At 38.6% G+C, this 283,916-nt stretch overlaps 2 protein-coding genes and 1 long non-coding RNA gene across 6 annotated transcripts; 1 reads left to right on the forward strand and 2 right to left on the reverse strand.

Moving 5' to 3' along the window:
- The first annotated feature begins 11,892 nt into the window (after positions 1-11,892).
- On the forward strand, positions 11,893-173,120 carry septin12 (septin 12). Of its 4 annotated transcripts, XM_022675825.2 has the most exons (11): positions 11,893-12,090; positions 25,357-26,664; positions 116,295-116,561; positions 141,361-141,489; positions 157,771-157,852; positions 159,661-159,798; positions 162,909-163,026; positions 166,009-166,104; positions 168,554-168,650; positions 168,882-168,933; positions 170,837-173,120. In XM_022675825.2, the coding sequence occupies exons 1-11, from the start codon at positions 12,036-12,038 to the stop codon at positions 170,994-170,996; spliced, it is 2,502 nt and encodes an 833-aa protein (XP_022531546.1). In that variant the 5' UTR covers positions 11,893-12,035; the 3' UTR covers positions 170,997-173,120. The 4 variants fall into 4 exon arrangements, with proteins under 4 accessions (XP_022531546.1, XP_049323867.1, XP_022531553.1 ...); XM_049467910.1 differs by lacking the exons at positions 11,893-12,090; positions 25,357-26,664 and adding an exon at positions 80,145-80,283; XM_022675832.2 differs by lacking the exons at positions 11,893-12,090; positions 25,357-26,664 and adding an exon at positions 94,731-94,816.
- Positions 173,121-176,814: 3,694 nt separating this feature from the next.
- Positions 176,815-180,186, reverse strand: LOC125784352 (uncharacterized). The gene is made up of 2 exons (XR_007427138.1): positions 179,276-180,186; positions 176,815-179,245 (listed from the first exon to the last, which is right to left on the reverse strand). It is a non-coding gene; the product is annotated as an uncharacterized LOC125784352 (long non-coding RNA).
- Positions 180,187-181,849: 1,663 nt separating this feature from the next.
- fbxl16 (F-box and leucine-rich repeat protein 16) lies at positions 181,850-229,161 on the reverse strand. The gene is made up of 6 exons (XM_022675820.2): positions 228,796-229,161; positions 193,114-193,777; positions 188,032-188,540; positions 185,944-186,028; positions 185,708-185,771; positions 181,850-184,740 (listed from the first exon to the last, which is right to left on the reverse strand). Exons 2-6 carry the CDS (start codon positions 193,759-193,761, stop codon positions 184,592-184,594), a joined length of 1,455 nt encoding a protein of 484 aa, XP_022531541.1. The 5' UTR covers positions 193,762-193,777; positions 228,796-229,161; the 3' UTR covers positions 181,850-184,591.
- Positions 229,162-283,916: the final 54,755 nt, after the last annotated feature.

Genomic DNA, 283,916 nt, shown 5'->3' on the forward strand with positions numbered 1-283,916 from the left:
TCTGGTCAGTGGCACGCTACCAGAAAGCGTGACAAATATTAATCTCCCATTCCAGTCAGACTCCTGCTCCCGTAGCTCTGCTGAATAATTCAACAGAGCCGATACAATGATGGCAACAGAATCACGGGGCAGAAAAGGTTGCTCGTGGTGATAGCCTGGGGAACGAAAGAAAGTGTATTTTCCAGCGCACGCTGACTCCGGCGCCGGCGACAACATGCTCAGGGGAAGCGGGCGGGCGGGTGGGGGTTTTGGGCTGGGGGCTTTGGGTGCTTTGGGCCTTATCTGGGCCTCCAGTTGCAGCGACCAGCCAGCATAAAGACCCTTCTTCCTTCACCACCCCTGCTCTGTGATGAGTAGTCCATATATACACACTGTAAACGCAGTATTTGTCTGAACTATATATAAATTAAGCCTGTTTTACGTAAAAAAAAAATGGTATTTCCAAATATTAATCAATTATTTTGAGTTAGCTGAACATTTGTGGCCACTTATACATTCAAACCATAGACTGTGTATAGCTGGGCGGAGCATCGTCTCTCAAATAAGTGAAGCCACCACAGGTCGGGCGCCCCCTGCTGTTCGGTTGCAGAAAGCTGTGTAACCCCACCCATCCCCATAGGTTTCAATGGCAAAACAGACAACTGTTAATCACGTTTTTTTCCCAATATACCAGGGGTGTCCAAACTACAGCCTGAAAGTTGACCCTCTGTTAAGCAGGTTTTTATAATGTGAGATTCAAAGTTTGAATGCTAGGTGTCAGAAACGGACCAAACAGTCTAAAAGCAGCGAGAGTGAAGTTGTAGAGCAGAAAAATGGGCCAAAGAGTCTAAAAGCGGAGAGAGTGCGCACATTTAGCGCAGAAAAACGGGCCAAAGAGTCTAAAAGCAGCGAGAGTGTAGTTGTAGAGCAGAAAAATGGGCCAAAGAGTCTAAAAGCAGAGAGGGTGTGCAGTTTTAGCGCAGAAAAACGGGCCAAAGAGTCTAAAAGCAGAGAGAGTGCGCAGTTGTAGGGCAGAAAAACGGGCCAAAGAGTCTAAAGGCGGAGAGGGTGCTCAGTTGTAGTGCAGAAAAACGGGCCAAAGAGTCTAAAAGCGGAGAGAGTGCGCAGTTTTAGCGCAGAAAAACGGGCCAAAGAGTCTAAAAGTTGTTAAATGTAATTAAGGAGTTTAATATTAAGAGACATCATGACGTGAAACATCAATTTGAAAAATCTTAGTTTACACAACACTGTCAAAGATAAAGATAGTAATTCAAGTAAAATGGTGTGTAAATGAAAGTAATCAGGAAAATGTATTATTTAAAGTGGTATATTTCATTATTTGTTTAATTAAAGAGTCTGTGGCCCATGACTTCAAATATATTTCTCCTTCTGGCCCCCAACAAAAAAGTTTGGACACCCCTGCAATATACTGTAATTCTACCTCCATTATTTAAATGCAGCAGCTAGTGTAACCTCTGCTTATATTGTTACATTTTTATATCCCCACAGAACCACACAGTTTTTTTAAAACGTTATTCAGCTCTATTCAAAAAGGTGTGGTTATTGGTGTGTAAAAGGGCTGGGTTACACCTAGCCGGGGTGGGACCAATGACTGTATGGGCTCTATGGATGCAGCCTTCAGGGGCGGGGTTATTTAAATGAGTAGGCTGTCTCTCCACAGTCTTTCTCCCTCCTCTGGTTTCTACTGCCCAGACTCGGGTTTCAGGATCGCCAACATGGAGGAAGATGTTAGCTTCATTTTCATTGAATGAATGGGAACAGCGACACGGCGTCCATCTTTTTTACAGTCTCTGATTCAAACAGAGATCTTTGGGTTGAATAATGGATTTAACCTCTCTAATGAGAATGTGTGATTTCACAGAGCATGTGGAAGAGTTTAAAGTATATGAATTGCATATAGTAGACTATATGCATATAGTATAATAATATGTTGTTTTGTTTATTATGATCATTTTTAAAACAAACAAAAAAAACTGGATGAATATGTAAGACATTGCAAAAACTCTTAAGGACTGCTGCTTTAAAAATAGAAAGAATAGAAATTTCCCTTTTCCAATTTTCTAGTTTTCCCAAAATTCTCCTGTTTAGATTTGTATCTTCTTAATATTTTTCTTGGCAGGAATAATATACTGTACTAGTATTTCCAATATATGGTTTGGGTGTCTGGTTTAGATGTCTGGGTCAATATCATTAAAATGATAAACAATGTCGCTTGATACAAAATAATGATCTATGGTCATTTTTGTTCAAATTTTCCGCAGTTGACTTTCCGCTGTACATATAATTAAATACATTTCTTCTTGTTCTTGTTTTGTAAGGGAGCTATTACATAATCCAAAAGCTATTGTATACATATGTGTTGGTATATTTATTTTTATGTCTTAAGTTTATCCCAGAGTGTTTTGGATCTGTATTATTCCAGTAAGAAATGTTCTAATGTAGTAGAAATTAGAAATTAGCCATGCTATATATATCAAATGCTATAATTTACATGCCCATGCCATCATACTACCTCCACCAAGTTTAACAGATTTGGCATCATGCTTCAGATCATAATTAAAAGTAATATATTGGAAACCATGCAGTTTAAAAAGCAAGCAGAGGATCTCCAATGTAAGGCAACTTCTTAGGAAATGGGATTATACTTCAAGTTCTGTTTCGGACCCTCCCAACCTCCGAGTAACCAGATTAGGGGTCCAGATTGCACGGCCCAGCCTGTGGAGCATGCATACCTTGAGGGAATCACCTTATCTGTGACCCAAGGCAGGTAAGGTCTAAGATCAGAGGTCACCAATTGTCCTGCCAGTGAGCCTGACCTAACCTGCACAGGTTTTCCTTTAATTGCCCACTTCAGTGATTGGCTGTGGAGCTGGAGGTAGACGGGTGGAGGGAGGGGTGTTTTAGATGAGGCCAATTCAGCAGTGCATGCTTGACTTTCTCCTCCAGCTGTCACTCCACTCCTTTACTCCCAGATAACCCAACAATCTGTCATTCCTCAGCCGTGGCCTTCCTCTGCATGGCCTGAAGGGAAAAGCCACCATTTCACCATTTCACGGATTTATTAAGCTGACTGGAATGCATCAGTGCAAAGTACCAGAGCTGGTTGGAGCTACTTTGAAAGTGAAATATGTAAAATACGTGAAATACGGACATTTTTATACACCAGTCAACATTATGACCACCTCCTTCCTTTTGTTTCTACATCTATCATCCATCTAATCAGCTTCACTAACCAAAGTGTAGTTCTATAATTACAGACTGTAGTTTTGTATCTGTTTCTCTGTATACTTTATTTATTATTATCCTCCTTTCACCCTGTTGTTCTTTAATACTCAGGTTTGAGTGGATCAGACACAGAAGTGCTGCTGGAGTTTGTAAACATGTCGGTCTCTTGTTTAACAGAGTGTGTAACACAGTGTTTAAAAACTCCAGCAGCACTGCTGCGTCTCATCCACTCACTGCACCACCAGCACAACACACACCAACACCCCATACACCACCACCATGCTAATTAGTGCTAATCACTGCAGTGCTGAGAATAATAACAACAACCCACCACCCAAATAAGAAAGGAGGATAATAAAAAATAAAATATGCAAAGAAAGAGATAAAGAACTACAATCTGTAATTATAGAACTACAAATAGTCCTATATAATCAGAGCTAAAAAAAACAAACAAACAAAAACAGGATTCTGTGTGTGAAAAAACAATGAATTGGGTCATAATGTCACACTTATTTAAGATTTTGACCTCTTTAATAAGAATGTGTAATTGCACTGTGCATGTGGAAGAGGTTAATGTATATCAATTGCATATACTTGAGTATATGCATATAGTATAATAATGTATTGTCTTGTTTATTATGATCATAATAATAAAAAAAAACTGAATGAATATGTAAGACATTGCAAAAACCCTGCAAAGGACTGCGGCTTTAAAATAGAACGAAATTTCCCTTTTCCACTTTCCAATTCTTCAATTTAGATTTGTATCTTCTTCATATTTTTCATGGCAGAAATAATAAAGTGTAATATATTTCCAATATATGTTTTGGATGTCTGTTTTTATGTTTTGGTCAATGTCAATGAAACATGATTTTGTTTCTGCAGTTTAGTTGTTGAAACTTCATACAAACACTGTGTAACTTTTTTTTTTTTTGAGAAAAACTTATTTTTAAAGAGTTGTAAAGATGTGTTTCAAATAATTTAGATATTTTAGTTATTTATTTAGCTACTTTTATCATTTTTTAAGCTATTTATACTGTATTATAATGTCTGAGAATTGTCTGTCTCTCTTTAATAAAGTATTCTTTGATATCAGTGACATCACAACCTTCATTCTGTTTTGGTTTCAAGGGACTAAATAATAATTTCTTAATAATGTCTTTTTTGACATAATAATTTTTGAGGTAAAACCTTAATAAAGGAGAGTTATCCATCCTGTCGTGGTATAATATCACAATGATTAAAATAATTTTAGAAAATCATCATTTCTGCAGCTCTAGCTTAATAACGTTTACATCAAATGCTTTTTTTTTTTAGAATGGACACATGCATGACATTAAATAAAATAAGAGAATATGCAGAGATTGATGAAAAAACCACTTAAATATGATCCATTGAAATAATTTAATCTTAAAATCATAAATTTTCTTCAGATTTTTCATGGTGGAAATGATGCACTGTAATATATTTACTTACTTTACTTATATATTGCTGTGTTGTTGCATGTCTACATATAGGCCTTGTCGTCTAGACTTAAATAAGTCTTAAATAATGAAAATTTCAGCACGATATTCTAGGAATAAACTCAGGAAGTGTTTTGGTTTTTTTTTTTCATTTTTTCACATTTCATTAAGTTTGTTGGCCAACGTATACATCTCAGACGCTCACAGCAAACATCAGCTTTAATTATTCCTAGGCATTTTCCTTTTCCTCCAGATTAAGGTGGATCTGAGGAGATATTACGCGGCCCTGGATTTGACCCCTGAGATGCTTCTTATTTGTTTGATTTGGGAAATGAAGGCTGAGCCCGGTTCTAGTCCCTAACCAACCGGTTTGAGGACGATTCCAGTCGAATGCAGCGGCGGCGGCGCACAGGAAATTGAGTGTTTATAGGCAGTGGGTTAGCGCTGCAACAGCTGTGTTTGCTTCTCTGACATTAACTGATTGCGATGGGCGGGTTGTGCTTCAGACTCGGGGCTCTTAATGTGTTTGATGTTTTACTGTGCCAGATACGGTTTCGGTGTTAGAGCCTGAAAGTGTTGCGTAATGCACTGGATCATTACCAAAGTGGTCACATTTGAGTCAAAATTATATACAGAGGAACACAGTTATTTACTGGGCCTTGATGTATGAGACCTAATCATAATAGAATAATACATAGTTACAGAACTTTTACTATTATTTATTTTTAAATGGAGTCTCTATAGTTTGAGGTTTAAAGGAATTTACATGGCTGGATAAAAAGCCATTTCCTCACTAAATTAAGAGAGAAAGGGTCTGGAATGGATTTCAATTGTTAAATTTGGTTGATATTTCCTGGCTATCAACCATGGAAAATCTCAAAATAAGTAAAGGAAGCCATCATTAGGCTTAACAAACAAACAAAAAAAACTTAAAAAACGATATTAGAGAACAAGCAACAAGTAGAAGTGGCTGTGTCACCAGTTAATACAGTCTTAAAAAAGAAGTCGTATCCTGTACAACAAAGGTAACTCTTGCTCTTCCTTTCCTGGGACAGTCCTGATAAGGGCCAGTTTCATCATGTCGTTTTTTTATAGCCTTTATGACTGCACTTGAGGATACTTTCAAAGTTCTTTGGACCCAAATCTCTTAGATCTGTCATTATTTTTTTCTTTATTTAGTTGAGTTAATTCTTGCTTCTCATAATCTGGATTAGAACATTACTCAAACAAATATTCACTATTCACTGTATACCTGTAACTCTACCTCTTCACTACTTTACAACTGATGCTCTCAAACACATTATTAAGAGACACAAAATTCAAGTAATTAACTCTTGACGAGTTCAGCGCAGCTGTTAACTGAAAGCCTGAATTCCAGGTGACTCTACTTCGTAAAGCTCACTGAGAAAATATTGAGCCAATATTGAGCAAAAACTGTCATCTAAGCAAAAGGTGCTACTTTGAAGAATCTAAAATATAAAACATAAAAGGCGCACTGGATAATAAGAACATCTATAATCAATAAATGTCTATTTTTTTTGGTCTATTTTCATACATAAGGTGCACCGGATTATAAGGCACATTTTGGGACACTAGTAAGGAACAAGGTTCTCGCCATGTTTCCCTTCTAATTCAGCAGGTCTCACCACTGGGTAGTAGTGGTGATTGGGGCGTGACTGACTAACTAAGTTTAGTAAAGCTTAAAGCTAAGTAAACAAAACTGTAATTCTTAAACCTTTTCTTTAAAAGTCAAACCAGCGCTGGATGTTAATCTATACAGATTCTCTACTAAAAAAACTCCTGCAGCAGCATTAGCAATAGTGGCTAACTGCTAGCACTAGCCCGACAGTGCTACACTGAGAAACCTTGAATGCTCCAGTAAGACAGAGAGATATTACATGGTAAAGGCGCAGACTACAGTCCTATATACTTACCTCTGAGCGGCGAAAGAGCTAGAGCTTAGTACTTAGTTGCCGGCTATTGCTAATGCTGCTCCAGCAGTGCTAGCCAGAGTTAGCCAGAATACTCATCTCTAAAAAGAGCTAGCTCTTAGCATGGTTAGTGGCTAATGCTAATATTGCTCCAGCCCTTGGTGTTGGAGAACTAAACTGAAACTCCTGTATAACGCTGTACTTCAGCAGAATGGCTTTACTGCTTCTTTACAACCTGACTGGTATAATTTATACATAAGATGCACTGGATAATAAGGCGCACTAAAGATTTTTGGGAAAATTAAAGGATTTTAAGTGTGCCTAAATATGTGAGAGCCTCAGCTCTCGGTTCTCTGTGTTCTGTTCCCAATGACAAGCTGTTCTGTGATACTAATCTACTGTATAAGTTCTGCAGTTTCGACAGTGAGGATTTGAAGAGTGGGCCCACATTCAGATCCTCTTTGAGAGGCTTAAATTTTGAATCTTGACTATTTTGGCCCTCTCTGGTTCTGTCTCCACTTCATTGCTCTTCTACTACTCAGACAAATTAGGCAGCCTTCGCCATGGAAAACGCTGCAAACTCAAAACCACTCAAACCTAGCCCTGCACTTTTATTTATTTATTTATCTCCACTACCCTGATACAAAGGCGCGGCTGCACCGTTCCACTTCCATAAATTGCGTCTTTTGCTCCCTGACGCCCGCAGAATTTGACGTATCGGCGTTTCCGTGGCCCGGCCGAGGAAAGCACTCGCCCCTGCGGCTTTGAGGAGCAGCTCGCGAAGCCTGCGCCCCGTCTCCCCTGGGGATGAAAAGCCTGTGTGACACTAATCCCCACTAGAGCATGCTCATATGGCTAATGAGGGCCACTTAAGATCACGGCCGGGCGCTCGGCGTGAACAGTGGCGTCTATGGGAATTCGGTCACATGGTGGCCCTCTGTCTGCCATTATTTTTAATTGGTGTGGGCTTTTTTCACTGCTTGACGGCGATGGATGTTTAGAAACACAGAAGAAGAGATGGAGAGAGAGAATAGAGAGAAAAAAGAGAGGGAATAGGAGGGGGTAGATGGGGAATGATCAAAGTCGTTTTCTCAAGCTGTGTGTGTGTTCTTAGACGTCACTCATTTTGACAGCGGACCAACTTTGAGGGTTGAGATTAAGATCATCCTTTATAGTCAGTAGCTCCACATTAAACCCATCTGTGAGTGTAAACAGATATAAACAGTTGATTCAGGGGATTTACTCAGGGGTGATGGGCAGTTCTCTTTGCCTGGGGGAGCAATCAGGGGTTAGGTGTCTTGCTGAAGGGCATCTTAGCTCCACCCACTCCCACTTCCTGCTGGTCCTGGGGATTGAACCAGTGACCTTCTCTCTCTAACTTTAGGTATTCGTTGCTCTCCTAAAAGGTACTCTCTTAATAAAAGTATTGGTGTCCATTTTTTTGGGTCCTTCATTTGTGTAGGCATATAGTATACAGCCAAAGAAAAAAAAAATAATTTTATAGGGATGGGTGGGGTTTAGTATGGTGTCGGTGGAGCACACACAATGAATGTTACTTACTGTCCTTAAGAAAGTGATATGTTGCCACATACAGCTCTGGAAAAAATTAAGAGACCACTTAAAAATGATGAGTTTCTTTGATTTCACCAAATTGAAAGAGAAAAATGGATGATCACAAGCCATCAAACCAAGCTGAACTGCTTCAATTTTTGTACCAGGAGTAAAGCAGCATAAGGTTATCCAAAAGCAGTGTGTAAGACTGGTGGAGGAGAACATGATGCCAAGATGCATGAGAACTGTGATTAAAAACCAGGGTTATTCAAACAAATATTGATTTCTGAACTCTTAAAACTTTATGAATATGAACTTGTTTTCTTTGCATTATTTAAAGCCTGAAATTCTCTGCATCTTTTTTGTTATTTTAGCCATTTCTCATTTTCTGCAAACAAATTTATTTGCTTAGCTTGGGTCACAAATACCAGATTTAATTGTTTTTATGTTTTTTTATTATGTGCTTATTGATCTGGTTGACTTTTTTGGTTCAGCAGTGCTGGGTTGAGATTGCACAGAGCTTTGAGCTTTTACAGGAAATGAGGATGACCTCCACTCTGTCTATAAAATACACCATCCTTCATTCACCACCTGTACAGAGGAAAGATCAATGTTTAAACATGAGAATAAGCTTACGATAGCATGATGCATGTGTTAGAGGACAAATTTTCTACCAGATTAATGTATCACACACCTAGCTCCCCATTTGAAACACTGAAGTTGAATCCAAGATGGCGGCATTCAGTGAGGCCACCCTGTTGGTGATGTAGCATAACAGGTTTCATCCATTGACACAGCTTCAGTGTCTTAAATTAGACCAATGAAAAAATAGAACAAAAAGGGACTGTGTTTATGCAGATGATGTCAGATGTCAGTGAGCTGCCAGGAAACAAAAGCATATAAGGTAATGTCTGAAAATCGTTTACTACCCAATAGTAATCCAGACATTTAAATGTAGAGAACCATAGTTAAGGTACTGTTTGAAACATAGCTTTTGTTTTATACTGTTACAGTTAAAAGGAGGTTTTGGCCTAAAATGTAGTGTATTTCTAAATTAATTGAAGATTAAACAAAAATTTAGAAAAAAACATTTTTTTCTAAATGTACCACTATTTTGTCAGCCCTAACATCACAAAGAAATATTTTTTTTTCTCCTATCACCACAACTGTATTGAAATGTAAGTTACACAGAGTTTTTTTTTTTTTTTTTTTTTACATCTTATTGGGCAAATAATGAAGAAATTTGTAAAAATCAGTCATTTGGAATTTATTTTATATTTTTAATTTATTTTATTTATATTATATATTTATATACACTAGTAAGCACTTTTTATACACGTTTATTGTTCCTTGTGCAGGGTGTGCAATAGGTCCCTCTCTGGGTCTGAACATTGTTGCTTGAACAGCTAATATTTTATATGTATTACAATACCATATTATAAACAAACATACAATGATCATTGAATCTATAGAAAAATGCTATCTCAGGAAAAAAAATACTTGAGGATCTTCTCTAACATATACAGATGTGACTGTGACAGAATCTTGCATTTTAGGAGAGAAAAAAGTAACAAACAATCATAATTCAAGTACTGTATTCATCATAATATAAAGCACACTTAGAAAAAAAATTGAAAGTGCACCTTATAATCCAGTGCGTATTTGTATTAATTTTACCAGGTAGGTATTAAGGAGCAGTAAAGCCACCTCACTAAAGTACAGCATTATACAGGAGTTGCAGTTTAGTTCTCCAGCAGTATTAGCATTAGATGCTAACCTCTATTTTCCCGTTCAGAGGTGAATATTATCAGCCTATAGCCTGCTGCTAACCCTGGCTAGCACTTCTGGACCAGCATTAGCATATCCTGCTAACCACGCTCACTATTTCCCCATTCAGAGGTGAGTATTATCAGCCTGTAGCCTGCTCCTAACCCTGGGTAGAACTGCTGGAGCAGTTAGCCGCTAATGCTAATGCTCCAGCCTAGTGCTGGAGAAATTCGGGAATCTAAGCTTACTGTAAATGAAAGGAAGAGCTTTATTCACCCAAATAAACAGTTTTCAGGAGAGAAGTCTGTGTAGATTAGCATCCAGCGCTTGTTTGACTTTAAAATAAAGTCTTATTTATTACAGTTTTGTTTACTTAGCTTAGTTTTACTTACCTTAGTTAGCTACCCCACCACCCAGCAGCCAGACCTGCTGAGTTAGCTGTTCCTTATAGTGTCTCCTAAAATGCTCTTTATAATCCAGTGCACCTTATAAGAAAAATAGAAAATAGACCAGAAAATAGACATTTTTTGATAGTGTGCCTTATAAAATGGTGCGCCTTATAGTGCACAAAATACGCTATTGATGCTTGCTGATATGGTATATTGTCAACATGTGTTTTTTTTTGTATTAACATGTCTTCCATATGTATTCAGATTCATGAATAGAATAGATGTAGAATATCTCTGCTGTGCTTTTTACTGTGCACTACTTTAAATCTCAATTATAATTCACAGAAAACACATGCAATATTTCAGAGTTTCAGGAATGTGAACCAAATAAAAGCCTCAGTAATTTCAGTCTGAATTTGAAAGTTGTTTATGAGGAGAGAATGTGGTCTTTTGGTGAACCATCATATGCTAGTGTGTTGCTCATAAACACGTATATTCGTTATCACAGAAAAGCTATTTTTGCCTGTTTGAAGACTAGAATTGGTTTTATGTTTATATATTGTAATTTAAACTTTTTAATCTTTACTGTGTTCTAGAGCAAAATTATGTTATTTGAAGATTGTTTAGTTTTTATTTAAGGAATAAATATTTTATCCAGCCTTACTTAACTTAATTTTTACCTTATTTTATCAAAATAATCAAAATAAGCACAACAAGTCACTGGCTAAGCAAAAATCTATGAAACAAAATATTAAAAAATCTGTGATTTTTGCTTGATTTAAGTCTTACTTCACTCATTTGGAGATTTTATATTTTAAATTTTACAGCCCTTTTTTTGGAGATGTGGATTTCATTTTTCTAGCAGGACTTGGCACACTGCCCACTCTGCCAAAAGTACCAATTGGTCTTATATAATATTCAAATTTTGTGAGACACTGATTTTTGGGTTTTCATTGGCTGTAAACCATAAACACCAATAATACAAAAAATGCATGTTTAAAATAGATCACTGTATGTAATACATATGTGTATATCTTTTAGTTCACTTACTTATTTGTATTTTTCATTGTTATTTAAAGTTATCTTAATTTTATAACTTCTTTTGATCTTAATTTCTTATGAATTAAACAATAATAATAATAATAATAATAATAATAATAATAATAATAATAATAATAATAATTATTATTATTATTTTAACTATCTATTTTTATCTTTTATTTACTGTTATTTTAGAATTATTCAATTTAGCTCTTATTTTCTTTGTCATGTCAGTCTGATTGATTGACTGATTGATTAATAATATATGAGTTTCATATTTTGAACTGAATTACTGAAATAATAAGTATTTTTTTTATATATATTTTTTTTTTTTATTCACTAGTAGTTGTGAAGTAGTGTAGTCCTCAATATGGGTGGGATTAAGAAGCGAATCCCAAAACATCTCAACCCGTTCTTCAGATAAAGGGGCGTGGCTATGCCATGGGCGGGACTGTGTGGGCGGGGCCTGCCCAGGCTCGAACTGAGCGTGTACTGTGTTAGTGAGCCACTCGAATGAGAGGCAGAGAGTGTAGAAATCCTAAATTGAATAGATCTGGTATCACAAGCAGAGATAAACTGCAGCTGCAGCTTCGCCTGAGGAACCCAGGGTCTGAACTTCTTGTTTGAGCCACAGAAGCTGGAACTTTTTCTGTGGACAATAAGTCAGGATGTCAGATATTTCTGTGAATGACCACCTTGAGGGGATATTGTCTGATTTTGAGGGTGAGTTTTTGTGTTTCCTGTGTTAAAACAAGCAAGCAGAGCTGATTCAGAGAGGATGTTGCTTGTTATTCAATGTTTTAAGCTTTTTTAGGCTAATTTGAAGATACAGTGTTTAATCTGGAAGATACAGACAGAGTGAAGATGAGCAGGAGTTACTGCAGCATGCTGCAGAACTTCTAAAGCTGTGCTTGAACTTTTTTATGCTACTTTATTAGAGTGAAATGAATAAGGACTGTTGTAAAAAACAGTGAGTTTGCTCAAAACTCTTTTTAAAACTTTTTTTTTTCTACAGGTTTAAAGTATTAGTATCTTCTTAGAGTGCTTATACCTCAATAAATGGTTGTGTTACAGAAGTTAGTTCATAGAATTAGCTTCTAAGTACTCCCATTTACTCAGTACTAGCATAAAATGGTTGAGATTTGTATTATTCTTGGTATCTTCAGTCATGATACTTTACGATGAAGCGAATTTGTGAGAAAATAGCATTTTTAAACATTTTTAAACTGAATTTTGTTAAAGTTTTAATAACTTTAGATCTTCAAATATAATTCTAATTGATTGTATTATGGATTTCTTTCATTAATTTAATTTAATTTATTTTATTTAAAGATGCACCTTCATAAAAATCAAGGCCTGAACTGAAACTGACCAAACTGATAAAATAAATAAATACAATTGGCAGAGGTCCAAACACTAAATAGTGAAAACCATATTTCACTATTTGTTTTATTAAGTCCACCACTTTTTTCACTATTGCACGAATTAAATGACCTAAAAATGCAAATCAACAAAATTTTAGACTTTTTGATCACTTAACATTTAAACAGTAAAAAACAAACAACAAAGCAGAATATGACTTTAAATACATTTGTCTCATTGGTTAGTCTTTTTTACTAATTAGCTAAACATTAAAAGTGCTTTATTGACATTTTGAGCTAAAATTCCCAATTTTGGGTGCAGAACAATGGATGTATCAGTAGTAAAATTACATTTTGTTCTCCTGTCATTTCTCACTTGGAAGCTTACTCAGTTTTACTTAGAACAAAACAAAAAACGTCACGTAAAAAACGTAAGAAACATAGGAAACATAGGAATCACAGTTCCTGTGTTGATGATGCAGGATGTTGTGAGAACTTCCTCTACAGTTCTAAAGTTAAAAAGCTTTTTTTTTACTCAGATTGGTTGTTTTCCCACTTACCTTTTATAGTTAAGATAAATTTTTAAGACTTTTCATCTACTTTAGCATAGTTTTACGCTAACATACTCTCCTGGATGTAGACAGAAGACACTGTCCTGTTTCCTCTGACTGGTTCCATTGTGATAACAGTTGATTTGTGATGGCTGGTGCAATAAATTCAATTGCAGACATAAAAACATCAACATTAAATACAGAAAGTGTAATCACAGAATCCCTGGACTTCCAATTCTTATTCTTATGGGACAGGGACATATTTTTATTCATTTTATTATTATTTTTTTTTTTTAAGATTCTACATAGTAAAATCAAGTGGTTGCTTAGATTGAGGTCTGGAACTTCCAAGAGATTATTCATATTGTGTGTTCATGGTGTTTATCGTTTGCTCCACAAAGAGGATAAAAGTGAATTTTGTGAAACGACTGAGCTGCCCGTGCTTCCTGACTCCGAGCCGCCATACATTCCACTGGTGTGGGACTGTAATTAGCTCCCCAAGCTCATAAACTACTAGCCCTTCTCTTTACATCGCCGAGGCGCGCCTCTGCATTTAGAAATGCGGCCTTTTCCTGGCCCTCACCGCAACTGCATCCTCTATTGGATTTGACACACATTTCTGTGAAAGAGAGGAACCCTCCCCGGTTGATTCGGCATGGGCCGGCGCACAGCGGGGTCCGCGGAACAATGTCCGCGCTCTCTCTCAACGCCTGGGTGTTTAGACAGGTGCTGATCTGAGGAGGAAAACAAATTAGTTTAAGCCCACGGCATGAAAGAGCGGCCGGCTATTATTATATCGGAGCGCCTGTTGTGACTGTGCTGTTGGTTAAAAGGTGTGCAGCGCAGTGATTGGTCGGTTTTGGTCACCTCGGATGCCTCGGCTATTGGGAAGTCTAAGGATTGGCTGCAGTGGTGCTGCTGTTTGATGCTCTAGCTTTAGGAAGTTATGCTGCGATCCAGTTACCAGTTAAGATTGACTGTGTTCTGCACTGTAGCCTTAAAAAAGTTAAGTAAACGGTAATGAAAATGTAGGTTAACATAAGTTAAAACAATAAGTTATTACAACTAAAGGAGAAGTTGATTTAACTTTTTTTTTTTTTGTTATACTGTAAGAGCGGATAAGTTGAGTTTACTTAACTCTTTTAAAGCTGCTGGTTTACTCAATTGTTTTTAAGTAATGGGGAATGAAATCTTGAGATAGCATAAATTAAAACATCAAGTTATTACAAATGAAGGGGAAGTTGATTTATTTCTAAAGTAGTTCAGGGGGAATCACTATGATCACACTGATGGTGACTGAGTGTGAGTCAGAAACTCTTGGACACACCCAGTATGCTAATAGTTTGTGACAGAAGCCAATGAAAAAAGAAGCTGTTAATGGCAACACACTAAACTCAGTTAATATTATAAATTGGTTCAACTCAAAGATCTCAGTTTGTCACTGATTGGTGGAAACTTCACACTAGACCTCAAGCAGTTTGGACTGTGTGTCTCTCCACTCTTCCTCCAGACTCTGCTCCCTTGATTTACAAATGAAATGTAAAATGTACTGATGATCAGTGATGGTTTGGAGAGACATGTCATCTGCTGGTGTTGATCCACTGTGTTTTATTATCAAGTCTAAAGTCAGTGCAGTTTTGTTTTCCTGGGAAATCTTACAGCACTTCATGCTTCCCTCTGCTACTGACAACTTTTATAGAGATGCGGATTTCATTTTCCAGCAGGACTTGGCACACTGCCCACACTGACAAAAGTACCAATTGGTCTTATATAATACTCTTATTTTCTGTGGTGAAGAATAATGCTTATCAAATTCTGTGAAACTGACACAAAACAATCTATAATACCTGGGATTTGCTTATTTAGGAGTATTACGTTGTATGTTTTCCACCCATTGGAACTAGGAAATTGCGACACGCAAGCTCAAATAAGCTCAAACGCAGCATTACTCCAGCATTACTCCCCATTATTTATCCCGATAAGCATCAGTGCAGTTCAGGGTAGTCTCGCAACTGCCCTCTGCATTGCAAGCAAACAAATCAGACAAGCTCTCATACCCCCCAGAGTTGTAATAACATTAAGGAATGCCTCTGCGGCCGCCGGAGACACGGAGTCTGCGATGCTGGGGGCTGATAGTCACAATCCCCATTAATACTGGCTTCTCGGCCGAGCAGATGTGTTTACCGATGAGATACTTCGCATGCAAGCAATTAAAAAAAAGAAATGCCTTGGAATTAGCTCGGACTCTCCGCTCTCGGACGTCTCGCTGATTCTGAGAAGGCAGAATGAGCTGTGACAGCGGTATATTAGATTTCGTCAAAGGATGTACTGTAGCGGATGTTGTTAAGGGTCCTGAGCGCGGACGCGTTTGTTGAAAGACGCAGTGTTTCCCCCACAAAAGGCTTCAGTTAGCCCTCGTTTTCAATCAAACCCGTACTGGAGCCATGTGATTATGTGATTCCTGGTAGAAGATGCCACAAGAGAGGCGTCGCACTCTTTCGGCTTCACCTCCAACTGGGCCAATTGGGGTCGCTTCTGAACAAGGGGCCAGTGTGCTGGCTGGTGCTTGAGCAAAGATATACATACAGTGCTTTCCTTCACTTTTGATAGACTCCCTGCGTCGTGTATAATTGACTGGAGTGTCTTGGCTTGTGTGGCGAGCTGTGTAGTCCTTATGTATGTGGGCGTTTGTGGTCTATGATGCTTTAAAATGTGGCTGTGTGCACACTGAATGAGGGAGAGTGCAGCGGCTTCTATGGTACAGTGGCTTTACGCCAATGGCGATGATGACTGTTGGACCATGTGTATAGAGATGTGTTTTGAAAGGAAGGAAACAAGAGCTAAGGCTGAGCCATATAGTTATTAGTGCTGTGCAGTACTGTACATGTCTTAATTCAATTGTTATGAAACTGTTGCATCCTTTGAAGGACTCATTTGAAGGCCGATAACGTCACCGCGGTGCGACTAGACTGTCCCATTTCAAAGACTCCTTCGAATGCGGCCGACGAATGCAGCCTTCTTTTCCTCGGAAACGAAGGATGCACTGGGTATATCCTTCACAGCCTACTGTATCCCAAGATTCATTGCATTTCAGCACGAAAAGGGCGGAGTCAGCAGAGGAGTCGGCTGTATTATGTAGTATATGTAGTATTATGTAGTTTATAGATATATTAATACTTATAGATATTATAAATATTATTTATATATTATATCATTTTTACTATTTAGTTTATATATATATTTATATAAAATATTTAAGTAACTGCACAGTTAATTAACCTGGACTTAATTAATTTGGTACTTTGTGGTCTAAAACAAAAAACGAGAATCAAAATCTCTGGCTCATTTCTCAGCTCTGACTTTAGTTGTGGCGGGTAAAATCTCAAACAGGAAACAGGAAATACACCGTAGTGTAGACTGTCCCATTTCAGTACTGCCATCGCAGCCTACCAATACTTCAAAGGACACACCTTCGTAGACTGCGTCCTTCGAAGGATGCAGCCCCTGAATTGAGACACAGCTATAGATTCCTGCTCTGAGTTAGCAAGTTAGCATGCTGGTCCTGCTTGTCCAAAATCAATACTTTAGAGTTGGCGATCAGGCTTTTCCTCTATTGCTACCAGCTTTGTCCAGCATCGCTACAGCGTTCCAACGTTAGCATGCTGGCTAGTAGCCGATCACACACTACGCAAGGAATCGGGTGGTACGATGCATATCACAATACAGGGGTTATGATTTAATATATTACGATATATTGCAATACTGTGAGAATGCTTCAAATCAGAATTTTGGAAAACGCATCATAGTATCATTAAAACTATAGCTGTCAAGGTTAAAGCAATAATACATGCAATTTATTTAGAATTAGCAATGCGTTATTATTTTTTTTAATGCTAATTAATCCTGTCACCAAGGTTGACCCCAACTTTCGCTGTAATCTGCCCCGCCCCCGCCCAATGTGCAGACACACGGACACATACATCCCCCAGTGTACACAGTACTGAATACTGGCCGTTGAATGTTTTCCCCAGGACATTTAAATGCTCATCCCACACCCCCCCCCCCCCCATTGTGAGCACGTGTGCAACACATAAAAAACTTAATTTGATTTGATTCTTACTCAAAATTAAGCTCTAATTCAGAAAACCTTAAAATCCTTACATTCCAGCGTCCCATATTGGCTTTATCTCCCCTCAAACATACAAGTATATACTCACATTTCAATTTGCACCACTAATTTAAATATAAGTGCATTGTACATTTCTAACATTAATCATTTTATTTATATTTAAATATCCACTATAAAAACGTGTGTCTTAAGGTAAACAAGTGTGATTATTTCCAGATAATCACATAATACTGTTTTAATTAATCTGATCCGTGTGGAAAAGACACTAAAAACCAAGAAACATTCTAATAATGTTGTGATGCAATGGAGAATAAAAACTTGAGATAGCATAAATTAAAACATCAAGTTATTACAACTAAAGGGGAACTTGATTAATGTCTAAGGTAGTTCAGGGGGAATCACTATGATCACACTGATGGTGAGTGTTAGTAAGTCAGAAACTGTAGGACACACCCAGCATGCAAATATATTGTGACAGAAGCCAATGGAAAAAAGCTTTTAATGGCAACAGACTAAACTCAGTTATTATAAGTTGGTTCAACTCAAAGATCTCAGTTTGAATAGTACAGTATATGTATACACAAATCAACAGTTCAACTAACTCAAAATAGTTTAGTATAGTTTAGAAATATCCAATTTTATGGAAAACAGACTCAAATAATAATAATAATAATAATAAAGAGTTCAAACAACGTGTGGGTTTACAGTGTAGAATCAAAAGGTTATTTGGGTTATTTGGGACCCTCTGTGCTTAACTGCAGTGTAAAGAGGTCTAAGAAGACCACCTCTAGGCCATGTTTTCTTGTGAACCTCAGAAGTTTGGAGATCATATGTTCTTTAGTCATGCTTACTCTGAGGTATGAAAACATGAAAATAAAGAGTTTCTGTTGTTTTTGTCTGTTTATATGGGTTTTAGAGCTACTAGTACATTCCTAGCAGCATTAAAGCACTGATGCAGGGCAGGCAGCAGATCTGGTGGACACAGGGGCCCCAGTAAAGCACCTCTGCTGGGTGTTGGGGGGTGGGGGGCCGGAGGGGGCATTATGTATGTGTGTGTGTGTGTGTGTGTGTGTGTTGGGGAGGGGGGGTTAAATGGAATGAAGGTGTGTTTGCGCTTGTGTGTGTCTGCATGTGTGTGAAAGCGCATGTGTCTGTTTGCGTCTAGTTTATGGCTGGGCTATTGCAGAGGTAATTACAGTAACTCTGCTGCTCCTCACCACCTTAGACTAGACTAACTGCCTCCCAGTCCCCCCCATTTTAAAATACTCTGCAGTCTGGGCTGTGCTCTTCAGGATAACACTGAGGGTACTGAGTGAAAATTAAGGCAGATAAAAGCCTTTTAATGTGGGTTTTGGATCAATGATAGTAACAGATATTGCGATAAATTAGTATATAATAGATATCAACTATGCTTAAACACTAGGGCTGAACGATATATCGTTTAAGTATGGTCATCATGGTGTGCAGAGGCGCAATTAAATCAAACACGTCATGTTGCAATGTTTTGATTCTTGACACAAGAAGTACAGTAGATACACAGTTCTGTCTCTGTGTCTGTGTGAGTGAAAGGCGGCTGCTGCCTGAGAAGCATGAGGGGGAGAGGAAGGATTAAACACGAGGTAACCGCATGGCCTCCATCCACATGGTTGAGCACGTGCTCGTAAACGTGAAAGCTGTGCACCTCAGTCCAGCACAGTTTTGCAGCGCAGATATTTCCAGTTAAAGCTGAATTCATTCTTTTTTTAATCCCAGAAAAATGCTCTCATTTACCTTATCTTATTAATCCCTGAAATAAAGGGCCGATTACTGTTGTTTAGCTGTTTTACCAGCATCTGCTCAAAGACGCCTTGTGCTGATTGACATCATCATAGAACTGATAAGGGAAGAGAGTGGCATCTACCCACCCAGAGAAAGCAAGGCTAATTGTGCTCTCTCAGGGCTCTGGCAGCTGATAGCAAGCTGCATAACCAGGATTCAAACTAGCGATCTCCCGATCATAACAAAATAAATAATGTTACACAGGGCTGGTAGATATAGTAAAAATATGCACTATATTTGTGTTAATATATGGTATTGCATTCAGAAAGTACAATTTTAGTACAATTTAATTTCTCTCTCTTTCACTTATTCGTTTTTGATTGTATTTTTAAATACACTGCAATTAATCCAATTAAATAAGATGATTTGTTATGCTTAATAACTCTTAATTGCAGTTTTTTTAGTGTGTTTTTAAGCAGTAATAATATACTTAATACTTTATGCTTTAACAGTATATGGTCAAGTTAATGAGAATATTTTTCATAATAAAATACAATTTTGCCTTGTTGCCCATCCCAACAACACATTATGTAACACAGGTGAAGAATATGTTATGCATATGTTATTACATATTAACTGTGCGCATCAACAGTTATACAAAAAACATTGTTAAAGATTCACCATGTATAAACCATGTATTATTTAAAAATGATTAAAATATTAATGTGCACATAATAATATGGAATATGGAATTCCCCCTAATATCCAACCCAAGGACTTAAGCAGTGATCGACTCATTAGTCCCATCAGATCATTATTTAAGATTAATATCAACCTCTGGACCCTCATGCACATTTGATCATTTGAACGTTTAATTGAGTTATAAAACATGTTACAAGATAGCTGTCAAGTTGTCAATGGATGTGCCATGTTACTAAATCAAAGCTCCCAAGAATTTGGCAGGAAATTTTAGCCTATGGCTCAGACATGTTGCAGTACAAATACCTGACACTTCATCTTGCTAATGAAGCGTGCATTTGATCTGACACCTCCTGAATGCACCTTCTTGTTCTTGGATTTAAAAAAAAAATGTCTGCAGTTGTCTTGAACCAAATATGCATTTTATTAGTATTTACACGCTAGAGGACCTTTGATGCACTTTGGAATGTACACACTGTTAACCCTGACCCTTGAGGAACTTTTAGGCGTTCTTCAATTTAAAACTGTGGAGGACCCCATAATGGTGCTTTAAGAAAGCTTAAAGAAAAAAAGGTGCTTTCTTTTAGGTTCTTTAAAGCACCTTAAAGGGCTCCTTCATAGTTACAAAGTGAATAACACATACAGTTCTTCAATAAACTTATTTTTGCAGTGTAAACTTTTAAAAATAGTTTTAAAAGGGTCTTTGAGGAACCTTAAATAAAGCTTAAGATGCTTCAAGGTACATTTTCTACTAAAAACCTTTTCTCAAAGATTCCCCAAAGCACATTAAGTGGGCTCCTCCACAGTTACAAATTAAAGAACCCATAAAACTCCTTATAAAACTTATTTTAGCAGTGTAAACTTTTAAAAATAATTTAAAAATGGGCTTTGGGAAACCTAAAATAAAGAAATAAAAACTTAGAATGCTTCAAGGTACATTTTCTACTAAAAACCTTTTCTTGAAGATTCCTCAAAGCTCCTCCACGGTTGCAAATTAAAGAACCCGTATGAAACTCATGAAACCAATTTAGCAGTGTAAACTTTTAAAAATAGTTTAAAAGGGGGGTTTGAGAAACCTTAAATAAAGCTTAAGATGCTTCAAGGTACATTTTGTTGAAGATTTATGAAAGCACATTAAGGAGGCTCCTCCACAGTTACAAATTAAAGAACCCATAAAACTCCTTATAAAACTTATTTTAGCAGTGTAAACTTTTACAAATAGTTTAAAAGGGGGGTTTGAGGAACCTCAAATAAAGAAATAAAAACTTAGAATGCTTCAAGGTACATTTTCTACTAAAAACCTTTTCTTGAAGATTCACTAAAGCAAATGAAGGAGTTTCCTCCACATTTACAAATTGAAAACCCCATAAAAGTCCTTATAAAACTTATTTTAGCAATGTAAACTTTTAAAAATAGTTTAAAAGGGGGCTTTGAGAAACCTTAAAAGCATTTTCTTTTAAAAACCTTTTCTTAAAGATTCCTCAAAGCACATTAAGGGGGTTCCTTCACAGCTTTAAACTAAGGAACCCTAAAGGAACTTTTCCTAAAGGAACTTTGAAAATGCTATGATATAGGAGTAAAACAAGGAAAAGAAAAAAAAAACCAGAGGATTGCAGAGGATTGAGTTTCAGGATGAGAGAAAGTGTCTCACAGTGTGAAAGTTCCTGTCATAGCCCCCAGGACGCAAAACACAGGGCCATTTTGTAAAGCAGCAAGAGTTGCAAATTTGCGGCTCGGAATTTGGCTTCCAGATGTGCCATAGCTGAGGTGGTCTCCTGAGGTAGAGGGCTCAGCCATGTGCCGAGGGGTCATCAGAGAATACCTGTGTGGAATGCGGGGTGGAGGGGGGGAGGGAAAGCCTCCACGGCAGGCCCAGGCAAGCCCCTTTCATGCCTGGCCAGGTCTGTGCTCTCAGTCTGGGGCACTGGTTCCCAACACTGGTGCTTAGATGCTCGGATCTACTAGATCTATGTTTCAGAAAATTTAGATTTGTTCAGTTTGGATTCATGTTTGACTCTTGGAGCCAAGTTGAAACTAGCATACACAGGTTTGTGATGCAGCAGATAAGAGCTTCATCAAGACTTGATTTGAGTTGGGATAGATAAATAAATACAAATTCTGAGGAGGGCGTACTCGACCTAAACTTTGATTTAGGGAAGGGCTTGTTGGGAATTAGTTGGGAACTGTAATGTGTGGTGTGGTAGAACTTTTAAAAAATATGAACATTTCAGGACCAGGATTACCCAAGTATCTTGATGCCAGAACTTGGCGTAACTCTCAACTCTCTCAGCTTTGGTGGAATGTATGAGGGATGGTGTTGATTATGATTGTTGCTCGCCCTTGCAGCACATTTCCTAGGGACTGTAGAAAGTTTACAGCCAGATGGCTTCAAGTTTCACTCCTGTTTGGTTGCCTCCAGGGCCTCTCTTCCCCTGTTCGCCCTGGGGCCATCGTTAGCCATGCACAGGACCCTTCCCTGTAAACCTTTCAACACCTCAAGCCAAAGCAAAGACTTGAAACAGCATGTGTCCTAATGTAATACCTGTGTGATCCTCCAGCCATGTGAACGCATGACAAATGTGAGGGAATCTCTTTGATTCTTGCTTTGGTGCTGCCTCTCGTAAAAAGCTGTGCGTGACAGGCAAAATTCACCATGCACTGTGCTTTCGTTGTGTCAGTTTGCCAACGTTTAACAGCCTTTGCTGTAGAACCTCACGTGTCAGAAATCAGTACGGTGATCAGATCCGTCTGACTGCCAACTGCAACGCTGTGGAAATCTGTTTTCACTCACTTAAGGTTTAACCCTAACTCTCTGCACCTTTGGGGTCGGACAAGCTTGCGCAGCATGGCATGGATTCTTCAGGAAACCGGGAATCTTATTCCTTATTTCCTGGAAATATTTCCTTTTTAATGAATGGAATGCCAACAGATTTTGGAATACAGGAAACCACTGTCCACTGCCTGCCTTTGACGCCCATCTCCCTACTGTGTCCCAGTCTACAGCAGCCTCAGTTAGGCAAGGCAGGCAGACGTGCCAAGGAGCACAAGGGGAGTGGGAACCTTCTAGGTCCCCCTCTTCTTATCAGATCGACGAGCATTGTGCTGATCCTTGTGCAAGCAGAGAGGATTACACCCATGCGAGAAGTTGCGAGAAAAGAGTGCAGAGCAGAGCAGAGATGGGGCGCTTGGCTGCCAGCGTAATTATTTCCTGAGTGTTTGACAGGGTGCCAGTAATTACCTGATACCAGCCCCTCTTTATCTCAGTCAAAGGGGAGTGCAAGTTTACACTTGCATGTGCTGCTCTGCGAAGAGGGCTGTTAGGCTGTGTGCCACTCAGATTCCACCTCCCCCTTCTTTTCTCGCTCTCTTCCTGAAACAGCAGTTAGCTAAAGTAGCATGCGCTCCTCCATCACTTTGAGTGCCATTGTGCGATCACCTACGGTGCCTTCGCCGGCTCCTGTATTGAATCAAAAGGCCCCCTAATGGTGCCCTTCTCATGACAGATCCCCTTCCCCAGCCCTGAAGGGAATAACAGCATGTGCAGCTATCACGCACAGATAGACATGTATCTACCACACAAAAGCATCCCCACTGCCGGAATCTGATTAGCACTTAAACTCTCGCAGCTGTGTGGCTTGCAGTGGGCGAGCTGAAACAAAGGGGCCGTGGTCGACCCACTGTACAAGGCAAGGCTGTGAAATGTGATTTGATTTAGTCCTTATAGGCTGGGTGTCTCTAATTGGCTGCACATCCCACAGAGAAAGAAAAGTGCTCCTGCTCCAAGCCCCAAGCTCTAAGCTCTAAGCTCCTGCTCCAGCAAGCAGCGATAAAAATCAGTGCTTCTCTCCTCCAGATGGCATGATAGGTGTTCGCTGATAGCAGCACGTTTATACAGTGCAGGACAAATGCGCCTGAAAGGCCGGAAAATGATCCAGCTGAGGCTTCTCCTCACCAGCTCGATCAGTGAGCTGTCAAGGTGCCGCGGTCCTTACCCATTGCTCTTGCGTAAGAGAGAGACGGAAAGCGGATGAAAGTACCTGATTCAAGGGGTCGTGAGTCCTTTAAAGCATCAGCTGCTTCTGCTGCCGTGTTTCGACTGTCACTGCGCATTGCGCTGAAGCCCATGCGAATAATTTCGAGCTGCCGCTTCTGCTTGCATCCTTCTGCAGAGCTCTCAGGACACTCGTATTGTCCTCCAAAGGAATTCTGGGTCATGGTGAAAGGCCACTGTAATCCAAGCCCACAGCCCCTGACACTGCGTCCATGAATCGGCTCTTTGTGCAGGAGGAAGAGCCACTGCCTTTCACAAAGGGAGAAGGTCGGAAAGCAGTGTTTGCAATGGGCTTTGTGTCGCAAGTTGTGGGAATGGAGCGGATTATACAGTGTCACCACAATTTACATGCTCCAGGTGTAGACTTACCTTTCTTACCCACAAGAGCCTTTTTCACCAGCTGCTTGTACCTGATGTTTCCTTACTCGCTGGTATTTTAAACAACCTTTTTTTTGTTGTTCCTGCCCTTAAGGTGCCTTTTTCATGCTTTTCATGGTGTTTAAATGATTTAAACGATTTGCTTTAGCCATTCTACATAATTACCCACAGTTTCTTTCTCAACAACATCAACTCATAAGGAGCCCAAACATTGTCCTGGCTATGGCTTTATTACTAACGTAGCGTAGTAAACAGAGAGTACAGATGTTTGTTTTAGTAGGGACATTGCTATTATTTAAAAGCCTTTGTAGCTGGAGTAGTAAAACGTGGTTTTGTCTGCTTTTAGTTAACAGTGATTTACAATGTGAGTTACAATGGTTTTTTAAGAGACAAGCACTTGCAAGACATAACTTGGCCAGTGGAATGAAGCATATCTCCACTCTGTGATGTCACGTTAGCCTCAAAGCGAGATCAAACAGACCCCATTGTAATTACGGCCTGGACTTTAACAATGCGTCTGACAGTGGTCCATTCAGAGAGGCATCCAGGTTACCTATCCACACAACTCAGGTCTTTCATGCTTTTAGTGCCTCTATAAAACCAATCTGGGAGGTGACTTACAGTATATGATTGATTATTGTTGTTGCTGTAAAAAAATGCCTTTGATTTGCACAGAAATATATTACAGAAATCTTGTTATAGAAATCTATAACAAAAAAGCAATATGAACATTATTAGATACAGTTCTAAAACACAGTTAGCAAGCTGCCAAAAGCAGTTCTTTAGACCATAGCATATAAATAAAGCAAAATAACAGTATTTTTAGCAAATGATTTATGTGCACTTGAAACAAATGCAAATAATAAAATTTTAATAGCAGGGCTTGTTAACTTAATCAAATCCAAATGTGAGCATAAATGGTATATTATGCACTGCATTTTATAGTATACATAAACATTGCCATGATTCGATTCTGTTTTTGTGCAATTTCATGTCCATATTTTACTGGAACCCTCTTGCTTGCTGCAGGTATTTATTTGTGCCTGTTTTTATGTTCTACAGCCCTGAAGAGATCCTTTGATATTGATGATGTCGATGAGATCCCGACGTTCTCGCCGACCTCCTCAGTCACATCCCCCATCAGCCCAAGCTCCATTCTCAGCAAAGCCAATGACGTGCGCAGTGGGGTCAACCACATGTCCCCGACATACCGCTCACGGATAAGCCTGAGTTCCAGTCCTGCTCAAAGCCCTGCCATGAAGAACAGGATGGTTTCCAGTCTGTCCTTTAATCGAGGGACCATGGGAAAGCCTACTGTCAACTCTAACATCGGGATCAACCGTGCAGCCTCCTTCCAGAACAGATTCAATCCCAACGGCTTTAATTCCTGTTCAGGGCCTGGCAGTGACAATGACAGCCTTCATAGTTCCTCCTCCAGTCTGGAATACCAGGCATCGTCCAAATTGAGCTCCTACACCAGCCCACCACAAAGTCCAATGGGGGTTGGTGACTACAAGGCCCAGCGTTTGGGAAGCCCTGCTTTGAAGAAGTTTTCCTCTCATGGGAATGTGTTCCACTCAGAGCTTGAGGGCCCACTAGTGATCCCAACTGAGCCGTTGGGTATTAGCCATGGCTCCATGCCCTCGCTGGACCTCCAGATGGCTGAGAGTGGAGGAATGAGGCAAGTCGTGTCTCCTGTGTCATCAAGATTCCCTAATGCTCCTGTTACCTGGAACGCACATCGTCTCCAGAACCACAGCACAATTGGCAAGGATCCCTCTTCCATCAACCATCAGCCTCCTAAAACCAAGGAGCCTGCTCGACTCAACAAGTTCCCACTTGATCTTGACAACCTTGTGGTGAAACCCCAGTCTCCTGATGTGTCTGTGGCACCAAAACCTCCGCCAAGGTTCCACCCTGTGTCTCCGAGCCCCACTGTGTCTGCCAGCCCTTCTGCTTCCGTCAGCAGCTTGGACAGCACTGATCTTCCCCTGGTTCACAGCTACACTACAGAGAAACGTGAGCCTGTCACCCCTACAGGAGCAATTCCAGTTCCCAACATCAGTGAATCTCCTGTCTTGCTCTCCCCCGCCCAGACACCGCTCTTCAATCTGGTTTCTAAGCCTCAGGTTGTCCAGATCGCTCCTGCTACATCGCCACAACCCACACAAGTCAACATTGTGAGCAGTACATCACGTAGTGAGTCTCCGGCCAAGGACAGCGTGGGCTCCATTCTCCAGAGGATTGCCAGTTTCTCCAGAGTTGAAGCCAGAGTGCCAATGCCAAGCCCAAGTCCTGTCACATCTTTAAGCAATGGAATCAAGAGAGAGTCTCCAGCTGTACAACATAAGGAGCTGAAGAGATCAGAAGGTACGTAAAAAATCTGTGTTCTGCATTAATGATGTGAGTGAATCGCTAATAGACACATATACAGAAATCACTGATTCCTGTTTACATCTAGGAATCTATCAATTTTGTCCCAAGCTTAGTTCACATCCGTGTATTAGCCCAAGCTACATGTGCCCACGGTAATTGCTGAGTCTCTGGCAATGCTGCCATACATCAACCGAGCTTGGGCCAGTTCTTCACGCTAAGTATTTGGGTTGTTTAAGGTACTCTTTAAGAAGGCAAGGTCTGTACCCACTTAATACAATTTATTTTTTCTAAGACCCTTTTTTTATTCTTTTGTTACCATTTGCACTGTGTAATGAGTCGTTCCACCCCATAAGCTTTTACTTAAGAACACCATATTCTGTCTGTAGGAGATACCATTAGCTAAGTAAACAAATATGTGCAGGTCTGGAGGCAGGCCTTGTAGCTGAAGTGCTGCTGTCACCACAGCTGTCTTTCCACATCTCTCCAGTTTACAGCAGTGAAAGGCAGAAAAAAATTGGGTGAGGCAAGAGGGGAAGAGAAAAAAAAAACAAAAAAAGAAGGAGGAATTCCTGGCATATCAACAAATAGCTGAGTGTGAACAGTGATAACAGTGCAGGGAGGCCTGTCATCACTGCCTATCCAGTACAGGGGTCCCTTGCGGCCGCAGCCGAGCAGAATCCTGCCTGAGGCGATTGAGTCAGGCCTGTTTACAGCACAGGCTCTCAGGTGTGCCGCCCCTTGCTTTACCACAGCCCCAGACCTTCAGCCTGTAGTCCCCATTCACCACGGGGATCAGCGAGGGGAGAAGAAAAGCCTGTCGGGTGCCTCGGCACTGCAATTTAATGGCTTTGTGGCCTGATTGACAGAAATGTGTTACATGTTTGAGACTGAGGCCACAGCCTGCGGGATATCAAAGGAAGTGGACTGAACTGCCGCGGTCTGCGGCACGGCGGCAGAGTGTGCAAAATTACATCTCCGGCAGTGTATCATGTCCCCTGGGTCAGGACATCTGGGTCTTCAAAAAGCTGCTGATGAAAGCAAGATGCATGAACAAAGAGCTGCATCATGGAACCCTAACATGATGTGGAGGCAAGGAAAGGCAAAAAAAGGAAGGCGAAAAAAAAGCGTGGTTAACGAAGGCAAGGACGAGGGCTTGTCGGAGCTAGTTAGACAGACAGCATGAGGACGAGGTCTGCTTTCCATGAGGTTTGTTTACAAACATCAAACAGCAATGAGGGAACATTTGGGGTTGCGGAGCTGGCACTGTGGGCCAACATGCGGTACTGCGTGTTGATCAGACCTAATCTAAGCCACCTATCCTTCAGAGGGAACCGTGATGAGACGGCGAGTGGTGGGACATGTGCAAGCAGTCAGACCCAAGCCGCAGTAAAGACACTGATTTACAGTTTGATTTATGTACAATAAATAGTATTCTTTTAGTTGAAGCCATAACCAGGTAAACCAGGTTACAAATAGAGGGGCTGAAGGGATGGACTGTAGTTACCCCAATTAGCTTACCCCACCCACTTAGTAGGACTCCCCAAATTGCTGGTATTGTCCCCAACACTGGGAGGGTAAAGGCTGGCACATGACTCAACCTATACAGTACTGGCCTTGGACAAGTTTGGACACACCTTTTCTTTGTTTTCATGATTACTTACATTGTAGATTCTCACTGAAGGCATCAAAACTATGAATGAACATGTAGAGGTACTTAATTAAAAAAAAGGAGAAATAACTATTTTTTTTATATTCTAGTTTCTTCAAAATAGCCACCCTTTGCTCTGATTACTGCTTTGCACACTCTTGGCATCATTCTCTCAATGAGCTTCAAGAGGTGGTCACCTGAAATGGAAATGGTTTTCCAACAGTCTTGAAGGAAGGAGTTCCCAGAGGTGTTTATTTACACTTGTTGGCCTTTTGCCTTCTTCACTCTGTGGTCCAGCTCACCCCAAACCATCTGGATTGGGTTCAGGTCCGGTGACCGTGGAGGTTCAGCTCATTTTTTTGTTAAGTACATAAAACTCCACATGTGTTCATTCATAGTTTTGATGCCTTAAGTGAGAATCTACAGTGTAAATAGTCATGCAAATAAAGAAAACGCACCAGATTGCCAGATCTGACATCAGTTAACCTAGTCTGTGCTGAGGTGGAATTGATATGTTTGCTCTTCTGCATTGGGTCAACGTGTTGTTGAGTATGGCGTTGCCTGCGATTTATATACTGTTTTTACTGCACTGCAAAGATGGGAACATGTGGGTGGGTTAGCAGATCAGTCGCATCTGCTGCTGTCCACGGTGTGCGATGCAGAGTTACATTCCTAGGACGGAGCGCATCTGTCTATGGCTTAGGGTATGCGGCAAAGTATAGGGTGCAGATTGGCGAGACGTAGAATATTAATTGGACCACTCAGAGCCCATAGCCCATAGGATAGTTTGGTACATTGACCTCTCCAGAAAGGACACAGCTTTCTTCTTGTCTTTCCCACGTTTTAGCCTATGTTTTCCTTTCTCTTCTTGCACCACTCCCTCCTCCTTCACTTCCTAGGGTCATGCAGTGGTGGGAGGGAGTGGGCGCTTTTCCTGACAGAAGGAAAAAAAAGTCAGGGAAGAGCGAGCGAGGGCCCCGTGGGTGCCTGGCACTGCGCTTGACTCCAGGCTAAACTATCCATGCGCAGCCATGTGCAGCATGTCCAGTGGCACCAGCCGTAGCTTTCTCATAGGGTCAGCGTAAACTAAACTAAAGTAACCCTCGAGGTGGGCATATTTTTTTTTCTTTCACTTTGACATCCACATGGACCCCAGACAGCTGGGTTGCAGGCGACCCCCACACTGCCGGTGTTTTTTCTCTCAAAGTAAACATGCTTTCGTTTGAGCAGGCTGATTTATAATTTCCAGCGGAAGTTGTAGACGGGGAGGGAGGAGAGGTGCTGCCTGGAGCCAAGCACCCCGGATTGGCTTTGGCTTTGGCTTTCGCTGTGTTTGCTCTCCAGAGGTGGTGTTATGAATGGATGTGTTGAAGGCTTGGGCTGTTCTTCTAGTACACTGATTCCAAAAAAACAGAGGTTGTTCGCTCACTTTGGGCAGAATTCTGTTTGTAGATGACTTACAGTACAGCTGATTGGGTAAATGCACCTGTGACCTGAAAGAACCTCCATGCACATCAACTTACTATACTACAGTACTACTGTAGAATAAATCACACTTTATTTTGTCTTTATTGCAATTGTCATGAGTTTTTTTTTCCCCATGATAAACACATCAAAAGTAGCAGCTAAAACGATTTTATCTTCTGCATTAATAGGAAAGAGCCTCAGCTCTTAACTCAGCTTTAACTGTATATAAAAAAATCAATTGAATGGAAAATGTGTGTGTCCTATTCTTTTAACCCAAAATATAAATATTACTATAAAATAGGGGTGGGCGATATAGCCCTAAAATAATATCACGATATTTCATGGTATTTTCACGATAACGATACTTTTGGCGATATGACAAAACACTAAATTAGAAAGATTTTTTTTTTAATTTTATTATTGCATGCAATATGATATGGCTAACTGAGATATTAAAAAAATAACAATAATTTGACCAGATTTGTAACAGAAGTCAATGATCCAAATTGTTGCAGCCCTAATCCACACACAGATTTGTTGGTCTTCTCTTAAAAAACAAAAGCGGGATTCAACCAACAATGAAGATGACATGATGCCATTTTTTCTGTTGGCTATCAATGTATGGGAGTCTGGCTTGGCTACCCACCATGTTGCATTCCTGTTGATTGATTCCTATTACTATATACTATATTTCCCATTTTCTCCCCAATTTTACACGGCCAATTACCCAACCCACTCATTAGGACTCCCCCTATCACTAGTAATGCCCCAACACACCAGGAGGGTGCTGCGGACATCACCCTAAGAGTGATGTGGGGAGAGAGAGAGCGCCATCTACCCACCCAGAGGGAGCAGGGCCAATTTTGCTCCCTCTGAGCGCCGGCAGCTTGATGGCAAAGCTGCATGAGCGGGGGTTTGAACCTGCAACCTCCCGCTCATAGTGGCAGCGCTTTAGACTCCTGGAACACTTGGCGCCCTATTTTTATTTTTTTTATTTATTCTTTTTTTTTTTTACGATATATTACAGTGAGTATATACCTTATATAGAGTCAAATCTGAATTAAAAAAAAAAATCTAATTTGTTACCATTTTTGTGTTCACACAGCTCCAAAAATATCAGATCAAGAGATACAGTCATACAATTTGTGTGTAGTCTTAGCTTCCTACGGGTCAGTGCATACATATATTTATGTGTGTGTGTGTTTAGGATGTGGGCACTGTGTGTGTGTGTGTGTGTGTGTGTCTTGTTTTTCTCCTGCTTTCCTTCTCTCACTGACTATCTGGGCACGCACCGCAAACATCTGTTCCAGTGTGGCGCAGCTGATAGGAAACACCCGATCATGTTTTGGACACAGCGTGTTTCGCAGCTCGTTTTATATATTTATATATATATATATATTTTTTTTTTGGAAGCCGGTTCTATTTTTAGACGCGAGCGCTCACGCAGAATGCAGGGCTGTTCCTCCACTTCCTGTGATAACGCAGGGAAAAGATCATTCATTCACGCTGCTGGAGCCACTCCTGACACAATCCCCACTGTGATATACTGCACTTATCTGCTCCGTCACGGACAGATCTGGCTCCGGGCTCCACAGTGTGAATGCAGAAGCGGTAAACACACACCTGATAGCACACACCTGAAGTTTGGAGTTATCGGGTTTGGGCTTTGCAGTCCCTCAGCACAGAGTATCGGTGTTGTGTTAGGGATATATACACTCCCTGGCTGGGTTCTGGAGAAGAAATAGGGTTAGATGAAGAATTTTAGAGTTGTGAATTAACCTCACCCAAGAAGAAGAAGAAGAAGAAGAAGAAGAAGAATGAACCAATAGAATTACTACAAAATATTTGTTATTTGCTAAAATAATTATTTGATTATTGAAATAATCAAAATGGATTACGCATAGGCCTATCACACAGGATGATACATTGCCTAAATAAGGATTACGATAAATAATGTTGTTATTTTTGGCGATTTTTTCATTATTATTGTCATTTTAAGACAGAATCACACACAGATTCCTTGGGCGTCTCCAACAAGAGAGTCACTGGGACTCACTGAATCACTGAAGATGGCACCGTGCCATTTCCCTTGGTTATCAATGTATGACAGTCTGGACTGACTACCCACCAAGTTTTATTCCTGTCAGTTGATTGCAAATAATATTTTTTTTACGGTGAGTTTATACTTCATCAAAATAAAAGACCACTTTTCACCGTTTCTGAATCAGTTTCGCTGATTTAGCTATGTATAGGTTTATGTTTGAGTAAAATGAACATTGTTGTTTTATTCTAAAAACTACAGACAAAATTTTTCACCAAATTCCAAATAAAAATATTGTCATTTAGAGCATTTATTTGCAGAAAATGAGAGAAATGGCTGAAATAAAAAAAAAAGATGCAGAGCTTTCAGACCTCAAATAATGTAAAGAAGAAAACAAGTTCATATTCATAAAGTTTTAAGAGTTCAGAAATCAATATTTGGTGGAATAACCCTGGTGGTTTTTAATCACAGTTTTTATGCATCTTGGCATCATGTTCTCCTCCACCAGTCTTACACACTGCTTTTGGATAACTTTATGCTGCTTTACTCCTGGTGCAAAAATTCAAGCAGTTCAGCTTGGTTTGATGGTTGTGATCATCCATCTTCATCTTGATTATATTTCAAATTGGTAAAATCAAAGAAATGCATCATTTTTAAGTGGTCTCATAATTTTTTCAGAGCTGTATCTGAAAAAGTAGTCAAATCTGAATCAAAAAACAAAAAAAACAAAAATCAGATTCGTTCCCACTTTTGTGTTCGCACATCTCCAAAAATATCAGATCTGTATACAATCATACAATTTGTGTGTAGTCATTGTATGACCATCGGATTCCATATGATATGATATAACAATATTATAATATCATAATAATGCTAGTTACACCCTACATTGCTATGGGTTAGTTGCTATGGATTAGTTGCTATGGGTTAGTTGCTATGGATTAGTTGCTATGGGTTTGTTGTTATGGTACTAATAAATGCTTGGTAGGATGCTTTTAATAAAATGTTAAATCGTGTTTGCTGTGGTTAATGATGGTTAATAAGGTCTTGCTAAGTGCTTGCAATGATGTGGCTCATTGGTTGCTGTGGTATGCCAGAAGTTTCCTATGGTGTTATTAATAGGTTGAGAGGTGACTATAAATACGTTGCTTGGTTTTGCTAAGTTGTTGCTAGGTTAAGTGGTTGCTTGGTGGTTGCTACTGTATCTCAGGTGGTTGCTGTGGTGTTGCTTAGTGGTTCCTAGGCAGTTACTGTGCACACTGAATATGAAGCATGTTTGAATTGTTGTGATAATACAAAGAAAATATCATTCTATTAATTTAAATGAAAAGAAAGATGTTTTTTTCAGATCAAAAAGTTGAAAATAAGAAATTGAACTTTGGATGATAATAAAGTGCTATGATTCTAATAAATGTTTGGTAGGTTGCTGTAAAAAATATTAATTGGTATTTGCTATAGTTAATTATGGGTCTATATATAGGGTCTTGATAAGTGGTTACAATAATGTGGCTTAGTGGTTGCTGTGGTATCCCAGAGGTTTCCTTTGGTGATATTACTTGGTTTACAGGTGACTGTAGATATAAAGCTTGGTGTTTGCCATGGTATTCCATGTGAGTAATGTATTGTTGCTATGGTGTTACAACTACTGTATGGGCTGTAATAGCGTTACTTGTAATAGTGTTTGTTGTTTTAGTGTTGCTCGGCGGTTGCTATGGCATTCCTGTTGGCTGATATACAGTAGGGTTGCTAAGTGACTACTAGGTGACTGTTACTGTCACCACTGTTACTCAGTGGTTGCTATAGTATTACATATAAGTGATGTAGTGTTGCTAAGGTGTTACAGCTACTGTAGGTGCTGTAATATTGTTACTTGCTCTTTGTTGTTTTTTAGTGTTGCACGGTGGTTGCTATGGCATTCCTGTTAGCTTATATATAGTAGGGTTGCTAAGTGGCTACTAGGTGACTATTACTGTCACCACCGTTACTCAGTGGTTGCTATGGTATTCCATGTGAGTGATATAGTGTTGCTAAGGTGTTACAGCTACTGTAGGTGCTATAATATTGTTACTTGCTATTTGTTGTTTTTAGTGTTGCTCGGCGGTTGCTATGCCATTCCTGTTGGCTGATATGCAGTAGGGTTGCTAAGTGGCTACTAGGTGACTGTTACTGTCACCACTGTTACTCAGTGGTTGCTATGGTATTTCAGGTAGTTGATGTGGGGTGGTTAAGTGGTTGCTTGGTGGTTGCTACTGTATCCCAGATTGCTATGGTTCGCTACAGTATGGTGTTACTTCCTAGGTTCCTAGGCAGTTGCTATGTAGCATAAATATGTAGTGTGTTTGTATGGTTGTGACCGTACAAAGAAAGGCGCATCCCATTGATAAAATAAAAAAAATCATCTGGTAGAAAAATAAGAAACAAAGCTGAAAAACACTAAACACCATTGGGTAATAATAATACAATTTTCAGTTGAGCAATGCTTTGTCTCTTTGCTCTTTTTGTTCTTGCAGCTTCCTACTGTTTCTGGCAGCCGGTAGGATGAGCTTACAGTGGTGGTTCAGGTCGTTTTTGAGGATGCTATTGTTCATTGTGTGGATTGGGAGAGCGTAGAGTACGTACGCCGTTGTTTGGAATGCCAAAAGAGTCACTGGCTGCTCGGCGGGGGCTTTCCGTACTCTTAATTCTCATCCTTCAAAAGGAATTAAAGAAATGATTCTTCAGGCTTTTGAAGCCGGCAGCTCTGCCTCTGCCCCTATCTATTGCAAAATTGCATTTCGGTGATCTCCCGTCGAGATTCCATGTGACTCAGTTCAAACAGAAAAGGCCTTTCAACATATCAAAAGTCACCGAAGAGCACCAACCTTTCAGCTCGGAGAAGAGCGCCGCCCTTATTCCGCTGTAGCTGCTGCTGTTTATGAACACAGCCAATAGACATGTCTCGTAAAAGACCTGCCAGAAATGAACGACTGTAAAGATGAAAAACACTCTGCTAATTCATGTTCACGGACTAAATTGTTGTTTTGTTTCAACTCCCTTATCCTCAAAGAGGTTCTGCCTTCTCAATAAAAAAAGAAAAAAACGCATGAAAACAAAAACTAGCCAAAGGGCTTCCCTTCCCCTTCCTTCCTTCAGCAGAGAGAGGGAGGGAGCGAGGGAGGAAAGAAACGAGCTTTGAAGCTCTGAAACGCAAGCCCTGTTTACACATCCCCTTCTGATTCGGATGAAAACACTTAAACGGCAAAATATAGCCCGTCTAATGGTTTTTGATGAGCGAAGTGCTGTAGGCTGTTTCCTGTTGTCGGAAGGACTTCAGAATTCCTGCTGTCCAAACCTGAACTGTAATCAGACAAAATCCTTTCAGAGAATCTCGACAGAGAAAATTCTCTCCGGCCCTGGCCGACTGTAATTCTTACAAATCCTGACTGTTATCCATCAAAACTCCACATTCTGCCCAAATCCGACAGTAAATAATCAAAACTCTTTCCAAACTCAAAACTGTGATCTATAAGAATTCTGTTTGACAGCTATCCCAGAAAATTCTGCCCAAATCCGACAGTAAATAATCAAAACTCTGTCCAAACTCAACTGTAATCTATTAGAATTAAGTCCGACAGAAAAATCAGAACATTCTGCCCAAATCTGACAATAAACGATTAAAACTCTGTCTAAACTCAACTGTAATCTAATAGAATTCTGTTTGACTGTAATTCCAGGGAATTCTGCCCAAATCTGACAATAAACTATTAAAACTCTGTCTAAACTCAACTGTAATCTAATAGAATTCTGTTTGACTGTAATTCCAGGGAATTCTGCCCAAATCAGACAATGAACGATTAAAACTCTGTCTAAACTCAACAGTCATCTATTAGAATTCTGTTCAACAGTAATCCCAGAAAATTCTGCCCAAATCTGACAATAAACAATTAAAACTCTGTCTAAACTCAACTTTAATCTATTGGAATTCTCTTTGACTTTGACTTTGATGAAATTCTGCCCAAATCTGAGAGTAAATTATGAAAAGTCTTTCCAAACTCAACTGTAATCTATCAGCATTATACTCAACTGTAATCTATAAGAATTCTATTCGGCAGTAATCCCAGAAAATCCTGACCAAAAACAACCCTAACAAACAATTATGTCCAAATCTTATTTGTCTTACATAAGTCTAAAAATCCTGACAAATCCTGTCCAAACCTGGTTGTTTTCTGAAAAAAATTCTGGCAGAATTTGATTTGTGCAAATGTTTTCTAAACTGAACTGTAATCCCTTAAAATTCTTCTGTCTGAATTTGATTGTAATCCAAGAAACTTCTCCCAGAACCATGTGTAATCCATTAACACTGTCCAGAAATAACAGTAATTCATAAAGATTTGTGAAAACTTGTCTGTAATCTAGTTTGAAATTTAGTCCGAACCTGATGGCTAACTTACAGAGTTTTCTCTTTAAATGACTCATGCAACAAAATTTAACCTAATTTAAGTGTTACACCACAAAATTACGTTTGTCTCAGATTGTAATTCCACAAAAATGTTGCCTAATCCAGACAAATTCTGTTCGAATGCTAGTGTAATTCTCACTGAATTTTGTCTAAACTTGACTTTTACAACACAATTCCATAGAAACTGACCTGTAATCCCATGAACTTTGGTCCAAACCTGATTGTAATACTTTGAAATGTCTAAATTCCACAAAATTAAACCACAATCCCACAAAAAAGATAATCTTTAACTGACTGTAATTCATAAAAATTCTGGTTCAAATCTGACCGTATTCCAACAAATCTGTTTAAATGCAGCTGTAATCCCAAACATTTCTGTCTGAAACTGCATGCAATTTATTACAATTCACAATTTACAAACTTGACAGTATTTTTATTTATTTTTTTTTAACAAAATTCTGGCTGAACCTTTTAAGTTTAAATGGTATTTTAAGCCACATAATACTTTTCAAACCTGATTTATTCTACAGGATTATATGATCAGAACTGGAATCCAATTCCAAACTCAATCTGGCAAAATTCTGTACAACATAAATTGCTTTGTGTATATACAATATCTTCTTTTCTGTCTTGGATGAAAACATTTAAATGGAAAACTACAGTTGGTGTAACGGCTCTTGGTGACCGAATGACTGTAGGCTGTTTCCTTGGGTCGGAATGACCTTAAAGTTCCTGTTGGCAGATTTACGGCTGTGTGCTTTACTGAGTGTTAAATGTCTATCATCTAGCGCTGGCTGCGGAAGTCCAGAAAAATGCTTATTAACACATCATGTTATGCAATGTTGTGTTTGTTCCAGGCACCATAAAGCTGAATCGGGTAAAGAGTAGCTTTTGGGAAGTACTATAAATATCCTGCTCTCTCTCTCTATCTCTGTGTTTCTTATCCTCTCTCTTCCTCTCTCTCTCTCTTTCCTCTCTCTTCCCCCTCTCGCCATCATGTCCCCACTTGTCTGCAGGCCCTGTGCTCCCTTATACAGCACAATTTATTCTGAGTTTAATGACAGTGATTTAAGGAATAAATTCTTCTCCAGCAGATGTTTTAGGCCACCCCCCTATTATCCCCTCCGGCTTGGCTTAGAGCGAGTCTGGAGACTCTGCTGCTACTGTCTGTAGCATAAAAGATAAAAGAGAGAGTTGATTTCGTTGTGGAAGGGCCTGCAATTAGCGCTGAAAGACAGTGATTTAGTTAGCGCAGGATTTGTCCAGTGGAGTATTTGACAAGCGCTCCGTTTTGTTCCCCGCTTACGTTAGGCCAGTCGTTCTCCCATTCAGGCTCGTTCCGTCAGGCCGGCGTTGTTATCCATGGCTCAGCGCCATTTCCAGTTATATCTCAGCTTTCTTTGTACTGATACGGCAATGTGTTTCCCCCTGCAGATAAGACAACATTAGCCCGCGACAGCAATCTTATCACTGCAGCATGGAGGTGGGTTAGGCCGGCTTGTTTACCAGGCCATTTTCAGCATGGGAGAACTGTGGGCTCTGCTGTGAGAAAAATCCACAATGCGGCACAAGAATATAGCCTCGCAAATAAACTCAACAAAAGACTGTAGCAGTGTGACTATACCATTACAGAGTTTTATATTTACAGTACAGTATATATATACATATATATATATGTATATATATGTATATATATATTCTAGTTTCTTTCTATATTCTAGCCCCCCTTTGTTCTGATTACTGCTTTGCACACTCTTTTGGCATCATTCTCTCAATGAGCATCAAGAGGTGGCCACCTGAAATGGAAATGGTTTTCAAACAGTCTTAAAAGAAGGAAGGAGTTCCCAGAGGTGTTTATTAGCACTTGTTGCCCCTTTGAATTCTTCACTCTGTGCTCCAGCTCACCCCAAACCTCAAATCTGGATTGGGTTCAGGTGTGGTGACTGTGGAGGTTCAGCTCATTTTTTGTTAAGTACATAAAACTCCACATGTGTTCATTCATAGTTTTGATGCCTTCAGTGAGAATCTACAATGTAAATAGTCATGAAAAAAATAAAGAAAACGCTGTACTGTATATATAACTGTAGCAAGATAAAATTGCAATACAGTCACAGTGAAGTTAAATATAATCTAATACAATTCCAACTGTAGCCCAACTCACTTACAAACTTACAAAACAGGCAAGTGTAGTGAGGGTGTGTGTACAGTATAGTGCACTGAACAGGTGAATTCAATACTCAGGTGATTGACTTCCTGGAGGCTTGTGTGCAGTATCATGTGATCATGGACTTTTCCATGTAAAGTGTTACTAAAATTACACGGCTGAGGTGCTTTATTTATGAATTTATGACTAGGATAGCCTAGGTATTTCTGAAATGGCACTGCTAAAGTACATTTATGATTGGAGTATCATAGCTGAGGTGCATTAATGACTGGAATAGCACGGCTGAAGTAAATGTATGATTAGAATAGCACAGCTGAATAGATCTGATCTCTGCACAAAGCAGCTCTTCTCCATCCAGCACATCCCAAAGATTCTCAATGAGGTTATGGTCTGGACTCTGTGGTGAACTCTCTCTCAATCCACTCTTTCACAATTCCAGACCCATGAATCCTGACATTGTGATCTTGGAATATGGCCGTGCCATCAGGGAAGTAAAAATTGTTCCATTGATGGGATAACCTGGTCTATATTCAGTATATTCAGGTAGTCAGCTGACCTCATTCTTTCAGCACATACTGTTGCTGAACCTAAACCTGCAGACAGTGTAATATAGGGTCAAATACAGGGAAAGAGACGCTTGTTGTGTCTTTCTGATTCTGACTGTTTTTTACAAACTAGCAATGGATTTTTTTTTTAAAGTAAACAACAAAGCACTTTTGTAAAGTTGCCTGATAAATACCCTAACTGTAAAAATGTAATACTAATCAATGGTTGTGAGGAACTCAAATTAATGGTTTATAAACATCAAAAATCAGTGTCCATATTTAACATGAAATGCTGGGACCTGTTGAGTTTATGGAACATCCAGCAAAGTTTCCACATGGTTCATCTGATCCTCCTTTACCTGTGGCTACAGTTTGAGAAGTTTGATAGATGACTAATGATCCTGGAAGGAGAAGAGAATGTGTAGTGGAAAGGTAAATGTGAATTTTTGATTTAGTAGCGTTTAGATGAGTGAAGGTTTAATATGTAGCAAATTGTCTCGCGGGTGCTGTTCGTTATATGGTGCCTCGGTGGAGCTGTCATATTTGAGTGAGGATTAATCTGACCGCTTTAACACACACACACACACACACACACACACACACTGTGGCAAAGAGAGGAAAAGAAGGAAGGATGTCCCTGTGGGTCACATTTGACCTCCTCTAATCCTCCCAGCCAGCACAATCACTGTTGATAGCTGAAGGACAGGCCTTTCATGGATGTGCTCGCTCTCTTTTCCCATAGTTGGCATTGTACTGAAAAAGCCCTTCAGGCAATCCTTAAACTGTCTTTAAACTGATAATCCCGCCAAAAATAAAACAGTTTTATCTTCACCCTAAATGCAGACCATCTGCCAAGACATGTCTGTGGTTACACGGTATTTTTAGTTGTTCTCTCTCAGGGCTCCGGCAGCTAATGGCAAGGTACATAACCGGGATTTGAACCAGCCATCTTCTAATCAATCAATCAATCAATCTATCAAGTATTTATGAGATTAGCTGAAATGCCTACTTCTACAACCTACTAAAAGCTTGTTGGATCTACAGGCTCAGCTGAAATATCTATGGGTAAATGAGCTCCAGGATGCCATAGAAACTCTTACAAATATAATTATAATATCACAGTATTTCAGAGCATTTTTGCTATATTGATATTCATAAGAATCAGAATTTCAACATTAAACTACTGCAGAATATGTACTTTTAAAGTTTTATTTAGTATTATCTACAGGGGTTGGACAATGAAACTGAAACACCTGGTTTTTAGACCACAATAATTTATTGTGGTGACGGACAGTTCTGGTGGAAACAGGAGAGTTGAGGTGCACATTGAATTCTGTCGTGATTTGATCAGACGTGGTTTTATGTTTTTTGGATACAATCCGGGTTAGCACCCGAACATCCCTTTCAGACAGCTTCCTCTTACAGCGTCCACAGTTAATCCTGTTGGATGTGGTTGGTTCTTCTTGGTGGTATGCTGACATTACCCGGGATACGGTGGCTCTTGATGCATCACAAAGACTTGCTGTCTTGGACACAGATGCGTCAGCAAGATGTGCACCAACAATTTGTCCTCTTTTAAACTCTGGTATGTCACCTATAATGTTGTGTGCATTGCACACATTATTTTAAGCAATACTGTGCTCTTACGCTGCTAATTTTATCTTCACACTCTGCTCTTACTGGTGCAATAATGTGCAATTAATGAAGATTGAACACCAGGCTGGTCTAATTTAGCCATGAAACCTCTCACACTTAAATGATGACAGGTGTTTCAGGTTCATTGTCTAACCCCTGTAGTGCATGAATATAAAAAATGGACATTTTTATTATTTCAATTTTTTTTGTGGTATTATTCCATACGATATAATATGGCGCACCCCCATTTCTTGCACTTCTATAAGCTACATTATTGTAAAAACTCCTCCAGACGCCAATCATATCCTCCTGTTTATGTCAGCATTTTGGGTAAAGGGGAACTCTGCAGTTTACACAGACATAATTACGGATTCACTTTTAGCTCCCAGCCCATAAAGCAGGTCTAATCCCTTTTTAAGCCAAATGAAGACAAAATGGAGGCTGTTATCATGGCAGAGCCTGAGGGGCCGGCCTCCCACAAATCCCACACAAGGTCGTAGAACTATGAATGTCATTCATCTTTGACGGAAATATGTCCCAACACACACATACACAGACATAGACACACACACCTTTTCCTGCAATAAACACAGCCTAACCCAATCAGACTCAGCACTGCGCTTGTGTAACTGTCGCAGGAGCCCCCCCGAGTTCAGCTGTTTCCCAGTCCGGACCACGAGCATGTGAAATCAACCGTGCTGTGTTTCTGACCCGTAACCAAGACGCCAGCAGAAAGGGCTGTCATAACATCTTTACAAGCTTTTTCCAAGCACACTGTATTGATAGGAGCAGCGGCAGTAAGAGATTTTACACTCGCTGCCCTCCATAAATAAAAGTCACTCATCCCACATTCAGAACCTCCCTCTTTTTTTTCCCTCAAGGCCAGGTTTCAGTCAAAAATCTCATTTACACAATTCTCCTCCTTTCCCACAAACCATCTGATCAGCCAAGGCATGCCCTGACGTATGAGAGGAGTTAGCAACCAAGCTAACCAAAGAGAAAACACACATTCTTATATGAATTCTATTGAAAATGCTTGTTTTTAACATTTTTATCATTATCCTGCTGAAGATGCATCCCTTCTAAAATTCTGTCAAATAGGCAAAACCTTCAAAAAAATCTTCAAGCATTTTTTTTATTGCATTGGACACCGAGTGGTCCAGCAGTCTAAAGCGCTGCCACTGTAATCAGGAGATCGCTGGTTCGAATCCCGGTCATGTAGCTTCAGCCATCAGCTGCCAGGGCCCTGAGAGAGCACAATTGGCCTTGTGCTCTCTCTGGGTGGGTAGATGGCGCTCTTTCCCCTCTTCATCACTCCTAGGGTGATGTTGATCAGCACAAGGCGTCTGTGAGCTGGTGTATCGGCACCAAGGCGCGTGCTAATCTTTACCCTCCTGGTGTTGGGGCATTACTAGTGATGGGGTACTAGTTCTAATGAATGAGTTGGGTAATTGGCTAAGTAAAATTGGGGATAAAATGTGGGAAAAAAGTAGGATAGCACTGCTGATGTAAAGGTATTACTGAAATGGCACTCCTGAAGTACATTTAAAAGCACTGCTAAAGAAAGCTTATTACAAGAATTGCAATGCTGAAGTACAATTATTACTAGACTAGCACTGCTGAAGTAAATTTATGATACAAATAGCTGAGGTGCATTAATGATTATAATGGCACTGCTGACGTAAATCTATTATTGGAATAGCACTGCTGAAGTAAAATTATTGCAAGAATAACACTGCTAAAGTACAATTATTACTAGGATAGCACTGCTGAGGTGAATTTTAATCAGAATAGCATTGCTGAGGTAAATGTATGATTAGAATAGCACTGCTGAAGTAAATCTATGATTAGAATAGCACTGCTGTAGTAAAATTATTACTTGAAAAGCACTGCAATCTTTGCTCTGCAGAGTCCCTGGGCATCATTAACGTGCTGCACTTTTCTCACCATAGAAGCCCATTTATCTTACATATCGTGTTAAACAGGGCTGTGTGATGCGGATGTACAGTATAAAGCGATGACTCAGACAAATCCAGGGTCCTTAAATGAAAACTGTCCCCCCAGGGCTGGAATTCTTACGAGCGTCAGTGATCTTACGAAGGGGAGGGGTGGTGGACTGTATGGAAAAATGGGGCAATTTGATGGGATTAATTAATTCTTGCTGGAAAAGTATTTCCTGCCCGAGGGGGAGTATGAACGCGTGATGCGGTGGATGCGCAGCCGTGCTGACAGTGGGTTTGAGTCCCTGGAGACGAGTCTTTTTGGGGCTGGGGAACGTTGCGACAGTGCTGCTAACTTCAGCAGACAGCCTCTGATTAGAAGACGAAGGCTTTTCCATATTATTACCCCAACTGACTCTCACCGAACTTACGGAGCTTTGTTGAAATTGGCCCGACTCCTAAGCAAATAGACGCAGAGTGAGCTTAAGTGTGATATTACTTATGTAGACATTGCACCTAATCCGAGGAGAATAGTGCAGTCTTGTTCTGTGCTGGAAATCACATGCATGGTATTTTACAGGGTCCTAAAAAAATATAATGTATTTTACTTTATTGAATTTAAAATACAAAATGCAATCAATGCACCAATGTCGCCCAGAAGGTCAATTCTGAGGTAAAATATTTAAAATGTTTGCTTTTTAATGTAATTTTCTCATTTAATAGCGTGATATCTTAATGCTGATGCCACAAAAAAGGAACGTAACATAATGTTGTATACATGTGTAACAAATTACTAATATTTTTTTTGTCATTTTCAGACTATAAGATACGCTTAAAATCATTTATTTTTCCCTAAAATCAACAGTGCACGTTATAGTGTGCCTTATGTATGAACTCTACCAGTCAGATTTTAAGAAGCAGTAAAGCCACTCTGCTGAAGTACAGTGTTGTAATAAGGAGTATGAGCATAGGACTGCTGAGGTACAAAATTACTAGAATAGCACTGCTGAGGTGAATTAATGACTAGAATAGCGCTGCTGATGTGTAAGTATTACTAAAATAGCATTGCTGAGGTAAATTTATAATTAGAATAGCACTGCTGAAGTAAAATTAATACTAGAGTAGGGCTGCCGAGGAAAATGTATGACTAGGATAGCACTGCTGAGGTAAAATTATGACTAGAATAGATCTGCTGAGGTGAAATAATGACTAGAATAGCACTGCTGAGGTAAAAGTATTACTAGAACAGCAGTGCTGATATAAAAGTATTACTAGAATAGCACTGCTGAAAAACATTCATTATTAGAATAGCATAGCTGAAGTAAAATTATTCACCAGCTGAGGTGTATTAATGACTAGAATAGCAATGCTGAGATATAAGTATTACCAGAACAGGATTCAAGGATATTTTATTGTCATTCGCATCACATGTGGTACATGAGGTGGAACGAAATTGTGATCTCACGATCCAGTTTTACACCCAAAGAGCTGTTATTAATAGATATATAGATGAAAAAAAGAATACAATAAAAGAAATAGAATATACAAAATAGATAGATAAATATCCCAAGAATAAAAATAAATAAATAGAGAGTAGAAAGGTTCAGCAACATGAAGTCCAGAGTGCAAGTGTGCTATAGCAGCATGATAATGTGAATTAGAGCAGTGGAGATAAAGTGTCTCAGTGCAAGTAAAGTGACCATGTTTGTAAACAGTAAACAGTAATTTGTCCTTGGTGTCAGTGCAGTGTGTTGTTAAGTGGAGTTTAAGAGTCTTACAGCTTCCTCTGTGCAGCCTTCACCACCCTCTGCAGTGCTTTCCTGTCTGCAGCAGAGCAGCTTCCATGCCACACATTGATGCTGGAGCACACAACGCTCTCCACCACACATCTGTAGAAGGAGGTGAGGACTCCGCTCCCGAGTCCAGCTCGTCTCAGCCTCCTGAGGAAGTAGAGCCGCTGATGTGCCTTCCTGACCAGAGTGGAAGTGTTGTTGCTCCAGGTGAGGTTGCTGGTACAGGTGCACACCCAAGTACCTGTAGCTGTCAACCACTTCCACCGCAGATCCTCCAATGTGCAGGGGGAGGTGGGCATGCTTGCCCCTTCTGAAGTCCACAATCATCTCCTTTGTCTTTTTTACATTGATGCAGAGGTTGTTTTCTCTGCACCAATCCTCCAGGTGTTCCACCTCCTGCCTGTAGCTGGACTCATCTCATAAATTCACTCAGCACTGCTGAAGTGAATTTCTGACTAGAATAGCACTGCTGAGGTGAATTTCTGACTAGAATAGCACTGCTGAGGTAAAAATATTACTAAAATAGCACTGCTGAGGTAAAAGTATTATTAGAACAGCACTGCTGAGGTAAAAGTATTAATAACATAGCACTGCTGAGGTGAATTAATGACTAGAATAGCACTGCTGATGTAAAAGAATTACTAAAATAGCACTGCTGACGTAAAAGAATAATTAAAATAGCACCGCTGAGGTGCATTAATGACTACAATAGCACTGCTGAAGTAAATTATTACTAGTACAGCACTGCTTAAATAAATTTATGTTTAGAATAGCACTGCTGAGGTAAAAGTATTGCTAGAATAGCACTGCTGAGGCGAATTTATGATTAGAATAGCGCTGCTGAAGTAAATTTATGATAAGAATAGCACTGCTGAAGTAAATATATGATAAGAATAGCACTGCTGAAGTAAATTTATGATTAGAATAGCACTGCTGAGGTAAATTTATGACTAGAATAGCACTGCTGAGGTAAAAGTATTGTGCTCTGTGGTTATGTCTGCTGGTTCTACATTAGAAGAAAGAGTGAATGCAGCCGTGTGCGTTTTCTTTACTGCATATTTGCGCTGCAAATTAGCGACGAGCTGCAGAAGGTGATACAGTGTCCGAACTCATTTGCGCTAATGGGCCGCGCTAGCAGCTCATTCCAAGCATGTGACGGTGGGTGAGTCCATCATTCAGGTGCAGGAACAGAGCCGCTGATTTACTGGCCGGCGTTAATGCACGGCAGCTGCTCCGGGGCGTTTTCTATCTGTCTGTGTTTCTCTTCTGCCAAACAAGCGCAGAGCCGGAGTGCGAGAGGTGCCTACGCTTCAGAGTTTTATGATTTAGCGCCGGGCGAAAAAGACGCGTTTCTGCCGAAGATTTATCACCTTCCACTTCCAGAGCTCCTTCACAGACAAAGTTATAATTACTCACAGAATATCAACAACTTGACAGCCGTGACCAATATGTTTTATTGAGACACCCCTATAAATATCTGTGCTTTAAAAAAAAATAGATTATGTTTCAGGATATTGTAGCTACAAGTCGTACATTTATAGCCATGCTTTTAGGGCCCATATATTATACATATACATACCATATATAACTACTTCCCTACTCGTGAGGTTTGCCTTTTTTATGCAGTAAAAACCATCATAATTCATTTTTCACATTTGCTTTTTTTTACCATGTTTCTCAATCCTGTACAGTTTATAAACCCAGTAAAATCATGTTTTTGTTACAGTGCTCTCAGGGCTTATGCAAAAATATGTAAATGATCTCTATTCTCATTTGCTGCCCTGTACTGTGTAAATTAAAAACTGTTTTCTTAGGTCTAAGTCTTATACATCGAGAAGCAAAGAGATCGAGAAGTCATGAGAGATAACACCATGGGATTTATAAGTTCTGTGTAAGTTGTGAGGTGTTATCTTTGTGAGTAGGTGAGTGAGGTTTGAAAACTGCTCTGCATCCTCATTAATAATTATCAACATTAAGAATTATTAGAGTTTAAATTTAAGGCCGGATGATAGTGGGTGCAAGAAGGAATGGTGCCAGGGATACAAAATAGAATGCATTACTACCCACAGTGGACAGAGCAGGCTATCTTTAAAAAAAAAAAAAAAAAAACACTTAAAAAGGATGAGTTTCTTTGATTTTACCGAATAAAAAAAAACTGAACTGCTTGAATTTTTGCACCAGGAGTAAAGCAGCATAAAGTTATCCAAAAGCAGTGTGTAAGACTGGTGGAGGAGAACATGATTTATTATCGTGCCAACTTCAAAAATCAGTTCAGGTTGAAACACTTCTTATAACTTCTGTGGGGAGTGGGCGGGGCTACATAGCTGTAGGCGGTATTGATGGATACATATATATATATATATATATATATATATATATATATATATATGTGTGTGATTTTGCTATGTATAGGTTTATGTTTGAGTAAAATGAACATTGTTGTTTTATTCTATAAACTACAGACAACATTTCTCCCAAATTCCAAACAGAAAATGAGAAATGGCTGAAATAACATAAAAAGATGCAGAGCTTTCAGACCTCAAATAATGCAAAGAAAACAAGTTCACATTTATAAAGTTTTCATAGAGTTCAGAAATCAATATTTGGTGGAATAACCCTGGTTTTTAATCACAGTCTTTTCATGCATATTGGCATCATGTTCTCCTCCACCAGCCTTACACACTGCTTTTGGATAACTTTATGCTGCTTTACTCCTGGTGAATCTTCCTCTTGATTATATTTAAGAGGTTTTCAATTTGGTAAAATAAAAAAAAAAAACTAATCATTTTTAATGATTTAGTGCTCTCTTATTTTTTTTCCAGAGCTGTATATTAGCCATCTCCTATGTATAAGTTGTGAGGTGTTATCTTGTCAGCTCATGCAACACCATTAGCAGTAAGCAGTTCAACACGCTTGTAGGAGAACACTAACAAATCAAATCTGTTTTAAGTTTTTAGCAGAGTTATGGTGGGAGAAGAAGAGTAAACATACCTAAACCAGAGAGTGTGAGACTAGTGTGTTATATTAATTTTAAATAAATAAAGCTTCCTGATTGGTTCTTAGCTTCTTTATACAGTTCTAGGCAGAAACTAGGAAATTTACCTATAGGATAATGTGAAATTCTTCAAAAATGAAGAACTTCTATTGTCTTCTTTGTGTTAAAATGCAGCAGAAGGGCTGCAAAGTTCACGTCGAGAGCATACCGAGATCCTCTGGGGGGGTCTTATACTGAAGGGGGCCACCGTGAGGAGGCCTCGCTCTGAAGGCCTGAGCGGAAGCAGCCGGAGGTGGGCCTCTCCGTGGGGTCGAGCTGGATGCCAGAGACGTAATCAAAGGCCAGATGCTGTAATCAGTAGGGCTGTAAATCTCTGACCTCACAACTATCCGACTTGATTCAATTATTCTGGAATGATTTAGAATTGTTTCTACTTCCTCTTCTGGATGCCTCTGGAAACAACTGCCTTCAACTGGAATAGAGCTAGGCGATGTTTATACAGTAGTAGTGGACAATAAATCTAATGAAGCTTTAATGCAGGGATTTATTATGTTTAAAACTATGTTGTTAATTTAGTGAAGCACATTATTTATTGTGTGCTGCTATTATTTTGGTGAACGTGGATTTCTTTTTGTGGTGTTTTTTTTTACACCAATAGCTTGTTTGCTCTGGTCCCAATCATTTAACGAGTTTGCAAACACGAACTGCTTTGGTTTGGTTTGTTTTCACACTGGGAAAAATCTAAGTGCACCAAACTGCACTGGTCTAAATCCTAATGAGATTACTGTGTTCACACTTGCCCAAATAAATCACATCAATGAACCCGAGTCTGACTAAACTGGATTAAAAGGCAGTTTAAAAGTGCAGGTGTGAAAACGCCATTAGGGAATCAAAGGTGCTTCTTCAACCCCAGCCCTGGAGGCCAATGGACACACCTTCTAAACCTGTGAATTAACAGAGGATCAACCTAGGTGTGTTTATCCAGTGACCTCAACAAATTGTGCTAAAATAATATCACGATACTTCAGGGTATTTTTGCGATAATGATATACTTGGCAATATAGGAAAACAGAGAAATAATTAATTAATTTCAGGAATATAGTATAGTGGTATAACAGTATAATCATAATGTGGCAAAATAAATAATACAGCAAAAAGCTGTATATAGCAAAATATATTGCAGAGTATTTAGTGCATGTGTATCTTCGCTGTCCAATGAACAGCGATGACCAATGAACACTGATCTCCAACACAGAAAAAACTTGTAAACTTTCAATGGAAGTCAATGTAAAAAGAGTTTATTTCAGGTCATTTTGAAGAGTTTCTATTGGTTTATGCATTAAAAAAAATTTGACACAGTGTAAGGGACAGTTTGTCTGTTCAAATTATGTAGTAAACTAAAAATGAACAAAAATGCAAATAAGTGTTTTTCATTGGAGAGCGATGATATAAACTGCTAACTAAAACAATTATACAATAAATACATTTAAAGCTTTACAGTAAATAATAGACTACTTTTAAGACAGAACAGCCCTATTATCACAATATGGATTTTTAATATCATGATATTTCTGTGTCACAATATATTGTGTACGATATAATATTGCCCACCCCTAGCCCAACCCTTGTGCAGCTCTAGGCTCCAGTACTCAGGTAACGTTGTTGCAGGGTTGGCCATTGCGGGCCCACCGCGTCGTAACAGGCACCTCCATTCCTGCAGGCTTGACTCACTGCTTCTCGGTGCCATTCGCTGGTCGGTAATGTACCGTTTGTCATGTTTGGCAGAGCATTTGATGTTTAATCTACGAAATATGTGGTTCCTGAAGGACTGCTCTCAAAACAGCGCGAAGCCTCGTGCATTGTTTTGACAGCTCCTCCAGCCCTGTTAGGCTGGCTTTGATCTGAAAAGGGCAGGAGCATGTGGTATTGATTGAGCTTTTTTTTTCTCCTTACCTTTTCACTTGACAGCGTGCTTCTCTCTCTGATACTGATACAGTACGCCGGGGTGTCTATAACAGCCCACGAGACCTGTAACGAGGACGGTGCTGTGGAAGGAGGCCACCAGAGGGACTCTGAGAGTGATTACTTTACCTGTGGTTTACTGTTCGAATGCAAATATGTGTATAATACATACTTGACATCCATTTTTGTTCATTTTGTTCATTCAAATGACCCTAAATAAGACCTTTGACCATTTCCTCACCTACTATTTATGCGAGAATTACCATTTTTAGGACTATAAGGTGCACTACATGACACTAGTAAGGAACAGGGGTGTCGCCATATTTCCTTTTAATTCAGCAGTTCTCGCAGCTGTGGGTTGGTGGGGGGTTAACTAAGTTAGTAAGTAAAGCTAAGCTAAGAAAAAACAAAACTTATTAAAAGTCTTAAAAAAAAAAAAACATTTTCTATTAGTCAAAGTCAAACGAGTGCTGGATGTTAATCTGCACAGATTATCTCCTAAAAATGATTTATTTTGATGAGTAAAGCAAAGTGCTTCCGTTTATTTACAGTAAGATAAGTTTTCCAGATTTCCACTAAGGCTGGGTGCAGCAGCATTAGCAATAGCGACTAACTGCTAGTGACATCTTACTATAATGCGCATCGTATTATAAGGGGCACTATCAAAGAACGTCTATTTTCAGGTCTATTTTCAGGTCTATTTTCATATGGGATTATAAGGCGCATTTAGCAACACTAGTAAGGAACAGGGGTGTCGCCATGTTTTCCTTCTGATTCAGCAGGTCTCGCCACTAGGGGAAGGTGGTGGGAAGGTAACTAAGCTAAGTAAATAGCACTTCTTAAAATTGTTAAAAAAAAAAAAAAAACATTTTCTTTTAGTCAAAGTAAGATAAGATTTCCAGATTTCCACTAAGGCTGGGTGCAGCAGCATTAGCAATAGCGACTAACCGCTAGCGCTACACTGAGGAACCCTGAGTGTTTCGGCAAGCAAGAGTGATACTAGCTAGCAGTTTAACACAGTAAATGCGCAGGCTAGAGTCCGATATACTCGCCTGCATATGCCGAAAGAGCTAGCGCTTAGTGCAGTTAGCGGCTAATGCTATGCTGCTCCAGCAGTGCTTGTCGGGGTTAGCAGCAGGCTAACTAGTCATGTTTGTAAAAATTTAGGACAATTTAAAATCTTTAAAATCTTGTTTGATTGCTTCTTCGTGGTCAGGGTCACAGTGGGTCTGGAACCTACATGGAGTCAATGGGTGCATAGCATGCAGTAGTTATTACCATTTTTTTACCAGTGTTTTACCCACTGCATGGCAGGATATTCCTTTTGAGGGGCAACAATCCATTTCAGGGTTCTATACAACCAATTGCTCAAAAATTGGGGCATTATATTGGTTTTTGGGAGTTAAATGGTAACCAGAGCACAAGGAGGATGCCCTGATTTAACAGTCAACAGTTTTATACTGAATCTTCTTATATCTATGGAACCATTTACCTCACTTACTTGAGTTTTTATGGGTCCAAATGGTCCCAAAACCACTGGCTTCACTAAAGCACTCTTGAGGAACCCAACAGAGGTGTTTGTTGTTAGTGTTGTGAATAGTATCTCTGCCTCTCATGTGGTAGGCTTGGGTTTAAGTTCTGGTTTTGCAATGTTGAGTAATGGTTATTGATGTTGGCTAAGCTGTCGCCACTGTTGTGCTCTTAACTCTTTCTGCCCTGGCCACATACAGTATATGTTCACCACTCTAAACACTAGATCTTGGTTTAATCTTTGTCTTTGACTGTGCATGACAAACAGTTTATAAATTCACATCAATTTTCAGATTCTAGCTGTGCTTATAAACACAAATCTGATATGAATCGCTTCTGTTAGTGCCTGAGAGAACTGTGAATTCCAGGCGTCGCTCCGTGTTCCTAATCACTCAGCCCCGTCTTTCTGCGGTGGACGAGCAGGAGATTGGTCTTTTGAGCGAGTTCGAGTGTGGCCGCCCGAGTAGGTCGGCATTTGCATTCGTCGTCCGCCTCGGCCCGACTCGCTCTCGGCGTCTCGCGTGCCCTTTGTGTGGAAAAAAAGGTTATCTTAATAATTGCAACGCGAGGCGTTGTGAAGTTGATAAATGAAGCCGGGCGCGGTTTAGATTTCTGTTCGAGTAAAAAAAAATAAAATCTAAACAAATGGTGGTCGCGGGGTGAGGGTTAAACTCTGTGGGTGGACTGTTTATCCTCCGGCGCTAGAACCAAAGCCTCGGTTATTTTTTAAGCGGCCGGATCGTCGGAGCTGTTTGACATTCCTCCCGAGTCGGTATCAGCCTCGGAGGCACCATATCTTAATAAACAGGAAACAATAAACTCTGAAGTGCCTTTTCTTACCGATGCTTCAAAGTGACTCATGGGTAACGAGAGGGATGGGACGGGGTTGTTTGACAGGCGCTGCGGTGCGAGTCCCTGCTCTAATGCAGGAAATGGAAGGAAAGGGGCCTTCTCTGAAAGTTTGGGACGGGGTTCTGAATGTTGTGTCATGATGTCATGTCCCTGCAGTAACAGGCAAGAGGTTTTCAGAAGAGGTCGTAAAACAAAAGCTCATCTTTGGATGGTCAAGTGAGCTTTACTGTGAGAATCAGTCTTATTTAGCACAGATTTGACAGGATTCACTGTGGAACACTGTAGAACACTGTAGAACACTGTGAAATACTGTAGAACACTGTAGAACACTGTAGAACACTGTGGAACAATGTAGAGTACACTTATGAGCACTATAACCAATTGCTTTATTTTTTACAGTAAAACTCTAGAGTAAATAACTGTTTAATAATGTTCCATTGGAAAACTGTAGATCATTCTCATTTAACACAGATTCGATAAGATTCAGTAAATAACTACTATGCTTTGCTATGAGAATCAGTCTTATTTAGCACAGATTTGACGAGATTCACTGCAGAACACTGTGGAACAATATGGAGAACACTCATGAGCACTATAACCAATTGCTTTATTTTTTACAGTAAAAACCCAGAGTAAATAACTGTTTAATAATGTTCCATTGGAAAACTGTGGATCATTCTCATTTACCACGGATTTGAAAAGATTCACTCTGGAAAACTTTGGAACAATGTAGAACAGTGTGGAACCATATGAAGTACACTGTTTAATCATGTTCCTGTCACGCAGCCTTGTTCTCCTTTCACACTACCGGACTCCATTTCCCAGAATTCCCCGGATTATGACGTCAATAATAACCTTTCACCTTCACCCAATCGCGTTACGCTTCGACGCTCTGATTCACCTGTGTTCTGAATTACTTCCGGTTCATTCTTGTCTAGCTCCGGTATTTAAGGCATCCGTTTGTAAACAAACACCGTGAGGTATTGCCGACTCATGTTGCATACTAAGCGTTATTTTTCTGTGTACTGTGTTTGCCTTCTCGTTACGACCCTGTTTTCGGATTATCGGTTTATGTCTTTTGTTTTGCCCTTATTGGATTTGTTGTATGGTTGGACTGTTTCTCGGTTTCGAACTCGGACTGTATTTTTGACGACGTCTTCTGTTTTTGGTGAGATCACTGTTTGCCTGGCTATTCTGTCTCGGCTCGCGTCACTCCTCACTACCTGGCGTTACAATTCCGTTAGAAAACTGTAGATCCTCGCTCTCATATTCGCTGCATATGTGAGAAGATTCACCTTGGAACACTGTAGAATTGCGATTTTTTTACAGTAAAATTGTAGAGTTAATAACCGTTTAGTAATGTTCCATTGGAAAAATGAATGTAGCTGAAAATGTACTATAAAAAAATTACATCACTCTCATTTACCACAGATTTGATAAGATTCACTGTAGAACAATATGAAGTACATTTATGAGCACTATAACCAATTCCCTTTTTTTACAGTAAAATCATTGTAGCTAATAACTAATTAATAATGTTCCATTGAAAAACTGTAGACCCTTTTATGATGCCCTATGAATACAGTTGAGAATTTACTATCACTCTTATTTACCACAGATTTGACAAGATTCACTGTAGAACACTATGGAACACTGTGTTGTACTTATTTTTTTAAGTGAAATCATACAGTAATTAACTGTTTAAAAATGTTCCATTGGAAAACTGTAGACCATCTCTTGGAATGCCCTATAAATTTAAACTTAATTAGAGTAGATGCCCTAAAAATAACTCTCTGCTGTCTAGCTGTAATTTTATAGTAATACTGTATAACATTAATCCTTTTACAGTACTTGACTTTTACAGCAACTTAAGACCCAATAAATTTAAAATACATATTGTAATGTACTTATTTAGGCCAAAACCTATTATACAAAAAATATATATATATATTCTGTTATACCTCTTATATATATATATATATATATATATATATATATATATATATATATATATATATACACACTTCTATGCTGTAATTGTTCTCCACAGTGAATTACTGTAATTTTAAGTGTGACCTTGCTTTGCCTTGTGCCTCGAAAAAGGCCTGAAAAAAAGAAATGAAAGATACCGTGATTCCAGCAGGTATATCAGGTTGCAGGGAAGATGGTGAAACACACAGTTCCCACATAGCTGCAGCTGTCAAACACACACACCACACACACACACACACACACACACACACACATATCGAATGGTACGGACATGAAAAAGCGGGTTTCCTGGGGGCAAGTGAAATTTGAAATCACATTAGAGAGGAGGTTGTTATACGGCTTTTGTGGCGAACAAGTGTCCCTTTGTATGGCTAGCCTTTGCGCTCGTTCGGAGCCAATAAGACGGCAGCACCTGATCCGTTTCAACGCGCCAGATGATAAAACGGTTGGGTTCTCTCAATGGACGGCACTGTCATTCATAATCTGCCACCTCAATTCATTTAGATAATTAGAACGAGGCTTGTTTTCCATGACAGCCGTGGCGTAGTTGGCAGGGAAACTGCAGAACTAATCTCATCGAGGACGGCATCTGCCCGACACTACGCTGCGACACAAGAGTGGAAAACGATGGCTCGGGTCGGGGAGTGTTTGTTTTTGGTCTTTTGGTGTTTAGTGCCGTTTAGCGTGTTTTCTTTTACAGCTGGATGAAATGGGGTGTTAGCTAGCATTGCAGCAATCCGATTATTTGGACCACCTTCTCTTTTTCAGTGCGTTTTCTTTTGATTTTCATGAATATTTACATTGTAGATTCTACACTGAAGCATCAGAACTATGAATGAACACATGTTGAGTTTAATGTACTTAACAAAAAAAGGTGAAATAACTCAAAAAATATATATATATTCTAGTTTCTTCAAAATAGCCACCCTTTGCTCTGATTACTGCTTTGCACACTCTTGGCCACCTGAAATGGAAATGGTTTTCCAACAGTCTTGAAGGAAGGAAGGAGTTCCCAGAGGTGTTTATTAGCACTTGTTGCCCCTTTGCCTTCTTCACTCTGTGCTCCAGCTCACCCCAAACCATCTGGATTGGGTTCAGGTCCGGTGACTGTGGAGGTTCAGCTCATTTTTTTTGTTCAGTACATAAAACTCCACATGTGTTCATTCATAGCTTTGATGCTTCAGTGAGAATCTACAATGTAAACAGTCAAAACGCATTGAATAAGAAAGGTGTGCCCAAACTTATGGCCTGTACTGTACATCCTGGCATTCTGTGCTCAATAACCATAGACTCGAGTAAATTATAGATATACAGTATTGTGCAAATGTTTAAAAAAAAAGCTTCTTATCTGTAAAGTAAGTGTTTATTAGCTCAGTTAAACACATTATAGCATTACAATGTTTTCAATGCCCTGTTTTCCTTAAAACATCTAAAACATCTAATCTCCCCTAATCTGAGTTTAATAGAGTTATTTCTAGTTCTCATCATATTAATCAACACCTGGTTTGGTAAATTGGTAAATGTGGTAAATCAGGTGAGCTGCTGATGGAACTGAACATAATATACACATGCTGGCTGAGGAACATGCAGGATAAATCTGGAACTACTTTTTGGTCTTCAGCTTGGCTCAGGATACAACCTACTTACCTAAAAATTAAAAATTCTTGTTAATTTTTACTCTGTTTATGTTTAAATCATATGTGGTGCTTTTATCAGGCAAAAACACTAGTATTGCTAAGATAAATGAATGAAAATAGATGAAAACTTTTGCACAGTACTGTAGTACACATATTGTACAGTGCAGAATATTGGCTTTCCACAAGGTTGAGGAGTGTGTTTATGGGAATTTTTGACCATTCTTCCAGAATCACGTTTGTGAAGTCAAACACAAACAAAGTTGTTGAAGAAGAAGACCTGGCTTACAAGCTCCACTCTTTTTTCACACCCAAAGGTGCTATTTATAGCCATGTTTATAATGCCTTATGAATGCATTATACTATGTTATGAATGTAGTTATAGAGTCTACTTCTAAGTGGCTTTTTTTTTTAAAGTTCTAAAAAAGAAGAGGATTACTCGGGTCATGTCCGACATAGAAAGTGCTTGTTTTAGAGTGTTTTTTTTTTGTGTTTGTGTTTCCTTTACTGGCCAGACGGAGGAGGGAACTCCTCGTGAGGAAGGAAATGCCAACTCCTCTGAAAAGAAAATGCATAACCCACCCCTTTCTTAGTCAACCAAGCATGCACAAACATTACAGATAAGATACTCTAGATACTGCAGATTCCCCTTTGAAATGCATACAGCGTCCATAAAACAGGAAAGCTCTGCGCCAGCTCTGCCCCGAGTTCTTGTCACCTTTATGGCATGGCCTACAGATGGCCTGGGCTTTACGATTTTAGAGGGGGTGACCAGCCCACTGCTCCATCACATTCCACATCATTCACTGCGCTATGAACAAGCCCATAAGTCCTTTAGTAAAGATTAGTGTTTCAATTTTATAAGGCAGTGGTTTTATGTTTTTTGGATACAATCCGGGTTAGCACCCGAACATCCCTTTCAGACAGCTTTCTCTTACAGCGTCCACAGTTAATCCTGTTGGATGTGGTTGGTTCTTTTTCTTGGTGGTATGCTGACATTACCCTGGATACCGTGGCTCTTGATACATCACAAAGACTTGCTGTCTGTTTTGGTCACAGATGTTCCAGCAAGACGCGCACCAACAATTTGTCCTCTTTTGAACTCTGGCATGTCACTCATAATGTTGTGTGCATTGCAATATTTTGAGCAGAACTGTGCTCTTACCCTGCTAATTGAACCAACCTTCACACTCTGCTCTTACTGGTGCAATAATGTGCAATAATGAAGATTGGCCACCAGGCTGCTCCAATTTAGCCATGAAACCTAAAATCCCACACTAAAATGACAGGTGTTTTAGTTTCATTGTCCAACCCCTGTATTTGGGTTAAAAAAAAAAAAGGCTGAGTAGGCCGCTGTTCTGAGGATCTTATTAATGTCACGTTAGGCTGTCAAAGCGCCCGTAATGAAGACCAAAGGTCTACACCAGGCCTTCTAGACACGTGACCCTTGACAACAAACCGTTCTTCATCTTGGCGCTGACCACAGTGCCTCCACACACGGATTCAGCCCTTAGCTAATCAGATTTTTTGAGCTGATTTATGACTTGATGGATTCTTGGTGGACGCTTTGAAGAACTAAAGCAGCAGTTGCGAGAGTGTTCAGGCTCTGTTTGCCAACTCAGAGTTATTTATTTGAACCCCCCCTTCGCCCCCTTTTGACCCCGGCCTGGAAACCTTCCCGTCATCTTAACGCACTTTATTAACAGTAACCGAAGTAGTCGCTGCGCTAACCGCATTTTCGCGGGTGTAAACGATTTCTAATTAGATGAACACTCAATTACGAAGATTGCTCTCGCAAAGAGAGAAAAAAAGAGTAAGTTAGCAAATAGACGAGGCTAATGCTCATTTCACAAGGAGATTAATTGGGCCCTTGCACAGCCCCCCCCACCCCTCTCTCTCTCCCAGCAACCCACTCCCCCTCCCCTTCACTGGCAATTTGGGTGCCCTCCTGCCTGAAGATAAGCACTGCAGGCAATGCACTGAAGACGAGAATGAGAAAGAGGGAAAGGGAGAGAAAGAGGGAGAGGGAGAGAGAGAGAGGGAGGTGAACAGCATGTGATAAGATAAGGAATTGGCTTCTGGCCGCTGACGTTGTTTTTTTTTTTTTTTCTCTTGTTTTGTAAAGAAGGGAGGGGAAAGGAAGTGCCATCAGAAGTGGAGTTCTTTCATTTTAAAGATGGATCAGAGAGAAGGAGAAAAGTAGAAGAGAAAAAATATGCAAGATAGATAGATAGAGATCAGAAAAAGGAAAAAGGCATGACCTCAATCGTTTTTGCTGACCTCAACAAGAGGAGCCCATTAATTAAGGTGTAATTGCATTATGCTGTTGTTAGAGTTTTTTTTTTTGTTTTTTTTTTTATTTTAACTATAAGAAATGAAGGTCAAACAATCGAAAAAGAAATCTGAAACTTTGAAAGTATCTTCAAGTGCAGTTGCAAATACCGTTAAAAACGTTATGATGAAACTGGCTCTTATTAGGACCAGCGTCAGAAACTGCAAGTAAATGCTTGACAGAGTATTTAGGGCATTTTTTTTTCACTACATGTATCACTACATGATTCCTTATGTGTTCCTTCATGGTTTAAATGACTTCACAAAGTATTCGTTCACAATTTAGGGGAAAAAAGGAAAAACTTTAAATGAGTAGGTGTGTCCATACTTTCGAATAGTACTGTATATAGCACTGTAGGTGTATATACCTCCAGTATATACACTTAATAAGCATAACATTATGAATGGCTCCTTGTTTCTACACCCCTTATCCATTTTCTGGCTCCAGTCAGCATAAAGTGTAAGAGCGCTTTTTATTTCTATAATAATTACATAAGTAAACTCCTGTGTCTTTTTCTCTGCAAGCGTTTTATTATCATCCTTTAACTCTGTTCTTCAATGCTCAGAACCTCACATGATGGAAAACCTGGAACTGTGCTGGTACAGTGAATTCAGTGATCAGATGCAGTAGTGCTGCTGGAGTTTTTAAACACAACACTGTCCCTACTGGACTGTGAGGTGTATTGTCCACCAACACCATCCTGTGGGCAGCAGAAAATGGCCTTAAATTGCCAATAAAAATCTATTATTCATAATAATAATAATAATAATAATAATTTTTGAGACAGCTCTGGAAAAAAATGAGAGATCACTTAAAAATGATAAGTTTATTTGATTTTACCAAATTGGAAATCTCTGAAATATAATCAAGAGGAAGGTGGATAACCACAAGCCATCAAACCAAACTGAACTGCTTGAATTTTTGCACTAGGAGTGAGTAGCATAAAGTTATCCAAAAGCAGTGTGTAAGACTGGTGGAGGAGGAGAACATGATGCCAAGATGCATGAAAACTGTGATTAAAAACAAGGGTTATTCCACCAAATATTGATTTCTGGACTCTTAAAACTCTTAAACTTTGTGAATATGAACTTACATCTTTTTTGTTGTTATTTCAGCCGTTTCTCATTTTCTGCAAATAAATGCTCTAAAAAAAGCTCATTTTACTCAAAAAGATACCTATAAATAGCAAAAGCATTGACACTGATTCAGAAACTGAAGAGCTCTCTTTTATTTTTCAGAGCTGTATATCGTCCCATCCAAAAATAGTTATTGTCTAGAAACAAGCCCAGACAGACTCTAAAAAAGAAAGATGGAATCATTTAGAGAAAAAGGGAGAAAAGGGTGAAAGAGAGAAAGAAAAAAGAAAGAAAAAGAAGGAGGTGGGAGTGGGTGGGGGGTATAGAATGTGCATCTGGTGGTGGGATCCTGTTATTGTTTTCCAAAGGAAAGCTCCAGCTCCATGGGTCCTTGACCAATTAGTCACTGCGCCACACGCAGCATGGAAACGGAATGAGGATGAGGCCTTTTTGTCCTTTACGGGGGGAAATCTGCACCGAATAGGAAACAGTTACGGCCCAAGTGGGAGTTACGCAACGTTCTGATCTGGCCCCCTCGATCTAATGCTATTAATGTCGCTTGCTGTTAACCTAATCACAACCAGATTACTTAACCGCGCTCGTAATCCGTTTTACGTGATCATTAAAAATTAATAGCCCACAAAGTGTTTCTTTTTTTTTTTCTTCCAAGCTCACTCTTTAAAACTCACTCCACCCCAAAATGATTGGTCCTTCAGAGTCTTTCAGAGCGCTTTGCCAGAACTCTGTCCGTTAATTGAACTTTATGAAACACTCTTCATAGACTCTTCATCAAACCTTCAAATCCAGACTGTCTCAGGCCCGGATTTCGCAATCCCCGAGGGAAAAAATAGCCTTGCACAGTTTAGCAATGTTTTAGCAATGTTCCTACTCTACATTTACACCCCATTTACACCTTGGGGCTTGAAAAGGTCTTCAGAAGGTAATTAACTGATGATTAGAACGAGCTGTGTTGAAGCAGGGGATCAGGGAACAGTACAGTGCATAGGTGTTACTAAGACTGGGAAACACCTTGCTATTTAGAGTGTAAGTAAAAAAAGATTAGTCTCACTGAGGAAAAGCCATTGAGTGCATTTGACGCATTTACCATGGAGAACCACCCTGTGCAAACACGGCTGGTATGTGAGCCAATAGTAGGGGTACTCAGTAATGGTGCTGGAGGGCCACAGTCCAGCACAGGTTGGTTATTTTTCTACTATTGGAAACTACAGTACAGGCCAAAAGTTTGGACCTTCTCTTTTTCAGTGCGTTTTCTTTATTTTCATGACTATTTACACTATAGATTCTCACTGAGACATCAAAACTATGAACGAACACATGTGGAGTTTTATGTACTTAACTAAATATATATATATATATATATATATATATATATATATATATATATATATATATATATATATATATATATATATATACCAGCTTCTTCAAAATAGCCACCCTTTGCTCTGATTACTGCTTTGCACACTCTTGGCATCATTCTCTCAATGAGCTTCAAGAGGTGGTCACCTGAAATGGAAATGGTTTTCCAACAGTCTTGAAGGAAAGAAGGAGTTCCCAGAGGTGTTTATTAGCAGTTGTTGCTCCTTTGTCTTCTTCACTCTGTGCTCCAGCTCACCCCAAACCATCTGGATTGGGTTCAGGTCCGAGGACTGTGGAGGTTCAGCTCATTTTTTTGTTAAGTACATAAAACTCCACATGTGTTCATTCATAGTTTTGATGCCTTCAGTGAGAATCTACAATGTAAATAGTCATGAAAAAAAAAAAAAACATATTGAAAAAGAGAAGGTGTGTCCAAACTTTTGGCCTGTACCGTACATTAGTCTTGTATTAGAGCTTCTATTCAGGGATCCAACAGTTACTGGATATATATCTGGGCATTTAAAGGGTAGTTTAAATCCCACAAACCTTATAGCACCTGGTATACCCAGGTAAACATGATTGTTTGGGTACTATTTCTTTGACATAGGACTATTACCGAGTCAAGTCCAATTTGTTAGTGATATTACCTACGACACAGTCAAGAAGAGCAAATTTACCATGCACGTCTATACATTGCTAAAGCACTACGGTCATGAAAAATCTAGAAAAGTCATGGAAGTTTGGTCTACAAATCTCTGTGTTTCAGTTTATCAACTGAGAAAATCTGTGTTGAGGTAACCAATACGTCAGCTCAGAGGTAATTCAGTAATTTAGCCCTTCGCACTGGGGCTCTCAGGATCTGACACACGTTTTCTAATTATTAAAGATTGTGTGTCAACATGTTATCTGATTCATTTTATTCATTTAATTATAGCTTTTGTTGAATTTTGGTTTTATTGTCCATGTCTGCACTGAAAATCTGCCTTGAAGGCATGAAAAAGTCAAAGTCGAATTTATTGTTTAAAATAGAACTCTGAGAACTCTGAATAACTTGGTGCTCTAATGACTGAGCCAGGACTGTCCCCCACATGCCTAATCATTGGATTCCCTTGGTCCGTAGACCTCGAAATATCAAGTAGATGTCAAATAAATGGCATGCAAACAGCTATGGCTGCAAAGTTGCACTTGAACGTGGTGAGGTCTGTGTTGGGGTAATTGGAAAGTGAAAAAAAAAAAATCAAATATCTCCTCACTTGGAAGGACAAAATGTGCTTTTCTAGCTGCCTTACTTACTTACATCAATTTATTTTCTTGGCTACAAGCATGGTTCATCCAATAGCTGGCCTGCTGTGACAGTGTCCATTAAAGGCAGGACGCAGGACAAAAAGTGTCCAGCGCTCTATCCTAGCCTACTCACTTGACCACTGCATAGATTAGCACTGACACTGCTTTAATACATCTAAATCTAATTTCCACCCAAGTTCCAAAGATCCAAACACATCCGGAGCTGGACCGGCTCCATGAGGCGGCCTGGAAACTGTCGAGCTATTCTGTTCAGGGCTGTTCCTCCAGGAGCTGGACTGCCATAAGCACTGGCATAATTGTCCTGGAGTGAAAAGTTAGGGGCTGTGCCAGTCTCCTGGCAAGTGCTGTCAGAAAGGAATGGGCTTGGAGAGTGTCAGGTTCTCTCAACCATTCGAAGGAATGGGAATTGGCGGCTTTCAAGATGAGGAGTCTATTTTTCAGATCTCAGTAGTTCCCAACTTATTGTACTTTCAATGCTCTGACATTTTTCAAGCTTTGGTTGCATTCAAATGTCTTGTTTTTACTTATTTGCCATAGTTTTCACTTAGTGCTTCGGGTTTAATCTGCATTCCTGGAATGTTTGGCGCTCCAGTTCAAAAGGCCAAGGGCTCTGATGACAACTTTGTCTTCGATTGGTGTGGGTCATGTTCAGGTCAGCCTGGAACAGAAGTTTGGCAGGCTGCAGTCGTGTTAGGGAATTTGTCGGTCTACAGTCTGGTTTGGTTAGAATTCTGTTGAGCTACAGTAGTTGGGTTGGGATAGAAGGCAGTCAGGCTACGTTTAGGTTTGGCCAGACTGTTTCAGACTATTCCCACTTTCAGATAGAATTCTGTTCTTGGACTACAGCTTTTTCTAAGTTTTGATAGCTTGTCAGGCTACATTTAGGCTCAGAAAGAACACTGTCAAGCTGCAGTTGAGGTTACTCAGTGAGGTTACTTGAGTTCAGACAGAACATCAGTGAGATGTGGATGGGTGCAAGCTGATTTTGATGGACTACAGTTTTGTTCAAACAATCCCCTTGGACTACAGTTTGGTTCAGGCAGAGTTCTTTCAGACTACACTCATGTTCCGCCAGAATACTATCAGGCTACACCTTAAGCAGGGTTTAAGCAGTATTTTGATGGACTGCAGTTGGGTTCAAACATAAATTTAACGGACTGTAGTTTGGTTCAGACAATTCTCAAGGGCTACAGTTGGGATTAAGCAGAATTTCAGTGGGCTGCAGTTGGATTCAAGCAGACTTTTGATGGTCTACAGTTGAAATGAGAAATTAGAAATTTCAGCCTTTAAATAATGCAAAAAAAAACATGTTACATACATATGCATAAAGTTTTAAGAATTCAGAAATCAAATATCAATATTTGGTGAAATAACCCTGGTTTTTAATTTCAGTTTTCATGCATCTTGGCATGTGCTCCTCCACCAGTCTTACACACTGCTTTTGGATAAGTTTACGCCACTCCTAATACAAAAATCAGACAATTCTCAAGGGCTACAGTTGGGATCAACAAAATTTCAGTGGGCTACAGTTGGATTCAAGCCGACTTTTGATGGTCTACAGTTGGGTTCAGGCCAAACAGACTGTAGACCACTATCTACAGTCTGTTTTAGGTTCTCTTGAACTCTAGTTGGGTTCAAACTTTATAAATAAAATGTTATAGTTAGCAGTTTGATGGGCTACAGTTGGGTTCTTTCATAGGTTTGTCAATGTATAGTTCTAAAGTTTTGAAGGTTTTTCAGGCATCATTTGGGCTGAACTAGGCAAAGGTTTGTTTGGCTACAGTTGGGTTCATGTAGTGTGTTTTAGACCACAATAATTTATTGTGGTGACGGACAGTTCTGGTGGAAACAGGAGAGTTGAGGTGCACATTGAATTCTGCCGTGATTTGATCATCATGTTTTTGGGATACAATCTGGGTTAGCACCAGAACATCCCTTTCAGACAGCTTCCTCTTACAGCGTCCACAGTTAATCCTGTTGGATGTGGTTGATCCTTCTTGGTGGTATGCTGACTTTAACCTGGATAACGTGGTTACATCTTGATACATCACAAAGACTTGCTGTCTGTCTTGGTCACAGATGGGCCAGCAAGACATGCACCAACAATTTGTTTTCTTTTGAACTCTGGTATGTCACCCATAATGTTGTGTGCATTGCAATATTTTGAGCAAAACTGTGCTCTTACCCTGCTAATTGAACCTTGACAGTCTTACAGCTCTTACTGGTGCAATAATGTGCAATTAATGAAGATTGGCCATTAGGCTGGTCCGACTTAGCCATGAAACGCTGAACTCCCACACTAAAATGATAGATTTTTCAGTTTCATTTTCCAACCCCTGTGGATTCAAGCTGAATGTTGATGTGCTACAGTTGGATCCAGACAGAATCTTGGTTGGGACTACATGTTGAGGGTGGGTCACTCTCAGGCCTCATGGTCTAGAATGTGGAACTAAATTTCAGGCTCGATTAAAGACCCAATCAGGCCCAGGCGTTACACCTGCCCAGCCAGGTGCTTGATCCTGGAAAACCAGCCAGATCCCTCAGCTCAGCCACTGCTACTACCAAACACATGTTGCAGACCCATCAGCATCACACCCACTGATCAGTTCCTGCATTCTTCTGCTTGCCTGCTGCTGACTCGGTGCTGGGGTAATTAAGTGGTGCAGCAGACACGGGTAATTAGGAGGCTAGCGGAGAGCGTTCCAGCAGCAGGACACCTGATGTGGCTCCAGATATGGAAGCAGCCCCTAGCTGCAAAGGCCAGAGCCATCAGTATTCGCCCCCGCGCTGTCTACAGTCTGTAGGCACGGCAATTTGTCTCCGCTCCACCAACAAACAAACCCAGGGGAAGCTGAGGCAAGGCTGGACTTGAAATGGTGCTGAGATTGATTCGGTAGACTGAGAGTTATGGCTCGTGGATGGAGCGCGGCTTTGTGTGATGGCTTTCTGGACTCGACTGAAAGAATGGGCTTGCATCGCTCATGTGTGCTTAGACACATGGACGTGGACAATGCTAAAGAGGACACTTCATCTTTAAACCAATGGTTCAGCCAGTATTAGCCAAGACATGCTTGGTTTCCGCCACTGGTTTTGCACTGGAGCTAAGGGGCTAGCTTTGTGGAAACTTATATTCCACCAATCAGCTTTACTATACGTTAACAATTCCTATATTTATAATGCTTAATGATAAAGCATACGTAATACCTTAATAATACCTAGTACTTTCAGCACTATATATAACACAAAGTATTATAACAAAAAAAAAATCTCTGGTTTTGCAGTTTCTAGGTATATTGTTCTTTTATTCTATAAACTACGGACAACATTTCTCCCAAATTCAAAATAAAAAATATTATCATTTTCATTTAGAGTAGAGGTGTGCCATATCGTATCGTACGCGATAATATCGCCAACATTTTTTAATATCGTGAACGATATTATACCCTGAAATATCGTGCTATAACATTCACCCCTAATTATCACATCAGGGTTTAACTTTTTAGCTGTTTTAAGCAAAAGAAAAAAATCACACATTTCTCATTTCCTATTAAATATTAAAGATTATATTTGTCCAGTATCATTTATTTTACTTTAATCCTGGATATGTGGAGTATTTGGAGTTCTGTTACAAATCTGCTAAAATTCTTGTATTTTTTTTTAATATCTTAATTTTTTTTTTGTCATATCGCCAAGAGTATCGTTATCGTGATAATACCATGAAATATCGTAATATTATTTTAGGGCCATATCGCCCACCCCTAATTTAGAGCATTTATTTGCAGAAATTGAGAAATGGCTGAAATAACCAAAAAAAAAAGATGCAGAGCTTTCAGACCTCAAATAATGCAAAGAAAGCAAGATATTATCATATTCAGAAATCAATTTTTAGAGGAATAACCCGTGTTTTAAATGACAGTTTTCATGCATCTTGGCATCACGTTTTCCTCCACCAGTCTTACACACTGCTTTTGGATAACTTTATGCTGCTTTACTCCTGGTTCAAAAATTCAAGCAGTTCAGTTTGTTTTTATGGCTTGTGATCATCAATCTTCCTCTTGATTTTATTCCAGATAAAATCATATTTGGTAAAATCAAAGAAACTCATAATTTTCAAGTGGTCCCTTATATTAGTTTTTATAAATTTTATAAAACACCTTTGTGACTCTGTTTTTTTTTTTTAAGATTTCATGCATGAAGCTCATTGGCCTGTAAACTAAAAAAAAAAAAATAAATTAAAAAATACAAATATTATTTAAATAAGCCGAAGTTCAAAAAATGTGGAAAAAAGTAGTGGCTTAAAGCCCAGAAATTATGGTTAGTTGGATTTACTTATACTTGTGATTTCTTAACATCTCAACAACTTTTTTTGTGGTAAGTGTGTAATAACTTACTTACTAATTTGCATACAAGTGCAAAATTGGTGTCCACATGCTTCCATTACTTGTTACCTCCATTAGTCCCTGAACTCAGAACAGTCTAAAACTCAAAAAGCAAACTTCAGCCGCTGACCATGTCCGATCTGATTGAGTAAATTTGGGTTAAAGGGCGACTTGTGTAAATTTGATTTTTCCCTTTAGCCTGCATTTAAGTCACTCAAACCGAACAAATTCACACTCGTCTCACTTTCTCGCGGCCTGGCCACCGACTTCCGTACGGCTCAGGAAATATAGGTCACCCAGCAGATGTGCCTTCAACTACAGAACAAACCACACAATCCTCACAACATGTCAGGATCAAACGCAAAGGCCAGGAGTGTCAAAGGCTGCTGTTCAAACCTGGGTAACCTTAGAATCCAAGGGGAAAGAATGTCTTTTGTTTATAGTCGTGTGTGTTTGAGTGTGTTTTAAAGCGTTTGTTCAACGTTACTGCAAAAAATGGCCTTTTTAAACACTAGTATTTTAGGAGACCATCATATGCAGATGGCACCTCCCATTGTTTTCCTCTTTTTTTAGTGATAAGTACTAAATTATGTCATTCTGGTCTTTTTATTTTTTATATATATATATATATATATATATAATAAATCCACACAATTAAGGGAAGACATGCTACCAATTTAATCACTTCAAATTTTAAAGTAGAAAATTTCTTAGGTAGCCAGTTACAATATATATATATATATATATATAATTTATATATACATATATATATATATATATATATATATATATATATATATATTGGATAATATATTGTCCCAGAAATTATTCCAAGAAATTGCCACCAGTAAAAAAAAATTGCAAAAGCGTAAAAGAGTGGTTTTTTTTTTTTACAATTTAAAAGAGAAATAAGCTATTTTAATAAATATATATATATATATATATATATATATATAAAATTTACAAAATCATATAAAGATTTGCACCTCTCTCTTTTTGAAAATGAAATCTGTTTAACCGTTGTTTTTTATTCTATATATTTCTATATATGTGCTAAAAAAAATTAACATAAACACAAATCAAAACTACTGTTTTTAAACCAAAAATACACCCTGGCTCTTTCAATAAATGGGATATTCTTTGGAAATATAGGATATTAAAATATTAAGAAAATAATATAGAGTAATAATGGGAAACATCAACGAAATCCATTGATGTCATGTCTGTATATTGTATGATAACTCATAATGTAATAATGTAATTATTTTGACAGGCTTATAATTCATAAGTTATGAACATTTTTTTAAGATTAGTATTTATTCCATGGTTAATATCACATCATCTGTCATTTGTCTGAAAATTAAATCCCAATCCCACTGACACTTCCAGTTCCTTCCCACAATAAAAAATATCGCCATTAAAACACACAACGATTGCAGTCAGTGCATGAACAAGTATTAAAGTAAAAAAAAAATGAGTTCTTGTAATGCTTAACAAGGCATCTGTTTACACACAAATTGAGGAGAATACTAATTGCAATTCTAATACATCAGCTAACAGATACCCACATTGACCAACTGAGCATCACACTGAGCTATACGAGGACAGAAAGGACCATCGTACTCATCCAGGGACAGTTATGTTGTCTTACACTCATAGTCATGAACTGCTTGGGAAGCAATTTGCATATCAGCCTTGTGATTGGCCAATATGGCCTGGAAACTTGTAGTGGTCTCAAAACCTTGCTAAAACCTTTTGTAATGCTTCTTTGCTTTAATCTGTAGCCTGATTGAAGAAGAGATTGGTGGAGAATGCGGGACCATTAAGAATAAGAATAGACTGTACAGCAGAGAGACAGAGAGAGAGAAAGAGAGAGAGAATTATAACAGAGAAGGAGTAAGAGAGAGAGAAAGGAGAAAGAGAAGAGATTACAGTGAGAAAGTGATCCGAGTGCATAACTGTGACAGGTTCTTTGACAGGAGCTAAATGAAGAGGATGACTCTACCCTTTTTTTACCCTTTTTACTCTTTTCTTATCCCTGATGCACTGCTCTCTCTCTCTCTCCCTCTCTCTCTCTCTCTCTCTTTCTCTTTCTCTCTCTAATACTCTTGATCTAATTCTACTCATGCTTCCCTCTGAGCTTTCTTATCCACTGTAAACATACAGGAATTACACTGCACAGTGATTCAAGCCCAGATTCAGAGGTTCCTATATGTATGGTCTTTTATATTTGTTGCAGGTTTATGGAACACAGCCATGTGCTTCACTCCTGTGGCAGTATTGTGCAAAAATATATTGAAATATATTGAAAATATATGCATGATTACATACAGAATTTTATTAAACAGCTACTTTTGAACAAATACCTGTACGTTTTTCGAATGATCCATAAAATACCTTTAGCTGCTGTAATATATATTTAGCTGGTGTGACCTCAAAACATAAGTTCATGACCTCTAAAACTACTTAACTTTAAGAAATGAAGGTCAGTCAATCCAAAACATTTCAAGAACTTTAAGCATATCTTCAAGTGCAGTCGCAAAGAGCATTAAAAATGTTATAATGATGAAACTGGCACTCATCAGGACCGCCCCAAGAATTAAAGAGTAAGAGATACATCTGAGTTACCAGCCTCAGAAACCATATGTTAAAAGCTTAACCCCAGATAAGAGCCATCTAAATACTTCACAGAGTATTTTTTGGTTTGTTTAAAAATCTGTTTAAACAAAGTGTAAATTCTAAAGTCTAACTCTGCTTTTTGAATGACACAGAATATGGGTAGGCCAATCTAAAGCGCTGCCACTTTGATCGTTGGTCCGAAACGCTGGTTCGAATCCCAGTCATGTAGCTTGCCTTCAGCTGTCGGAGCCCTGAGAGAGAGCACAATTGGCCTTGCTCTCTCTGAGTGGGTACAGTAGGTACAGTAGATGGCACTCTTTCCCCTCATCACTCCAATAGGTGATGTCGATCAGCACAAAGCTGCATCTGTGAGCTGATGTATCGGAACCTAGTCGCTGCGTTTTCCTTCGAGCTCAGCAATGCTGCATCAGAAGCAATTTATAAAGAGGTGGAGTCTGACATCGCATGTACTGGAGGAAGGATGTGCTAGTCTTCACCCTCCTGGTGTTGTCACTAGTGATAAGAGATTTAAATTGTGAAATTTAGCCTATTGAATTGTGAATAGATTAAAAACAAGTTGAAAATGGACATGAATTTGATGAATTATAATATTTTTATTGGTACATGGACCCACACACAGGTTAAAAGTGGAACCCATTGGGCATAGAAGTAAATTATAGCTCTAGAAAATGATATGCAGCATTTAACTCAAACAATTATGTGATTATAAACAATATATTCAGCTTTTTAGTGATCTATTAAGCACCTGGTCCTTCATTCATTTAAACAGGGCTGACAGTGACTCTACTGACCACTAGGGGGAAGCATGGCACTCATCTCAGCCTGACCAACCCCATTAAATATTCATTAACAGACTTAAAACGAGCCACGTTTCCTCGCATTCTTTGGGAGATATGCGAGAGGCCTGTTATCTGCACGCTGAAACCGAATGTATCTCACTATGTATCTCTTATTACTTGATAGCAGCTCACATGAAACACTGATTAATTTTAAACAGGCCTTACACAACATAAAAAAACACAATAATTAAGAGTCTGCAGAGCCTTGAGGAGAGAGAGAGAGAACTAGAAAGAGGGAGAGAACAAAGCAGAGATTTTATCAGGTCGAGAAAGAGAGAGAGAGAGCGAGAGAGAGCGTGAGAGAGAGAGAGAGAGAGACACAGAGAGCAGACGGTGGAGTTAAGAGGAAACAGCACAGCAGCTCACAGTTAGGCCCTGTGTGAAGCACCGTGTTGGTCAAATCCTCTTTGATCCCTCCCATAGGTCTGATCTCAAGTGACCCTCAAACAAGTCTCACTCCACATCATGGCAATATGGGGGGGATTGGAGGAGGATTTTGCTGATCTGGCAACCCTGGACAGCCTGAAAGTGTCTATTTTGTACTTGTCTGCACTGCAAACAGCAAACTAGGGGTGGATAATGTGGCCCTAAAATGGTATCACAATATTTTAGGACAGTTTTTATAAAAAATATTTCTGCAAATATGACAGATTTTCATAGGTTATGCAAACATAAAATGAATCAAATAAAATCTGTAAATGTTTGTCAGTTTTGGAAGTTGAAAAAAGCTGCCATGTTCTGTGCAAAATGTCTATTATTCAGTGTCCTCTTGCACTGAATATGGATGTAGAATATGGATTGTATCAGATTCCACATCCATCTCTTGGTGCTTTTTGAAATATGTTTAGGGTCATTGTCTTGCCGGAAGACCCATGACCAAGGATGCAAATGCAACACACAAGTTTTCTGACACCGGGCCCTACATTGCATTAGAATCACTTGTCTGTTTGAGTGGACCAGTCGAGCCAGAAGCCGCCAGTCATGATAATTCTATTCTTCAAAGATGATTTCATGACACAAACATGACATCATGTATCAGGAATGTTAAACTGTCTTTGAAACCTCTCTGCTTTAACAAAATGAACAAAAAAAAACATAAAGCTTTTATACTAACTTGAAAAAAAAAACCCCACAAAATTAGGCAATATTGCAATAATTGCAATATTGTTTTTTTGTACAATAAATGAACATGACCTCAATCATTTTTGATAATCGTGATATCTGTACGTTTGTTCACATATATAAAAGTGAACGTATTTTATATTATGCTTCAATAACTGCGACTCCATAAACATATAGTGTGGACTAAAGTAGGTTAAAAATTAGTTTATAATTCCCAAACTAATTATAATAAATGATTCATTCAAAATGTTCTGTCTTTAAAAAGTGTATAATTGCTTTTCTATGCTATTCTGTTATTATTATGTCAGTCGCATTTAATAGTCTTAAAAGTACAAAAATATTGTGTATCGCAATCATTTCTGGGACAATATATCGTCCACGAACAATTCTTATCATGACCGGCCTATACAAAATGTATTATTTACATTCATATCTATGCAGCGTTTGAAACTATTTGAATAATATATTAAAGTAAAAGGAAATTTTAAGGAAAGATAATCTGCGGTCTATTTTGTTCCCAAAAGGCACAACTATTATTTCATAACATGTCATTACCATGAGCAAAATTTGTTGTGATGGTAATGACACCTTGTGATGGTAATGACATGTTTTTAGCTTCACTTTGAGAATGTTTTTAACCGATTAAAACTGTAAGTAACTGTTTGTAAATATGGCTTTAAAAAAACAGCCAAGCAGGATTTCTTTGCTAAGTTATTTTTATCATACAAATATTCTATATTTTAATTCTATATAAGCTCATATATAAGTCTCATTAAAGCATTAAAGCATTTAACATTGACTCTTGTCTTTCATTAAGACAAAATCATTGCTAATTTTATTTAACCCCCTTTTTCTAAATGTAAAGGAAGCCTCTAATTGATGAATCACCCAACAATGATTTGCGATGGCGGTGATGCTATGCTATCTGCTGCTTCTCCTTTCATTTCACTGCATTAAAACCACTGTGTGACATAATTAAATTAGTCAAAAAAAAAAGAAGTCAACTCTTTATTTTTGTGTGGGTTTAGGCCTGCTTGCGAATAGCGAGCCCGGCCGGCACATTAGCATGGATTAGAGGTACAAATGAGCCCTTGTGTTGCTAATGGGGGTCAAAAGAGGAGGATATGTGAGAAGGCCGAACACCCAGGGGTTCAAACACTCGCCGAAAACACAGCCTCCATTCTCTTTAAGCTCACTGTCAGCGCTCACATCTCAAAACGCACTGCAGATGGCTCGGGCCTACGGCCGTCTGACTCATGACTTTCGCGGACTGGAAATTTGGGTTGGTGTGTGTGTGTGTGTGTGTGTGTGTGTGTGTGTGTTTTCTGACTGTACTGACACTGACAGGATTGTTTTGACAAGTGTTTATTGTCGCTGGCCACCGAAACCAACTTTTTGGTTTGTAAAGGAAAATCCTGGATGAGCTCTTGTTCGAGGCTGAAGTTAAAGTTAAAGGACTGTCAATGTGAATTATATTTGTAATCAATGAATTTTCTAATTATTTTAATGATTAATTAATCATTAAGAGTAATTGGTGTGATTAATCAGTGGCAGAAAAAAATATATATTTTTTTTGTGGCCACTACAACTACATACAGTTCCAGTCAAAATTAGGACACTTATTCTCATTTTATGTTTTTTTTTATTTGTATTATTTTCTACATTGTGGATTAATATTGAAAATAGCACAACTATAAAGGAACAGATATGCAATTATGAAAAAAAGTGTAAAACAAACCAAAATATGTTTTAGAGAATTTATTGTATATTCTTTAAAGTAGCATCTTTTGCTTTCTTTCTAAATCAAGCAAGTTTTGGATGTTAACTTTAAAAAAGTATTATTTTGATGAGTAAAGCGCTACAGTTTATATACAATAAGCTTAGATTTCCAATAATTTTAACAGCACAGTTAGCAGCAGTTAGAAGCAGCGCTAGTCGCAGTTAGCAGCGCTTATCGCTAGTAAATGCTGCCTGATACCGCTAGACTGGGCAACCCTGAGTGTTAGCTAGCAGTTCATCCTACGTAGCTTATTTTAACACGACAAACACGCAGGATACAATCCAATAATACTCGCCTCTGAATGGCAAAAGAGCTAGCACTGCAGTTAGCCGCTAATGCTAATATTGCTCCAGCCTTGGTGCTGGAGAAACTTCACTAAAACTCCTTTATAACGCTGTACTTCAGCAGAGTGGCTTTACTGCTCCTTTACTGACAATCTGACTGGTAGAATTCATACATAAGGTGCTCTGTCAATTTTTTTCAGAAAATTAAATAATATTAAGTATTTTAATAAAGTTTAAGTGCACCCTATAGTGCATAAAATATGGTACACCAAGAGTAGTAGCTTTTATACAGCAAACACACACACACACTACAGTCCGATATACTCGCTACTAAACTGTGAAATAGCTAGCACTGCTGTTAGCAGCTAATGCTAAAACTGCTCCAGCCTTGGTGCTGGAGAAACTTTACTTAAACTCCTTTATATTGTTCATCTCGATATCAGAATTGGATCATATCAACAGAAATTAAGAAATGTATCTGAAATAGATTGCCATGTTGTCAATCCTATGAATGTAAGAAAAGTTTTTTTATTAATATGTAATTGTGGTTTTATTTAAACTCACGATTCCTCTATTGCATGAGTTGCCTGTTGGGTCAGTGCTGCCAGTAAGCCCACACTTCAGGAAGTTACATGTGTAAGGAAGGCCAGGAACAGTTATATTAGGTAAGAGCTCGCTGTGCCTTAATCATCCGCTTTGGCTCCAGGCAGGGGTGTAGCTGTCTCATCTTCAGAATGATTTTTTTCTCTGTCTTTTTTCTGTTTCTCGGGTTGTGGAGTTCCAGGCAGATCTCTTAACTGTCTCGTCCCGACCTGCTCAGCCATGTTTACATGTTGACACTCGCTGCTGAGCCGAGACCACACATTCCCGCCGGAGGCCTCTGCTAGCATTTAGCGCTCGCGTCTGATGCAATAGCTGTAGTAGTGAGATCTGGGTATGGGATATGGGTAGCTAGTATCGTGTCCCATGACTTTTGCCATGTCCCAAGAAACCTAAATTAGGCTTGTGGGATATGTGTGTCTGGCCTTATGCATTGATGAGGGTGGGTGTGATTTGTCTGGACAATTCTAGCCAGAAGCCGCAGGTCACAATCATTATCACCCACTGCACTACTGTCTACTCTGGGTGGTAATATTAGCTTGCTATAATGTATTCCTGGTACACATTTAACACTGTGAATCAAAGAATGTTAATTAAATCTCCACACAATACATTTTTTAAATTAACCTAAAATGTGTTCCATCCTCTGAAAGACTTTTGGCCAACTCTTTTTTTTCCAGAATTTTTATAAATAACTTTTTGCCATATTGGAAGGGTTCTGAGCATAAATTGGGCCCAATCCCATTTCACACCTTGTCCCTAACCCTAACCCCTACCCCTCTGTTTTGTGTTTGCATGCCGAGAGGTAGCGGTGTTCCGATTCTTGTTAGGCTGGTGGGATAGGTTAGGGGAAGGAATAGAGCTTGTTAGCCCTTTATACAGAGATTTTTCTGATGCACACTTCAAATGAAGGCATATAAGGTAATAAACCCACAAATCTAAATATTTTCCTTGTTTAAAGTGATGATTAGCACTATATTACCAGAGTTTAATGTGTAGTTTCAATGTGTTATGGCCAAATTCTTCATAACAAGCGTAAAAAAAGATTGTTAGTAGTTTGTCTCAGGAACTAGATAGCTAGCTAACTTTCCCGTTTCACCCTAAATGGTGCCATAAATGGCAGGGGATGCAGCATTTAAGGTGGAATGGAAAAATACAATTAAAGCTAATCAAAGCTAATTTCAGCTCCCCGTCACAGATAAATTAAGAAATGGACAATAATAATTCATTTCTGGAACATTTCCCCCCTTCTTAAACTCGAAAAGAAGGGGTAGGAGTAAGTGGTAGGGCCATGGGATGAAATGGGATTGGGCCTTGCTTTTTTAAGATCAAGCCACATAATCTCAATGTGATTCAGGTCAGGACTTTGACTAGGCCAGTCCAAAGTATTCACTTTGTCTTTCTTCAGCCATTCAGAGGTGGGCTTGCTGGTGTGTTTTGGATCATTGTCCTGCCACAAAACCCAAGTATATTTCAGCTTGAGGTCACAAACCGATGGTCAGATATTCTCCTTGAGGATCTTTTGGTAGGCAGCAGAGTTCATGGTTCCATTCATCACAGCAAGTCTTTCAGGTCCTGAAGCAGCAAAATAGCTCCAGACCATCATGCTACCACCACCATGTTTTACTGTAGGTATTATGGTCTTTTTCTGAAATGGGGTGTTGCTTCCAAAAAGCTTAACTTTTGTCTTATCAGTCCACAGAGTATTTTCCCAAAAGCCTTAATGTTTTTGTCTTGGCACTCTGCCACGCAGGTGATGTTTTACCTAGTCTCTGTATGGTCTCTTATGGTGAAGTCATGAACACTGACCTTAACTGAGGCAAGTGAGGCCTGCAGTTTATTGGAAGGAGTTGTTTTGCGGTCGTTTGCGACCTCTTGGATGAGTTTTCGCTGAGCTCTTGGGGTAATTTTTACAACACTGTATAATGTATTTTTTCCAGTGAAACATAAGAGCAGTAAACTCCCTAAGACTTGCCTCACAGTTTACTTTGACTTACTATAGTTACTGCTTCATGACTCCACCTGGTGGCACTACAGTCAAAATTTTGTGAAACTGAGACCAATAAGTTCATAATTATTGGTATTTACTTATTAAATAGTATTTTATCCTTTTTTTAGTAACATAGATGCCATTAAGCATCATAGACAATTGTCTTCAAATATATTGCGTATCGCAGGATCACAGTATGGTGATAATATCAGTAATTTTGAGATGTAGAGAGCACAGTGGTTCCCACCCCCTAAAAAGCACATTAGCCAGCATTCAACAACCTCACTCACAAGATACCACCTCACAACGTATACAGGTTGGAGCATTCCCAAGCCATCCTCTCAGTAATCAATTTACTGTACATACTTCTATCTTGTGACTTCTTTTCCATACATTGCAACCACCAAGTATCCTGTCCGTCAAGCATCCTCCCATCAAAATGTCCATTAGATACCAATATACAATATATTATATCGTTTACTGTAACTGTGCTGCCTGTGGCTCCTCCTACATTGGTATGATGATGCATAACCAGCTTCCAAGTATGTTCCTAGCTCCTGGCACTCTCTGAGGCTTGCTGAGGCTTGGGGAAACTCTCATCTTGATAAGGAACTTCCTTCCAATCAAGGGCACCAGGCATGCTCTTGACTTGTAGGAGTGGTTGTAGTAACAAAACCACAGTAGTAGTAGAAGTAGTAAAGTCACATGACTTGAAGATGTATGAATGAAATCATGGATAACCCTTAACAATAGACAATAAAGGGAAAAGGTGTCTTCCTTATTGCTTTCATAGTAAGTACAGTACCAGTCAAAAAATTGGACTCACCTTCTAATTCAATGTTTTTATATTTTTATTTGTTCCTACATTCTATTGAACACATAAGGAATTATATAGTAACCTAAAATGTTAAACAAAGCAAAATACTCTAATCTAAGGTGCTGTTGACTTGCTTATGAACAGTTTTCGAAGCTGGTAACTCTGATGTACTTATCCTGTGTAACAGAAGGAACTCTTGCTCTTCCTTTCCTGGGGCGATCCTGATGAGTGCCAGTTCCATCATAAAGTTTTTGATGGTTTTATTTAAGGGTACTTTCATGTTTCATGTTTCAATGATTTCAATGATGTTCTCTTTATGTTCTTTTATCTCTTATCCATTGTGCCATTTGTATCAAAGACTTGTAAATTCAACTCTTTACAGCTAAGCCCCTCCCACCGCGGTGATCACAATACACACTGTTGCTGTGTGCTGTAGGGTTAAGGGTTAGGTTCTGCTCTGGGCCGAATCTGGACCCAAACGGAGCGTGGGGTCAGGGGTCAGGCCTGCGGCTGCATAAGGGAGAGGTTGCTTCCTTTTGGACGGCTTCACAGGGCTTCCTGGACGAGTTCTCCATTCCCTGGAACAGCCCAGTTTCAAAGCCTGGTTCTGGAGGACTTTTCCTGTAGTGTTTACACTGATGCTAACATTCCTGATGCATCTAATCGGCTGAGGTGAAGATGAGGCAGAGGGTCCTTCATGCTATGAGCCTGGATAAGTTGAATTTACTTAAATAATTCGAAGCCATTTGTTGTTAGCAGCTCAGAAAATGATGTTTGCTCTTACAGCCTAGAACCATTGAGACCAGGCATTTAATCATAATATACTGTATATCGTCGCTAATTACCTTTTTTTCTTTTTTGACAATTGTCACTTACACTGTGTCAAAATATCTTGATAAATGGACCAATACAATTTCTCCAAAATTACCTGAAATAAACCGTTTTTACATTTTAGATTTGATCTCTCTTCTGTAAAGTTGCTGTGATGATGGTGAATGTCAGAAACTAGGGGACTAAACTAAACTATTTAACACTAATTTAATTAATTGATTAATTTAACCAAATCATTGAATAACTGTGCACACTGGGAAAAAAAATACGTAAAAAAAACTTTTTCATGTAAAAACAGCAAGTACATTTAACAAAGCATATATTTAATTAATATTTACTCGTAATTCTCAGTGTATTTAACTACATTTTTTTTTGTAATTGTTGGTTTGCTACACGTTTAGTAAATTATATTTTACTCAGTGTATCTTACCTGCTAAACATACCTGCCAGTGTATGTTTACCTGACAAATATTTTATTTATATCATATTATGTAATATAATTTCTGCAGATGTAAATACATGGCATATAACAGGGGTGTCCAAACTTTTCTTGTTGGGGGCCAGAAGGAGAAATATATTTGAAGTCACGGGCCACAGACTCTGTAATAAAACAAATGAAATATACCACTTTAAATAATAAATTTTTCCTGATTATTTCATTTACACACCATTTTACTTGACTTACTATCTTTATCTTTGACAGTGTTGTGTAAACTAAGATTTTTCAAATTGATGTTTCATTTCATGATGTCTCTTAATATTAAACTCCTTAATTACGGCAACTTTTAGACTCTTTGGCCCGTTTGTCTGCGCTAGAAATGTGCACTCTCTCCGCTTTTAGACTCTTTGGCCCGTTTTTCTGCACTACAACTGAACACTCTCTCCGCTTTTAGACTCTTTGGCCCGTTTTTCTGCACTACAACTGAACAATCTCTCCGCTTTTAGACTCTTTGGCCCGTTTTTCTGTGCTAGAAATGCGCACTCTCTCCGCTTTTAGACTCTTTGGCCAGTTTTTCTGCGCTAGAAATGCGCACTCTCTCCGCTTTTAGACTCTTTGCCCCGTTTTTCTGCACTAGAAATGCGCACTCTCTCCGCTTTTAGACTCTTTGGCCCGTTTTTCTGCACTACAACTGAACACTTTCTCCGCTTTTAGACTCTTTGGCCCGTTTTTCTGCACTACAACTGAACAATCTCTCCGCTTTTAGACTCTTTGGCCCGTTTTTCTGTGCTAGAAATGCACACCCTCTCCGCTTTTAGACTCTTTGGCCCGTTTTTCTGCGCTAGAAATGCGCACTCTCTCCGCTTTTAGACTCTTTGGCCCGTTTTTCTGCACTAGAAATGCATACCCTCTCCGACTCTTTGGCCCATTTCTGACACCTAGCGTTCAAACTTTGAATCTAACAGCGGGCCAACTTTCATTCTATTTCTAAAATACCTCGCGGGCCGCTCCAAAAAAAGAAACAGGCTGCAAATGGCCCGCGGACCGTAGTTTGGACACCCCTGCCATATAATTTCCAAAATAAACCAAAAAACACACAGATTCAAAGTAACACACTTTACAAGTTTTTCCCCAATTAAGTAATTATATTTACAAAGTCAAAAAATCATTTTTTCTATTTTTCCTATCAGACCAGCATTAGAATCAAACCCACTGCTCTACAGTAATGCATCTCGCACAGCAAGTAATGCAGCGATCAGTTTACAGACCTTTAGTCCCACTTTGTGTTCCAGTAATAGTATTTATTTGCCTGTAAAAGCTAATTGTTTAGGTCTATGCAGCTTTTCTGAGCTGGGTCGTAGGCCACCCATTTGCATATTTGGTGGAGGATGTAATACTGTGTTATGACACTCGGTATTATAGTCTGAGGTGAGGGATGAAGAACAGTGCACTCAGACTCACTCTGAGAAATGAAACATAACAGCAGTCGTTGCTGGTTTGTTGAAGTGAGCTGTGTTTTTATGCTTGTGGAGGTGGGTGAGAGAGTCCAGTGGCATTGTGGGATGTACAGAATGCCAAAGCCCAGCTGGCAGTGAGGGAGTGAACACAAAGACTGGGGCTGTGTGGAGTTAAGAGTGTGTGTGTGTGTATGACTGTGACTGGCTTTCAAAAAATAAATATGAGTTTTAACTGCACATACATAAGTCGTGTGTAATTATTTTTTTAAAGCAACATGCCAGACATCTCTGCGAGAGGGGTTAAGTGTTGATAGCACCAACATCCAATAGCATTATACCAATTTTAATAAATAATAAATTGGAAATAACCCCATATTTGGTGGAATAACACAGTTTTCATGAATCTTGGCATCATGTTCTCCTCCACTAGTCTTACACACTGCTTTTGGATAACTTTATGCCTTTACTCCTGGTGCAAAAATTCAAGCAGTTCAGTTTGATAGCAAATAAGAACACTATGTATGTAACAGTATGTATGTAACACATTTGGTACATATAACATATTATGGAAGCTTATTACACACACCATATATAACATACAGTATATAGGTCATTATTGTCACATATGTATTATATATTACATAAACGTATATATGAATTATACCTAATATAAAATCTAATATACCTAATATAATATATATACAGGAGTTTGAGTTACAATGAAACTAAAACACCTGTCATTTTAGTGTGGGATTTTAGGTTTCATGGCTAAATTGGAGCAGCCTGGTGGCCAATCTTCATTAATCATACATTATTGCACCAGTAAGAGCTGTAAGAGTGTAAAGGTTCAATTAGCAGGGTAAGAGCACAGTATTTCTTAAAATAATGTGTGCAATGCACACAACATTATGGGTAACAGACATACCAGAGTTCAAAAGAGGACAAATTGTTGGTGCACGTCTTGCTGGCGCATCTGTGACCAAGACAGACAGCAAGTCTTTGTGATGTTTCAAGAGCCACGTTATCCAGGGTAATGTCAGCATACCACCAAGTAGAAGGACCAACCACATCCAACAGGATTAACTGTGGACGCTGTAAGAGGAAGCTGTCTGAAAGGGATGTTCGGGTGCTAACCCGGATTGTATCCAAAAAACAGCCCAAATCACAAGAACCAGGTGTTTCAGTTTCATTGTCCAAACCCTGTATATACACACATTTTTAAAGATAAACTACTGTATATATATATATAGTATATATAGTGCTATTACTGTATATGTAGTGCATGAGGGTGTGTGCATGGAGGAGGTTTGCATTGTGTATGTGTGTGTGTGTCCTCTTGCTCTGCCCCACTTCCTTTCCTGACATACGGCATTACTCAACTCACACACACACACACACACACACACACACACACACACACACACACACACACACACACACACGCACACACACACATATGCAGGCACTTACTCTAAAAAGGAAGAATAAGAGAAAGGGCCACCCCCTTAGAAAGCAAAATAGAAAGCATAAACTCTGTGTGTGTGTGTGTGTGTAGCGTAAGTGTGCACAAGTGTGTGTGTGTGTGTGCAGCGGGTGTGTTCAGTGGGTGTGTGTGCATGTAAGCACTTTTTTTCCTGGTGGACATTGTACCTATCAGGAGCAGAAGACAGGCAGAGAGAGTTTCTTCTCCTGGCTGCTCGATTTGGGTAAGTCTCTGTGGTTTGTCTGTGTTTTTAAGTGTCTGTTGGAGCACCAGTGGAGGCAGCAGTGTGTTCAATGTGTGATCATGGATTAGCCTGAGTTATTTGAGGCTAACTTTAATTCGAGGCTGCTGCTGAGGCTGGTTCTTACTGAATTCTGACCCTGTTCTGACCCTGACTGAGGTCACCCTAGTGCATTGTGCTTTATGTACTGATAGTTCCAGTTTAAACCCTTTAAACACTGAGTTTATTTAATTATGTAGCTTTTTTATTAGTGGTTGTGACAGTTTAGAAGTTGGAAGCACACATGTGTAGGCCCTTAGGGCTTAGTAGATAAAAGCGTCAGTGTGAGTGTGTGTGGAGGTGTGTGTTAGAGGTAAAGGGGGTGTGTCTGTGTGCATACGTGTGGAAATTGTGTTGATTTTTTTTTTTTTTATGTATATGGACTTAACTTTAGACTTCATAATAAAACACAGTGGATCAACACCAGCAGATGACAGACATGTCTCTCCAAACCATCACTGATTGGTGGAAACTTCACACTAGACCTCAAGCAGTTTGGACTGTGTGTCTCTCCACTCTTCCTCCAGACTCTGCTCCCTTGATTTACAAATAAAATGCAAATGAAATTTACTGATGATCAGTGATGGTTTGGAGAGACATGTCTGTCATCTGCTGGTGTTGATCCACTGGGTTTTATTATCAAGTCTAAAGTCAGTGCAGTTTTGTTTTCCCGCAAAATCCTACAGCACTTCATCCATGCTTCCCTCTGCTACTGACAAATTTTATGTAAATAAGGATTTCATTTTTTAGCAGTATTTTGGGTTTTCATTGGCTGTAAGCCATAATCATCAACAATAAAATAAATAAACCAATAAAATAGATCACTCTGTGTGTGAAACGTCTATATAATATATGAGTTTCACATTTTGAACTGAATTACTGAAATACAGTGACTTCTTAGTTACAGTCTCCTCCTCCACCAGTCTTACACACTGCTTTTGGATAACTTTATGCCTTTACTCCTGGTGCAAAAATTCAGTAAGAAACCCAACCTTTTTTTAAGTGGTCCCTTATTTTTGCCAGAGCTGTATGTAATACATATAGTACCATATATATATATATATATATATATATATATATATATATATATATATATATATATATATATATATATATATATATACACGTATATATATATATATATATAATTTTGAGGTCACCTTACTGCTTGTATAGGCATTGTTGCTTATTATTCATTCATTAATGTCTGTGACAGGTCTTTAGTTTTAGGTGCACACACACACACACACACACACACACACTTACACAGGCCCTTGGGGCTTAATAGGTTAAAGAGTAAGTGTCTTTGTGTGTGTGTGTGTGTTTCAGCTACAGTGGGTGTGTCTATGTGCATATGTGGAAACTTGTGATTTTAGCTGTGAGTTGCTGTGTTCAGTTCTGTAGAGGAAGCGTCACTCTCTCTCGGCTGGCTCTGATTGGTCGGTGTCGGATGTGTCAGGCTTGTGTTTGGCCTGACGCTCACCTCACCATCTTCACCTCTGATGATCCCTCCACATGGAATTACCCTGACCAGACAGTGTCTCACTCTCTCTCTCTCTCTCTCTCTCTCTCTCTCTCTTTCTCTCACTCTCTCACACTTATACACACACACACACACCCATACACCAGACCTGACTGATATACTGTATGCCATTTGGTTTGTGTGTAAAATTGTATCTAAAAGTTTGCAGAATTTGAATGTCCCGTCAATCTGGCAACCCATTCACTTTTGGGCTTTGCCTTGCCTCGCTTTATATCTCATTAGTTTATCTGGCCTTGCCATGAGCATGTGGTCAGTGTTCACAAGACAACACCTCACAACTTATACAGGTGTGAACTTTCCCAAGCCGTCCCCTAAGACAACACTTCATCGTGATCAGTTTACCTACTACTACTATCTCGTGACTTTTGGCATGTGGTTGTACTGTATTGTGTATGAAATGCATGCTGACAAAAAAAGTTGCTGTGTATCTGAGACGTCGTTTCACTACCCTTTTACAGAAAAACCACATACATTTCACATGTAGATAATCACATGAAAATAAAAAAAGTGATCACATGGTTTCACACATGAAATGCATGTGTTTACTTGTGAATGTGTGCGTTTTAGGTGTGTCAGGTGATACATATATGGGTTATATAGTGTGTATTGGCCTTTTAACCTTTTAAATTCATATTAATTCAGTTTAATTCATTCAGTCATGGTGGAGGGATACGCTCAGAAAATTATTATTATTTTTATTTTTTTTTTAAGTAAAATAGTCCCTATCTTTAGGTACAATTATGTCATTGTTGGATTGCTAAAAACCAGATCTGCTGTTCCTTACACTGTGCAAAGTTTCTTGATTAGTGGACCAATAGAAATGCTTAAAAATGACCTAAAATTAACTCTTTAAATTGACCTCTATTAAAAGTTTAGAATTTTTTTTTATCTGTCCTGTAAAGTTGCTGTTTTGGAGATACTTGTTTTTCATTCAATCTGACATACAGTTTGTAATCATAATTATACAACAGTTAGTTCCGACCTCACAATCTGATTGGTTGAGAAGTGTTCTAGCCGTGCTGATATTCGTGATAACATCACGGCCTTCTCACACTAAACTTGTATCACTCCGCCGACGCGTTGCCGAGTAACGGCGTATATACACACAGGACACCCGCAGCAGCGTTAGCTTAGCACAGGCTAGCGCTCAGCCGCGGCACGCTCGCCCACAGCCCGCAGCGCTAGCTCGTCTTTTGTGGAAAAAAGGGAAAGAAAATCACTTGGTTACAGCTGCCTGACAGCCAGAACACTAACCAGCGAGGCTAGGCTAAGCTACGCTAAGCTAAGGCTGAGCTAAAGCAAGCTACGCTAACCTAACCACAGTCCAGCCAGCTAGCTAAAACCAACACCACCCAGCAAAACAAGCAGAAATGCTCAAAAATGTGCAGCCTTCACCTGAAGACGACTCCACGGAGCAGGAGAGGAGAGTATCAGCGTTATTTCACGCTCCTAATGTTACCATCTTCACTTATTCCCAAGTTTGATTTCAAGCTAACTTTCGTGGTGTTAGTCTGTATGAACCATGCACCGTTTTGTAGTTAAGTTTCAGTTCTGTTACAGTTGTTGTGGAACTACTTTTTGGCGGAAGGCACTGTTCATATTAAAGCATAAAACTGTTGTACAAAAGCGATAGAACACTCGAGGTTGTGTGTTCTACGACCGAACCACAGCCGTGATGTTATTCGCGATAACACACTCCCTCTCGTGTTCTATTGCTTAATTATATATCATACCTTATAGTGTGCAAGCAATGCTTTTGATCGTAATGTGTAATTGCACTGAGCATACTTTTAAAAGTACTTTTAAAACGTGCATTCTGTTTCAGTTTTTCTCTTTTCAGAGTGAGTAAATCTGGTGTTTTTAGCAAGAATTCGTTTTGTGCTCTCTTTTATCTCGCCAGCTCTCTTCAGACACAAGCTACAAGCTAAATCGCATGTAGATTACTAAAATAAGACCTTAATACTTTCAGGGTGTGAAATAAACTCTATTGTATAACTATTTTTGTTGTATATTCTGTATTTGTGTTCTTTCTGCTTGCTAATTAGGGTCATTCACCCAAATTTTTCACTTATCTGCGCACCTGTACTTACGTAACATGGCAATAAAACTTTTTTACTTTCTTTTTCTCAGTTAAACTACCCATACCGGCCTTACATGAGCATGCTATCTGGGACAGGCTCCTCCAAAAACCTCGCTATCCATGTTCTGATCATCTGCAGCTGGTGTGTTAAAACTAATTCTAATTTTAGACATTGTGGGTTGATTTACCAGACAGAGCTTAAGCCGAGACTTAGAATATATTTCCGTTCAATATACTGTAGAATCTCTGTTTAAAATGCTGTGTAGTACAGTACTAGGCTTAGTTATAGTTATTGTATATTATATATACATATACATATACCCTTTTAATTTAGTTATAAACACAAATACATATCAAATATCCACGTGTTTAAAAATGTAAAAAAATAATAAAAATATTTATGAGGTTTCCTAACTTTTTAAACTAGGAAAAGCTTTATAAAGGGTTTATAAATGGTTTACAAAGAGTTTATTAATGTTTACTAATTAGGTTGTAAATGCCTTAAAATCATTAATAATCGGTTATAACACATAATTAGAAAGGGCAACAATATAGGTGGCTGTGGGTTCACTATTAAGCAAACAACAGGTCATTGTTGCCCTTTCTACGTATATGTGTTATAATTGATTATTAATGATTTTTAAGGCATTTACAACCTAATTAGTAACCATTAATAAACTAATTGTAAACCATTTATAAACCCTTTATAAAGGTAGTCTTATTTTAAAGTGGTACCCCTTTATCTCCCCCACATGCAGCAGAGGGTGTAAAGACTCTGGAGGACCAGGTCAGCCCCCCCCAGAGCTTTCCTTCCGACTGCTGCGTCTCCTTAAGGGCGTGGGAGGATTAGGAGGAAGTTAAGATGCTTTAATGGAATTAACCCTTCGGATCCAGACGAAGGGGCCGCTGTGTTTACTTCCCGTCATGTGCGGTGGATGATCCCCTGGGTAACCCTGTGTGCTGTTTTGCGCCTCCGTAGGGAGGGTTCCCCCAGCAGCCCGGTGAAGGAAGCGGCGGCGACTGTGTTCACATGTGCTTTTAATTAAAGAGGAGCAGTAATGGAGACGTTTAGTGGCAGTTCTGTGTCCCTCGTGGCGAAGAAAGCACATACATCCAATCCCTCGCTCTCTCATTTTCTCCCCTCGCCGTCACCGCCTCCCTGTTTTAACCAGTATTCAGATCATTGTCAAATAAAGCAACACTTCACTGTGGCCATAGACGTTCCAACATGTAGGCCTACGTAGGCCTGTCTATAAGTGGATGGATTGAGGAGGCCTCTTTTTTAAAGTTTCCATTCACCCTTTGAGATGAGATGGTCTTAAATGGTTCTAGCTCAGTCCATTACTGAACTGAAGCTACTTTTGAAGCTGCTAGCATCACGTAGTACGACAAATCCAAAATAGATCAAAGTACAATTGTTGACATCGTCTTGCAAATTGACTCATTGCTACATTTAGAAGAAATGCAACCTCTACCAACAAAGAAATGACTACAGATCGCTCTGTTAAGAGTCGAATCGCAACTGAGAATCGACTCATTAAAACAAACTTTATTTCAACCAGGCTATCTACAAAATCTACAAAGGTAAAATGAAAAAAAAAGTAACCTAAAATTTACATCAAACTACACCCTATTCTTAGTCTAAATCTAATCTTAACCTAACCTTAACAGACACTTTATTCTACACCTAAAACTAATCTTAATCTAACCTTAACATACCTTAACATACACTTTATTTTACATCTAAAACTAATATTAATTTATCCACAATGTACACCCTAACCTACACCCTGAATCTAAAAATAATCTTAATCTACACCTTATTCAATCAATCAATCAATCAACCTTTATTTTCACTCGGGAAGAAACATTGAGGGTGACCCCCATTTACAATGTTGCCGAGCCTTTATAACATCAAAGGGATTGAACACCTTTAATGATAATTTAGAAATAATAATAAATAAATAAATAAATAAAAGTACACATTTTAAATCAACATTTAATAAATATATATGTGAAAAACAGAAAGAAAACAAATTTGACAAAAAAATAAAAACATGTATAAAATAAGTAAATAGATAATAGTAAAAGTAGTAAAATATTAAAAATGATAAGTGATTAAATGAGTAATAGAACTAAGAACAAGAATGAAAATACAAAACATTAAAATGAAATAAAAAATCAAAGTAATAATAAATAAACAAAAAAATTAAAAATATATAAATAATAAAAGGAAAAAAAAGATAAACTAATAAAAAAAGTCATTTGAAACGGTCACAGGCTTTCTGATATTGATTAGAAACTAAAAGTTTAAAATGTTTCTATACATGACACCTTACCCTACTAATTTTAATTTAACCATACCCTGCATCTTATCCTAATTTTATTCATCCTTAATGTACACCTCAATCTACACCTAAACCTAATCTTAATTTATCCTTAATTTATCCTTAATGTACACCTCAATCTACACCTAAACCTAATCTTAATTTATCCTTAATGTACACCTTAATCTTCAGTTTATTCTACTAATCTTAATTTATCCATAACCTGCTCCTTAATCTACACCTAAATTAAATCTTAAAATACACCCTAATCTATACATAAACTTAAATAAACTTAATTGTAACCCATATTCTAAGCCTAACTATAACCAAATTGCAATGAGGAATCCATTACTGGTTCTTTATTCATTTTGGTTTGCTAATTCATTTTTTATAAGCTCCGAAAGGGCATGAACAACAAAGCTATCTCCAACATTTTCTCTTAGCACTGTTTAATCAATTCTTCTTCGAGTGCATGACAGACAGACTTGTCTGTGAAAGACCAAATATGTAGTTTTGGACTAAAACTATAGACTTGTATGGATGCTGTTATGAGATCATGTTGTACTAGTGATATTTGATGCCTAAAAGCATTGTTAACATACAACACTATTCAGTCTCCATAAACCTGTACATCCCTTTGTAGTAACATTGTTTTTTCTAAATCCAAGCAGCAGATTGGCAATGGTGTCATTTGCATTGTGGGGCTTTTGTACACAGATAGATAAGGAATGGACTGGCTGTTGGCTTTGAGAGTCTGTTTGTCCTGTGAGAGCTGCAGCATAGGAAGCAGCTGTAGATCCACAGTGGAATCAGATTGGGTAAATGTCACTGAAGTGTGGGCAGTGATTCAACTTGGGGATTTGATGTCAATTTGAGAGATACTGGCTTCAGATTATAAACCTCCTCTTAATGAAGTTAGTCGTATTTGTTTTATGTACGTATTTCTATTCTAATGCACCCTTTTTTGTGTCAAACTTATTGGACGCACCTTGCAGAACAGGAGTCTGGTCACCTGGTCGCCAGCCCAGGTTTTGTAACATCTGAACCTTCCCTGGTAGGACAATTGTAGTTTGAAGTTTATTAAAGACCAATGGAAGCTTTCGATTGGTTCTAGTAGAACTTTCGTAGAAGCTTTCATATCTTGCCCTCACTTGGTAAGAAGTTATTTCTGGTATTTCTGGGTGGAGGACCACTCTCAATACTGCACTCTTAAAAAAGGAAGGTGCTACAAAGGGTTCTTGGAGTGATGCTGTTATGAGATCATGTTGTACCACTGATACTTGATGCCTGAAAACATTGTTAACGTTCAACAGTATTCAGTCTGGATAAACCTGTACATCGCTTTGGTCACCTGGTTGCCAGCCCAGGTTTTGTAACATCTAAACCTTTCCTGTTAAGACAATTGGGAGCGACTAATCTGGAAGTCCTCCAGTGTTCTTTTAAATACCAGTAGATTGGTCGATTGTCGATTGGTCAGGATGTTAAGTGGTGTAGCACTGGAGTCTCCTGGTAGAACTTTTGTAGAAGCTTTCATATCTTGCCCTCACTTGGTAAGAAGTTATTTCTGGTATTTCTGGATTGATGACCACTCTCAATACTACACTCTTTAAAAAAATTAAAGTGCTACAAAGGGTTCTCGAAGTGATGCCATAGATGACCCATTTTTGGTTAGTGGTGGCTCAGTGGTTAGAGCATTGCTTATTGGTTATTGGTGTGGTGCAATGGATAACTCCACTACCTTCCAGTAAGCTGCCACATCATGTGGGAGACAATTCCCATGGGGGATTCAATTCTCAGTCTGGGTGACTGTCCATGGTGGGCATGACCCCTAACACTACATTGGTCCATCTGTGTAATTGTAATTACCTTGTGATTACAGGGTTTGGGTTTTATTCCTCAGGTTCGTTAAAACTGCCACAGTTGCCTAAATCTGATCATTTACCTATAATTCAGAGAAAACTGCAGTCATGATGGTGAAGAACCGAAGAAGTGTCAGCTACTCTATAGGGTTGCCCTGGAGATAAACCTTTTTTTCTAGGTCTTAGAAAACCAATGTAGAGGTTCTTTACCAGAGATTTTCTTTACCTTTATAAAAATGCTTATTTATTTATGGAACCAACAGTGGTTTTTATGTGGTATCACTCCAAGAAACCATTGTAGGACCTGTATTTTTAAGAGTCATGGCTATGCTCAGCAAGGGTCCTGTAGTCAAAAATTGAGCAATAATGATAGGCTCAGATAGAAGCTGATAAACACTACATCCCTCAGATAGGCTACAGCCTGTAATCGTTCACCTACATACATAGTAAATTGATACAGTAGGCGGAGCTTCGAGTGCAAGTGCAAGGTAAGTGTTTTTGATAAAGTGGCCAATCAGTGGAACTGTGAGCGCCACAGGGGGCTAACATTGAGGCATGTGGAATTGAAGAGGAAAAACTTCTACTAGCCATCAAGCAATAATGACCACGGAAATCATAATGAGGCGGAGGTAAAGAGCACTTTGTAGGAAGCCCTATTTAGCGAGGCTTCGCTCAGTTAATTAGCCACCGGTGCACTGGAGCGTTCAGGCCCGGCATGTGGCTCGGCGGCCTGCGATGGCACGCTGATGAAAGTGATGAATTGCCGTCATTGGGCTCGTTCTATACTTTATCAAGTGATTAAATATTGAATGTAAAATAGACAGCTCCCGCTGCGAGTGGAGGTTACTTTTCTTATTGCCACATTAATCAGAACGCCTTTTTCCTGTCATTGAAAGGAAGCAGCGTTGGAGCAGTTACACATGGCATGCCCAAACGTTTGAAGACACCTGATTTTTCAATAGCACTGCCTGAAATCAAGGGTATAGCTAGCTCTACCAATAGTTACAATTCTACAATTCTAAGACTATTTACATTGTAGATTCTCACTGAAGGCATCAAAACTATGAATCAACACATGTGGAGTTTTATGTACTTAACTTAAAAAAAGGTGAAATAACTAAAAAATATATATTTATATGTACTAGTTTATTCAAAATAGCCACCCTTTGCTCTGATTAGTGCTTTGCACACTCTTGGCATCATTCTCTCAATGAGCTTCAAGAGGTGGCCACCTGAAATGGAAATGGTTTTCCAACAGTGTTGAAGGAAGGAGTTCCCAGAGGTGTTTATTAGCACTTGTTGCTCCTTTGCCTTCTTCACTCTGTGCTCCAGCTCACCCCAAACCATCTGGATTGGGTTCAGTCATAGTTTTGGTGCCTTCAGTGAGCATCTACAATGTAAATAGTCATGAAAATAAAGAAAACACATTGAAAAAGAGAAGGTGTGTCCAAACTTTTGGCCTGTACTGTATGTATAAAATATAACAAAACACATCAATTATATTAACGTATCTATGCTCACAGTGCATCAGTACGTCTGTCGGTTATCTTCAACACCTGACCGTTCTTGTTTACGATGTATTGAGAGTATTCTGACCAATCGCATTGTTCAGCCTTCTTCCAAAAACTTATTTAAACTGGCCGCAATCCGCACTGACCAAGGACCTGAAAGTCCATTCTGGGTTTCATTTCCATCTGGCCGTGTGGGAGCCGAGTGTTTTACTCTGTGTGGGCAGGTTGTGTTTCCGTTCCTCTGTCAGACCCTGACCTTCCTCGCTGTGAAACGCTCCGGGAGACATTGCCTCATTCCTCGGGTCGTCCGTTTTAGCCATCGTCTCGTATATAAAACGCTACACGCCGTCACCCTACTGGACAAAACAACTTAATACGTCTTGAAATGGGTTCAGGAATGATGGCGCTGGCTTTTAAGGGTCATGTGCTGCCCAGATAAAGATGGCGCTTCCTCTTCGAGTCACTTCCTCATGCTTTCTAAAGTAGCTTTTGGTTTTACTCTTTAGGATCTGTCAAACTGCTTACTGGCAGTGAGGTACACTTTCGCTGGACACTTTATTAGAAACCTGTGCTTCATTCTTAACCTCTTTCACTTCATTACTTTTTAAAAATGAAAAAGTTGAGAAAGCAAAAAAATTCAAGGCAACTTACTGCACTACATTTTTGTTATTACAAGTTTTGAAGAAAACCAACATAAGTTGTTCCAACTGATTTCTAGCTGAGAAAATTCACTTTATGTGACGCGTTTTACACTAATCAAATTCATGCAGTTGGCTAAACACTATATTTTTTTGGCTAATTTAAGCTCGCAAATGGAAACTGAGGATTTATGACTATTGCATATCATATCTGTCTTATTGTCAGTCATGACCAAATGTCAAATGTGACCAGCTTGAACTGGACAGTTACTAGTCACACGTAGCAACACAAAACATGGCAACTTGCTCTTATAGCCTACAACACTGAGGCCAGGCAGTTATATAACTATTATATAACATATATAGAAATCCCAAGAGAACCAACAGCAGCAGCAGCAGCCCGTGAAAAAAATGTCTACACACTGATGGTTAATGTGAGGTGAGAGGACACTCCCAATATGCAAATAGCGTGACCAACATCAGGGGGAAACCCCTGCATAATTGTTCAGTAGACCCCGTTTAGAGTCTTAATGAGCCAACACAGAATTTCTAGTTAGACCAATACTGAATAAAAAAAATTAATAAGCTTAGTCAATGTTTTTTGTGTAGCTGACTTAAAAAATCACATTAAGAAGAACAACTTTTTTTTCAAGTTTTGTTGTTTTACAGTTAGAAACTCTTACTTTATTCTTTAGCTCTCTGGCCAGCATAATACACTATATGGACAAAAGTATTGGGACACCTGCTCATTCATTTTATTTGTGTAATCAAGGATATTAGATAGATAAAGTGATAGATGGATCTACTTTAAGTGTGTTAATGGTGTAAAAATAGTGATTTCTTTGCATGGACACCTCTATGCCCCTATCACTTGCACTGTAAGCCTGTTGGAAGCATTGTCTCAAAGTGCTGTATTTGGACAAAAAGTTGGTACTTGTTATCATGTTTTATTACAACACAAGTCGGCGGCGCGAGCAGTCGCAGCGGCTACTCCGGAAGCAAAACACGGTGCTTTTGTTTGTTTTTCTGTGTAAATAATCCGATCTGAACTCGCAATCATGCAAAAGTTCGCTATGGGAACAACTTACGACCGACAGACCCTGCTAGACCTGCAAAATCAACAAAAATCTGTACTTACAGACGGTCTACGAGCGGAGCTACACGCGCTAGACCTGCTAAGATCCGCGGCGTTTCCTGAGCCTGCTATCCGCGACGCCGGCCTCTCGGGCAAGGTATGTGGAGGTGGGGTGTGTGTTTACATCAACACAGCATGGTGTAACAACGCTGCACTGATCTCCAGCTACTGCTCGCCGCTAGTGGAGTTTGCTGTAGTCAGAGCCAGGCCATTCTACCTGCCCAGAGAGCTTAGCAGCGTGTACATAATAGCAGTGTATGTAGCACCCAGTGCTAATGCTAATGCTAACGGTGCTAATGCTAACGCTCTGCAAGAACTGTACACTGTTATCTCCAAACTCCAGAACTCACACCCCGACGGACTGTTTATTGTTGCTGGTGATTTCAATCACAGTAATCTGAAGGCTCTGCTGCCCAGCTTTCACCAACATGTGGATTTTCCAACCCGTGGAGCTAACCTGCTCGATTGTGTGTATACTAACATTCCCGGTTCGTACAGAGCAGAGCCCTGCCCCCACTACGGCTACTCTGATCATATCACTGTCATGCTCATCCCAGCATACAGACAGCTCATCAGACGTGCCAAATCAGAGAAGAAGCAAGTTACAACCTGGCCTCCAGGAGCCATCTCTGCTCTTCAGGACTGTTTTGAGCACACTGACTGGGACATGTTCAGAGAAGCTGCTACCTCTGATGACTCCATCAACCTGGAGGAGTACACAGACTCAGTGACTGGCTACATCAGCAAGTGCATTGAGGATGTTACTGTCTCCAAAACCATCACAACCCGCCCCAACCAGAAGCCGTGGATGACTGCAGAGGTGCGTGTGCTGCTGAGATCCCGAGACAAGGCCTTTAAGTCAGGGGACAGGGCTGGCCTTCCGAACAGCTAGAGCCAAGCTCTCCCGGGGGATCAGAGAGGCAAAGCGCACCTACGCAAAGAAAATCCACGCCCACTTCCAGGACACTACTGACACTCGGTGCATGTGGCAGGGCATCCAGACCATCACCAACTACAAGTCACCCCCCCCTGCTTGTAACAGTGATGCCTCCCTTCCAGATGCACTGAACTCCTTCTACGCAAGGTTCGAAGCACAGAACTACACGACAGCATGGAAGACTACACCTCCTCCAAACGATCAGGTACTGTGCCTGTCCTCAGCTGATGTGCGGAAAACTCTACTCAGAGTCAACCCACGGAAAGCCCCAGAACAACTCACGGATGTTCTCACGGACATTTTCAACATCTCTCTGAGTACTGCAATCATGCCGACGTGCTTCAAGACGACCACCATCGTCCCTGTGCTGAAGAAGTCTCAAATGTCCTGCCTTAATGACTACCGTCCCATTGCACTTACTCCCATCATCATGAAGTGCTTTGAGAAGCTGGTCATGAGGCACATCAAAAACCAGCTCCCGTCCTCACTGGACCCTCTGCAGTTTGCGTATCATCCAAACAGATCAACAGACGATGCCATCTCTACTGCGCTCCACCTGGCTCTCACCCACCTGGACAACAAAGACTGCTATGTTCGAATGCTGTTCATCGACTTCAGTTCAGCATTCAACACCATCATCCCTCAGCATCTGATTGGAAAACTGAGCTTGCTGGGCCTGAACTCCTCCCTCTGCAACTGGGTTTTAGACTTCCTGACTGAGAGACCTCAATCAGTCAGGATTGGAAACAACACCTCCAGCACCACCATACTGAGCACTGGCGCCCCCCAGGGCTGTGTGCTCAGCCCACTGCTGTTCACTCTGCTGACTCATGACTGTACTGCAAAGTACAGCTCAAACCACATCATCAAGTTTGCTGATGACACAACTGTAGTTGGCCTCATCAGCAAGAACGACGAGTCAGCATACAGAGAGGAGGTGCAGTGGCTGACGGACTGGTGCAGAACCAACAACCTATCTCTTAACGTGGATAAAACCAAGGAGATGGTTGTTGACTTCAGGAGAGCTCCAGGTGTCCACCACCCGCTGAACATCAACGGCTCTGCTGTGGAAATTGTGGATAACACCAAGTTCCTCGGTGTTCACATTGCAGAGAACCTCACCTGGTCCCTCAACACCAGCTCCATAACCAAGAAAGCCCAGCAGCGCCTCTACTTCCTGCGGAGACTGAGGAAAGCACATCTCCCACCCCCCATCCTCACCATGTTCTACAGAGGGACTGTAGAAAGCATCCTGAGCACCTGTATTACCGTCTGGTTTGGGAATTGCAACACCTCAGACCGCAAGACCCTACAGCAGATAGTGCGGACAGCTGAGAAAATCATCGGAGTCTCTCTTCCCTCCATCGCCGAGATCTACACCACACGCTGCATCCACAAAGCCACCAGCATTGTGGACGACCCCACCCATCCCTCACACGGACTCTCCGGTCTGATGCCGTCCGGCAGAAGATACAGGAGCATCCGAGCCTCCACTACTAGACTCTGCAACAGCTTCATCCACCAGGCAGTCAGACTTCTCAACGCACAGAGACAGAACTGAACCCCCACCCCACCCACCACTCACCCAACACACTCACACAAAACTAAACTGTACATCCCCCCCCTTTACACTCACAAGAACTGAACTTCACCCACACACACACCCAGTCAGCACACAGAGGCTGACATGACTTTATTTGCTGCACTCTTAAAAACTATAAACTCTACCTCAGTAACTGCTGTGATTATATATGTTCTATATGTTACAGTATGTCACACATCTCTGCACCTTATCCCCACTATACACTTATTATACCGTATCGGTACTGCACTGTCCTGTCTTTAAATTGTCTCGTCCTTTGTATTTATTGTATTTATTGTTATTTAAGTGTTATAATTTTATAATTTTATGTTGCACTGTCGTCACTCCTGCACTTTATGTTGTCTATTGCTTGTGGTTCTATGTTGCACCATGGTTCCGGAGGAACGTAATTTCATCACACTGTGTACCTGTACTCAGATGTAATGACAATAAAATCCTCTTGACTCTTGACTTGACTTGACAAGTCCATTTCACACCAGATTTCTCCTTTAAGAGTGAGAATTTACAGTATAATGAAGTTAAAATAGATAAATAGACTTTAGCCGAATTGAATATGAATTGATCTTGGTTAATGCAGTTCTGCTTGCGTTTGAATTTTGCTGAACTGGGTAAAATACAACCAGGAAGCGGCAGAGAGGGAGAGAGTGAGGCCCACGGGCGAGGAAATGCATCACTCTAAGAGTGTTGTCTGTGGTTGGGTACGACACACCCACTCTCACACACACACACTCACTGATTCACACACACGACTGATTTTGCAACTGTCACTCTGAGCAGTTTACAGGCTGCTGGCTAGCGTTACACGTGGCCTACTGCCACTGCTGCTGCCGCTCTCTCGCAAAGGTAAATACAAGTTTGTTTTTGTTTTATTTCATAATTTTCTGACTGACACTTTGAGAAAGATGCATCTTGCTAATATTGCTAATAATATTTTTATGCATCTTGGCATGTTCTCCTCCACCAGTCTTACACAATGCTTTTGATGACTTTATGCCTTTTTACTCCTGGTGAAAAAAATCAAGCAGTTCAGTTTGGTGGTTTGATTGCTTGTGATCATCCATCTTCCTCTTGATTATTATATTCCAGAGGTTTTCAATTTGCTAAAATCAAAAAAACTCCTCATTTTAGGTGGTCTCTTATCTTTTCCAGATGTGTATATAGATGGTACAGCTATTGCCTTATATTTAAAAAAAAAAAGCAAGTTTAATACTGAAAGCTCTATGGTTTCACTCCCTCGACTGGCACAGCTGCAGTAAAATTATTTCTACTTCATTTTAACTAAAGTGCTAAAACCTTATTACAGTCTATTATTTACGCGATATTATTTTTATACTGTATTTATCACTCTTTGTCGTACTTATGTGGGGTTTTATGTGCCAAAAATCAATTTCCCAGCCTCATTTTATCTTGTAGTATCAAACAGAATCGGAACAGAATTTTTTTGTTTGCTTTTACAAGTAGCATATGCAAATTAAATTGAAAATTAAAATGTTTTAATTAACTATTTTTGCAACTTGAGTGAGTGGTGTGATACTGCTTTTCTGAAAGCGTCACCCCCCCAAAAAAAACTTTTTTTAATGATTTGGGCTCTTTATTAAAAGTTTACTATATTAATAAACTATGTATAAATGAGCTTAACTGTGTTATTACATTGTTATAACTCGAAAACTATATCGAATGTGATATAGTATCACATTGTGAAATGCTATTGTCCATTAATGCATTAATGTTGTGTAATTACACTGGTTTTAAGTATTTTTTCACGTTTTTACACTTTTATCTATATTATTTACTTCATAATCAAAAGTATTTAATTAGTATTAGTATTAGTTAGTACTATACTGTATTATACTGTATTTATTTAATGCTCGATTAAAGGATTAAAGCAATGGGGCATCGATTGTATATTGTTACTGTCACTGAAGAAACTTGTATCTTCATTTTTAAGAGTTTTTTTTATTATATATAACACTGTAATAACACAGTTAGGCTCATTTATAAATAGTTTATAGGCAACAAACAATTCCCAGATTTATATATATATATATATATATATATATATATAAAAAACATTTATAAATGAGCCTAACTGTGTTATTACCGTGTTATAACTGTTTGAAAATGAGATTAGATTGTTTTGCTGGTAACATTTGCCATGTATCTTCATTTTTGAGACTTTTTATTATATATATATATATATATATATATATATATATATAAATCTGGCAATTGTTTGTTGCTTATAAACTGTTATGTTATAAATGAGCGTAACTGTGTTATTACAGTGTTATAACTGTTTGAAAATGAGTTTAGCAACATTTACCATGTATTCACGCTCTCATACTCATTCTGCAGTGAAAACACACTCCTGATGGCCTCTAAAGGCTCTTTGTGCCGCCAGCTTGTTAGCATCTGGTCTCTAAATGGGTGTTTTGGTGTTTTAGTGTTAGAATAGTGATTGGATAGTGTTTGGATAGTTGTGTCTGTTGCTGTTGGTGCGCAGTGCTGGTTTGTTCCTGAAAGTTGCACTTGCTGCTGTTTGGCCGGCTGGCTGCTTCTCGGATTTGGGGCCGTGCCAGCGCCGAGTGTGAAAAGGCCTGGATGTGTTGTGGCCATTATTATGCGTCAGGCATCTCCTGAGTGTTCGGGGAAGGGCCTGTATTGTTATTCCAACAATGAAAACCATCCTTTCTGCATCTCAGCATGGGCCTATGGTGCAGTTTCTCTCACACCCACACTCACACACAGCTCACACACACTCACATTGCTCACACACTCTCCTGCAGTCACACATGGGCCCCTCCGAAGGCTCCGAGGAGGCCACAGCACTCTTCATGTGGGTTAAAGACAGCATCCATACATGGCCGCCGTATTCCTGAAAAGCTTCCCTCAGCTCTTATAAGGGCAATGTCACTTTATGGAGACTTTCTTTCAGGTTTCGTCCGTGCGATACGTCAAAGTCACGTAAAATCTGCGTTAAGTAGCACTTCTGAGCTTTCTTGCTGAAACTGTCCAGACTGGGCTGGTTTGGCTTTGTTTAAACTGTTCACTCCTGTCTCTCGCGTCGCACTCCCTCCTCTTTAGTCTTCAGTAGCTTTATTTATGTGGATTTTTAAAGTGCTCTGCTTCTACCTAGAACCTGCTGGTCCACAGTGTCTAAAAGTAAATACTATGGAAGTATTGTCACAGTACCAGACTATCAAATTATATAAAAGGGTTCTGATCAAGCAAACTGCTGCTTTAGTGCTTATTGGCATTCAGTTCAATTTAAAGCATTTCTGTTTACTCTAATGCCTAGTATCATTAAAAAGTTACTTTATTATAGTAATTCAGTTTAAAATGCGAAACTCATATCATATAGACGTGTTACACACAGAGTGATCTATTTTAAGCAATTACAGCCAATGAAAACCCAAAAATCAGTGTCACAGAAAATTAGAACATTATATAAATCCAATTGGTACTTTTGGCAGTGTGGGCAGTGTGCCAAGTCCTGCTGGAAAATGAAATCCGCATCTCCATAAAAGTTCTCAAAAAGCAGAGGGAAGAAGCATAAAATGCTGTAAGATTTGCCAGGAAAATTCACACTGACTTTGGACCTGATTTCATTTGGAAATCAATGGACCAGAGTCTTTTTTAACAATTACAGCCAATAAAAACCCAAAAATCAGTCTCTCAGAAAATTAGAACACTATATAAAAAATTATATAAAACCAATTGGTACTTTTTTGCAGTGTGGGCAGTGTGCCAAGTCCTGCTGGAGAATGAAATCTGCATCTCTATAAAAGTTCTCAAAAGCAGAGGGAAGCACCAAGTGCTGGGCTCTGGACTTGATATAACACAGTGGATCAACACCAGCAGATGACACGTCTCTCCAAACCATCACTGATTGACCAGAGTCTGGAGGAAGAGTGGAGAGACACACCGTCCAATCAATGATGGTTTGGAGAGACGTCTCATCTGCTGGTCATGTGTTTTCTTTATTTCCTTATTTTACAGGGTCTCCTATTGTTATTTTGACCCTCATCCTCTTTTAGTGGGCGTGTCTGGTAGTTAGCTGTGCAGGTGTCTTAATTGATTGGCACCAGTTGACCACAAGGCTTTCCTTTGTTTGTTGAAAGATTGCATCCTCCTGAAGACACTGACTTTATACCATTTAGCATTACAACAATGACTGCAAATTACCCCCACAGCCCTGCTGTAGACTGGTAAATGTAGGAATTTCCATGTGAAACTATGGAGGAAACCCTTATGATGGGATTTTGGAACTTTCAAGAAAAGGTTTTTCAGGAAAAATGTTCCTTGAAGCAACTTAAAAGGTTCCTCAACAGTTTTATCCTCTAAACAGTCATAAAGTCTGAAGCTCTTCAGCTCTGCTGATGGTTCCTGACCACTGCCCATCTAGCACAGTACTCCACAGTCTCCTGGAGTCCAGCGTGACCCAGCTCTGGGCCTGTATCAGGGTTAACTCAGTATTAGCAGAAATAGAGCTGTTTTTACTGTGTATCTGTGGGGGTTAGGAACGTCTCCAGCTCCTCTCAGAAACCCTGTGTTTTCAGCTAATTGATTTTATAGGTCAATTACTTATTTGCCCCATTCCGCTGTCAGCAGGGGGGGGGGGGGGTGGGCTTCAATAGAGTGCAAACGAGAGAGAAAGAGAACAACAGAGCAAGAGAGGCAAACTCAGCAAAAGAGAAGAACAAAAAAATCAAAGAAGAGAAGGGAAGGTAGGAAAAGAGGAGTGGAGAAGAAATTAAAGAAAAAGAGAAGGCAATATTGTAAAGAAGAGAGGAGAGCAGAACAGAAAAGAGAAGACAAGACGACATATAACAGAAAAGAAGAAAAGAGACATGAAAAGAAGAGAAACAAACATACAAAAAAGGGACAAAATGATTAGAAAAGTGTAAAAAAGGGAGAGGAATGAAAAGAAATGTCAAAAAAGAGAGGAAGATGAAGACAAGGGAAGAACACAAGAAATAAAGAAAGGAAAGGAAAAGGGAAAAAGAAAGCATAAGGGAAATAAAGAGATGAGAGGAAATGAGAAGAAAAGGGATGAAATGATTAGACAAAAGAAGTGAGGAGAAATTAGATAAAAGGAGAAGAGATGAAAGAAAAAAAAAGAAACTAAAAAAGCAAAGAGGCATTGAGAAGAAAAGAGAAAAATAGGAAAAGTAGAAGAACCGATAAGAGAAGAAAGGATACAGTATGACAAAAAAAGACCAGTAGATGAAAAACGAACAGAGTGGAAGAAAGGAAAAGAAAGGAGAAGGGTTGAATAGAGAAATGAATAGAGAAGAAAAAGTGAAGAGAAGAGAAGAGAAGCGTAGGAAAGAGAGGATAGGAGAAAAAAAGCAGAAGAACGGATAAGAGAAGAAGTAGAGTAGATAAGAAACAAACAAAGTGCAAGAAATGAGAAGAAATGAGAAGAAAGGAGAAGAGTTGTGAAAGGAAGAAAAGAAACGAGAAGAGAAGAGAAGAAAAAGAAAGAGGACAGGAGAAATAAAAAATAGAAGAATGAGAGATGCAAGAGAAAAAAGAAAATGACAAAAAACACCATTAAATGAAAAATGAACTGAATGGAAGAAAGAAGAAAAAATGTGAAGAGTTGTGAAAGAAAGAGAAGAAATGAGAATAGAGAATAAAAAGTAAAGTAAAGAGAAGAGAGGAGAGCAGAGGAGGAGTGATGAAGGGAGCAGAGAGGAAAGGACAGCAGAGGAGAATAGCAGAGAGGGGGAGGTTGGATGGAGGGATGGGGGGGTGATTGGGGGAGGAGTGGGGAGGTGGGGGGGAGTGTTGTGCTGGATTAGTGTGAGCTCCTTGGCAATCTGCATGTGAATGACTGAGAGCAGCTTTAGCCGTTACCCCCGCTCTCTCTCTCTCTCTCTCTCTCTCTCTCTCTATGTCTCTCTCTCTCTTACACACACACACACACACAAACTACAGAGTGGGGAGAGAGGGAAAGAGGGAGAGAGAGAGAGAGAGAGAGAGTGAGAGAGGCTGGGAGAGGTTCATTAGCACTAACTCTCCACACTCAATCTCAGAGCAGGAGGCTAAAGTTTTACAGAGAGAAGCAGAACTGAAGAGATAGACAGAGGGAGAAAGAGAGAGAGAAAGAGAGAGAGAGAGAGAGGGATAGTGGGCGAGAGAGCTTGCATTTAGCTGGCGTGGGGATCTTCTGGAGCAGTGGATTTGCTGTGGCGTGGACAGAGCTTTGTGAATGAGAGAAGGTAAGAAGTTGGTGTCCTCCGGGATCAGCCTCGCCGAGGGCCCTCTGATAACAATGCAGCCGGTGGGACAGCAAAAAGGGAACGAGGGGGGAGGGGGAGGGCCGTTAATTTCATTTTTATTCATATTGTTTATGAAAGTTTTCAGATTTTTAAGACTTTTAAGGTTTTTAGGAAGCCCTGCTCTGCTTGCGTCTGAACTTCTGAGGCGTCTCTTTAAAGAGATCTTCCCTCCGCGAGTGATTCACTGTGTATCACGCCGCTGCCTCCTGTTTGCACTGCGTCACTGCGCCTGTTTCACACTTGCTTGGACTTGACTCGTGGGAAATAAAGCAAAAAGCTTTAAAAGAAGCCGAGCAGAAAGTTCTCGCACCTAATTATGCCCAGGCTGACCTCTAAATTACATCACCGGGCACTTTTGGTGGGCCCATTTGTTCATTATCTGTTTAAGGTTTTGACTAAGTGATGCTGGCACTGTGGACTCACTAAGACAAAAGAGCTTTATGTACTTAAAATAATGAGAAAATGCAGCACAGTTTAACAGCATACAGCTCTGGAAAAAAAAAATTGGAGACTTCTCTTGGAGTTTCTCTTATACTCATAAAGTTTTAAGAGTTCAGAAATCAATATTTGTTGGAATATCCCTGGTTGGTTTTTAATCACAGTTTTCTTCATGCATCTTGGCGTCATGTTCTCCTCCACCAGTCTTGCACACTGCTTTTGGATAACTTTATGCTGCTTTAATCCTGGTGCAAAAATTCAAGCAGTTCAGTTTGGTGGTTTGATGGTTTGTGATCATCCATCTTCCTCTTGATTATATTCCAGATGTTTTCGATTTGGTAAAATCAAAGAAACTCATCATTTTTAAGTGGACTCTTATTTTTTTTTTCCAGAGCTGTATGTATATTATGTACAGTATGTATTATGTAAGGGTTCATATCATGGCCCATCCCATTTACTGTAATGTATATTACAGTAAAGTAGGGCTGTCAAGGTTAAAGCACGTTAAACACACAGGACTAATTTGAAATCAGTATCATGTTATTATTTTTTAATGCTTAAAGTTTAACATGCCACCATGCTTGAGTCCAACTTCTGCCATAATCTGCCCCGCCCCCATCCAGAGTGCAGATTTTTTTTTTCTGGATCAGTTTGCTTGTGGTAAAAACATGATCTGGTCTTGATCCAACCCAGCTATCAAATATACCTCTTTTAAATTGAGCTAAACTGCTGATAAGGCATACTTTAATGTGATATATTACATTAATAATATAGATAATATACTGCTATGAGCAAATGCTGTCTCTGCTGCTCCATGCTGTTTATACAATAAGAGCACAGTGTGTGCAGCGTACACTGCTCGCAGCCATGCTGTTTACTATGCAGACATCTGCATCTGTGTTTGAAAATTCAGCGGCACATTTTCGGCGTTCTGTGTTAAAGCAGCTTCACACTGCTTAGATGTACGCACTGAAACAAATAATCTTTTTTAAACTTTTTTAAACAACTGAAACCACTAATTTAAAGAGGTTTAGCCAGAGAGTCTACAGTACCAAAGCCTAGAAGTTTGTGTCTGTGATGGTATAAAAGTCAGTATATGTACATACAGTATATCCACCTATTATACTATATACTACATCATTTTAGTCACACCCACTATATGCTATAATATGAAATATGGAATGTCCCTGGTGAACTATTTGTCTTTGTGATCTCACGCAAGCCAAGACCTTCATAGACACTCTATGACACCCATTATTATTTTGTTTGTGATGTCACAAAAGCTAACTTTTTTGTAAATATCCACTATGTGCTTTGTACTACTGAAGTTTGGCCCTGCTAACCAGAATTTTTTGTCCTTTTGGTGTCACAAAAGTCAACAGCATTTGCCTATTAATATAAAAGCATTTTAGCCTTCTTGCTAAATTTACCAACACATTCATAGACAGTCTATAACAGCTTATACATTTGCATTTGAGAAGCCAAGGAAGTTAACATATAGTACCAGTCAAAGGATTGGACACATCATAAATCATTTTAAAATGTTCTACCATGTTCTATCATAGATTAATGCTATGAGGTAGAGTCACCTGGAATTCAGGTTTTCAGTTAACAGCTGTGCTGAACTCATTAAGAGTTAATTACTTGAATTTCTTGCCGCTTAATAAAGTGTTTGAGAGCATCAGTTGTAAAGGTGTGAAGAGGTAGAGTTGCAGGTATACAGTGAATAGCTCTATTTGAGCCTTTTTCAAGCCACGCCCACTTTTGTTTAAGTAAACTTAAAATGAATGTCTATGTAGAATTAGCTGTTTTCTGTGATGTCACAAAATGCAACATATTTACATATATCTGCTACTTTTACTGCAGGACTTAAGCCCCGCCCATCCACACTGAAGATCTCATCGTAGGCAAGACACAATGTAATGAAAGCAGCCTGCTTGATTTATAGTGATTGGAAGATGATGGAAAGTGATATAATCATGAATTTTCATAGTTTTTGTCCCACATAAACATGACAAGTGAACTAAAATGTAAGAATAATGTCAGCTATGGTCCCTAAACCCACACAGAAGACAGATAGATGGAGCTGAAATAGCGAACGCTGTGTTTAACCAGTGTAGATACAAATTCCTCCCGCTGTAATTATACCTGCACAGCTGCTGCTGCTTCTGCTCAGGAGCCAGAGACTGCACTGTATTGAAACTAATGACTGGCGTCGAGCGAGGTTTGCTGGATGAAGATGGCGAAGAAGCTCGCGTGGAACATCTGCCGCCTTCTGTTGCTCAGACAGCGCAGATTAGAACCTCAGATAGTGGGAGTGCTGTACCCAAACACTCCTTATATGCTCACACTCACTGTGTTTTAACACAGGCTGACCCCGGCTGACCCCACTCTGTGTGTACAGTATGTTGTGTCTGTCTGGGTCATCGTTACACTGTTGATCCTGCATGTGTTATCATCTGATAATGAACATTAAGGATTGTATTTTCTGTAGTAGTAACTCATAACTTGATCCGGATGCATCATCAGATATTAAGGAAGGAAACATGCTGAGTTTCAGCAGCTGCAGCCAGTATTTTCTTATTTGAACTGTGTGGGATGTAGCCACTGACTCTGGCCATTGACAATCTCCCATTCCCATTTCCACACTCAGGTTTGCCAGGTATAGAAAACAGGCAGTCGCAAACAGCCATGGAATTGAGTGAGCTGGCTATTTTTCTGTAGAACAGGTAATCACTGAGCTTCAGTAAGGTTCACTAACCACTAACCTGTAGTAGTGTAGAAGAGACTGGCGATTTGGACACTTAAACATATATGCATTTGCTAATCAGCTAGAGAGTAAGACTCCTCGTCATCTTTTGCCACTGTGTGTCAGTCTGGCAACTTTGTGAAAACTTTGCATCTGGGGAGAAGTGCATGAGAAATGAGGAAAACTTTATCCAGTGTTTGGAAATTTGACTTCTGTAGTCATTTCACACATTCACTCACATTTGTTATTGATAGTTCTTTCTAGAACTTCTTTCTTTAATTCCCAAAGGCTTATTTCTTTAATTTAAAAGGCTTATTATACAGCAGGGTTTTAACGATTAGTTGATATAATCAGCAATCGATAGATTAGTTAGTTGACGATCAAAATAATCACTATTCATATTTGCAGCATTATGAGTGTGAGTTACTAGCCAGTTATAGCAGTGAGGAATAAATGCCTGGACATGCCGGAAGTTCCTGGGTCATTAAAGAGGTGGCTAAGTGGTTAGCACCTACTCTTCCTAGCATTGGGGTCTTGGGTTCAAGTCCCTATCTGGGTGGAATTTCCATGTCCTCCCTGTGTCTGCGTGGGTTTCCTCCAGGGACTCCTGTTTCCTCCCACAGTCCAAAAATTGCCTAGAAAATTTAACACTCTAAATTGATCTGGTGTGTATGTGTAAGTGTGTGTATGTATGTAAAGTTTGTGTGTGTAAATGTGTGTAAATGTATGTATGACTGTATGCCCAGATATGGATTGGCACTCTGTCCTGGATAAATGCTGTAGTGCTCGATGTAGTCCTCCAGGTGGACGGTTGTTTCCGGTTGAGAGTACGCTGTGCGCTATTGGCTGCTTCTTCTCACCGGTGTGTGTGGATGACTGCTGAGTATGAATGGTTTTGTGTAAAAAGTGTAAATTATAAAGCATCCTTGGATGCTTCATTCAAATTAGGTATATTTTCTTACTTCTGACTTATTGCTTGTCATATTATGTCTTGTAGTTTTATTGGTGTCATGTGCGCAACAAGAGGCATATATGAAGCGAGGCGAGCGAGGCCTAAATAAAACACAGACACAGCCCAGCCCTCCTCTCTGCTTTAATTGCTCCAGCTCTGTCTTTCTTCAGCTGCAGCTCCTCAGAGCGGTGTGGCGTTCTGTTTGTCTTTCTCAGGCCTCTAGAAGACGAGTCCATCCCTCTCTCACCCGCAAACCCATCTGGCCAGGATAGGCTGTGTTTGTTCAATTACATTAGCTTTCTCTCTTTCGTTCTTCCACTCTCTCTTTCTCTGTTTCATGATCAGACACACACAGATGCAAAAATAAGACTTTAGAATAAAAAGGGGTATTACAAAGAGTAGTCAGAACGTGCAGGGTCTATATAGCGGCGTGTATATATATATATATATATATATATAGGTAGTCACAGGTGAAATCAATATTCTGGTGATTTGCTTTCTGAAAGCGCTGTGTGCAGTGTCAGGTGATCATGTGAGTGTGTATTGTTGGCGTAGAGATGCATTCTGGGTATCGTAGTCCAGAGGCTGGAGGTTGCAGGTTGAGCTGAGTGGGCTGACACTCTGCATCCTTCTATAAGTGTCTCTCTTGCATATTTGGGCACCTCTGGTAAAAAAAAGGCAGTATCATATTGATAGACCAATCTGTCAGAAATCACATACACATCCCTTGACATATATTACAAAATTGTCACTTTGCTTCAGTTTTACATATGTGTGTAATTTACTGACATTTGTTTTAAAATAAAAATGGTGATGGAAGTAGGTGAGAACCTGGAAGTGTGACATAATAAAAAATACCACATTGTTTTTTAAAGTATATATTGTCAATTGTTCCACATTTGTTTGACCATTTTTGTGTAAGTAATAAATTATTCATACATTTTCCAATATTTCTGTAATTTTTACTGATGTTACAGTCCTGAAATCCATTAGAGTTCTATGGATGGACCTTGAAAGTACAACAAAGCAAGATGTTCCAAGAATCTTACAGAACTAAAACCTATTATTAGAAAGAAAGGACGATATTCTCCCAAACAAGTGAACTGAAAGGGTTCTAGTCACTACAACTATTGTATATATTAAGATGTAATGTTAGACAAAGGGGGTGTTGCTAGGTGGTTGCCATGCAGATTTTGTGTGTCTGTTTGTGAGGGTTTATGTGTGTTGGGTACCAAATAAACATGTTAAAAGCAAAACGATGCTTGTTTACCTGCTGCCACAGGTTTATGTCCAGCTCTGTGTAAATATTGTGTAAGCTTCCCCGCTTGATTCTGATTGGTTGTCGAGTGCGTGAACATGCTGAGTAATTGGCAGGAGTGTTGCGATGTGAAGGCAGACAGCCAATAAGATGCGAGGGATTTGTTCCATTCTGAGAGCCGGAGCCGGTGCAGTTTATTTATAGCAGATTAAGTAATCTGGACTAGAGCTCCCTGCACCCTGTGACGCTTCAGATACTGTCCCTCATCAGATCAATGGCCCACGATCCCCGGTGACCGGCCTTCAGGCCTTCAGGCTAATTCCAGCACAGTCCTAAATGTGAAAGGAGGACTGTTTCTGAAGGTCTGATAGTCTTCAGACACTCAGATGGTGGGATGTGTTATTGAGTTAAAGTGGTTTTAGAGGAACATGGTTTTGGTCTTTGGTCGAATCCCGTTCATGTAGCTTGCCATGAGCTACCAGAGCCCTATAAAAACACAATTGGCCTTGCTCTTTCTGTTGTGGGTAGATGGTGCTCTTTCCCCTCATCACTTCTAGGGTGATGTTGATCAGCAAAAGGCTGCGTCTGTGAGCTGGTGTATCAGAACTGAGTCACTGCACTTTCCTCCAAGTTTTCTGTGATGCTACTGGGAAATGAAAAGTAAAAAAAAAGGCGGAGTCGACTGACTTCACATGTGTCGGAGGGGGCATGTGCTAGTCTTCACTCTACTGGTGTTGGGGCATCACTAGTGATAGGGGGAGTCCTAATGAGTGGGTTGGGTAATTGGCCAAGAAAATTGGGAACAAAATGGGGAAAAAAATTTAAATAAAATTATAAAAAAAAAGAAAAAGAATTTGGACAGTAATGAGGCGGATATTTCTCAAGATTCATCTGCATGCGCATTACTTTATTACATTACATACATTACTGTACACCGATCAAACATAACATTATGACCACCTCCTTGTCACATCCGTTATTCATTTTTTTCAGCTCTGCTGATCATATAGGAGCATCTTGTAGTGAATAAGATACAGCAGTGCTGCTGGAGTTTTTAAACACCTGGTCTCACTGCTGGACCAAGAATAGTCCAACAGCAGTGTCCTGTGGGTGATGTGCTACAGGTGGTGTCCTGTGGGCATTGTCCCTGTCGGCAGCGTCCTGTGGGTGGTGTAATGTAGGGAGCATCCTATAGGCATTGATGAAGGACTAGGTGACAAGAGGCCATATTTTTTTTTCAAAAAAATATAATTTATTTTCTAGTAAAAATAGACTGTTATAGATCTTTTTTGGGATTTTGATACACTTACGAGTGTAATAACCAGTGTAAAATGGTTAAGTAATGTCTCAACTACTTTCTAATTGACACTAGTTAAGAAATTATTAACAAATTTATTAGGACTAATGTTGGAAATAATAATAATACATTTAGACATTAGTTGAAAAAATGATCTAATGATTAATAATGTTTTAACTAATGCCAATTTATAATTAGTTAAGAAATTGTGTAGTAAGTAATGTTAACATAATATGTATCCTTACTGTACAGTTTTAACAAAATAATGACTTATCAGTATATACAGCTCTGAAAAAAAAAAAAAAATAAAGGACCACTTATTTATGATTTTTTCCCTTGATTTTACCAAATTGAAAACCAAGCTGGATGATCATAATCCATCAAACCAAGCTGAACTGATTGAAATTTTTGGCACCAGGAGTAAAGGCATAAAGTTGTTCAAAAGCAGTGTGTAAGACTGATGGAGGAGAACATGATGCCAAGTTGCATGAAAACTGTAATTAAAAACCAGGGTTATTCCACCAAATATTGATTACTGTACTGCTAAAACTCTTAAAACTTTATGAATATGAACTTGTTTTCTTTGCATTATTTAAGGTCTGAAAGCTCTGCATCTTTTTTTTTTTATTATTTTAAGCCATTTTCTGTAAATAAATACTCTAAATGCCAATATTTTTATTAGGAATTTGGGAGAAATGTTGTCTGTAGTTTAAAGAATAAAACAACAATGTTCATTTTACTCAAACATAAACCTATAAATAGCAAAATAGCTTAAATAGCACCGCTCAGCATTAGATGGAACAGAGAGTAAGTTTTGTGCACAGTGCGCTTGGCATGATTTCAGTAATGCTATCTGTCTCTGAGCATAGCATAGCGTAGCGTAGCATGCAGGGCTGTTTCCTGTTTGTCAGCTCATGCTTTACACTGTGGGACTGTGAGATGATGCCAGTGGGTACACTCATAATGACTGCCACTGTATTTTGAGTCAGTGGTTTTGCATGGAGCGCTTCATTTCTCTGATATACACTACGCTAACGCTAACACTAACACTGCGATCGGCTTTATATAGCTTAGCCTACTTCACGGTAGCACGGCGTTCACACATGACTCAGCCCCGCTGCCCGGCTCAGAGCCGCTGCTGTAATTAGAGCACGTGTGAACGGAGTGACGGAGGAGAGCGCTGGCCTGTGGCTCTGTGCGGGAAGATCTTCAGAAGCTGAAGCTTCACAGAGACAGTGAATAACAGCCCAGCGGCCCCCGGGCTGAAACATGTCAGCTCTGTAACACTGTGTCTCTCCGCTCAGCGTGACTGAGAGATGTGTTTAACCGGAGTGCTGACTGTACCCAGAGCTGAACCATTACGAGACACAGATACCAACAAAACAGCAAGAACACACCACCAACAACAACCAAACCATATCAAATCCCAGTATATCATTTAATGAAAAGTGACTGACAAGCACTGTTTTCTGAAAAAAAAAAAAAAAAATATGTAAAAAAAAAATTGTAAAACATGTACATGCTAAAAAAGACTAAAAAATGTATAAAAGGCAAAATAAAAAGGCAAAAAAAGACTAAAATAGAAAAAGAAAATCTGTGGTCCTTTTTATTTTTTATGTAGTTCTTATTATAAAAACTAACATATCAATATCAAATCAAAAATGAAAAGAGAAATGTAAAATAATTTTAATATTTAAAAGGGCAAAAAAATAGTTGAACGTAATTGTTTTTTTTTCTCACATTTTTGCCATTTTAAAAAATGTGCACAAGCTTTAGAATATTGCTTGCCTATTTTTAATTTTTAATGTTTAATTTTCCCTTTTTTACAAAATATTCTGACTTTTTTGTCTTTTTTTACTTTCCCCATATTTATTTCTCTGTTTTTGGCACATTATTTTGTTTTTTCTCTCCAATTTGTTTATGATGAATTCTGTTTTTTTTTTCCCTCATATTTTTTTCTGTTTTTTGCCACATTATTTTGTCTTTTTTCATCTATTTTTTAAAATAAATTCTGATACTTTTTACCTGTTTTTCATTTATTGGCACAATTTTGAAATTATAAAAAAATAGCCATATTTATTTTATTTTTTTAAAGGACCAACCCTTTTTTTCTGTCTTTTATACATTTTGCAATATTTTTGTATTTTACCCCTTTTTACAAATATTTGTCACATATTGTTTGCTATTTTTACAATAATTGTTTAGAAAAATTCTAAACATCTGCTAACTTTTTTTTTGTATTTGTCTGTATTTGCAATATGTCTGTTCTGTTATATATCCACAATACAGACATTAACCTGCAGAATAAAGAGTAAATATAATCATACTACTACTTGTAACAATGTAATTAATTAATCAATGTTATTACATACATGATATTTATGTTAAAATAACACCTGTTCACATTAGGCTGGTGTGGCTGCAGGTTTTCAGTGTAGACAATCTGTAGCACATTTGATTTCACTGGTTTAATTAGTTGGTGAGTCTTCCAATAATTGATCACATGTGTTTCTGCTTAGCTGGCACAATCTAGACAGGTTTGACACCCCTGGTTTAACCCTTTAAAGCCTAAATTTTAAAGTTTTAAATAGTTACTAATCCTAAATCTATAACTATCGCATAACTGTTTAGTTTACCAGATAATGGAAAGTCCCCCAGGGTTCTGTTTTAGGGCCTATGAAGTTCATGTAAATTAGGACGGTACATGATTGACAGTAAAGTGGGCTTTGAAGACATTTTAAAGATATTTTTTACATTATTCTTTCTGTTTTTATTTAGTCTTTTTTTATCAATTTTCTTTATAAATTCTGACATTTGTTACATTATTTTTTTTTATTGACTCATAAGATCCACATGAGACCAGATGGAAACTTGTCAGATCATCCTACACCCCTGTGTTATTTTATATTTAGAACTGAATGATCACCTGTACACACACACACACACACACACACACTAACACCTCGACCTCTGTCTTACACTCTGTGCAAAACACAATGCAGTACTCATTGCTTTCTTACTACACCCCACCAGCTGGTGCACGGCTAATGGCTCACCTGTAGGCGCCATATATTTGAGTGAAAGTGCAACATGGAGACACGGAGGCCCAGATTAAAGACGCTTCTGTGATACTGATCACATGTCTGTCTGAATAATATCCTCCCGGAAAGCTCTGTTATGGTATCTGTTTTTGTTTGGCAAACATATTATTTCAGAATTAGTTGTGATAAATTTTATTATAATCGTTTTTAAGGCTAATTAGTGCAATCAGTATAATAATATAGTAGCATAATAATGTAAATAATGCTGTTTTTGAAATACATTAACTACTTTTTTTATTAAGAACTGTCTTTGAACATTGAAAAGGAAACATATACGTATATTCGTATTGTCACGTCTTAGCCCTGTCTCATGTCTCTGTGTGTTTTCCTCACGTGACCTGTACTCCTCTGTGTCTCTTGTCAGTAGATTTCCACCATGTGTTTCTCATTTGTAGCTCCGCCCCTTCCCCAGGTGTTTCTAATTATAGTGTGTTTTATGTTACTATAAATAGCCCTCCTCTGCCACCTTGTCCTCCGTCGGTCTTTGCACTAACCCCTGTTGTTTGTCTCTCCGTGTCTCTTTGTGATTTCAGCCTTAGCCCTAGCCCTAGTTCCTTGTTTACATCTTCTTGTTTCTTGTTCCCTTTAGTTCCCTGCGTAGTTTATTTATCCCTGTCTAGTTTAGCCTCTTGTTAGTTTTCCTTGTATATATCCCTGCCTTGTTTAGTATTGTATTTATTCAGTCCCTCGTTTGTTTCTTTGTTTATTTACTCCCAGTTTATTTTGCTATTTATTATCTCTTTGTTGGTTTAGTTTATGTTCTCTGGTTTCTCTCGTTTGTTTTGGTTTTTGGTTATTTGTTTATCTAGTTTAATTTATTTAGTTCACTCCCTTGATCCTTGTATATATCTCCCTGTTTTATGTTTAAGTGTTTACTTGTTTCTCGTTTCCTGGTTTATTTATATTTATTTATTAAATTATTCATTTCTCACCCTACCTGCACTTGTGTCCACCTCCTCGTCTCCCTGCCTGGGTATCCCTGACACGTATCACCTGAACATAGGGCGTCTTTATAAAGGGATTTTAAAAAGTTTATAAAGGAGTTTATTAATGTTTTTAATTAGGTTGTAAATACTTTAAAAAAACATTATTAAGCAGTTACATCTCATAAATATATAAAAAGGAAGAGTAACAGTGACCTGTACCTTTACCAAACTGTGATTTCACATTAATTTATGCTGTTAAATGTCAGATCATTGTGGATATTTATACAGTACCAGTCAAAAGTTTGGACACACCTCCTCATTCAGTATTTATATTTTTTTCAATATCATATGAAGGGACACAATGGATCTGGTTGTAAACTAGAAAAAAAGTGTAAAACAAACCGAAACACTCTGTGAAGCATTTAGTTTGGCTCTGATGAGCTTATCCTGTGCAACTGAGGGAACTCTTGCTCTTCCTTTCCTGGGGCGGCCCTGATGAGTGCCAGTTTCATCAGTTTCATTCGATGTTTTTGATGGTTTCAAAGCTTATAGTATTAATCTACCTCGCAGATTATTATTTTTTTATAATGAAAAACACTGCATTTAAGGTGAATTTAACACTTTCTATGAATGTCATCTCTATTAGACCCTATAACCACATTCATAGCATATTATAATGCATTCATAAGCCATTATAAACATGGCTATAAATATTTATAAAAATGCATACTCCATTATAGCCATGTTCTTGCATTATGTTTATATTCATAGAGAGTGTTACCATTCATATTAATGTGGTCGGCTTGCAAAAAAAAAAAAATACAAAAGAACCCTAAATGAACATTACTGAGGTCATATCTATATGTAGTATGATAAGTCAATAATGCCATTATCATGAAAGGTCAAGGTAGATCATGGTAGATTCTGAAATGAGATGAGATAATGAGATACATGCGTTTAATAGACTCATTTTCAGACAGCAAGTGCAGCAATCTGACCAGCTAGCCGTTCAGACATTGAGATGTTTCTGCTCATAGATGTATTTCTCTTGTGTTTTGCTGCACTGAAGTGTGAATCAGGCGAACACGTGGAATTCTACAGTGAACAAGCTCTAAATCCAGCCTGTACTTCTTCAAAGCGCCTCTCAGTTTGCCTTGATGCAGCTTTACACACTCTCCTGGCATCCTCTCAAACTGCTTCTCGAGGAGCCACTTTGGATGCTTTTCCAGCAGGACTGAAAAAGATATGACGCGCAGTATACCGAGGCTTTGCTGGCGGCAGGTTGTCTTAGAACCGCATTTCAAGCACTGAAGCATAAGCCTTTACTTCGGGATCGCTCAAACTTTTTGTCTTTCAAGTGTTTTTTTTTTTGGTGGTTGCCCAAAATATAAAAAGAATCTACTGGTTACAAATAAAATAAAGTAGTTACACACGCATCTGCTATACCATACCCTGGGTATGAACTCTGCAACAAGGCCTCTAGAGGTGTTGTGTGGTGTCTGGAATCATGACATTATCAGTGGTACTGGGAGCTAGGGGTGGGCAATATTATATCGTATACAATATATCGTGACACAGAAATATCATGATATCGGGCTGTTCTGTCTTAAAAGTAGTCTATTATTTACTGTGAAGCTTTAGGTGTATTTATTGTATAATTGTTTTAGTTTGAAGTTTAAATGCATGCACTAAATATTCTGCAATTGTTTTTGCTGCATTATATTATTTTATGCTATATTATTTATTTTGCCACATTATGATTATACTGTTATACTATTCTACTATATTCCTGAAATGAATTAACTATTTTAGTTTTCCTATATCGCCAAGTATATCGTTATCGCAAAAATACCCCGAAATATCGTGATATTATTTTAGAGCCATATCGCCCATCCCTACTGGGAGCGTTGGTCTAGCAATAACTTGTTGGTCTTTGTCTCATATGTGTTTCATCCATTTTTTTGCTTCCAACACATCACCTTTCAGAACTGAGAATTCTGAGGTAGTCCTCCTTCTTCACTATTGTATCTACTTGTATCAGTTCCATTGGCAGCAATAATGCATTAGCATTATAGCACAGAGCATGATGCTCACACCACCATGCTTAACAGTTGTTACAGGGTTCCCATTGCTGTACAGTATTGTACAGTAATACTGGTCGCTTCTTCTGGGTGACATATTCTTTGCTTATTGATTGCAAACTTTAGTTCAACTTAGTGGTGCCCAATTTGCTGTGCTGATGGAAAATTAGCTTGACAGTAGATGTTGCTGCTGATGTTCCAGTAACTCAATCTTTGTCTTATCTTCTTTCAGATTATTTATTATTGCTTATTTATTGCTAACTTAAGTCCAGCTTAGATGTGCCCAATTTTGAAGGTAGGGAAATCGTTTTGGGCAGCAGCCTTTAAGTTGTGATAGAAAACTTTCTTCACTGTATACATTGTTGTTGGTTTTCCAGTGTTTTATTGCTGCTTAATATGCCGATGTCACTAATGCATTGGGCACACTTGGCGTGCCTGTGTTGCCAAGATAGCAATGATCGTCTGACTGTTGATGTGTAAGATGTGTGGAACCTTATGTTTTGCAGTGGAACCTTATGTTTTTCAGAAATGTTAGCTAGCATTGTTACAGCACAGCAGATCTGAAACAAATCCTGAACACTAACTGCTTATTAACATGTTTTTAAAAAATATCATTATATTGTAAATGATGTAGGTCAGACAGAGTATGTATGTAGTGATAAGAGTTAATCCGTCAGGGGTCTTAACATAAAATTAGTACGACACCCCTGCTTTTAAAACCACATTGCTGAAGAACTGTTGCGGAAGTGAGGACTTTGATCTTCAAAACAAGCTAAAAAAAAAAAGGTGAGAATTGACCTGTCTCGTCTTAACCAAACATCCAAACCTCCGCGGTCTAGCGAACTTCACCGTGAACCCTCCTCTGGTTATATATGTCAGTGCGTCTGCAAGTACGCTCAATTGAGCTGAACAAACTGAGGCCTGAACCGCAGCGACATTTGTTCTATTTCTGAAGTTCTGAGGCGGAGGGAGGTGGGACGCAGGTTTGCTGAGTAAAGTTCAGTGCACATCATCGCAGGTGCTTTTCTTACAGGCCCCGAGAGGGCTTTCTGGAAAGTCTGAGGCAGGGAGCTCTGCAAGAGCGTTCAGATGAAGCAATGCACGTATCAGGCATGAGCAGATGACCTCCATACCTCAGCTCAACCATCCAGGCAATGCCGGCGTAGAGGCACAAGTATGGGCATTTCTGCATTCTTCATCTTCATTATCGCAGCAGCTCATCTGAATCAATCTCTGCCTCACCTACACTCGCCTCCTGTCAATCATCATAATCTCCATTAATCTCCACCTGCTCGCACTGAGCATGCTCACAACACAGCGAATTTGGTTTACACGTAAGGGCTTTGACTCAATGGGCTAAATCATAAATAAGTTTTTTATAAGTTCTAATGGAATTCAATGGAATTTGATTTGGTATCCTGCCATGAACCAGCCTTTTAACCCTTGTGTGGTGTTCGGGTCTGTGGGACCCGTTTTCATTTTTCATCAAATGATACAAAAAAATATTTTTTCTAACTCAAACTCATTGGCATTGGCTCATTTTTTGTGAAAAACATATATCAAAACACATTTTCGATAAACACACACTGTACACCCCCCCCCCACCCCTTTCCCCTTTAAAATTACATACAGTATGTTTGGCCAAGGGCTAATAAACATTGCTTCATTTGAAAATTCGAAACTAAACAAATTTTCTTCTCATATCTTGAGTTTAATTCATTTTCTTTTACATTTTATTAAAAAACTAATAAAAAAAAAGAGTAGCACTTTTTGAAAGAAATGTAACATAAGAAAGGTAAAGGGCAAATATTAACCATGTAAGCTGTTTATATTGCTTGCAATTTAGGTGAAGCAAGCATGTGTAAAGCATTTTAATGTAAAATTGCTTAATTGTGCTGAATTAAATACAAGTAACAAAGTAAATGAGTAACAAAAATATGAACACCACACAAGGGTTAAGCACAGTCATTTGATTGGCCATTTTAAACACCTAATAATTGCTTGATTGGTCTATTCCACCACCACATTTGATGTGTTGGAACACCCAATAGTGTCCACATTTACTAAGTATTTCAGTTCCATTGTCAGCAATACAGCTGACAACACACAGAGCATGATGCTCCCACCACCATGTTTAACAGTTGCTACAGTGTTTTTTTTAGGACTAGTGACTCATGTATATACTAGTTCAGTAACTCTGGACATTGTGACCAAACTATTCCAAATGTTTGTCTTTGGCCTGTTGTAACACCCAGTCGTGTCCAAGTTACAATCGTTCAACTGATGGTTTAACCTCCCAAGGCCCAATCTCTTGGATGGCATGAACTTTATATTTCTGATAAAAATTATGTCCACATATGAAGACTTTATATTTGGATAAAACACAATGAAGTCACAATTAGTAATGAGGTGCAAAACATTTATTTTGTTCCTGAAAACAGCAGCATTTTTTGTCTCAGTGCAAAACAAAAGTAGAAACAACCATCAAGCAATACGGCTTAAAGTAACTTTAATGTGTTAAACTCTTCTGCCACCATTAAGTGAAAGTATAATGGCCTCATAAGAGGACACCAGGCCCTTGTTCCTTACTATTATATCTTCTTGTATCAGTTCCACTGGATGCAATACCACCACCACCATGCTTAACAGTTGTTACAGGATTGCTATTGTTGAATGCCTCTCCTACATAGTCAATCTTTGTCTTACCTTTGTCTTCTAGCAGATGACATATTCTTTGCTTATTGATTTCAAACTTTAGTCCAGCTTAGAGGAGTCCAATGGCTTCATTTTCGACTACAGCCTTTCAGTTCATGATGATGGAAATCTTGGTTGGCCGTAGACATTGTTGTTGGTGTTCCATGGTTGGCCTGTGTCTTGGTAGTTCTTGGCAGGCCTTTGGTTGGCCCTTGACCATTTGAATCAATTTCCTCTCAACTGTGGGGGATAGTTTTGGCAAGCAGAACTTCCAGACCTTGGAAAAGTGGGGGTAAACCTCCCTGTAACTGATGTTCAAACTTCAAATCTGCATTTGTTTGAGCATGGTGGAAAAAATGGGCAAAATACACCAAAAATCCATATGAGTTTATGAGTACAGTTAATCAGGGCAATAGAGGGGATTTGGTATAATTTCCCAATTAATGGATTTTGATTGATCATATTCTGGACAACTCTCTTTGATAATCTTGTAGTGTTGTGCTCCATCCTAATATCCATCTATTTCTCTTCACTTCAGACACGGCACAGGAGCTGGACTCGGAGCTGGAGCCGGCCGTCCGGATGGAGGAGGAGAGGGAGGTGGAGCTTCAGATGGAGGAGGAAGAGGAGCAGCCGGAGGTGATGAAGCAGCCGGAGCCTCCACTTCCCCCCCTCAGTGAGCCTAACACGCAGGGCATCATTAAAGGCAGCGACCTGTTCGGCTACGTGGGCATCGAGGCCGTGCTGGACCAGATGAGGCGCAAAACCATGAAGGCCGGGTTCGAGTTCAACATCATGGTGGTCGGTGAGTACCGCATCTAACCAATGAGTTACTTTTATCACGCAACTAAATGAATTTTTAACCCAAATTTATTATTTTACCATGTTTGCCGCCAGTTTCCTGCCATAATTCACGCTTTTACAAAGCCTGGTGACATAGTCCTGGTTTTATTTTATAATATAAACACAGTAACATTGCTGTCACTGAATAGAAGTTTAAAAAATATATATATATATATATATATATATTTATGTTAAAATATGGATTAAGGGCACCGAGTGGTCCAGCAGGTTAAGTGCTGCCACTGTGATCAGGAGATTGCTGGTTCGAATCCCGGTCATGCTATTAGCCATTAGCTGCCGGAGTCCTGAGAGAGCACAACTCTTGCTCTTGGCCTTGCTCTCTCTCTCTCTGGGTGGGTACAGTAGATGGCGCTCTTTCCCCACATCACTCCAAAGGGTGATGTCGATCAGCACAAGGCTGCGTCTGTGAGCTGATTTATCAAGACAGAGTCACTGCGCTTTCCTCTGATATACCAGCATTTAAATATTATTATTATTATTATGTAAGAAACCACTAATATAAACATAATTTTATTTTGCCCATGTTGTATCTATAATTGTATTTACAATTTTACTAATATTTTGACTAAAACTGACACTAAGTATTATATAACTAAACATTATGATAGATTTTGGGAAACAGTATACTGTTTAGATTATCTTGTATTCTTAACGTCACGCATGATGGCATTAAGGTGTGTGTGGTTTACTCTGATTTCGCCTGAACATGATTCCTTAAATCACTGTTTACTTTTACACTGAAGATACTAAAACAACTCTCATCAGATGCTTCACGAAGCATCAGCTAACTTACGCAACAGGCTGAGTGGGTTCAGCGTCAAGAGGACGTAGCATAGATCTTATCTTCTGCTTCCAGAGTGACTCTACACTGTCTGCTAAAAGATTTCTAAAGGTTCTCTGGTTTGTAACAGTAGTGTAAATCATAATATTAATATAAGACGCACTTTAATAAATAAAATGCTGTAATTTTCCCAAAAATCGACAGAAATCTGGTGCATTTAATGTATAAATGCTACCAGTCAGGTTGTAAAAAGCAGTAAAGCCACTCCACTGAGGTACAGTACAGTGTTATACAGGAGTTTCAGTTTAGTTCTCCAGCAGTATTAGCATTAGCCGCTAAACTTGCTAAGCGCTAACTCTTTCGCCGTTCAGAGGGGAGTATTTCGGACTGTAGCCTGTGCGTTTACTGTGTTAAAACAAGCTACATGCAATGAATTGCTAGCTATTATCGCCATGGTTTACCTGAACACTCAGGGTTCCTCAGTGTAGCACTGTGGGGCAGCATTAGCCGCTAATCGCAAATCTGGAAATCTGGAAATCTAAGCTTACTGTAAATAAATGGAAATGCTTTACTCACCCAAATAAACAGTTTTCAGAAGAGAAATCTGTGTACATTAACATCCAGCTTTTGTTTTACTTTAAAAACTTGTTTTACTTTTTTTTTTTTTTTGAAAGAATTACAGCATTGTTTACTTAGCGTAGCTTAGCGTTAGAGGTTTACTTGCTGAATTAGAAGGAAAACATGGCGACACCTCTGTGTCTTACTAGTGTCACATAATGCGCCTTTTAATATAAAGATTAATGCGACCTGGAGACTTTAACACATTTTTTTATTATCATGATTAATCACAGAATATACAGCTCTGGAAAAAAAAATAAGAGACCACTTAAAAATGATTTTACCAAATTGAAAACCTCTGGAATATAATCAAGATGAAGATGGATGATTACGAGCAATCAAACCAAGCTGAACTGCTTGAATTTTTGCACTAGGAGTAAAGCAGCATAAAGTTATCCAAAAGCAGTGTGTAAGACTGGTGGAGGAGAACATGATGCCAAGATGCATAAAAACTGTGATAAAAAATCAGGGTTATTCCACCAAATATTGATTTCTGAACTCTTAAAATATTTTATTTGGAATTTAGGAGTTTAGAATGTTGTCTGCAGTTTAATAAGTAGAATAAAACATTTAATTTTTACTCAAACATATACCTTTAAATATAAAAATCTGAGGAATTGATTCAGAAAATAAAGTGATCTCTTTGTTTTTTTTCCCAGAGCTGTATCCATTGACACCATTAATAAGAATCATTAAAAAAATTAATCTGATTCTTTGAGTTGTTGTGGTTCTATATTAAAACGTTGCCTTCAGGCTCAGTAGGTTCTGTGCCATGGCGATTAAAGGAAGTTTCAATGAGGAAGGAAGTTCAGTAGATTTCATCTTCACTGCACTCTTAGCAAACAGAGTTCTAAAAGAACTGTAATTCTTCTCTGGCTTCTCTGGTAGAGGAACTTTCAGAGTGGCTACACTCTCACCAATAAGATTTCCAATAGATAACAGTTCTAAACAGAGGTTTAAAAGACTTGTAACAGGAGTTGTTGGCGATATAAGTCAAACAACTTTAAATATATGAAGCAATTATTCAGTAAAAGAACAATTAGTAACACTTTTTATGAATGTCATCTCTATTAGAGTCTATAATCACACTCATAACATATTATAATGCATTCATAGGGCATTATAAACATGTTTATTTATTTAAAAGAAATGCATAACCCATTATATAAAAAGCTGTGCGTGAAATATGTTTGTTAAAATAGTATATATAATATTATTAATAAACGTGTCCCACAATGAAAGTCTGTCACTTGTCCCTTGAAGCACACAAAGACCTGTTATAATACATTATAAGTGTCAATAACTAATATTGGTAACACTTCCTATGAACCTTGTATTCATAATGCCTATTGAATGCATTCATAGTGCATTATATGACATGCATAATACCTTATAATGAGTGTAATAAGCCTGTATAATAACTTATAAGTACTTACAGTGACATTCATGACATACTATAAACCACAAATGTAAGGGTTTCTAAAGAAAAGGCTTATAATGTCTTATAATATCTGTTCATAAAAACATTGTAAAATGTATTGTTGTAATGCACTATAACAAAGATTTGGTATTTTTTGATATAATGCATTATAATATGCAGCTATGATCTCAAATTAAGCTTTTATAAAAGTGTGTAACACATTCTAAAGCCTTATATTCAGTAATGTACAATGTTCTTATGAACAGATATTATAATGCATTATAAGTGCTTTCTTTATAAACCCTTATACTTGTAGTTTATAATGTGTTATAAATGTCGCAGTAAGTACTTATGAGTTATTATACAGGCTTATTACAGTCATTATAAGGTATTATGCATATCATATAATGCACTATGAATGCATTTATAAGGCATTATGAATACAAGGTTCATAGGAAGTGTTACCTTAATATTGTATTGACGTAAAACATGTTACAAACACAGCTATTAATGCAGTATGATCACAATTCATGATGCATAATAAACATGGTTATACTAGCTTATACATTTTCATGTTTCATGTTTATAATGCCTCATAAATGCATTATAACTTGTTGTGGGTATGTTTATAGAGTCTTATAGAGATGACATTCATAAAACGTTTTAAACAACAGTTTGTTATGGTTGTGTAGAGAAACATTACCTTCAAGCTCAGCTAAAAAAAAGATTCTACCTAAAAAACAAGTTTAGTTAATTTCTGCTATTCTGCTTTTCAGCTATACAGATCAAAATTGCTGTGTACAGTTCAAGAAGGGGATCTCTGGCTTGTAGTAGTATGGTAGATACTTTTGATGCTAGAAAACCTATAGTTAGAACCATTTAGCCAAGCAAGGACCACTTTTAACAATTAAAGGATCCTTTAAGTTGTGGTGCTATGAAGAAACACTGTCTTCAAGCTCAGTGGGCTCAGCATTACAGGTGGCTAGGTGAAGTTTCAGTGAGGAAGGAAGTTCAGTAGATTTCATTTTCATCTTTCAGAGATGCTACACTATCAGCTAAAATTGTTCTATATACTGTAGATCAGAAAAGGGTTCTCTGACTTGTAACAATACTACAATTTAAAAAATAAAAATATTGTCATTTAGAGCTTTTATTTGCAGAAAATTAGAAATAACCTCAAATAATGCAAAGAAAACAAGTTCACATTCATAAAGTTTTAAGAGTTCAGAAATCAATATTTGGTGGAAAAAAAACCTGGTTTTAATCACAGTTTTATGCATCTTGGCATGTTCTCCTCCACCAGTCTTACACACTGCTTTTGGGTAACTTTATGCCTTTACTCCTGGTGCAAAAATTCAAAGCAGTTCAGCTTGGTTTGATGGCTTGGGTAAAATCAAAGAAACTCATCCTCAAAATAAGTGGTCTCTTATCTTTTTCCAGAGTACCCATAACAGCAGTACAACTTTAAAAGGTGTCCCCATTAAGTTATAATGTTCAGAAAGCATTAGAGTCAGAGCACAGGGTCAGCCATGCTACAGCCCCCCTATAGAGGGGGTATAGAGGGGGTTAAGCTCCTTGCTTAGGGGCCAAAAACAGCGGCAGCTTAGCGGATGTGGGCACTGAACCCACAACCCTGAGAACAAAAACTCAGAACTTAAACCACTAAGCCACCACTGCCCAGAACATGTTGGGGCGAACAGGTGTATATTGCCATGTTGATGTCATCTGTGAACTTTGACTGATTTCGTAAAAAAAAAAAAAAAACAGCTATATAGTTTTTTACGTAATTCATTTTTTTAATGGGTGTATTTTTAGTTTTCATACAATTCTGCTACTTGTGTCTATACAAGAAGCCACACCACTTCAGAATGCTTGGTGTAAGTTGTTGCCTTGAGGCAACAAACCAGTTTCTGGTGTTGGAAGCTGCCATAGAGGTCTAAAGCTGTGGTATAATTCTATTCGCTACTGTCTTAAACTTGGCTTCGGTCTGCTACAGTTTATTTTGCCTTTAAGGGAAGTTGTAACATGCAAATACTGTTTATTTTATGTTGCTGCTACTTCCCTACTTCTGTACTCTCCTTTTTTATGTGTATTTATCTTGATACCTTTTAATTATTATTATTATTATTATTATTATTATTATTATTATTATTATTTTATATTGTATTCTATTTTATTTTATTTTAGCTTTATATTTATCTTTATTTTACAATTGCTCTTTTAACCTTTGTGTGGTGTTCGGGTCTGTGGGACCCGTTTTAATTTTTCATCAAATGATACAAAAAAAAATATTTTTTCTAACTCAAACTCATTGGCATTGGCTCATTTTTTGTGAAAAACATATATCAAAACACATTTTCGATAAACACACACTGTACACCCCCCCCCACACACACACACATTTATATCACATACAGTATGTTTGGCCAAGGGCTAATAAACGAGTAACAAAAATATGAACACCACACAAGGGTTAAGTGGAACTAGACCAGCTGACATGGTTTTGATGCTAATACAGTAGTAGTGATACCAAATCAAGACTGTCAGCTGGTGTGGTAGTGATGCTAAAACTGTAGCAGCTATGCTAGTCGAGACTGTCTGCTGGTGTGGTTGTGATGTTACAAATCAAGCTTGAACAGTTACACACAGTGTATTATGCAATGCTGCCGCCAGATGTGGGGTAGGACACTTAACTTACGTTTTAGATCCGGATTTGCAGTGTGGCGCTGTAATTAAAGCCCTTTTCAAAGTTTATTAACACATATTGTATATGTACTGGACAATAAATAATATCAGGAAATAGAAAATTAGGGCGTTTTTCTACACCTGTAGTTGGTTTCTATGGTCCAGATCAGTTAATAAGTTCCTTACGTTTTCTCCTTCTGTTTAAGCTGGATTCACACTGGCACAAAACTTAAATGTACCAAAATGCGCACCAACATACCATTACATTACATCACATTTGGCAGACGCTTTTGTCCAAAGCGACTTACAATAGTGAAGTACAAAATTAATAGATGTTAAAGGTAAAAAAAACATCTTTAGATAGGGCCTAAAGGAGGTCAAAGGGAAATAATAGGATAGAGGAGTGAAGGAGGGGAAGAAGGAAATGAGGTTAGAAGTAGTTAGAGTGTTAGAGGTGTTAGGAGAGTAAGTGCTCTTTGAAGAGCTCTGTCTTCAAGAGTTTATTAAAGATAGTGAGAGACGCTCCTGATCTGGTAGTAGAAGGTAGTTAGTTAGAGGTGTTAGGAGAGTAAGTGCTCTTTGAAGAGCACACATTTATATTACATACAGTATGTTTGGCCAGGGGTTAATAAACATTGCTTCATTTGCTAAATTTGAAACTAAACACATTTTCTACTCATATCTTGAGTTTAATTCATTTTCTTTTACATTTTATTAAAAAACTAATAAAAAAAAGAGTAGCACTTTTTGAAAGAAATGTGACATAAGAAAGGTAAAGGGCAAATATTAACCATGTAAGCTGTTTATATTGCTCGCAATTCAGGTGAAGCAAGTATGTGTAAAGCATTTTAATGTAGAATTGCTTAATTTTGCTGAATTAAATACAAGTAACAAAGTAAACGAGTAACAAAAAATATGAACACCACACGAGGGTTAAGTAAGATAATTCATGTTGTATTTATGTAGTGATCCTGGTAAATAGGATATAGTGAATATGGCACAGCATATACAGCGCCAGCAACCAGTCAACCCCCAGTGTGTCTAAGTGAATCACCATGAATTCACAGCTCTAGCTGAGGCCCTGCTAAGTGTGAAGACTCCGGTGAGGATCTGGGGGTGGGGTGTGAGGCCTCCAGTGAGACGAGAGAGTAAATTAGCCACGCAGGACCACACAGGCCTGCGGGGGTGTGGTATGTGTGTATATATGTGTGTGTTTGTGTGTGTGTGTGTGTGAGTTAGAGAGAGAGAGAGAGAAAGAGTGTGGTGTATTAGTTGCTGCTTTTAATCGGAGTAAAAGGCAGGTAAACACGAGCCAGGCTGCTTGCGGTTAGCATGCTAGCAGGAAGGCTGAGGCTCTGAGAGAGGAAACACAGGGGCAGGTGTACAGGAAACAGTGGCAGTCTGTGTGTATATATGTTTGTGTGTGTGTGTGGTGTGTGTGTGTGTGTGTGTGTGTAGGGAAGAAGTCTGAAGCTCAGCTATTTTTCAGGCGCTAACATTAGCGGTTATTAGACCTGACGGCCTTATTATTATTTAGCAGCGCAGCTCCTGTTGTTGCTTTAGCTTAGCTGAAAATGTGCTGTCATCGTCTGCCAGATGCTCAGAGCAGCTGCTTCTTCACATTTGCTTGTAATTAGAGTTTCAGTAAAGTTCAGTTTTTCGGTTAAACGAGAGTGTGGAGAAATTTGTGTAACATTCACATTATGACCAACAAAAATTGTGGACACTTGCTTATCTAAGGTTTCTTTGAAAATTGTGGGAATTGCAAAGGGTTTGAAGCCGTCTAGCCCACAATTAGCATTGGTGTTTAGCTCATTCTATCAGCAGTGATGCATATATATTAAATTCAAGCTGAACTCTATAAACTCTATAAAGAACATCTACAATCGTTTGGACATATAGTGTACAGGCTTGTAAAAAAAAAAAAAAAACATAGTGTATCCAACAGGAATGAAGCCATTCATATTTACTGGGGCTGCACAATATATATTGTTTTTCCAATAGTATTGTGCAATGTCAACATGTACATTTTTTGCATTTTTTTTTTATTTTACTCCAAAAAAAAAAAGAGTATTAATATCACAATATATATTGCAGAAAAGACCATTAAAATGTCAGTTTTTACAGTATCCCCCAACTTTTACATGTCTGAGTCAAAGATTTTGCAATCAAGTAACTGAATCAGCTAATTGATTAATAAGTTAATGATTACAGCCCATGTCTGATTTTAAATCTCTTTTTTAAAAAAACATACCTTTTTAAAGGTCAAAGGTCAAACAAATAGGCCTGAATGAACAGCATCAAATCCTACAGCACCTTGTAGATCTTATTAAAACATAGTTAACAAAAAAGAAGCCTGTAATGTAATTTAAAATTACATTTTAATTAAGTCTGTTTGTTCATGGAAATACAACAGGGGATTTAAAAATATGTATTATCATTATTAAAAAAACAAATTAAAACATTGCACATGGATTGAGCAGCGATAAATTGGCTTATTGATTGATTGTTTTATTGTAAAAAGAAAAGATTGGTTGCAAATACTGTTCTAAACTCTGCCGAATGATTAATGGCATACAGTTTTATCTAATATTGAAAAATGTTTTGTGATTAATCGATTCACTGACTTACTTAATATCATTAAAACACCCTGGAAATGTCAGATTGAGTTAAAAAAAGCAGGAAAATTCAATGCTGCTATTTCTTGGCCAGGTTTTCTCTCCCAGTCTACCTGCTGGGCTGCTCTCCCACTGTCCAGTCTGCCCAGCTCTCAGCCATGATTCAGGGCCTTTTACTGGCCGCCTGCCCGTTTCAAACCGGCCACCCTATTCAAGCCGAGCCAATCAGAGCCGGGGAAGCTCCAGGGCTTCCAGGCGGAGCGGAGGGAGGCATGCAGCAGAAAGGCGGGGTGCGCTGCGGTGGGGTGGTGAGTGTGGGCCGTACCTAATTAAATGGCGCGGGGTATTGTTGTGCTGTCTGTGGCCTGCGAGGCGAGGCCAGTCTGCAGCCCTGCGGGGCTCGGTGGGCCTCTCTGACCAGGGGATTTATGATTGGCCCACCATTGCACATTCAAGGCCGACTCGTTCATTGCTGAGCTTTTTCCCTCTCTCTCTCTCTCTCTCTCTCTCTCTCTCTCTCCCTCTCTCTTTCATTCTCTCTTTTCAGGTTTTCAGCTCGTGTTTTTCATTCTGCTGCTCATCTGCTGTGAAAATAAAGCACTTACATTCATCAAAAGAGTACAGAGCCCACTCTGAGACTTCCAGAGTCCACAGTGAAATGACTGGAATACAGCATTTGCCCTCAGTATAATAATCCAGTATAACAAAAGTAATTTATTTCTTTTTTTAAAAATCACAGAAATAGAGAAATAGAGAGGTTTCCGTTATTGACTGAAATAGATCAATGTTTCTACACAGAAAGTCAAAATATCATATACTAATGTATCCAAAAAAATGGAATATCATCAAGTATTTCAGTTCAAAATGTGAAATTCATATGTTATGTAGATGTATTACACACAAAGTGATCTAATTTTATTGTTGATGATTACGGCTTACAGCCAATGGAAACCCAAAAATCAGTGTCTCAGAAAATGTGAATATTATATAAGACCAGTTGGTACTTTTAACAGTGTGAGCAGTGTGCCAAATCCTGCTGGAAAATGACATCCGCATCTCCATAAAAGTTGTCAGTAGCAGAGAGAAGCATGAAGTGCTTTAAGATTTTGTGGGAAAACAAAACTGCACTGACTTTAGACTTGATAATAAAACACAGTGGATCAACACCAGCAGATGACATGTCTCTCCAAACCATCACTGATTGGTGGAAACTTCACACTAGACCTCGAGCAGTTTGGACTGTGTGTCTCTCCACCCTTCCTCCAGACTCTGCTCCCTTCATTTACAAATGAAATGTAAAATTTACTGATGATCAGTGATGGTTTGGAGAGACATGTCATCTGCTTTAAGTGAAAGAAACACTATACACTATCCAAAACAACATAAAAGTCACTAATACAATCAATATCATAGACCATGGCAGAATAAAAGTCAGTTATATAATTAAGCAAATAGACCAAGTCAAAATTAAAGGCACGTAAATAAACAGAACAGTATTGCAAAATGCTTTCATACTTAGAGCTGAAATTACTGTCACATTTTTACATTTCTAAAAAGTAAAAACATATAATATATTATATATTAACTAAATTTAAGATATTTTTTTTAACTTGCTAAGGCCCTGTGATTTCAGCAATGTTCAGAACCTTCCTGGAATTACAGAATTGAAGCATTAGAAGGCTAAAAAGAAAAAAACACATTGACTATATATATATATATATATATATATATATATATATATATATATATATATATATATATATATATATATATCGTTCCAATCAAAAAACACACGTCCAAAAAAATTCACTAACACGAACAAAGCAGTAGCACAAAATGCTTTCAAACTTAAAAAGACTGTTTCACATGACTCTCTATGACTAGTGTGATTATAAAACTGTATGTACTGTAAACACAAAGATGCAGCTCTAAAATTCTAGAAACATCTTTAGTTAAGTAATATTTTAGTCATTAATATATATTTTTTTACAGTATACTTTTGTAGTGTCTCTGTAATTGAGTAGTTGATAACGCATGAAGAAAAACAACTGTAAAACAGAATGCCTACAAATCAAATAGTAAAAAAAAAAAGATAATTCTGCAAAAATCTGAATTCATAGAGAACTACACTTGCAGAATCCATGCCGATTATGTTTGTGCAAGCAACGCTGCACAGCAGAAGATAATGCACCACCTTCTTCACTTACCAAACTTTTATGCAGATTCCTTGCAGTCATTTGGGGGTTTTGATTTGCCTGGATTTGCCTGTCTTACCATCATATGAACATCTCTCTCTCTGAGAGTTTTCATGCTCTTTCAGATCACATCTTGCCCATCATAGTGGGTGTTAGTGTAGAAACCGCAGACACTTGGCTACTTATAGCTTTTTGTTTCTGTGTGGGCCTTGATTGCTTTCATTTTCAGACAGTCATTTTTAGATAGTTGCTTATATACGCCCTGTTATGATGATAGGGGTTTGTACAGGGTTTGAAGAGATGGAAATTTCATGTAAAACGTAAAACTTTTTTTAAGATATAATAATAAAATAGCAATAGAAAATACAGGTGCATCTCAAAAAAAAATGAATAAAATGAGAAAAGTTACTTTATTTCAGTAATTCAGTTCAAAATGTGAAACTATATGATATTATATAGATGTATTACACAGAGACTCATCTATTTTGATGATTATGGCGTATAGCCTATGAAAACCCAAAAATCAGTGTCTCAGAAAATTAGAATATTATACAAGACCAGTTGGAACTTTTGGCAGTGTGGGCAGAGTGCCAAGTCCTGCTGGAAAATGAAACCCGCATCTCCATAAAAGTTGTCAGCAGAGGGAAGCATTTAAATGGCAATTAGTTTTGTATAATATTCGGTACCACTTTAAAATAAGGGTTAATAAGGGTATTTATAGACATGAAATAAATCAATCAATAAAATAAAATTCTATTAAAAAATATTGCTTTCTCTCTTTCTCTCTCTCTCTCTCCCTCACACTTTCTTTCTCATGACAGGATATGAGACCTATGTTGCCAAATCTATACAACACATGTCAAACAGAACCAAATACTAAACAAAACAAATAAAAATAGCTGAAGTTATATAACTATATATATATATATATATATATATATATATATATATATATATATATATATATATATATATATATGCTAATATTTGTTCTGAAATACACATTAAATAAATAAATAAAATAAAATACTATTAAAAATATTGCTTTCTCTCTCATTACCTTTCTTTCACACTACACACTGTCTCTCACATAAACAAATAATAAATAAAACATATAAAATACGTATTTTTATTAGCTATAGTTATATAGATATATAGCCATATGCTAATATTTTTACACATGAAAAACATAAATAAAATAAAATACTATATAAAAAAACTTGCTTTCTCTCTCTTTACCTCTCTCTCACTGGACACTATCTCTCTCTCTAGCTGTCTCTCTCTCTCTCTCTGCTGTCTCTCTCTCTCTCTCTTTCTCATGACAGGATATGAGACCTATGTTGCCAAATCTATACAACACATGTCAAACAGAACTACATAATAAATAACACAAATAAAACAGCTATACTTGTATAACTATATAATAGCTATATAAAAGCTATATGCTAATATTTATACACATGAAAAAAATAAAATATTATTAAAAAATATTGCTCTCTCACACTAGAGATTCCCTACACATATTAAACAGAACCAAATAATAAATAACACGAGTAAAAGTGTTTCTTAAAAGCTATATAATAGCTATATGCTAATATTTACACACAGGAAATTAATAGATGAAATATAATACTACTAAAATCTCTTGCCTGCCCCTGCTCTCTCTCTCTTTCTTTCTCTCTTTCTCTCTCTCTCTCTATCTCTCTCTCTCTCGCACTTTCTTTCTCATGACAGGATATGAGACCTATGTTACCAAATCTATTTAAGTGCCATTTATATAGCTACATATAGGCTATATAATAGCTATATGCTAATATTTATACACATAAAATGAATAAATAAAATAAAATACAATTAAAAACTTTTGCTTTCTTTCTTTTACACTATCTTACTCTTTAGCTCTCACACAATCTGCCTCTCTCTCTCTCTCTCTCTCTCTCTCTCTTTCTCACTTTCTCTCACTCACTTTCTCTCACCGTTTCAATCCCAACATGTAAACATGTTAAACATGTAAACCAAATAAAAAATAATAATAACATTAAAAGACAAATAAAAGTTTTTTTTAAATAGCTACAAAGTGTAAATGTGCTAATATTTACACACATAAAATTAATAGGGGTAATAAACTACTCTCTCTCTCTCTCTCTCTCTTCAGAAACAGGTGAGGCTTGTGACTCACTCGCCGTATCATTAGGAACAGTGGTTAAATAGTGAGTCATGTCAGAGTGCTGCTTGCTTGTGTTGCGGCTCCATTCAAAGCCTCGTTTATGTCGAGAGAAATTTACTCTGAAGTGCTGCTTTTACGCAGTTGTTGTTCGGATTTGACATTTTGTTAATCTATTAACCCCGTCTTACTCAACACGTTGCTTCTGTCGCCGTTTACTGACTTTTCTCAACAATGCAGCGCAATCATGTGAATTGAAATCCTCCATTTAAAAGCGTGTCAGTGGCAATTGATGTTATTTCCTTCTGTGACAGGTGATTTGAGCACATTTTAATTGCACTTCTTCCCGCTTTATTATCAGAATAATAGAATAAATTTGCACTTAAAATGAATACAAATGTCTACTATGTTCTTCACTATAGTGCATTGTTGATATGAAATATGAAAGGAACAATATGTACTAAATGAGACTGAAGAGAGTTGTCTGCCCCACCCCCTCCTCACCAAGCTGAAATGGGTTGCCAGGTAGAGGAAACTGAATCTACATGTACAAGCATAAAACGAGTTTGAAAAGTTTTGTACTGATCATGTTTAACTACATTCTAAACTAAAGCATGACGGGTCTAGACTAGACTAGTCTGGATGACTTTACCTATCTCAAATACGCAATATCATCTATCTATCTATCTATCTATCTATCTATCTATCTATCTATCTATCTATCTATCTATCTATCTATCTATCTATCTATCTATCTATCTATCTATCTATCTATCTATCTATCTATCTATCTATCTATCTATCTATCTATCTATCTATCTAATCTGACTGACCTTGGCTGAATCCTAGTGCTTGCCAGTAGACTACCTTTTCAGGAGACACTTAACTAGCTCGGCCTCTGTCTTGTAGTCCTTCTGGACTCTTCTTCGTCTTCTTCTATCCAAAGCATTGCCAGTATATTCCTGTGTTTTTCTCTGTCACTGCTCATGGAGCTTTTTACAAGGTTGTCAGGGCCACAGTTACTTTGTTTACCTGCTGTTATGTTCCATACCTGGCAACCCAGGGTGTCTACTATGTTATTTACTATGGTTCATTCTTGATCTGGAATATGAAAGGAATAATATGTACTAAATGAGACTGAAGAGAGTTGTCTGCCCCGCCCCCTCCTCACCAAGCTGAAATGGGTTGCCAGGTAGAGGAAACTGAATCTACATGTACAAGCATAAAACGAGTTTGAAAACTTTTGCACTGATCATGTTTAACTATATTCTAAACTAAAGCATGATGATCTATCTATCTATCTATCTATCTATCTATCTATCTATCTATCTATCTATCTATCTATCTATCTATCTATCTATCTATCTATCTATCTATCTATCTATCTATCTATCTATCTATCTGACCTTTGCTGATTCCTAGTGTTTACAGTAAGTTACCTGTTCAGGAGAAATGTAACTAGCTAGGCCTCTGTCTTGTAGTCCTTCTGGACTCTAAGCTGTCTTCTTCTATCCAAAGCATTGCCTGTATATTCTTGCATTTTTCTCTGCTCATGGAGCTTTTTACAAGGTTCTCAGGGCCACAGTAACTGTGTTTACCTGTTGTTATGTTCCATACCTGGCAACCCAGGGTGTGGAACTAGTACAAGGCAATAGACAGTGGGCTTTACTTGATTTACTGGACCAAACCAAAATATGTGTGGTGTACATACTGTATATTTATATAATTAAATATGTATAAAATGAATAAAAATGTGTACTATGTGCTTCACTATGGTGCATTGTTGATATGAAATATGAAAGGAACAATACGTACTAAATGAGACTAAAGAGAGTTGTATGCCCCACCCCCTCCTTACCAAATGGTCTATCTATCTATCTATCTATCTATCTATCTATCTATCTATCTATCTATCTATCTATCTATCTATCTATCTATCTATCTATCTATCTATCTATCTATCTATCTATCTATCTATCTATCAGGAGAAATGTAACTAGCTTGGCCTCTGTCTTGTAGTCCTTCTGGACTCTAAGCTGTTACCTGTTTTGTTTTTCCATACCTGGCAACCCAGGGTTTGGAACTAAGAAAAGGCAATAGACAGTAGGCTTTACTTCATTTACTGGACCAAACTGAAATATGTGTGGTGTACATACTGTATATTTCTTTAATTGAATATGTATTTCTGATGTGTGTTACTATTGATAAAACTGCATATAAAAACAGCCATACAGCACCACAGTGCTTAAAGGTTGCTAAGAGACTGCACTGGTGCTTCTGCTTTCTGCGATTAACAAACTCTATTTCCAGTCATTCCTATAAGTCGTGTAAACCGAACCAGTAAATATAGTTCACACTTGAGCTGCAGTAATTATGCGTATTCCCAGGCTGGCAAGCTCAAACGCAATTATCTACCAACGCTGAGATGATTCCAACATTAACTCCACCAACATTGACTCCAGTGAGTGTGGGACTCTTGACTATTGACTGATGCCTATTATCGTTCCACCTGATACAGCGGCTTGCAAAAGTATTCATACCACTTGAACTTTTCCACAGTTTGTTACCTTACAACCACAAACTTAAATGTATTTTATTGAGATTTTATTTGATAAACAAACACAAAGTATAATTGCGTAATTTTGTGAAGTGGAACGAAAACGATACAAATGTAAAAAAAATATGTATCAAATACAAACCTATAAAAAGTGTGATGTGCAAATGTATTCAACACCTTTACTCTAAAACCCTTAAACAAAATCCATGCCAACTGCAGTCAACTGCCTTCAGAAGTCACTTAAAGCTCCACTAGGTAGGATTGAGATTTTGTGCTCGTGGGCTCTCCCTACAGTTGTAGAGTGTAATAAATGTTTCAGACGGATTAGTTTCTCTTTCTCGTTTTCTGGCTTTCACAGACATATTAGGTCTCTTCCCAGCTTCTGCCAGAGTGTCTGTATGTTAGTTTGTAAAGAATGAACCAGTAGTCCTTGTAGAACTGTTAAAACTAAAGGTCGGAAAGCAGGTCGCAGTTCTCGCGAGCGTTGGTCGCAGCCACCTCGGAAATCGGAAGTCTAGTTTGAGCTCAGAGGAGCTCCGGAACAGACACAAGAGCGCCGCTAATCCTCCTATTACACCTCAATGCAGCGCTGCAGTGAGTTTCAAGCTGTAATTTTACTTCTTTAAATATATCAAAAATCAAGGAAATCCTACCTAGTGCTGCCTTTAAGGCATTCGTTTAAGGCAACAAAAGACTTTGTTGACTGGGAAGGAGATTCACCTTCCAGCAAGACGATGACCCTAAACATACAGCCAGGGCTACAGTGGAATGGTTTATTTCAAAGAATATTCATGTTTAGAATGAGTCAGTCTTAAATCGCACTGAGCTTCTATGGTGAGAACAGAAAATTGCTGTTTTATTAAGAAGAATGGGGCAAAAATCTCAGTCTGTAGATGCACAAAGCTGGTAGCGACAAACCCCAAAGCTCCTACAGTTGTAATTGCAGTAAATGGTGGCTCTACTAAGTATTGATATGGAGCATTCATCACATTTTTCAGAATTTTATTAAATAAAAAAAAATTAAAAACCATGTATAATTTTTGTTCCACTTCCCACTTATACAAAACATTGTGTTTGTCTATCAATTAAAATCTCAATAAAATACATTTAAGTTCATGGTTGTACGATACTTTTGCAACCCACTGTATATAGATCAGACCCTGATTCATAACTCAATTCACAAAACAATCACAGGAAAGAAAGACTTAATGCAGTGTCTCTTTATTTCTATTGTAGGGAAACATGTTCTGCTATCGTTCTTCTCGATCTGTTTACGCAGTGTGTTGAGTTTCTCGATGCTGCACCTCCCCTGTGGAGCGACAGACTGTGGGGGGCTCTAAAAGGAGGCGAGGAGGGGTCTCGGGTGTTAAATGGCGTCTGAAGAGAAGCTTTGTCAAGCTTCAGGATGAGGAGGAATTGTGATAAAACAAAGGACGCACTCCCACACTGTTGCACTCACACACACAGATACACACACACATGCATGCACGCACACAGGATGAGCTTTCCGCACGTGTGTGTGTGTGTGTGTGCGTGGGTGGGATGTGGATAGGGACACTAGGGGAAATGAGGAAAGTCTGTGTTTTCTACAGGAAGAGATTTTGCCCTGTTCTTATTTTCTACTTTCCTGCCCTCTTATCCAAGACGTGCGCGCACACACACACACACTGACACACACACACTGAGACACACACACACACACACACTGAGACACACACACACAGACAGAGGGTCTCTGCAGATTGCTCTCCACAGTAAAGGGCAGGACCTTCGTATAGCCTCAAGCCCCAAACCACCGTGTCTCCTCCGCTTTCCCACAATCCCTCAGCCTGATCGCCGGGTACTGTGTGCCATGTGGAAGTTATTACTGCACCACAGGCGCTGCTGCCTGATGCCGGAGCGTCTGTCACAGCGTATGAAATGCGGCCTCCAAACCTCAGCTTTATGCGTACGGTTAAACTGCACATAAAAAAGCCATAATAACAATAACAACTATATTGCTGTACTTAAAGGGGAAGTCCATTAAATGATTAAATTTGCTTGATAACTCAGTATTAGAGATATAAACATTAATTTTAAGTATAATTAAAATTGGTGTGAAATGCTTAGTTTTCGAGAAACTTACTGACTTATATCTCATATTTTACAGTGGTGGTAAATGGAACCAGGGGTCGCTACTAATACAACTAAACTCCTACAACACAAATAAGTGGCTTAGCTAGCGGTTAGCCGCTAATGCTAATGCTCCATCCAGCCTTAGTGCTGGAAACATTTAAAAATATAGGCTTACATGTTTGTAAACTAACATCCAGTGTGACTTTAAAATAAACTTTTTTATTTATTACAGTTTTGTTGTCAGAAACTAGTATTGTCATTGTCATAGTGCATGGTCCCCCTCTCCTTCAGCTTTTGGATAGATACTCTCCCCTTTTATTCTTATTGAACATGTTGGTAACACTTTACAATAAGGGGATGTCAAATAGCAGAACTTACAACAGTAATAAACTTTGTAAATGGTTTATCGATGTTAATCAGTTAATTATTAATTAACACTAGTTAAGACATTAAAAAACATTACTAAACTTTAATGTTGTGTGTTCCTAGTGTTTCCGAAGTTTGGAAGGTGGATTACTTAGTATTAATACTGAATTATGGATTAAATATGGATACTCTCTGCATTCCTCTCTCTCTCTCTGTCTTTCACACACACACACACACACAAACACAAGAAACACAATGTTTCTGTGAAGTTTGTTGTTTTTTTTCTCTTTTACTTGTTTAATCTACCTATTTATCTTCTTCATTTTTTTATATTTTGCATTGATGTGACTGTTTTTTTTTTTTTTTAACTGGATCTTCAACATAATCCAATAGGGGCAATTTGTCTTCAGAGTTAAAAACAATATATACACAATATACAGCTCTGGAAAAAAATAGGAGAGCACTTAAAAATGATAAGTTTCTGTGATTTTAACAAATTGAAAACCTCTGAAATATAATCAAGAGGAAGATGGATGATCACAAGCCACTAAGCCAAGCTGAACTGCTTGAATTTTTCCACCAGGAGTAAAGCAGCATAAAGTTATCCAAAAGCAGTGTGTAAGACGGGTGGAGGAAAACATGCCCAGATGCATGAAAACTGATTAAAAAAAGGGTTATTCCACCAAATATTGATTAATAAACGCTTGAAACTTCATGAATATGAACTTGTTTTCTTTGCTTAAAAGGTCTGAAAGCTCTGAATCTTTTTTGTCATTTCAGCCATTTCTCATTTTCTTCAAATAAATGCTCTAAATGACTATTTTTGTTTGGAATTTGGGAGAAATGTTGTCTGTAGTTTATGGAATAAATTAACAATGTTCATTTTACTGACATATATACCTATAAATAGCAAAATCAGGGAAACTGATTCAGAAACAGAAATGTTCTCTTATTTTTTTTCCCAGAGCTGTATATTTGAATTTTAAAATACATTATTAAAGGTTTCATAGCTAAGAAGGACACTGTTATTAATTGTGATTAATCACCGCAAATATTATGTTTTAAAGACAGCCATACAATAAATATACAGTACAAATACAAAACAGGAGACAGGAGTAAAAGGAAACACTGAAGAATGAGGAACAAGACCTTTTAACGATGTCTTTATCGTAACTCGAGAGATGTACAGATTTCCTGCTTAAGGACGTGATTTGTAAACTGTGAGGAAAAGGAATGTGGTCATTCCTCTTTGAAGGTTTTTCCGGTGCCGCGAATATCAGTCAGAGTTAAACTCACACACTGAACCACTATGAATTTATGGCTGACCTTTCCTGACCTTTTCATGCTGGATGAGTAAATGACGAGCTGTTGTTGGGAGAGAGGATCTGTCAGCATGTGACTCAAACCGAATCACCTAGATAGTGACTAGTTCATATCCTCCTTATATCCAGTGTGAGCTGACACACACCTGCACCGACTAACACATCCAGGAACCGAGGTGCCAAGACTTTTGCACCAGTTTGAAGGCTCAGGAAACTGGAGCACAAGCCTAAAAGAACATGTGTCTTGTCCTAATATACTAGTGCATCTCAAAGTCAAGTCCTGCTGGAAAATGAAATCTGCATCTTTGTAAATGTTTTTTTAGGGAAAACACTGCACTTGTTTTGGACTGGGACCAGAGTGGTTTCCCTGGACACTGGATTTACAAGTTTTTGGGTTCATCACGCAGTTTTGGGTTCAATACCCAAATATTCAACTAAGATGCAAATGTTGGGGCCTTGAGCATGGCCCTTAACTTCTTTGCTTCAGGTGTTCTGTAGTGTGACTGACCATGATCTTGGATATACAAAGTACCATTTAGGCCTCAGTAAGAAAGAATACTTGGTTATTGATCACAAGGTTATGAGTTCAATACCCATGTCTGGAAAGCTGCAAATGTTGGACCCTTGTACAAGGCCCTTAACGTCTCTGATCCAGGTGTTCTTTGGTGTGACTGAACAAGATCTTGGATATTCAAAGTACCGTTTAGACCTTTAAATTGGCTAGAAGACTTGGTTATTGATCACAAGGTTATGAGTTTAATACCCATGTCTGGTAAGCTGTAAATGTTGGATCCTCGAGCAAGGCCCTTAACTTCTTTGCTTGAGGTGTTCTATAGTGTGACTGACCATGATCTTGGATATTCAAGTACCATTTAGGCCTCAGTAAGAAAGAACCTTGGTTATTGATCACAAGGTTATGAGTTCAATATCCATGTCTGGTAAGCTGGAAATGTTGGACCCTTGTACAAGGCCCTTAACACCTCTGCTCCAGGTGTTCTGTAATGAGACTGACCACAAGCTTGGATATTCAAAGTACCATTTAGGCCTCAGTAAGAAAGAAAACTTGGTTATTGATCACAGGGTTATGAGTTCAGTACCAAAATCCAGTATGTTGCCAGTGTTGGTCCCTTGGTCAAGGCCCTAAACTTCTCTGCTCTAGGTGTTCTTTGGTGTGACTGACCATGATCTTGGATATTCAAAGTACCATTTAGGCCTCAGAGGTTAGAACATTAGGTTATTGATCTCAAGGTTATGAGTTCAATACCCATGTCTGGTAAGCTGATGTTGTACCATCTAGCAAGGCCCTTACCTTCTTTGCTCCAGGTTTTCTGTAGTGTGACTGACCACAAGCTTGGATATTCAAAGTACCTTTCAGTTTAGAACACTTGGTTATTGATCACAAGGTTATGAGTTCAGTACCAAAATCCAGTATGCTGCCACTGTTGGTCCCTTGAATAACATCCTTAATTGTATCTGCTCCAGAAACATTGTAGCATACCTTATCATGAGCTCTGACCCCAGATATCCAAAGTAAATTTTAGGGCAAAATTGATGGCACAAGTTAGATTTAAACTGCTGGGTTGTTGATTAAATAGTTGTGGGTTCGATACCCAATTTCACTGAGCTGCAACTGCTGCAAATGTTGGACTCTTGAGCAAGGCCCTTACCCACAGTGGCTCACTAGTTCAGAGTGCTGTAGTGTTGCTGACCCGAACATGGATGTACAAAGTGCCCTTTAGACCTCTTAGTGGTTGGAACACTTAGTTATTGATCACAAGGTCATGAGTTCAATACCCATACCTGTTAAACTGTCATGGCTGGACCTTTAAGCGAGGCATGACCTGCTGTAGCATGGCTGACCCTGCATGGCTGACCCCCGCTTTCTAAGCTGGGATATGCAAAGCTCTTAGGATAGTGGTGGCTGTGTGGATGGAACACTGGGATATTGATCGCCAGTTTGTGAGTAAAATTGATGGCTACTGCTGTTGGAGCCTCAAGCAAGCTTTGACCCTGTGGCATGGCTGACCCTGTGTCCTGACCCTGGCTTTCTAAACTGAGACATGTGAAGAGATAAAGAGGAGAGTTTTGTTGTACTGTGCAAGTGTACCACTAGAATAACGGTATACTATATGGACAATAGTATTGGGACACATTTCTTGATCAAATTAATTGAATGTGTGTGTTTGATCAATGTGTGTAACCCCAGATAGCAAATATAATATTGGAATTGTCGCTTGAAGACGCTTGAGCCAACACCCCAGTTGCTGACTATAATATGGGAATTGGCCTAAGCTCCATGTGCCAAACCCTTGGTTGTTGAGTATAATATGACAAAAGGCCCAATGTGCCATGTGCCAATACCCCGGTTGCCAATAATAATATGGTTCCCCAGTTGCCAAATATAATATGACAATTGGCCCATTGGCCCAAGATGCCAACATCTTGGTTGCTGAATATAATGTAACAATTGAGACATGAGCCGAGTTCAGGCTTATTATTCATGCAATCTGTGATGTTGATCATGTAATATCCCCAATATCATCACAGTGACCAGGATCTGTCTCATGTCTTTTAGAACACTGCTAGAACAGGTATAGTGGTGAGTCAGGCCAGTGCTGGGTGAGGCCTGTTGTTGTCATCTGTCTGTTTGGGCTGTTGAATCCTGCATAAAGCCATCCACACAACACCAGAAGTCCCCCTGCTCCTCTCCGCTCTTCTCCTCATAAATTTGATGTCGGCAGCCTCCCGTGGCGCGAGTCAGCGGCATAAACCCTTGCCGGGGTGGCCGATGATGGAGGGAGTCAGCTCGTCCCGGCTCCGTCATCTGTCTCTGTCAAAGCGTTTTGTCTGCTCACGGCTCCCCGGGGCGCGCCAGCTTCCGTACGGCGGCTAACAGAGCGACTGGAGCATTTAGCACACCATTAAACTGGCCCCGGCTTTATCGTGGGTCAAGAGCTGAGTGGTGGCCCCTGGAGTCCTCAGAGCAGAGCGGGATCCGGCCCAAACACGCTTTACCCTACATTCTTCTTTAATAACGTAATTATGCAACTGCCTGAGCCGTGTCTGAAGCTGAAGCGTGAATACTCAATAATTACACATCGATTTTCAGCAGAAAGGGTTACATAGTGCTGCTTTAAATAGTATAAAAATGGATTCTTTGTATCATGGTCATATGGCTAATTCTTTTGTGGCTAGATTATAGTGTTTCTTGTTGATGATGACAGCACTTACCACACGATTACAAGCAAAAAAGACATATAGAATCTAAATGTGAATGTGGACATTCATGTCTTGATGCCCACAGATCTAGGACCCCATATGAAAGTTACTTGAATCGGATTTGAAAAAAAATAGCAGATTGGGCGTGTTCACACTGCCCTGAAGAAATCAGATTTTTCATCCTGGTAATATGGACTAGTCTTATATAGCTTTTATTGAACCCTGAGAGATCCTCTTGACCATAACAAGATCCTTTAAGCTGCACTGATTGGGTAGTTAGGGGCAGAAAAGGCAGTGTTGCGTGGTGTGGTCGACTCCATATTCACAGGTGGTTTGGACAGTTTTGTAGCCACATCTGACCATGTCAGCTTTTGACTGTCCTGTTTCTTTTCTCAAGGTGGCTGAGAGTCTTCCACTGGACCCATGGTTGCTTCTGAGACTGGTTTGAGGTCTTTAGAAGGATAGATACTCATGTCAATGGGAGGAGGGTCATTCTCAATCGTTTTTTTTGTCCGTAGTTGAAGGTTCTCCTGGTACACATCCATATAGGGTGTGGCGTTTATCATGTTTTTTGGATACAATCCGGGTTAGCACCGAACATCCCTTTCAGACAGCTTCCTCTTACAGCGTCCACAGTTAATCCTGTTGGATGTGGTTGGTCCTTCTTGGTGGTATGCTGACATTATCCTGGATACCGTGGCTCTTGATACATCACAAAGACTTGCTGTCTTGGTCACAGATGCGCCAGCAATTCTGGTATGTCACCCATAATGTTGTGTGTGTTGCAATATTTAGAGCAGAACTGTGCTCTTACCCTGCTAATTGAACTTTCACACTCTGCTCTTACTGGTGCAATAATGTACAATTAATGAAGATTGACCACCAGGCTGCTCCAATTTAGCCATGAAACCTCCCACACTAAAATGACAGCCCCTGTACTTCACAGAGGACACTTGAAGCCGAACCGAAAGACGCTGAATGCTACTATTAGCATTAGCATAACACACCTTTTTTTCAGGCTCTTCTTTGTCAACTTGATGGAAAAAGTTTACAGATTTGAAACACCACCATCTTAAAAAAGCTTAAATTCAATAATAATGATTTCTGCATTTTGTCATTAGCCCTCACAAACAAGACTGTAAGCACAACAACTACAACAGCAGCAATAATGACATAAAGATTAGGCTCAGGCACGTGGGACCTCGCAGGGTTAATGCCGCGGCGCTCCTTTGTGGCTGAGGAGGTGGTGCAGATACACTGAGTGCTACTGGAGTGAATGAGAGGGCCTTGATAAGAATCCCTCCGCAGTAATAGCTTCCCCGCCAGGCCCGTGAGCGCCGGCGTGAGATAGTCATTAAGACTTGACGCTCCCAGCGGCTTTGCGCCATGTGTTTGGCCATCCGCCAGATAAGACTCTTCGGGGCTTTTCGCCTGGACTTGACCCGGTCCGTGTGACAGTGGCGCTGTCGATCGGTGGAGTGGACGGGGTTCGCGGGAGCCGCTGATTGCGGGCCTGCTCTGCATCGTCGTGTCTTCATTACACGCCCACCTGACCTCCATTTTATCCGTGCCACTGTATCCGTGAGAGGGAAGAAAGCAGGTGATTTAGTTATTACTGAGAGTCTCCATAAACTCCCACAATTCCCCTCATCTGAAACGGTGCGGGGAAGTAAAGGGCAGCCGGTAGATGAGCGCGTTCAGGGCTGCCACTGCATTCATTCACTGATACGGATACTGATGCTGAGGGTCGCTGTGATGCTGAGTACAATGATGAGCAGAAGCCTTGAGAAATATGAGAAAATAACATCTAAGAGATGTTTATTTGCACTGAAAATGAACTAGTAGTGTCAATCAATAAAAAAAAACTGATTTGACAGATTAAATAATATTAATAATATTTTTCGCACTATAAGATGCACCAGATTACTATTTTCTGGTCTATTTAATACATAAGGCACACCAGATTATAAAGTGCATTATGTCACACTAGTAAGGAACAAAGGTGTGAAGCCCTTTAGTAAACAAAAAACTGTAATAAAAAAAAGGGCTAAATGTTAATCTGCACACATTTCTCCCCTGAAAAGTGCTTCCATTCATTTAAAGTAAGCTTAGATTTCCAGGTTTCCACTAAGGCTAGGTGTAGCAGCATTAGCATTAGCGACTAACTACTAGCGCAGAAGAGATAACACTTAGTGGCTAATGCTAATGCTGCTCCAGCAGAGCTAACCGGGGTTAGCAGCAGACTACAGGCCGATGATACTCACCTTTGAACTGCGAAAGAGCTAATGCTTAGCGTGGATAGCGGTTAATGCTAATACTGCTCCAGCCTCAGTACTGACTGGTAGAATTAATATATAAGTCACACAAGATTATAAGGTGTACTTTTGTTTTTTGGGAAAATTTAAGAATTTAAAGTACTGTACTGTATTCAGAGTGCACCCATTGCTGACACAGCCTGTCCCAATACTTTTGATCTAAAAGTCTATCAACTTAATGCTTTTGTTTATACATAAGATTATCTCGTTTATGAATGTTCATTATGACATTTTAATGGTATTTCAACTATCAGTAGTTCTATAGAATTATGCCATCTTGTAGTTCCCAAGTTTGGTTAGCATGATAGGCTGGTAAATTATAGTCATTGTGATTGTAAAGCTGTTGTGTGTTTCTTTCTTGGCAGGTCAGAGTGGTCTAGGCAAGTCTACGCTGGTCAACACGCTGTTCAAGTCCAAGGTCAGCCGCAAGTCCTGCACTCCCAACTACGAGGAGAACATCTCCAAGACCGTCCACCTCCAATCAGTCAGCCACAGTAAGTCCACTCACAGACTATTCCATGACTTTTCTTTGTTGAACTACTGCTAATATACTGCTAGAAGATTCTACAGAACCGATCCTCCTCCTGCACGTCAGGCCTGAAACACACACTCTGTCCTTCTTTCTCAATGATTACAGGATTTTTATACACAAGACAAAAGTATTCATCTCAGGGACAAAGCGACGAAGCCAGTTTTACACCTTTCTCAAGCAAAGAAATCATCGTTCTCGATTCTGTTTGCCTCACTTGCTCTATAATATAGTACAGTAGGGGTGGGCGATATGGCCCTAAAATAATATCACAATATTTCATGGTATTTTCGTGATAACGATACTTAAAAAAAAGTATTTTGAAAATACACTACCGCAACAAAATGAAAATTTAATTTGTTTATTGCATACAATATGTTATGGCACACCCCTAACTGAGATATTCAAAAAATACATTTGATATTAAAAAAATACAATTTGTGACAGAAGTCAATGATCCAGAATGTCATGATACTAATAACAATGCACTCCAAATATCTGCATATATCCTGCATATATATCTGCATATATCTGCACATATTTATCACTCACATGTACACTTGTACTCTGTGACAATAAAAATCTTGAATCTTAATTCTTGAATCTAGTTTCAGAATTAAGGTAAAATAAATGATACTGGACTGATATAATCTCTATAGTCTCTAGTAGATATATATCATGGGGAAATGAGAACAGTGTGAATTTTTCTTTTGCTAAAAACAGCAAAAAAGTAGTACCCTGATTTGATAATTAGGGGTGGGTGATATGGAACAATAGTTTACAGGGTATAATATCGTTCACGATATTCAAAAATGTTGGCGATTTTATTGCGTACGATACGATATGGCACACCCCTGTAGCACATTTTTGTTTGTAACTCTGCTGTTAGTGCTAACTTGGTAAGAGTATTTCTGTTTGGATTTGTGAACCGAGAAATCTCTGCAGTCTTCTGTATTTTTCCTTTTCCTTTAGAAGATTTTGAATAAACTATACACTGACAGGCCATTCAATCCTACTGAAGCTAAAGAATGCTGCATTGACCAGCGGAATATGTGTGTAGGGTGTTCGGCACTGTGAACGTGTATGTGAGTTCTGATGAGGTCACTTACTTGTATGTATTCCCATGGACAGTTTATCAAAAATTTAACTGACCTTGTTATAAAAGGGTGGAGCTTCCTGTACTTTTTTTGTACAGGAAAAATGTGAAACTCATATATTATATAGAGGTTTAGCTCACACAGTGATCTATTTTAAGCATTTATTTATTTTATTGTTGATGATTATGGCTAAAAATCAGTGTCTCTGTGACCAATTGGTACTTTTGGCAGTGTGGACAGTGTGCCAAGTCCTGCTGAAAAAATTAAATCACTGACTTTAGACTTGATAATAAAACACAGTGGATCAACACCAGCAGATGACATGTCTCTCCTCTAAACCATCACTGATCATCAGTAAATTTTACATTTCATTTGTAAATCAAGGGAGCAGATTCTGGAGGAAGAGTGGAGAGACACACAGTCCAAACTGCCTGAGGTCTAGTGTGAAGTTTCCACCAATCAGTGATGGTTTGGAGAGACATGTCATCTGCTGGTGTTGATCCACTGTGTTTTATTATCAAGTCTAAAGTCAGTGCAGTTTTGTTTTCCCACAAAATCTTACAGCACTTCATGCTTCTCTCTGCTGACAACTTGATGTGGATTTCATTTTCCAGCAGGATTTGGCACACTGCCCACAGTGCCAAAAGTACCAATTGGTCTTATAGAATATTTAAATTTTGTTAGACACTGACTTTCGGATTTATTTAGTGGCTGAAAGTCAAAATCATCAACAATAAAAGAAATAAACGCTTAAAATAGATCACTCTGTGTGTAATACATCTATATAATATATGAGTTTCACATTTTGAACTGAATTACTGAAATAAAGTAACTTTTTAATGATATTCCCAGCTCTTTATCTTTTAGGTAAATTTGATGGTAACATTATATATATTTGATGGGATGTGGGCATGAGATCTTCTTCAGTGATGCGTCGCTGGGCTTTTAGCTATCAGACACATACTGTATTACACTTCTTACATCTACTGTCAGTTTGTTAGTTACTGTCTCACTAAACAAGCAAATCTTGACGTAATCTTTACTGTACTGATTTTAGTTGATTTTCTAAAGTAAAGATTTTTTTTATTTTTGCTTTAAACTAAAAAATTCAGACCCCCTGGCTATACCACGATATATCACGAACCCCTGGCTGTCCCAGGTTCCTAGTTTATGTGGGTTGCAAGAGAAAAAAAGCTAGAAGTAGAATTTAATGTTTTGTGGTGTTTGAACTGGAGCTAAGCCAGACCTCTGGGAGATGCTGTGTGTGTGTGGGTCTGTGCGTGTGTGTGTGTGTGTGTGTGTCTGTGTGTGTGTGCATGTGTGTGAGTGAGAAGAATTAAGACGCCCGCGAGGGGAACGGATTAAGAAAGCTCAATCACCCGGTCTTCAGCCTGAGAGGGATCTGACCACAGCTATCATTAAGAGATCCGACTCAGAGAGAGAGGGGGAGATAGAGAGAGGTCATTTTTCATCTCTTGGGTCAGAGGATGCTTCTCATTCCATCAGAGGCCAGCATCGATCTGACGGACCGGGTGAACACAGCAGAGCGGACGAAGCGGCTGGTCAGGCATTACACTGTCGTTCCTCTGGCATTCTCACCAAAGAGTTACCTGAAGAAACTTGAAGAATCAAAATAAAAAAGTTCCTGAATCGTTAGAGAGCTGAAAGAATACTGCATGGAGGAGTAGGAAAATGTTCTCTCAGTCGATGACTAAGACTGGTAAACAGTTAAAGGAAATGTGTACTTGAGTTTTTTTTGTTGGTGTTTATTGCATACTGTACATACAGTACTGTGCAAAAGTTTTAGGCACCTACAGTCATATGAAAAAGTTTGGACACCCCTATTAATCTTTATCATTTTTAGTTCTAAGTATTTGGGTGTTTGCAACAGCCATTTCAGTTTGATATATCTAATAACTGATGGACACAGTAATATTTCAGGATTGAAATGAGGTTTATTGTACTAACAGAAAATGTGCAATATGCATTAAACCAAAATTTGACCGGTGCAAAAGTATGGGCACCCTTATCATTTTTTTTTTTTATTTGAATACTCCTAAATACTGTGAGAGTGATGCGAAACACCCACATATTTCGAACTAAAAATGATTAAGACTAATAGGGGTGCCCAAACTTTTTCATATGACTGTAAGCAAATTACACTTATTAATTTATCTCTGCAATATGAGTGTTTTTGCCTGAAAAAAGCACCATAAATTATTTAAACAGATGCAAATAAACATACATACAGTAAAACATAACAAGGAATTCTCATTTTGAGGTCATTATTTTGTATCTTGAACCAAGTTGTAGAACAAAGTTTGGTTTAGTCCACATTTCTCCTGGATGCTCTCAGCCAGCATGTGTATATTATGTTCAATTCCATCAGCAGCTCACCTGGTTTACCAAATTTACCAATTTACCAAACCAGGTGTTGATTAATATGATGAGAACTAGAAATAACTCTATTAAACTCAGATGAGGAGGAGAGATTAGGAGATATTTTAAGGAAATTAAATTATTGTAAATGTTTGAAGAAAATGCTCTTTGTATTTATTATATTCTAGTGTTTTACTGAGCTAATAAACACTTATTACCCAGATAAGAAGCTTTTTCTTTAACTAAAATTCCCACAGGTGCCTAAAACATTTGCACAATTCTGAACATGTATGCAAATCAGTGATGTTAGACAAAAACATGGTAACACTTTCTATGAATGTCATCTTTATTAGACTCTATAACTACATTCATAATATATTATAATGCATTCATAAGGCATTATAAACATGGCTATACATATTTATAAAAATGCATAACCCACTATAGCCATGTTTATTAAGCATTATGACTTGTGATCATAAAACATTATAAGCTATGCTTATGATATACATGTTAAAATAGTATATATATATATATATATATATATATATATATATATATATATATATATATATATATATATATATATATATATATATACAATGAAAGTCTGTCACTTTACTTAGAGCACACAAAGACCTGTTATAATATGTTATAATTGACTATAACTAATATTATATTCAAGACAAGTATAATTCATGAGTGGTTAAAAATATATTTATAGGATTATTGAGTGTGTGTTTATTATAAGTTGGAAGCTGTTTTATACAAGTTCTTGATACAAGTCTACAAGCTGGGACTGTGTTTCTTGGTATTGACGTATAACATGTTATAAACCCAGCTATTAATGCATTATAATCACAGTTCATGACGCATAATAAACATGACTATGATGAATTATAGAGTTGTATAAATATGTATAGCCATATTTATAATGCCTTATGAATGTGTTTATAGAGTCTTATAGAGATGACATTATATCTCCAAAAGGCCACTTTACATGAGAAAGAAAATATCGGTAACACTTTCTATGAATGTCATCTCTATAAGACTCAATAAACATATTTATAACATGTTATAATGCATTCATAAGGCATTATAAACATGGTTATACATATTTATAAAAATTTATAATTCATCATACCCATGTTTATTATGCATCATGAACTGTGATTATAATGCACTAATAGCTGTGTTTATAACATGTTATATACGTCAATACCAAGAAACTCAGTCCCAGCTTGTAGACTTGTATCATGACTAAAACAGCTTCCAACTTATAAACACACCTTCAGTAATCCTATAAATATATTTTTAACCACTCATTAATTATACTTGTGTTGAATATAATATTAGTTATAGTCAATTATAATGTATTATAACAGGTCTTTGTAAAGCGCTCTAAGTAAAGTGACATACTTTTTCATTGCGGGACTGGATTATTAATGATAGAGATATACTATTTTAACATGTACATCATAAGCATAGCTTATAAAGTATTATGATCACAAGTCATAATGCTTAATAAACATGGCTATAGTGGGTTATGCATTTTTATACATATTTATAGCCATGTTTATAATGCCTTATGAATGCATTATAATATATTATGAGTGTAGTTATAGAGTCTAATAAAGATGACATTCATAGAAAGTGTTACCAAAATATCTTCTGTAGCTTTGAAATGAAGTCCATTTACTATGAAACAACTGCCAGATTCACATTATATACGATTTTTGTGTGAAAACAAACAAATATCCTATAAGAAAAATGCAAATATAAATGGCATGCTAGTTATCTGAAAATGCTATAATTAGCCGAAGCTCAGACGATGGCTCTCACAGCATTTCATTGGTGGTCTTTGCTTTTAAAAGTTGAGGAAATCGTCAGGAAATGGGATCGGCTTACGTTTGTTTTGTATTTAAGGCGTGTTTTGTTTGCAGATTCTCCTCGGTTCCTGAGACAGTGATGGTTTTAGTGTCTTTAGCTTTTTTTCTTTTTTTTGATGTCTCATAACTGCTAATAACAGTCTTGTGAACGGAGAGAGATCAAGGCCTGAAATGCAGCGTAATGTCGGTTCATTGCTTCAGACGAGTTCAGACAGGGGAGCTGCTGTTTAAGTAGTAAAACAATGCTTAGCTGCTCTGGTGCTTCCTGGGTCTGGGAGAGTGTTAGCACATGATGCTAACTAAACAGCACCATCCTGGGAAAGGATTAGCAGGGGATAGTGTGGTGAGGCCATATATAGGCACAGAGTGGCACATGTTTTGTAAGATCCCGCATACGATGAACCTGAAAAAAAGGCCATGAACCTCTGTTTTGGTTCTGAGGGTGCCACCATGCTTGATTTGAAAAAGGCGTGGAACGCAGGGGGGTGTAGCCCCCTCATGGTGCCCTATAAATGGCACTATTCTGTGGGTATGTGTGCGTGCACGCTCTTACGCATGTCTGTGAGCCATGCACAGCAATCTATCTTCATATCACGCTATAGAATGATACACAGTGCTGAGCAGATTCAATAGGATCTTAAGATCCTCAGATGTTCAGTCTGTTAAAGGAATATGGATATGGAGAAACATACGATGGGTTAAGGCTAGAGGTGGTTGATGTACCAGATGGTTGACTAGCGTAGAGCTTGACCAATGTAGGGTGTGCTACCATTAAACTTTGAAGGACCAGGCCTTGACCAGGCAACTCATCCACTATCCACAACTAATTCACCAGGCTAGTCAAGCACTATGACCCAGTTGGTTGATCCAGCATGGCCAGTTCGACCAACTTTACCAAGGTTCTCAGCCAATGTGAACACACTGGTTGACCAACATGGCTTACAAAACCAACAAGCTAGTTGACTAGCATGATTGCCCAACCAAGTCAGCCATGGTTAACATGGTTAGCATGTCCGAGATGGTCAACCAGCATAATCAGCATGGTTAGCATGACCAGTAAAACCATAGCAAGGTTAGCTTGCCCAAGCTTTTTGACCAGCATGATCATAAAAGTTCCTGAATGGTTCTTTATAGGAATATGGAGGACTGGATCATTAGACAGCTGAAAGAATTCTGCATGGAGGAGTAGGAAAATGTTCTCGCAGTTGATGACGGAGACTGGTAAACAGTTAAAGGAAAAGTCTACGTGATTTTGTTTTTGCATACTGTACATACATGTATACAAATTTGTCATGTTGGACCAAAAAACTCGTCTACTCTCCAAAATGGCTACTTTACATAAGAAAAAAAAATATCTTCTGTAGCTTTCAATGGTAGTCAGTGTAAAAAGATTTTATTTTAAGTGAATTTGGAGCATTTACTCTACTTTGCACTTTGCCAACATTATATTTTTGTGTGAAAACAACCAAATATCTTATAAGAAAAATGTAAATATAAATGCCATGACAGTGTTCAAAGAATGCTGTAATTAGCCGAGGTTGAGACGATGGCTCTCTTAGTAGCTCAGTGGTGGTTTGTCTTTTGAAAGTTGAGGAAATTGTCAGGAAATGGGTTGGCTTACGTTTGTTTTGTATTTAAGGGCTGTTTTGTTTGCAGATTCTCCGGTTCTCAACCAATGTGAACACACTGGTTGACCAACATGGCTACCAAAATCAACAAGCTGGTTGACTAGCATGATTGCCCAAGCAAGACCAAGATGGTCAACCAGCATGATTAACCTGACCAGTATAACCATCTTCACCAGGCTAGTCAAGCAATACAACATGGTTAGCATGCCCAAGCTGTTTGACCAGCATGATTAGCGTGATTAGCATGACCAAGCTACAGTATGCAACCAGCAGAATTAGCATAATCAGCATGATTAGCATGTCCAGTTAGACCATCAAGCATGAGAAGCATGAGACCAGCAAGGACCACCCCAAACTGACCTGATATCAGTAAAACTTGACCTTAAAGCTTTCGTTACTTATGTCTGAATAAACGGCTTCAGTTTTGCACAGTCAGTGTTTGGGGTGGAGTTTAGTGAAGGATGCAGTGTGATTGGTTGGTTTGACTTCATACATCATGGTGGATGGTCAAGTTTGCCTATGTTTCCACAAGCAGTGGAATAAAAAGTGGCTTAGCTTATTTTTGAATTGTTAAAAATGCTATGAAATGACAAAAAATGACAGGAATTTAAAAGGTGACCTTTTGGGTCTTAGTCAGTAATTTAGTTAGCGCCTATATTCATAGATTACATGGGAATAATGTGTATTTATTTTGCACCGATTATTCTAAAAAATCTAAATTACACTAATACCCACTTATCCAGATTGACCACCATTATATCATAAAAATATATAATATATCCAATATCTTCCCTTCCTAAGCTAACCTTGAACCTATTTTTAGGCCTTTCTGTGCTAAATTAGGATGCATCTGCACTTTATATGCCCAAAAATTAACAGCACAACAGCACTGCAGTCCACATAAACTCACAATTCATGCTCTGAGGCAAAAAGTCAAGATGGAAATCATGGCAGTAATAGCGCTAGAGGAATTACTTTCTTTTTTTTTTTACTTGTTTTGTATCCCGCAGCCACTTCCTGAAGGGAGTCCGGCCCCTTTCTCAATGGGGGAACTCTGCAACTAAAGGTTAGGGGAACTAAAATGAGCCGCGAGGTGCTGCAGTGAGGTTTTATAGTGTGGAAAATATAATATAAGTATAATAAGGTGTCAGCTGTGTTACATGCTGTACGTGCGACGCCGGAGGACTTTTTCTCACTACTTCCTAAGCAAGAAATGCGGTCAGCGCGGGTCGTAGGCAGGGGGCGCTGTGCTAATTGCTATGGAGCGTCCCCGCCAGCGCAAATGGATGAAAAACAGTGAACCCTGCCCTCCAGCTTGAATATGGATGCAGAAATATCCAATTATAAAGCCCCGCTGCGAGCCACGGGGCTAATTACACTCTCCGCGCCGTCCCTCCGCGGGTTCAAAAGCCCTGCGGACGACAATCCCCGGCTACGGAAAAAAAAAGCCTTTCTGGGAATGAATCACCTGCTCTCCTTTTCTGTTAAAATCGTAGCCTCACATCCCCTAAGCGATCCCTCTTCCTTTTCTTACTTCCCCCTGCCCCCGCCCACCCCTACCGCCTCCACCACCAGCCACGCATTTCAAACAAATGCGCTGCTCCCTGAACTGTGGGTGTTTGCTCTCACTCCTAATAGGGTAGCTTAACTTCCTCTTAACTTTCACTTCAGCTGCTCAGAATCCGCCGTGTTCTTAAATTAGGAACCTCGTGTTTCTGCCCTCGCGTACTTCGCCAGGCCTTCAGCTCTCGCGCCGCTGAGTTCAGCCGCTCCGAGCGAAAGCAGCAAAAGCTGAAGAGTAGCAGTGAGCATTAAACCCCACAGTCTGCCCGCTACTGTAAACCCAATGGAATTTCACAAAATTCACAAAAAAAAAACTAAAAAAAAAGGTCAACTCATGCCTGTTCAGTATATTCAATGAAGACTATGCACTGAATATTTGGCAACCGAAAATGTTAAACAAAATATACCAAAAGGGCACTCTCAGTTTTTCTCCAAATAAGTGAAAAGACGATAATTAATCATTTATTCTCAATAACGACTCCTTTATTTAAAGTTACAATGCATTATAAAGTGTTTTCTCTAGCCTAACATTAGGATTTTATTTCAGCAGAGGCAGCAGGCCTACACTCCCCCCTCCCCATAAAGGTCAACTAAAGCCTGTTTAAAATATTCAATATATTTGGCAACTGAAAATGTTCACCAAAAAAAAAATGCCAAAAAGGTACTGTCAGTGTATGTCCAAATAAGTGAAACAACGTTAATTAATCATTTATTCTAAATAATGACTCCTTTATTTGAAAATATGATACTTAATCATTTATTCTGAACAATGACTCCTTTATTTAAAGTCATATTGCATTATCAAGTGTTTTTTTCTAACATTAGGATTTGTTTTTTCAGCACTGGCAGCAGGCCCACACTTTTCCCTCCATAAAGGTCAACTAAAGCCTGTTCAGTATATTAACTGAAAACTATGCACTGAATATTTGGCAACCGAAAATGTTTTCAGGAAAATACCAAAAAGGCACTTTCAGTGTTTGTCCAAATAAGTGAAAATACGATAATTAATCATTTATTCTGAACAACGACTCCTTTATTTTAAGTGTTTTCTCTAACTTTAGGATTTCTTGCAGCACTGGCAGCAGGCCCACAATTTTTTTCCCCAATAAAGGTCAACTAAAGCCTGTTTAGTTTGGATATGTTTATCCGAATAAGTGAAAAGATGATAATTAATAGTTTATTCTGAACAATGACTGCTTTAATTAAAGTTTTAAAGAATTATCAAGTGTTTTTTTCTAACATTAGGTCCATAAAGGTCAACTAAAGCCTTTACAGTATATTTACTGAAAACGATCATAGTGCTATTGTACAGTATAGCTACAGTGCTGGTATGGGCAGGAGGCAGCAGGGAGCTGGCAGCCGACAAACGGCAGGTTTAAGTTCATTTTTGCTTGCATGCATTAAATGAAATAAGGCATTCTGCATAGAAATTAATATAATCTATAAAAAATAAGCCAAGGCAATAAAGCAAGTACATTTAAAATGTGTGTGAAAGTACCGTAGTTAAGATTCAGGAAACACCATCTCTACCAGTAAATTGGGCGTCAGACTCTCGTATCTGATAGGCGTGATGGTGTTAATGTTTACTAAGACTAATAGTATGGGTTGCTGCTTAGTGTGATGCCCACTTTTAGCTTCATGAGAGTCGAGTTATAAGCACAAATGATAAAATTCGAGTTTGGCTTGTAATAATAATGATTTGATGCTGTGTGAACAGTCGGGTGTATTTGCTTTTGTATTGAGCTCAGTGACTACCTGTGTTAGTTGAGTAATATTATTAGCTGCAGGTAACAAGTATTTTCAACACATATAACTGTGGTGAGACCAAAGCGAATTACACTAATCTATTTATCTCAGCAGTATGAGTGTTTTTACCTGAAGAAAGCACCACATGTGATTTGAACAGATACAAATAAACATACATAAAGTAACAAGTAACAAGGATTTCTTATTTTTAAATAAATATGTTATATTCTGTGAGCCAAGCTGAAGAACAAAGTGCCCTTCAGCCAAATTTACCAGTAATTTATTAATCCAGGTGTTGATTAATACGATGAGAACTAGAAATAACTCTACTAAACTCAGATGAGGAGAAAAGATTAGGAGATGTTTTAAGGAAAACTAAAAAAATAATTGTAATGCTAGTTTAAGTTTTACTGAGCTTATAAACACTTACTTCACATATAAGAAGCTTTTTCTTTACTAAAATTCCCACAGGTACCTAAAACATTTGCCTGTGTTTGTTAGCATTGTTAGCCTAGCATCTCTTGTTTTAATCTAAAGAACATCATATTAAATATTGAATATGTCTTGGCTGTTTGGTTGAATCTTGGTGATCTAAGTGACCACTCTTGTTTATTAGATTTTTGAAAAATTTATGAATGAAATTTCTTTTACTACAGAGACTCTGAAAACTCAACAATGTAGAAGAATGTGTGTGAACATGAGTCAGTGTGTGTGTGCGTGTGTTTTTTTCTGCATCTCTGGCTTTCTGTCTGTTATCAAAACGTCCATTCAGCTGCTGACCTCCTGAGATCAGTCCTGCAGACACCCCTCACTGCCTTCTCAGTCTAGCAAAACGTAAACAGAGTAGTGAAGGAGAAAGGCCTGTTCTTCTCTCTTTCTCTCTTCAGAAATCCACAGCTCCCCATCCTGACATCCGCCGTAAATGTTTACCCCTGACTCCGTGGCCTGCATTAGCGCACGCCCGCGTCCCGCTGTAAAAACATCATTTATTATACGACAGCCGGCGATAACCGGAGGGGTCAAACTGAATGCGCCGGCATCGTTTACGCCACATTCTTCACGTAAACCTGCGTGTTATTATCTGGTACACTTGTGCCAAAATGTGGCGCTGTCACTTTGCAGTTCTCTCACTTCATTATCTCCTGCATTATCCTGTGTTTGGATCTTTGACCTTACAGTGATTCAGTCACACAGATTTCCTTCTGTAAACTATTTAAGACATCATTCAATTTCATATTTTGAAATGTTCTTGTTTGGGTGCAGATTTTTAAAAGAACAAAAATGCAGAAAGAAATGCTGTTAACATTAATGCGTTTGCGTTTAGTCAGGGAACATTAATGTACTATTTTTTCAATGCAAATTAACCGTGTTAACAGGTTTACAGAACCTGGTGGCATTTTAGCCATTTCATTTAGCAATATAAACACATCATCACTAATGTAGAAATCAAAATAAAGCTATGTTACTTTTTATTTACACTAAAATATGGATTAAATCTCATAACTAACACTCACTACTCCCTTTCTATCCCTCCAGTTAGTTTCCCAATTTTGACACTGCCAATTCCCACATATAAACTAGGACTAACGAGGTATAGTAATGTACTGTGTACCACTTATGTACTAAAATCCTGTATCTGTATCTACTGGAGTATAATTTTTACTTCACTACTGTACTTAAGTACTAAAATGCTGAATCTGTATTTACTGGAGTATTACTTTTACTACACTACTGTACTTAAGTACTAAAATGCTGTATCTGTATCTACTGCAGTATTATTTTTACTACACTACTGTACTTAAGTACTAAAATGCTGTATCTGTATCTACTGCAGTATTATTTTTACTACACTACTGTCTTTAAGTACTAAAATACGTACAGTCTAAAGTAAACACAGGATGGTCCTTCTTAAGGCAGACTTTAAGCACTTCTTAAACAGTTTCTACCTATTACTGCTACAGGGACATTATATAATTGCTATGGTTTCCCAGGTGGTTGCTAGGATGTTATGTTGTTGCTATGCTATTGTAATGGTGTTTCTAGTGGGTGGCACGAGCTAGATTTTGGCTAAGCAGTTGCTATAGTATTTCAGGTGATTACTAAGGTGATACAAAGTGAATTGGTTGTTCAAATGTTGCTGGGTGGTTGCGTTGGTATTGCTGGTTGTTTGCTAGGGTGTTGATGTGCAGTTGCAACAGTGGTTTCTATGGTGCTGCAGAATGATTGTTTAGATGGTTCTAGGTGATTACTCTGGTTTCAGAGGTGGTTGCTATGGAGTTACTGTGAAATCCTTGGATGGCTGTGGTTGTATTGCTAGGTGGTTGTTATATAATGTCAGTAATTTGATAAAAAAAATTTAAACAGTCATCAAAATGTGACTGGATAGAGCTAGTTCACACAGTACTGTAAAAAAGACAAAAGGATAATGATAAAGGAATTACAATGATGAAACATCTGTGTATTTTATTATAAATATAAAAGGTTCCATGTCTCTCAAAAAATGTTCCTTTTAAAAATGTATGTGTGTACACAATGTCAAGGTCATTCACCAATTGGTGTAACACATTTTAATCTAGAACCATTAGTCTTAACCCGAGTTAGGAACCTTCGTATTTAAGAGTGTAGCTTGTACGGCTAGCGTTTGGCCTACATGACCATGACCTGGTTTCTCACCAAGGGGTACACCACCCAAAACTAGCCTCTGAAATCCTATATATAATTTAATCTTACCAGTAATACCTTACATATCTGCCTAAGACATGATATGGTTTACAGTTCTACACCAATTGATTCCACGTGTCTAGAAATTATCTTTCACATTCAAAAGTGTATCTGTTGCAACTAGTCTCTGGACTATATGATCACTGATTTAATGGCCAGAGCTAAAGTTCCTCGTCAGTTCTTCTTCAGTCTCAGGCTCCACTCCAGGCCTGATCCGGCACGGCATCCAGCAGATGGCTTTGTCGCTCTGTGGCATGGGAGAGTGGACGTGGGACACAGTTTCCAGACAGAGCTCGGTCCGGCAGAACAGAAGAGAAAGCTGAAACTCAGGCGGTTCGACACCTCCACACAACACAAAGCCCAGAGCCATGAAAGAGCCGGCCTGTGTTCCTGCCAAGAGCAGAGAGGCGTCCCACCATCCCCCATCCATCCGTCCATCCGTCCCTCCGTCCTCTCAAAGACTGCATACAAAAACAGTGTCAAAGCAGGCCTTCTCAATGCTACCTTTCAGCTTTTTTCTTTCCGTCTCTCTTTTTTCTCGGTGTTGGAAATGACGAATGTCGTAACAAATTTCACCTTGTGCTTTCATGTTCCCTCACTGGGAAAGGCTTTACTTCTGGAAATTGGTAAACCATAAACTGTAAAAATCCGCTCTGTACTGAGGTAAATTTGACATTTGACAGTTTCAAATTCAAGCAGATTTAAAATTTCCCCACTTCTTGGTGGTATCCCACAGCCTATTTTACTCCCTTAAGAATAAATATATCAGATCTGATCAGATCACAACAGCAACCGCCATCAGGTCCAAAAAAGAATCTAGGCAAAATGTCATCAAGTTTTTGTACAGGCATGTCTACATGTCTAGCAATTAATGATCTCTCACCAGGAGGTTCACTACACAAAAGTACCATCTGAGACCCTTTTATTGGGCAGCTGGGTTCTTGTTGAAACCCAAAGATAACCAATATTTGTTGCTAAAGACCATAGCAGTGCAGGTTTCTTGTTCACTATACCAACTAAGCAATCAAAGGCATCAGTGGCTGGTTGTCAATCCCTCAGACCAATGAGCCGCCCCTTCTCAAAGTCTGTCAGCTGGTAAAAATGTCTTCAGTTTGTTGTAGAGGCATGTCTAGCAGTCATCGATCTCTCACCAGGAGGTACACTATCCAAAAGTAGCATCTGAGGGCTTTTTTATAGGGCATCAGGGGAAGCGATTTTACAACGTAACCACAAGGCATCCATACTCGAACCCAACTGTCGTTGGAACCCAAACAGGACCTGTATTCATCAACTAAGTCTGTCAGCTGGCCAAAATGTCTTCAATGTGTTGTAGAGGAATGTCTAGAAGTCAACTATCTCTCACCAGGAGGTACACTATCCAAAAGTAGCATCTGATACCCTTTCTATTGGGCATCAGGGGAAGCTCTTTTACAACCTAACCACAAGGCCATACTCAAACCCAACTTCCATTGGTTGGAACCCAAACAGGACCTGTATTCATTGCTCAAGACAATAGAGTTCTAGTCCATAGCAGTCCACGTTTCTTGTTCACTATACCAACTAAGCAATCAAAGGCATCAGTGGCTGGTTGTCAATCTCTCAATCTCTCAACCAATAAACCGCCCCTTATCAAAGTCTGTCAGCTGGTAAAAATGCCTTCAATGTGTTGTAGAGGCATGTCTAGAAATCTACGATCTCTCTCCAGGAGGTACACTACCCAAATGTAGCATCTGAGACCCTTTTTTATAGGCAACCTTACCATGAGGCCTTCATACTCAAACCCAACTACCAAGAACACTGAGTGGTTAAGCTGTCTAAAGCACTACAACTATGATCGGGAAATCGCTGGCTCGAATCCCGGTCATGTAGCTTGCCATCGGCTGCCAGAGCCTTGAGAGAGCCAATTGGCCTTGCTCTCTCTGGGTGGGTAGATGGCGCTCTTTTTCCTCATCACTCCCAGGGTGATGTCGATCAGCACCAGACATCTGTGAGCTGATGTATCAGAATCGCTGATACAGAGTCGCTGCTATATTACTTGGCAATGCTAAATATCTGAAATCACTTTCTCCACTGTGTAAAAACAGTTTAGTGTTTAGAGATCATGCTCTTGGTCTCGGACGAGAGTGAAAGTGTTAGTAAATTGGTAAGCAGGTCGCTGTGTGGCTCTGCCGGGCTCCTGTCCCATCTTGCATTCCTTGATGTGCGCGTGGTGTCGTGTTTGGGTTCCAGGTGAGGGCTGGATGTTTGAAGGTAATTTCCAGCCTTTGAAGCGACCCTGTGAGCTGTCGGCCCGTGTGATTTGTGATTCTGAGCCAAAGAACATTGAGTCCTGAGGCAGGGCTGTAAGTGGAGGCTATAAACCCCTGCGTCGCTTTGATCCTTTAATTGATTGGTCCTTCAGATGAGCATATCTGCAGCAATCGTGACAGAACAAACTCCCTCGTAAGAAAAGAAGAAAGTGAGGGAGAACGGTTCCACGCCCTAGAGTGAACATCCCCCAACTCTTCCCCCTGGGAACACCTAGCGTGATAAGATGCTTTTAATGCTAATGAGTCTCGTGTAAGTTTACAGAGATCATCAAGGGTTCTTTAGCAAAAAGGCTAAGTTGCTACCTAACACCATGACAACATTTGGATGCACAAATTTGTTCTTTCTGGTTGTAGAGTACTATCTACTTGTTGCACCCTGTCAGTGACTTCAAGATATCATTGTATCCATCTATCTAAACCACAGCAACTGCTAGAGATGGCGTAGAAACCAATTATCAATACCCTAGCATCCACCTAGATACATTCTCCTAGATACATTTTAATAGACAGCGACACCAGAGTAACCATCTAGAATCCACTTAGCAACCCCCTCAGCAACCCCCCAGAACAACATTTAGACCAACTGTCTAGCTAGCAATGTAGTAAACATCAAGCAAAGAACAGCAACCACCAAATGTGACACCCTGGCAACCACTTGAAGATATTGTCAGCAACCACCATAGATGCAAGGATAACCATATATTGTATTTATACCCTTGCATTCATTGAGAATACAAAACCAACTATCTTGCAATGCAATTAGGAATCATCAGGAACACTGTATATTGACACCCCAACAACCACCAAAGAGACCATAGCAACTGCTCAGATGCACAAACCTTCATGAATTCACGAAAATGTACATTTGTAGTGTTGATTGAGTATATCCTGAAAAGTTCTCTCTCTGTTTCCAGTAATCGAGGAGAAGGGGGTAAAGATGAGGCTGACTGTCATCGACACGCCTGGGTTTGGAGACCAAATCAACAACGAGAACTGGTTAGTCACGTCAGTTTTATTTACTCTTATTTGGCCTTCACTGATTACAGCGTGTATCTGGATTACATTTACGTAATCAGAGAAATGCTCTTCAGATGCCTTCAAGTGTCAAACGTGAGGAGTGTGGACTCCATCACATTCTTCGTCCATCTTTTGCCAGTTAAACAAAGTGATCTGATGAAAGAGAACGAGTTTATTTAGAGACAGAGCATTTAAACATAGTTTTGAACTGTATTCAATTTGTATGTGATTACGAATCATATTATATAACATACATTACGTAACAAAGCCATGGGAGTTATGTTTACTTCTCTCTCTCTCTCTCTCTCTCTCTCTCTCTCAGTTCATTTATACAGTTTCAACTGTATGATTTGCATCTTTTTCCATTTATCATTTGAAGGCCTTTTTTTTGTTGCAAATTTGGATATGCTAATGATTTGCTGTATGTATTCCTTTACTAAATTCACTATGTAAAATCATTAAACAATAGTTGTACTCAGAAAGAATGAACCCAGACAGGAATGAAACTTGGTGGGTAGTCATATGCCAGGTTTACACTATATACGACTGGTTGTGCTGAAATCACGAGTCGTTGAGTTGTTGAGACTTTCACAATATATGGCTGGTCAGCGACATGGGGTGACGAAATACAAGATTTTTTTTTTTCACAGTGAGAAATTGCAGACTCACCTGGCTGCTCTCCAAAAGCATGTTTCACCAGAACAAAAAAAAACATACATACAAAATTCTAATGAAAACTAGCAATGCCATGCCAGAGAATCTCTATAGAGGAGAATACGCACTTGCAGTGAGTCCATAATAAGAATGGGTTCATATGGAGCAATTGAGTAAAATCTGAGTTTATAAATGTCTGATCATTTTAATACTGAAATATGTACTCATGTACTCAAGGTTTAAAACTCCATTTCTAAGCCTTTTAAACCAACCAATCAGCTTAATGGAGTAATGCTAGTGTCTTTACTGACTAAACCCTGTTTGCTTTCAAAGTTTACATGCACATTTTCCTTGCTTTTTAAAAGGAATTAAAGGAATACTCAGAATAGTATTAAAAATAGTAATTACTCACTAATTTTAATTAAAACTTTTAGCTTTTAGCTCCATTCACCCCCATTCATAGAGGAGTCATTCACAAGCTCAGTATATAACAGGGAAACAGATAGTAGTTAAACTCTCCATAAACAACTCTGGCCATTTCTGTAGTCCCATTGGCTGTAGGTTGCCGTTGCTCCTGACTCCCATTCACCAACTGGGTCAGATAGCTAGCATGCCAAATATTTCGCCGAGCGTCTTTCAGATGTTCACACTACAGGACTGAGCGAGTGCCAAGTGATCCCCAATTTGCCCTCAAGCTGATTTTTTTTGTCGCAGATCAATAAAAAAAAACGGAAAAACTGGGCTTAAATTGTGTAGTGTTTACCTGGCAATAATGGCAGAAGATCATCTTCAGTGTCCAGTCCAACTTTGTTCTTGGTGGAGATGACCAATGAATCTGTGTGTGGCGGCACTGTAATTAACAGTTAGTTACAGCAGTAGTTTATTATAGACACTTTGACAGCTCAAAGTTACGTTTATTGAGGTCCTGCAACCGGTGGCCCTACTTTTCTGATTGCACACTCCGATGCACTATTCCAACAGGACAATGCTCATCCACACACTGCTGCTGTCTGCCTCAAGAGCTTGATTAATAAAGGAGATGTTCTACAAGAGGTCTAGAATGAGCCTAAATTGCAGTTAGTATCAAGAAAGGCATTATACTGTAAATTCTAAACTCTGTTTCCTCTCCGCAGCTGGGAGCCCATCGTGAAGTACATAAACGAGCAGTATGAGAAATACCTGAAGGAGGAGCTACATGTCAACAGGAAGCGAAGAATCCCCGACACTCGCGTCCACTGCTGCGTCTACTTCCTGCCGGCCACAGGACACTGGTGAGTCCTTTTCACAGCTGGTCAGGGTCTTCTGTATTGAATGTTGGTGTGATTTCTGTTCACTTAGACAATTCAAGCCCAATGCTGATGGTCATGATCATTACCACCTACTGTGCTGTCCACTTTGGGTGGTAATAATCTCTTCTATGGTGTGTTCCTGGTACACATGTAAGACTCTACTATCTGTAACACTATTCTCATAATTCACATCACTTTGCCGTGAGCAGTGTTTAACCTCATTCACAAGATAACACCTGCCCACTTATACATACTTCCTGATCAATGTGCATACTGCTATCCCGTGACTTGGCATGTCATGTCATATTCATAAAGTTGTAAGAGTACTAAAATCAATATTTGCTGGAATAACCCTGATGTTCTCCTCCACCAGTCTTACACACTGCTTTTGGATAACTTTATACCTTTACTCCTGGTGCAAAAAAATCATCCATCTTCCTCTTGATTATATTCCAGAGGTTTTCAATTTGGTAAAATCAGCTAAACTCGTAATTTTAAGTGGTCTCTTATTTATTCCAGAGCTGTATAATAAGATTATAAGATTATGGGGTAAAATCAATTCAGTAATTTTTAATATTTCTTATTCAGTTTTAGTTTTAGTATCATTTCTTTTAGTTTAGTAACAGTTTTTGGCACTGTTATTTATTACCCACTTCACTAAATCATTGGTATCCTCTTAAAGCCTGAATTTTACCCATATTTATTTATTTATTCATTTATTATTTTGCAAATACACAACTAATATACACAAGGCACAAGGATCAGCTTTTAGCTTGCATTGCTAGTAACCTACCCCTGCTGTGTAGCTCCAGTCAATATTAATAAAAAAAAGCAAAGTTCACATGCTATACATGTCTGCAGTTTGGGGTTTTGGGGAGAAATACTGTAAATTAGATTTTTCATTCAACTATTCCTTTAAAAAAAATGCTGATTCAGCAGCTCGGCTCTCCAGAGCGGCTCACGCTCCATAATAGCCTAGCCGCGATGCCGGGCGGTGATTTACGGATTAGAAGGCTCGCAGAAGGCTGCAGTGCCCTTGATTGAAATGGCGACCTGCTGACCTTCAGAGAAAATTGAGCTCCATCCACTTTCTTCCACCAATGGATAGGATTCCACTAGAACATGCCGGAAAAAAACAGCACAGACTCGGGGATTGGAGAGGCTTGTGATTTGCTCAGGCTGATAGTGTAATGTTCGTATAATACATATTGCAGCTGTACAAATGCACACTGTAGGTATTATTTACAATTGATTAGCTGACCAGCAGGATACTGAAGGATAAAAAAGCCTTACGGTTAGTATATAGTGACGGTTCAGACTCATAATTAGGAGCTTTATGAATAAATGACCTTATGGCCCTATCTTACACCATTCTCAAGGCATGCTGCAATGCTCTTTGCTATCTTACACCCCGTCAACAGTCTATTTTAGAATAAATCTACACTGATGGGTGTGGTGGTCTGGAAGTTAAGTGTGCTCAAGTACATTTCTGTCATGTTTCTATTGTGGTGGTGAAAAACACAGGTGCACCACTGACTGAAATTAACCTAGACAGCAGCCAATCATCAGAGTCCATTTTAAAAGGTGCTCCCACACTTGTAAACCCGTCAACCTGACTTTTCACTCAATAATAAACAGGTTTAAGAATAAAATAACATTACTAATCCCTTAATTAAGTTGCTGGTGTATCTTTACAAAGTGAAAGTGCAGGTCAGTATCTATTCTCTGCTGAGACGCACAAAGCGATGCACTGTTAAGATACGAATGTGCCAAAGTCAGAGCTCACCTGGCTCTTAAAGGGAATGACGACTGACACACTAAGCATATTTTTTGCATCCTCATGATACCAAAGACACATTGTCATGCCCTAAATCCATCCTAGCAATCCACAATTGAGTGGTGTGCTATTGAATGGATCTCGAAAATAGGGCCCGTAAGGTTTAATTGTCATACAGATGTCATAGCCAAAGTTTCTTAATTGTCACACCAATGACGTGTCCAGTGCAAAGGCAGTATTAGAGATAGATCATCTAAACTGTCACACCAATGACATGGCCAGTGCAAAGACAGTATTAATGATAGACATTTAGAAACTCTCCAATGACCAATGAAAAACCAATGACATAGTCATAGCTAAGGTAGAATTGTCTAGATTGAACTGTCACACTAATGACCCACCCAAAGCTGAAGCCAAACTGTGGGTACAGTGTTACACTGTAACACCAATGACTTGAAAGCTTGGTAGATTTGACGATGATATCGTCGCTGTCCTATGAAAAACACTTATCCCCATTTTTGTCAATTTTTAGTTTACTACATAATTTGAACAGACAAACTGTCCCTTACACTGTGCCAAACTTTCTTGAAGAATGGACCAATAGAAACTCTTCAAAATGACCTGAAATAAACTCTTTTTATATTGACTTCCATTGAAAGTTTACAATTTTTTTTTTCTCTCCTGTAAAGTTGGAGATAAGTTTTGGAGATAAGTGTTTTTCATTGGACAGGGACGATATGCAGTATGTGAACTGTATATAATGCGAGCTACAGTTTTTTTTCATACATTACATTTATAGTGAAGACGCCTGATTCTAAAATAGAGTCTAAAGGGTACCACTTTAAAATAAGACTACCTTTATAAAGGGTTTATAATGGTTTACTTTACGGTTAGTTTATTAATAGTTACTAATTAGGTTGTAAATGCCTTAAAAGTCATTAATAATCAGTTATAACACATATGTAGGAAGGGCAACAATGACCTGTTGTTTGCCAAATGCTGTAAGCCCACAGCCATCTATATTGTTGCCCTTTCTACATATATGTGTTATAACTGATTATTAATGATTTTTAAGGCATTTACAACCTAATAGTAACCATTAATAAACTAATTGTAAACAATTTATAAACACTTTATAAAGGTAGTCCTATTTTAAAGTGGTACCGTCTAAAGTTCTGAGGTGATCAAATTCTGATCTAGGAACAGTGTCTGTCGACCTTTGACGAGCTTTGGAAATGCAGTTATCCCGAGCTGACCTCTCAAAGGCAATAAAAAAAACAGGCTCTTCAGCTGCTGACCCTTGGTGTTTCCGCAGGTTGCGCCCTATCGATGTGGAGTTCATGAAGAGGCTGGGGAAGATTGTAAGCATTGTGCCGGTCATTGCCAAAGCAGACACACTGACCATGGAAGAGAGGCTAGAGTTCAAACAGAGGGTAAGCAGAGCTTCATCTGACCAGCTGACAACACACACTGTACATCCAATACATACAGGGCCTTGCAAAAGTATTCGGTCCCTTTGAACTTTTCAAACTTTTGCCACATTTCAGGCTTCAATCATAAAGATATGAAATTTTATTTTTTGTGAAGAATCAACAACAAATGGGACACAATCATGAAGTGGAACGAAATTTTTTGGAAATTTTAAACTTTTTTTTAAAATAAAAAACTGAAAAGTGTGGAGTTTGATATTATTGGGCTCCCCTGCGTTATTACTTTGTAGCGCCACCATTTGCTGCGATTACAGCTGCAAGTATCGATCAGTTTTGCACGTTGAAAAATTTTTTTTTTTGCCCATTCTTCTTTGCAAAACAGCTGGAGCTGTTGGTGAATTTGGATGGAGAGCGTTTGTGAACAGCAGTTTTCAGCTCTTTCCACTTTCATATCTTTATGTTTGAAGCCTGAAATGTGGCAAAAGGTTGAAAAGTTCAAGGGGGCCAAACACTTTTGCAAGGCACTGTACACATGTAGACTACCAGTCAAAAGTTTGGAACATATAGGGAATCATGTAGTTACTTAAAAACTTGTTAAACAAAACCAAAACACTTCCATTGCAAACACTGTGTTTAAAAGCGCAGCAGCACATTTTCAGCATTATGTGCTGGAACACAGAATCTTCTCACTATATTTACTTTCTTTCTCCCGCACCAGACAGCTCTGACCAATCAGAGGAGACAATGTGCTCATGTAGTTTATTGGTGCGCATTTTGGTGCATTTAAGTTGTGTATGCCTGTGTGAAACCAAACCAAACAGAGGGAGAAACACTCCAAATAAACAAACTCATCAACTGATCCGGACCAAAAAAAAACAACCACAAGAATAAAAACACAACTTTTATACTTTTAAAGTAAGATCTAATTCAGAAATCCCTGCAAAAAAAAAAAATCCTCAATCCAAGTTATCATGCATTCTTTATGTTGGTTTTATCTGCCCTTAAAAAGTAAGAGTTTCTGCAAAGTAAACGAGTTCAGAAATTAATAATTAGCAGTTCAGTTTGGTTTGATGATCAATTTGGTAAAATCAAAGGAACTCATAATTTTTATGTGGTCTCTTAGTTTTTCAGAGCTGTAATAGTATTTTTATTCACACCACTAATATAATTATAACTGCATTTTACATTTCTTCCATTCATTCTTTTATTCACATTTAAATTTTAAATTTTTTAATCGATTGACACCACTAGTTTTTTTTTATATACATTTAAGCATCTATGAATGATATGCATCGTTCTGATTGGTGGTGTTGTTGAATGTATGGCTCCTGGCACTCTGCAGTCTGGGCCTTGTGCCAAGGTCTTTCCCTCTGGAGCGTTTTTGGACAGCCGTGTTCACGCTCTGTGTGTATCCTATCAATACACCCCAAACAACACCCCTAATGATCTGTCATTTCAGACCATTATCCACAGCCGTCTCTCCCAGGCTGAATGGGTACCAGAGCTAACAGCAGAACCGTGCGTGTGTGTGTGTGTGTGTGTCTTATGCTGCTGATACTATCTTCATGCATTACAGCCACTCCAAAAGCCTCCTACACACACTCACGCACGCACACACTCACACACACACGCTCAAACACTGTACAGTTGTATGCCTTAAATGTATATTTGTATAATTTGTTAATTCATATATATAATGAACATCAATATGGAAATATACAGTTAATATTAGTATATTAGTATACAGTAAACTAGACATCTGAATATATATGTAGGTTATATATTTTGGAGAAACAATAATATGTTAGTTACCATAAGGGTTTGATTACATTCCTTTTACTGTTTATATGTAGGTATGAATTTATTAGAAGTGTATTCTGTAATTCTAGGAATTGTAATATAAAATATGTTTATATGGTAGTTTATTAGAATGTCTTCTGGAATGTTTTTCTAACTTCTAATCTTTCCTACTATTATATTAAAACATATTTCTGGGTTTATATTTATTTGGAAATTCTTACTAATAATGTTGCTTTATTAAGACTTCATTTTATTATTTAAAATATATTATTTAAATATATTAATTCAAAAGGAATTCCTCCTGGATATGATTATTTATTAGACCTTATTTATAGTATTAGGTTATTAGAACTTAATTTATATTTATATATGATATATAAATATATAATAAATGTTATTTTGAACTAGTAATTTGGACTTTGTTCTATATTTTAACTTATGTAACATTTTTTTAATATATATATATTAGAAATTGCTTGTAAATATTTATTAGAATTTCATTACAAATATGATATATCATAGAACTTAATCCTGTAAAGTATTGTACTAAAAAGTTACTCTAGGTACTTTATACACTTATACACTTGTACTATTATTATTTATTTCAGGATTTTTTTTTTATTTTATATTATTTTGTATTGAAATCTTATTCAGAGTATTATTTAACTACTTTAGTAACTTTCTTTGTTTCATTAATTAATACTTTTAATACTAATAATCTGACTAAAACTTTATTCTGGTATTTGTTTTTTATCATTTTACACATATACACATAGAAACCTGCCCAGGTTGCTACAGAAAAAGCTACATTTTTATACACATAATACATTTGTTATATATTTCATCCATTTGTTTATTACCAAACTGGAGTTATTTAATAAAAAGTAATGGTTCCAAACTTTTGAACGGTTCTCGACTCCCACGTTAGCCTGAGTGTAAGCATGTGAGTGTACTGCTGGAAAATAAAAGCCACAGGGATTTCAGCCTGTAAAATACAACAGCAGGAGCAGCAGGGAGTGAAGTGTTCATATTTCACCCACAGGGAGTGTGTGTGTGTGAGAGCATGTGTGTGTGTGTGTGTGAGTGTGTGTAAGCCTCAGTCTGCGTGTGTGTTCACAAAAGTGTGTAAACATCTCTGTAAATCTGTCTGAGTGGAAGCCTCACTCTCTCTCTCTCTCTCTGCAGATAAGGCAGGGCCTGCAGGCCAATGGGATCAGAGTGTATCCGCAGAAGGAGTATGATGAGGACGCTGAGGAGAGGATAGTAAACGACAGGATCAGGGTAAGAGTGGGCTTCAACCGCACAAAATCCATTATTTATTATTATTTTTTATCAGACACTCACATATTGTATTGATTTACATATAGAGTATGTGTATATATGAATATAAAATAGTGGATATGCATTTATATACAAAATAATGGAAACACCACATTAAATAACACTATGTAGGTAATACAAGTGCTGACTCCAGCTTATCAGTCGGTGCACTATTTCTATATCCATATCTGCACACTGTTGACCACACATCACAGAGTGGTGGACCATTTCCAGCATAGCACTGATAACTGAAAACCCCTTACACCCGGTTAGTGTGGTCTCTTCTTCTGAACACAGCTGGATACAGTGGGGTGGATACAGGGCTGCATTAAGGCATTTGGAGGCCCTACAAAAATGGACCACATCCACCACATATTCATATTTTGCCGGCTGCAGGAATCACAGACCCTTTCTGGCTGGCTACTGTCAGCAACCAATGGGAGGGGCCTGTTTCAGGGGGATTCTGTTCTGATAACAGTGTAGTTGTGTTTTCCAGTATTGAACATCACACAATATTAAGAGGTGCTCACACATTTTGTCATTGCATTCAATAAACATAACCAGCTCGTGGCCGCAGGCAATCGATTGGTTTGGGTGGAACCAAATGTGTAAAAACACCAAGAATCATGCCAATTATTACCAATAAAAACAGGACTCTCTGGAGCAGATACTGCATAAACCATATTTTTTGCTCAACAATGCACACCGGATTATAAGACACACTATCAATAAACGTCTATTTCTGGTATATATATACAACGACTTGAAAAAGTCTTAATACTCCTTGAACTTTTTCATATTTTATCACCTTACAACCACAAACGTAAATGTATTTTATTGAGATGTTAAGTGATAGACCAACACAAAATAGTTTGTAGCGATTTATTAAGAACAAAAATCATTGCTTGTGCTTAAACTACAAATATTTTTTTTTATATTTTGCATATTGTTTTCTGCGTTTCAGTTTTAAGAGTTCTTTAAAAAAATATATCAGCATTAAATTGACAAAAGAGAGAGAAAAACTGTGCAAGTTAGAAAGAGAAAGCGCGAGTGAGAGGACTACAGCGCGAGTTGGCGAGAGACAGCGCAATTTAGTGAAACACAGCGCAGATTAGTGTGAGACAGAGCAAGTGAGAGAGAGGGAGAGAGACAGCGCAAGTTAGTGAGCGAAAGCGGCAGTTAGTGAGAGACATTGTGAGTTAGTGAGCGACAGTACGAGTTAGTGAGAGACAGCGCGAGAGCGAGTGGCTAAGATTTTAGCACAGCGGCGGTGTGTCAACAATTTGAATGATCACTGTGAGCATGCTCACTGCGTTTCTGTGCAAGCTCTCGGCTTGTGTGCACCAGAGCGTCGTCGGGGTTGTTTTTACTGTGCTGTGCATGCTCTCTGAGTTTAGCACGTTTATACTCATTTCATGCAAAGTAGTGAAAACAAGCACCAATTTTTTTTACTCTATAGTACCAAGACATTTCAGTCGGTGGCTTTTCCAATACCCAGCCCTACTGGCTGCTGATGGCAAACAGTATGTTTAGGATCAGTGGCGTGCAACAGACATTTTGGGGGCAAGTGCTCAGGGGGGAAAAAGGGCACTTTTTAGAGAATGTGGAACACTAAATTATTAAAAAAATTACACGCACATGTTGAATGAAATTTTGCTTTATTTGTAACATTCTCTAAATGAGAGAATTCAATGGAAAAATGTCACACCACCAACTGATAAAATACATAGTAGTTTGGTGCTGTGTGAGACATTTTACTGCAAAATAATTTCACGTTCAGCTTAGAGGGCAAACGGTAGGATTTTACTTGATGTGTATGTTACCTGGCTGGTGGGACACGGAGGAGAAGAAGCTGTTGTTATCTGTTGCTGTGCGTACTGTGCTGAAGACTTGCTGAACTGAACTGCTGCTGCAGCGCATCTAGTGTGTCTTGCACGCGACGGCCCGGGGTCACGTGACAGAGGAAGAGAGAGGTCGGGTGTGTGCGAGCTGATTTCAGGGCATTCCGTTTTCACTCGTTTTTAATCGCTCAGGTTTTCAAAAGATCATTTCAAACCGGCCTCAGTAAAATCTTAATAATAATAATATTTAAAAAAAAAAAGTTTCAAAAGGGCACTTTGGTTGATAAAGGGCAGAGTTGGTGGTGGGCACCACCTGATGTCTATGTCTGCATGCCTTTGTTCAGGATTCAAACCAGTGATCCTCGGATCATAGTGGCAGCACAATATATTAGTGGGCTGGAGCACTCAAAGCCCCCCAGTTCAGAGCATTTCTGTTGGTGTATTCATCATAACAAAATTGAGATGATGTAAATTGTTACTTTATGTCAAAAGTAGTTAAAAAATGTCACCCAAACATGTTGATATGATTTTGCCTGTCATTAAATCCTGTGTGGCTGTGTTTGTTTCAGGAAAACATCCCCTTCGCTGTGGTGGGAACAGATAAGGAGCACCAGGTGAACGGAAACAAAGTCTTAGGCCGAAAAACCAAATGGGGAATCATAGAAGGTGAGAATCTGAAGCACAGCTGCTTCTGCAGATCACAGTTCTGTGCTCCTCACACTGCGTGGGCGTCTCTTTACAAACCGTGCCCGGCTGTGATTTACCTTAGTCAACACTGCACTCTAGTGGAGGCCTTAAACTTTACAACAACAGACACTTTTCATTCATACTCTCCATCCATCCCTCTCATTCTCATACACTGATTCCTGTTCTTCTGATTTTGTGTTTGATCTGCAGTTGAAAACGTTGCGCATTGCGAGTTTGCTCACCTGAGAGACCTGCTTATTCGGTAAGTTGTGTTTATTTGCAGTGATAAAATAAGATGTTGTTGACACCATAAGATCATCGTATTAAAATCCTTTGTACACTTTATAATTAATTGTAAGATTCCTTTGGTGATATTATATACTAATAATAGTCATAGGTATTCTAGGAAAAAAAAGTGTAGCATAAATTTCACTCAAAAGTTCAGTATCATTTATAACTTTAATTCTGGATATATGAAGATATTTGAAGTGCATTAGATAGATAGATAGATAGATAGATAGATAGATAGATAGATAGATAGATAGATAGATAGATAGATAGATAGATAGATAGATAGATAGATAGATAGATAGATAGATAGATAGATAGATAGACAGACAGACAGACAGACAGACAGACAGACAGACAGACAGACAGACAGACAGACAGATAGAAAAGTAACTAGGAATGATAAGATACAAAATACAAAAACCAAAAAAATGTGTATAACAATTACAAAACAATTATAAACAAATACAAAAAAATACAAATACAATAAAATATATAAAGTATAAAAGTACAAAAGTGCAGTCAGTAGTGTGTAATGGAGTTGAACACAGTAGACAATGAACACCAGTTATTATTAGTATCATGACATTCTGGATCGTTGACTTCTGTTACAAATCTGATCAAATTCTTGTATTTTTTTATATCTTTATATATTTTTTTTGTTTGGCTTGTGCCATATTTTATCTTATGGAATAATAACATTTTATTTTCTTTTGTTGCAGTAGTGTATTCTTGAAATATATGTTTTTAATTTAGTGTTTTACCATATCGCCAAGAGTTTTGTTATCAAGAAAAAAAACATAAATATCATTGCACCCAAAACATGCAGGAGTGTTCTAGGTGCATAATGTGGACCATAGTCAGCATTACAGAAAAAACAGTTTACAGTATAGTAAGTTTACAAAAAGAATATAATAGAGTAATAATATACACCGCATAATATATTTGCCATGTAACATTATATTAAAGATAGATAGAGATACATACATACATACATAAATATATATAAATTAATGAATGAATGTAGAATGAATGAATGAATGAATAGGGTATAGAATAACGAGTTGTATTAAACATCATTGTTTTCTAAGAGCACCACTATGCCATGAATTATTTCCAGTGATAAAAATGTAAAAAAATGTTTTTTTTTCTGTCTGCAACACATTTAAAAACAAGATTATGTAAATGAATGCATAAAATGAGAGATAAATAAATTATTATTATTATTATTACTATTATCTGCAGTGATTTTTTTTAACATTGTATTTTTATAATATCTTTTATAAACAATTTTTGTTGTTTTACAAATGTTGTTTTCTAAATGGTGATATAAACTCATTACATGGTGCTTCATTTTGGTGGGATGCTGCCGTGCTTTACTTCAGTGTGCCGATTTTTATTTATTATTCCAGTGCAGTGGGCGGGGCTGAATTGTTGTTTGATTGGATGATAAATGTTCTAAATGTAAAATTTTGACAGCAAGGACAGCAGGTCTCAAACTAAGTTAAGTTAAGTGAAATAATATGCAATAAAGAAGAAAACATTGCAACATGTCCATTGCAATGTACTCAGGGTCTGAAAGTGTTAAGCAGTTAATAATATTTCAACAACTGATAGATTATTTGTTGAAGCTTTAATCTAATCAATTTTTTATTTATTTATTAATTTTTTTTATTTTTTTTATTTTTTATATTCTACTTTTTATTGTATACTTTATTTTATCTATATATCTATTTTAATTTATTTTACTCTTCTTGGGTGTAAACTGGATCGTGAGATCACAATTTCGTTCCACCTCATGTACCACATGTGATGCGAATGACAATAAAATCTCCTTGAAATTATGAATTTAGATGAATGTATCTCTTCGTTTCCAGGTCCCACCTGCAAGATCTGAAGGACGTCACCCACAACATCCACTACGAGACGTACCGAGTGCGGAGACTGAACGAGAGCAATGCTAATGGACTGGGCCTTTCTGCTCTGAGCCTGGAGAACGGTACCGGCGAGAAGAGCGAGGCTGAGAGTCAGCTCTGAGTGCAGCTGAATGAAATCAGCCAGATAAACCTGTGTGGAGGCTCCGCCCACACTCCAGCTGAACGTGATCCAGGCCTTCTGCAGTGGCCTCAGAGCTCCTAACGGGAGAGGACTATTCCAGAAAGTGAGAAGCTTGTAGAGCGGAGCGATTGTGGAGCGATTCGATTGACTAAAAAGACATTCCTGCTACAGTAAAGGCATTTAAACGTCGTATATGATGAGTCTATTTTTAAACGGAGTTTTATATTGTGGGTGGGGTTCGTGTGGGAGAGAGAAAATAAGAAAATAAGAGAATAACAATGAGAAAAGAAAAGAAAAGAAAAGAAGAGAAATTGACGACGATGATATTGATATTGATGATGATGATGATGATGATGATGATGATGATAATGTGAGAAGAAGGATGTAGAGATGAAAGATGTGAAAGGAGAAATGGAAGACAGCATTTGGATCAGGGTGCGCCTTGCATCTCTCGCTCTCGCGCTTTTGTTGTTTGTTCTACTTTTAACGCTTTTCTAGGCCTTTTATAAAAGAGAACAACTCAAAAAAAAAAAATGTAGACACCTATTTTTGTTACCGTGCTCTCGCGTCCGGGTCACAGTGTGTGTTTCTAACGCTAGCTATTTTCTTTCTTTTGTTTTTTTTTTTATTTCAATTTTAAGTTTTGTTTTTTTGTTTTTTTACTTTTGAGGAGGAGAAAGAACGGCTGTGATGAAATTATTTTAATTAAGTTTTTAATGTAAGAGCAATATTACCAAAAAAAGATCTTTCAAATCTTGACATAACCCTCGAGTGTCGAGTGCGTTCAGGTCTTTGTAGTGATGATGAAAGCAAAGGGAGCGAAAAAAAAAGAAAAAATGATTTTTGATTCATATATTAAAAAAAAGTAAAAAAGTGAGCTGAAGGAGCCGAATATATCCTCATATACAGCACAGTCTGTGCAAATGTTTTGGCACCACAGAATTTAGTCAGATTTTATATTGTTGATATTGTTGCGGGGCTGGGCAATAATTCAATATCAATTAGGGATGTACGATATTGGAAAAAAATTATATTGCGATTTTTTCTTGATCTGCAATATATTGCAATAAATTAAAGGTGGATGGCGACACACTTAAAATGTATTGGAGGAGGCATTGTTGATATTGTTGTGGACTGGGCAATAATTCAATATCAATTAGGGATGTACGAGATTTAAAAAAAAAATTATATTGCGATTTTTTTTCTTGATCTGCAATATATTGCAATAAATAATTAAAGGTGGATGGCGACACACTTAATATGTATCAGAGGAGGCATTGTTGATGTTGTGGGGTTGGGCAATAATTCAATATCAATTAAGGATGTACGATATTGGAAAAAAATTATATTGCGATTTTTTTTCTTGATCTGCAATATATTGCAATAAATAAAAGGTGTCCAGACCCTTCCATTGCCATGATATTGCATGTGTTAAGGGGTTAAAATGGGGGGAAAACTGGTTACCACAAAGAAGATAATGAAGAAAAACAGATGTTCAGTCCCAAATTGCACATTATTCCCTAAGTAGTGTACTACACAAGTCAGGAAACTACAGATTGTAAATCTAAATGGAGCATTATATATTTGTATTAGAACAGTATTTACATGTATTCATATGTTGAAATCTGAACTCTACTGCTATATGTATCTGTGTAGACTTTGTAGTTTTATGACTTAAATATTTCACTATATAGGGATTAAGGGAATGAGATGAGGTATTATGACATCAGCGTTTTCATAAAGCTCCAGTTTTCTCAAATCTAAACTGAGGTGCCCAAACTTTTGCATAAGACTGTCTGTTCTCTATTCACTGTCTAAATAACTACTTTTCTGAAAGGTACACCTTGTTTTTTTTTTTTCTTTTTTTTCTTTTGTTTTTTTTGTATTTCCATTTCCTGTCCGTTGTTGAAATAATTGTGAATAATTAAGATTGTGCTCTGAGTATGGAAGCTACTGTACAGACCCCATTCATCATGTTCTGTTTTCTCTGCCTCTGTTTTTTTTTTTAATACAACATGTACTAACAGCTCCATCATGTCCATGTTATAAACATTAATATTCATGTAAACACCATTGATTTATGATTAAATGATTGTCACTGTTGCTGTGGAGTTTTCTGAGTGATTGTGTCTCGTCCTGTGTGCTCGTCTCTTTTAGATAAGTGGATCTGCAGTATATATTTAGGTATATGGGAGGGATGTTCCGATCCTTTGTTTTTACCGCTGTGTTACATAAGCGATTTCTCTGGTATCATTTAGGTGCCTTTAAAGAATTAGAATTCATTGTTGGAGTAGAAAATTCTGGGTGTTTATTTAGATAAATCTATTTTGGATACAGTGTTTTTCTTTATCCTGATTAATATTAAAAATTTCATAGTAAACAGTAAAAAAAGAGTGTTAGTCCTCCACATTAATTCCCTGATCTAAACCTGATGACCTGTGATGGTGATTTGAGGTGATTTAGTATGAGCTGGAGCTTCACAGCTTGAAGAAAAGAAAAGCCGCAACTTTTGTTCAGCACCTCCAGGAACTCCTTCCTTCAAGACGCTGAGAAAACTATTCCAGATTACTCTCCCTCAAGAAGACACTGAGATTAAAATACCAAGAGTGTGCAGATCTGTCCTCAAACATAAATGTGATACTTAGAAGAATCAAACCAGTATAATACACTTTCTGTTTTTTGTTTACAAAATACAAATTCTGCATGAATTCTTATGTATCTTTAATGTATTCAATATTAATATAATACACAATGAATGAGAAGAGGTGTGCCCAAACTTTTGACTGTTGTATTGTTGCTATATTAATATAAAATTTATTAGGACATCTGGAACATAATAATAGTACATAATAAAGTAAAGAATTAGTAAATAAATTAGATAGTAGGTCATAATTATTATATCTTAGAATTATGACATGGGCCCAATCCCATTTGCCTTTGGTTCACTTACCCCTTGTTTTTGATTGTAACCCTTCCCGTTCATGTCCCTTTAAGAGATGTAAAAGTATATATATATATATATAGAGAGAGAGAGAGATTTTGCATAAATATGAAAAAGCCTTAAGTGGAAGGGCAATTTGGTAAAACTGGATTGGGCCTTGGTATCTCATAATATATTAATAAAATCATAAAATAATAAATTAATTTCTCATTATTATGACTTTAGAATGCTTGTTTTTTTTCTCTCATTTGACAGAAATGAGCTTTAATACAAAGTAATAGAAAACTGTGTCCGGGTTAATTTTCTACAGTCATTGGCTCCACCTTTTAGCATCATAGCTAAATTATCAGTGGGTAACATATGGCCATGCTAGCATAAATCAGGCTTCAGTATGGTCAGTTTCAGTGTCAGAAACCACTAACGCAAATCTATAGAGATTACTCAACAAGTCGACGCGCTTTGAGACAGTTGTGCTAATGCTAATTGATGGAGTATAAGCTTCTACGCCACTTCTTAGCTAACTACATTAGCCGCTTAGCCCCAGACCTGCCTCTCGGCTGATTGGCCACAATTAAGGATGTACACTTCCTTCCCATCCAGCTATATATTGCTTTTAGCAGTGGCTAGTCGATACTGGACTACAGTAATGCCGTATATGGGCAGGAATCACTGTGGCCAGGCTGTGAGGCAGAGAGGTCACTCTCTCCATGGCTAGCCTCGTCTCTCAGGGCTTTAAATCCTTAATTAGACCTTCAGCCTGCCTCTCTGCCTTTGATGTTACCCAGCAGCTTCTCCTCGCAGCCTTTATTCCCCAGCAGAACTCAGGGGAAGGCTTCCGCCGGACTGTGGAGAAGAGCGGAGCCAGCAGAGCCAGGCTCAGGATGAGTGTGGGCTCCCTGTGTGCTTTAAAACTTGGAGCGGAGGAATGATTGGGCAGCAGAATGTATTGAAAAATCCTGCTTAGGACATTTATGTAACACATGCTTATAAAACACGCTGCCAGTTGGCTCAGTGAGACAGCTTTTCTTTACAAGACGGGGTTTTTTTATCTTCTTTTTTATTTTTGAAAGAGAACAATGTATGTGTATGGAACCAAAAGTGACTAAAAGTGACACAATGAATTTACAGTATAAATTATTTAATGTTTGTAAACCATTAATTATGTGAATTTCTGAACTAATTCATTAGAAGATCACATGAGTGGTTGGTGCAGCCATACATTAGACTACAATAAAACAGCTTGAAGCCTCTAAGGTAAAAACATGGTGGTGGTAGCCACATGTTATAAGGAACATCTAAATGCCATCAATTAACCCTTTAAAGCAAAATGTCTCATACACAATTTAATACATACAGAATTTGAGTTTGTCAGTATTCTAAATTAATTAGTTATTAATGTCTTCAAAATTAATTAAATAATGTATACAAATTATGAAAAATAAGTAACAATTAAGTAAATATTAATGACACAAAAAAGAAAATATATGTTTTCTGCCCTCTAGTGGATTATATTTGCATGCACCAAATGAAATAAAATACACACAGATACATTTACTGTTTCATTACTCCACATGGTGGTGCTATAATCAAATTAATATGGTAATCTTGTGGTAAAGAATATTGGTCGTGAATTTCTGTAAAACGGAGACCAATAAACGCATAATTCCTGGTATTTACTTATTTATTTACTTAGCATTTCATCCTGTTCAGTAACACAGATGCTGTGAAGTTTCTTAGAGTATCGTCTTGCAAAATATATATATTATCGCAGAACTACAGTATTGTGATATCATTTTTATATCGTATTGGTATGCACAAACCCTCTAAGAGCCAAACTATATTTGTTTTTTCCATGTTTTTGCCATATTTTACCTGATTTATGTGTACCGTTACTCCCCTACAGTACTTTTTTTGTATAATTTCTGTATAAATATGTTACATCATCTGGCAAAGTTGTCCAAAACGTCTCACTCATGTAATGTTGTTTTATAATAGGTGCTAATATACATAATGTTACCACATGTCTGCTTGCAGGCAGACTTCAAATAAAGTGTTCTCTTATATTGAACATATTGAATATACCAAACCGTATTTTTTTGCACTGTAAGGTGCACTTAAAATCCTTTATTTTTCCCAAAAATAAGTACAGTGTAATACAAGAGTTTCAGTTTAGTGCTCCAGCAGTATTAGCATTAGCCGCTAACCGCAGTAAGCACTAGCTCTTTGGCCGTTCAGAGGTGAGTATTATCAGCCTGTGTAGCATGCTGCTAACCCCGGTTGGTACTGTTAGAGCAGCATTAGCCTTAGCTGCTAACCACAGTGCTAGCGCTGTTTGTTTACAGTGTTAAAACAAGCTATGTGGTACCGAACCGCTAGCTAATATTACCCTGGCTTACCAAAACACTCAGGGTTCCTCACTGTAGGGCTGTCGGTTAGCTAATAATGCTAATGCTAATTCTCCAGCTTTAGTGAAAACATGGAAATCCTACTGTTAGCTTACTGTAAATAAACAGAAGTGCTTTACTCACCCAAATAAACAGTTTTCAGAAGAGGAATCTGTGTAGATTAATACCCAGCGTTAGTTTTACTTGTCTGAATGATTTTTTTAAAGAATAACAGTTTTGTTTGCTTAGCTTAGCTTAGCTTTACAGGTCTCACCACCCAGTGGCAAGTCCTGCTAATTTATAAGGAAAACATTGATTGCGTCATTCCTGTTCCTTCCTTACTAGTATTTTACAATAAAATGTGCCTTATAATCCGGTGCACCTTCTAGTGTGAAGAATAGAAAAAAATACAGTATAAAGAACATACAGTCTACTTACAAATAAATTAACCAATAAAAAAAAAGAATGAAAATCTTTTTCAGTATGTCATTTTTATTGTCTTATTTCTCGGCTGTGGAAACAGTCCCTTCATGTACATTTGTATATTCAGTGTATTTTTATAAATATTTCCAAATTGTACAAATAAAATTGAAGCTTGGTGAAATGTGAGATTCCATAACGCACTCAATCACAATCCACTCGAATCAGAGGTTCACACCCCCAGCGGAGGAGCACGGACACGAGGGCGAGTCGGGCCAGCACAGCTTCGGTTCTCTGAGGCCAAAAAACCCTTTTACTCTTTTATTTCTCTGCCAGCTGTAACATCACCAGAGTTGTGCCAACCAGCAGTGGGCAGGCTCGCCGTTCGTGACAAAGATCTCCGCAGTCTCGGCAGAAAACAAACAAACAGCTCCAATTCATCTGCCGGCCAAGAAAAAAAAACAAAACAAAAAAAAAAAAACAGGACAATGACGGTCAAACCCTGCCGTTCGGAAGCGACTCCCGTGTTCTCCCTGCTCTTTCCTATTTGATCGCAATCAAATAAACATCTCAAAACAACATGACACAGTCCTCTTCGAGTCAATAAATAAATAAATATGTGCACCAGCTCAATAAATTAACCCCCCGCCGCCCAACAAACACGTAGCAAATGCAAATAAATACGGATCTTAAACTGCTAAAACCGCAACAAAATGAAAGAAATCACACTAAATGTGCACGTGAGAAACCTGTGACCTGCACTTTGTTAAAAATCAAGGTTTCCAAGTGTTTCTCGGATTGGATGTACAATTCAAGGAAAGCCTGAAAGGAAAATCTTTAAAAATCCAACAATCTTTCAAAATTCCTGCATGGCGTAATCGACTCGATATACACAAAGTCAGACTCTCTTAAATATTACTCAAAACATTAGATTTGATTGGTTTAGTGTGAAATACAACTTCCTGATAAACCTAAAATTACAGTTACTGGTGATGGGAATTAAAGAAATCAGATGTCTGATGCATTGAATAAGGCCTACATTAGAAGCAACGTTACAAAAAAAAAAAGGTGTTATTACATTAAATATGCACAAATGCACTTATTTATGATGATGTCAGATGCTGTTACATCTCACAGTTACATATAGTTTGTAACTGAACACAGCCTAACTGGGCTAATATGTGCTTGGACTCTGTAAATCATTGCTTGGGGGAATCATTACATTCAGAAAGGTAGAAAGGTCCATGCAAATGGTTGTTAAATTGTCTGTTTTGTTAACTTTTTGTCAAATTTGCCATAATTTTATTGTTAAAACATACATTACATATAAGCACTCAATAGGCAGGAGATGTTTTCTTAATTAATACTACGGCCGTATTTCTGTTGTAGACATTTAAACCCCTTGTTTACCACTGCTGTTAAATTTTTTTAAGAACATTTCTTTACAATTTTCCACTAAATCAATACAAAAGTTGAATGCATTCAGTTAGGGATTGTAATACACTTAGTTTTGTTATGAGGCTACACAATACACTTTTTTGGAGCATATTGTGGTTATTTATCCCCAGTACCTAAAAGCTTAAGTACTTAAAAACTGTAACTGGTCCTGTTTAATTGGATGAAGAACAGCAGTTTTTTGAGAACTAAAAAATCTAAAAATCTGTTTGTTGTTTCTATATTAATATTTTAATATTTTTCCTTTATATGTCCAGCCCTACTTTTTTAGTGATCGTAATATGCAGACATTTTGAAAAATCAATTCTCCCTTAATATTTAGAAAGTTCTTATTGGAACCAAAAGTGGTTCTTCTATGACATCGCTGCAAAGAAGCTCTTTTCAGGACCTTTATTTTGAAGAGGGTTTTCAGTAGGAAGCATTAACCCTTTCAGACCTAAATTATCTCCAGTGATGGAACAAAAAGAGCAAGAATGCTGTTTTCTGTCTGTAAATCACAGAAAAGAAGACTCTAATATTCTACAATAAAATATATATATAGCAAATAAATCCAATTAACTTAATTTCCATTTAATTGGAGGCCTGTGTGTAATATTTAATATTTCATATTGACATTTTTATTTCCTATTTTCATCCCTAAACAGTAAAAAACTTGATTAAAAGTGTTCTAGATCAAATTAAATTAGTAAAAATGTTACTTTTCCTAAATGGCTCTAGTACTACTGTTTTTCGAGTGCAGTGGGTGGGGCCAAGCTACTGTTCAATGTTTATCAATTCATGTTTATCGGCTGGTTCCTGGTCTATTCTGATGGACAACAGCTCTTAAATAGTATTATGTGCATCAAATAATTTAAAAATAAAGAAAATACATGATGTCTGTTGTAACGGATGCAGGGTCTGAAAGGGTTAAGACTTCTCTGACCTCTAAGGAATGACTGAATGAACAAAAAATATACAGAAAAAAAATAAAAATAGGCGTCCCCAAGCAAACAGGCTTAAGTTATAATAATCATCATGCAGTTTCTGACCTGTAAAGCCCACAGCCTTCAGTTTCTGACCTGTAAAGCCCACAGCCTTCAGGGTGCAGATCACAGGGTATAATCAAAACCTCAGATCAGCCTGAGGAAAAGCTTGACCACACTTCACTCCAGCTTAAAAAGGCTTCATATTATCAATCATTCTGTAGCATTAGCGCGGGTAGCTAGCCCAGGAGCTCCTGCTGCTGCTGCTTTCAAACACAGGCTAAAAACTCTCACTGCTAAAAAAACAACAACCCCCAGAATCCTCTTAATAAATAGTTGCTTGAACCTTCAAATAGTCCTCATGTCCTCATCTAATATACAGTCAATCAGCCTGTAGGACGTGTTTGGTGTCCAGTAGGCAGTTAGCCTATTAGCCTATTGCTTTGTTTACATTAGTATTGGAGCTAAGATGCCAATGAAGCTAATGCTAATAGACTAGAAATCAATAGTCACACAAAATCTAATCAGCAAATTAATGCTTGAATACCTGTTTAAACTTGTTTAACCCCTTAAATTCTGCTTAACAGTTTGGCAGAGCACATTTAAGTCAATATATCAAATAAAAAAGGTGTAGAGCTTAACTCTTTAAATACTTTAAATATTCTAGGTTATTAAAAATCCACAATAGCTAGATTTCTGTGTTTTTCAATAGTACTTCTCATTTATACATTGTTTATAGCTTCAGAGGTTTTAATATAATATTAATATAATTATCGTATTTTTCGCACTATAAGGTGCACTTAAAATACAGGAGTTTCAGAAGTATTAGCATTAGCCGCTAACCGCACTGCTAGCTCTTTCGCCATTCAGAGGGGAGTATGTTGGACTGTAGTCTGCATGTTTAATGTTAAAACAAGCTAAGTGGGATGAACCGCTAGCTGATAGCGCCCTGGGTTACCAGAACACTCATGGTTCCTCAGTGTAATGCTGTCTGACAGCATTTACTAGCGCTACTACCGCACTGTTGAAAATATTGGAATTCTAAGCTTAATGTAAATAAAAGGAAGCGTGTTACTCGCCCAAATAAACAGTTTTCAGGATATAAATCTGTGTAGATGAACATCCAATGATCTTTCTTTTTTTAAAGAATATCTGTTTTGTTTACTTAGACACGTCCCACAGCTTCTCTAATAGAAGGGAAACATGGCGACACCCTTGTTCCTTACTATTGTCGCTTAAAATGTGCCTTGTAATCTTGTGCACCTTATGTATAAAAAATAGACCAGAAAATAGACGTTCATTGATAAGTGTAACTTTCGTTAAAATATGTAACTTTATACAACAGACACAATAGAAGTTTGTATTCTGTTTTTACAACAGAATACAAAGTCATCTATTTTTTTTAGAGAGATGCACATTTTTTAAACTGAGGGGTCTTTAAAAAGAAAAAAAATATACTAATATATAATATATTTTAAAAAATCGAATTATCCTATTGCTTTATTTCTTGGTGATGACATTAAAGAGTTAAATCCAACACAGGTTTTCATTATAATTAAACCAAATAGTTAATGTGTCTTAGGGCACATATATTGTATATTTTTTTTTAAATATGAACAAAACATTGAAACACGTCTGTTTTGTTTATTTTTAAATTTTACAGCAAGCCCTACTGAAGATGTTTTTTGTGACTTTGCTAAGAGGTTAAGGTTTGAAGCATCAGTGTGATTAGCAGATTAGCGAGTCCGTTCACTTGTAGTGTGTGTTAGCAACATTAGCGGTAACATTCTAAGCTCAAGAAGCTAATGATGAACACCAAACCACGCTGGCTTCGCTGATTGACTGAATTTAGAATAGGTAATGCTGTCTCTCAGGATAGAAAACTTCAGATGTTAGTGCTAAAACTCTGCACTATTAGTAGTATCTACAGTACACAACTGTAAACAACAGCACAATCCAATTACAGATGATGGGAGTAGCACAACTGTACAAAATAATAAGAAAGAAAAACTGTGTGTACACCACGCTGGAAACTGGTGCAGGAAACAGTGCAGGACATCAAATCAATCAAACTCAAAAAGAAAAAATGTCTGCACAACTGTCCCACAAGTGGACGCAGGGCGCGGTTTGAGACGGGCAGGCGGGAGCGGTTGCGCTAAGCTAGAAATAGAGGCTTTCTCTAGTTCGTATAGATCCCTGTGTATGGAGCATGTCCTCCATGATGCCCTGAGGTAGGCAACACAGACGCACTGTAAACCGTGGTGGTGGTGGGGAGATGGTGGAGGCTGGGGTTAAATAGGTTGCAGTTTGCATTAGTGCCATTGTTACTGCATTGAAAAGGAGATGTAGGATCTTTACCCACCCACCACTATTTGTTAAAAAGACTTTAAATATGTAAATACGAGCTGTATATTGAAACTACATGACATTTTAGCTGAAGATGTTTTTTTCAAATGAATAAAACAATGTTTCAATCTAGAGTGCATGTAGTTTCAATTAACAGCACTAGCATTTCTATTATTTTTTTATTGAAACAGTGCTGGGTAGGTTAAGAGTAATATAGAGTGTTATTTTCAGTTTTGTTTAAAATCAAAAAACTCCACGTGTCTTTAAACCTCATCTCTTTTTATTTGTTGCATCTGTATTATATTGTATCAATTACCATGGACAGAAATGTCAGTGTTTTATGTTCATTTTGGAAGTCGGTCATTAGAAAAGAATACATGGGCAGTTGCTAAATTTAGTCAAATCTGAAATATATCATGTATATTTAAAAAATTAGTTGGATGCAATAATGTAATTACAGTTGTGTTCACTTTCCCTAAGGTTATGTTACCCAAGAACATCACTCAACGTAATGTATGGAAGTTTTGTATTACATAAATGTTTATTGACTATATTCAGCAAATGCCCAAATAACCCGTTGGAGTAAATTACAAATGTGATTCATGTCCATGGGTTAATATAACTTCTCATAATAAAACAAAAAAAAAAAAACCTTATAAAGGTGTATGTTGGTATAAAATTAGCTTTACTGCTTAGCATTCTTTGTTCAATATTATCAAATGTTGTTATTTAAGTTGTGCACGATAATGAATTACTAAATTTAAAGAAACGGATGTTATGCCATTTCTGACTGTATACTTATTTTAAATTGTGTTTTTTATGTTTGTTTCAAGTTTAAATAAGCATTGAAATTAGTTAAATTTAACCCATAGTTAAATTTAACTAATATTACGAAGCTGGGACCAGATACTAAGAGGTTTGTAAGAATAGGCCTTATTAATCAACTGTACTTGAGAAGAAAAATATTATTAGAGCCCACATTGTTTTACGAGTATTTTAGAATATTCCCCAATGTTTTCTTATCTGGGATTTGTCTAAATTATGAGAACTTCTATTGGATGTAGATTTATATTATGGGTTTCCTCAAAATCCAATTTAAGAATGAGGCCCAACTGATTTGCAATTGTCCTTAAAGAAGTTTTCCATATATTTTCTTACAATTTTCTTAAGACACTAGAGGCTGATCTTCCAAGACTTTCAAGGTTAAGGACATTTTTAAGAAATACCAACTGTTAACTGTTAAGAGTTAAAAACAAACCAAAAAAAAATGTAAGTAATTTTCTCAATAAGTTATGTAAAAAGTTTTTTTTTTTTTTTTAAGAACTGTTCTTAAACACTTTTGTGAATCTGGCTCCCTGTTGTGAAGAGGTAAGTTTTAAAGCATGCTGGAGTTTTTCATTATTTAATTTCTGCACTGTCAACCCATTGGCTAAGACCTTAATGTTCACGCTACGTGTACAAATTCAAAAAAAGGCTCTTCAAGTCTATCACAATGGAATAGACACCACGTGTTGGGTCCACCATCAGAGGGGTTTGGCCTGGTGACGAATAGGCATCAATGCACAGTAAGTGTGTCCTTTATCTGGTCCAACAGTAGCAGCGGCGAAGGCGGCGGTGACGACAGCAGGGCACCACCCCCCTCCCCCAGTTCACGTAGCAGAGGACTAATATTGAAACCTGCACACGAGTCACTAATATCAACTGACACCAAAATGGAATGAGAAAACCAAACAGGATTCATAAAAAGGCCAAGCTTCAATGGAATATCTACTGTATGTACAGTATGTCAGTCCCTTTTTACCCCGAAATGCCTTTTAAACAATGAAAACCCGCCCCCTTTTAAAGTTCAGTAATCTGGAAAATCGAAAATGATCCGCAAATGTCCGTAAAAGATCAACTTTCTGGACAAAAATCAAACAAAAATCAAAAATAAAAATTCGTAACGGATAGCCTTCTGTGTCGTGCTTTCGTCGTACCTGGATGCCTGTTTTATTCAAAGTCCTGAAACCTTGGTCACTCACCAAAAAATTCACAGTAATCCTCATCATCAATATCATCATCAATATCATCATCATCATCACCACCATCATCATTATCATCATCGTCATCATCATCATCAAAAAATACTTAAAAAAATAAGATTTCCAAAAGGAAAAACGAGAAGAAACCGCATGACAATAAGCGAGTAGGCGTGCAGCTTTGATGCGAAACTCGAAACTCTACACGGCTGTTCGTCTCCTAATAGATTTGCTTTATGTGTCTGTTTGTCTCCTTTGTTTGTTTAGTTTTTTTATTCGTTTTTTCCGCTGTTTTCTTGATATAGAGACGTAGACAGGCCACTGCGCTGAAACCAGTGTGGATAAGGACGCTGCTGTACAATAGCAAAGAAACCCTGTATTGTATTGTATCGTATCGTAAGGTATCGTAAGGTATTGTTTCAGTAGCTGTTTTCTTTCCCAGGTCCTCTTCCTGTGCTCTCGTGCTCCCTCTCCCAAAGTTCAGAGAGCCAGCTCACGCAGAGAGGCGGCGACGCTCGTTTGTCAATTCAAGAAAAAGACAAGAAACCATTACAGGAGGAAATACGGGACGTTTGGGCCGTTTCGCAGTTCGGCCTCAGTTCTGTTGGAGTTTCCTTAATGTTTCAGGTGTGTATCACGTGTGTACATGTGTGTGTGAAGGCTGATCGATGGCTGAACGAGTGTCATGTCGTTGAATGAAAGGTTCTAGCCTCTCTCGGACCCCCTCTACCCTCTAACCCCCCTTTCGTTTCCCTTCCGCATCAGTCGAGGCCTGTTCTCCGCTCACATTCTCCTCCTTAAGCTCTTTAAGCTCCTCCCCTTCTAGCTCAACCTCCTCTGCTGCTTCGTCGAAGACTTGCTTTCCTTTAGCATCCGTTTGTTTTTTGCATTCGTTTCGTTTCATTTCATTTCGCTCCCCCTCGCTGGGTTCAGGATGAAGTGGGATTAAATCATCAGTCTGTTTTTATTTCGCTCTTTCATTCGTTCGTTCATTCGTTCGTCTGAAGGACAAGGTTCTGGTGATGATGAAGGTTCCGGCGGGCACCGCCTACTCGATGACCATGCAGCGCGGCAGGTGCTGGGAGTAGTACTTGAACAGTTCGGCCGTGGCGCCCGGGCAGTTGGTCAGCTCCAGCTCCTCCAGCTCCTGCAGCTGGATCAGGCCTGAAAGGCCAGTGGTGGTCAGCAGGGGGCAGCCTAACACAGAGAAATGAGAGGGAAACACACTGAGGTTGAGGCTCTGTTTTCATGCACCTTGGCATGTTCTCCTCCACCAGTCTTACACACTACTTTTGAAAAACTTGAATGGCCTGTGATCATCCATATTCCTCTTGATTATATTCAATTTGGTAAAGAAACTCATCTTTTTTAAATAGCCTCTTATTATTTTCAGAGTTGTTTTTCTTTCTTTACCAAGTCAATTTTAGTCCAAAGCATAACTATTGTTTTATTTTTATGTATTAAAAAGTCACAGTCACAGTAATAGCATTATTGTCTGTTTTTGCACAGATGACAGTTGCATATGGATCTTAAACTATATATATATATATATATATATATATATATTTATATATATATATATATATATATGGAGCAGCATACTGTAAAAGTTTATATACAGCATAGATATAGACCTTTTTTACTATATTTGTTTGTGAAATGAGCAATATACATATATATATATATATATTAGGGGAGGGCGATATGGCCCTAAAATAATATCACGATATTTCATGGTATTTTCACGATAACTACACTCTTGGCGATATGACAATGTAAAAAAATTATTTCAAAAATACACTATTCACTGCAAGAAACAAAATATATATATATATATTACATACAATATAATATTGCACACGCCTAAGTAAGATATTAAAAAAATACAAGAATTTTATCAAATTTGTAACAGAAGTCAATGATCCAGAATGTCATGATAGTAATAATAATGCACTTTAAATATCTCCATATGTCCAGGATTAAAGTAAAATAAATAATACTGGTCAGATTTAATTTGTCTCTAGTAGATATATAATGGGAAATGAGATGGGTGATATGTTATATATATATATATATATATATATATATATATATATATATATATATATATATATATATATATACCTAATATACTGTATCAAAATGATTTAGAAAGCCCACCCACCTGCCAGAGAGAGGAGACGCAGGCTCCTCATGCCGAACAGGTGCTGTAAGCCAAAGTCCTGCACCTGTAAATCAAAACACACACACACACACACACACACACACACACACACACACACACACACACAAATCATTACACAACTGGACAACACTGAAAACCATCACACTCTGTGGACTATAATAAAGATTATTATAGTGTATTATTATGTTTATAAACCGTAATAAGAGCATAATTACCTGACAGCACCAGCGTAGATATAGACTCCGCAGTGAGGACATGGTGGAGAGATACCCGAGGCCTGTGTCTGTGATCCGTACACACCTGAACATAGCAAACACACACACACACACACACACACACACAACAAGATATTATTAACAGTGATTTCAGAACAAGCAGCCTGACTGTAATGTAATACAAATAAGCTTCTGTTTTGCCATATGCTCCCCTTGATCATTCCAATAATCTCTGTAAATAATGGCAATTATTAGACTATTAGCTCTAGAGACTGGATCACCTGTCAGATTCTGAGAGTTTTACTGAACTGGGAAAAGCTGCTTACGGCTATAATAGATCAGTGAGCTGGAATTTACTACAGGATTAATAAAAGCTCTGGTTGCTGGTTCATTAGATTTATTTATATATGTAGGATACAATAATACATATTATACACCAATTGTATACCTTGCGTAAGTCGTGTTGCGATGCTCACACAGTCAGTGTGTTCAGGTATGGTCAGGTAAATTTCTGGTGTGTTTCTATCTTGGCGGTGGACAATAAAGGTGCGCCACTGACTTATTAAAACCCTGATAATAGTTAGCTGCCCAATGCCCAATTCTATCCTTACACACACCCATACGGACGCAAATCTAGCTTTTACATTAACAACAACACAATAAAGAATCCGATAACATTGCTCTTCCCTTAAATGAGCTGCTGGTGTACCTTCACAGCGTGAATGTTCAGGTCAGTATCCTCTGCTGTAATTTACAAAGATGTTTTTGTGCTTTTCTTTTATTTATTTGTGATATTTTGATTATATTTACATGTGTAAACAATTTAAACATACTAAATATATAATAAAAGCAACAATTTAAACCATGTACTTGTAGTTAGTCACTTTGTACAGAATGTGTCAGTTGTCAATAACAACTTCAATAGATCAATACATACAAATACAGGACAATACAGTCCTATTGACACAGCAGAGTCTATTTCTGACTGCAGTGCAGTTTGCTATGTGGCGTTCCATTCATTCTGTTTTGTAGAATTAGCTGAGCGTCAGGGTCTGGGCCACATAAAGCCATTCTTTAACCAGTTCACTACAACACAGCTAATATTCGGACAAAAGTCCAGCTTTATCATCAGCTTTTTTACCATTGGGAGAAAAATATCCTCTTTCACTTGCCTATCCTCTGTCCTTGCCTGTTTTCAATCAAATACAAAAAAACTACAGTTGATCTTAGACACAGTCGACCTTAGTTACAGAAATTAATTATAGTGAAATTTGACAATCTGACAGAAACTCTAGTGACTGATATAAATGCTACTGGTGTTCAAAACTGGTTTTATGAAGATAAATACAACTAAGGTTTAACATTGGTTTCTTTCTTCAGCTTTGCTCATGACTCAACTTCCAAAAACCATCACCAACTAAGACGAATGTAAATACAAGTTTGTCAAGACATCTAACACTGCTTTAGAAGAAATTTAAATCAACTGTGAAGCATGGTGGTGGGAGCATGATGGTTTGTTGATACTTTGCAGCATCAGGACCTTGACCCTCTTCACATCTGGTCACTTTTCACATGTATCTGGATTGAAGCTTGATAAGAATTAATTATTGACACTTAGTAGTCAAATTAATCTTTGGTTAGTCAGATTGAAATCTGATTGCTGTGTAAATTAAATACGTAAATTAGTCAATACGTAAAATAAGTTGTACTGAAATAGGTAAAACAGATGTTGTGTTTACACTGCTATAAGGTGGTTAAACGAGTCTCAGGCAACCTTCTCTAAAGTGGTTTAAATAATATTTGATTTGTATATGTTATAAAAATGTGACATGGGTGTGTTTACACTTGCATTTTTAAGTGATTTGGCTTTATTCAGATATAATCTTGATAATAAAGGAGCATGAAGTGACCATGTTTAAACAAATTCCTAGAAATCTCACATCAACCATTGAGGAAAGTTCTAATTCTGCTCTGTATCTAGATTTTGAGAGGAAGCACAGTTGGGTCATGCACCAAGACAATGATCCAAAGCCCACAAGCAAGTAGGCCCACAAGACTTATATAGGACAGCTGTGATATAAGACTTACCGATCTAGCACCAGCTCCTCCAGTTTGTGCAGGTCGCAGGCGATGTACTCCAGGGCCATGTCGGTGATCCGCGGGCACCAGGACAGGTCCAGGCTGCGCAGTTTCCTCAGGTTCTCGGCCACCAGCTCCACGCCGTCGTCCGTGATTTTGGAGCAGCCCGATAGGCTGAGGGCGGTCAGGTTGGGCAGGCTGTGCACCATGTTCACCACGCCGTGGTTGGTGATCTCCCAGCAGGAGTGCAGCCGCAGCGTGTGGGTGGTGTAGCCCTGCTTGGCCGTAAAGTAGGCCATGGCTGTGTCCGTCACGTGGTAGGCCTGCAGGCTGAGTTCGGACAGGTTGGGCAGGAGCTGCGAGATGGCGGCGATGGCATCGTCCGCCACGTTGATGCAGTCGCTGACGCTGAGTGAGGTGAGGCGTGCGTTCAGGCTCGACCACAGGCCGGCCTCCGTGAAGTCGTTGCAGCCGGACAGCTCCAGGTGCATCAGGCCCTGCATCTGCTCCAGCATCACCTGCAGGAGGTCACAAACACAGAGAAGCATGGTCAGATATATTTCTGTGTTCCTTCACATAGATTGTCTCCTGGTGCTAGGTGCTACGCTATGCGGAGTCTATGTATATACATATCTATGTTATTTTCAGTTCAGTGATGGTGGCGCTCTGAGCTGAAGGTAGCGTTATAGGATGTAAACAGTGGTTTTAATAAGCTTCTTGTGCACTTTTTAAGTTATTAATGCCTCGTTTTAAATGTCAGGGGTCTCCAGATTCTAGCAAGGAGGTGTGGAGCTACTTTGAGCTGGATAACAGTGGAAAAAGCAGTTTATTAGGGCAAATCATGCCCCGTCCCAGTCTGAAGGGTGTTTGGACAAACTGTTAACATTCTGAATCTTGTAACGCTGTGGGAGAGCTGAGGTGTGCTATTCAACAAAGGTAAATACTTTTTATCATGTTTTACTACAACAAAAGTCAATTTTACACCGGAATTCTCCTTTAAGGAGCAGTAAAGCCACTCCACTAAAGCACAGGGTGAGTTTTAGTAAAGTTTTTCCAGCACCAAGGCTGGAGCTGTATTAGCATTAGCCGCTAACCGCAGCGCTAGCTATAGCACTCAGGGTTCTTCGGTGTAGCGCTGTCAGGCAGCATTTACTAGCGTTAGCAGTGCTTTCCATGGCTAGCGCTACTGCTTACCATTGCTAGCATTGCTGCTAACCGCACTAAAATAATGGAAATATAAGCTTACTGTAAATAAACAGAAGTGCTTTACTCACCCAAATAAAGCACTCATTTGAAATGTTTTTTTTTTAAGAATTACAGTTTTGTTTACTTAGCTAAGCTTTACTTAAAGGAGCAATATGTAACATTGTCCTAAAAATCAGACCTGCTAAATTATAAGGAAAAATGTTAATAGCCCTGTTACTACTGTATTTTCCAGTGTGCCTTATGGAGGAAAAAAGACCAGGAAATAGACATTTATTGATAGTGCACCTTAAAATCTGAAAAATACGGTATTTAATTTATTCAGTGGTCACAATATGGCAAAATCAGTAAAAACCTTTAAACAACTATCACTATTAGGCCTTCTGCCAAATGTTTATTTTTATATCAGTACAGCTCTACCTGCACTTAGTTGTGGACAGTTTGTGGACAGAAAATAACTTGACAGCAAACACTGTACACTACATTCTTTGTAACCGTAAATATATTATGATTAACAATCGCTTTTATATTACATTCACAGCAGCAAAAAACACTCCCTCATAAAAGGTCTGCTCACACCATAGTTTCCAGAAAACTCAAGCTCAGCCCCATAAAACTGAGAAACAAAGCCCTCTTTTCAGCGTTTGTTTGAGGGAAGCGTGGTTTTGTTTTCTTTTGTGGAGCACAGCTAGGATAGGATTAACCTCACCCATGTTCACGGCCCGACAAAGCCTTATTTTTTTAGATTTCTCATTAAAAGGATTGCCAAGGGCTGTTTCTAAATATGCAGTTTCTCCTTGCAAATTACACAACCATTTTTAATTACATAAAGGAGGATTAATTTACAAGTGTGCGATAGCCAGGCTTAATGAAGCGTCCGTGCGTCCACTTCCACGCACCAAAACACTGCGGGGGTTAACCAGTAAGAACGTGCATACATGACTTATGTACGAAAACTCGTTGTTGATATATATTAACAAATCTGACAGTTTCATTCTTTCAATTACATTGACTTTTATTTGATTTTAGACAAAAAATCTGACATATTTCATGTTTTATCTGCTGAATCTCATTTTATTTATTTATTTTATTTATTAATACAAATTCTTCTTTTCAGGCCTGTAACACAATCCAGAATTAAGTAACGATGTGATTTGGTACAAAAGCAGCCATCAAGACAACAGGTACTGTAGGCGACTATACAGCTTGATTTAGGGAGTGTCATTGGATCTTTGCTATCGTAACGACGGCAAAAGTATGTTTTGCTCAGCTCAAAACATGTAAAAGGCATGTAGTAATTCTCTTAATTAATCATGATGGTGTTTTGGGCGTAATGTGCAATATACCAATCAGTGTGTCACTTCCCATTCCCTTTAAGAGCCAGGTGCACTATGACTTTGGCAGATCGGATCAGTATTTTAACGGCGCAGTGCTTCTGCGCTTCTCAGCAGAGGATACTGACCTGCTTGTTTATGCTGTGAAGGTACGCAAACACACCTGTGTTGCCAAGATAGCAATGAACATCTGATTCTTCACTGGTTGACCTAGGTTGTTTTTAGTTAGTGGCGCACCTGTGTTTTCCATTGCCAATATAGCCATAGCTATACACCAGAAATGTTCCAGAACACACTACATTTCGAAACCACCATAGATATATTCACAAGCACCGTTGCTTGTGAATCGGCACAGGTATGAAAATACAATATTGGTGGGGTGTATGATAGCAATGAGCATCGCAACACGCCACATGCGCAGGGACCCTATAGGACCCTACATCTTTTCCCAGAGACATCCATAAACTTTTATTTTTTAACAAGACAATGCACAAACACATGTTCCACACAAGACATGGCTGCTTTATTACAGTGTGGGGCTAATGGGCGGGGGCAAACTGCTGTAAGCTGAATACGTTGCCATATTTTGTTTTTTTGGCATCAAACTAATTAAAAATAACAGTTATTTTGCCCAATTATCAGCAAAATAACTTGTGTCCAACTCATTTTGACCCTGCTGACCTAATTAATGCCTCAAAAAAGATTAAAAAAAAAACGGACAAACTGTTTCTGGCTATTCTGTAACTAGGCAACAGCATGCTGGTTCGTCAAGTGCGCACATGGCATTATGTCTTAATCATGACTGATCCATTTGGACCGATTGGACCACCTACTTGGGCGGCGTTCAAGCCACACGAGGGACGTCAGCAGGACAGGGTGCACAATGCATGCGGAGCTGACCGAAAGGACTAATTTGACTACAACAAACGGCTCTTGTCAGCGGCGCTCGTGGTCCGGCCCTCCTGCTGAGGTCCTGGGGACGTCCAGGCCTGGTGCCGTCATATCTGGGCTGCCCTAGATAATTCACATATGAGCGGAGGGGGTGGAGGCGGTTGTGGGGGGTGGAGATAGGGGTGCCTGGTCCGGTACGGATCAGAGCGAGCGAGCGTTTCAGCTTCCGAGCGAACTCCGGCCTGAGCGTCGGAGAGAAAACGCCACGGATAGCATCACTTACGATTCCGAAGTGTTCACCATGGCAACGGCAGGCCGGTCCGAGAATAGCATCAGCTCAGAGGGAAGTGTGATGAGTGGAAGCATGGCTGCGTGATCTTTAAAAGGAGGAGGACGGCTATTGCGCAATCTTTATTTTCAGTGTATTACAGTCTGAATACTAGAATGCTTTTTTTTATACTTGTGAGACCTGGCAATTCATTTTTGTCCTGAGAAGTATAAGAGGACTATAAGAAAGGCAACAATTATGCAATCATATTAAGTCCTACTGTACTGTCAATTGACGTGCTGGACTTTCAAATAAGGCCTAAATTGTGGGGGTGTGGCCAACAGAGCACAGGGACTTTTTATCTTTTTAAAATACCAACCATCGCAAATACCAACTTTCACATTTTAAGGCAATTCAGCAATATTTGGACTGCAGGCAAATGTAATTTGTTTCTCAGAACTTTTCGTTTTTCAGATTTGCTGAGATGACTGACATGATATTAGGATGAACAATATACTAATGCGTCATCATGGCCCCAAGGTAGACAAGCAGCCCAGAACTTTGATGCTCCCACCCCCATGCTTAACAGGTGGGATAGCAGTTGTGTTTTTATGTTTTTTGCAAAACATAACGTTTTTAATTTAAACTAAAAAGTTAAATTGTATTTACCATTTGTTTCTTTGTATGTTAAACAAACACTTTGTTGTTTATTTCTGCAGTATTTTACCGAATAGTACTTTCTGCTTCACTTCTTACAATTCTCAGAACATTTTGGAAACTAAACATGCCCTGAGCAAAAATGATGAGTTTCTTTGATTTTACCAAATTGAAAAACTCTGTAATATAATAAAGAGGAAGATGGATGATCACAGACATCAAACCAAGCTAAACTTGGTGGCACAGGGAGTGGCATAAAGTTACCCAAAAGCAGTGTGTAAGACTGGTGGAGGAGAACTTGCCAAGATGCATGAAAACTGTGATTAAAAACCAGGGTTGTTTCATCAAATATTGATTTCTGAACTCTTAAAACTTGAATATGAACTTGTTTACTTTGCATTATTTGAGGTCTGAAAGCTCTGCTCCAATAAATGCTCTAAATGACAATTTTTCTATTTGGAATCTGGGAGAAATGTTGTCTGTAGTTTCTAGAGTAAAACAACAATGTTCCTTTTATTTAAACATAAACCTATAAATAACAAACTGATTCAGAAACTAAAGAGGTCTCTTAGTTTTTTCCAGAGCTTTATCCATCGATCCAGCATGGTTCTACACCCATTATTCACAGTTATCCACTGTTTAAAAACTCCAGCAGCACTGCTGTGTCTAATCCACTCGTACCAGCACAACACACACTAACACACTTGTGGCTGGAGCGTGGCTTGGTCATTTTCTTACCTCAAGTCCTGCGTCCGTGATGGTTGACCTCTTTAGACTGACGGATTTGACGCCCTTCTTTGACAGCGGGTAGTTGTCGATGAACTCACAAATGTCCAAGTCGGAGACGCCCACCAGGCAGAAGGACTGGAAGCCCCTGAGGGCGAAGGCCTGCAGGCTGATGAACTCCTTCTCTCCATTGGGGAGGACGTTGTAGAGCTCCTTAGCGTGCAGAATGGGCGTCACACCTTCCCAGAACTTAGGCTGGTACAGCACCTTGCGCCATGTCTTGCACACTTGTGCGAGGATGCACTTTTCGGCGGTGGTGAAGTACCACAGCAGCCGATTGAGCACCTTCTCGTCCAGCACCAGCTGCCGCTCCAGCAGGGGTTTGGGGTATTGCCTGAGCGGGGGCTTGATGGCCATCAGGGGGCTAGTGTCCAGGTCCGGGCCCAGCAGGGAGGCTGCCGTGGGCAGGGGTTCGAGGTGGTAGGGAAGGCTGGGTGGGGGTAAGATGGTGGGAACCGAAGACGACTGGCACAGGCGGTTCTTTGCGGCCGGAGTGCCTTTCGTGATGCTGGCCGAACCGAGGCCGTTGGGTTGGGGGGGCAACTTGACCATGCCGTTCCGTGTTACACAGGGAGACTTGAGGTCACTTGGAGTGGACATGTTCAGCTTTCAGAGCCTGGAAGAGAGAAACACATAGCACCTGGTAAATTCACTGTAAAAAAAAAAAAACATTTTTTAAAGTATTTTGGCACTAAATATTATAATAGTTTATCATTTTTCATTTTTTGGGGAAAATCGCTTCGAGTAAGCTATGTATTGAAAGGTGACATGATATGGTTTTTAATTAATATTCATATTAATATTAGTTTTTTTTTAATATTTTCTGAGACCACTTCAGTTTCTGAATCAGTTATTTTAAAAACCTCTGGAATATAATCAAGAGGAAGATGGATGATCACAAGCCATCAAACTAAACTGAACTGCTTGACGTTTTGCAACAGGAGTGGCATAAAGTTATCCAAAAGCAGTGTGTAAGACTGGTGGAGGAGGACATGATGCCAAGATGCATGAAAAAAACTGTGAGTAAAAACCAGGGTTATTCCACCAAATATTGATTTCTGAACTCTTTATTTTATTTTTTTTTGCATTATTTGAGGTCTAAAAGCTCTGCATCTTTTTGTTATTTCAGCCATTTCCCATTTTCTGCAAATAAATGCTCTAAATTACAATATTTTTATTTGGAATTTGGGAGAAATGTTGTCTGTAGTTTATAGAATAAAACAGCAATGCTTATTTTACTTAAATATATACCTATAAATAGCAAGAGAAACTGATTCAGAAACTGAAGTGTTCTCTTAACCTTTTTCCAGAGCTGTATTACTGTATTACTCTTTTAGCCAACATTTTGGCATCAGTTGAATGATTTCACACATAGACGTCTGCTGTTTTAATATTTTTAGTTGATAGATTAGCACATTCACACATCTAAGGCTAGCCAACACTAATGCATTACCATCTTTCCATTGTCTGATCCTTTGAAAACAAACTGGAGAGTCTCAGCTGATCCAAACAGGAACTAAACACACATCAGTAGGGAAATCAACAGCACTGAGGGGGCACATCGAGAGGACCACCAACTCAGGATTCAAGATCAAATATCAGTTTCATTCTGAGGTAAATAACTGAATGGTAAACATGTTTGTTAACCAACACCTGCTTATTTTTTACCCCACCTAAACTCACACACTATTTATACATGTAAACAACTTAAATCTTCAATGAATCCATTCTTTGACATCTTACAGAGCACATCCAAACAAACGTAAGCCTAATTTGCACCGATTTGCTTGTGGGTTATGATAGATTAGAATGCAAATGTCTTCTTCTCTTTATCTCTTACTTCATCTTTCTATCTACCTTCCTATCTATATGTCTACCTACAGCTCTGGAAAAAAAAAAACAAGAGACAACTTAAAAATGATGAGTTTCTTTGATTTTGCCAAATTGAAAACCTCTGGAATATAATCAAGAGGAAGATGGATGGTCACAAGCCATCAAATCAAGCTGAACTGCCTGAATTTTGCACCAGGAGTAAAGCAGCATAAAGTTATCCAAAAGCAGTGTGTAAGACTGGTGGAGGAGAACATGCCAAGATGCATGGAAACGGTGACAACTTCGAAGGAAGCTTCTGCTTACTAAAAAAAACATTACTCCATGCCTGAAGTTTGCACGAAAGCACAATGACTCTTCACAATGGTATTGACAAAATGTTCTGAAGATAGATGATAATCTGAATTATTGCTGAACTTTATCTGCCATAAAACAGGCACTGCACAGCACAAGGGATGGAAAATGATTCCAGAATTACAGTGGTTACCAACAGGACCAAGTTTGACCATACTGATTAAGAAGAATGACCAGCAAGGCCAGTTCTAGGGCAGTACAGTTACAAGCAGAAGCTAAAATAAGTCCAATACATTAGTATGCAGCAGTTGTATGCAAGTGCAAAGAAAACAAGTTCATATTCGTAAAGTTTTAAGAGTTTAGAAATTAATATTTAATGGAATAACCCTATTTTTTTTATCACAGTTTTCATGCATCTTGGCATCATGTTCTCCTCCACCAGTCTTACACACTGCTTTTGGATAACTTTATGCTTTTTTACTCCTGGTGCAAAAATTCAAGCACTTCAGCTTGCTTTGATGGCTTGTGATCCTCCATCTTCCTAAGAATAGACAAACATACAGAAAATAAATAGAGAATGAACAGATTTGTATGCAGAACTGTATAAAAATAACCAGCCTCTCAAAGCACTGAGCATCCTGAATTAGTATGCAGCAGTTCATCAAAGCCCACATCCCATACATGACATCATGCTGCTATTTTTAAGCTCCATAACTTCCCGCTCGACCTTAAAGCTGCACGCAGGTGCGCGTGCTCGGCTCGCTAATGCTGCCCGCGTAAAATGTCAATGAGTGTCGCTCGCTTTCATCCGTTTCCTTGAATAAGGCCTCTCGAGAGCCTAGCACAAAACACTGCACACGGCGCAAAGGACAGCTAGCTACGAGGGAACATGCTAATTTTAGACACAAGAGCCTTCAAACCAGGCAGATTTCATTAAAGGAATACAAATACATTTGTTTTTATATCATTAAATCCTAAATGAGGGAAACAGAAGGTGTATAATGATTCCTTAGGAATAAAATGCAGTATATTAACAATTTTATTCCTTTAATTACTGAGATTTGAGTCATTTTTGGGTACTGTATTTTACTGACTATAAGGTGCACTGGATTATAAGGCGCATTTTAAGCGACAACACTAAGGCACAAGGTTGTTTCCAAAGGTTTAAAAACTATTTATTTCAAAGTCAGACAAGCGTTGGATGTTAATCTACACAAATTTCTCTTCGGAAACTCTTTATTTAGGTGAGTAAAGTGCTTCTGTTTACTTACAGTAAGCTTAGATTTACAGTATTTTAGAGTGGTTTAGCAGCAGCGCTAGCCTTGGTTAGCAGCAGGCTACTCACATCTGAATGGCGAAAGAGCTAGCGCTTAGTGCGGTTAGCGGCTAATGCTAATACAGCTCCACCCTGGGTGCTGAAGAAAATTCACTAAAACTCCTGTATAAAGCTGTACTTCTGCTACTTAATACACAGGAAATTTGGCAGTGTTAAATTAACACTATTAGTGTTTTTGCTAGTATTGACCCACGCCCTTGATTGGGCAGAGAAGAAGAAAGAGGGGGAGCGAACTCAGAGTATTTGGGATGGAGTTCGGGGCAGCTTCGCTGTAAAGCGTGAAGCCGAAGCCCCCCCTCTCATGAAGAGAAACATGAAGAGAAACATGAGAAGAGAATAAAATTAAAGAAGGAGGAAGATGGGGAGGAGGTGGGTGCGAGGTTTGTTCAATGAGTAGGTAGAGAGGAAGTGACTGTTTAAATAGGGATGGAAGTGGGAGGAGTGAGGGCGTGGCTCACTCCCAAAACTTAGTTATGACACATAACTCCACTTTGCTAGTATTGACCCACGCCCTTGATTGGGCAGAGAAGAAGAAAGAGGGGGAGCGAACTCAGAGTATTTGGGATGGAGTTCGGGGCAGCTTCGCTGTAAAGCGTGAAGCCGAAGCCCCAAAAATTAAATCAGAACTTTCGACCACTGCTAGGATTTAAGAAGCAACTGAGTGTTGGAAGTCCGACCTTGTAGTCTTTGAGAAAGCCAGAGGATGAACCGATGCAAGGGGAAGGCAGTGTGGAAGTCAAAGGAAAGAAAGGTAGGGAATAATTAAGTAAGGTATTTGAAGGTGCTGCCAGCCTATTCGAGTATAAGAATGAATGAGGTCCTTGGTGGCAGAAATCGGTTGAAGTGGAAAGGTAGTGTTGAGCGACTTAATGGAATGATGCACGTGTTGTACATGTAGTTTAAAGGCCCCAAAAGCAGCCACCGACCCGCATGCGCAGCAGGAGCGACCCGGTAAGGTAGAAGGGGTGCTCCTGATGGTCCAACAGAAGTGAGGGGGGGGGGGCGATGGAGTGGGAAGATGGTGTGGGAAGACGGGGCGATGGAGTGGGAAGACGGTGTGGGAAGACGGGGCGATGGAGTGGGAAGACTGGGCAAGGTAGTGGGAAGATGGAGAGGGAAGACGGAGCGGGAAGATGGAGTGGGAAGACAGGGTGGGAAGACGGGGTGGGAAGATGGCAGCAACAGGAGATAAACAAAAGAGAGTAGGGAGGACAGACAGAATGAGGACAGTTGGAATGGCGGTGGGAAGATGGAGGATGGGAAGGGAGGACAGATGGACTGGTGTTGGGATGATGGAGGATGGGCAGGGAGGACAGATGAAATGGCGTTGGGATGATGGAGGATGGGCAGGGAGGACAGACCGACTGGTGTTGGGATGATGGAGGATGGGCAGGGAGGACAGATGGACTGGTGTTGGGATGATGGAGGATGGGCAGGGAGGAAAGACCGACTGGTGTAGCGAAGATGGGTAAGGAGGCGAAGACGAGGGTGGCGGTGACAAAGGTTAGTACGGTGAGGGTGATTGTTACAACGGCAACGAAAGATTGGAATGAAGAGGGCGAGATTACGTCCCAGATGGTGGCGATTATGCGGGCGGTGAAGGTGCAAGCTATGAAGTTGCGGCGATGATGGCGATGACAGGCAGAGATGGTGGCAATGATGCCGATGGTGGTGAAGATGGCCAAAGTGAGGGCAAGATGATGCCCAAGACGATGGCGGCGAAGGCAAAGAAAATGAAGATGAAGGCGGGAAGATTGCAGCGATGATGATGGCGATGACAGACAGAGATGGAGACAATGAGGTTGGCCCTGAAAACTGAGGCAGAGGTGATGAAGGTGATGCGGGCAGAGATGGTGGCGATGGTGACCATGGTGATGAAGATGGCCATGCGAGGGCAAGGTGATGCCCAAGACGATGGCGATGAAGATGAAGACGAAGGCGAGAAGATCGCAGCGATGATGATGTCGATGACAGACAGAGACAACGACAATGAGGATGGCCATGACAACTGTGGCAGAGATGATTAAGGTGATGCAGGCAGAGATGGTGGCGATGGTGACCATGGTGGTGAAGATGGCCACAGTGAGGGCAAGGTGATGCCCACGACGATGGCGATGAAGATGAAGACGAAGGCGAGAAGATCGCAGTGATGATGATGTCGATGACAGACAGACGACGACAATGAGGATGGCCATGACAACTGTGGCAGAGATGATGAAGGTGATGCAGGCAGAGATGGTGGCGATGGTGATCACGGTGGCCAAAGCGAGGGCAAGGTGACGCCCAAGACGATGGCGATGAAGAAGACGAAGGCGAGAAGATCGCAGCGATGATGATGTCGATGACAGAGACGACGACAATGAGGATGGCCATGACAACTGTGGCAGAGATGATGAAGGTGATGCAGGCAGAGATGGTGGCGATGGTGACCATGGTGGCCAAAGCGAGGGCAAGGTGACGCCCAAGACGATGGCGATGAAGATGAGGAAGATGGAGATGAAGGCGAGAAGATCGCAGCGATGATGGCGATGACAGAGACAAAGACAATGAGGACGGCCATGACAACAGTGGCAGAGATGAAGGCGATGCAGGAAGAGATGGGGGCGATGATGATGACCATGGTGGCGAAGATGGCCATAGCGAGGGCAAGGTGATGCCCAAGACGATGGCAATGAAGACGAGGAAGATGAAGACGTAGGTGAGAAGATCGCGCTGGTGGGATGTAGGCAGAGAGTGTGGCAATGATGAGGATGAAGATGGCTACTACAATGACAATGATAGCCACGACGAAAACTATGGCAGCGACGATGAAGGCGATGCAGACAAAGGAGGCGGAGACGATTAAGGTGAAAATGGCCACGATGAGGATGAGATGATGCTCAGCATGGCGTTGATGAGAGCGAAGAAAGTGAAAGCAACGAATATGCAGGCCAGAAGATGGCGGTAACAGAGATGAAGGCGGTGATGTAGGCAGAGACAATGGCAATGGTGATGAAGACTATGGCGGAGATGAAGGCGATGCAGGCGGAGATGGTGGTGATGACGATGACGATAAAGAGGGCAATGACGAGAGCGAGATCACGCTCAAGACCATGGCGATGACGAAAGCAATGATGCAGGCGAAGCAGGTGAAAGTGATGAAGATGCCGGCGAGAAGATTGTGGCGATGATGGTGATGTGGGCAAAGATGGAGGTGATGATGGTGAAGACTGCCATGAAGATGACGACTACGATGGTGATGCAAAGATGGTGGTGATGACGACGATGGTGAAGATGGCCATGCGATGGTGATGATGGAGGTGAGTATGATGAGGGTGCCAAGGATCGTGGTGACGACAATGGCACAAGACAATAGACAGAGCAGCGATGGTGGCAGAGATATGGAGGCAAAGACTGCAAGGGTGAAGATGCCGATGGCTAAGATGAATACGATGGTAAGATAAGTATAATGATGGCGAAAATGATCGCGATCATGGTGAGGAGGGTTATGAATGAAGCAGGGAGCATATGCGACCCACGCACTCTGTCCAGCTCAAAGGATAGACACCACGGTGGATAATTGTCTTAAATTCCGAAACGAGGTCAGCATTCGGAGGAACGCCAGTTCCGGGCCGCCAGCAAGCCGGCCCACGGCAGGGATATCACAGGCAGCTGGGGGTCTCCCGACATGCAGCCGTCTACACTGAAATTAGCAGCACGTGACCAGCAGGCGGCGCCAAATCAGCAGCAGTAATATCACAGTGGCCATGCTCGAGTACCGCCCAGTGAGGCTGCAGGGAGGCGGAGCCACACCAAGCCAGCGGGTCAGGCGGAAAAAGCATGCTGGAAGGGGAAACAGGAAAGGGCGGGCCACGGGAGCGGCGTGGGCGCCGGCAGAGGCAGTGGAAACGGCGTGGGCGCCGGTAGAGGCAGAGAGAGAAAGAAGATGCTGAGAGAGAGAGAGGGAGGGAGAGAGAGAGAGAGAGAGAGAGAGGGGCGCTGAACTCATATGCAGAAATACCGCTGATCCATGGATGAGAAGGCACGCCGACAGAGAGAGAGAGAGAGAGAGGAGGCTGGCTACGCTCTAGAACGGCCCAGTGAGGCTGTAGGAAGGCGGAGCCACACCCAGCCAGCGGGTCGGGCGGAAAAGAAACACGGGCCGGAAGGGAAAAAAGGAAGAGCGGGCCGCGGTAGCGGCACCGGCGTGGGCGCCGGTAGCGAGCGAGCGAGCGAGCGAGCGAGAGAGAGAGGGGCGCTGAACACATCTGCAGAAAAACCGCTGATCCACGGATAAGGAGGCACGCCGACAGAGAGAGAGAGAGGAGGCGTGGCTACGCTCAAGAACAGCCCAGTGAGGCTGCAGGAAGGCGGAGCCATACCCGGCCAGCGGGTTGGGTGGAAAAGAAACGCAGGTCGGAGCGGCAGAGAGAGAAAGTGAGAGAAAGAGAAGGGCGAGAGAGAGAGAGAGGAGGCGCGTCCACGCTCGAAGCTCGATTATCGCCCAGAGAGGCAGTAGTAGGAGGAAATGCAAAACAGACGGCTCCAAGCAGTGCAGCAAGCCGCCGGAGGGGCGCGTGCAGCGCCGAAAAGGGTTGAAGAGGACTCCGGCGAAGACGCGAGGAAGCCCTGTGAGTGTAGCAGGAGTGGTTCAGCGGAAGCGCTGAGAGAGAGAGAGAGAGAGACCGCCGCGGATGACAGGGTCGCGGGGAGGCCTCGTGAAGGAAGCAGCAGCGGCGAAGAGAGAGGGAGAGAGACCGCCGAGGACGCGGAGATCGCGTGGAGGCCCCGCAGTGGCAGCAGGAGAGGATAAACAGCGGCAGCGTCGCTGGAGAGATGGCGGAAAGAGAGAGAACGCGGAGAACGCGTGGAGGCCCCGCAGGGGCAGGAGGAAGGGTTTAGCAGCTGCGGCAAGAGAGACCGCTCAAGGGCCGAGGAGACCATACGGGAGCTGCCAGACCAGGTAGAGGAGACGATAGCCACAGCAGCCGAGACAAGATAAAACCACTACCAGGGAAGGCAGCCTGGAGCAGAGGCAGTGGAGGAGTCAGGGTGGATGGGAGCAGCTGGTCGCAGGAGACAGACAGGTGCAGAACCATCGTGTATCAGGTAAGGAGCGGTCGGCAACACCACATGCGAGGTTTGTTCAATGAGTAGGTAGAGAGGAAGTGACTGTTTAAATAGGGATGGAAGTGGGAGGAGTGAGGGCGTGGCTCACTCCCAAAACTTAGTTATGACACATAACTCCACAAATTAACACTGCGAGTGTAAAGTTTAACACTAATAAGTGTTGATTTAACACTGCCAAATTTCCTGTGTACCCGACTGGTAAAATTCATACATAATGTGCACTGGATTATAAGGCGCATTCTCAATTTTGGAAAAAAAAAAAAAAAGAATTTTAAGTGCGCATTATAGTACAAACAATACGGTAAATTCTTACAATTAGTTTTTATCCAATGTAGTGGAAATGCACTATACTGACAATACAATAATAGTATTTACTCAGCTGCCTATGACTGTAGAATATTATTTACTCATTACACCTAGACTTTGAGTGACATCCCATTCTTAATCCATAGAGTTTAATATGGTATTGTCCCAATTTATGCAGCATATCTACTGTATTCTGCCACACACACTTTTAGAAGTTGATTTCTTTTGAATCTGTGTTTGAATATCTGTTCATATTTAATGGTATTAAAATGGTAGTGTCATTTGTAAAGTGAATGCATTCTAAAGTAGCTACTGCTGTTAACACTGATCATAAATTAGCTAGCTAATTTATGCTAACCCAACATTACCACAGACTATTTAATCTTATTTACAGCTATTTACAGCCAACTTAACCAGGAGTGCTGTGTGGAGCTAGCTCAATAGCTAGCTAACTTATACCTACTGCCTTTCAGAGAAAAGGAACTGCGTCTATCTTTGAGGAAGCTACTGTATCTAGCACTTCATTATAAGGTGCACTATCAATAAACGTAAATTTTCTGGTCTATTTTCATTATTTTGCGACACTAGTAAGGAACAGGGGTGTCTGCATGTTTTCCTTCTAACTCAGCAGGACTCTAAGTAAAGCTAAGTAAACAAATCTGTAATTCTCAAAAAAAACACATTTTCTTTTAGTCCAACAAGCGCTAGATATTAATCTACACATATTTCTCTCCTGAAAACTCTTTATTTGTGTGAGTAAAGCACTTAGTAAGCTTAGATTTCCAGATTTTCAATAAGGCTGGGTGTAGCCTAGCTGCTAACGCTAGCCACAATTTGCACAAGTAAATGTCACCCGACAGCACTACACTGAGGAACCCTGAGTGTTCAGCTAAACCAGGGCGATATTAGCAAGCAGTTTGTCCCACGTAGCTTGTTAGCGTGGTTAGCAGGTAATGCTAATGCTGCTCCAGCAATGCTAGTTGAGGTTAGTAGCAGGCTAAAGGCTGATAATACTCACCTGTGAACAGCAAAAGAGTTAGTGCTTAGCATGGTTAGCGGCTAATGCTAATTCTGCTCCAGCCTCAGTGCTGGAGAACTAAACTAAAACTCCTGTATAATGCTGTACTTCAGCGGTGTGACTTTACTGTATAATGTTAATTATGTATATCGATGTGCTGCTGCCACAGAGAAAACTCAACACAAAGTAAACAAACACGGCCCCCTCTTTGTCTCACTCAGACTGAGCTAGATAACAGCTTCAACTCTTTTGGGAAGGCTTTTTACAAGGTTTAGGAGTGTGTTTATGTCTTTATGGACCTTACTGTGTGCACTGGTGAGCAGTCCAGTGAAACAGGAAAAAGTTCTGAGCATGCTAGCCCTGTAGGATGCGATAAATACCTTATAAAGAGAGACATAAACACACCATAAATAAGGACAATACACACTTTAATCTGAAATTAGAGAGTAAATGTTTAAAGTAAGAATCTGAGCAAATTAAAAGTAAAGTTAAACCTGGAGAGCTAAAGCTTAAGCTAATGCTAATCTTAAAGAGCTAAAAGAGTCAAAGATAAACCTGGAGAGCTCAAACTAAAACTAAAAACTAAAGCTAATGCTAAAGCTACATATGTATGTATGTTCCCTATCTTCCCTTCAGTCCATATCATATTTCTGCATTATGTTTTCAAATTAAACATCTCTAAACACTTAAACACCTAAAACCTGCGTTTAGCATCATAAAAACAATATAATAAAATGTGTTCCCACGGCTGTCACTTTTAAATGACTGTCTTTTTTTTTATCTTCACAAAGGGCACCCATTCCTGAGAATGACTGTGCATGTACTGTATATATGTAAATGTGAAAAACAGACCTTAGCACTGTGAAGTGCAAACAAACATCATCCGCCTACATGCCAATTCTACAGCATCCACACAACACCTCCGAGCATTACAGATAACAGAGCGCTACAAAAGCTAAATTACACCGCTTACGCAACAGACACGGCCAGCACCTGTTAACCGGATGCAGGACGGAAAATCCTACGCTTAAACCCCCCAGCTGCTTTTGAAAAGAAGAAACAAAACACACAGCAGCTCTATGCATAACCTTCAATGCAGCAAACACATCACATCTATTCAGCTCACTGTAGATTTAAACATTTCTTCTTTTTAATGTCTTTAAACTAGTAATGTTTAATTTAGTCCTATTTAAAAAAAAAACAGAATTGTCAAATAGAAACAGCTGGCTAAATGGTAGAAGCAAATTTGGAATCTACTGTATATATAGCTCATTATTGATCAGTCAAGTCTATTTTTTACTTGCGCTTTTAGACCAATAATCAAAATGCTATTTAAGGAACAAACCTGCCTTTTCTTCAATAAAAACACCATCCCAACAGTGAAACGTGGGGGAGGTAGCATCACGTGGTAGGGATATGCTTTTGTGCGGTGTGGACTGGGCACTTTTAGACTGCTACTAAACTAAGCTTGTTTTCATTTCTTAAAAAAGTCTGACCCAAAGTCCAAAAAAAGGTCCATGTGTTGATATCACTGTATACATTTGGTCTGGGTTAGTTTTGTGTGTTCACACAGAGCAGACTAAAAAGCGCTAGCCCTTTCACCATTTAGAGGTGAGTATTATCAGCCTGTAGCCGTTTGCCATCCCCAGCTAGCATTGCTGGAGCAGCATTAGCATTAGCCGCTAATCGTTATAAACATTAGCTCTTTCACCGCTTAGAGGCGAATATATTGAACTGAAACGCAGCTAATATCGTCCTGGTTAACCAGAACACTCAGGGTTCCTCAGTGTAACACTGTCGGAGCTAACGCTAGCATTTAGCCGGTAATTCTAAGGCTGCACCCAGCCTTAATGGAAATCTGGAAATCTAAGCACTTTACTCACCCAAATAAACAGTTTTCAGGAGAGACAGTTTTGTTTACTTTGCTTTGCCTTACTTAATTTAGTTACCAGACCACTGTTCCTTACTAGTGTCACAAAATGCCCCTTATAATCCAGTGCACTTTATAGTGCGAAAAATACAGTTCTTTCATCCAAAACACGCCTTTCACAAAGCAGAATGAGTGCATAGAATTGTCCTTAGATTAATTTACAACACCAGTTCTTTTTTTTCATCTATTGTGTACTGTGCAATGTATGATGACCGTCTTTTACACAACAGATTACCCAACCCTCTCATTGGGACTCCCCTTATTACTAGAAAAGCCCCAACACCAGGAGGGTGATGACTAGCCCCTGCCTCCACCGATACATGTAAACTCAACCACCACCTATTTTCAAACTGCTGCCAATGCAGCATTGCTGAGTAGCATCACAGCGCACTCAGAGGAAAGCGCAGAGACTCGATTCTGATACATCAGCTCACAGACGCAGCCTTGTGCTGATCGACATCACCCTTGAAAGTAATGAGGGGAAAGAGCACCATCTACCCACCCAGAGAGAGCAAGACCAATTGTGCTCTCTCAGGACTCTCTCTCAGGCTGATGGCAAGCTACATGAGCAGGATTCGAACCAGCGATCTCCCGATCATAGTGTCAGCGCTTAGCACGCTATTTCAGTCTGGTGTAAAGCACCTAAAGCTTGGGAGAACCAAATATTCAACAGTCGATTATTTGCACTATTAATGAAACTGCAGTCCATTTAACCATTTAATCAACTTCAACCACCTCAAGCAAATTTATCCAAGAAGCATTTTATTTGTTTTAAAAATCTGCTGAGAAATATAACATTTTAACTTGGTTAGTAATGATTTATACCCGATGCAACCTGTGTACGTGTCAATTGTCAGGGAAAACTGGAGCTTTATCACTTTAAAATGGACTTAACTCAACAATAAACAAAAACAAGTAGAGACTTTCAAAGATTAAATGGATTTTTAAACTTCAGTAAAGATGCATACAACAGTATGTGGTAAACAAAAATGCATATAAAGGAGAAGTTGATCCTTCCTGGTCAAACACCACCCCAACTTGTAAAACACGGGGGTGGTAGCATAATGCTGTGGGATGTTTTTCTAATTAAAAATAAAGAATGGTTTGTACAAGATGGCGTGTGATGTCTCAAAACTAAATGCTTGAGAGAAACTTCACTTCTTCTTGGTTGAGCAGATGGTTGAACAAAGCCCTGATCTAAATATATCTACGAATCTGTGGCACTGCTTTGAAAGCTGCTGTCAATAGCTCTCTGAAACAGAAAGCAAATCAAACGAAAAGCTCAGTGTGCTGGAAAAAGGTGATTATATTAAAAAGAACTTGATGTAGAGAAAGATTAAATATCTACAAAAGCAGTGTGGGGTACAACAGCTTGGCAACACCTATGCGACCACCTAAGACACCTTGGGAACAACCTGGGATACTTAGCAACACCGTGGCAACCACTAAGCTCTATTTTTTTTACAACTGCCTGAACTATAGCTTCCCTTTCGTATCTACTTAGCACCACTCTGGATATCTTAACTACCACCTAGCAACTATCTTGCAACACAACAGCAACCATCTGGCATACTATATAAACCATTTAACAACACAGTGACCACCACCTAGCTACTGCCACAGTAACAACTGGGCATATCATAGCAACCACCTAGCAATCACTTATCAACAACCCATAGTAGGGCTTCACGATATTGGAAAAATTTTGCATTGCAAATGTTCTTCAATGATATGTATTGTGATCAGACCAAGCACTCAAACCCCGAGAAAAACAGCAAAACTACAGTAATTGGCCCTTTAATCAGACATTTAAAATGAATTTTTAAAAAGGTAAATAAGAGCTTTTTCTGGGATTAAAAGCGTGAATTCAGCTGTAACTGGAAATATCTGCACTGAAAATCTGTGCTGGACTGAGGTGCACAGCTTTTTGACATGTGAGTTTACAAGCACGTGCCCAGCCATGTGGATGGAGGACATGCGGTTGGTTACCTTGTGTTTACTCCCTCGCGCCCTCCTCGTGCTTTTTAGGCAGCAACAGCCTGTCACTTACACAGACACAGAGACAGCGCTGTGTATCTACTTCTTGTGTCAAGAATCAAAACATTTCATCATGTTTTTTGGATACAATCCGGGTTAGCAGCTAAACATCCCTTTCAGACAGCTTCCTCTTACAGCGTCCACAGTTAATCCTGTTGAATGTGCTTGGTCCTTCTTGGTGGTATGCTGACATTACCCTGGATACCGTGGCTCTTGATGCATCACAAAGACTTGCTGTCTTGGTCACAGATGCTCCAGCAAGACGTGCACCGACAATTTGTCTTTGTCTCTTTTGAACTCTGGTATGTCACCCATAATGGTGTGTGCATTGCAATATTTAGAGCAGAACTGTGCTCTCACCCTGCTAATTGAACCTTCACACTCTTACTGCTCTTACTGGTGCAATAATGTGCAATTAATGAAGATTGGCCACCAGGCTGGTCTAATTTAGCCATGAAACCTCCCACACTAAAATGACAGGTGTTTCAGTTTCATGGTTCCTTAAGTTGGAACCCACTTCACCACCATTCTTCTATATTCTACTAAAATACAGAACCTAAAGTACCACTGGAATGCATTGAAACAAGTTCTTTGCGTTCTCAGTTGAAGTGGTTCTTCACGTACTGTATTTATAATAAGCGTTTTATACAGAACTATTTAAAAAGGATGATTAATCTGCAAGATAGCGACTCGTGACGGCCCCCCGCTGCGGTAAGAGGTACAGTATTAGCCGTGAGCCTCTCGCCCGGGTCTGAATGGCTCTGTTCAGAAGATGTAATGCGGCTCCGCTCGGCCATATAAAGGCATACGGGAGCGGATGCGGAAGAGCGGGAGCGCTGGAGCAGCGAGAGACGAGTGCGGTGGATAGAGGAGTGGAGGAGGAAGCGAGAAGAGTGCTGGCATCGGCGGGGGATGGTGGTGGTGGTGGAGTTGGTGGGGGGATGGAGGGGGGCAGCTAGAGCCCACTCAATGCAACTTCAGCACCACGGAGAGCAGCCGAGAGCTCCACTGAGCAGCCTGATGAAGCAGGGTTAGAGAATTATATAAACAACACATGAATCAACATTTAATCTTTAAATAAACATTTGCTATCATACACACTGCACAAAGCATGTTGCAATGCTTGTTGCTATTTTACACTCGCCTTGCAATGGCGCTGTTAAAATAGTGCCAGAGTTTATGCATAAATCTTCACTGATGGGAGTGTTCAGGTAAGTAAAAAAAATAAATAAAATAAAAATTAACATGATCAAGCTCTGTGTATCTCTTGATCCTCCTAGTCTACAAACTAGCTTTGGATATTTGAAATAACATTGAAGCACTGTTGTAAGTCGCTCTGGATAAGGGCGTCTGCTAAATACCTTAAATGTAAATGTAAATGTAAATATCTGGTGTGTTTCTATCTTGACGACGGGAAACACAGGTGCGCCACTGACTGAATAAAACCCTGACAACGTTCAACAGTCAGCTGGCCAATACTATCTTACAAATGCAAAAGCGTCCCACCCCCCCACACACAAATAAACGTGTTACAGAGAGCAAATCCAGCTATTACATCAACAATAAACAGAATAAAAAATAGAATAGCATTGTTGTTCCCTTAAATGAGCTGCTGGTGATACAGGTCACTATCTGTCTCTGCTGAGATGCACAAAAGCACCACAATGTTAAAATATCAATGTGCCAAAGTCAGCGCGTCCCTAGACCTTAAAGGGTGCACTATAAATCGCTAAAATAGGGCCCTATGCATCCAAATGTGAGTAAAACAATATGTACTAAATAATAAATGCAGTCCAATTAGAAAACACTTGAGAGTAGGTGTATTGCATATCCTATCGTATGTAATAATTTTGCAAACATTTCTGACACCCAGCTGCACAAGCCCACTGAGACCTATTTATTTAAGTTGCACCTAATTCTGTTTCTGCTAAGCCAGTTGGCTTGTTTACCTGGTAACCTGTGGTGTTTAAACAGGACTGAGAAACAGACAATGGGTGGGATAAGAGGCTAAAAAAAGAGGCAACAAATGTTCCCCCGTAACGGACAATTCAAAGGAGAACATGCTGGCTGAAGCTCTGCTGTCATTTCCATAATATCTGATCAAGTTACTACAGAACATATAATATATAAATATTGATCATTTAATAAAGTCAGCTAAAGTGTGGCTATTTGTAAAACAAGTGTTTAAACACAATATAGCTCCACAGAATGTGGTAATCTGGTTGACCATGCCTAGTGGCAAACATTTAGAGGGGTATAAAGCTTCCGAATCAAAACAGCAGGTGTTGTGGTCCATGATCCGGACGAAGAAACAAAAAATTGTTTGAAAAAAGACCAAAAGACCTGGCCTCACTCTGAATTAACTGAATCACGATCCGGTTTGTTTGCAGTGTGAAAACACTTTTATGGATGGATCAGACTTTTGAATCAGTTAATAGAAGTTGAGGCCTGATGTGACACATTATGCAATAAAAAAGAAAAAATAACCAGTGCAGATGTATTAAATCTGGAAAATAAAATGTGGAAATGTGGAATGTGGAAAATAAAATCTGCATCTACATGAAAGTTGTCTTGGACTGTGTGTTTCTCTAGTTATACAATAGTTATAAATATACATAGGCTATAAAAATCGTTTGTTGGTGCTACTGTTTCTACTGTCCAAAAAAGGCATTTTACTAGATTTTTTTTGGAGCATTGCTGTGAAGAACTGATTGCATTCATTGTCAAAAGCATTGCCATTGCCAAGCATGGGCTAGAGAGACATTAGGCTTGGTGCCAATAGGTCCATGCTTATCTGCTCCATAGCAGAGAGAACTTATCTACTGTGTATTTGCACATCTGTGTCAGCAATGGGTGCTAATGAGTTAATGTAGGTGAATATACATTCAACAAAACATTTGTACATATTGTGTTGAAATATATATTGGAGTAGCAACAGCTCTTGTTTTAAAAACGTATAGTTTAGACTGCAAGAAATGTGTTTGCCACAGTCTCGGCAGCACTGGTGGGAACTCTCTGTACTCGGAAATGGGCCAAGAAGAGCGAGGTGGCAGGGCGCCAATGCCCCATCCATATGCCATCCCTGCCATCCATTTGGGCGCTGACTTAAGGCGCCTTACTTTTTAAGGGAGGCACCTGAACCACAGCACTGTATAAAAGCAGCGCACTCAGTGAGACTGTGCAGGGCTGTAAATCTCATTAATCACTGGAGTTATTTAATGAAACGATATCAGATAAAAAGCAGCGTCTGCGTGCATCTCCTCGTACTATCTCCATCTATTGTGTTTTCATACAAGTGTTCATTAGATAAGCCTAAGGAACTGACGACTGAACGGCTGGGCGTAATTAAGCAGACATCAACAAGCTTCAATTACGTATTGTTTTATTCTTGATTAAAACAGTCATATACAGTAATAATCAATGATTGCTGCTCTTGTCAGATTTTTATATTTATCCAAATACAGTAATAATCATCACCAGTGTGTACTCAGTTGTGAAACTCATATATTATGTAGATGTATTACACACAGAGTGATCTATTTTAAGCATTTATTTATTTTACTGTTGATGATTATGGCTTACAGCCAATGAAAACCCCAAAATCAGTGTTAATTGGAATATAAAATAAGACCAATTGGTGCTTTTTTTTGCAGTGTGGGCAGTGTGCCATTTCCTGCTGAAAAATGAAATCCACATCTGTATAAAAGTTGTCAGTAGCAGAGGGAAGCATGAAGTGCTGTAAGATTTTGTGGGAAAACAAAACTGCACTGACTTTAGACTTGATAATAAAACACAGTGGATCAACACCAGCAGATGACATGACTCTCCAAACCATCACTGATTGGTGGAAACTTCACACTAGACCTCAAGCTGTTTGGACTGTGTGTCTCTCCACTCTTCCTCCAGACTCTGCTTCCTTGATTTACTTTAAATGAAATGTAAAATTTACTGATGATCAGTGATGGTTTAGAGGAGAGACATGTCATCTGCTGGTGTTGATCCTCTGTGTTTTATTATCAAGTTTAAAGTCAAAATCTTACAGCACTTCATGTTTTCCTCTGCTGCTGACAATTTATGGAGATGCAGATTTCATTTTCCAGCAGGACTTGGCATAATCATCAACAATAAAATAAATAAATGCTTATAATAAATCACTCTGTGTGTAATACATCTATACAATACATTAGTTTCACATTTTAAACTGAATTACTGAAATAAAGCAACTTTTCAATGATATGAATTTTTTTTTAGATGCACCTGTACAATATATCGCAGTATGTTGCAAAAATGATGATATCACGATACTGCAAATCATTGCAATTTTCTATGATACTTCATGTCATCATTTATGTTAATGAAGAGGATAAAATACTTCTAAAACACCTTTGGATTCATTTCTACAGAATGGATGGGCATGGAACCACAGCGTCCATGCACACTCATTGGCTCACACCAAATGGTGCTTCAACAAGTATCAAGCAATGCCACACAGAGGAATCACAGTTGAGTATGAAGAACCTTTAAATAGGTAAAGAACCTTTACATCAGCTGAAGGAAGTTTTTTAGACCTTTAAAATGTATCTGACACAGTCGCAAAGACAAACCTTTGCTTCTCCTATACACTGAAGATACTGTGTGTGTGTGTGTGTGGAGCTGAAACTGCAGTTGTACCCAAAGAGTACAGGAGGGTTACATAACACCTCACACAGAAATGCTGCATGATCCAATAGACGTTTCCAATGAGAGTCAAAGCTAAAGTCAAACACCACTTTTACAACAGTCATTCTGTAATATAAACACACATGAAGCATGAAAATGACCCACTCTGACTGTAGAACACACACAGACGTACAATGCTGTGACATCAGTATGCATATCGCTGCAATAGTATGACTAACACAAATTTCTGTAATAAAATAACATGTAATAACTCTGTAATAACGTCTGCACATACAAAATTTCTGTAAAATAACAGATTTGTATATAACAATAACTCATCTAGAATGTTAAATCCATCTAGATATTACTTGTAACATCAATGCAGCACCTCTTGCTTAGATTGCAGTTTTGCACATCTTGGCTGAAATTTTCTCAGACAGCTTTATGAGGTAGAGTAACCTGAAATAGCTTTCAGTTAACAGCTGTGCTGAACTTAAGTTAATAGTAGAGTTGATAAACAGTGAATAAAAGCTCTATTTGAGTAATGTTCTAATCCATAGTATGGCAAGAACTACTCAACTAAGCAAAGAAAACAATTTCTTTAAGAAATTAAGGTCAGTCATTTAAAAGTATAAACAAGTGCAGTGGTATAGACCATCAAAATCATTATGATGAAACTGGCTCTCATCAGGATCGTCCCAGGAAAGGAAGAGCAAGAGTTCCTCTGTTGTACAGGATAAATGCATCAGGGTTATCAGCCTCAGAAACCACAAGTTAACAAACAGCTCCCCAGATAAAAGCATCTAAATGCTTCTTCACAGAGTATTTTTTGGTTTGTTTAACACTTTTAAGTTACTACTTATGTGTTCCTTTATAGTCTGGATGAATTCAGTATTCATTTACACTCTAAGAAAAAATCTAAACATAAAATCATTGAATGAGAAGTTGGGTCCTAATTTTTAACTGATACTATATATTGTATTGATTCCAGTATTATATATTATATGTAGGTATTCCTTTTATAGTATTACATTGTTATATGCTCCTGTAACAAAATGTCATGTCTTTATATATTACTATAACTGTATTACACATCTACTCATAAAAAAAATAAAAAGTATGGCATAGCTTCATATAAACAGCTCAGACCACTTAAAAATGATGAGTTTCTTTAATTTTACCCAAAAAATAAAAATAAATAAAAACAAATCTAGGTCATGGCACGGTAAGCAATGGATGTAATGCAAAAACAAAGTTCACAGGCTAGTTGCACCTGGGAACTTTAGCTGTAAACCGTTGCTATTAGCAATTAGCAACTTGCTTAGCCTCCTATGCTAAGTGTAGCTTGTTTAGCGTGTGGTAAAAGAAGCACACAGCTTCACAGTTTGGTGAGTAGAAACATTAAACAGGGGAGGTGTGTGTTTGCGTTGTGTCTGCATTGTGCGACTGCTGTGGGGTAACACATATTCATCCATGCATCATCCATGCGTGCCGATGACTTCTGTAATCTATTTAACTTATATATTTTACTATTAGTCTTGCTCTAACAGCATACAGAATATAACACACGTCCACATTTTCCCACAACAGTATGATACACCTACATGCTCTACTCTGAGAGGAAGATGCACCTACATATGTCCTTGTAATAAACTCATCCACCTACACATGCCAGATAACAGTATGATCCAAATATATTGCTGTAATTGTTAGTCCTCTGCTTCTCCAGTTTGTTCACTTCTTATTCCTATCTGCAGGTTAGGATTCCCTCTGTAACAGAATTTGAACTTAGGATATTCTGTCTTTTCAATAACAGACATTGGCAGTTAGACAGTTGTGCCACCCAAGAACTGTAAATCTGTTTATATTTCTGTATCTAAATAGGAAGAGAAATGTTTATTTACAGAGAGCCATGTGTTACTTACTATATGATGCAAGTTGACAGCTCTATAGTGGCACAACTGTCTTTGTCTCAAATGCAAAATAGAAAATGGTAACTCACAAAAAAAACCCATCTTGGGTCTGCATCTCTAATAACAAACCATTGCCCACATACTAAACATACTATAGATTTCTACAAGTATCCACTTGCCTTGCTTTGGTAATATTAGGCTCTGATGGAGCTTCTTGTTCATAAAAAAACACATGAAGCCATGGAAGTGATTGGAACCTGAGCAAAATAGAACAATACAATGGATAACTGTTGGTGCACGGATGTAACTAGCTGCCTTATTTGGATTGGGCCAAATACTCCAAAAGAACCAAAGAAAACTGCAAGTCTCTTACTGTACCAGACATTATGTACAAAATCTGATCACAGGTAGACAATTTTAAACCAGTTGTGAACAGTTGTGACTGTACTACATTCAAATAAAGCCAATGTTACTATTCTAGATGTGTAAAACTTGTTTGTTAAGATGTGGTAAACTGGTAAACTCATGCTAAACTATGCTAAACGTTGCTAAACGTTGCTAAACGATGCTAAACGATGCTAACAGCCAAGCTCAGATGTATTAAAACTGCAATCCTAACAGACACAGTTTTGGCAGTCTTGGCAGTTTTGAAGTGGGTTAGTGGCACTGTTTTTTCAAGCTAGATTACTCACTACTAGTTCTTGACAGCCTTTTGCAGTGAAATGTGTATCATGTCTGAATCTGCGTTACCAAATAGCCTAGAATAGCAGGTTAGCAGCAACGCTAACTTCCAGGCTTAGCCAGTTTAAAGACACAATGCTAAAAGCTATAGCAGCCAGCTTTGATGGGATTACACCAGTTAGCATCAGAGCTAAGAGCTTTAATAAGTAAATGGCACCATTCTGGTTTAAAAGGGCAATTTAGCAGTTTGTTATAATATAACAAGTAGGTGTAGGTATATATATAACATGTCTGTAGGTTCCTCTGATCCTTAGTTAGAAAACTTAGAATACCAGCATGTATGCGAGCATTGGCTCCATCCAGTGAACTTATTGGCCCCACTGATTAACCCAATTGATGCCAAATCCTAACTTTAGATCAGTGCATCCCTACTTAAGACAGAAGGAACCAACGAGAGTGCAAGGAGATGTAGTGGAATACAGTGTCTATACAGCTATGATAGTACCAAATACAATCACATGTTATGTATATTATAGGTACATTACAGCATTATGGATTTTATATGATTTTTTAAGGTCGCTTGGTGTACACCATTGGATTGCTTCACATACCACAGTTTGAAAACCACTGGCATAAAGGCAGCACAGAGAAAAGGAGTGAAAGAAAGGAAGTTGACACAAGGTTCTGGAATGAACACAAAGTGCTGCCATTATGAAGCTTGTTTCAGTACACTAGCAGAGTACTCTAATACCCTAAAACTACACTGTCCTTATATGACAGATTCAGTTATTATAGCTAGACACAGATACTGTCCCCACAGAAAAGGTCAGTGCACTTAATATCTCATGTTCAGTCTCTTTTAGTTTTAAAAGGCAACTTCAGAAATTCCAGGGTGCTCATATAGAGCGAACTGGGTGAAATTTATTTTAGGAAGTATACAGCTCTGGAAAAAAATAAGAGACCACTTACAAATTATGAGTTTCTTTGATTTTACCAAATTAAAAACCTCTGGAATATAATCAAGAGGAAGATGGATGATCACAAGCCATCAAACCACCAAGCTGAACTGCTTGAACTGAACTGTTTTGCACCAGGAGTGCCATAAAGTTATCCAAAAGCAGTGTGCAAGACTGGTGAAGGAGAACAAGCCAGGGTTATTCCACCAAATTTTGATTTCTGAACTCTTAAACTTTATGAATATGAACTTGTTTTCTTTGCATTATTTGAGGTCTGAAGGATCTGCATGTTTTTTGTTATTTCAGTCATTTCTCATTTTCTGCCAATAAATGCTCTAAATTGAAATATTTTTATGTGGAATTGGGAGAAATGTTGTCCGTAGTTTATAGAAAAAACAACAATGATCATTTTACTTAATAATTAACCTGTAAACAGCAAACTCAGAGAAACTGATTGGTTTTGTATCATCTACACTTGTAGTCCATATATGGGGCAATGCCAGGGTTGCAATATGTTGTATATACACTATATGGACAAAAGTATTAGGACACGTTTTTATTAAATTTTCTCTTTTAAACCAGGCTTTTTCAGAACTGCTTAGTGATTACACTTTTATCACTGTGTTTTTAAACAGCGCCTTTCTAGAACCCAAAGGACACGTTTTACACACAACCATTCACACTCTGCATGAAATACAGAGTGCCAATTAATACCTGGGCACAGTCATACATATACTATGTATATTACACATATACATCAGATCAATTTAGAGTATCCAGTTTTTCTAGGCAATTTAGAGTATCCTATTTACCTGATCGCCATGTTTTTGGGCTGTGGGAGGAAACCCACACAGATACAGGGAGAACATGGAAACTCCACTCAGATAGGGACTTGAACCCAAGACCGCAGTGCTAGAAGGCTAACCACTAAGCCACCATGCCGCCCCCCAAAAAAATCATAATTCAGAATTCAGAATTTCAATAAGAGTCCAAACATAATATATTATCATTTCAGTGTATCACAATTTATTCTCAACAGAGGTATTGGTACACTGATATCAATGGGCCAACATTTCCAGAAATTACTTGACTGGGTATCAGAGAAGGGATGGAAGAAATTGTATAACAGCACACAGCTCACTCTCTGTGTAATGTAAAGTTCTTAGCAGTGCTTTTCTTCCTGTGGGGTAGGCCAGTGATTCGATGCTCATCTTAAGTGAAGTGCTTCAATTAAAACAGCTCACTTAAGACTAGTTCTGAACAACACAGCATTTTAAATGGAGATTTTTATAATTGAACGGAAAATGTAGTCCATGAGGAGGCTTAACCCCTTTCCAGGAAGCATGCACACAGAGTCCATTTAGAAGTACAGTAATTCAGCTGGGTAAAATGTTGACTCCATATCTTAGTTTTTTCCAAAATTTTAACTCAAAGCCAAAGTTCAAAGCCATTTCTGGATTTCAAATCAACATCAAGAAGGGTTTTACTTTGTTTTAGATGGGCTTTAGTTCTATAGGCTGGGGTATTAACCTCCTGAGACCCTTACTTTAGCTTGGTGTGCTTTTTTTTATTTCTTCTAGCTATCTGAGATTAGTAGAAGCAAACAAGTATAATATAAAATCTAAACTTGTCTTTGTGCAGGAATTAGTTTTTGCAAAAACAAAAAAAAAAAAAACTCCTCATATGGGGACAGTAGTTTATTTTAACTTTTAAAAAGTATGATCTTTGCCATTTTGCAAAGAAGGAGCCAACTAGTCCAAAAACATTTGTTCTAGTCTTCTATAATAAGTAAATAAACTGGTTAGAAACAAAATTTGATGAGAATTTTTACCTGGCTCATGTTTCTGACTGGGCTGGTTGTAGAAACTTTGACTGGTATTCCCGCCATCTTGTTTTCAATCAATTGAGTGTAATGTTGTCATATAATCACTTGATGGTACGGACAGTGTCTCCATTTGAGGCCAAAAAAAGTGTAAAGTAGCATGGTGCAGAGAATCAGAGATGTAATGTCCCCATATGAAGACACAGGGTCTCAAAAGGTTTTAAACCTGTCCATATTCTAAAAACATTCTAATACACCTGATTCCACTTGTTTAATCAGTTGGTCGACCATCATGGTTGACAACCATCAAAAAGTTATCATAAACTTTGTACATAAGCATATGACTTAAATGCTGCTTGGCCATGGAAACCCATTCTATGAAGCTCCTTAGACACTGTTCTTGAGCTAATCTGAAGGCCACTTGATTTATGGGGTACACACTAGTGAGCAAACTCAGAAGGCCCAAGAGTGGCAGCCAACCAAACCCAGATATTAAACCTACTACCTTGTTTTGGATGGTCCGGTGTTCAAACGCTGAGCCACCACTGTCCCTGTCCATAATATACTTAAAAACTTGCTAATATGCAATTGAGACGCACCCTTCTTCATTGACTGGCCTAGTCAGCCATCACCATTCATCCATTGGGTCCTTAATATGACATGTTCTGAGGTTCTCTAGGACCTTCTTAAGGCAGACCCTCCTATCAAGGGTTATATCTACGTTATAATGCCACATGTCTTTGTTTTCTATCTCCCTGACAGTGAAATTACATCTCAGAGCATTCGTAGTGGCTACTTACCGAGCTGTTTTTGTTTTGCCTTTCAATCCGTGCCGTATTTGAATACAAAGCCGGGTATATTAGGGAGAGGACGGCTCTACCCAAGAGGCTTTTGGAATGCAAATGTTCTGCGATAGATCATGTTATCTCACTGTGTGTTTAAAAACAAGAGAAAAAAAAAAAAACAGAAACAGGCTGACTTCACCAACGTCTGAGCCTAAACAGCATTAATTAAATGTTTCTGGAGCAGCTGGCAGGCCATTTGCCTGCAGGGGGAAAGAGAGGCAGGCATGGCTCTCCACCACCAAACACCCCCACCCTCACCTCCCTCACCACCACTTGCCAATCCCTTTCATCCCGCCTACAGGGCCGGCCTACTTACCCCGCGTTAGCTGGATTTACTGACGAAGCACGACGCTATGACAACAAACAAGGGGGAGAATGGAGCGCCGGTGCCTCCGCCATGGACAAATGTGCACCACTCACAGGAGTCGCTGTGTGGGGGGAGGGGCAGGACAGAGAACACGGCAGCATGGGAAGCTTATAGAGACTTCTTTGAAAAGACAGGAGGCCAGGCCCAACATATTCTTCATCCTGGAGCAGAATCTGACATTTTACTATCTGAAACAATACTATATACAGTAGCAACAAAGGGCTCATTTCTATGTAAAGATGTAGTGGAGTAAAGGATCTCTAGGCGGAGAATGAAGCCACACCCCTTTTATGTGTGTGTGTGTGTGTGTGTTTTCTGCTTTATGTGTCCATGGCCAGACTGGCCTTACATTGTTGCTAGTCCAGTGCATGCCCACACAGCACTGTGCATTGCAATGAAACATTCAGGTAAAAGTGACTGTTCAAATAGTCCTTCATTGACAATGCATAGTTGAGCCATACACCTAACAGCTAGGCTCTACAGGGTTGAAGTGACAATGCTAACAAACACAGCAGCCAGCAGTGTCGCATGAGATAGCTACAATGCTTACCGCCAGCTTTAGTAGGTTTGGACCAATTAGCTACAAAGCCAACAGCTAGGGTCAACAGTATTGGAGCCACAATGTTCACAGACCCCCAACAGCCAAGCTCAGCAGGGCTGGAGTGAGTTAGCTGCAATGCTAACAGCTAGAGTCAGTAGGGTTGAATGAAGCATTAGCCTGGTTGTTAGCCATTATGCTAACAGCAGGGTTAGAGCCATAATGTCCACAGACCCAGCAGCCGGACTCTGCAGGGCTGAAACCACGACGATGCCATCAGACACTCCAAATGGGATTGGCCTTGGCAGGGTTGGAGCAGTTTAGCCATAATGCTAACAATCGGGATCAGCAGGGATGGAGGAAAAATGCTAACATGGCCTCTTGGCTTCAAAACACATTTCATATTCCAGATCTAGCCTTGGAATTAGGCTTAGGTGACCTTCTAAAAGTTAGTTGATGTGAGGCTCAGAAGCTAAAAGGTTTAAAAGGTAAATATAAAAAAGGCAGAGGTACATTTTAAGAATGTAAGCTTGCCTTGTCCCATATACAGGCTACAGGTGTAGGTGAAACAAAACCCCCTTTTCTGCAGTAAAATAACTTGTATTTGAGGGAATCAACCCAAATTCTGCATGTTTGAAAATACACGTAAAAACTAGGCAAACATGACGAACCTAAAGGTTTGGAGGGCATGAACTGTTTGAATTGTATTCAGTAAAATATTGATTGTAAAATGAAGTTCAGGAAAGAGACAATGTTTTAATGATTTTGTTATTCATTATATTTTGACGTTAGCAGATTTACTTTTTACTATTTTTATACATTTTTTATATTACTATTTTTTTTTTAGATTTTCTATTACAATTACAGTTATGTTCCTTATCAAACATCAAAGCTTTTTATGTAATGCTTGAATAGAAATCCTCAAGATTTAGTGGTATAATGTCATGCAGACAATTGACAAAAATCCTGGCCTGTTAAAGGGGTTAAAACATTTCATATTCCAAGCCTAGTCATGGAATTAAGCTTAAGTGACCTTCTCTAGTTCTCTAGTTGGTGTAAGTTTTAGAAGCTAAAAGGTTTTAAAAAGTGGAATACTGACTTCTGCTAATAAAGAAAAATCAAAAAACCAAACGTACCCTAAGCTATAGCTTACATCCTTACTTCCAAGCAGAATCCAAAAAAAAAGACGTTTCTTAGACTGTGGAGTACTGCTAAATCTCAAACAAAAGTCAAACAGTAGCGCAAAGACAAAGGTGATAAATAAGACATGAGCTGGGAGCCAAAGCAGCATTTAAATGTGTCTTTGCAGGAGCCTGTCTGAGTTTGAGCTGGGCCTCAGATGGATCTGGAGTTCAGAAGAATCTTTTTTTTTTTCTCCTGTTTGAGAAATGAATGAAGAAATCAGGGTACGTTCTCCGGGGACTGCCAGGCGGCAGCCTGACTAAAGGGACAGACTTTTAAATAAGCCACCGCAAAGCAGATGAGGGAGGTGGTTGTGGGAGCTGGTGGAGAAGTGTAATGGACACTCTCTCCGCAGGGGACAGAGAGCGTATCTGTCCACGACACACTGGGCCTGGACATCATCCTCGCTTTCAGACGTGATATCGGATCAATCCGGACAATGAAAAGGGTGGTGGGGGAAAGGGGTTTAAGCTGCTTACAGAATTGGATAAATCAAGAATTAGGTACATTAAAACATACTAACAAAGTTATCCTGCATCCTCTAGTGCACTGTTTTATCATACAACATGCTCCTATAGATGTCCAATTTACCCCAAATATGAGATCTATTGATCTATTGAGATCTATAAAGTATCCTATCCAGGTCCATTGTTGTCTGCCACGGTACAAACAATGTCGATGTACCTTTAAATACCTTTAAGTGAGTTTGAAACACACAATAATGTTAGCTTTTGACTGGCTTAACACACTACTCACAAGCTAACATGCTAATGACACAGTGACAATGCAGTAAATGTTGTAATGTTACAAAGGTAACTTTAATCACTTAATTGTTTCCCAATCTAACTCTAGGCAGAAGCCTATGCACTGTTTTTGCACCAAGTTAACAAACTAGTCTTAAGATAACAGGCTAGTAGTGATATGGTAACTATACTATGTGATTATAGTAGCGTATGATATTGGATGGAAGCTTGCTTAACATTACAACAAAGTAGTTGAATAATTTACTGGCCTAACATTGAAAAAAAGCTTACGTAATAGCCTTAGGCTAACACACTACTTACTAGCTAACATGCTACTTAACAAGATAATACAATTATAGTGGTGTACAATTCAAGAAATATAAAATAGTAGCTTTACTGTTATAACACTCTAGCCACAAGCTAATACAGCCTGTTGTAATATAATTATACAAGACAATCATAGAACTTATATGAAATATTAGCTTTATAATTTCCTGTTCTAGCACTGTATTCACAAGCTTATGTATTATCAAGCTAACATACTAGTTTCAAGCTAACATGCTAGTCATGACATAATGAAACAATTAGACTGTAGTAGTGTATGGCAATGTGTTATAGCTTACAGTAGCAGAACGTAAGCCACAAGAATATGTATTAGCATAAGGCTAATACACTAACACAACATAGTAGCTTTATTATTTCCTGCTCTAACCCTCTATACACAAGCCTATGTGTTCTTAGGCTAGCACACTAATTTCAAGCTAGCATGCTAGTCATGACACACGGGTCTATATTTGACTTAAAAAATTAGCTTAATATTTGTCTAGTTTTATATATGTTTATAATCCACAATTTATGTTCTCAATGTATCGTTCTTCTACTCTTTTTACCTATTTTTCTAATGGCTTGTGTGTCAGTGGAGGATTAGCAAAGTAAGAATTTTATTGTATAGTGTAACTGGCTGTTTATTGTACATATGACAACAAATATCTTGAAACACATATCACAATAGTGGTACAATATAGTAGCTTCATCATTTCCTGACCTAACATTTTAGACAAAAGCTTATGTTTTAACCTTAGGCTAACACACTAGTCAGAAGCTAACATGCTACACAAAATATAAAAACCTAATACAAGTAGAGTGATGTACAATTTGAGCAATATGATATAGCAGTTTTATTGTTTTTTTTTAACTAATACTTTAGGCACAAGCTAATATATTAGCCTTGGGCTAATACATGAGTCACAAGCTAACATGCCTGCCATAACATAAATGTACAAGACAATTCTAGAAGTTAATAATATGAATAATGTGATATAGTATCTTTATAGTATCCATTTTCTGAGCAAATATTTCAGCCACAAGTCTATGTATTAGCATCAAGCTAACACACTAGTGACCAACTAAAGAGCCATAAACGTCATAATATGGCTATAAAATGATTATAGTAGGACATTATAGTGTGCAGTAGCTTATGATAGCAGTCCATTACAGTATCTGTATCATTTACTGAACAAACACTCCAGCCACAAGCCTATGTATTAGCACAAGGCCAACACACAAGTTACAGGCTAACATGTCAGTTGTAATATAATGATACAAGACAATTACAGAATTGAAGAATAATAGTTATTTGAAAAAGTAGCTAAATAATTCCCTGTTACATTACATTACATTACATTACATTTCATTTGGCAGACGCTTTTGTCCAAAGCGACTTACAATAATGAAGTACAAAAGTAATAGGAATTTAGATAACCCATTTTTAGATAGGGCTTAAAGGAGGTCGAAGGGAAATAAAGGGATAGAGAAGTGAAGGAGGGGAAGAAGGAAATGGGGTTAGAAGTAGTTAGTGTGTTAGAGGTGTTAAGAGAGTAAGTGCTCTTTGAAGAGCTCTGTCTTCAGGAGTCTCTTAAAGATAGTGAGAGATTCTCCTGATCTGGTAGTAGAAGGTAGTTTGTTAGAGGTGTTAGGAGAGTAAGTGCTCTTTGAAGAGCTCTGTCTTCAGGAGTTTCTTAAAGATAGTGAGAGATTCTCCTGATCTGGTAGTGGAAGGTAGTTTGTTCCACCATTGGGGAACTCTGTATGAGAACAGTCTGGATTGCTTTGTGTGAATGTTTGTTTGGTAAAGCGAGGCGACGTTCATTGGAGGAGCGCAGCGGCCGGGAGGTAGCGTAAGCCTTCAGGAGTGATCAGTGCAGGTAGGAAGGAGCCTGTTCTGTCATCACCTTGTAGGCGATTGTAAGAGCTTTGAATTTGATGCGAGCATCAACTGGTAGCCAATGGAGCTCAATGAGCAGCGGGGTGACATGTGCCCGTTTTGGTTGGTTGAAGACCAGACGTGCTGCTACGTTCTGGATCATCTGGAGGGGTTTTACTACACAGGCCGGGAGGCCAGTTAGCAGGGCATTGCAGTAGTCGAGGCGTGAGATGACGACCGCTTGCACCAGGAGTTGGGTGGCCTGTTGCGTCAGAAACTGTCTAATTTTCCTGATGTTATAAAGCGCGAAGCGGCAGGATCGAGCAACCGAGGCCACATGGTGCGTGAAGGAGAGTGTTCTAACACTCTACCAGGCTAACACCCTAGTTTCAAGCTAACATGCTAATCATGAAATAATAAAAAAGTATGATTATAGTAGTGTATAGACATGTATAATATCAAAATAGTGGTACAACACAGTAGCTAGCTTAATTTCCTGACCTAACATTTTATACAAAAGCTTGAGTATTAGCCTTAGGCTAACACACTAGTCAAAAGCTAACATGCTACACAAAATATAACAACATAATATAATTACAGTGATGTACAATTTGAGCAATATCATAGTAGCTTTATTGTTTTAATGTAACACTGTATTTATTTCATTGTAACACTTTAGAAACAAGCTAATATATTAGGCTTGGGCTAATACATGAGTAACAAGCTCACATGCTCACCATAACATAAAAATACAAGACAATTATAGAAGTTAATAATAAGAATAATATGATATAGTATCTTTTCCTATTATTTCCTGAGCAAACACTTTAGCCTACAAGCCTAAGACTAACACACAACTTACAGGCTAAGGTAACTCACCAGTCACCAATTAAAGAGCCATAATCGTCATAATATGATTATAGTAGGGCAATATTGTGTGCAGTAGCTTATGATAGCAGTACATTACAGTATCTGTATCATTTACTGATCAAACACTCCAGCCACAAGCCTACGTATTAGCACAAGGCTAACACACTGGTTACAGGCTAACATGCTAGTTGTGATGTAATGATACAAGACAATCTTAGAACACAAGAATAATACCATAATATCATACCAGCAGTTCAATATAGTAGCTTCTAAATTTCCTGACCTAACATTTTAGACAAAAGCTTGAGTATTAGCCTTAGGCTAACACACTAATCACAAGCTAACATGCTAACAACACAATACAATTTCAGAAGTGTAATAGCAATTGATTCGGTAGTAACAAGTGACTTAGTGAGATCAGGTGTTTGCGCGATCACCTTAATCTGACTCAACTCATGAATATCTAAATATCTAAAAATGGCATTGCATTTTTTTGTTGTTCTGTGACATACAGCTCTAGAAAAAACACAAGAGACACCTTAAAAATTATGAGTTTCCATGATTTTAACAAATTGAAAATATAATGAAGAGGAAGATACACGACCTGCTTCACTACCTTGTATAGCGGGTTAGCATTAGCAGATTGGCTAAATTTCTTCTGGGATTAGGTTTCCATTGGGAAGAAATGGGGTAAAAAAATAGAAACAACTTCATTTATTTTTTGTCAAATATTGACTTATCATTCTAGTCTCAAAACATAAATGTACTAATACTATGCACAAATGTATAGGTATATATGTAAGTCTAAGTCTAAATGAATTTACACTACAGACCATCTTACAGTCAAGACCGTCTTGTGCTATTGACTCATCAGATCAAACCACAGTCTAAACACCTAATACAAGAACCACAAACTCAGATTCATACTGTGAACTCATTGCAACATCCTAGTCTACAGTCTGTGAACTCATATTATGGACTCATAACATCATCATGCTTATAGTATAGACTCATCACACATCCCACAGTCTTAAACTCTAAATGAACTCACAATCAAAACACACTCATACTGCTGCTACTCAGTACTGTACTCATACTCATACTGCGGTGCCCTGCTGTCTAAACAACCTCAAATATCTGACTGTCTCACAGTGTAAATGAATGGCTATGGTCCATACAACTATAGATACTTTGAAATTCCTCAAAATCTTAAAAAGTAGGCTTATACTATGGACATATAGTAATTGCACGTAGATTTAGAGACTATAAAAATCGATTTGTATGTGATTTGTTTGAAGTTATTTATATTTATTAATATTTATTTTTACTGTATGGGTTCCATCCAGTCTGTAATAGGGCTGGGACAAATCAAATGAAAATGGCACCAGTAAATCCCTAATTCCTGGTATTTGATTATTTAGGAGTATTTTATCCTCTTCATTAACACAAGTGACGTGAAGTATCCCAGAGAAATTTCCTGTGATATATTGAGTATCACAGAATCACAGTATTGTAATATCATTGTTATCATGGGCAATGGACTGTGATTATATTGTATATTGAAATGCCCTGTGATTCCCACCCCTAGTCTGCAACATGGAATCAACAGGGAGTGAATCTCGAACACATAACCAGCTCAAGCTTTTAATTCCATTAAAATAATAATTTATTAATCATTATCAAGATATATTTCCCTACTCATAGAGATACTGATTTAAAGTCACACTGTGCAGCACAACTGCAGGCACCTTGGACTCTATCTGACCATCCCAGTCTCAAAATCCATGGGTACTATTTTGGCCTCACATACGGATGTCATTGATGGCCACATCAGGGTCAGTGATGGGACAGGGAGGGGTTCAACATGGACACCATCTGGGTTGTACAGATGGGACCCATGTGAGGCTAAGGTGGGCTGTAATAATGGGGCCCATTTGGGAGGCCCATCTGGATCCCTGTTCAAACCCATCCAGAGTCTTTAAGCACATGGAAACCACCTAGTCCATGTTTCACACTTGTGAGCCTGTGATCAAAATACGATGTCAAAATACAAATGTACTCATACTTTGGGCAAATTTAACTGTCCCGCAACTGTACTCATACTTTGGGCAAATTTAACTGTCCCGCAACTTTAACATGTAATTGCATTTTACAACTCTACAAAGACTTCTACTATGGACATATTGGACTACCCCATTGTTTCAAAATTCTAAATGAAGTCATTTTATTGACACATTGAACCATCCCATTATTTCTAAATGTTTCATGCTGTCCCACAGTTTCAAAATCTCAAAAGACTTTTACTATAGACATATTGAACTGTCCCATCCACTCATAATCTAAGTAGATCTACATGACAAACATATTGCACTCTGCCACAGTTTCAAAATGTGAACAGATCCATATGATAGAAATACTGGACCATCCCAGTCTGGAAATCAAAACACATATGATATGTACTGGATACTTAAATGTCCTGGTGTCTAAATGGACTCCTATTATACACTTATCACACCATCCCAAACTCAAAACTTTTATTATGGGAACATCAGACCCGCACACATGCTAAAAGTCTAAATGTCCAATTTGGACACATTAGACTGTCCCATAGTCTCAAAAAATCTGAATGGGCAGTTAATTTGAACAAATCAGTCTGTCCACAGTCAAAATCTTGACATATTAGACCGTCTCATAGTCTCAAAATATCAACAGACATAAATTATGAACCCATCTGACCGTCCCATAGTCTGAAAATATTACAAGACCCTTACTTCAGTCACATCAGACCATCCCATAGTCTCAAAATCTCCAATCAGCCTGTTTAGACTTCTAAAACCTCTAAAACTTAAATAGACCAATACTATGGACACACTGTATAATCCTATAGTTTCTACATGTTATTGAAGTCCTACTACAGACAATCAGACCAAATCATTGCACTGTGTTAAAATCTAAATACAATTAATCAATGGACACAAAATCTAAATGAACTAATACTCTGGAGACACTGTACCATCCCACAATCTTTTCATTTAATTGAACCATTTCACTGCTTTATAATCTAAATAGACTTAAACTGCACACACACTAGACCAACCATGGTCACAAAATCTAAACTGGACCATCCCATAAATAAAAGTCTACAATATACAAACCTACATGAACTTGTACTACAGACTTATTGAACCCTCACATTCTAAAAATAGATACATACTCATACTTCTTCCTCCTCACACCATTCCTAGACGGAAAATGTAAATACACTCACATTGTGAACACATAGTCCATTCCAGAAAGCCCAAAAATCTAAACAGACACACACTATGGGTTCATTGCCCCAATGCAGGGCTTGACACGTTTTATGAATTCTTGCAGCATCCCATCCTGCAGTACAGAAGCCTCCATGTGCCTCCATCTCACATCCCCAAAAAGACCCACCCACCCCACCCCCACCTCTCATCCCTTCCTCCACACTCACTCCACTAAAAACACATGATCTGCATTCCTTCATACCACAAATCCCACCCTTATCTCCCATCCCACCCTCACACCTCCCCCGAGCAGCTCGGAACTCAGAACTGCTGCATTCGTTCAAACCCAAAAAATTACACACATACACACACCCAGAGCACACTAGCATGGTCCACTCGCATCCTCCACTCCACTGGACCATCACATCATGGTGACCGCATCCACCGCGTCAGAAAAAGAGGGGGATGACGTCACCAGGAGCCCTCCTCTAGCCAGCAGAGCTCAACAACAAGAGCATGGCTCCTGCGCTCGGCTTCACAGTCGAGAGAGACAAAGGCGTTATGAGAACCGTGCACAGAGACCACCCTCCTCCCCTAAACCCTCGCGGTCGACCCCCTTCTCCAGAGCTTGCACCAACACAAACATTCAAGGCTTAGTCCTTTATTCTTTTCTTTTGTGCTGGAGGATGTGCTGATGATGGCTAGAGATGCTAACCATCACACCATCACATCACTAACTACAACACCCCACCCCCTCATCATCACCACCACCACCACTACCTATTCATTCACCCACCTTGGCCTGTCACAATAATTGCGTTAGCCTACGTAGCATACTTATCCTACGATATATGGACATAACCTCAGTCATTTATTATGACCTCAGTATTGCCTGCTGTGTTTAGCCCATTAGTATACATAAGCCGGTCAGCTCTGTGTAAAAAACTTAATGTGTAATTGTATTATAATGTCACTGTATTAAGGAATACTTGGCAACCCGAATTATTTTTCCTATTTCAGTGTTCAGTTAAATAAACAAAAAAGGCTAAATAAATACAATTCAAACCAGGCAAGATTTTGTTGGTATATGTCTGCTAACATGTTGCAAATGTTCAGTGCTCAATAAATATTTTCAAACTATAGTTTTGACCTAACAAATTTTCTTTAAAGCTATGTTTTTATTTCTTTAATGTTCTGCAAACAGTTCACTTTTGATGGCCAGTAGGTTGAAAATACAATGTTCCCATTTGGTTGTGTTTAATATAGTTCCAAAAACCTTCCCCAAATGTTCCTATAAACGTAAAATGATCTGCAATGTTGTAGTGACCCTAAAAATCTCATAAAACCAAAGAAAAACTTGTACTGTTCCTAGAATCATCTGGACAATCTTTTTTTTACATTTTTGTGTTTATTTACTTTTAGCCTATTAAATTTATGCATTAGTGAAAAAGTGGCAAGTGGGAACATAAAAATGAAATTAAATTGCCATTATGTTATGCTAGGCTACTGCTATGGTTTCCCAAAAATAATCACCAAAATCTGTAAATTATTTTACCAAATGTTAGATTTTATAATATCAGTGGCATACAATATGTTAAATACTAACATCAACATAATATCGTTTATTATTATTATTCCTGCAACAATACATCGTTGAAAATATCGTAGCGTTGTGGTTATCGTGACAGGCCTATCCCCGCCCCAGTCTAACCCCTCGCGCGCCCGCTCTCGCGTCCATTCTTACCTGGCCGTGCAGTCCGCGCGCGAGCGTTAATCCATGCTGGGATCCTGCAGACCTGCCTCGAGCACGTTTCCCACAACGCGGGGAAAAGCGGGAAAAACGGGGGAGGCACGCGAGCTCCGCAGCAGCAGCCCTGCCCGTCGTGTCTCGGTACCGGAGGGGAGGAGGATAGATGTTGCCATAGAGGTGCGACGGACTCGCTGGATCCGCGCGCGAGAACCGAGTCCACCCGTTCACTCCATGCAAGGGGTCGACCGGAGCTACAGCAGCAGCAGCAGCGTAGCGGGCGCTAGAAATAACGGATAATGTCTGTTCATGCTGCTCCTCCACACAAAGCTCACTGCCTCTCTCTCTCTCTCTCTCTCTCTCTCTCTCTCTCTCTCTCTCTCTCTCTCGCTCTCCCTCTCTCTCCCCCTCGCGCTCACTCACTCACATACTCACGCACACAAAAACAGACCAATCCCATTTAAAGAGATACGAACAGCAGTATCAATAATGCATGGCTCTGGGCTGCATTCAAGCATTCAATTGCAATCTTTATTTTTACAGAAGTGCTGGATATATAACTCTATAGTGAGCTGGGCTATTATATTAGATCAACAATTTTATATGTGTGTCTATAGGCTCTGTGTGTTTATGTATGATGCATTAAAAGACTCATATAAAGGAATATCATAGTTTTCGGATTTTAGGAAGTACAATTAGAATTTATCATCGTAACAGTCCAGCTGCTTTCAAGTCTTACTTTTTCTTCATATAGATTATAATATATAATATTTATTTTAATATGTATTTTTTTACAGTGCCAGTCAAAAGTTTGGACAAACCTTAAATTCTGTGGTCCCTGCATTCTAGATTAATACTAAAATCATTGAAAAGTTACTTTATTTTAGTAATTCAGTTCAAAATGTTCAAAATTGCACAAACAGTGATCTATATCAAGCGTGTATTTATTTTATTGTTCATGATTATGGCCAACGAAAAAAACTAAAATCTGTATCTTCGAAAATTTGAATATTATATAAGACCAATTGGTACTTTTGGCAATGTGGGCAGTGTGCCAAATCCTGCTGAAAAATGAAATCGTAAAATCGACATCTCGATAAAAGTTGTACACAGAGGGAAGCATGAAGTGCTGTTAGACCAGCAGATGACAGACATGTCTCTCCAAACCATCACTGATCATCAGTAAATTTTACATTTCATTTGTAAAATAAGGGAGCAGAGCAGAGGAAGAGTGGAGAGACACACAGTCCAAACTGCTTGAGGTCTAGTGTGAAGTTGTTTCCACCAATCAGTGATGGTTTGGAGAGACATGTCATCTGCTGGTGTTGATCCACTGTGTTTTATTATCAAGTCCAAAGTCAGTGCAGTGTTTTCATACTTCATTCCGCTGACAACTTTTATAAAGATGCAGCTTTCAAGCTCTTAGGGAAACATTACAACTCGGTCAGTTTGTGCTGAAATGGTGCTTCCTGGTGGGAAAAATTACGCCACATAAATGCAGCACAAATGTTTGTCTCTTGTGGGTGTGTCCGTGGCTGCTACCACTGTTGCGAGTGGGCGCGTATCAGCATCACTGGTTAGCATGGAGGCTAATCTAGAAAGCTGTCTGCTATTTTATTTCACACCTTGTTTCTCTCCAAATTTCCCAGTATAGGCTATGATGCTCTCTGTTGTGTTCATGAATACACTGCTGGGGATATACATGTAGTTCACAGAGCAGAGGGTGGAGGTCTCGGAACCCCGTGTCTGTGATTGGTCAGAAAAAAAATGTTTGGCGGTTTGTGATTTGCGATGCTACAATTCCCTTCCTTACATAGGAAACGAATGGTCACTTGTCGCTCTGATGCCTGCCAGTGTGAACAATTAGAACCGATGTTAGATACTGTAAATAATAATAATAATAATAATAATATACTCAATAGTTATTACTTTATTGCAATAATATCTATTTAACTTGAAGTTGGAGGGATTGTTGGTGATGTGGGTCTTTCAATTTAATCATGTGTTGATGTGATTATATCAGAAGGAGTTAGAACTGTGATATGATTTAATGTAGAGCAAATAATTGAATTGATGGGATGATAGAATATCAAGGCTAAACTGTCAATTTAGTCAATTCCAACTGTCTGTTTTTGCAGCTTTGTTTCCAGAAATGAACTGACTGTATGGTGAAGGGAGATCTGAGCAGTGTGTTTTGACCCTATATACAGTATTTAAACTGTATATATTTTTTGTATAGTATATGGATGCTTTAATATTCTGCACCTTTTTAATTCTTTTTAGCTACAGCCGTCTGTATGTCGGCCTTATTTTTCCTCCTTCATCCCTCTCAACACGGTGCTGACACAAGCCCACTAATCAGTCAGCGCTCGGCTGCTTCTTAGCCGTATAGGATGCGACCGACGCCCATTTTATCCACTGTTACATAACCCCCCCCCCCCAATCCTCCCGGCTTCAGTACACACAGTCAAGGAGGCTGCATCAGCTCCCATGGCAGGAGGCAGGAGCAGCAGCAGCACAGATTGCTAACGTACCCTAAGTGCGCTCGTCCTATCAGGGAGCGAGAAAGGGGCTTTTCCTCAACATCCTCCACCACCTCTACCTTCCCCCACCCACACACCAACCCATCCTCCTCCTCCTCATCCTCATCATCAGTCCCATAACAACCACCCTCCAGGCTCTGTCAAATGGCTGCCGGGCCCCGGAAGCGCGGAGGCCGCAACTGGCAATTCTTCTGCGCCACCTTCCCTCGTTATGCATGCAGCGCGCATCCTCCGACAGCCTCCAACACAGAGCGCGAGGGAGCTGGAGAGCGTTCTATTTATAGCCTGCGCAGTCTACTCGCCTGCGAACCAACACACCCACCCACCCGCTCAGCCACCCACCCGCCTCCTCCACCCGGGCTGCCCTTATTGGTTGGAGCCTGCAGCCTTCAGCCTGAACAACAAAACGGAGAAATCCTATATGGCTGTTAGAATCCTGCTCGGGCCCCAACCATAAATAATGAAGGGGTTCTCGGTAAGGAGAAAGGGTGGGGGTGGAGGTGGAGGTGGGGGGTGGTAAAGCGAGGGTAGGTTAGGGTGGGGTGGGGTTGTAGATGTTGGGGAGAAATGCACCCTTTTAATAATGCATGAAGAGATGGGGGCGACCGCGTCTCGCATTGCTGTGAGGAAGGGGGGCCTGGTACACTGCTGCTGCTGCTGCTGCTGCTGCTGCTGTTATTATTGTGTTGAATCATGCACTTACTGGGACCGTGCTCGGCTCCGTACTGCAGTACTGAGACCCTTTAGGATCACTTAAAGAAACAGTACAGTGTTTTTTGAGGACGGGATGTTTAAAGGGTCCATATTGTACATTTTAATGTCATTTTTATTTATTTGTGATATGCGATCGATTAGGATCGTAAATTTATTTTAGCCTCTTATGTTTCGCAATTTTTTTAAAAATAAAAAGCATCTTGCTTTACCTTGCTCTGCCTCACTTTACCTCACTTTGGCATGCTCTACATCACTCAGCCTTGTTCTGCCTCATTTTATCTCACACTGCCTCACTCTATGTCACTTTATCTAACTCTATCTCACACTGCCTTGCTCTGCCTCACTCTACCTCACTCTGCCTCACTCTATCTCAGGCTGCGCTGATTCTACATCCCTCTACTTCACTATACCTCACTCTGCCCCACTCTACCTCCCTCTGTATCGCTGTACCACACTCTGCCTTGCTCTAACTCACTCTACCCCACTCTATATCACTCTAACTCTACTTCCCACTGCCCTGCTCTACCTCACTTTACCTCACACTGCTGCACTCTGCATCACTCTATCTAACTCCACCTCACACTGCCTTGCCCTACCTTGCTCTACCTCACTTTGTCTCAGGCTGCCTCAGTTTACCTTGCTTTATATTACTATACCTCACTCTGCCTCGCTCTACCTCACTCTAACTCTACTGCACACTGCCTTGGTCTACCTTATTCTACCTCACACTGTCTCGCTCTACCTCACTTTACCTTACACTGCTGCACTCTGCATCACTCTATCTAACTTCACCTCACACTGCCTTGCCCTACCTTGCTCTACCTCACTTTGTCTCAGGCTGCCTCACTTTACCTTGCTTTATATTACTACACCTCACTCTGCTTTGCTCTAGCTCACGCTAACTCTACCGCACACTGCCTTGCTCTACGTCACTTTACCTCACACTGTCTCGCTCTACCTCACTTTGCCATGCTCTGCCTCACTCTGCCACGCTCTACCTAACTCTGCCAGACTCATATATTAGTTTTATCAGAAATGAGTACAGAACATATTTGTTACAATGCTAAGATAGGCTACGCTAAGCTAGGTCATGCAGTTCCTGTGATCCACTGCATTGAGGTAAATCAGCCAATAATAAGCCCCCCCATCCACCTACAAGCCCCCTATAAATAGAAAAAAAAGTTTATTGTTCATATGTTCAAGGATGTTCAAGTATTTATTTGCAGAAATGAGAAATGGCTGAAATAACAATGAAGATGCAGAGCTTTTAGACCTCAAATAATGCACAGAAAACATATTCATAAAGTTTTAAGAGTTCAAATCACAAATCACAAAGTTTTCATGCACCTTGGCATGCTCTCCTCCACCAGTCTTACACACTGCTTTTAGATAACTTTACGCCTTTACTCCTGGTGCAAAAATTCAAGCAGTTCAGCTTTCAATTTGGTAAAATCAAAGACACATATCAATTTGAACATAGGCAAGGCAAGGCAAGTTTATTTATATAGCACCTTTCAAATACAATGGTCATTCAAAGTGCTTTACAAATGAGAAAATTCAAAGAGAAGTCAAACTGCAAATACATGTAACAATAAAAATGGAAATAAAAGAATTGATTAAGAATAAAGCATGTAAAAACATGTAAAAGAATAATTGTAATTTAAGACAATACTGTATGTACTGTATGTTACGTTGAAACATCTCAAAACATATATTATTTATTTTGCTATGGCAAGTTTACATGGCTAGCTGATTAGCTCATTCAGGCTAGCATAACTGATGGCTCTAGTTTTGCAGACCCCTCGTCGCCCCTGCCGTGTGTGCCACTTTGTATAATGTAGGTACTGTATGACGCACTTCCCGGGGGAGAGCTGATGCAGGCGAGATTCATTACAGAGCATTAATAACAGTGCTTAAACGGGTCGTACGGGTTATGACGTGTTTTATTTTGTTTGCGTTGTTAATTGGTGCTGCTGACATTGTTCCCCTCAGCCGCCTATGGGTTGTGGGTGAATGGAGGTGACCTTCTTGCTCTCTGAGAGACTGGCACCACTCTCTCTGGCTGGAGCTGCACACCACACAATAGGTCCCCTCATTATCGGCCCCGTCCACGTGGTCCCGGCTCACCAGCGGCCCCAGTGACGGCACGCAACTTAACTGGAAGCCTGGGGATGCTCATAAAGGCACACGTACGCTGGATTATGGTGCACGATGGTGCGAAGAGGCAGGCATTTATGGTTTTATAGTACGGTAATAAAAATGCGGAATGCGGGAGCCTGAGCTGTAATTACCTAAAGCCAGTATTTTCCATGTTTCCACTCGGTTGAAGGAGAAGGGGAGAGGGCTTCAATAGCAGGAGAAGGAGTGTTCACTTAAAGGCTTTCTATACAAAATAAAATCTAATATTTTTTAGAAAAGCAAAATTTCTTAAAATTAAGTATGGTCAAAAGAATTAATTAATTGTTAGATATACAGCATCAGTTTCTGAATTAGTTTCTCTGATTTTGCTATTTATAGGTTTATGTTTGAGTAAAATGAACATTGTTGTCTTATTCTATAAACCACAGACAACATTTCTCCCAAATACCAAATAAATACAGTATATTGTCGTTTAGACAATTTATTTGCAGAAAAATGAGAAATGGCTAAAATAGCAAAAAAAGATTGCAACATTTATTATGTAAAAATTATAATTAGAAGTTTATACACATGGGAAAATCTATTAATCTGAACAGGAAATAATTTGACTCAACTTTATCAAAAACTTAAGAGTTTGAGTTGAGATCTAAACTTAAAAATCAATTGCAGTAAGTTTCCTTGAAATTTTGAATTTTCTCAAATTTTCTATTTTTTAAGTTTTTTAAGCAATAATAAGTTGGATCAACTTTTTAAAAATCTGAATCTTTTAGGATGAAAATTTTAGTTTTATCAATCTTTTAGTTTATTAAGTTTATATACATGTGAAAAAATTATTATCTGAGCAAGAAATAATAAGTTGGGTCAACTTTTTTTTTAAACTTAAGAGTTTGAGTTGAGGTCTAAACTCAAAAAATCGAGTGCAGTAAGTTGTCTTGAAAATTCGAATTTTCTCAAGTTTTTCGTTTTTTATGTTCATAAAAATGTAAAAAATAAATAATCTAAACAAGAAATAATATGTGGCTCAACTTTTTAAAAATCTGGATCTCTTAATATAAAAATGTGAGTTTTCTCAACCTTTTAGTTTATTAAGTTTATATACATGTAAAAAAATGAATAATCTGAACAGGAAATAATTTGGGTCAACTTTTTTTTAAAACTCAAGAGTTTGAGTTGAGGTCTAAACTTAAAAATCGAGCGCAGTAAGTTGCCTTGAAAATTTGAGTTTTCTCAACTTTGTAATTTTTTAAGTTTATATAAAAGTAAAAAAAAAATAATCTGAACAAGAAATAATAAATTGGCCCAACTTTTTTAAAAATCTGGAACTTGAAGTTTATAAACATGTAAACAAATTAATAATCTAAACAAGAAATAATATGTTTTTTTTAAGAGTTGAGTTAAGATCTAAACTCAAAAATTAAGAACAGTTGCCTTGAAATTTTGAGTTTCTCACCTTTTTTTATTTTTAAGTTTATATAAATGTCAAAAATGATTCATCAAGCAATAATCTAAACAAGCAATAATAAGTTGACTCAACTTTTTTTTTTATTTAAACTCTTAGTATGTAAAAAATAATAATCTGTACAAGAAATAATATATTGGGTCAATTTTCTTTAAAACGTAAGAGTTGGAAAGTTGGGTAAAATACAATAAAACATATTATTTTTAAGGTTTTTTTTCCAGAGCTGAGTATATATAAGAGTTTGTGTGGGAACAAAACATACAAAAAAAACTTAAAACTAAAAAGTGAAAATTAAAGATCAGTCAAAGAATGGTGAAATCTGAACAGGCTATGATTAAGCGTTTGGTCTTCCTTTGTCTACGAGCGTGTTATCTAATTCCATCGTGAAGTGAACTGCGCCAGTAGGATTATGGAGAATTATGCAAAGGTGTTGAGTCTACAGCCAAGAAGCTCTGGCACCTGGCACCGGCCTCCTGAGTTTGGCAGTCAAATCAATCCACCAACGGTAAGCTGCAGCTAGTAAAGCGCGAGCGGAGCCAGAGACATGAGTTTCACATGCAGCTTCTCCTAATACAGCCTACACACATCACCTCCCAGCACTTCCACACACGCCAGACTCTCACTTTTATTCTTATTCATTTTCATTTTCTACAGAACTCCAGTTAACCTTTGCAGGGATGATCCAAAATTGCTTGGAAGGAAATGTTGTGACACTGACGTCAGTAGAAAGTTAAGAAGGTCTTTCCTTTTCCAGTATAATTACTATTTTGAAAAGGAAAAAATAGTTGCATACTGTTTTTATTCATTTTTATTCATTTGTATTCGTGCAAAGATATGGAGATTAAAGCTGACATAAGTACAGAATTTAAATCAGCATTTCATATACAGTATATTCATATTTGAAATAAACTTTTTTATAAATTTTATAAATTTGGAATATATATATATATAGGTATATTTCATAAATGTCTATGTGAATTCTAACAATGCCTTTTTGTGTTCTGAGCTTTGCAGTTAAAATAATAAATATAATTTTAATGTTTTACCTCTGGCTTGCATTCATATTTCTGTATGCATCTGTTTTTTTAATCTGAAAATGTATAGATCTGATTTTTAAATCTAATAAAGTAAAATAAAACAATAATGGTAAGTTTACGGCTAGATTTTTTTAAAGCATTAAATATTTAAGAAATCTTTGGTTATTTTTTGTCATTTTTTTAAGGCAAACTTTACCACATCACAAGTTCAAAACACACATAAAAACATTGTTAAAATTTATTTACAATTTATTTATACTAATATGTGAACTTTTAAGCTTCATAGAAAGACATTTTCGCGTGTTTGCATTGACCAACATAATATGTGAACCAACAATTTATTAACACTTATTACTACCAAATATAAATGTTTATATATATATATATATATATATATATATATATATATATATATATATATATATATATATATATATATATATATATATATATATATAAACAACATTACATTAGAGAGAAAAAAAAACCTTCTAAACTTTCAATGGCAGTAAATATAAAAAGAGTTTATTTCAGGTAATTTTGAAGTATTTCTATTGGTCCGTTTATCAAGAAATTTTGGCACAGTGACAGTTTGTCTGTTTTAATTATGTTGTAAACTAATTTCTTTTTTTTCCATTGGACAGTGACATTATGTGATCATATGTATATTAGATATAACTAGGGATACACAGAAACATTTTTTTTTCAGGTTTTCCTTAATTTTGCCACCTTAAACGAAAAACAGTGCACAAAAAGGTTGCCAAATATTCAGGGAAGCATCCCTGTATCAAATTATTAAACCTCATGATTTGTGTACAAAAGTTCCACTATTATTACAATTTTAAAACCCTGTAGTTGCTATACATAAGGTGTTATAACTGTATAATGAACTGAGGGGTTAAGGTTTAAACCCCTGTCCCCAGACTCCATACAGCCAGTCTGTAATTAATGCCCTGCACTGAATTAACAGGCATCTAACTGAGGAGCTATTGGCTGCACTACTGCTTACAATGAATTGCATTCTACAGAAAGCGCTGCATCAGCTTCTGGTAAAGTGAGCACTTCTGCCTGTGAAGAATGCAACTTAAAATCCCTGCAAACAGAGCAGCAGCTAATTCAATTAATGATTAGGAGTTAGGGTGTTTAATGTTTTTTTTTTTTTTTTAGAAAATTATGGCACAGTATGTAATGCACAAATAAAAAATAAAAAGGTTTTGTTACATTTACTTTGTTTTTTATTTGATTGCAGACAGTATACAAATATTTAATATTTTATCTGTGCTTAACAACACCTACTTCTAGGTAAAACTATTTTATGATAATGAGTGTATACAGCTCTTCACTTTGTCAATTAGAGCATTAACTTGCAGAAAATGAGAAATGGCTGAAATAACATAAAAAGGTGCAGAGCTTTCAGACCTCAAATAACATAAAGAAAAAAAATCATATTCATAAAGTTTTAAAAGTTCAGAAATCAATATTTGGTGGAATAACCCTGTTTTTAATCACAGTTTTATGCATTTTGGCATGTTCTCCTCCACCAGTCTTACACACTGCTTTTGGATAACTTTATGCTGCTTTACTCCTGGTGCAAAAATTCAAGCAGTTCAGTTTGGTTTGATGGCTTGTGATCATCCATCTTCCTCTTGATTAAATTTCAGAGGTTTTCAATTTGGTAAAATCAAAGAAAGTCATCATTTTCATTTTCAAAAATTTCATTCTTTTTTTCCAGAGCTGTATATTAGTTATTAAGGGACAGTAAATATAAAATAAAGTGCACAGAGCAGCCAATCAGAACAGAATATCTAAATATGGCAGCCAATCATAATCATTTATATATGTAAGTCTTAGAGAATCAATAAGAAATAGAGAGATGGCTTATATAATTTATATATATATATATATATATATATATATATATAGTACAGGCCAAAACTTGGACACACCTTCTCATTAAATGCGTTTTCTTTATTTTCATGACTATTTACATTGTAGATTTTCACTGAAGCATCAAAACTATGAATGAACACATGTGGAGTTTTATGTACTTAACAAAAAAATGAGCTGAACCTCCACAGTCACCTGACCTGAACCCAATCCAGATGGTTTGGGGTGAGCTGGAGCACAGAGTGAAGAAGACAAATGGGCAACAAGTGCTAATAAACACCTCTGGGAACTCCTTCCTTCAATGGAAAACCATTTCAGGTGACCACCTCTTGAAGCTCATTGAGAGAATGATGCCAAGAGTGTGCAAAGCAGTAATCAGAGCAAAGGGGGGCTATTTTGAAGAAACTAGAATATACATAAAACTCCACATGTGTTCATTCATAGTTTTGATGCCTTCAGTGAGAATCTACAATGTAAATAGTCATGAAAATAAGAAAAACACATTGAAAAAGAGAAGGTGTGTCCAAATTTTTGGTCTCTACTGTAAATCATAATAAAATGAATTAAGGAAACTTAAGGTATGAGCCATTTAATGTTAGCTCAATCTGTGGATTAATGAATGTGAAGTTATTAATTTAATAATCACACAGTGATGATGATGATCACCTCACATCAGTGTAACCCCCCTCCCCTTTCCCTTTCTACCTAATTCAGCAGTACTGTGTGTGTATGTGGGGGTGTATTAGGTGAGGTGCAGGGATGGCCTGTGTTGGCATGCTGATGCTCGGGGCCCGGTCCTCTTCTCCATGACTTCAGAGCCCAAACAGCGTGCCAACCCCACAACATGCTGCACTGCGGATGACTCAGCCACAGCGGTTGCCACGGAAACCGGCCTCCTTTGCAATCAGTCTCTTAGTAACAGTGTTGTTGCCAAGTAACAGTGTGTATGTGGTGTGTGTGTGTGTGTGTATATGTGTGTGTGTGTGTGGGTATGGATTTCCATTTGTATACATTTGATATCTCTATACCATTATGCCTCAAATCGCACTGAACACTTTGATCACTCTGATTATCCCTCTGAATCAGTGAGTCATTAATTATAGTGCAGTTGATAAAATCATAATATATAAATACAGCAATTCTGTTTATAGAGCTGGTAAAATAAATAATGCATCAAATAATGGAAAATGTATTTTTATCCATGTAAAGTTAAATACTGAGAGTTCAGTACATAAAAAATGATTGTAAAGCTTAAAAAGAAAATTCTGTCAATCCATAACAGAACCGAAAGACAGTTCAATACCAAAATCTTAAAAATGTTACATAACAGTCTTGACTTATATATATATATATATATTTCTATATTTCAAAATACATTAATTAAAATCCACCCACTAGTAAAAGCACTCATAGCCCAAGTCAAAGTGATGCTGTGTTTCATTTACGCTGGAAATTATTCTTCTAGAATTGTAATACATGCACAAATGTGAGAGTGTCATATATGATAAATATATGGCCATATAAAATAAAAAAACATGTATGTACATACAGTGTGTGCAAACTATACATATAAACCCATTCAAAATTGAAACAATTCCATACATTGACATAAATTTCCACCCCATATAATGTGGATGGTGATATATGTGAAATACATACAGTTTACAAAGTTACAGTGTATGCTAAATATAGAACACTTATACTTCTTAAGAACACTTTCAAAACATGTATATTATTGTTTTTATAAACTTCTACCACTCATGTATGATTTATTTACATGTCTTTAACAGTGAACATGCCTATAATACCATATGAACGTAAATGTATTTATAATATACGTACATATATTCATCTATATTTTATGGGTATTTAATGTTGTATAAACTTGTATCAACTTATTGAAGAAGCAGATTATATATTTATGTAAAAAAGCAGAGGAAGCAAGTGGATACATTGCTTTGCTAAAAGCGGCACCACTTGAAAATAAAATATAATAATATATATTTTTTCACATTTCTGTGAGTAGCTTTATTTGTTGAACTATATAAAACATATTAAACGACTAAACTGGCTTTCTGTATTATTTTATTAGATATGTATTAGATATGTAAAAAAAATATATAATAATATTAATGTGCAGTAAGTGCTTATTAATGTTTAATAATGTAATGTTAGTATTTACAACTTATTTACAATTTATAACCATTAGTAAAATATCCTTTACAAACGATATAAAAGAGCCTTATTTTAAGGTGGCACCGCTACAAGCTAACACAAACCATCATCTCATCTTTGCAAAATACATTCCTACAATATCATACATATTGTTTGATACTAAAGTATGTGTATATGAGTATATGTTACTAAACTGTGCATATATATATATATATATATATATATATATATATATATATATATATATATATATATATATATATATATATATATATATTATTATTATTATTATTATTATTATTTTTTTTTCGTTTTTAACTAATGACTGTAAAAAATTACGCATGCGCAATGTGGTTCTATTTTCTTCTGTTCCTAAGAAAGTAAGAAATTAAATTCCTTTTCCTTTAATAAGCTGCTGGTGCACAGGTCAGTCTCCTCTGCTAAGACTTGCACAGAAGTGACGTGCTGTTAAGATACGAACCTGCCAAAATCAGAGCTCATCTGGCTCTTAAAGGGAATGACAAGTGACACACTGATTGGTTTATTTCATGTTACACTCAAAAAACAACCATGATTAATTAAGTTTGTGCTAAATCACGATACCAAACACACATTGACACACCTTAAATCCAGCTATGCAATGTGCAATTGATGTCTTGTCTATGGATTGCGTTTTGTGTGTGTACTCCTGCTCGTATTATAAGCTACCTAGCTACCTCGCTAACTCGCTAACTCTCTAACGTTCTAGCAACACAAACACACATCTTGTTTGGCAGCGTGGAAAGAGGCCTAATTACAGAGGATTTGAAGGAGCAGGTGGAGCCGGGAGAGGCTGAATGAGGACGCGAGAGAGGCCACGGCTCCGACAGACAAAGCCCATCTCTCAGCGCTAGGCTAGGTCATTCATAGCTGCTGCAGTAAGAGGTGGCGGTACAGCAGTAGCAGCAGCGGCGGCGGTAGCAGCAGCAGCGGCCCACCCACACTCAGCTCCACCTACACCAGGAGCCCCTCTCAGGCGCGCTTGACGTCAGCGCTGACGTCAGTGCCCACGGATCAAAGGCAGCCACGCGCACTGCTGAAAAGGAAGTATTTTTAGCTGGCACTGAGAGGAAGAGGGATGGAGGGAGGGAGGGAGGGAAGGATGGAGGAAGGTGGGGAGGCGGCTGGGCTTTGTCTAGCCCCCCTCAGAGAGCTTGTGGAGTGTTTTCATGAAGGAAATCTGCCTCTTTCCCTCATATCTATGTTCATAACCCTCTGTTTGTTTGTGCCGCCGCACAGGGTGCATTACGTACTGTGTGTTCATTACCTTTACATTATCAGGAGTTTATCCTCGGCTAGACTGAGGCTGAGGGAGCAGGCTGTTTGTTTATCTTTTCACTGACTGGAAAGGAATGGGGGGATTTGCTTTGCTGAGACTGTCTGAAGCATCATCATCATCATCATCAGTCCACATTCTTACACAGAGGGAAAAAAAAGGATGTAGTGATAGTTGTCTCCATTTAAGACGGTTTACAATACAATACAATACAATACAATATACATATATATATACATTTACAGAATATAAAGCGCACTGCTTTATAAAGCACATCTATTTTATATTGGTCTATTTTCATACATAAGGTGCACCGGATTACAAGGTGCATTTTAAGGAACAATAGTAAGGAACAAAGGTGTCACACAGTAATTTACACAGAATTTGGGTGAGTAAAGCAATTCTGTTTATTCACAGTAAGCTTAGATTTCCAATGTTTTAGCTAGGTTAGCAGTAGCGCTTAGCAAATGCCACCCACTAGTGCTAAACTGATGATCCCTGAGTGTTCTGGTAAGCCAGTGCGCTATCAGCTAGCGGTTCATCCCACGTAGCTTGTTTTAACACAGAAAACATGTAGGCTACAGTCCAATATACTCTCCTCTAAACGGTAAAAGAACTAGCGCTGCAGTTAGCCACTAATGCTAATGCTGCTCCAGCCTCAGTGCTGGAGAAACTTTACTGAAATTTCTGAATAACGCTGTACTTCAGCTGAGTGATTTTACTGCTCTTTACAACCTGACTGGTAAAATTCATACATTTTAGGCACACTGTTGATTTTTGGGAAAATGAAAGGATTTTAGGGCGCCTTATATTGCAAAAAATACGGTAAATAGAGTAAATAGAGTCTATAATAGAATATAATAATAGAGCGTCACACCAAACCTCTTTCAAACACCTAATTGCTCTTTGACTTTTTGCTTTAATATTTTTTAATCTCCAAGTCAAAAGACTGTTCATATACAGTACTATATAAAAATGATATACTTTATATACTCTGAATTACTCTATATCACATCAAATCAACTTTATATACAGTGTATTTCTCTGTAAGAGTATCCAATTACTCTATTATTCTCTATTGTAGACTCTCATAAATTCAAAGGGTCAAAACTATTATACTGATATTATTATATTATTGTATATAATCTAAAATGCACTGTTTTTCTATAACAAATTTATATTCTGTTACAATCGATTATATGAAAACAGTGTCCTATATATTCTCCTAAATGAGGATAACTCTGTTGTATTCTATTCTACACTCTATATATAGGCTGTATTTCTCTGTTAAAAGTTGTCAGAACTGGTGTGCTCTCTTATAGACTCTATATACTATATATTAATCTATTACATGGAGACCACTATATTCAACTCTACTGTAGACTCTTTTGAAATGATATAACTCTATTATACACAATACATTCTCTAAAACTACTTATTTTACTCTTATATTGAACCAACACTATTATGCTGTATTATAGACTCTATATACTCAGTACTACTATATATAATATGGTGACAACCTTTTATACACCCTGTTTACTTTGTATTTCTCCATTAAATAGAGACATCCCTATTATACTGTAATAATACAGTTATAACTGTATTGTACCCTATTACAGACCATATGCACTCTATTTTGCCTTATTAAATAAGAAAACTCTATTATATATGCGGTGTACTCTATAATACTCTATATTACTTATATTTATACTTAAATTATTACTTAAACTCTATTATAGTCAACAGTAAGTCTATCTGCTCTGAATAACTTTATTAAATGAACTGACGTTACTTTACTGTATTGCTCTATTGTATGAAGTCATATTCTATTATATGACTCTATGTACTCTATTATAAACTCTAAAATTGAGGTATATTCTATTATAGAAGCTCTTGAATTAAAAAAACTGTATAATTAGATGTATTTGTTTATTCTGTAGTGACTCTCTATTGTAAGTTTTGTATGTATGTATATTTGTATTCTGTATTACTCTGTATTATTGAAAGGAGACAACTCTATTATACTGTATAACAGATTCTATACTCTGTTATACTCTATTACTATCAATTGATCTATTATTTATATTGTATACTTGGTTATACTCTGTTTTATGTATTTAATGGGTAATATCTCAGACAGAAATTCAGGTTTAGGATTGTGTATGTATATCTCAATCTATGCAGACAGTATATAAAAAGGGAGGCATATAATACATTACTGTATATCCAATCTTAATCACAATGCTACACAATGCTTCTGATTGTATTTAGGAAAAGAGAAAAAATATATCATAAGTATCTGAGCTCAAATGAAGGGAGAGCTATGGTGTGGACCAATATTTATTGCATCTCATGTCTACTCGCTCAGGTTTATATTTAGAAACCCACTAATGTTGGGAGAAGAAAAAAAAGAAAAGACAAAAAAAAAATGGATTTGTGACCAGCTGGGTCCTCCTTGTGGTGGCTTTAGCGCATAGCAGGGGACTAGTTTTGTATGAATGCTATCTGTTCTGAGCAATGATAATATATACAGGGGTTGGACAATGAAACTGAAACACCTGTCCTCATTTTAGTGTGGGAGGTTGCATGGTTAAATTGGAGCAGCCTGGTGGACAATCTTCATTAATTGCACATTATTGCACCAGTAAGAGCAGTAAGAGTGTGAAGGTACAATTAGCAGGGTAAGAGCACAGTTTTGCTCAAAATATTGCAATGCACACAAAATTATAGGTGACATACCAGAGTTCAAAAGAGGACAAATTGTTGGTGCACATCTTGATGGAGCATCTGTGACCAAGACAGCAAGTCTTTGTGATGTATCAAGAGCCACGGTATCCAGAGTAATGTCAGCATACCACCAAGAAGGACCAACCACATCCAACAGGATTAACTGTGGACGCTGTAAGAGGAAGCTGTCTGAAAGGGATGTTCGGGTGTTAACCCGGATTGTATCCAAAAAACATAAAACCACGGCTGATCAAATCACGACAGAATTCATTGTGCACCTCCCCTCAAATCCCTTTGTTCCAACAAAACAGCCTAACCTGTCAAATTATGGACTTGAGAGTTGCACGGGGCCTCCATGAACATTAATGTTTCTCAATTTTAAAACAAATGAAGAATGTACTTAATATAAAGAACGTTTTTGACAAGTTACTTTGCAAGAACAAATTTACAAAAACACAAGAAAGCAAAACCTATTGAGATTTTTATTATCAGCTTCGGTAAGGTTACCACAGGAGGGTAGACATCCATAATAAAATAGAAATATATACAATTGTTTAGGTATTTAATTCTCAACTGATTTTATTGAAGCAGAAACAGAGGCAAAGTTTATTTAAAATACAATAACTTATACATTTTTAATTGTGGGTCTAAACGGTGTACTTTAAATACATTGTATTCAATTGTATTTTTTCACCATCTGTACGCTTTATGATTTTCAGTGTTGCCAAGGTCAAGCATTACTGCTCTGGTGACGTCCTATACAGCTTTACTGCTTTGCAGATGTAAGCTAGATAGGCCATCCTCCTCAAATCATGACGTAATGCTGTTGGGCTCCTTCCAGGTTCATTATCATCCTGAACACCAGATGGCAGCAAAGCCAAACTCTTCTCCCGCCTTTTTTGCTTAATACTGTACAAACAGAACATCTTCTCACTGAACTCTGCTGGAGTATCTGCATTATTGCTGTGCACAGTATAAAGCCAGATGCTGGAGGTTTACAGGTGCATCTCAAAAAATTAGAATATCATTGAAAAGTTACTTTATTTCAGTATTTCAGTTCAAAATATGAAACTCATTTATTATATAGATGTATTACACACAGATTGATGTATTTGAAGCATTTATTTCCTTTTTTTGATTGTTTATGATTGTGGCTTACAGCCAATGAAAACCCAAAAATCAGTGTCTTAGAAAATTAGAATATTATATAAGACCAATTGGTACTTTTGGCAGTGAGGGCAGTATGCCAAGTCCTGCTGGAAAATGAAATCCGCATCTCCATAAAAGTTGTCAGCAGCAGAGGGAAGCAAGAAGTGCTGTAAGATTTTGCGGGAAAACAAAACTGCACTGACTTTAGACTTGATAATAAAACACAGTGGATCAACACCAGCAGATGACATGTCTCTCCTCTAAACCATCACTGATCATCAGTAAATTTTACATTTAATTTGTAAATCAAGGAATCAGAGTCTGGAGGAAGAGTGGAGAGAAACACAGTCCAAACTGCTTGAGTTCTAGTGTGAAGTTTCCACCAATCAGTGATGGTTTAGAGGAGAGACATGTCATCTGCTGCTGTTGATCCACTGTGTTTTATTATCAAGTCTAAAGTCAGTGCAGTTTTGTTTCCCTGCATAATCCTACAGCACTTCATGCTTCTCTTTGCTGATAACTTTTAAGGAGATGTGGATTTCATTTTCCAGCAGGACTTGGCACACTGCTCACACTGCCAAAATTGGTACCAATTGGTCTTACATAATATTCTAAGTTTCCATAATCATCAACAATAAAAATAAATAAACACTTAAAATAAACCACTGTGTGTGTAAAACATTTATGTAATATACGTCTTTGCGCTGCAGACAAAGCGTTTCTTTGATGTGCCTGTGCAATCCAGCGCCCCCCAGTGGTGTTTAATGACATCGCATTTGGTTTGTAGTTGGTTTGTAAGAGTTTCTTCATTGCTAGGTTACCTGTATGTGGCGAATCACCTCTAGGTTAACTATATGTGGCCACACCTCTCAGCCCCATCACATTGCAGGGTCGGAATTTTTTTTTTAGATTTTTCCCCATTTTCTCCCAATTTTGTCTATCCACTGGTCCCATCCCTTTGTGCGTCCCCATGACCAGTGGCACCTGCAACCGTAGGAGGATGCAGATGAGCACACGCCTCCTACGACACATGTAAAGTCAGTCACTCTTTTTTTCGAGCTGCTGCTGAATCATCATTTGAGCAGCATCACAGCGCGCTCGGAGGAAAGCACAGCGGCTAGGTTCCAATACATCAGCTCACAGACACCTCGTGCTGCCCGGCGCCACCTTTAAGTGTGATGGGTAGAGAGCGGCATCTACCCACCCGGAGGGAGTAGGGCCAATTATGCTCCCTCTGAGCACCGGCAGCTGATGGCAAAGCTACATGAGAGGGGGTTCGAACCTGCGACCTCCTGCTCATAGTGGCAGCGCTTTAGACCGTTGGACCTCTCGGCGCCCGCATGGTCGGAACTAACTGTAGTATAACTGGCAGTAATTAAGTTAATTAAGTAAATTGCTGTGAAATAAAATCACAGTGACTAACTGGCAGTAATTAAACAGTAAATTACTGCAGAATCAAAGCAAATCCCACTAATTAACTGGCAGCAAATTAACAGTGATTTACTTTGAAAAAAAAAAAAACGTAACAAATCACAGTAATTACCCTGCTAACATATTCAGGTGGCCCCCACATGAGATTTACCTGGGTATATTGTTCATAAACTGGGCTTGGGCTCAAAGTGAGCAAATGTATGTCCTTGTATGTCCACCAGAGGTGGAAAGTAATAAATTACATTTACTAACATTACTGTAATTGAGTAGCTTTTATTAGTATTTTTTTTTATTTTTAAAGTAATTTTTTAAATAGGTAATTTTACTTTTACTCAAGTTCATTTTGACAGAAGTAACTTACTTTGCTACATTGGAAAACTCCCCATTACTGAGTAAAAAATTAAATGCTGGAAAAAAAAAACCGAATCATCTGAATGAAAAAAAAATTGAGTTTTTTTCTCCATATTAGCGCAGCTGAACTTTCCCCAGAAGTGTTTATTACAATTAGCGGGAGAGACACTGTGTGAATCAGCTGTGCTCTGGGGAACCGGCGTTCTGTCGAGTTATGCTACCCATCGATATGTGCTTCTTTACGGCACTGCGCATGCGCATGGGGTGGTCTGAACAAATACTGCCTGAAAGCTCCAAATAATTATTTGGAATAATAATACATTTAAAACTACTTTACTTTTAAAATTTAATACTTTTACTTTTACTTGAGTAGAATTTTTGCAAGGTAAAGGTACTTTACTTAATTACAATTTTTCTTGGACTGGGCACCACATTAACTTTCTGTAAAAATGGGAGTTTTTCAACTGGGCAAGCTTAGGTTTGGTCTGTGGTGGGTTATTAAATGGGTTGGCATGGGTTATAATTGGACATTGCATGATCCAAGCATGATGCAATCTGGGTTTTATTTGGGCTTTAACAAGTGGGACCCACACTGTAGCTAAAATCAGGTGTAATGATCATTTTTGCAAATATGGATCAATTTTGAAATTTCACAATTTTTTAAACTCAATATTAAGTATTGGTGCAGATCCGTAAAACAGGTCTGCAAAAAATGGCCCATTGTGAAAAAGCCACCGGACCATGTATTTCTACAGATCCATGCCAGAGCCAGTGCTCTATCTGACTTTAATCCAGTGCTTTGTACATTTTCTTTTTGGAAGGCTTTCTTTGGGCTGTTCTAATATTACAGTCTGACCAAGTATGTTAAAAGACTGCAGCCTAATTGATGCACTTAATCCAGAACTTACTTACACATGCTGAAGTAAAGTGCCTCTAGAGGGCAGAACTGTGGAGGAGAGGAGAGCTGAGATTTATTGCGTTGTTAAAAAGGCATCTGAATGAAAATAGCTTCTCTGCCCTCCACAGTGTTTAAGAGGCAGTCATTTCTCACAATGACTTGTTTTACAGAAAAACACAGTAAAACAAACAGAGCTTTTTTTTTTTTAAAGAGCTGCTCATGGCCTGTCAGCATTTTCTAAAGCTGTTTGTAAGATAATATGTAAGATATTTAAATTATACTCATAACCCAGATATTTCAGAACATAACAGTGTTATCATAACAGTTCTTAGTAGTGTTTGATTAATTATTTTAAAGCTCTGCAGGTACAGAAAAAGTTTAGGCACCTGTGTTGGCATCTAAACTGATGATTACTGACTCAATAAAATAGTAAATGCTGAGAAAAGTATGGGGCTAAGTTAGAATAGTTTTTATTTTTTTATTACAGTTTAATTTTATTTCTTTTTTCTCTTCCAATTCAGCCGTGGTTTTATGTTTTTTGGATACAATATGGGTTAGCACCCGAACATCCCTTTCAGACAGCTTCCTCTTACAGCGTCCACAGTTAATCCTGTTGGATGTGGTTGGTCCTTCTTGGTGGTATGCTGACATTACCCTGAATACTGTGGCTCTTGATACATCACAAAGACTTGCTGTCTGTCTTGGTCACAGATGCTCCAGCAAGACGTGCACCAACAATTTGTCCTCTTTTGAACTCTGGTATCTCACACATAATGTTGTGTGCATTGCAATATTTTAAGCAAAACTGTGCTCTTACCCTGCTAATTGAACCTTCACACTCTGCTCTTACTGGTGCAATAATGTGCAATTAATGAAGATTGAACACCAGGCTGCTCCAATTTACCCATGAAACCTCCCACACTAAAATGACTGGTGTTTCAGTTCATTGTCCAACCCCTGTACATGTATCCAACAGGTCAGTGCAGCATTCTTTAATACCAGCTTCTATGGTACTATGGTCTTTTTTTTTGCTATGGGTCTTCATCTGAAATTGATGAATTTGGACAAGCCTTGGACGTAATACCCCACGCCATATGGTTAATAGCAGTAAGAGAGAGACTAAAGGGATTAACCCGCCACTAAGTTCTCGATGTCGGAAATGAATAGTATTCATTAGACCGGCCAGCTGTTGGAGAAGTGCCTAAATAATCATTACAACATTAGCTGGAGCTTGGGGAATATCGTTTTGGACGTTGGCTGACATGCTACGTTGCTTCAAAAATAGAAGCTTTCTCTTCATCAGGCTCATTTTAGAGGTTAAGCGGCCTCACAGCAGGGCCACAGTCAGGAGATGGGATGATTAAAGCTCTTGGAAAGATGTTTCCAAAGAAACGAGGGAAGATGTTTCAGATACCATGTTGTTGTTTTTATCCTATCTCTCTTTCTCTCTCTTTCTCTCTCAGGGTAATGCAGCCCCCACACAGTGATCACTATATCATTACTAAGATGTTGATATTATGCAAGACCAAGCACCAACACCAATGTGAGTGAAATCACTGGAGCGAAACAGGAAAAAAGCAGGAGAATAACAAATGCGCCGCATACAAAAACCCTATCCGGAGCTAGAGGGCAAAGCTGGTTTCATATGTTATTGATTTACATATGGAATTAAAAATAATTAGGCTTCAGTTTTTTGTGTTTCATTCACTATTGGAACTGTTTTAATATGTTTTCAGATTCTGTGTGTCCACAGGCATGCACAATATTATGCAAACCTTCCCAAAACGGGAGCAAACGAGCTGCAGGAGATGAGCAGTACATTTGTAGAAGCTGAAAAAGTTGTAGAATATTTCTAATAATTTATTCAAACTTTCATCTTGTTTTTGCATTCTCTCATTCTTACATTTTAGATCAAGCGCTTAATCTCAAAACTTAAATATCAGACAAATATATCCTGGGTAAATATAAAAATCACTTTTTAAATGATTAATTCATATTTTAAAGGGGAAAAAAATAACCTACCCAATCTAGCCATGTGTGAAAATGTGTCCGCTATAAATTAATTGTGATTAATCACACTTTTTGCAAGATTAAGTTAAGTACAATTTTACTAATCACAACCAGGCCTGATTACTGCCAGACATGCAGAATCAACAAATCGATTAAATAGAACCTGTCTGACAACATGAAGCAGCTAAAATAGCTCAAAATACAACTTATTATGCCCCAATCTAAAGAATCTATCAGTCTGAAAAATGTAAAAGTCATTTCTAAGGTTTCTTTGGGACTCCAGTGGAGCACAGTAAGAGTTATTATTCCAAGGAGTGGCCGGCTGACTGGACTTATTCCAAAAGGGCATGGACAACTCATCCAGGAGGTCACAAAAGAACCCAGAACAACATTTAAATAACTGCAGGTCTCAATTGCCTTAGTTAACGTCAGTGTTAATGGTTTAATAATAATGAAGAGACTGGTCAAAAATGGTCTCCATTGGAGAATTCCATGGCAGAAAATGAAAAATTTGGAACTGTTTGGAAACTGTGTGTCCAGACAGACCGGACCAATCACGAAGCCGGTTCAGGTATTAAGTCCCGCCTCTCAGTAGAAACAGCCAATCAGCTTGCTGGGTTTGCGCCGCGCGAAGGAGAGGCAGTTTGCTGTTTGGAAGCCCCGCCCCCTCGCTGTGAGATTTAGCAGCGGGATCGGGACGCAGCAGCTTCAGCTGATTTTAAAACAGAGATGGATATACGGAGATTTTTCTAAAAGAAAGGTAACGGTAGGTTAACCACGTCAACTGTGATGATATGTTTCTGATAGCTGGTTAAAAATACACGTCTCTGAATCAGCCCACAGATTAAACACACTGTGATTAATAAACTGCAGCTGTGTAAGTGAGTTAGCTTAACTTTGGAATGAGCTAGATTGTATATATATATGTAATGTTCAACTTGCCCTGTACCTGATCAGCTAATCACTGTTTCATTTTCAATTAATTTAGGATTACAGGACTTACTGTGAGCTATAATGAATGAATATTCATTTAGCTAACTAGTTAACTAGAAGCCAGATGTAGTGGATAGCCAGACTTTAGTACAGTACTTTGTGTTTGAAGTTTAAAGCAGTTTCTTAACCCCGATCACTGCCCCAAAATTTTTCCACCTGATCCAGCTGATCAGATAATAAACAGTAATTTACTGAGTTTACCTGTTAAAATCCTTTAAAGTCAAAGTCAAAGTCAAAGTCAAAGTGGTTTTTATTGTCATTTCAGCTATATACAGAGTACACAGTGAAACGAAACAACGTTCCTCGAGGGACCATGGTGCACATAAACACAGTGTAGACAGAACAATAGTGCAACAGTACAAAAGTGCACACAGACAATACAACACCATACAGACAAAGAATAATAAATAACAAGACAGTGTGCAAATTTAGCCCCCTATGGAGCCTAAATTAATCATTATGTATATCCAGCAGTGTATTAGACACATCATACCACCACTAACTTTATTAAATGCCTTTAAAGCAGAGGAAGCTCTAAAATATGCAGAACAGTGTTAATATGCAGTAGAATATGTAAGAACAGGGTTGAGAAACACTGCTGTAACGTGACTTCTGTTCATTTGTAGTTCACAGTAAGACCACATGTCCTGATGTTTATAAAAATCTCTATGAAACTTAAAGTTACATTCTTTTACATAAAAGGACACCATCTTAAGAAGAGCTCTCAGTAAAAAAAAAAAAAAAAAGCGCAGGAGAAAATGTAAATATACAACAGAATTGACATGACATAATAATAATAATAATAATAATAATAATAATAATAAACAAATCTGTTATATTATTTTAAATATTAGGTGATAACTGATTATTTTTGTCGTATGTATATTATTCAGACATTGCATGCATAATTTTTTCTAACAACAGTAAATGTAACGTGGAGTAACATGTTTAGGTTGTTAAATCACCTTATAATAATAATTTACTTTTAGAGTGGGCTTGGGTTCATATTGGCAAATGTGTCCCCCCCAATATCAAGTCCGCTCCTACGCCCTTGTGTGTGTCCCATTACATCTGGCGTAAGAACATCAAACTGGACGTAAAACATGGTGGTGGTAGTGTCAACAGAAAAACTAAAAATAACAGAAATTCGTAGGGGGGGGGGGGCAAATACTTTTTCACGCCCTATATATTTTTTTATATAGTTAAAATCACATATTGTTTCTTTCTCGTGAAGATGAGTGTCTTATCCCACCACTACCATTCACAGTAACAACATGCAAGTCTGATGAAACTCAGTCATTATGCAGTCAGATCTCATGTCTCTGAGCTTTCTGAAACTCTTTAACTGTGGTTGGTGGCTGGGCTGGTGCCGGCTCGGCCCGTGGGTTAGTTAAATGGTCGGGTGACAGATCTGACAATTTGGCCGGCGTAATTGAACAGTAATTAAGGTGGACGTTTAATGCTGTGGGCCTGGCCTCACCTGGCACGCTCAGTCATTAGAGGGGACAATATGGCACTGCAGCTGTTTCACCTATATAACAGATCTCAGTTTCTCAGGCAGGCAGCGAGCGAGCGCACACAGCCCAGCGTGAGCCGCAAAAAGAAAATGAATGAAAATCAGCAACAAGTTCTATTAGTTTTGTTTTCTTTAGGCTGCTTTAGCTTAGAGCCACTAAAAAAAAAGAAAAAAAATAGTAATGAGAATTGACTGGCGTGCGCTGATTAATTTCTTTCTTGAGAAGCCCATTTTATTTATCAGCAAGTAATCAGTTCATGTGCTGAATTTGATTAGCGCTAATCAAATGAGCGAGGGGTTTTATATTATTCAAAACCGGAGGACTGCGTTTGTCATGCACCGAGGAAATCAATGCAATACCTCGGAGAAAGAGCTGTTCAGAGCACTTATAAACATCCCATAAAGCATCTGTTCGCCAAAACATCAAAGTGCCGCCAGTATCTAATAATTCAGATGATAATAATTATTTGTTATTATGCAAGACATTAAGGATCTGTGAGTCCAGTTTTTACGATAATAGTAACACATTATTTGCAGGCCAGATACACAGAGACTTCATAACAGATGCATAACCTTAAAATAAAATAATGAAAAAAAAAATTATACTGGACAGGAATTATACGTCATTGGACAGGAAACAGTGTTGTGTCCCATGACTTTTGCCTAAAAATCTGGACTGACATGCAGTATATGTATGTGGGGTCTTCTAGGCAGAATGAGAATGGGAGATTGATTTGGGAGACTGATTTGACTGAGGTTTATATAGGGTGATGCACAGGTGCAGTTGGTTGACGCTAATCACCTCCAGGAATTCGGAGAGTTTTGTAATCCAAATCTACCATTTCTTCTTCTATGTCTACCTGCCCATGGTAGTTCTGATAAAAAAAATTCTGGTAAGATTAAAGACTAGCTAAAAGGGACTGTAGCGAGCATTTTGACCACCTGCATCACTGTCTGGTTTGGGAACTGCAACATCTCGGATTGTAAGACCCTTCAGCACATAAGCTGAGAAGATCATTGGAGTCTCTCTTCCTTCCATCACTGTAGATACTGACCACTGCATACCAGTACTGGACTGACCCAGGTCTGAGAAGGCCTAGATTCTTAGGCCCAATCCCATTTCTCTCTCCCATTTGTTTCTGAGGATCTGGCTCAGTTTTACTGAATGCAAGCAGCTGGTGGAGCATTGGAGACTTCAGAAGGGAAAACTCAGGGCTCAATAGCTCATTCACTCATAGTAAAACCAAAGAAAGAAAGGAGTGAAGTTTCTGACTGAGCACTTTTGTTCTCTATCTGTCTGAACATAACCTGGAATCGGATTCATCCGCTCTGAAAGGAGACCGCATCACACCCAGTTTAAAATGATTATTCCGCATGCTCGGTGCAATTACCCATTCTCACCAGATGTGGTTATAGAGTCTTATAGAGATGACATTCATAGAAAGTGTTACCAGCATTTTGAGCTCCTGCATTAACGCTTGGTATGAGAACGGCACCTGCATCTCGGATATCAAGACCCTACAGTGGATGGTGAGGACAGCTGAGAAGGCCTAGATTCTTAGGCCCAATTACATTTCTCTTTGTGCCCCTACCCATTGGTTTCGAGTGTAACCCTTCCCCTAACTCTGTTCATGGGTGAAGTCCTCTCCCTAAGAATTGGGACAACCCTTTAAGCACCCAATATAGATATAGCTAGATAAGTGGAGATACACAGTCGGATACAAATCTGATCTCGGCTCACATAAAAAAAAAAAAAGATTCAAATCCAGTTTGAAAAGATCAGATTTGCTGTGAAAAAATGTCAAAAAGTCAGAAGCAGTTGGTGCTCACCCTGACCACTTGTTTGGCTCAGTCTCAAAACAGGACCAGCCTGGGGAGCTGAAACTAGAACGAGCAGTAAATGGTGTGAAGTGACATAAAGCCGTCTTAAACGAGATCAGCGAGGTAGAAAACCTGCAGGAAATTCCATCAGGGAATGTCTCTTTTATTTAGAAACTGTCTACACAAACTCACCCGAACAGTCCGTGGCCTTTCAAGATCAATCCGGCCATTGATCTAACTGATGGAGTATTTGGGAGACAGGAATGTTGCTGAGAAGCCTTAAGCACTGTAATTAACAAATGACAAACGAGCAGCGGCGTCATCCATTACAATTTGGAGGACAGAGCCAAATTGGACTCTCCATGTGGCTGTGTATGGCTTCGAGACTGTTGTGGAGGGGGCTGGGTTGGGTGTATGGGGTAGGTAGGGGGGTAGATAGGGGGTTTCAATTCATTCATGCTAATTTGGCGGCATGCCTCCAAGTACTGGAAATGAGAGCGTATTGTTATAGATGACCTTGCACACTCGTTCTTACAAAGCTGTAATTCCCAGCACTAAATGATTTTTTTTCCTTCCATTAGTTTGTTTATGTCCCTAATGGCCTTAGTCTGTATGCGCCGAGGGAGAACAGCGAGGACCCCGGCAAATAGATCATGTGAAACAGTGGACGACGGCTCCCCGGCCATGTGCTGGGCCAGACTTAATGTCTTCACCGTGATCCTTGGTCCCTGACTGGCCTGAATTATCATTGGCCTGTGAAGGTAATAAGAGGCATCAGGCTGCTGTCTGATAACAGAATGCCCAAAATGCCCTTCACCTCAATATGCTGGTTCTAGACGCTTCTGGTAGCCATGCCCTGGTATATATATATATATATATATATATATATATATATATATATATATATATATATATATATATATATATATATATATATTTGTATATATACAATTAAATTAAAACATATTAATTTAAAACAATTACTTAAAACATATTAAGAAATGTCCAAGTATGCTGTAAATATACTAACAGATTTATGTATTTTAAAGGTACATTAATATATATATATATATATATATATATACATATATATTTTTTATCAAATGTTTGAAAGTAAACTTTGATCCTACTTTTCAAAAGTACAATATAGTGTATTTAAAAAAATAGACTACAAATATATTTCCAAATATACTTTTGTACATTTTTAGTAAAGTGTGTTGACAACAACTGTTACAGTAGTTCACTTAAAGCACAATGTATCATATATCTTTTTAGAAAGTAAATTAAATTACTACATTTCTAAAATTTAAAGTGAAATTGTAACCCGCTTTAAATTGTAGTACATGATATTAAAATATATTTTTATACCGAACGAAGTATACTGGAACAAGAAGCATAATTGTACTCTGTACTAATGTAAATATATTTAACATCAATTCTAAGTACATTCCTAATATACCCAGTGTACAATAGTGATACAGCTGTAATATTCATTAAATGTATTATATTATACTGTAAGCATATTTAAAATATAAGGTTACATACATGAAGCACAAAAAAAAAAATCAATTTTAGCACTATTTAAATATACTTATTAATAATGTGGTACAAAAAAAACAAACAATTTAATGCACTTAAGCATAATAATGCTCAGTATACTTTAATCTACTTTTGGATTATTAGTTGGATGTAGTCGTGGCTATGCTAGTTATTTGACTTTTGTGTTGACTAGCTAATCTTATTGTGCTAATAATACGCACCAAAACAAAGGATTGTTGGTTAAAGTGGCAGTCCGTATTATTGTGTTTCTAAACTGAAAGCAGAAGCATTTCTGAGTGGAGAAGAATATGGATAAAATATTGTGTTTAATGGAACCAATGTGCTGAAAACAACCATCCCTGCTAAGCCTAATAATATATTCATTCTAAAAACTGGGGTGTCATTTTTTGTACTTTTTGTTCTTCTGGCCACGTCACACGTCTTTACGTACTTATGTCACACGTACAGACTCTAAAAAGGATACAGCTCAGTTTTACTGAACGCGGTGGAGCAATGGAGACTTCAGAAGGGAAATTTAGAGCTTAGTAGCTCATTCACTCATAGTAAAATTGAATAAAAGAAGGAGTGAGATTCTGACTGATCATAACCTGGAATCAGATTCAACACCACTTTGAAAGGAGACCGCATCACACGCGCCCAGTTTAAAATGATTTTTCCACATGCTTGCTGCAGTTACCTGTTCTCACCATAGAGGGCACCAAATCCTCTGAATCCCAAAACTTACAGACATCAGCTTTAATTAGCTACACAGTAACTAATTACTAAATTTTTTTACAGTAAAATCATACCAAGTGGTGTGTGGGTACGAGAGCAGCACGTAGCACATGCGTAAAAGAAAAAAGACGCATAAATTCTGCTTTGACTCACATTTTACATCTGCTTACTTCAGTCAACTCAGAAGACCGTGAGAGACTGTTGTGTTTATGTTTTCACCGAAACCTGGCTCAACAACAGCGTCCCGGACCACGCCGTTAAGCTGGAGCGGCTAACATGCTATCGGGCGGACCGCGCGCTAGCTGACGGAGGTAAGAGCCGCGGCGGCGGGCTCTGTGTTTACATCAGCGATGCTTGGTGTCGGAACGTTGTTGTGGTCTGTAAACACTGCTCACCGGTAGTGGAACTGATGATTATCAAATGCCGTCCGTTCTATCTACCGAGAGATTTCTCCGCCGTGCTGATCGCTGCTGTTTACATCCCTCCGACCTCCAACAACAGCGTGAGGAGTGAAGCACTGAATGAACTGTACCAGTACATCAGTGAACAGCAGACAGCGCACCCGGATGCTTTTCTCATTCTGGCTGGAGATTTCAACCATGCAGACCCAAAGAGTGTGTCTTCTGGACTTTTTAAACACATAGACTTTCCAACCAGGGGAAACAACATATTGGACCAGGTCTTTACTACACACAGAGGAGCCTACCGAGCCTCCCCCCTCCCCCACCTGGGAGCCTCTGATCACCTCACCATTATGCTAATGCCAGCTTACAGACCACTGGTTAAAGTCACCAAACCAGTTCTTAAGCAGGTACGAGTATGGCCAGAGGGTTCCTCAGAGGCACTTCAGGACTGTTTCAGCACAACAGACTGGAATATGTTCAGAGAGACTGCCACCCACAACAACTCCACAGACATTCAGGAGTACACAGAAACTGTCTCTGCCTACATCACCAAGTGCACTGATGATGTAACCGACCTCAAGACCGTCACTGTTCGAGCGAATCAGAAACCATGGCTGACAGGAGAGGTTCACAAGCTCCTGAAGGCCAGAAATGCAGCCTTCAGAACAGGTGACCAGGCAGGCCTGAGGTCAGCCAGGGCCAACCTGTCCCGCGGGATCAGGAAAGCTAAGAGGCTGTACTCAAAGAAGATTTCCCAACACTTCAGTGACAGCACTGAAGAGACACACAGAACCTGTGGCAGGGTATCCAGTCTATCACAGGCTATGAACCACTTTCACAGACCTGCGACAGCGACACATCTCTGCTGAATGACCTGAATGGGTTCTTCGCAAGGTTCGAGCCACTCAACAACACACCCGCCCAGAAATCCATCCTTCCTCCTGGTGACCAGGTGCTGACGCTGTCCCCAGACAGTGTGAGGAGAGCATTCAGCAGGATCAATGCTCGGAAAGCTCCTGGGCCTGACAACATTCCTGGCCGTGTGCTGAGAGATTGTGCCTGAGAACTCGCAGAGGTTTATACTGACATTTATAACACCTCTCTGAGTCAGGCGGTGGTTCCCACATGCTTCAAAGCCACCACCATCATCCCTGTCCCAAAGAAGGCATCGCCATCCTGTTTCAATGACTATCGTCCAGTTGCACTCACCCCCGTCCTCATGAAGTGCTTCGAACGACTAGTCATGCATCACATCAAGTCTTTGCTCCCCCCCCTCCCTGGACCCCTACCAGTTTGCTTATCGGTCAAATTGCTCGACCGATGATGCCATCTTCACTGTTCTCCACTCAGTGCAGTGCGGGTTGGCAGCAGCACATCCAGCATCACCACACTGAACACAGGGGCTCCCCAAGGATGTGTGCTGAGCCCCCTTCGGTTCACTCTGCTGACCCAAGATTGCACACCAGCACACACCTCCAACCTCTTCGTCAAGTTTGCTGATGACACGACGGTGGTGGGTCTCATCAGCAACAACGATGAGTCACACTACAGGAGCGAGGTGAGCCGCCTGGCCTCCTGGTGCAAACACAACAATCTCTCTCTGAACACAGAGAAGACCAAGGAGATTGTTGTGGACTTCAGGAGAACTCACACACTGCACACCCCTCTGTTCATCAACGGAACTGCTGTGGAGAGGGTGAGCAGCACCAAGTTCCTGGGTGTGCACGTCACAGAGGACCTCTCCTGGAGCACCAACTCAGCGTCACTGGCCAGGAAGGCAAATCAGCGTCTCTACTTTCTCCGCAAGCTGAGAAGAGCTGGAGCCCCCACCCCCATCATGACCACCTTCTACAGAGGGGCCATCGAGAGCATACTGACCAGCTGTTTCACCGTGTGGTACGGGGCCTGCACAGCATCCTGCCGCAGGACCCTCCAGCGCATCGTGAGAGCAGCTGAGAAGATTGTTGGCACCTCTCTCCCCTCCCTTCAGGACTTGTACAGCTCCCGCCTCACACGGAAAGCCCTCCGTCTGGCAGGAGATCCCTCTCACCCACTACACAGCTTCTTCAGCCTGCTGCCATCAGGGAGGAGACTGCGGAGTCGCGGGGCGAGGACCAGCAGACTGCGAGACAGCCCCATCCATCAGGCTGTGAGGATGCTGAACTCTCTTCCTGCTCTACCCCCATCCCAATCCTGCCCCCAGCACACACTCACTCAGCATCCTGACCCCCCCACTAATAAAGTACTGAAACTCTGCACTACAATGCACAAAGTACTGGTCCCTTCCAAACGGACTTGCACTACACAACACCTGCACTACTGATATACTTGCACTGTCATACACACTTTAATTCCACTTAATTAAACTGTGAACTTTAAGGACTTACGCACCCATTCACTTTACCAGCCTTAAGCTATATACCATATACCGTATTTGCACTACTGTTATTTACTATTTTTACGGTCATTCCATCTCAATCACCATCAATATTGCACTATTGTCTTACGTATGTTTATTGTGTCTTGCTGTATTGAACATATAGTGTCTCCCACTCTTTTATATTATAATTATATATCTATTTTTACTTATTTACGTATATTTATATATCTATTCCTCCCCCACACCACTGCACCTTGTTTTTGTCTCATGTATGTCTATTTGTGTCCCTGCTGTATTGTACACATAGTGTCTCCCATTCTCTTTTATTATATCTATTATCTGTACTTGCTGTAAAATTGGGAAGGAGAGTAAAGTAATTTCAATTCTCTGTATGTCCTGTACATATGCAGTATTGACAATAAAACTACTTGACTTGACTTGATTTTACATTCATGTTGCATGTCCATGGATGGGATACTGTGTGTATCCGATTTGGGACCACATATAAAAAAGCAACTGGCATGTTCATACAGCAATGAAAAAATCTGATCTGAGCCATATTGAGCAAAAAATCGGATTTGAGTCACTTCAGTTTTGTAATGTGAACGTAGCCTTGTTGTATTTGTTGTAGTGTTATTGTTTTATGGTTCACATTCATTACATGTTTGCACTTTATGTTTGCTTATTGTATTGTTGTTCCATGTTGCACCATGGTTCCAGAGGAACGTAATTTTGTTACACTGTGTTCCTGTACTCAGATTTAACCCTTGTGTGGTGTTCATATTTTTGTTACTCGTTTACTTTGTTACTTGTATTTAATTCAGCAAAATTAAGCAATTTACTTTACATTAATTACATTTTAAATTACATTAAAATGCTTTACACATGCTTGCTTCACCTAAATTGCGAGCAATATAAACAGCTCACATGGTTAATATTTGCCCTTTACCTTTCTTATGTTACATTTCTTTCAAAAAGTGCTACTCTTTTTTTATTAGTTTTTTAATAAAATGTAAAAGAAAATGAATTAAACTCAAGATATGAGTAGAAAATTTGTTTAGTTTCAAATTTACAAATGAAGCAATGATTATTAGCCCTTGGCCAAACATACTGTATGTAATATAAATATCAATGTGTTTTGATATATGTTTTTCACAAAAAATGAGCCAATGCCAATGAGTTTGAGTTAGAAAAAATATTTTTTTAGTATCATTTGATGAAAAATGAAAACGGGTCCCACAGACCCGAACACCATACAAGGGTTAATGACAATAAAAGCCTCTTGACTTGACTTAAAAAGACGTTTCCCAAAAATTGACCGCTTTGTCGTGAGACAAAAGCTTCCTAAATTTTTCCCAGTTATAAACTGTAAAAAGCAACATATAGAATAGAATCAACAGTGTGCTCTCACTTTGTTTGGGTAGAGTTCATCCCAAATTTTGAGTAAATACTTTGAAAAAATTGTTGACCGGTTGTTCTCCAGGTGCTATCAGGGGTTTGAAGATTCTGATCTTGCTAAGCATTAAGGCTGGAGAAATCAATGTGTACTCTCTCTAGGTACCGTATTAGGAACACTACAGTCTACTAATACTGGGTATAGTCTCCCTTTGCTCTCTAAACAGCTTCAATATTTAATGGAATAGATTCAACACGATGTTGGAGAATTTCCTTTGAGATTCTGATGCATGTTGGTGAGATTGCGTCACGCAGTTCCTGCAGATTTTTTTTGAAGCACTTTGATGCTCCGAATCTCCAATTCTATCACATCCCAAAGGTGTTCTACTGGATTCAGATCTGGAGACAAGGTGTGAGAGAAAATACGATAAATTAAAAATAACAAGATGAAAAGTAATATGGAGATTTCTGCAGTTTCTGAGGATCATTCAATAAAACCATAGTCATACTGTCATACCTGACTGGGATCAGGCAGAGAGAGAGAGAGAAAAGGGAGACACTGCTGGGACGGAATACGAAGCAGTTGTGTTTATTAAGAAACACGGGAATAATATAAAACTCAAAAATGGAAAACAAATGAAAACACAATGAACATGCAACAATAACTAACTGGGGAAAACTAGAAACAAACTTAGAAACGGACAAATAAAATGGGACTGGGCAAAGTAAAGAAAAAGCTGAAAAACGGGAGAAACGGAAAACGGCCAAAACAATAAAACCAGGAAGTGGCCAAAACAATAAGACCAGCGCGTAGCGCGGTACAACGGGGAAAACGGGACAACTAGGCTACAAACAAGCAGAGCTTAGGGAAAACGGCTAGACTAAAAAACTCAAACTGGGCAAAGAAACAAAATAAGAAAATATAACAGAAAATACTTAGGCAAAGGGGACTCCGGGAAAACAGGATCGTCTGAGAGAACGCTTTGTAAGACAGCTAACAGGCTGGAACCGCAGGGAAACACAGACCATGATAGTGACCATTACTCGGCGAAGAGTGGAGGAGAGCAGCGTGCTTTTAAGCTGCTCTCCGCAGCTGAAGCCAGTCTGTGATCAGGGCTGAGCAGCCGTGTGTGTGTGTGTGCTCTGAAGGAGCGGATGTCCTTATATGGGCATAGTGCTCTCTCAGGGTGTACTCACACTAGGCCCGTTTTGGTTGAATCGTGCCGGAGCACGGTTCGGCCCCCTCCCCACTCCCCCGCAGGCCTGCACTCACACTGCGCTAAACGATCCGTGCCCGAGCACGCTTTCGTCAACAGGTGACTTTTGTTTTGAAGAACAGTATGCGCGCGCAAAACAATGGAGTTCAGGATTGTACTGTTGTTTTTGTTTCTCTGGAGTCGTTTTGGGCGTGCAAATACGCAACTGAACCAGAGATTCATTGATTGTGCAACACAACGATTTACTGCTAATCGTGCTGCACGTGTAAGAAGGTTTTTACACAAGCAGCAGACGTCCAGGGAGAAATTTGCAGCTTTACTCGCGGACTACAATTCACGTTCATCAGTAAGGTAAGAGACGTACTTGCTATATACATAAATAGTGACCAAAGGAGCGAAACATAAAACTCAAGTAATAATAAAATGTGTTTGTTGTTTAGGACTTGTAGATAGTAGTCCTAATTTATTATGGGTAACACTAACCATTATGGTGCTCTTTAGAACCCTTTTCAAAAATATTATATGCAGAATTGTGTATAAAACGTCCTCCGTTTACAGTAGCGTCGCATCACTGACGTCATCTTGATCCGTGCCAAGTGAACCGTGCTCGGGCCCACCTCTCCAAGCGGGCCCGGGCACGGTTCAGCGTACCGTGCCCGGGCACGGTTCGGAGCGATCACACTAGCCAAACGAACCGTGCTTTGGGAGGTAACCGTGCCCGGGCACGGTTCGGATTGCCTAGTGTGAGTACACCCTCAGAGAGTGCCGGAGGGGGGGCGCGGTTGCTCAGGCCTGACACATACTGTTTTTGTTTTTAACCCTCCTGTTATGTTACTGGTCAAATTGACCCGTCTTGAAGTTTGAAGATCTAGGAAAAATAGTTAAAAGTATTTTTTCAGTATGAAACTTCTTCTGCTTGCTTTAATTAGTGTAATCATTGCAATGTTATGTTTTAATGTTATTTAAAACTACTTTTTTATATGTTGGTCTTCCAAAAGTAATAAAGTAGTAAAACATTAAAAACGTATTTATTTTGTGAAAAAAACAAGTGAATTATCCTAATTGAACCATTACCTGTTTAGGAACACTATTGCACTAAATATTAATTATATTGATAATACTTAGCAATGGAGTTAGTAATAAAATATTCACACTGCTTGTTAGGATTTTTTTCAGACATCTTTTTGGATAATTAAACATGCGACGAATCAATATGACCCAGGAACATCACTGCTGGTTCTGACAAATGAACATAATAGGAGGGTTAAGTCTATGCTGAATGGACTAATAAAAACGTTAAAAAATAACTTTTAACAGATTTTTTTATTGAGCGTTAAGAAGGTTTTTGGCTTCTCCTGTAAAGTTGGCACTATTTTAGAGCTAATTCTTTTGTACACAAAGGTGACGATATGTCTGAATGTTTGTTACAGACTTTAAAATAAATGGTTGAATCCCTTTTTTTAAGCTTCAGGTATCTATGAAATATTGCCTAGCTATAAGAAACTCTCCAGTAAACCAGTTAAAAACTGGCCCAAAGACCAATCAGCATGAATCAGGATTTAAATCCCACCCACATCATCAGGAGAAGCCAATCAAGATGTGTTTGGTATCACTCGATTTCTCGAGTTGTGACAGCAAGTCTAAAATAATGTCCCGATTTCTGAGACATGTTGATTAAAATTCGCAGGCATCAAGAAACCTCTTTTAATATATGGGAGAATCCCACAAGTTGCAGGAGAGGTGGGATATCTCAAAATATGCTCTGTTGTTTATTGTAGCTATATTAGGCAACCTGTTCATTGTTTAGTTAGTTTTAAGCTAAGCACGGCTCCACAGAGAAATCCAAAAGAGATCCAGGCCAAAAGATGTGTCTATGTTTGTGAAAGACTTCAAATAAAACCAATAGACCTCTTGGAAATCTCCGATAAATCAGTGTTGACCTGGTTCATGGCCTGAACTGAAGGCCAAGCGATTAAACCCTGCACCAATATGTCTTTGGGATTCTTGACAATCATTAAAATGTAGCCTGAAAAGGGTCTACATTGTACACAAGATTGGGGTCATAGAGAGGCCTGGTAAGATTAAAGCTGACCCCTTTCAACCCATACATCTCCTCCTTCAACATTTTCACCATTAATATCCATTTCATAGAGGATTCAGGGTCAAAAACCTCAATAACCTCAATCCCACTACCCCACATTTCCATTTGTACAGAACCCAATATGACCACTACCAAATATTGTACATTTTAACACTTGGTTATACTGGATTATTAACCATAATATACATTGCGTGGCCAATAAAACCTGGATTTAACTAAGCAAATGTGTAAGAGCCTCCCATCAGATAATTACAGCATGATTAGGTGATTATGTTTGAGCTGGCAACAAGTTTTTTAACCCTAACTGATGCAGGGAGTAGCTTCTCATTTGTTAAACAACCATGTGAAAAGACGATGGGTTAAATTACTGGCATGCATCAAGCAGAGAAAATCTCTAAGGAGATTAGATGCTGATACTAAAATCAAGAACTGTCCTAAACATTTTTAAAAAGTAGAAGTACAGTGGGAAACCTTCATCTTCGAGGTCGGAAAAACACCCACATACTTGGTGAATCAAATGGTAGAAAAACAATACTAGGACTAAGTTATATGTTTAATAGTGAAAGTAAGAGCTTTTGCACACTTGGAACTCAAGGGATTGGTACTAAACAGCTGTGTAGCTTTAAGAAAACCACTTATCAGTGAGGCTAACTGACAAAAACAGCTTTAGTTTGCTACGGAGCATAAAGATTGGACTATGGAGCAATGAAAGAATTAAGGTCATGTGGTCTAACGAGACCAGATTTACTCTGTTCCAAAAGATCTTGTGGAAAAAAAAAATATTATTTTCAACATTCTGAAGCATTTCATTTGAGTAATCTTAAATCATGTCTTAACTTGTGTCAATTAAATAAATGTTACCAATTTTGTGTTTAGATGTCAAGTTTAAAAATGAAGTTTGAGGCTAGAACATGGAGTTGGCTGAAGTGTTTAATATTTCAATAATTCAATGTACCCAGAATTCTTGAATGGGTCGAGTAAAGTACCCGTCAAAAGCTTGGAAAAAGCTTAAATTCAGTCGTATTTAGATACTTCAAAGTAGGCAACTCTTACTTAGATGACAGGTAGTCACCTGGAATGCCTTTCAGGTAACAGCTGTGCTAAACTTGTCAAGAGTTAATTACTTGAATTCCGTGTCCTCCTTATGTGTTTGAGAGCATCAGTTGCAAAGTTGTGAAGAGGTAATATTAGTTTTTTTTATGTATTTATTTATTTTATACACATATGTGAAAGAAGGAAGCAAACAGGGATGAATATTACAGAAGTGAGAAAAAAATAAAAACGTGTGCAGGGAAAGTGAGAAAGCCCATAGGGGCTTATCCACAGCACTTTTCCTCTAAATTACAAACAGAATCATAAGAAAGGAATAATTGCATACATACATATGCCTACATACACATATACATATACATATTCACACACATGCATATATTCATATACACATACATACATACATACACACACGTTAATACAGTAGTAGAGTTGTAAAGAAAGAATATATACAATAATTGACCCAATAATTGAGTAGAGAATCAGAACTTTACACAATTGAAATATCAATTGAGACGAGATAATCCTTTAATTGTTTTTTTTAGTACTGTGTAGTTACATGGTAACAATCCATGTAACTACAGTGTAACTACTAATGAAGTACACATTGTTACAGATTAACTACAGAGATACAGGTTCTGTAAGTATACATGTGTACTAGAGCAAGTGTACTTACACATGTGTAACAACGTGTGTGTACTCAATCAGCCCTAATTACATACTAGACAATAGCTGTCGGATAAGTTTATACTCAACTTATCACACACATTGTTACACATGTGTAAGTACACTTGCTCTATCACTTGTGTAAGTACGCTCACTCTAGTACAAGTGTTTTTACACAAGTCAAAATTAACCTTAATACATATGTGCAATTACATAACCTGTACCTCTGTAGTTAATCTGGAACAATGTGTACTTCATCAGTAGTAACACTGTAGTTACATGTATTATACCGTGTAACTACATAGTACTAAGGGACACTTATTATAAAGTGATCGAAATATTAATAATAGTTGGTATACAGTGAATATATCTATTTGAGTAATGTTCTAATCCAGATTATGAGAAGCAAGAACGTCTTTAATAAATGAATGTCAGTCAGTATAAAAAAAATCAAGAATTTTGAAAATATCTTCAAGTGCAGTCTCTCATTGTTATTTTTCCAGATATTGCAGTTCATCAAAGAAACCACAAGTTAAGAGCATCCCATATAAGAGCACCTATATGCTTTTTTACAGAGCATTTTTTGGTTTATTTAACACTTTTAAGTTACTACATAATTCCTTATGTGTTCCTTCATAGTCCGGATGACTTCAGTATTAATTTACAATGTGAATTGTAATTAAAGGTGTGTCCTTTTGAGTGGTACTGTTAAAAAATTTAATCACACAAGGCTAAAAATAGCAATGGCATTAATCTTTGTTAAGTGTTAAGTTGCCAAAATCTGTTCTGAAACTTTTTCATTTGCTTGACTTTCTGCAAGTGAAGCATCCATAACGAAGTTTATGGAGCAACAGATGAAGTTATAATTACCTCATAAATGATTCAGCGTCTCCAGTGGCCGTAATGACCCTAATGAAAGTAACAGGGTGGTTTTTCAGGTTCCTCAGTGGCTGAGAAAGCTCAGGAGAAGGCCTGTGCTGTCCTGCAGCCTCCCAGCTCCCTGCTGCTCCCTGCTGCTGCAGTCGGATGATATATCAGGGATGCGCTAGCGTGTGTCTGCGTGAGGGAACTGTGCTCCCCCGTATAAATCTCCCACGCCCATTAGGAACGGTCAGTGATGCAGCGCAAAACACAGGCCTAAACACCGGGCCTAATCCGCCCACACTGCAGCGCCAGCCATCCGAACGCTCCATACATCACATGGCGCTGGGTGGGTATGTGACACAGTCGAAAAACCCCACGCAGGCTCAAACGGTCCTGTTTGGAGGTCTGCGCTGAGCAGAGCTGCGCAGTTTTTGAAAGTTAATTATGAAAAAAAAAAAGATTAAATAAATAGAAGTAAAGAAAATAAATAGAAAGTATTTGATGCTATGGTGCATGCATCATAAATGTATTTCAGTCTGTGTCCTTCAGACTCTGGTCTCATCTGGGCATTAAGCAGGCTTTCTGCTATAAGAGCCAGGATAATTTATAGAGCAGAACAGCACATATATACAGCGTATCTACGTTTATTCAGAACATATATAAATATATATATAAATATATATATAAATATATATAAATATAAATATTTTATATATATATATAAATATATATATATATATATATATATATATATATATATATATATATATATATATATAGAACACAAAGGCGTAAAAGCGGGTCTGACATTGCTAATGTGAATCAAAGCCCACCGTATAGTGGCTTAGAACAACATCTGTGGAACTACTTTTAATCACAAATAAACAAAATATATTTCTATATTTTCTGTACTTCTGAATATTATCAGTAAACTTTACAACCTAAACATGTTACTTGTTACACATCACATCACATTTACTATTGTAAATAATAAAAAAAATATGCATGCCATGTATATTTGTATATTTACATTTACTCCACTTAAAAAAAAAAAAAACTCACTTCTTACTATGGTGTCCTTTTATGAAAAAGAATGTAAATTTACATTTTATAGAGATTTTCGGCAGCAGTTAATATAAACATTAGATAACCCAAACCCTTCTAGTCTGATAGCAGAACAATACATTAATTTTTATTGCAGTATATTGTCATTGTTGCGATTTATTACTCTCATCAATGACCTCGTGGGTAAAGTTAGCGCAAACTCCCTGACGCCCAATGAGGCGAAAGCTCAGGTCAGTGAAGCTGCTGCTGATTGCATAACATTTCTGAACAGGCATCTGAACTCAAGCCTAAACAAAGTGAAAGACCACATGACATCCAGAGCCAGTTGCTAACAACAAAAACAGCACGAGAAACGCACTTTCAAAATAAAAGTTTATTTTAAAATCATTTCTGATTTTCCTGCTGTATCATTTTTGGGGGGGACTATTATTTTTACTACTTTTTCAACTGTTGTTACAAATACGATCAAGTACTAGCACACTGTTTTTGTGTACCTAACTGTGAAGAAAGGTAAACAGCTGCCTGGTGAATTCTGAGTCTTGTGGTAGTAACTGAACTAGGTTAACTCTAGCTATTTAGCTAGTTAGCTTAGCTAGTTTAGCTGGATAAGGCTAAGACCAGATAAAGCCTGATAAAGTCCAATAAACCGCTAGTTTGTGCAATTGTGAGGAAAATGGCAATTGCCTGGGTTATAGGCTAACTAAATATTATTATTTATTAAGAAACTACTTTATTATTATAATTAACCAGGTTAAATAGGACCCATGAAGGAGTCTGAGCCGAGGTCAACAGCCTTAAGCTAGCTAGCTTGCTAGCTATCAAGGTTAAGGTAAAAAGCCAGGACCCATTGCTTGGCCAACTGTGAGGAATGACTCAGGTAAAAAGTATATAGTGAGCTTTTGTGTTTTGTCGTTTAGAAGAAAATGTATGGTGTTTAGTTAATGAAGCTTAGCTAGCATGGTGTTGGGGGAAGACTCTCTCTCTTCTGGAGGCAATCAAGTATTTTCTTTTTTTTAATTCCATTTCTAAACCCTGAGAAGACTTGCAGTGGTTTGGCCACCATAACTCAACAGCATTTTGCTCAGTCTTTTTCCTGCATATCATTAATTTAATGTGTAAACATGCCTACGAAAAATCTGAATTACCAGCACTATGAGTGTACCAGCTCTGAAGGGCTATTTTAAGCAGGATCCTGTGAAAGCTAAAGCACTGGCTGCCTCCACCACGCTAGCTCATTACCATTAGCAAATACAGAAGACGTGTTGGGACTCTGGAGATATGCACTGTAAATAGCGTGCTAATTATATAGCATGATCATTTAGTGTTGGGGAGTGAAATAGTGAAAACCCATGTGTGTTGTGTTTAGACTCCTAGTATTTGATTACAGTAATGGAAGTATACTGTAATCGAAATAAAACTGCAATTGCTCAGTGAAAAAGACTATTTACAACACGCTCATTTTCCTTTTTTTGGTAGTTTCAGGGAAAGAAAATGATAAGCTCTGTGTTTATTGACTAGATATATGTCACCACAGCTTAGCCTAGCATAGCTTTGCATTGTAAGAAGAAAAAAGTATCATTTAACTTTAATTCTACTCTATTGTTTTCTTTATTTCATTTATTTATTGCTTTTCTTAGTATAGCTGTTTTTTATATGTCTTCTCTGTGTCTTTTTAGCATGATGTACCTCATGATTAGTTACCTAAAGAGACAGTGCATGGTCAACTGGGTTAGCTTTAAGCCTATCTGCTCACTTCCCAGTCTATGAATACCTGTGGTGGTGCCAGAGTTGTCAGGTTAGTGATTTTTCCGCCAAAATGGGCTTGTTTGGAAACCCATTCGTAATGAAAATTCAGGGGTGGTTGGGTGCATTTTGGGCTACATAACTAAATAAGGGGGGACAGCTTGAAAAGGAGTGCGTGAGAGAAAGAGAAATCACAGTTTGACCAATCACAAGACGATGAAAAAAAACGTAAAAGAGGTGAGAAGAGAGTTCAGGAGGGGCAAGAACAGAGTTATACGCTCATAGTTGTTTGACAGACATATATTTTGGTCTAGTTTAAGCTTAGGGTGGGCGGGTTTTAGATTGACTTTGGGCTGGATATTTTTGTTGGACCTGGCAACCCTGGGTGGCGCTTACTGCGGTCAGCCTATATTCTTTCCCCAGATAGCTTAATGTTAGGTTTTAGCCTTTCAGACTCAATTCCATTCCATATTCTCCTAAAGAACACCAGATCTTTTTCTTCTCCTAGTGTTTATCATGTGCCTTAGCCTATAATTAGTTTAAAAGCGTGAAATATCCAAACCATCCAAGTTTTCTAATGGCTGAGTTGGAACAAACTGAGACCAAATTTTAATTATGTGGTTCAATATATCTTTTTCTATTTTGATATGGACCACATTTAAAAGTCTGAAAGTTTGGACCAAACAAGGTAAGTTTGGTTGAAAGTACCCTAAATCACTATTGTCACATGAAAACATTTTTTTAATATACTTGTTCCAGTTACAAGTACAGTACCGGTCAAATCAAAAGTTTAGAAACTTACCTTCTCATTCAGTGTTTTTCTTTGTATCTACATTGTAGATTAATATTAAAGACATGAAAACAATTAAAGAACACATGTGGAATTATGTAGTAAACAGTAAAAATATCTTTGCACTCCACCTGACACATTCCTCTGATCTAAACCTGATGATTTGAAGTGATTTAATTGGGATGAGCTGGAGCTTCACAGCGTGAAGGAAAAGCAGCAACTATTGTTCAGCACCTCCAGAAACTCCTTCCTTCAAGACTCTGAGAAAACTATTCCAGGTGACTCTCCCTCATGAAAACACTGCGATTAAAATATCAAGAGTGTGCAGATCTGTCCTCAAAGATAAATGTGCTACTTAAAGTATTTTACACTTTTTCTTCACAAAATAATTCCACATGTGTTTCTGTAGAACTCTAATATAGTCTTCAATATTAAATTTACAATGTAAAAAATCATAAAAAGAAAGAAAACATATTGAATTTTGACTGATACTTGATATAAGTAATATTTTGCCAAGGCAATGGTTGGCTATATTGACAATGAACATCCTCTATTAACATCTTATTACAGAAAATCGAATTATATATCTATAAATACTACAGACTGAGTCAAATGAAGTCAACAGTTGGTTCCCCAGGAGGATTTCCAATGCCAATTGGGAATTAGCAGAGCTAGCTTAAAAGTAAATGTATAATGAGGTTCATGGATGTTTGTAGTATATATACATACATATGCAAATGCTCCTCCAAATACTACCACATGACTGGAAGAGTGTTCCACCAGTGATCTCCCACAGGATTATTTGGTTTGACAGCCCAACCAAAGACAAGAGAAACCCCCTGTCAGAAACATCCAAGAGTCTCTGTTCTGACAGGAATTTGACTTCTTTTTATGAGTTGTTTTCAAAAGATTTTATTTTTTATTGTTAAGCTCATCCTTAGCCTTCATAAGCACTCCACCAATCATTCAATCCCATTCTGACAAGCTTTGGCTTGAATGACTTAAGCCAACAGTTCAGAAGAACTTTAATCAGTGAAGACTGGTCCAAGATTTATCACATTAGACACCCATGATGAATCTGTCCTCATGAGCACTCAGCACCAGCACCCTAGCTAATGCCGTAAATGCCATCCCATTATGTTCCAACACCAGGGCTCAAATTGAGCTGGAGAACCCCATTGGGCTGGTGAATGCCACAAAGGCTGTTTATAAATCTGAATAAATGGAGATCCTTAAACAGCTTTGAACACTCAAGGGCTTTATTAGAAAACCTCTCATTTCATTTATTTCACTCAGTGACCACTTATTGAGTAATAAATTATATATTATGTAAAATTAGATCATTCCAAACAATACTCAGCTGTTTTAGGTTAGGTGAACATTTGTGGCCACATATACTGTACGTTTAAATGGAGATCTTTGAGTTGAATCAACTTATGGTATAGAGTTTTTGGGCTCAAACATTCTTACTTACATCAATACTTACATCCATACAGTACATCTCCTATATGGGCTTATATACATGGGTATATTTTCCATATTTTTCCCATCTCCACTGAGAATCTGGGAATCACGTTGACCATGACATCGTCTGCCCCCTCACTCCAAGCATCTTCATACATCTCTATTTCAATGTAATTTTCCCTGATTGAGTTGGTGGAGAACATCATCTTTGAAAGTTGACAGAAGCTCTTTAATGTCTAGATTTCTGTACTCAAGGTCATACAAACATAAAGGCCTTCAGGGGATGATATACAATATTTCACAGCTGCCTACGGTTGCTGTCAAATTTACCATAGGACTACTCTTATCAGGGTAGATTTGTTTTACCATGGTATCAGACCTCTGGTATCGCAGCTCTGCCACCTTTAGTTTCAGTAAAGGAATAATTGTGTTATACTTCAGTGGCTCTTCGCATGGTGCAAACATCAAAATAAACTATTAATTAATAATTAATAAATAGAAGTAGTAAAGGGTCCATAATGACTTAAAATACAACAGAAATAATCTTGTTCATTTAAAGTAAGTTTCAGTACTGTTTCAGTAAATGTTTTACTACAGTTTTTTTTTTTTACCATCTTACAAAGTTAAAGCTTCTTAAATGGAAAAAATGGAAAAATATTTATGGACTATATATTGTATTCAGATTTTTACTTTTAACCCTTGTGTGGTGTTCGGGTCTGTGGGACCCGTTTTCATTTTTCATCAAACGATACTAAAAAAATATTGTTTCTAACTCAAACTCATTGGCATTGGCTCATTTTTTGTGGAAAACATATATCAAAACACATTTTCGAAAAAAAAACACACACTGTACACCCCCCCCCCCCTACACATTTTTTTTATTACATACAGTATGTTTGGCCAAGGGCTAATAAACATTGCTTCATTTGTAAATTTGAAACTAAACAAATTTTCTACTCATATCTTGAGTTTAATTCATTTTCTTTTACATTTTATAAAAAAAACTAATAAAAAAAAGAGTAGCACTTTTTGAAAGAAATGTAACATAAGAAAGGTAAAGGGCAAATATTAACCATGTAAGCTGTTTATATTGCTTGCAATTTAGGTGAAGCAAGCATGTGTAAAGCATTTTAATGTAAAATTGCTTAATTTTGCTGAATTAAATACAAGTAACAAAGAAAACGAGTAACAAAAATATGAACACCACACAAGGGTTAAAGAGGTCTTCAAACACTTTTATATCACTTACAAATCTGGATGTATAGAGATACAACCCTAAAAGGTTCTTTAGTGAACCAAAACCAAAAACACACATTAAACAAGAAAAATTAAACAATCCAAAATATATGGACATTTACTGGGACATTTAATGGGACAGGAAATAGTATTGTATATTGTGTTAATGTACCACAGAATCTAAATGACACTGTACTGACCTGCAGAATATGCATTTGAGGCCTCTTGCACTGTCATGTCATTGCTAATATGGTCACTGGTCTGTTAGCTTGGACACGTATAGCCAGATACCGCTGGTCACGATCATTACCACCCTTTGTGCTGTCCATTATGGGTGGTAATGCCTTTCTACGGCATATTCCTGGTTCACACCTGACACTGTGGATCAAGGAATGTTAATTCCCTTTACAACGTCAAAAATGAAATGTCCTATCCATCTGAATCCACTATCAGGCCTCAGGACTTGCTATTGTGGATTAAATGTAGGCTATAGTGTCTGATATACACACTGTATTACCAAAAGTATTCGCTCACCCTTGGAAGTGATTGGACTACTTCTACAAACATTAGTGAAAGAATGGGTCTCAGGCTCTCAGGAGCTCAGTGAATTCCATCACTGTGGTAAAGTGATAGGATGCAGGACCTGTGCAACCTGTGCAAGTCCAGTCGTGAGAATTCAACTACTCACTACTATCTTTTCCACAGCCAACTGTCAGTGATATTATTCTAACACAGTGGAAGTGACTGGAAACGACAGTAACTCACTCTGTCAGGGTAAAATCACAGAGAAAGGGGCTATTCCCACTGGTCCTTGTTATTTGTCAAATGTTTTATGACTTCAGTGTCTGGAGTGTGACTGGATGGGTTTCCAATAGTTCACATCCAGGTCAGAGGCCCAGCAAGTGGACATCAGTAGGATGGGATTTGCTCCTGAAACACATTCAACGTTCAGGGTCTTCTCCTTCTTATCTGTTCAACAAGCACTGGGTCCAGTCCCGAGGGAAGCAGCAGGATAGAGAAGAAAATGAATGAAGAGGTGGTTGTGTAGATGAGGAAATGGATGGAGAGATGGATTGAGTGAGCAGGATAAAGCCAGATTCGAACCAGGATTTAAGAATCTTAGCTGATGTTGAAAACATGACAGACCCTGCACCTAAATACATATTTACATATTGATGGGGAATTAAATTGAAGTCATCAATCTTCACAAATTACACTATCTGCCCTGAATAAAACACCTTGCACTTTAAGATTATCACACTCAGTCTGTGCTCCCATCCTGTCGGATTACAATGAAACCAATGCTACGCTAGTTATTCCGGCTCTTCTGCTCATGAATATCATACATGCAAACATATCTCGCCTCTGATTGGCTAAAAGCACTTGAAGGCTGTGAGACGGACTACAGTTAGAAATGTTTGAAAAGACATTTTTACATTGATAACAGTCTTTGCATTGTCTTAGAGTCTTTGTGAAACGCCAAATCCACCGGAGATCCTATTTAAACCTATGTAAACACACACAGGTGAGTATTCCAGGTCAAAAAATCAATTTTTACTTCACTTTTGGATTTTTACTTTTAACTAGTGTGAACCGAACTGTTCTAAAAGTATACACCTACCTATCTCATTTTATTTTAAACTTCAGTTTTCAGTACAGTACACAGCAGGATTAGACAGCAGACTTTGTTTGAGGGAGGCATCTGTACTTACTGTAATGTCTAACAACAAGTCAGCAGAAAAGGGAGATTCAAGTACTTTTAAATAATGAGTTTTGTGTTTCTATTACAGTTAAGCATTAAGTAGCTTGTTCGTGTTTTGCCATTTAACACAAGCTAACACTAACATGTGGTAAACGCCCAGTGTAAACATGAGTCATGGCCTGCAACTGCTTATTTGCATAAAAGTGGCAGAGTTTGCAGAGTGTGCTTCACTGGTGGTGTTCCTCCATAGACAAGTTCTAACCATTTTTTCCTTAGCTCTGAATAACTGGGCAAAGCGTACAACACTGATATGTTATTTGCACAAATAATACAGGAACAAACTGCTATTCCATTCCTAGCGCTGTTATCTCCTATCTGATGAGACGTGCCTGGCTGGCGGTCGCAAGCCAAGGTGGGCGGGGTCATGAATACATTCATGAATTCACGGGTTGACGTAGACACGGTGCTTTTCCTGATCAACTTTTTTAAACATTTTCTTTTACTAGCTACTACAGACAATGGAGGTTGAGGAAGAGTTTCATGCGCAGCATCCATACACAACTCAGAGAGACCTGTAGTATTTAATAAACGACAAGAAAAATGGATTTTAGCAGAGTTGATTTTGGTGGAGTGGGTTTTAGTGACCTTTAAACACCTCATTGGAGCTAAAAAAAAGTGGGTAAAATGCATAAAAAGAAGGTGGTGGTCATAATGTTATGCTTGATTAGTGTATACTTGTTTCAGACACTTATTTCAAGTACCAGCTGTCAACACAGTTTATATACAGTACTATAAGAGGCATTTTTCACCAGAGAATTGTCATCAACCCCAAAATATGGGATAATCTGGGAAGACCATCGTTTGCGATCATCTTGAAATCAGAGCAGATTGTTGGGAAGAGAGTGGATCAGTAATTTACAGCCCCAGCAGCTTCAATATCAATCCACAGCCATAAAACATGGAGACACGGTGGATCTTCATCAGGGGGAATCTATAACATCTGGGAAATGCAATTACAAAGACACTGGTGTTGGGTACGTATATGCGTGGGCAACCACAGTGATGCACAGTGGAGCCATTGATTACGAAAGAATGCAATCAAAATAGGCAGAGAGCGCTAGATGAGATGCATGAATCAGTTTGGCTGTTCCTGGAATTGGCTTGTGTGGTCATTTCAGTGAACGCAAGAGCTTTAATCAGGTCTGGAATTATGGTGGAAACATTTTAATCCAAATCTGATTGAAGCCTGACGACCAAGCCAAGAAAAAAGACATGCCATGGACGTCCCTGGAACAGTCTTAAAGGACATCTTTTGTTTTGTCCTCACAACTTCCAAGAACGTCCTCATGCTACAATATCAAACATGGATACATCCCCCCAACCCCTAATAACATTAGGCTCTGCATGGGGCTAATTTTGTTACGTGCCTTTACCATGTGGATGCTGTTCATCATCATCATGTGGTCGATTTCCCTGAATGATGTTCTTGAAATGAGTTTATGTAATGAGATGTCCTCATACAGTCCTTCTGGACCGTGTTGCCAAACCACACTCAAGCTGTCAGATTAAAAACAGTTCAAAGTGTTTTAAAGTAAAGAAAAGGAAAGTCAAATGAGGATAAGTTATCACTGGATTAAATCCAGCCAGTGAAGAGGAAACACTAAAATGGGGTAAATGTGTCACTTTTTGCATGCTTTTGTATTTCCACTATTAACAGGAACCATATGCTTCTATGAGCCATGTTTGAATTGCTCCCTTATTGTGATGTCACAATAAGGAACCGTGCATAGAATCACTCTGGAACCACCACTCACCATCAACCCCCACCAGAGCACCACCAACTGGATCAGGTAAATTATCCACCATTTGATCATTTTGGTTGAGAACCTCAGATAATACACAGCAGGATTAGCCAGCAGACTTCGTCTGAGGGAGGCATCTGTATTAACTGTACTGTCTGACTATAAATCAGCAGATGAGAGAGATTTAAGTACTTTCAAACAATCATAAACATTAACTAGCTAACACTAACGCTCAGTGTAAACATGAGCCATGGCCAGCAACTGCTTTTTTGCATAAAAGTAGCAGAGCCTCTAAACATCTCATTTGGAAACTGAATAGAGCTGTGAGATCTCTTTATGTGAGAGTGAAACTTCATAAACATGTATTATATAAAGCATACACCTATTCCAACCTGTGTAAAAAGAAATATAATATATCCCCTTTAAAGTGTTTACACACATCATTTTTACAATCGGCTCTAGGTCCTATCATTTAACGTGTTTTTGTAGACTTAGCACTTTGTCCCCTTGATTTGCTTTGGTTTGATTTCACACAGCAAATTTCACAATTCCAAGTGCACCAAAACGCATCACAAGAAAACATAATTGTACAGATTTTTTCTGGGATTGGAGAAAGAAAGTAAATACAGGAAGACGTTCCTCTGTTCTGGATTAGTGTATATTTCTGAAAGTTTAATGTGGAGCAACAGCAGAATGAATTGGAATTTGTCCATACAGTCCAGTTTAACTAAACTTAAAAATAGTGAAAATATATATTTTATGCTGTAATAGAATAAAGAGAAATGTATTTGTCTTGCTACATTTGAACAATAAGATACATGGAAGTAGCAAATCATGACCCTCAAACCAAGACCTGTTGTCTTTTGCATTAAAGGAAAATCTATCGTACCTGAAACACAACAGGAAAACATACCAATAATAATAAAAAAAAAGTTATATAATAGATTTATTTTATTTACACCTCATAGTTTGAATATACCCAGTCTACTAACTTTAATCAAAGCTGAAAACTAACTTTAATCAAAGCTGAAAAGAAGTAAAAGGCAATGGCCACCTTTGAATAATATGGAGCTGCATACTTCACATACTTACTATTTGTACATCAAATAACCATTTTTTAAAAAATGACTAAATACAGAAATACAAAAAAAAAAAACACAGTGGGGTAAAATGTGTTAAATGCAGGTAGTGAAAAACGGGTTGAGTAAAATTTAATCCTGCATCAAACGTGATTAATATGTGACTAATGGTACCCAATCCCTGGTCCCAGCGGCTTCAGCCACATACTGGGAGCTCCAGTGCCGACTACGCCACCATCTGTGTCACAGGTGTGGAGGCATTGTTCATTTTGGCAGAGAATCATTGAACTTCTTTGTTGTGGACAGAAGGAAATCTGATGCAATCAACATCTGAAGCTGCAAGAAGCTGCATTCATTAACTTTCATGAGAAGAGCTCTGAAGGAAATGACTTATCAGAACATCCCACTCATCAGAATAAACATGTTCCCATTCAAATGACTGGGTCGCCAGTGGTGCGATCCATAATAATTGTGTTAGAAGTGCACACATGGTGCACTGAGAGATATACATGAAATTATTTTCTTCTCTCCAAAACTCCACCCACATCCCAGCACTTCACCTCTCTACCCCATCTCCTCAACAAACTATTACTCCATCCACATCTTCTTAATGCCCTAGTACTCCATATTCATCTCCTTAGCACCTCATTACTCCACCCCATCTCTTCAAAATGTCATTATTCCACCCTCATCTCAACACTTCATTACTCCACCCATTTTCTCAACATCCCATTACTCCACCTTCATCTCCTTAACACCCTATTAGTCCACCCTCATCTCCTTCAAATCCCATTACTCCATACTCATTTCCTCAATGTCCTATCACTCCACCCACATCTCTTTAATGCCCTATTACTCCACCCTCATCTACTTAACATCCCATTACTTCACCGCATCTCCTCTATACCCCATTACTCCATCTTCTCAACACCCCATTACTCCACCTTTTCAACACCCCATTACTCCATCTTCTCAACACCCCATTACTCCACCTTTTCAACACCCCATTACTCCACCTTTTCAACACCCCATTACTCCATCTTCTCAACACCCCATTACTCCACCTTTTCAACACCCCATTACTCCATCTTCTAAACACCAAATTACTTCTCCTCATCTCCCCTACAACCCATTACTTCATTCTCATCTCCTCAATGATCTATTACTCCACCCTCATCTCCTCTACACCTCATTACTGCAGCTCCTCAACACAAAATTACTCCACCCTATCTCCTCAATGATCTATTACTCCACCCTCATCTCCTCTACACCTCATTACTGCAGCTCCTCAACACAACATTACTCCACCCTATCTCCTCAATGACCTATTACTCCACCCAAATCTCCTCTACACCCCATTACTCCATCTCCTCAACACCAAATTACTCCACCCCATTTCCTCAACACTCCTTTTCTCCACCTTATCGCCCCTACACCCCATTACTCATTGAACTATCTTCAACTGTTTCCAAGAACAACCAGGCTAAAGCAGGGAAGCACCCTGCATCACACTGTGTTGTCAATAACATCACAAGAAAAAATAAAATGGGAGTTTCCAAAATGGAGAGAATTGTTATTATGGACAAAAAAAGGGATGATACTAGATGCAGAAAATTGGCCAATTTAATATAGAATCTATATTTAGAGCATTTTGTCTACAGTTTCTGTTGCCAAACCTGTAACATGGAGGCCTGTCATAAAATTGCATTGAGTTATCGCACAATATATGGCCATGACCTATAAAATTTCAATTTCAACAATGAGCAAGATATTGATCACTGTGTTTATACTGACCAAGGGGAGCCCATTAATGTGAATGAGCTGTTATACCAACTGTTCACAAATGTACAATTTATTTATGTAGCATATTTATAAAAATACATTTCAAAACAAAATTAAATGTTCTTAATACTTAATACTTACATTTATTTCACTTTAAAAGGGCATAATTGCAATATTTTGACATTTACAGTATTGTGCAAACGTTTAGGAGATGTTTTAACCCTTGTGTGGTGTTCATATTTTTGTTACTCGTTTACTTTGTTACTTGTATTTAATTCAGCAAAATTAAGCAATTTTACATTAAAATGCTTTACACATGCTTGCTTCACCTAAATTGTAAGCAATATAAACAGCTTACATGGTTAATATTTGCCCTTTACCTTTCTTATGTTACATTTCTTTCAAAAAGTGCTACTCTTTTTTTATTAGTTTTTTAATAAAATGTAAAAGAAAATGAATTAAACTCAAGATATGAGTAGAAAATTTGTTTAGTTTCAAATTTAGAAATGAAGCAATGTTTATTAACCCTTGGCCAAACATACTGTATGTAATATAAATGTGTAGGGGGGGGGGGTGTACAGTGTGTGTTTATGGAAAATGTGTTTTGATATATGTTTTTCACAAAAAAATTAGCCAATTCCAATGAGTTTGAGTTAGAAACAATATATTTTTTAGTATCGTTTGATGAAAAATGAAAACGGGTCCCACAGACCCGAACACCACACAAGGGTTAAAATTCACACAGGTGCCTAAAACATTTGCACAACACTGTATAACACCATTTTATCTGTGATATGGTTTCAAAATAGTATAATATTGTTTATCAGAACAATCTGTTTAATTTTTTTTTTATTATGACAGGCCTAGTAAATAAAAAAAAAATATATGATGTTTATCGACAAAAACTGGATCTTATCGCCTATACAATCAACTGTATATAGTATACAGTTGCTATAGAGATACTAAGATTACGTCACACAACTCCAGGGTGTTCCTTCAAGCAAGAAATCAATCTGCTTTCAGTGAAGTGGCCTTTTTATCTACTGCTCCTGCTGAACACAGGTTCCTAACCGTCCCGCCACTTTGCTACAACACACAGCTTTACGACTTCCAGTAAATACTGTTTAAATCAAAGGCCTAAGTGGCATAAATCCTGCACTCGACAGGAAATCTGCTTCAGTGAGAAGCTCACATGCCTCCTGGCTCCAGCATGGGAGCGATGAAATCTCTCACATCAACTTAACAGATAAATATTTCAGCGTTTTAGAAGAAAAACACAGATAGAAGATAACAGTTTGAAACTTGATTTTTTTTCTTTTTCGTCTTCATCAAATGAAAAATACAAGGGTCATAATGCATACATAGATAAATATATATATATATATATTTATATATTTTTTGTACATTCAAAAACAGCTTTTTCCTTTAAGTTGTTATACATTAATAGTTGGGTCTTAAAAATACTAAATAAAAAAAACCACCAACAACAACAAAAAAAAAAACGTATAGGAAGGCCGTGTCACTGACTTGTCGTTGCTCACCAGTTCAGTAATGCATATGAAAAAAAAAAAAACCACACACACACACACTCACACACTTACACAGAGTAAGCTTGTGGCGTAAGCCTTTTACAACTAGTTTGGATATACAGTAGTAAGCTTGTTTGCTTGTTGAGCTGTTGATGGCTGTTGATGGCTGTGTCTGGCGAGCTCCACGCTGCACTGTGCTTCTCTGTGTGAATCAGGTGCAGCGACATCAAAGGTGAGACGGTAATGCTGGTCTGATCTGCTGTTATTTGTAGAGATAAAGGCATATTCAAGCTGTCCGCGCCCACGAAGAAGAAGACCACCCAACTGATATGTGTGGCAAAAACGCAGCATTCATAGATATGTTCACATTCAGTACGCAATACACAGAATAATACAGAGTAGGCAGTTTCCACACAGACCCAAGCATACATACAACATCCCAGGCTGGAAAAAGCTTCAGTTGGGAAGAAGAATATCCAATTTAGGGTAGAGATGCACTGAAACGAGAAATTCGGCCAATCTGACATATCGTTTGTTGTTCGATTTGAATTATTTGTACTTTTCGCTTCTCTCCATGGTGGGTTGCCAAATACTCTGGGTTGCAACCCCTGATTGTTGGAGGTCAAAAACAATATTTCACTCTATAGTAATGTATTGTTCTCAATGGAGGATATATAAACAAAGACAAACAAATAGACAGATTATTTATACAGTATATATAAACAGGGGTTGGACAATGAAAAACTGAAACACCTGTCATTTAAGTGTGGTTAAGAGGTTTCATGGCTACATTGGAGCAGCCTGGTGGACAATATGTATTATTTACACATTGCACCAGTAAGAGAGTTTTGCTCAAAATATTGCAATGCACACAACATTATGGGTGACATACCAGAGTTCAAAAGAGGACAAATTGTTGGTGCACGTCTTGCTGGAGCATCTGTGACCAAGACAGCAAGTCTTTGTGATGCATCAAGAGCCACGGTATCCAGGGTAATGTCAGCATACCACCAAGAAGATGGACCAACCACATCCAACAGGATTAACTGTGGACGCTGTAAGAAGAAGCTGTCTGAAAGAGATGTTCGGGTGCTAACCCGGATTGTATCCAAAAAACTTCATTGTCCAACCCCTGTATATATACTTACCATCTTTGTCTGTTGTCTGTTGGCCAAAGATAGCTTATCCTAATCATGCATTAGTGTAATATATGTGTTGACTGCCAGGCCTCAGTGTTGTAGGCTGTAAAAGCACATTACATATATTTTAAAGTTATATATATATATTTTTTTTTTTTGTTTTGTTTTTTATAAACTGAATTCCATAAGCCCACAATACTTGAAAAAAAAACTGTTAATTAAACTATTGTTGTGTGAACAAAATTCAGTGAAGCTGAATAAACTTTACTGATTCAAGTTATCATCTAGCTTTGACTTAAATTGTATATATTCACAACTTAACTGAGTAAAATTAAAATGACAACTTGACTCAGTTAAGTTGAGCAAATATATATATATTTTTTTCAGTGCATCTCACACGTAACTGGACGTAAGCACGCATCTGTGTGGAAAACGTCTACAGAATGGTCTAGAATTATATGGCAGTGTTATTGCACCTCTTTCAAACCCAGCCTACCTCACAGTTATACCGGGACAAAATCCCCGACCACAAGACTACATTCACAATCAACAATCTCTCCACAGCTTGCATATCACAGTTTTGGAATAATTGTCATTACACAGTATTTACTCATATGAGTTCTCATACCTTCTTATGTCCATTCTCTCAGAAGTGTAACATGTGCCATTGTTCATATTGTTTATATATCCAAATAAATTCATAAATCAATCAATAAATACATTTAAATTTGGTCCTCATCTTCTTGTACAGTATATTTTGCTTGACTTCGTATTACATTTGTGGCCATTCTCTCATTCTTTCTTCATTCTCATGTATGCAGAAATATTTTACATTTTTTTTAGACTTTTTATACATTTAAATAAAAAACTAACTTACTTTTTTTTTTTTTTTTTTTTTTTTACCTTTTTTAAAGCATTTAGATGAGCCAATTAACCAACACACTTACTAACACTCCCTCTATTACTTGCAATACCCCAAACACTAGGAGGGTATGCATACACTGAAAAAATGACGATTAAAATTTACTTAAAAAAAGGTTTCGCAACCTTAAGTAAATTTAATTTCAGATAAATTTAAGTAACTTCAACTTAAATGTTACACAGAGTAAATAAGTGAACTGAAATTTAGTCAATCCTTTATTTTAGTTTTTGCTGAATCAATCCTTTCTTTCATTAAACTTTACTTAATTTCTGCATACAATATTACCTAATTACAATTACTTCATTTATACAATATTACCCACATAACGTATGATACATAATATATT

Source organism: Astyanax mexicanus, chromosome 19 (genome assembly GCF_023375975.1).
Source record: "Astyanax mexicanus isolate ESR-SI-001 chromosome 19, AstMex3_surface, whole genome shotgun sequence".
Taxonomy (NCBI): domain Eukaryota; kingdom Metazoa; phylum Chordata; class Actinopteri; order Characiformes; family Acestrorhamphidae; genus Astyanax; species Astyanax mexicanus.

Bases quoted from the DNA above. Each gene is read 5' to 3' on its own strand.
- fbxl16 (XM_022675820.2), bottom strand. From the start codon at position 193,761: ATGTCCACTCCAAGTGACCTCAAGTCTCCCTGTGTAACACGGAACGGC. The intron at 186,029-188,031 runs GTAAGTCTTATA...TGCTATGTTCAG, and splicing joins GAGGAGCTGGTGCTAGATCG to GTGTGTACGGATCACAGACA. The intron at 185,772-185,943 runs GTAATTATGCTC...TTTGATTTACAG, and splicing joins ATCTACGCTGGTGCTGTCAG to GTGCAGGACTTTGGCTTACA.
- septin12 (XM_022675825.2), top strand. From the start codon at position 12,036: ATGTCAGATATTTCTGTGAATGACCACCTTGAGGGGATATTGTCTGAT. The intron at 168,651-168,881 runs GTGAGAATCTGA...TTTGATCTGCAG, and splicing joins CAAATGGGGAATCATAGAAG to TTGAAAACGTTGCGCATTGC. The intron at 168,934-170,836 runs GTAAGTTGTGTT...CTTCGTTTCCAG, and splicing joins CTGAGAGACCTGCTTATTCG to GTCCCACCTGCAAGATCTGA.